This window comes from Cupressus sempervirens, chromosome 8 (genome assembly GCF_028749045.1).
Source record: "Cupressus sempervirens isolate cs-2001-9-10 chromosome 8, ASM2874904v1, whole genome shotgun sequence".
Classification (NCBI taxonomy): Eukaryota; Viridiplantae; Streptophyta; class Pinopsida; order Cupressales; family Cupressaceae; genus Cupressus; species Cupressus sempervirens.
Window position 1 is genome coordinate 339,155,105 of NC_143125.1, and position 288,358 is coordinate 339,443,462.

Here is a 288,358-nt window from a genome sequence, read left to right on the forward strand (position 1 = left end):
TTAGAATGTAATTAGTACCATGATCCTTTGGTTTGCACTTGCTTGCTGATGACATATCTTCTCTTTCCAATATGTAATCACCTCAATGTGAGTGATATGCAATATCTCCTCTCCACACTTCTCGATCACCTTAGTCCTTCAACCTCTTATTCACCTTCAACTTCGCAGTCTTCTTGCTAAAAACTTCAACAAAATGAAATTTTTTCTTAAACCCTTCTTTTATAACCATCTCATGAAGCTTCTAGATCTTGATTAATAATTAGGGTTCATCCTTTTTGCTGCTTGAACTTTCCATTTTTCTTATTGGTTGATCACATTACATAGGGATTAATGAAGCATAATCACAAGCATAATTACTCCCATGGTTCTCTCCTTGAACATAGAAACATGATTCTAGCTTGGAAAAAATGGTTTATATGGATTTAATATCATTATAAACTCAAATAAAAAATTGTATTACTCGGCACATATACCTCTTGATGCTTGACTATGCTTTTTCTTTGTGTTGTTCCTTGGCTTAAACTTCGTTCAGCTTGAACTATTTCAACTTTGAAATGCTCGACTTAAATAATACTTGGTTGATATGATGTGTTTCCCTCAAGTTTCTTGGAAAAAACTAAATGCTCAACGATACTTATGCACTTGGCAACCATGTGTGCCTCGACACACACTAAACTTGTAAACTTCTCCACTGTATGGCTTGACCTATATTGTGAGTCAGTCGTAATGTTGACTGACCAACTCTGCCTAGTAAATAACTAAGTGTTTTATACTAATAGACAATATTGAGATTTCATTTAGGGTCAACAATTGTTCCATGGAGGTTGGGATTGGTTGAACTAATTATTATTCCAGTTGGAACTTTGTGGGCCAGAATTATGGGAATATTGGTTTTTCCATTGATCGTTATTATTATTACTATAATTTTGCACATGATATTGAGTCATACCTTGTCTTTGGGCCCATGGCTTGCATGAGCAAAAAAGAGCACATCCCCATTCTCATCCATAGCTTTAGATTCAGTAAGCATTGGATGGTTATCCACATTAGCAATTGTCTTGTAATAATCAGTCAACATAGCTTCAGCTTCGTCATGCTTCATTTTAGCTAGTATGGTATCCAATTGAGTATGCTTAAAATCATACAAGAAATTGGAAAGATCCACTTTTCACACTCATAACCATTAAATTTACCAGAAATAGACCAAACCCTTCTTCCTTTCTTCACAGTGTCTCTTGAGTAGTTGAGGCATATTGTTTTAATGTCTGTCCATTTTATTTGAGTAATATCACCTCCTACCATGAGATAGAGAGCTTCAATACTTGCATCATTGACACCTTTTAAGAAAATATATTTTTTGGACCCTTCATTCAACTGATGCTAAGTGTTCTTCTATAGATTGAACATGAACCTTGAGACATAATCTTCCAAGCTCTTGTCCTCCAAATTGTGGCATTTTAGAAAATGTATCCCCTTTTATATCATAACCTCTAAAACCTCTACAATTTTCCTTGTACTTGGTAAGGAATAGATTTTTTCATTGCTTTCCAATTAACAACAACACTAGCACCCAATCTCATAAACCATCTTAAAGTTGCCTCTTTCATAGTAAATGGAAACAACTTCAACCTATGGGCATCAACTATGTAGTCATAACTCCTATAAAGGATATCAAACTCAAACAAAATTGTTTCAAGATCTCCGGTGATAAGACCATACAATTTTGGATGTGTAGAGGAAGGAAAGTTCTTCAGATTGTTATTGACATACTGGTCAGGTATAGGAAAGGGAAAAGTAGGTTGAGCCATCCTTAGTGTTGGTGGTGGTACTGCTTATCCTAGCTGGTAGATCACAAGGGCTAGATGATTATCCTAATATTCTAGTTCAACAAAAAGGTCATTCAAGTGTAATGATCCTTCAAAAGATGGTGGTGAAGGTAATTCTTCTTGGGCATCAACAAATGGATTTTAAATGGTTGGTCTTTTTTAAAAGGTTGGTTTTCTTCTTGGTTTTCAACTTAGGGGTCTTCTAGCTTAGGGTATACAATTTTTCCTATTTCAATGGGATCATTCTAAGGAATGAATCTCCCAAGGTAGTCTCTTATTCTATGCATGCAAAATAGATGAAGACAAAACTTTTTATTTATAGGAAATTGGGAAAATGACCTTTAGGAAAGGTTTAGATTGACACCATCCCCAACAATAGTACCAAAAATGCTTGGCCAATTAATTAGTTTGGAAACTAGAGCTTTACACTCATTACCTATGGATTGGCCATCCTTAAGCAGTAACCAAATGACCTATTTAACTCATTTAATGTATCAACCAGGGACTTATACTTGAAATGGTATCTGCAAAATATATGCTCTAAACTAACCCAATTACTATTACTTAAGCTATAAAACTGAGATGCTAAATCTAAGTACAAAATAGAACAATTAATCTATTACATGAAAATTGAAATACAAACAATATACTACTTTGTTTGCCTACATTGCAGGAACAACCAACAGTTATGTTACCGTGTGGTTGTATGACCAACATAATACGAACTATTCTAAGAGAAATGGGAAGCTAATTCTACTAAATTCACTCTCCAAGTGGGCCCCTTTGGATGAACGAATAAACAAATGCTCAAGATAAAGTGTTGAAAATCAACAATGTCAATTTATTGATATTGGAACCATCATAAGTACAAACTGAAAACTAACAAACTATGTACTAAATACCATTGTGTATTATAATTGACTTCTAACTAACTATAGAAGTCCAATCAACAACTTATTTATAACATATATAGGAAAAAAAACTTCCTAAATCTAAAATCCTTCAACAACAAGGATTTAGCAGAAACTTAAATGGAGTAGATCAATATAGGACACATTTATCCTACTGAATAAGTCTTCCACAAATGTAGCATGCCATGACTCTAGATTTGTGTATGAGTATTTTATAGCTGCCTTGACCTGATCTTCTTCTTAACCACTTGGATGTGGTTACTACATGAATTTTTCATTGTACGCTTGATAGTGATTCTTTAATTCTATTTGACTTGTTCTTGTAAAAGGTTAGTACACATGCCTAATTTTGAAACATATATCCATTCCAATAATCCATAGATAATATTAAATGTACAAGAAAACTAATCCTTTCTCATGATACATAGTTGAAAGAATGTATCCTATAAAAGCTTTAGGAAGAAATCAACATATTTATCAATATACACACACATGATTTCATTTATTAATCAAAAGTTCTAACTATAGCATTATAATTATGAAACCATGATATGTCTTAAGAAACCATAATAGTGCATAGTAGTTTATAGGTTTATATTGAAAATTTGATTAAGAGTCTTTTTAACTTAAGGATAAAAATCCTCCAAACAACCATAAAACCCATAAAAACTATATATTAATATCAGACCCCATCAAAGGCATTTTCACGCTCTCGCTAAAACCTTATTGAAAACTACCTCACAATTGGCAATCTTTCTACACACTCAATCCAAACCATAGTCCTTTTGTAAATTGCCTCACAGTGATTGACTTGTCTACATAGTCGACAACTCTTGCTTTGATACCACTTGATGAAGGGTGCTTCCCTTAATACAATAAACACACAACATTAATAGAGAAATAGTAGAATTTTGTATGAAGAGAAGATAGCTTCTTATTATCTCTACAAGAATGAAAGTATAGATTTTCATAAATACAATATGCAAAGCCACATGAGTGCTTTCTTCAGAAGATTCTTCGAGACAGAGACACAAACTCCCACCAAGAACTACTCTAGACAACACTATGAGCCTTCCTTATACATATGATTTTCCACCGCCCAGGAAGGTTCCAAACATTTATCCCTACTAACCCCCAAATAATTATTATTTTCATATTATTACATAAGGTCAACTCAAAATAATTACAAATTATACTTTTAGGTAACCCAATCATGGAGGCCATAACTTTTGCAAATCAACTTTGATTGGAAACTATAAGTATTTTTTTGAAATGACAGCTCCTAATCTACAATGTTCTGATGGCATAACTACCCTCAATCAAGGTTCAACCTTGTTTTAGAGCCATCTAGGCCTTCGAACTGAGCTCAAAGATTTTGTACCCAAAAACTTTAATAATGTCTGCAATACATATGGTATGACAATGAAGCTCCAATAGTAGGCTAAAATAACTAGGATGAACCTCCACCTATGAAATCAAAACATTTTGAGCATGTATGACTCACTTACTAAAACTAGTAAGTTTCTACAAATAGTAACTTTGCATTAAAATAGTCCTTATTGAAAAGACAAAACAAAAATACTTTTTGGGTGATGCAAGATTTGCCTTACATCCAATATGCTCTTGCATCACAAACATGAGGTCACACATAGTGAGCCCAATGACTCATCATCTTCTCCTTAGTTTCATTAACCATCACTCAACCTATTGTGACCACTATGCTCTCCTTCCTATCTAAAATTGTTGGAAACACCGCACTTGAAATCTCTCCTACTTCTTGTTCCTCGACTTTGTTCGATGTCATTTTCTGCTTCCTCCTTCTTTCTTTAGTCATTCACCTCTGGTCATCCTCCCACTAGGCCGTAAACTGCAAAAACTCCATCCATGTAGACCTTGCCTCCCCCTCACTCTTCCATATTCGTGTCATAAAGCTAAAAACTATAAATGAATGAATCCAATTTATTTTTATAAATTTATATGGTGGTTTGTCCACTTTTGCCCCAAAATAAAATAAAAAACTATAAATGAATGAACTCCTTCCTTTGAACCTTCAATGGGTCTCCATATGCCCTCTATCATACGAAAGCCAACACCCACTTCTACCATATCCATCTAACACTGATGCCCTAAATGCCACTCCAATTCTACACACAATTTAATTATCCTCATTACCTCCTCTTTTTCTTGGGCAAGGAGAAATGCCTAAGCACATAATAATGAAGAAATATCTATAGTCATTCTTGGAGGAAAAATCTTCACCAATGAACTCCTTCCCAAGCAACTGATAGAGAATTTTGATAACATCCTCTTCATCTATTCAAAACACCTTGACAAAATTCCTTGGTGTGATTTCACTTCAGAACCCCAGAGTTAGTTTTTTCTTGGACATTAATAGGTAAAAAGTTGCTTCCATTTTTACCCTTTTTTTAACCACTCTTTGTTGAATGACAATAATGTTAGCCTTATGGGCTTACTAAATACTCTTCCTTATTCTAGAAAGTTCTATTCTTTCTTGCATCATAAGAAATGATGCCATCTCATCATTAAAATTGCAACCCAATATCCTCAACCTCCATCATGTGCCCACATGCATGATGGGGAGCTTCTTCTTCTTAGAGCCTTTTTGCTCTATCAAGGATATTTCCTAGCCTTCTTAGGGTATCTTCTCTAACCCTAACCTAGAGGATTCTCTCCTAATCTCCTTCCACCAAGAAACTCTCCTATCAATTCAAAATTCCACTCTTCTAACTCCAAAACCCCAACTATGCACCTTTTGGCTTATCAAGCCAAAACCAAACCAAATGCTACCTAGTAGGGAAAAATCAAGTTTAGTCCTTCCCCTTAAGGTTCTTAACACATTACAAGTTATTTTGCACCATCTTGTTAGGTTTCACACACCCACAAGCCATTCTTGCTCAATTTGTCCTTGTAGCCTTATGAGCCCCTATTAGCCCTCCTAGGAACAAGGAATCTTCAATAACTTGTAAAACTTATTAAAAATTCCTATAGATGTCTACTATAAATTATCTCATATTGACTTGGACTTAAGGATTTTCTAGGTCTCAGGTCCTCAAGATATTTGTACCATATTATTCCAGAAAACCCTACGTTTAAGAGTTTCTAGGGAAATGAAAGAAAATTCACTTCTAAGACAAGTAAAAATTCACTCCGTACTCCCTCCTCTAGTTCAAGGACACTACCTCCCTTCCATCATTACCCAACCATGATTGGCACACACCAATCCAATTTTCCCTTCATTTCGCTCCTGCAAGCATATTTGTGCCTTGCCAAACTTCTACTAGCTTGCCTAAGGCTTGCTTGCAAAAACAAAAAACAGTCTTCCCCAACCTCCAAAATTTATATTTACATAATATAAATAGTCTATTACTTGATTCCCAAAGGCCATAGGTTTTCAATTGTAGGTACTCAAGTTCTACCTATTTTTGTATAACCTTACCAAATCTGACCAGCAGGAACAATGAAACTAAATAATTTTGTAAACCTGATAAAATGTATGTTAATGATAAAAAAAAGATCGTAAAAAGTTATAAAATGGCCACAAGAATCTAATCCATCAAAAATACTAAGAAAATCAATCAATTTCTTTAATCAATCCTTCAAAAACCACATTTTATGTCAACAACTACTCCTCCTTTCATCAATTGTCCGTACAATGACATAACCAACCCCTTCTTAGGAGTTTTCTTCTATTTAAATAGCCTTCCCTAATCACCCTAACCATTAGGTATAACTCTAGGTTCATATTATTCCTTTTTCACCAATAGTGCAAAAAGTTGTCATTGCAACTTTGCAAAAAATGCAAAGTTGTCAATGAGCATTTTTGCCAATTTTTGCCAATTTGGCATTTGAGCCCTCCAAACTTGTCCAGTTTGGTCTCAACCCTTATCAAATGATCCTAGATCATATAAGGACCCTTAAACACTTCTTTCTCCCTCAAAGGAATTTTTCCATATTTTACCCTTTTGGTGCAATTTTTGCACTTCTAGGCTTATCAGGACCCAATTACCAAAATCATGACTCAAACCTAGATCCTACTTATCCACACCTTCTAAACACAATATGAGGCTTAATCCTTAGTCCTTATTCATCAAATGGTTGGCTAGACTATTTACCAGCCAAAATTTCTTTAGGGATTTTCCCTTCCCCAAGGTGCTCCTGCACCATATTCCCCTTACAAGAAGAAGACTAAGGTACCTGTGGTGAGAGGAATCCCTTACTGATGTTGTGCTTCTTGAAGTCACTCTTAGAAATCCAAGTTTCCTCAGCTTCAGGGTATCTTTCCATTTGACCAGATGTTCCTTGTAAACTTTGTTCCTTGTGCTCCTCTTCACCCTAGAATCCAATATCTTCTCCACTTGTGGTTGCTTCCTTTCAGGTACTTGCAAGTCTGATGTGTCTTTATTTAGCTCTATTTGATACTACATTTCATCAATATTTGGACCCTTGTAAGGTATCAAGTCTTTGACATTGAAAATGGGAGAGATGGACATGTCTTTTGGTAAGTCAACTTTGTAGGCATTGAAACCATACCTCTCTAGCACCTTGCATGGCCCAATCCTCTTCATTTGCAACTTGCTTGGGATGCCTTTATGTAGCCTAGATTTTTTCAAATATGCCATGGCCAAATCTCCTACTTGGAACTGTAGTTCTCTCCTCCCTTCATCCTTCTTTTCCTTCGACCTCTGATCTACCTCCATCAAGGTCTTCTTAACCTGATCATGTATCTCCTTCATGGACTGCAAAAAATCATCTGCATGTCCACTGATGGTGTCATGTGCTGGTAGTTCTCTCAACTCCATTATGCCCCTTGGATGTGACCTATACACTATTTAGAAAGGACTTAATCAAGTTTTCCTATTCTTGCTATCATTGTAGGCATACTCTGCTTGAGGCGTGACTTGTTCCCAACTTTGCCCATATTCTTTAGTAAGACACCTTAATAGGTTACCTAGGACCCTATTAATGATCTCTATCTTCCCATATGTTTGGGGATGGTAAGAAGAACCATTAGCCAAATTTTTACCCAATCTCTTTCATAGGGTCTTCCAAAAATGTCCCATAAACTTGACATCTCTATCAACCACAATACTCATTGGTAGCCCATGAATTATGACCACCTCTTTGAAGAATATATTAGTTATATTTCTACCATCATGTGTTGTCTTGCATGGCATGAAATGGCTCATCTTGTTGAACCTGTCAACTACCACAAACACACTGTCTAACCCTATCTTTGTCCTAGGTAAGACCACTATGTAATCTATGCTTATGCACTCCCAAGGCCTATTAGGAATGGGTAGTGGCTAGTAAAGTCTTGCATTGGATTATGTTCCCTTTTCCTTCTAACATATTCCATATTGCTCTACATATCTCCTCACATCTCTTTGCACCTTGGGCCAATAGTAAAAACTTTCTACTAGGTCTAGGGTCTTGTTAAGGTCAAAATGCCCACCCATACTTAGATTGTATTTTTCCTTAATGAGATTCTCCCTCATGGATCCCCTTGGGATACATGATTGTTGACCCTTAAATAACAAACCATTTTGTAATGTATATTCAAAAAAATGACTATGAAAATGGTTTTCAATATTAGTACATACCTTGCATGCCTCTAAGAAATCAGTGTCTTCACCATACAAATCCTTGAATCCTTCAAGCCAAACACTCTAGAAATTGACCTCTTGAACAGTTAGCAATTTTATTCTCAAAGCATCTACCACCTTGTTATTTGTGCCCTTCTTGTGTTTGATGGTAAAAGTGTAGGACTACAAGAATTCCATCCATTTTATGTGTCTTAGAGTAAGCTTCTCCTATGAGTTTATTAAACTTAATGCTTGGTTGCCAGTAAAGACAACAAACTCCTTAGGCAGTAAATAATGCCTCCATTTCTTAAGGGCTTGGACTAAGGCATATAGCTCTAAGTCATATGTTAAATACCTTGTTTTTGGCTTCATTAAGTCTCTCACTGAAAAATGCCATAGATCTCCCCACTTGGCTTAATATTTCCCCAACTGCTATGTTACTAGCATCACATTTTACCACGAATGGTTTTTTCAAAACTTGGCAAGACCTATACTGGTTGAGTTGCCACCTACTTCTTTAGCCTTTCAAAACTCTCTTCTATAGCCTTAGTCCATGTGAACTTTATTTTCATGCCTCCCTTGGTGGTATCGTTCATAGATGCACAAATTTCACTAAACTTCCTATAAAATTGTGTTAGGCCATGGAAACTTCTAGCCTCAGTAGCAAATCTAGGAGTAGACCAACTCAAGATTGCCTCTACCTTACTCTTATCCATTTTCAGACTTCCTTGGGAAACTACAAAGCCCAAGTACACTAGCTCTTCTTTCATGAATTTACTCTTCTCAAGGTTCATTATCAACTTCTCCTCTTGGAGTTTCCTCAACACCATTTCTAAGTGTTTCACGTGCTCCTCTTTTGTCTTACTAAAGATGAGGATGTCATCTAGGTACACAACTACAAACACTCCTATATAGTCCTTTAAGACTTCATTCATAACTCTCATGAAGGTGCTTGGTGCATTGGTAAGACCAAATGGCATTACCAATCACTCATAAAGACTTCAGTTTTTTTAAATGCAAAATTCCACTCATCACCCTCCTTCATCCTTATTTGATAATAGCCACTTTTAAGATCAATTTTAGAAAAGTATCTAGCTCCACCAACACAGTCCATTAGATCCTCTATCCTAGGAATAAGGGAATCTATATCTAATTGTAATTCTATTGATTGCCCTAGAGTTTGTACACATTCTCCACTTACCTCCCTTTTTAGGGGCTACGACAACTGTAGCTGCACATGGACTGATGCTCTTCCTAATCAGCCCTTGATCAAGCAATTCTTGGACTTGCCTCGCTATCTCCTTATTCTACTCTGGTGTTATCTTGTATGCAGCCTTATTTGGTAAAGATGCACCTAGTATAAAGTTAATTTGATGACTTATGGCTCTCTTTGGGGGTAATTTTGGTGGTTCTCCATCACATATAATGTCCTTGAACTAATCTAGTAGTTTTTGTACTTTTACAGGTATAGGTGCTTGTGTTGATGGCTTCTCCTCCTTTAGCTTCACCATGATAGCATATCCTACTCCTTCACCTTCCTTTAGGTCTTTGAGGAACTCTTTCCCATTCATCAACATTGTATTAGCAATATCCTTCTCCACTTTTTCTTCCTCTAACAATGATTGTATTCTATAGGTGACTCCATCTTTCTTGAAGGAATATTTATTTTCCTTACCATGTTGCACTGCTTCCCTATCATACTGCCAAGGCCTTCCTAGTAGCAAATAGAAAGCATCCACTGGAAGTACATCACATAAGATCTTGTCTTGGTACTTTCCAATGGTGATGTCCACCCATACTTGTTCATTTACCAAGATGTTCTACCCTTTATTTAACCATGTCACCTTGTAAGGACACACATGGGGGATCTTTGTTAATTCAAGTTTTTGTAGAACCTCCTCTGATATTACATTATCAATAGACCCTAAATCTATGACAACCTTACACATATTTCCACATATTTTACATGTAGTCCTAAAAAGTGCCCTCCTTTTCTTAGCTTCCTCCTTCACTGGTTCTTTAACTAGAACTCTCCTTAACATTAGATTCTCACCCTTCTCTAGTTCAAGGTCCACTTCACTTGACTTTTGACTTTCACCTCTTGCACATAAGCAATTTTCTTCTCCCCATGTGATGATGATGCCTTCTCTAGAAACCTATAGGCAAGATGCCCTAGCTTCCCACATTGGTAACATTTCATGCTACTGAAATGTGATCCCTAGCTGCTATTCCCATATCTCCCTCTACCACCATTATTGGAACCTCTTCCTCTATTGTAACCTCCCCTTTGAATGGTCTCATGCGTTTGCTCAATCCATTTGGACTCTCCATAACTCTTCCAATCATTGGTCCTTCCACTAGAACCTCCCCTTGAGTTACCTCTGAAATATTTACCCCGTCCTTTGCCTTTAGAGTTTGTATCATTCTTCTTCCTCAACTTTTCTTCCACCTTTAAAGCAATTTGCAAACAACCATGCTAGGTAGTGAAACTAAACAAACTTAGTTCATCTTGTATGGACCACTTAAGGCCATTTAAGTATCTTGCTATCCTGATGCTCTCTGCCTCTTGTACCCTTGACCTTATAGCTAACTTTTGGAACTCCTTGGTGTAAGAAGCCACATCAAGATCCTTTTTCTTAAGATTCTACCTTTGCTTGTGAAGTTGGATCTCATAGTCCTCTGAAAAACAAGTCTCCTTTATCGTTGCTACCATAGCCTTCTAGTTGGCTATTGGTTTCTTTCCTTCACTCTCTCTTTCCTCTTGCACAAACTTCCACCAAGTTAGTGCTTGTCCTTTCAATCTAGACTTTTTCACACTTACCTTTTGAGCCTCTATTATTCATTTACATTCAAAATGATTCTCAATGCTTTCAATCCATTATAGGACCACTTTTGCATCCATCTTCCCATAGAACATTAGAATATTCTCAAGACGCTTTCATACTAATTCTTTGAGGGCTTTGATGAATGGTTCTTGCTCACCAAGTGGTGGATCGGGTTTAGGAACTTCATCCTCCAAGTCTACCTTCTTCTTGCCTTTACTGATGTTGGTGTCTTAATCTTCCTTAGCTAGAGCTACTTCTACAACTTCCTTCAATTTTTCTTTCATCTCTTCTAGAGCCTCATCTAGAAGCCTAGTTTTCTCATCCATGATTCTCTTTTGCTCATCTACCTCTTTAGCCAATTCTACATTGGTCACTATCTTTGTAGACCCACTTGATTCGGTGGGGTAAAACGTGTCACAACAAGCCTCAATCTTATGGTTCTAATACCACTTTGATGGGGAACTTCTTCTTCTTAGAGCCTTTTTGCTCTATCAATGCTATTTCCTAGCCTCCTTAGGGTATCTTCTCTAACCCTAACCTAGAGGATTCTCTCCTAATCCCCTTCCACCAAGAAACTCTTCTATCAATTCAAAATTCCACTCTTCTAACTCCAGAACCCTAGCTATGCACCTTAAACCCCAGCAAATGCTACCTAGTAGGGAAAAATCAATTTTATGCCTTCATCTTGAGGTTCTTGACACATTTCAAGTCATTCTGCACCATCTTGTTAGGTTTCACACACCCACAAGCCATTCTTGCTCGGTTGGTCCTTGTAGCCTTATGAGCCCCTATTAGCCCTCCTAGAAACAAGGATTCTTCAATAAATTGTAAAACCTCTTAACAAGGCATATAGATATCTACTAGACATTGTCTCATATTGACTTGGGCTGAAGGATTTTCTAGGTCTTAGGTCCTCAAAATGTTTGTACTGTACTATTTTAGAAAACCCTACTTTTAAGGGTTTCTAGGGCAATGACAACAACTTCACTTCTAAGACAAGTAAAAATTCACTCTAGAAATCCTCTTCTATTTCAAGGATGCTAGACACTACCATGATTGGTACACACCAATCCAGTTCTCCCTTCATTTGTCTCCTACAAGCATATCTGTGCCTTGCCAAGCTTCTACTAGCTTGCATAGGGCTTGCTTGCAAAAATAGCAAACAATCTTCCCTAACCTCCAAAATTGATATTTATATAATATACACAGGTTGTTACTTGATCCCCAAAGACTCAAGTTCTAACCATTTTTGTGTGACTTTGCCAAATTCGACCAGTCGAAACAATGAAACTAAATAATTTTGTAAACCTGATAAAATGTATGCTAATGATCAAAACAAGATTGTAGAGAGTTATCGCATGACCACAAGCATCTAATCCATAAAAAATAATAAGAAAATCAATCAAGTTCTTCAATCAATCCTTCAAAAACCATGTTTTATGTGAGCAACTACTCCTTTCATCAACTATCCATACAATGACATAACTAACCCCTTCTTATGAGTTATCTTATGTTTAAATAGCCTTCCATGACTACCCTTACCCTTAGGTCAAATTCTAACTTCACATTATCCCTTTTTCACCAATAGTGCAAAAAGTTGTCATTGCAACTTTGCAGAAAATGCAAAGTTGTCAATGAGCAACTTTGACAATTTTTGCCAATTTGGCATTTGAGCCCTCCAAACTTGTCCACTTTGGTTTAAACCCTTATAAAATGATCCTAGAACATATAAGGACCCTTATCAAACACGTCTTTCTCCCTCTAAGACATTTTTCCATATTTTACCCTTTTGGAGCAATTTTTGTACTTCTAGGCTTATCAAGACCCAATTACCAAAATCATGACTCAAACGTAGATCCTACTTATCCACACCTTCTAAAAACATCATAGGACTTAATCCTTAGTCCTTATTCATCAAATGGTTGGATAGACCATTTACAAGCCAAAATTTCTTTAGGGATTTTCCTTTCCCCAAGGTGCTCCTGCACGAATACACTATTACCTACATCCTCTTAACCATCACTTTGCCTCATCATTAAAAAGTCACTTTCAGTAAGGATGTTGACAAAGATTAAGATGTTTAAATTTAGTTAGCAATTCAATTTGATCTTACAAATTCATTCCTAAATTAACCATCTTATCTGCTAACACATTTTCATCCCTTCTAGTATGACTAACTTGGAGATCTTCAAATCCTTTCAAGATTTCACTTAATAATGCCATTAATCACAATCTGAGAATCTCCAAAAAGATAAATTTTCTTGCCACCGCATTTCTTAACCAATTGAAGAGAACAAATCATTGCCAAACATTATACCATGTTATTCAACCCATCTGCTAGAGCCTTCACACCTAGAACCAAAATATCATTTTTTGCACCTAAGATGACACACCTCGCACCACTACTACCCATATTACCTTTTGATGCACCATCAAAGTGAAATATTAACCATACATCCTCCACCTTTAGCTCTTTCTCCACACTTTCTCGAACATTGTCGAAGGTTTAGCCCTTAGAAGCCCTTTAACATGCAATGGCAAGGTATTGCTATATTAATATTTAATATACCATACTTAGCGAAAGTAAAATTAATATTAAACAATAATAAAATAATATTTAATTACTTTTAAATATTGAATGCCAATGTATAATAAATAACATTGTTAATTAACAACATGATATTTTTATATTAATATTTAATATTTGATATTTTTATAAATGTTTTAATTGTGTGGACCTCCCCCCTGGCCAAATTTTGCCAGAGGCTCTCAAGTATTAGAGTGGTTAGTCATGTTGTTTATTGTATTATTTTTATTATGCTTTTGCTATGATGAACATTTTTTATGGTGTTTTGGAAACCTTAGATGCTAGGGTTAGGGTATGGGGCCATCCTACAAGTATGAGACCTAGGAATGCTTCCTAAACCTTTATGTTGGATATTTTGATGGCTTCTTTATGTGATCATACATCCTATTTTAATGTTGAGTAGGGTTAGTTAGGTAACCTAGGTGATTGGCTCATTGTAGGTGCTAGGACCAAGAAGTGGTTGCTAGAGGATCCTATGTAATAGAGACCAGGGTTTTGAGTAGGCTAGCTTTACATGTGAATTTGTGATAAGGTGGAAACATTAATAAATGAATGGGTTATGGGTGTTTGGGATTCACACATTAATCAAGATAAGAGGTATTTGGGCTACACAAGTCTTGTTGGAGTACTTGGACTACATGACATATTGTAAAAGCTTTGAGATGTTGTAAGTGTCATTCATTTAGGAGATTGATCCCAACATTAAGGAAATTGTGATGACTCACCTAGTTTAATTCTAAGCCCTCGCTCTTGTTTGGTTGTCTTTGAAAGTCCATGGGAATGTTTTCCCTTATATGTTGAATGTTCAGTTGGGTGAACCCTATACTTTAGATTGCCGTAGTACATATGTGGATCGTAGTCCCATCTCCTAGCTTGGGAGAGTGGAACATTTATGATTTACGTGGTTGGGTGGTAAATCATTTTGAGGTATTGTTCATGTTTTAATTCATGCTTGGATGAATGCAAATCTTTCTCATTGATTCTATTTGATTAAAAAACATTACAATTTTTTGAGGCCAAAGGGCATTTTGATGTATATTTAATCAAAAGTGATGTAATTTGAGAGGGAGTATAAGGTAAGAGAAAAAGAGAAATTATATTATGAACATGTATATAATGTATATTTCATTCCTCTCTTGTATTAAGAAGTTTGATGGAAAAGGTTGGTTATTCATCTTATGTTAAAAGGTTTCTTTCTTAAAAGTGAAGTTAGAATTACTCTTGAGAATGAAAAGTTTTTTCTTATAGTTTTCATTAATGCAAAACAAGTTAACTTATCTTAAAAAACAAAGGAAGTTATCATTCGAGTATATGAAATATTTTTTTATGTAATTTTATTTTGAAAAAGATAACTAGAATGTAAATATTTTTCCTTTCTAATATGGCAAGTGGTTAATTAGACAGTTCACGTCAATCTAAGTAGTTATATTAATGAATTTAGTTCAAAAATCAATGTTAGGGAACCTGTTAGGACTTTTGAAAATCAAATATGTGATAGCTATGTAAAATAGATGTGTTAAAAAAATCTTCCACTAAACTTTGTAACCTTAGTCTTGTCCTTTCGGGTTCCCTGACGGGGCACAAGTAGTCATATCTTTGACCAAGCCAACCTAAATCAATTCTTTTGGGTATCTAATGAGCAACCTGTAAAGGAGCAAGGTTGCTTCGATCGTGACTAGTTACCTGACATTTGGCCTAAAATGTGTGACATTTTTATGAAATGTTTTATTTTGGAAGGCCATTATAATTGTTTTTATTTTTACCACCTCTCGTTCCTTAATCATGTGAGGAACACATATTTTATCTCAATCCCATTCTTTTTACTGCATTCTATGGAAATTAATATCACTAAGATTGATGAAGCTAAAGCTAAGGGGAAGAATTATGGAATTCTTCACTAGGGTTTGATGTATCACCTCTACAAGTTCCATTTGACCCTCTTCCATCTACTCAATATCTCTATTCAAATGGTCTTGCAACAACCCCTACCTTCACCCTTGGGTTCCACCCATGACCAAGGCCTCCTCCTTCCTTTAGGGTCGGGTAGAAAGTACCATGTTAAGAATCCATTCAATAACATAAAGTCTAATGAGGTTTTCGCTATGTTAGAGCCCCTTGAGAAAACCAAGAAGAAAAAAGCTGAGAACCCCACCCTTAAACTCCAAACCTTGAAAAAACCTAAAAATATATATTTAATGTTGACTCTAAGGTAAAATTTGCTGAAACCCCTTACCATTCTAATAGGATTCTTAGGAAAGAGGGAAACATGCCATTAAAGAACTTACCATCGAGGATTCAAAGGTGTCTGAAGGTAGTGAGAAAGACTTAGAGAAATGTTCCTCCTACTAGGTCTCTTAAAGCCCCAAATGTGACATGTCCTCTACTCCCTCAGTTAATCCTCAGTCTCCTCCCCCCTCCCCTAAAGTGGACACATATAATGTTACCATTGAGGAAGTGCAGACTAAGGTGGCACTCTCTCGCAATCAAGAAATTGATGGTATTGTGGGTAAGTTTAAAATCCAAATTACAAGTCTAGAAAGTATGGTTCAACAACTGACTTGGATGAGTTCATGCACATGAACAAGCAACTGAATGATGTTAGTATATTCTTTTCGAAGGTGATGCATGCATTTGCTTCTACCATTTGCCTTTTGTAGGAGAAAGAGCTCGACATAAAGTTGGTTGATGCCGAGAACAACATGGACCTTTTCAAATTCTTTAATGAGGAATGAGCCAACATCCTATTACCCAAAAGGCTTGCGAGGGATAACTAGTACTATTTATGTGTCTCTTTTTTGATGGTTTTACTAATTCTGGGAGCTATTTTAATAGTTTTTCTAATAGTTTAGATATTAAGTTTAACTACTTATGGTTTTTCCCAACATGTCATATTCATATTAAGTTTAAGACTTGTTATGATAGTTTTAACTTAGTTTATATATATAGTTATATGACTTTTCTTATAAAATACAGATTTAATGAAAAAATATTTTTGATAAAGATAGAATCTAGATAATGATGTGTTTCTTCTTTATTCTACTAGATTAATATGCTGTTAATTATTTTATAGTGTACTACGAATTTGTAGCTATTGTTTTTAAAAAACATATAGAACAACTTTAGAAACAAGAGAGACATTGCGTCAAAGTTCTTGTCAATAGTTAGGAAAGGAGGAAATTAGAGAGTGAAATATATGAAGAGAGAGTTAAAAGATATATTCCTCGTAATAGTTAGAAAAGAAGGAAAATGAAGATTTATATATATGAAGATAGATTGAAAAGAGAGATAATGATAATAGAGATTTATAGATAGAAATGGAGGATATGAAGAGATTTAAAAGAGAGAGAATATTATGTTATTATAAGGACAATGAATAGAGACAGTTGGAAGAGAATTTAAAAAAAAAAAAGGATTATGTTATTTTAATAAATATTTAAATAACAATTATAAAATTGAGTTAAATCAATGAAGTATTTATTTCTACCTTTTCCAATATAGATTCAAATATTAAATTTTAAAATATAATTTGTTGACTACTTGATCCAAACCAACAAAAGAGTTAGTAAGTTTGAACAATAATATTGGTTTTACAAATTTTAAAATGCGAAAAATAATTAAAACAAGATTGAAAACAATAGCTAGTTAAACATAGTGTGAAAAAAGTTAGCATGAAAGTAAGGGACAATGTAAAATTGATAAATATATTTAAAATAGAAAATATAAAACAATAAAAACTAAAATATTTCTTTTTGGTACCAAAATTTATAATTATTTTTAGTAAAAAAATATCTAATAATTATATTCTTAAAATTATACTTTCGTTATTTATTAATTTAATTATAATTTAGAATAAAAAATTTAATATTAAAATTAGAATAAAATAATTTTAAATTATTATGAAGAAAAAAATAGATTTTTAAATGATATGATATATTTGCAATCTTTGCTAAGAAAAATGATTTAGTTATTATCGATTATACATGCATTTATGTCTTAGGTAGTGAGATGGAAGATAAAATAATTACTTTTTGGGAACTTTTGAAAAAGATAAAGTTATGATTAATGCATCTCATTATTGTTGTTGGAAAAATATGTGTATTTTTATTAAGGAAAATTGATTTTTCTCCCTAACAAAAATAGTATGGATCTATAGAATAAACATAAAATGTCATTTTACTATAGATGCTGTTTCCATTCAAGAGACTGCTGCAATTGGTAAGGAAGTAGCTAAATTGATCTTGGAGCTGCAATAGTGGCACTGGGGTGGGTTCTCTGGTTTGGTGCTTGTCTGGTATCAGTCGCTGGTTGGGGACTCTGGTCTTGGTTTCTGGTTTTTTATAGTTTAGACTCTTTGTGGTTCCAGGTCCCTGTAAAACCTGGGTTAGTTTGTTTTTGGACTTTTCTAGTGGTTTTCAGGTTCCTGTAAAACCTGATTTTGATATTGTTCTTCAGTGTGTTGCAGGTTTTATCTTGGTTGGGCTGTCTTGCTTTATCTTTCTGTTTTTTGTTAAAGGGTTTCGGGGTCCCTTCAAAACTTGCTTTTACCGTAATCGAAAACATAAAATGTCATTTATAAAATAAGGGAGAAAAGAAAAATAAATATACATATATATTGTGAGTTCCATATAAACTTTTAAATTCATTGATTTTTTTATTTTAATGGAGGTCATCCACAAAGATGTTTTAGGTACCTGATACGGGCCCATGCGTCCCTGAAACCTCTTTGGATAAGAGCCAAAGACTGAAGAGCATCCACGTTGCCAAATTCGCTCGGAGCATGATCCCAGTCTCATCCCTTTTTGATGTCTTCGGACTTTGCACTCAACAAGACTTGATCCCTAGTGAGCTCTTTGTAAGCCATTCAACTTTACCAGTAGACCAAGGGCCCATTGACTAAATTCATTGATTTCATTGGTTATTCTAATTGAAAAATTGCAACAGTATCCGGCCTTTGGCAGCAACTAACAAACTTAGTGGCGGCAGGGGTTCAAGTCTAATATAAAAAGGGCGAGATAAAAGAAAAACAGAGAATTTACGCAGTATATTTTGAAGCCTTCCGGTGTGTTTTAAAAATAGACGAATGATTCATTACATCGCCTACTCAAGTGGAGGTCGGCGGCTAGACGAATGCTGGATATGGGTAGCATTAAATTCTCAGTGCGCTTCGATCTCAATAAGACCACAGGCTTCAATCCTCACTCCTGTCAATGGCGCCCTCACTTCTCTGCTAGAAATGGCAGCTGTAGTGTTGTTTCAAACTACAAAAAACGTTCACCTGCTCATTCGCTTTCTGAGGAAGCCAAATGCAAATCTTCTACTCCGCAAACTTGCTTAAAGAAGGTAACATACATTCCCCAGGTTCACGCACTCATGAAATACAATGCCATTTTTCTGTACAACAACATGCGGGATTAGCGAAGAGATAAAGAGATGATGTTCTGTAGCTAATAACGCTCTGAGTTCTTCTTTAGACTAAAAGTACCAAATAACATTTTTCTTTGTTGTAATTCTTTCAAGACTTTCTGACTTTTGGTGTTTTCGAAGGTTTTGGTGCCGATAGGAACTGGCACAGAGGAAATGGAAGCTGTGATAATCATAGATATCCTGAGAAGAGCTGGTGCTCAAGTTACAGTGGCGTCGGTGGAACAAGATTTGCAGATTAAGGCTTCTTTGAAAGTTAACATTATTGCAGATACTTTGATATCCTCTTGTGGACAAGAGACGTTTGACCTTGTTGTTTTGCCTGTACGGTTCCTTTTTCTCTATCCAAAAATTTCATCATAAATAATTTAGTGTCGTTTCCCACGGTTTCCTTTCGCTACAGACTGACTTAATAACTGTAAATAATGTCAAGGATATTTTGTTTATAAAATTCGCAAATAAATAGATTGGGTGCCAATCATGATAAAATCACCAGTTCTATTATCATTAATGAAATCTTTATGCTTAAATCGCAGGAAAATCATTTGACCTTAAACAAATCAGGCGTAATCAAAACAATGGTAAAACATAAAATGCTCTAACAGCGATTGAAGTTTCTCTATCGAACCAGTTAAATCGAACACTTCGATAACCTTAAAAATTGCTTCTGCTTTTATCGCGAAACCAACTCAAGATGGTATGAGATGCTAGAAAGTTTGTCATCCCTACCCGTCACTTAATGAAATCCTAAATTGATTTCCATACAGCAAGAAGATATGCAAGTTGATTGCCGTCCATGCGTCCTTATATATATAATGATGTGAAACAACGTTTAAACTTTTGATATGTTCAATAATTTTATGCTGTCTCAAACGAGTCCAACTCTTGCCCCACTTTTTTGGTTTTCCCACATTAAACACAAGAAAGAGCACCGCCTTTCGTATATAAACTCCAGGATATCAGAAACCACGTCGTTTTTACTCATCAACTGATGAAATTCCGAAATTATTCCTATTTTAAGAAGATAATCATCAATTTGATTGCGCTCTGTAGAACAAAGAATAAACTTGCTGCTGCGGAAACAAAGCCTATAGATTTTATTTCCTCGACAATTTCAAGAACTATGCAATCTTCCCATCTCTCTTTTCTCAAGGATCTTATAGTTATATGCAATGTCGACTTCATAACGAGTTGAGTTGGTGGATCGTTAGCATATAATAGTTGGGTTCTATAGGGTAATGAGTTAGGGTTAAGGAACTGCGGAGGCTGTCCAGGAATTTGGCAATATTTAATGTTTAGTTGAACTCCCACCATTATTATGAGCACAATGCCCTTTTTAAGAGAGATTTTGGGTTAGTATTTTAATGTTTATTGTTTTTAGTAAGTTAGTTTTGAGTACCTATTACAAGCTAGGGTTGTCGTTGCATTGAAAGATTAAACCATGTCACAAATCCCTCAAGGGATGCTGGCCCACTGCCAGCAGTCCTCTTTCTCGCGTCACTCACCACATCCTGTGTGGATTCGAACTTGTGACCAAGCTCTGATACCACTTGTTACAAGCAAGAATTTTCGTTGCACCAAAAGATCGACCTTATAATGCCCGATTCAACCACTAGACTTATAGAAGACATAGGAAGCTGTTAAACCATGTCACAAATGCAATGAGGGACACTGACCCACTGGCAAAAGTATCAATTGAGCCAGCTGACAAGGTTACTATTTTTATTACATTTGGCAGATTTAATTTTGACGGTTGTCTTTTAGCAGTCCGGTGGTTTCAAATAAAAGAACGATATGCTTTTTTTTGCTTGATAATAGATATATTTTAGTAATTAGGTAAAAGGACCACATAAAGAGTTACATAACTTCTTTGTTTAGCCGCACCTTGTCTCCCCAAAAAACAAACTACTAAAAAACCCTACCCATCCATTAGAAGCCATCTTTGCTTTTACATTAATACTCAGTTTGCATAGTATCTTTCCTACATTACTATGGATATGAATCCTTAATGTCAACAACTACGTTTACATATGTATCACCCTACAAACATACCACACCTTAATTGCATATGATTATAGCCTACAGACATAGCACCAACTAGCTACCCAACTCCCCTTCATACCCCGTCTTTGTTCCTTGCTCGATCAAGAATGGCTTCAAAATCACCAGCAATTGCATTCATCTTTAAAAAACAGTGCAAAATGAGCTCTGCCAAAACTAAAATAATGATGGCCCCTACTAGTCAGATCACCTCCAGGCTGGAAGAATAACCAACGAACTCTCCTACCTTTGTTAGTGCTTCTCCTTTGTGGAGCTGCTTGTATAAATATTGGTCCAGCCAACTCTGTTACAAATGCATGCCTCCTCAGTGCCATTTTAAGGTTCTCCCATTCAATTAGAATTTCCATTCCACATGCATCCTTGTTGACTCTTTTGGGCCACCTCACAAATGGGACAATTCCCAACTTCTTCTCCTTGTCAAAGTCCTCAAATCCTTCCTGTAGTATAAACCCACAACTAAAATAGCCCATTCCAGGAAGGGTTCCAACCCACCTAACAAAGCCTCCTCAAACAAAGAATGCAAAACCCACTTAATTGTTCAAGTTTCAACATCCTCTTGCAACTTTAACCCCCAAGCTTAAATGAAAGAAGCAATGCCAACATTTGGTCTCCATCTGTGCTTGGCCAATGTAAAAGCAAAGATGTCTTCAACACAACTTCAGTAATATCGTTGTAAGGGCATTCCAACAAAAGTTTAAGACGGTGATCCTTCATAGGGCGATAAAAGCCCTTTTGCTGCTTCTTGGTTTTAAAGGTGAACATTGACTTCATCCTTCTCTGCACTCACTAACTCATGACTTTACAGAAGGAAAACTTATCAAACTACAACCCCTTTGTGATTAAATGCCTTTTAAGCCTGCTCTACCCGTGCCGACCATTCCATCAAATCATTCCTAATCCACCAACCTATCATTAATAGACCTGCTATCAGCGCTGACCAGATCTACTCATTTAAAATGATGGCAACATGAAGTATGTAGTCGTTGTGTGTCCTTGCACTGGATATTCACTCTCCCTAAATCTTCATAATGATTACACCATCCTAAGCATGTTAAGAGTCTCGCCATATCACTTCTGTCACATCATATCAACCACTTTCCATTTGAAAACAAAATCTGCATGTTTTTAAAATCGGAGACAACCTCCATAACTATTAATGTTTTGACTAGAAATAAAGATAAACAACAATAAACAAAATAAAGAACACAAAGACATAGAAAGACACAATGATTTATCTTGGGAAAGCCCTCCAACTTGAGGGGAAAAACCCAACCACACCAAAGAAAATATCTCTTTTATTAAATAATAGAGGTTTGAGTACAATGCTTCTTATTGAATATAGAACTCATTGCACAAAGCAATGACATGTATCTAGAATTATGAGACTCTTCATATCATAATCGAAAGTCTCTTAATTTTCCCAAATGCATGTCTCTTCATACTCTCAAACATGTCTTTTCATATTTCCAAAAACGAGTATTTGTAAGAGCACCATGCAGATAATCAGGATATCTCCTGCAGCTACAATCATCAACACTCCCTCTTAGCAAAGGAGATATCATTTGCAGATTTCATTTCATTATAACAAACACAATGGCTACACCCATGTTTGTCAACAACAAAGTTTTATCACAGATTTTGTCAACATGATATAGTCATCTCAACATGACATTCAGCATGGCTACTACCAGAAGGTGAAGAACCAAAAAACTAAGTCATGGATGTTGAGTTTTTTAACCAAAATACAAGAATGCAATATATAGAAAACTAGAAAAGCATACAAACAAATGACACCATTATTGTCTTGGGAAAAACCCTCCTCGCTGAGGGAAACAACCCAACCCACAAAAAGATAGATCCTTTATTGAGTTTTTCCAAAATAATTACAAAAAATCTCTCCTCCTAATGTGTCTTCAACTTTCAATGATCAATATCATAGTAACTAACAAAGCATTGCTACGAAGAATTCATGATACACAAATATATAACTTCCAGAACATGACTTTGCTGCAAATACATGGAACATAGAAAGAACACAATGAATCTGCTCATACAATGAGCAAAGAATAGACATGATACTGTTAAAAAGTGAAGTCCACCAAGATAAATGAGAGGCGGGGGGTGAGTAGGGGGGTGAATCAGTTAAAAGTTAAAACAACTCTCAATATCTTTATTAATTTTGAAGCATGTAAACAATAATGCAACAAACCTAGAAAGATAACCATGCACAATAACACCAGTTATGTTAACTAGGGAAACCCTTGATCAGAGGGAATACCCCGATGGGAGTGATGCCCACAAGATGATTTACTGATATAAAAGTTCCTTGTGAAAGGATAGACTTTGTTAGAAGCCAATGAAATACAATCAGTACATGAGTCCCTGTTAGGAGACTTTGAATCCTTGTTAGAAGATTCCAATTTTGTTAGAAGTTGTGCCAACCCTGTTAGGAGTTGAAAGGAGGACAATTGTACCCATTGTCCAAATAACCTCAAATTGTCTTCACTAAACAATCTTCAGGATAATCTTATCCAAGTTTTGAACTGACTAAACAACAACTCCTTTGCCAATACCGTTCCTTTGAAGTTCACAATACATCCTCAACATCAGTCTTTGCTTTGATCAAATACAAACTTGCATCCAAGTTTATGATCTCACTGATGATTACAACCAAGGAAATAATCTTTCCTTTATACCAAGTCCTAAAACAAGTATTGAGTTGACCTTGAGGCTTTCTCAATTTATGATGAATAAATAGGACATCATTAAGATATTATAATACACGTTACGTTACAACTAAACTCTTTCTACAATGATTTTATCAATAGTTGGCTCACAGGAACAAACATGCTGAACAATCTTCATAAGTCGGCTCAAATTGCATATCTGATTTTGCCATCTGGAACATGGCATCTTGAATATGTCTTTGACCATCCTCTAAATGCGCTTAAGCAAATTTCATCTCAGCCAAAAGATATAGCTGACTTACTAGTACCCGCTTTCAAGAAACTCTCTCTGAAAGCTACCTCGAGAAAACATCGCAAAACTCTGTCATAACTACATATATCTTTCTGCACACGATTGTAGTGTCTGTAAGCATCTCTAAACATATGTCTATAGCCCAACTCGTTGACTGTTCACCGCACCAAATGCATCTACCTCTGCAACTTTGGAAATCTTCATAGAATAAGGTAGATGTTGACATCAGTGACAAACACTGTCATGAATGCAACACATAAGCATTGAATCATGTTTCCAATAATGCTAAAATACTCCCCCACAGGCATACCATCAACATTCATGCTAACAAATACAATGTTTTATCTAACTTCAAAATCATTTACTCTTCACATACACCTCCGTATACTTAGCATAATCAACATGAAGACTCAAACTGAGAATAAAGAAAACACGACATCAAAATTTGTAGTTTTCAATAATACATCCCACAAAATTCACAGTGCAAAGATATAAAAGAGAACACTTGATGAAGGCTTTCTGTAGAGATAATGTTCTCACACCAACTTTTGTTGAGAGAGACAATATGCACACCTGAAACAAAATCACTATGTTACCAAATTCTTCCCTGACAAGTCCGAAGTCTGGTCCCATTCTTGCAAAAGTCTGCTTAAATTCTGTTAGATGAACCTGACACAAATTTTTCTGTTTCTATGGCAAATTTCCAAATCTGCAGCAGGACTCAGGCTGAATTTTGCCAAAAAATTGAATTTTTTTATTTTGTTAAAAAATTTTTGGTCTATCTTAGTCAATCCAACTGCCCAACCTTGAAATAGACCACCAAAAAGGCCAATAGGAGAAAACATATGCCATTTAGACACAAACATTAATATATATGGTGGTATATTTTTCTATGTTGCTTTACTATTAGCATAATGGTGTACGAACTTATTTTCTATTGCATAAATACATACATACATATGGTTTCGTATGGACGAACCCAAAATGAATTCGAACCCACCCCAAAAACTCTTGAACTAATTTCAAACCCAAATCTCGAACCCACATTTGAACCCGAATTCGAACCGGCAACTTAGCAAAATTACAGAATAATACACTTGTCTAGCTCAACAATAGTCCTATTTATGATCTCCCAATATAGCATTTCGGCTCAACTCAAAATATAACTCCATGACAAAACTGAAGAGTATCTCCCAGTAGATCATCTAAGCTCAGCGCAAAATATAACTCCATGACAAAAGTGAAGAGTCACCCATAGAAGAGAAATTGTCAGTAGTTATAGAATGACATCTTTGATTGATGAATTGACGATATCAAGGAATGAACCGACAACTCCAATGCATAAACCTTTAGCACTTACATTTTCATTAATCAACGATATTCTCTGCTAGCAAATCATTACACCCACATGGTGCTAGGTAAGCCCACACAATGCACAGACATATATATTACATGAGATACTATTCAAATGCGATATAGCCCTTAAAATAGTGAACATAAGAGTAGGAGACCAACGAAGATATGAGTAATGTCTATCATAACTACTAAAACTTCAACAATGGAGTCTCACACATGATTTCCACCATGGCTACTCTCAAAGGGTGGAACAAGGGCTTTCACCTCAAACTTCTCTCATAGAAAATAGTGCATTAACAAGGGATTGCACCTCGAACTTCTTTGTCACAAAGAACTCATTAACAAGGGATTGCACCTCTAAAACGAGGGATTACACCTTGAACATCTCCCTCACAAAGAATAACTCATTAATGAGGGATTGCACCTTGAACTTCTCCCTCACAGAGAAGAACTCATTAAAGAACATAAAAGATCATCTGAATCTTGAGACTCTCTCTTGATAGGGACAACATACTCACAATTATGATTATCACAGTAAATTAATTGACTTCAATGGTTGACCAAACAATGAGCTTTTGCAGTCCTATTGCTACATAAGCTTGTTGATCCTTTGCAAAGGACTTGACACTCTCAATCTACCACACAAGTATTACGATAATAGATAATCGTCTATTACTAGTTAATGGTAATCTATTTGTAAAATATTGTAAATATTAGAATGTTTCTAATATTTTGTTAGCTTTAGTTAGCTGGAGCTTTTTTCATCTAGAATAGAATGTTTCTATTCTTTACGATTGTTTCCTAAGGAAACATTGTTCCATTATTTTGTATATAACGACCTCTCAGTCTCTATTAATAACAAGTAAGTATTTACCAATTACTTCGTAATATGGTATTAGAGCATAGCTGAAGTTTTTTTGAAAGTTATAATTTCTGTTATAATTTCTTGATGAAATTATAATGCCCTTATTTTTCAAATTATATTTTCCATTTTTGCTTGCTTCATTATCCCTATTTTTTGACTAGGGTTTTGATACAAAATCTGAAAATCACGAACAGGTAAATTGCGACTTCGTGCACATGTTTGTTTGGCTTTCTCTCTGCAAATCAAGACTGGAAATCGCGTATTTCCTCTTGCGCTGCCTGCATTTGCAAATCATGACATTTCCATCTGCAAATCATGCCATTTTCTGTGATCTATTCCAGCTTGGACGTCTCTGGTGTTTGCTAAGCACTAACATGACTACTAATCACAATGTCTTTGTTCTCAGCTCGCGTTAGAAATCATTGGAAAGCTCAATTTGCAGCAAGGTCTTTTGGCATCTTTTTTTGCTGCTAAAACTCTAAAAATCCACTATGTTTCAGCAAAACAAGGTTTTCTGTAAAAATTGGGCATTTCTTACCACAACACCATTTTTTTGCTCATTTGATCTCCATGGCTGCCGACCTATGTTTTTGCTCGAAACCCTAGTTTTTTGACCTTGGAATTTTTTTTGGTTGTAGATTCTTGGTGGGTTTTTTCAAGAGATCAACTGGGTTGTTGTCAGAGTTTTCTGGGTGTCTCGATTTTCGAGCCAACGGATCCAGAAACCGACAACTATTTCTTCTGGGTCTTTCGAGCTCTCTTCTAGGTCACTCCAATTTTTTGAGTCTTCCGTTTTTTTGCCTTAAAGAACGTGCCTTCTTTGATTTTCACGTTTTTTCATTGAAAAAAACATGCCATGGCATCTCTGACAAACATTCTGCTTGAGCATAACTCCAAATTCAATGGTAAAAATTATGGCACTTAGAAGCAGCGAATCATAGCAAATTTTGAATATTGGAATACTGGTCAAATTATTTTGGGTGTTAAAGCGTCTGACCGCTCCCCCATCGCCTCCCCACCCTCGGCACTTTCTTCTGGTACTAATTAGGATACATGGGATCTTAATGATCGAGAGGCAGTGATGCTTCTCAAATTATCTGTGGCTGACGATCAACACTTTCAGATTCCATCCGGCAAGGTAGCTGCCGAGATATGGGCACATCCCAAAGGTCTTCATGGGACTTCTGACAATAGGAGAGCTTTCATCTTGAAGAACACTTTGTTTTCTATTACCATGGATGAGCGAACCTCACTTTAGGCCCTGGATAGGATTCATGAAATTTGCGATCAGTTGCTTGCCATCAGTTGCAAGATGGAGGAAGAGAATATTGTGGTTATCACTCTTCAGAGTTTACCAAAGTCCTATGAGCATTTTATTGAGACTCAACATCACATCTTCTGGTGTTGATCTGAAGGTCACTAATCTCTGCACACTTCTACTTCAGCAAGATCAGTTGAAAGAACAATTCGGTAGCAATTCTGGCTCCACCTCCACAGAACAAGCCTTTGCTACTAAATCCTTTCAGAAGGATAAAGGCAAGTTTCAGCAGAAGTCTTCTGCTCTAGCATTAGATGGCTCCCGAAAGAAGAACATTCAATGCAATTATTGCCACAAGTTTGGGCACATAAAGGTTGAATGTCGAAAATGCTTAGTTGCACATTCTAAGCAATCAGGTTCGCAGCACAAAGCGAACAGTGCAAAGCACGCTGAGCAGACAGAATCTGCCTTTCATACCTTCATAGCTAAAAGACTTATAGATCATGTGAAGTCGTCTGCCTGGTACATTGATTCAGGTGCCTCTCGTCATTTCACTCACGACAGAGACTGGTTTATTGACTACCAACCTTATTCAAATTATGTCATTTTTGGTGGTGGAGAAGAGTACACTGTTGTCGACAAAGGCAACATTCAAATTTAGTCTATTGGGAGGAATCTCATTTTCCTCAATGTGTACTATGTTATAGGGATGTAACTAAATCTACTCTCAGTCAATCAGTTACTGTGACATTCTCCACACTTGGTAGTCACCTCTAGGTCACATTAGTGCACCATCACTGACTCAGTCTACTATTGCAGTGGGTCTTGAAGATCATGGTTTTTTTCAACTTACTGATTTTGGTGATTCTCGGGATTTTTTTATGGCTTCTTGGTGATCTTCTATTAGCACACTTTTGCATCAACCATATGGGTACTTAAATGTGCATTATCTCTCATAGCTTGCTCGGGATGAGCTTGTTCTTGGATTGCCAGAGATTTAGACTCAACAACTTGGAGTTTGTGATGCATGCCAGGCTAGGAAACAACATTGCACACCTTTCCTAAGTGGTGATTCATGGTGAGCTTCTTAGGTACTTGAGCTTGTTCATGCCGATAGCTGTGGCCCTATGGCCACTCCTTCTGTTATTGGGTCCAGGTATTTTCTGTTGTTTGTTGATGATTTCAGTAGAAAAATGTGGGTGTATTTCCTTAAATAGAAATCAAATGCATTTCCTGTATTTCAGAAGTTTAAACTTTTAGTTGAAAAAGAGTCTGGAAAATCTATTGTTACTCTTAGATCAGAGAATGAGGGGGAATTTTGTTCTAATGTTTTCTCTAGCTTCTTGGATACTCTTGGCATTAAACGCTAGTTAACCACACCCTACACACCACAACAGAATAGTGTAGTTGAATGACAGAACAAAACAATCACCGAGATGGCTCGATCCATGGTCGAACACATACATGCTTTGAAGAAGTTTTGAGCAGAAACAGTCAACATTGCAGTTTATTTTTTGAACCGGTCACCCACAATGGCAGTCAAAGGTAAAACTCCAAAAGAGGCCTGGTCAGGTCGCAAGCCTAGAATCAGTCACCTAAAGGTTTTGGCGCCGTTGCTTTTGTTTGGATCCTTGATGCGTCACACACCAAGTTGGATGCCAAGAGTCAAAAAGTCATATTTGTTGGATACAATAGTCTTCATAAAGACTACCGCTTGATCGATATTGAGACATCTCGTCTCATCTACATTCGTGATGTAGTCTTTGATGAGCAATGAGGACCTTTCATGCCTGTTTCTCCTGTTCCTGATCTAGCAGACTAGCCTATGAGGGCTCATGATTTGGGAGTTAGGCTTCCATTAGGTCCACTTGATGGGAGGCCTCTTGTAGCTCTTGTAGCTCCAGTTATGCCAGTGATACCTGTATAGACACCTCCAACTTCTCCTACAAGATCACCTCGATTTGTAGATGTTTCACCTAAGTTTGATCCAGATTCTTTCGATGAGGAACCTGATCACCAAGCATCTCCTAATACTAATGTTGGTCATTCTCCTCTCTGGGCTAAGTGCTGGGCTAAGACACTTGTTGATCTTCATGATGATGAGCTCATTGATTGGAGAACTGCTCGAAAAAAGAACAAACCTACAGGAGTCTAATAACTTCGCTCTCATGGCCAACATTTAGTGTGTTTGAACCGCAAACATACTCCGAGGCTAAAGGAATTCCAGAGTGAGAATAGGCCATGACATCTGAACACTAGAGCTTGCTGAAGAATAACACCTGGGTTCTTTCTGATCTTCCACCAAGGAAGAAACCCATTGGCTGCAAATGGGTTTACAAAATCAAATACAAATCTGATGGTACTTTGGATAAGTACAAAGTTTGTTTAGTTGTGAAGGGTTTTTCTCAGCGTCAAGGCATTGAACACGAGGAGACCTTTGCTCCTACTGCAAAGATGAGCACCATCAGATTAGTTCTAGCCATGGTAGCACAGTTTGGCTGGAAGGTCCATTAGATGGACGTCAAGAGTGCTTTCTTGAATGGTGATCCCATGAAGAGGTCTACATGATGCAATCTCCTGGTTTCAAGGTTGCTGGTAAAGACCATTAGGTTCTCAGATTGGTAAAAACTCTCTATGGCTTGAAGTAGGCCCCTCGGGCATGGTACATAACAATTGATAAGTACCTCAGTGATCAAGGTTTCAACAGGAGTTCTTCAGACTCAAATTTGTACATCAAGACTATTGACAGTTACATCATTCTTTTAATTATTTATGTGGATGATTTGATCATCACTGGTAGTTTGACATCTTTAATTCATGGAATCAAACAGAATTTATGCCAATCTTTTGATATGACTGACCTTGGGTTCATACATTATTGCCTAGGTGTTGAGGTTTGGCAATAGTCTTCTAGTATACTCATCTCTTAGTCCAAATATGCTAGGGCTCTGTTAGACAAATTTCGTATGCAAGATTGCAAGCCTGCATCTACACCCATGGAGAAAGTTCTCAAGTTATCTGCAAAGTCTGATTCTCCTTTTGTTGATGATACTACATACATACAACTAGTAGGCAACCTCATCTACCTCTTTACTGCTAGGCCTGATATCAGCTTCGCAGTTAGCTACATCTTACGCTTTATGACAGCTCCTAAGGCTGATCATTGGATGGCCGCAAAGTGTGTGCTTCGTTATGTGAAGGGCACTTCAGATTGTGGACTTTTGTACTCTTAAAGTTATAATCCTAGACTCAGTGGGTTCATAGATTCAAATTGGGTAGGCTTTGTAGACGATAAAAAGTCAACTTCTGGATATGTGTTCAGTTTGGGATCCGGTGTTGTCACATGGACTAGTAAGAAGTAGTAGGTAGTTTCTCTCTCTCTACAGAGGCCGAATACAGAGGGATTGTTAAGGTAGGTTGTGAGGCTGTTTGGCTTCATCGGATGCTTGGGGATATGGAGATGTCACCAGCAAAACCGACTACTCTGTTTATTGATAATGAAGGTGTTATCAAGTTAGCCCGAAATCCAGTCTTCCATGAACAAACCAAACTTGTGGATGTTCATTGTCACTACATTCGACAAGCAGTTGAAGACAGGACAATAGATTTGCAGTATGTTCTTACCATAGATCATACTACAAACATTCTCACCAATCTTCTTTGTCCTGATAAGTTCGTCAAATTCAGAGGACAACTTGGTGTTGTAGATAGATTAACCATTAAGGGAGGGTATTACGATAATAGATAATCGTCTATTATTAGTTAATGGTAATCTATTTGTAAACTATTGTAAATATTAGAATGTTTCTAATATTTCGTTAGCTTTAGTTAGTTGTAGCTTTTTTCAGCTAGAATAGAATGTTTCTATTCTTTAGGATCGTTTCCTAAGGAAACATCGTTCCATTCTTTTGTATATAATGACCTCTTGATCTCTATTAATAACAAGCAAGTATTTACCAATTACTTTGTAATAACAAGCTCCCTCTAAATCTTGATTCTTCTTCTTAGAAGAAATTGATCACCAAACAATTTGCAATGTTTTGTGTTATCAACCCTATGAAAACAAACTGTGTCTTCATCCTTCAAATTCTGGAATCTTGCACCCTTCATGTTCATGAGTTTCAATGAGACAAATAATGTCTTGTCCCTTAGCTATGTGCCCTAGCCTCGATCCTCTTCTTTATGGATATGCCCTCTAATTCCAACTCACCATGTTTAGATACTCTCGTGGGGCCCCAAATCCCTATTTTTGTAGTGCTGTTCTATCGATAATTTGTGCTTTACCATTTTTCAGCCATGCCCACTTATCTGTAGGTCTTGCCGATTTTACTTTTTCCCATTCTTTCCTCCTCTCCTCTTGTTGCATAATTGCTAAATCTTGATCTAAGAAGATCTGAGTATATCTAAGTGACCCCCTGATCTTTAAAACCAATTCTTGTCCTCTATGCTGCCTAAAATAACTCTCATATTTCTATCTTTCCCTACTCCCATACTTTTGCAAATCCTTTTTCTTGTTGTATATTCCCTGTCCATTTCAGCTTGTCCTTGAGGAAATCCTCTGCTAAAATATCTGTTTTTTCACAATCCCCATAATCCTTCAATCCTTTAATAATGATGTTTACTACCTTTTCTTGCTTGTACTTTTCCTCTCTTACTTGCTTCTTGATTTAGTTTTCAATGATTTCCTTATGTTCAATGATGACTTGTTTACCAATTGTGCTCAAGATTTGACCTCTTTTATTTGTTCCTTCAATTCGTTTTCTCTCAATACTATATCTGCCAGAGATGCTTGAACCTCCTCTATTTGTACTGTAGTTGTTGTTTTTGTTTTTTCAAGATTGCTCCTCTCCATTGTTTTCTCATAGTCAATGTCTTTTTTGAGGTTGAATAATTCTTGTTGACCTCTCTCAATGTCGTTCTGCAGGCTTAATACTTACTTTTTCAGCCATTTGTTTTCCCTCTCAAGTTCCCAAATAGCCACTGTAACCTCCTGCAACTCGTCGCTCTCTTGGTGCCCCTTTGTCTCTATAATTTCAAGTCTCATTTTCATGTCCATAAGGTCACTTACGTACAACTCTGATGACCAGAGTAAAGGGGAGGAAGAGGGGCAGTAAGATTCTTTTGGGGACCCCCCTCCCCTACCCCTTTGTCTGCTGCCTTATTTTGATAGGAATCTCTGTCATATCATCTTTGATTCCTCCTTGAACTACCCAGTCATCTGCTGCTTGGTTCTTTAAAGCAGCTAATGAAAGGTTTTTAGCTGCCCTAGGAAGGATCATGATAATCTTTTTTTCTACAATTGTTTCTTCTTCCGAACCTGTCTCAGCTTTTAAATATCCAAATATCGCTTTTCGTTCACAAAAATAAACTTATTGTTTATGTTGTGTGTTTCTCCTTGATGAACTTCATGATAGTATGGATTGCCATTTTGAGCTAAACCATGATTGTGTCCTTGCTGTTTGAAGATCACTTGGGGTCCATTGTATCAATTGTAGGTTACTCAGTTGAAGATTTTGGACCAGACTCTGACCACCATTAGACCCTTGGGCCCCTGTCATAGAGCTGCCTAATCCCAAATTGAGAGTTTTCTGTATGGATCTAGAGGAGCTAGAGAGTTGTCGTGCTCAAAATCCAAAACAGGCCGCACCTCAAAAACCTCAGTTTGCCTTTGAGAACCCCAGTTTAACAGTTTGCATCTTTGAAACAGTTTGTTAAACCCCGACTTTGCAATTTGAGTTTGAGATTTGTGACTAGTGCCAGAATGCAGTTTAAAATTTTTTTTTTTATAAAGATTTTAAACTAAGTGAAGACTCCAAGAAAATAAATGAAAACTACAGAGAAGTGGAGAGGAAGAAGATGGTGGGGCAGACCTGTTCCCAGTAATTGTTGGTCCCACAAGATTAAAAAAGAAATCCTTGTCTCTACCCTTGACACTGCTATTATCTATCTCTCTCCGTTGAAACCTTGTCTCTCTTGAATACTGTTACATAACTAATCTGAAACCAAAAGGTATGATTTAATATGGAAGCTTGTGATTTATTTGGAGATTGATAAAGGATCATATGAAAACAAATCAGATACCACGTAAGCAACATAGGAGACAATGATTAATAATGGGAAACGATTCATTAACTTTGAGGTGCAGTTTGTTAGTAATCATTCACAAAGTCAAAAGGTGTTGGTTTTAATTAGCAAGTCAGCAACAAGTGCCAACTTGTGTGAACAGAGTGGTAGTGTTTTTTTAAGACAGAGTTAATCTGTTAATAAAATGTGTGACTGAGATATTATTGTCAGAAGAAGCCAGCGACTATTTTTAGAAAAGCCATGATGTATGTGATTAGAGAGATTTTGGAACTTAAAAATAAGTCTAAAACAGATAATATAATTTATTTGTTAGTAATGAAGGTTTGTCTTTTACATTGAAAGATAATCTTTTGATGAAAGGTTATGTGAAGATACAAAAAAAGAAAATTTGGTTCATTGTTTTCTGTATGTGTCAATGAAGTGAGTGATAAAAAAAATTGTAATAAGGGTATAGATGTTGTGAATAATGAGAAATACTTGATTTGGGCAGATTAAGAAAGGGCAAAGGCAAAACTATGAAGAATGTCTACACTCATATTGAAGATTATAGACAACACTCCCATATATATAGAATTTGTGCAGATATAAAAGATACATAAAATAGATTGAAGAAGAGAAGTTGTTGAAAGAAAAGTATGCATCATCAGTTGAGTTAGCAACATTGTTAAGGTGGAAAACCAGATTTATGTGAAGTGTGTTGGTGCTCACGAATTCAAAATTGGGGGTTGGTGCTTCTTGTGGGTTGGTGCTGACAAATTGTGGGAGTCGGTGCTCATAAACTTAGGGGCTGGTACCTCTAGTAAGTTGGTGCCTACAAACTTTGTAAAAGAAGAATAATATAAAAACAATTATCTGCCATGGTTTTCTCCCTCGTTGGGTTTCCACGGAAACATTTTGTTATGTTGTTCTCACGTGCATAATTGTCAATTTTAGTAATTGATGTTATTATGATGGATAAAGTTTAATTGGTAAATTTTTTTGTTACACTGATTCACCCCCCCTTGCCCCCCTCCTCTATGTATAATCATGTGCTCTTGACAGGCAATATTCTCCATGCTGTTGAGAGATACTATTTGGAGAGTACTGGGCGATTTCACTCAGGGATCACATTAAGGCATATTGGAGATTATATATTAGTCTTTTCAGATCTCTCATTGAATGTCAAATTTGAAGAGAACAAATTCAGAGAAGATTGTGGAGGGTATATTTTCTATTTTGTGTAATGGCCCTGGTCCTTTGCTATTTCAATCACCTAATCAATCTTTAGAAATTCTTGATCTCTGCATGATTTCTTCAATTATAAGTATAACACTATCCTTTCCTTGGTTTGTGAGTGTGATGTAAGGATTCCTTTCTTTGATGTAAGAATGTCCTCCATAAAGCCTTGACCCTCTGTTTAACTTTAAATTCCTTTGATCTCAGGGAATGTCCTCCAAAAAGCAAGTAATGTGAATACAATGTCATCTGAATATCCTCCTTCCTGTGAACTTGGATTGAATGCGTATACTGTCTTTTCCTTACTCTGAACTTTCTTCTGATCTTTGATGGTGATGTTTAAAGTCTTTCCTATAGTAAGTGTGAGTGATACCAGAGGTACCAGTGGATGCCCTTATGTACTTCGCTGCTAATTATGTGTTGCTAGATATCTTCTCGAGACACTTCTCCAATTATTTCCATCGATTCCTTCTAGTACCTAATTGCAGCTATTTATATCTGTATTTAAACTTCTCCAGAGCTGGTGCTATCCTATCCTTATGTCCTTATATATATATCCTTGCTATTTACTGTTGTCTCTCTCGACTCAGATTTTATGCTCTTATTTCCTCTGTTGGCTATATGTGGTTAGTAGGGATCTCCCTTTCTGCTATATGTTTTCTTTTATTCTTATCGTCTACCCTTTAATCTGCTCCTGCGATCTTCTTTATAACTTTGTATTGTACGTTCTTAGATGCTCGGCAGATTTATATTTGATGTGCTCAAATCTGAACTGAGTGCGTGTGTAAAACCAGTCCTGTCACTTTTTTTCAGTCTTTTCTCTAGATGGCCATAACTACCATAACATATTCTACTTGTGGTCCCTGACGGTGACTGTCTTGTCTTCTAAAAACTTCATTGCTGACTACTTAGATGCTTGAGTGCATTGCTATTGATTATCTTCCTTATATGATGCAAGATGCAAATGATCTGCCCTCCGACCATTAACCCAAATCTCCATATGTTTTAGAATCATCCTATGCATCTGCAGTGTTCTTCCTCTTTATGGTTGACTGGACTTTCCTTTGATTCTCTGTATATTCTCCCCTACATGATTATCGTGCTCTTACTTGCACCTAAAAATAGGTATCGATACATATAGCTTGCAATTGCTGCCTTTGTGTTTGTATTGCATTCCTCTTTTTTGTTGACTGGAATCTTCTTCTGATTTCATATATGGAAGATAAGTTATTCTTCTCCCCTATTCCTCCATTATTCTCCATATATATATCTTTGAATATATGGGATGAATGGTTATATTTGAAGGATACAAGTGATCAAATACGGTTATATCTTTATTATTATTATATAATCTATCTTAATATAATGTATTATTGATATGACATTTTCAATGGTTTATGCTATAATATATATAATAGCTATATTATTATATAAATCATAGTCATATTAAAAATATTGATTTGTGATAGATTATAATATAGATGGTTGATTCAAAAATATTATACTATATGTTATTAATTTCTTTATTATATTTATTAATATAATATTAAATTACGTTATTATTTATTATAATTCATTCTATTCTTAATTTATTTATCATTAAATCTTATAAATATGGGGACATGACATTTTGTTGGTTGTCCTCTATTGCTGGCCATTCAATCTTTGATGTGTCTAGGGTTTTGGGGGTTACATTTGCTGTATGTATTTTGGACCAGCACTTCTTTACATACCTTCATTGTAGCCGTTGGAGCAGATTGTGAGGGTTGGCACTCATTTGGGAGTGGTATTTTGGTGTTTTTTGTGAGCAGTTCAAGTAAGACCATTGCTTCATTTTGTGGATATGTAGTGAATTTATATAAGCTGGGTTGCTTTAATTTTTGAGAAAAAAATGCATTTCTAGAGCAGAAATTAAATTTGGAATTTTCAGCTGTGTTATTAACTTATTTATGAATATTAGTTATGTTTCTAAACTGAAGAAGTGTTGCATTATCATCTCTTTATCTGCACTATTATTACCATTGATTATATTGCAAAGAACAATTAAAATCACATTCAAAAAATGAAAAAAAAGCAAAGCACAAACAGGGGTGGTTGTTACACAAGTAATCTAGATTGATTTCCAAAATAGAATTTAAATTTTGGTACTTTGTTCACTCTATAGAGTAACAAGATACTAAAAATATTGAAAATGAATAATTACTCTGATCACTCCAATTTGCTCTTATCATAATCAACTTTCAAGTTATACTTGAGACCGATGGTCAACACTATATCTCTTGAATCTTCATATAAATGTATGCACTCCATAATACTAGAGATAATAATGATCTTAGCCGAACCCATTTAATTTTATGGGGCAGCTCCACCTTCTAATAGTTTGGTTCAAGGACCAAATAAGATCCCATTTGGCATTTGTAATAAATATAAATTACAGCAAAAAAAATGATCCCTTATGGCAGCACTAGGCTTGCAAGTTAATCCTTACCCCCACATTTTAAGGTCATAATATTTAGAAGCATTACAACTCGAGACACATGTTTCAATGTCCATTATAATGTGACAAATAGTAACCAAGCACAATGCAACATAAATGTAAGGTCTTTAAACTTAATAAATAGTCATTGCAATCCAGTACCCAATAATGGTATGGTAATTTCCGATTTCCAGTATTTTAGAAGAATATAGATATAAAGAGAATTAGGCCCCATTTAAGACAATAATATATACCAAGCCAAACTCATCTGAAGATTTCTCGAATATCCAACAAACATGAGTGATCCTTTTTCGTTTTGTTGCGACTGTCTCAATGGCCCATAGTAGAAGCATCTTACTTATAACTATCATTAATCTAAGTTCCTCCTACAACAACCATATCATTCTTGCGCTTTAAAAGTTAAACATGAATTTTATCCCACCATTCATTTACTAAGGTCAATACTTGTCAAGAGCTGTAGCATCCCTTGCTATTTCTGACCTCAAACTGCTGATTAGTGGTTCAAGGAATATCATCAAACACTTCACATACAATCTTTATGCTTGCTGTATTTGTGTTTCAGTTATCATTTGGGATTGAAATGCTTGCAAATGATGTTTTTGAATGCCTTTAATGTTGCATGATGGGTTGACAGTATAATAGAAACAATATACTAACTTCTTTTTGACCTTTCTCGTACTTATGATTGACTGAAATCAACTTGTACAGTGAGTTGACATATTGTCAAACACTTTCCATGCATCTTAGGAAAACCAATATTCATCTACAGAAAGGGGACATTATTGCTAACACCTGGCATGCAATTCAGACTGAAATCTTCGTCAACAACAATCGATAATTTGCCAAACTGTTAAAATGCAACCTTTAATGTATTGGTTATCTCTTTAAAGCCTTTACAATGTGTAATGAGCACCCTGGAAATGCCCAAGAACTGAACCAACTGCTGGTAAAGATTTTAATGTTTTTGCATAGATTTTGAAACCACATAACATGAACAAGAAGGAATTTATGCAAACTGAAGATTGAACTACTGCTGAAATAATATTAGTTTTCAAACTAATAAAATTACATACATAGCAAACTCACTAATTACTCCAGTATTATAACATGATATTCCAGTAATGACTTCCCATCTTGCTACTATAGTAATATGAATAGTGCTGCGCTACAGTGCTGCTACAGTAAAAACTGCCTTCAATCCGTCCAAGAGCCTCATAAAATCATCCCCCCACAATGGCATAAGTATCGGACAAGGAGTGAGAATGATATGAGCGAACACCCAATCTGCTTGTAGCTAGAAATGCACCCACGCTGCCTGTTAATGAAGCTGATAGCAATGAATTCCAAAGGCCAAACCCCAAGGGAATGACGTCTAAAATGTCACGAGAGGATAGACGTTCTCTAATGCCAAAAACAGATCTGTAACTCACACATCCATTTTCTTCTCATATCCAACTTGCCTAACAATAGCCACAAGCTCTCCTTTTATTCCTACTTCATTGGGTCAACCACTTTTCACAAGCAATGTGGGATAAATAAAATAAAATAAAATAAGGGAAACGGCTAATGGTCACACAATTGGACAATTGCTAAAGTGGGGACATTACAATTTGCCCCCCTTGAAATTGCTTGTCCTCAAGCAATCTGAGTCCTGTTTGCTGTAACACCTGCTCACTCTCCCAAGTAGCTTCTTCCTTTTGCAGGTCTCTCCTTTTGACTAAATATTCTTTAATCACCCTGTTCCGCAGAGTCCTCTTCCTGGTATCTAGAATAGCCTTAGGAATCAATACGAGCTTCCCCTCCTCATCTAACGGTGGCAAATCTGCAGAAGACACAACTCTCTGACTGATGGCTTTCTTAAGCCTCGACACATGAAACACATTATGCACCTGACTGCCCTTTGGAAGCTCAATCTCGTAGGCAACCTCGCCATTTGTAGGGCCCATAAAACCTAGGCTTCAACTTCTCTACTCCCCTCTTCTTAAATGATGACTGTCTATATAGTTGTAGCCTCAAGTAAACCATATCCCCAACCTCAAAGCTGCGCTCTATCCGGTGTTGGTTAGCATACAATTTTTGCTGAATTTGGGCTTGCTGTATATTCTCCTTGAGCACCCTCAAAATATCCTGACTATCCTGCAAGAAATTTTTTTGCTTTGGGCACTCTACTATCCCCCAAAACTAGATCCGTGAAACTAGGTGCTTCATAACTGTACAGTGCCATGAATGGAGTTATCTTGATGGACATATGATAAGTGGTGTTATAACAATACTCTCCCATATGTAGCCATTTGACCCAAGCTCTCTGTTGTGCAGTCACATAGTTCCTCAGATATCCTTCCACCCATTCGTTCATAATCTTTGTCTACCCATCTGTTTGCGGAGGATAACTAGTGCTAGATGTAAGATCTGTTTCACACAATCCAAACAATTCGTGTCAAAAAACACTCATAAATTTACTATCCCAATCATTGACAATGAAACTAGGTAGCCCATGTAACCTGAATATCCCTCTGAAGAAAAGATCGGCCACCTATGTTGCTGTGTAGGTGGATGGAAAAGCAAAGAAGTGAGCAAACTTCGTCAGCCGATCAACTATCATATAGATGCAATCTTTCCCTTGTACTCGTGGTAACTCGGTGATGAAGTCCATAGAAATACTTTCCCATTTCCTATCCAGAATGGGTAAAGGCTGTAACAACCCTGCAGGATATGTGTGCTCTCCCTTATTCTGCTAACAAACTGCAGACTCCCTGACATGCTTCTGAACATCATCCTTGAGCCCTTTCCATGTGAACTGCTCACAGATCTGTCTGTAGGTCTTAAAGACCCCTGGATGTCCAATTCTAGGTGCATCGTGAAATACCTTCAGTATGTCATATCCCCTTCTCAATTTTAGTTCTGGGCGACAGGATTAATCTATCTCCACATTCGGATAGATTAATAACAATTTATAATAGGATGCCTTCCAGTCACAATGGGGATTTAATTTAATTTATTCCAGAACTTTATTAAAATAAGCAGCGCTAAGTCATTTTAATGTTTTAAAGTTATTTACTTTATAAATAGCTTTAAGTGACTACAAGACGAAAATGACATTTAATCCCACATTCCTTGCTCTTTGTATTGTTCCTCACTCCGAGGCTGTATATACGGGTTTGCATTGGGATTAACAACACAAGAAAATTTATGAGCATAAATATTCTAAGTTTTGGTTGCTTTGATGTGACTAGTCTGAGGCTTCGAGGACGAAAACCCTCAAGTGTAAACATTAAGGAGCTGGACGTTACCCCATGCCTCTTTTGAAAATTGTAGTGGTATGATTTGGGCAGAAATCGACAAATAGTAGATTTCTAGTTTAGTCAACAAGTAAGTCCATTGTTAGTTTGCATTTGGAGTTTGAGTGGAATACATCTGTAGTTCTTCAGGCGGATGTTATTGGAACAGGTCCATTGTTAGTGGTCTATGGGAAGACGACAGCTAGTTTTAAATCCCAGACTACGTAACAAGGAGTCTAGCATTGCTTAAAAAAAAAAGAGAAACGTTTTGGTTATCATGTGTGAAAGGAGCCGACTGGGTAGATTGGGTTAATGGTTGACATTGCTACAAGGGCCTACTGAATTTCCAGCAAGGCGTCGTCATTGCTTGAGCAAGGTAATCCAGGACGGTGTGCCATATTCCTGAATGGAGGTTTGACAACGTTAACGTGTGTTGCTAGGCATTGTCATTACGCTATTTCTAGCACGACACTCTGTACAACAATCAGGGATATTCCTTAGTCGACATAAGCACCTTGTGTGCTATGGTAAGTGGAATTCGAACAAGGATTTCTTTACACGATAGGTAGCAGGTTGTTCATTGATGCACACAGACAGAGTCTGAGTCGAATACAGAGGAAGGTGAGTTGGGTGTATGTTTCCATGAACTAGTTCGAACTGCTGTCAGTATTCAATGGACAACTCCAGTTTGGCGGGTCTGTAATAAATCTTCCCTTTGGTTCTATTTTGGTTGAATACTAGCTCTGAAATTATTGTCATTACTGGAATAATCCATCAGTGCCATTAACCTCTTTACTTGCTGAGTTTGGATTTATGTTATAATCTCCTTAAGACATCAACTAGTTTCCATACTGGTATTGCATTTTGGGTGGATATTCTAGACTAGTCTTTGTGCATTTTCATTGACAGTATTTAAATTCCAAATTACTATGCTGGTAGGAGCAGTTAGTGACTACTAGACAACTGTTTGACGTAATGCCCCTTTACATTATTCCATAGTTTGTCCAAATTTTTATATACAGTGAACAGTATAGCAAATTCTTAAGTTACTACAGAAGACTGTGAACTGTTTGATATAATTACCTCCTCAAATACATAACAACATTTGTCAAATTTTAAGGCCAGAACGTTACAGTGTTCATTAGTACTGCTGTAGGAAATTGCTCAGAATATTATAGTGGTATCAGAGCCACAAGACCTGCCATCTTGTGGGAATAATTTTTTTTTTTTTTGCAGAACTCTTTCATTCTAAAAATGAGCCAAGAATGAGTAGAAGGCCGCACAAATTCAGTCACCTACAGCCGGAACAAGCAGATTCCTCAGTACACGTTGACATTGAAGATAGTTTCTTGGTTGATGAGGAAATAATCTTGGAAACAGGTGAGCACGCTGATATTAATCAATAGGTTGAACTAGAAAACAATAATCAAATGGCACATAGCGGGAATGAACAGGACAGGGAAGTATGGGAAACTTTATGGGCTATTAGAGATGGACAAAACAACATTGCAAATGCTATTCAGCAGTTAATAGGTGCTATGCAGCAGTTGCTTCCAGTCCAAAGAAGGGCTCCTAGTCATCATAGCGGTGGTGGAAGTATAGTTGTGTCTCCCCGGGCAGCTAGAGCTCACACACATAACACGGACAGACCATTGATGCCGGTTTTTAATGCTGAAGAAGAGGAAGTTGTACGACTTGCAGCCACAAATTTGTTACTGGATAATGTTATGGCAACATTTGATGAGTGGAATTTGTTTTCAGATGAAATTAAACAAAATTTGTCATTTGTGCAGTATTTAAATCAGAAAAGAGAGGCTGATAGGCAGCAGCAAGACCGGAGACTGAGAGCACCTAACAGGGACTTAAAACATATAATGGACAAGCTTACTCTTCCCACCTTTGATGGTAGTGATCAGACTTACGCTAGAGCTTGGATTCACAAGCTAGATGCTTATTTGACACTTAAGCCTATGGCTAGAGCGGAGGCTATTAGATTTGCGACTATGCATCTAGAGGGAGCCGCATACGATTGGTGGCATCATGGGTTAGTTATGTAGAATCATGGCCTCATAACTTCATATGAGATTTTCAGCTCTAAGCTGATCACCCAATTTGACAGGAAGGATGTTGAAGTCTTTTACAGGGACTTGGCTCAGTTACATTAGAGTGGATCATTAGATAAGTACATTGATGAGTTTCAACGTATATTAGTTATGGTGCTAGACATGACAGAGCAGCGAAAGGTGATGCTATTCAAAGAAGGTTTACAGGATAGATTTAGGGGTTTGGTTAAGGTGCTTAAACCAAACACTCTAGATGATGCAATCAAGATAGCTCATGACTTGGATTCACCCTCATCTATATTACAGCCTCCGAAGAAACCATACAGGGGATCTACATCAAATCAAGGGAATAAAAAACAGCAGCAAGCCACTCCTCCCAAGTTGGATTTTGAAACATGGAATGAGCTTAGAAGGAAGAAATTATGCTTTATCTGCAGGGAGCCGTGGACCCCAGATCACAGGTGCCTTGAGAAAGGCAAGATACATTATGTAGAGATTCTATTTGAGGATGAAGGGGAGCAGTAGGAAGGTGAAGAGGGTGAGGACAGCGAAGAGGAAGAAGTTGAAGAGCAAACCCTGGAAGATAAGAAGAAGAAGAACATTACGGAACAACCTCTAGTCATAGCCACTCTTTCCAGTGATCCGGCATGTCATCCTTTTAGAGTGAAAGGCGTTGTTAAGGGGCAGTGCATAGTATGCCTTTTGGATACAGGAGCTTCACATAACTTCATCAGCACACGGATGGTACCTAGGAGGGGTTTACCGATAGTTGACATTCCTGAGTTTGAGGTGAAGGTAGTAGGTGGTGAAGTTTTGGGGTGTATAGGGAAGGTAGTTGGTCTTCAGATACAGTTTGATGATTATCTTTTGGAGACTAATTTCTATGTTGTTAACTTGGATGGGTTGGATGCCATTTTGGGTAGATAGTGGTTAAGGACTCTCCGTAGATACACCTTTGACCATGAGACTATGCAGTTGGAGTTCTTATAGGGTGATCGATTGGTAGTCCTCAGAGCCATACCTGATAGTGGACCCAGATTGATTTCAGCTCATAGGATGGAGGCCATATTGAGACATGATGATATAGAGTGGGCCACACAGTGTTTCATCTCCAACAAGGAGACACAGGATCCAAGGCAGCGATATCATTGTGACATTCAAACAGTTATAGATAAGCACAGGAGAGTGTTTGAGGATATACCTCCTGGGATTCCACTTGATAGAGGGTTTGAGCATATTATTGAGCTTGACGAGGGAGCCAAACCCGTTATTACTACCCCTTATCATCATCCCAGGCATTACAAAGAGGAAATAGACCTAGCTCTAGCCCCTTTGCCTCTTCAGTAGTGTTGGTTAAGAAGAAGTATGGCACCCTTCGGATGTGTATAGACTACCGCGCACTAAACAAGAGGACCATCAAGAACAGGTATCCAATTCCCTGCATTGATGAGTTGTTGGATGAGCTTCACGGGGCAGTTTATTTCTCAAAGATAGACCTTCGATCAGGATACCACCAGATTCGAGTCCGTGAAGAGGAGGTGCACAAAATAGCTTTTAGATGCCATTACGGACACTATGAGTTCTTAGTGATGCCATTTGGACTCACTAATGCACCTAACACTTTCCAGTCATGCATGAACCATATTTTCAAGAAACAGCTCAGGAAAAGTGTTTTGGTCTTTTTTGATGACATTTTAATTTTCAGTAGGACTTGGGAAGAATATTTACAACATTTGGATGAGGTCCTTAAACTCATGGAGGAGCAGTCCCTATTTGCAAAAGAGTCCAAATGCGAGTTTGGGCTAACATAGATTCTTTACTTGGCGCATGTGATTAGTGCCAGGGGGTTAAGGTGCATTAGGAGAAGATACAGGCAATTCTGGATTGGCCACCACCTAGGGATGTGTCGGAGTTACGAGGTTTCCTTGGTCTCTGTTCCTATTACAGGCGGTTTGCTAAGGGGTTTTCATAGGTAGCAGCCCCCCTTATCGATTTGACACAGAAAGGGGCATTTTCTTGGACAAAGGATGTTGAGGCAGCTTCTAATAGGTTGAAACAGGTGATGAGTTTGTGTTCAGTGTTAGCACTTCCTGATTTTTCTAGGCCTTTTGTGTTAGAGTGCGATGCTTTGGGTAGCCAGATAGGGGCAGTATTGATGCAAGACTGCCATTCCATTGCTTTCGAGAGCAGGAAACTTAAGGGCAGCGAGTTGTTATATTCCACCTATGATAAGGAGATGCTAGCTATCATGCACACCTTTACCAAATTTAGGCAGTATTTGGTGGGAAGTAAATTTACACTTAAAACAGATCATAACAGTTTGCGTTACTTCCTAGAGTAAAAGGAGTTGAACGAAAGGCAGCAGAAATGGGTCAGTAAGATACATGCTTACGATTTTGACATCGAATATGTTAAAGGGAGGAATAATATAGTTGCTGATGCTCTTTCTCAACGACCCCCAGTGCTTGCATGTTACTCTATTTCAGAGATTTCAGCAGATTGGAGATCCCAATTGTTAGTGGAGTATTCTAAAAATACTCATGCTTGTCAGATTTTGAATGGTATACTTCAGGACGAGTGGAACAAGGTAATGAATGATGTTATTTATTACAAAAACAAAATTTACCTAGTACTTGAATCTAAACTGAAGGAGGACATTATCCGCACCATACACAATGCACCAGTAGTCGGGCATCTAGGGTTTTCTAAAACCTATAGGCAGATCAGAGAGAGATTCTCGTGGAAGGGGCTTAAGGATGATGTACTACAACATGTCAAAGAGTGCCAGACTTGTCAGCAGAACAAGTCGGAACAGGGTTTTCCTGTAGGATTACTTCATCCTCTCCTTATTCCAGCCCAGAGATGGGAGAGCATTTCCATGGATTTTATCACTGGGTTGCCGAGGGTCCAAGGCAGGGATTGCATCTTTGCAGTGGTGGATAGGTTGACCAAGTACGTGCATTTCTTCGCGATAGCTACAGACTGGTAAGCTTCCTAGGTAGCTGAATTGTTTTTTCGAGAGGTTTTTCGGCTCCATGGATTACCCAAAACTATTGTGAGTGACAGAGATAGTAGGTTTCTCAGTACCTTTTGGCAGGAGATTTTTAGATTGATTGGTACAGAATTGACTCCTAGCACGAGTTATTATCCTCAGATTGATGGCCAGACCAAGATAGCGAACAAGTGGGTGGAAGGTTACTTGAGGAACTACATTTCAGGACAATAGAGGGTGTGGGTCAAGTGGCTGTATTTAGGAGAGTATTGCTATAACACCACCTACCATATGTCCATTCGGATTACACCCTTCCGTGCTCTTTATGGTTATGAGGCCCTCTCTTTTATTGATTTGGCATTACCGGATAGTCGGGTTCCCCTGGCCAAAGATTGGATAATGGACCAATAGGATATCCTTAGAGCTCTCAGAGATAATATTCTGCAGGCATAGAATCAGCAGAAGCTATACACTGATCGACATTGCATTGAACGGAGTTTTGAGGTGGGCGATAGAGTTTTCCTTCGTCTCCAGCCATATAGACAGAGTTCCTTGAAGAAATGTGGGTCCGAGAAACTCAAGCCTAGATTTTATGGACCTTATTGTATCACTAGGAGGATAGAGGAGGTCGCGTATGAGCTGGAGTTACCTGGTGACAGCCGGATCCACAACGTCTTTCATGTATCGTGCCTCAAAAAGGCAGTGGGCCAGTAGATTGTGACTTCAAAGAGTTTGCCTCCACTTGATGAAGTGGGTAAACTTATTTTGGTACCAGAGGAGGTGATTGAGACCAAGGAGAGGAAGCTGCGTAATAGAACCGTCAGGGAATATCTGATCCAATGGAAAGACTTGCCTTATGAGGATGCCACTTGGGAAGGCGAGTCCATATTGCAGCACCCAACATTGAGATTGCTTGAGGGCAAGCAATCCCGGGAAGGGAGGGCTGTCATATCCCCTTCTCAATTTTAGTTTTGGGTGACAGGATTAATCTATCTCCACATCCGGATAGATTAATAACAATTTATAATAGGATGCCTTCCAGTCACAATGGGGATTTAATTTAATTTATTCCAGAACTTTATTAAAATAAGCAGAGCTAAGTCATTTTAATGTTTTAAAGTTATTTACTTTATAAATAGGTTTAAGTGACTACAGGACAAAAATGACATTTAATCCCACATTCCTTGCTCTTTGTATTGTCCCTCACTCCGAGGCTATATATATGGGTTTGCATTGGGATTTACATCACAAGAAAATTTATGAGCATAAATATTCTAAGTTCTGGTTGCTTTGATGTGACTAGTCTGAGGCTTCGAGGATGAAAACCCTCAAGTTTGAACATTAAGGAGCTGGATGTTACCCCATGCCTCCTTTGAAAATTGCAGTGGTATGATTTGGGCAGAAATCGGCAAATAGTAGATTTCTAGTTTAGTCAGCAAGTAAGTCCATTGTTAGTTTGCATTTGGAGTTTGAGTAGAATACATCTCTAGTTCTTCAGGGAGACGTTATTGGAACAGGTCCATTGTTAGTGGTCTGTGGGAAGACGACAGCTAGTTTTAAATCCCAGACTACGTAACAAGGAGTCTACCATTGCTTAAAAAAAAGAGAGAAACGTTTTGGTTATCAAGTGTGAAAGAAGGAGCTGAATGGGCAGACTGGGTTAATGGTCGACATTGCTACAAGGGCAGTCAAACATAGAAGTTCCTCCTATTGACTTTCCAGCAAGGCGTCATCATTGCTTGAGCAAGGTAATCTAGGACGGTGTGCCATATTCCCGAATGGAGGTTTGACAGCGTTAACGTGTGTTGTTGGGCATTGTCATTATGCTATTTTTGGCATGACATTCCGCACGACAGTCAAGGATATTCCTTAGTCGACATGAGCACCTTGTGTGCTATGGCAAGTGGAATTCGAACAAGGATTTCTTTACTCGACAGGTAGCGGGTTATTCATTGATGCACACAGACAGAGTCTAAGTCGAATACAGAGGAAGGTGAGCCGGGTGTATGTATCCATGAACCAGTTCGAACTGCTGTCAGTATTCAGTGGACAACTCCAGTTTGGCGGGTCTGTACCTTGGTTCTATTTTGGTTGAATACTAGCTCTGAAATTATTGTCATTACTGGAATAATCCATCAGTACCATTAACCTCTTTACTTGCTGAGTTTATATTTATGTTATAATCTCCTTAAGACACCGACTGGTTTCCATATTGGTCTTGCATTTTGGGTAGATATTCTAGACCAATCTTTGTGCATTTTCATTGACAATATTTAAATTCCAAATTAGTATGCTGGTAGGAGCAGTTAGTGACTACTAGACAACTGTTTGATGTAATGTCCCTTTACATTATTCCATAGTTTGTCCGGATTTTTATATACAGTGAACAGTATAGAAAATTCTTAAGTTACTACAGAAGATTGTGAACTGTTTGATATAATTACCTCCTCAAACACATAACAACATTTGTCAAATCTTAAGGGTAGAATGTTATAGTGTTTGTCAGTACTGTTGTAGGAAATTGCTCAGAATATTACACAGTATTGACTCCCTAAACTTGATGAAGGAATCAAATATATCCTACCCTGGAACTTGATCAATCCGTCCGCCACCACATAAAGATCATCTTGTATGGTGCTTGCAATCACTTTAGAAGCCCTAGTGTCCCTCGCATACTTTGCGGTAATCCTATTTCTCCAATCTCTAATAATCTCAGCTAGAGCACAAATATGAGGTCTCCGGGATAAAGCATCTGCCACCACATTCTTCTTACCTTTGACAAACTCATTGTCAAAGTCATAGGCCTGCAACTTCGTAATACACTTCTGTTGTCTCATTCAAATCACGCTGGCTCATGAAGTATTTGATGTTGTTGTGATTAGTCTTGATAACAAACTTCCCCCCAACTAGGTAGGACCGAAATTTGGCCAATATGCATAATAGCCAACATTTCTCGATCATAGATGGAATAGCTCCTCTCCACTCCACGAAGCTTCCTACTCTCAAAAGCAATGGGATACTTCTCCTGCATCAAGACTGCCCCAATCCCATCACCTGACGCATCACAATGAAGCTCAAATGGCTTCGTGAAGTCCAGTAGAGCTAATATTGGACATGATGACATCACCTTCTTGAAATGATTGAAGCACTTCTGAGCTGCCCCTGTCCATACAGAGGCCCCTTTCCTGGTAAGATTTGTGAAGGGTGCAACGGTCTGTGAAAATCCCTTAACAAATCTCCTATAAAATCCGCAGAGACCAAAGAACCCCTTAAGCTGTGTGAGGTTCGTAGGAGTAGGCGAGTCAACAATAGCATTAATCTTTTCGGGACCTACCCGAACTCCATCTGCGTTGATGATATGCCCAAGGTATAGTAACTCAGTCAACCCAAACTTGCACTTAGATTCCTTGGCATATAGTGATTCTTTCTCCAATATGGACAACACCATCACAAGATGTTGTAAACGTTCCTCCCAAGTCTTACTGAAGACCAAAATGTCATCAAAGAAAATCAAGACAAATCTCCTAAGCTGCCCCCTAAATACCTGATTCATGCAACTCTGGAATGTAGTAGGGGCATTGGTTAGCTCAAATGGCATAACCAAAAACTCGAAGTGGCCATAATGACACCGAAAGGTTGTCTTCTCAATGTCCTTCACCCTCATCCTGATTTGATGATACCCTGACCATAAATCAATCATCGTATAGAAGCATGGACCATCCAACTCATCAATCAACTCATTTATTCGCGGGATGGGATATTTGTTCCTAATGGTCTTCTTATTTAATGCCTTGTAATCGATGCACATCCGCATCGTCCCATCCTTCTTCTTTACCAATACTATTGCTGAAGTAAAGGGGCTCTTACTAGGCTTGATATGCCCCATCTCCAACAATTCCTTAATTGCCTTCTCTATCTCATCCTTGTGTTTCTTAGGATGATGATAGGGAGTAATCATAACTGGTTTGGCTCCCTCCTCGAGCTCAATAACATGCTCTATCCCTTTGTTAAGAGGAACCCCATGCGGAATCTCGCCAAATACCTTAGTGTGCCTGTCAAATATCTCCTGGATATTTGGTGGATGACTCTTCACCTGTGGCTTTCGTGAAGCTGGCATAGTGAAACATTTTGCTGCCCACTCTATGTCATTATGCCGAAAAAGTCTCTACATTCTCCTCAAGGAGACTACTCTACAACTCCCATTTGAAAGTCCTCTAAGTACAACAGTTCTGCCCTCATGCTGAAAGCTCATCTCCAATTGTGCTAGGTTGAGTGTGAACTCGACTAGCGAGGCCGTCCATGTCATGCTGAGGATGACATCATAGTCTCCCATATCTACTACATAGAACTCATCCTCTAACTCATAGCCATCTCCAAACCTGATGTGAAACCTAGATATCTTCCGAGTGCATAATAATTTGTCACCATTAGCTACCTTGACTCTAAACCTGGCGTGCTCCTCGGTCTGTAAACCTCTCTTGGCTACCAATTGTGCATCTATGAAATTATGTGTAGCCCTAGTGTCAATGAGTGAGATCACTTTCTGCCCTTGGATATTATCCCTGACCTTAAATTGATTGCCTTTTGAGCCCCCGTTAATCATGCCAGTGACTTCTCATCCTTAGGAATGTTGCTCTCCTTTGTAGTGCTATCCTCGTTTGAATCGGAGTGCTGATCCTCCCTCTTTGACTGTGACTCCTTTGCTGAGAAATACTCCATTTGATTTTCCTTAGCCTTGAGAGGACACTTATGAGATAAGTCCCACGGTTCTCTGTGATGAAAACATAGCTTCTTCCTTTTCAACTCATTTAGGGTGTCATTATCCAACTTATTGTCCCTTTTTGGCTGGGCATCCTTGTGAAAAGTTTTTTTTTCCTTCTCCTTGTCCTTCTTCATATGTGAATCCCTATGCTGAAATCTGCTCCTAAAAGAAGAAGGTGCTAAGTCACGAGCTTTCTTAGTAGCCTCCTGTAATGTAGCTGGGTCATGCCCCTTGACCCAACCCCTCAAGGGATCTGAGAGTCCATCCATAAACAACACTACTAATCTCCTCTCTAAAATATCTGTGACCAACATAGCTAAGCTTTGAAATTCATTGATATATGTCTCAACTGATCCCCACTGCTTGAGTTGTGCCAACTCCTTAAATTGTAACTCGGGATCCCTGGTATCAAATCTCTCAATGAGCTTCTCAGTGAACTCCTCGTAAGATGTGATCTGATTATGCCCCAAGGTTACCATGCCATGGTGCCACCAGTCATGCGTTGGACCATCCAAATGAATAGCCACATACTTTATAGCCTCCTCCTCAGGCATAGGATTCAACTGCAAGTATGTGTCTACCTTCTGCACCCAAGCTCGTGCAGTCATCTTCCCTGAAGCATCATAATATGGTAAAGAAAGTTTTCCAACTTTTTTTACTCAACCCAAAGTTTTGATTCCTCCCTCCTGCTCTAGGCATGTGTCTCATCCTTAAGTCCATATAATCTTTAAGGGAAATGTCTGCCTGAAACTCTGGTCCGCTAGCCTCCCAGTCCCTCCTGAACTGATCCTGTAACTCTGTAATCTACTGTTTGTTTACTGGTTGAACCGAATCTCTGGGTGGGTAGGTAGGTAGAAGAGGTCTCGAGTTCGCTGTTCGAGTTGGGTGTGCAACGTGTTTAAAGTTATCAGCCTCATTCTCATTGTTGCCATGTCCATTATTACCATTAATGTTATTCTTAGGACCGTTGTTGCCTTGGCCTCCATTATTATCATTGCCCCTATTGTTATTGTTTCCATTGTTGGCATCACTTGGATTAATATTGACGCCCATCTGTCTAGCCATAAGCTGCAACATCATATCCATTCGCCTATTCTGCTCCTGTTCCATTCGTTGCCCCTCCCCTAATGTACCTAGTAACTGTCTGAACATTACCTCCTGATCTAGACCGGTATTCTTGCCTCTCCCTAGTCCTGTATTCCTGTCATCTTGGTCACCCATACTGCTGTCTTGTTCAAAGAATATCTCCTTTGTGTCTGTATGAGTGGATTGTATGTCCCTCTGCATGGATGAATTAGACTGTTCGCTTTGCAAGTCTGAAATCCTACTTTGTCTTGCTCTGGTATTGCGAAAATTATAAGCCCCTGTCACATGCTCAAACGTAAATGCGTAGCCCTTTTAATTTTTGATTTTAGTGTTTTGACATTTTGTCAAACACTTTTCCCTCTATCCGGCTGTTCCAAATTCCCTATAAGACCTCCATAGGATGATAGGACTTATAGCTCTGATACCACTGTAATGAGCAGCTTGGAAATGCCCAAGAACTGAACCAATTTCTAATAAAGATTTTAATGTTTTTGCATAGATTTTGAAACCACATAACGTGAACAAGAAGGAATTTATGCAAATTGAAGATTGAACTACTGCTGAAATAATATTAGTTTTCAAACTAATAAAATTAAATACATAGCAAACTCAGTGATTACTCCAATATTATAACATAATATTCCAGTAATGACTTCCCATCTTACTGCCATAGTAATATGAATAGTGCTGTGCTACAGTGCTGCTATAGTAAAAATTACCTTCAATCCGTCTAAGACCCTCATAAAATCATCCCCCCACAACGGCATAAGTATCGAACAAGGAGTGAGAATGATACGAGCGACCACCCAATCTGCTTGTAGCTGGAAATGTGCTCACGCTGCCTGTTAATGAAGCTGATAACAACGAATTCCAAAGGCCAAACCCCAAGGGAATGACGTCTAATTTGTCACAAGAGAGGATAGGCGTTCTCTAATGCCAAAAATAGATTTGTAACTCACACATCCATTTTCTTTTCATATCCCACTTGCCTAACAATAGCCACAAGCTCTCCTTTTGTTCCTACTTCATAGGGTCGAGCACTTTTCACAAGCAATGTGGGATAAATAAAATAAAATAAAATAAGGGAAAACGCTAACGGTCACACAACTGGACAACTGCTAAAGTGGGGACATTACACAATGCCAAAGCATACCTGGAATTCAAAAGATAACAAGATTATCAAAATTTTGGGAATGAAACAACAGAGAAGATGATTAATAAACCATTCGATCTGCTATACTTATTAATGTCTCCACTTGAATAATGTAGCAAAAGAAGACTCCCACGTGCTAATGTAGAAGCAAGCACAAACCATCATTAAATGAATTCAATAAATATTTATCTTCAAACTTCAGATCTGCAAAGAATAAACTTCAAAAGCCCTTGCGAGACAACTAATATTTCTTTCAATAAAGCTCAAATATGACTTCCCTGTGGAGCCACCAGCATAGTCAAATAGAGGCTATGTTCTCCAAGATCGAATTTACAACGAAGCCCTAGGTTTCTTCTTCAAAGACAAACCTTCTCCAAAAAAGAATAATGTTGAATAATTCAAGAATGAATGAAATGGAATCCAAATCCCTTTTATAATGTTCAATTTGCATTTTCTTCATCTCCTTTGATTCACTTTAATTTCATTTATATTTCCCCCCTTTGGGTGCACAATGCTAAAATATAAAGTGTAATGTCCCCATTTTTTAGTTGCATCAAAGTTGATGGATTTAACCTATCATTGGGTCCTTCTAGGTTGATACCGATGTTTAGAGGACCTTGTTGTGGAGTTATTTGGCTCTCTAGTGGTCAGTTGTGAGTTTTGGCTCCATGTTGAGGGATTTAATATTTATAGTAAGTTAATAGATAATTCCAATGGGCGTAGATGATTTAGAGGAGTTATATGAAGCTTTTTGATGTTACTTCTGACTTTTGGTCTAGGCTCAAAAGATTCTTGGAGGGAGTGTCTATTTTTAATAAGTCACCCAATTAGGACCATTCATCATCTTTCATTGTCGGGATCACTCCTATGCTATCAGATTTTTGATTCTGGTGCTGTTAGGCCATTTTCGCAAGTTGGGAGCACTATTGGTTATAATTTAATTATATTTACTAAGGTTGCTATTTTAATTGGAATTGTTTAATAGACACCATAGTGTTAAAGCTCTTGGAATCAGGATGAAAAGTTTTAAGTTAGGGGCACATGTAACAAGAACCTTGTGTGTCAAGATGCCACTATATCAGTTAAAGGCTTAATTTTGGAGCAATGAGGGAGTTGAATTAGTAAGGTGACTTTATTATTTGTCAACTTCAAAATATAACATAAAGTTGCTCTATGAGAAATGAAACCTTTTAAGTGAAAGGTGTAAGTAATAAGCTACATGGCATTTTGTGTGGAGAATAAGCTTTGGCTCTAAAATATTATACGAGTACATTCCTTGCAAAAAATAGATTCATTCCATTGTGCTTATGTTTTATTCAATTGAGAGTTTGAAGGGTTTTGGCATTAGAGATTTTGGAATTGAGAATTCTTCCTACTACTATGCATTTTGAGTTGGCCTTCATTGCCAACGAATTGTGTTTCTGATCAAGTATATGTTGCGAACAATTTTGATAATCGCAAGTGATTCTTGGAGGGGTTTGTTTGAAGAAAATAACTACTCATGTGGTTCTTTTCAGTGGCTACCTGGTCTGTTTGTTTGTCTTCTGTTACAGACCATTTATCTGAGATTTGGTGATCCAATATTGAGGTGGTGTCATCCAATTAAGGCAGTGTGGCAGCCCAGCACACTTGCGATCTATTTCCTAGAGGTGGTGTCTGAATTTCAGAGAGCTGCAATTTGGTTTAAAGGCAACGTTTGGTACATTTGTATCAACAATTGGTCATTGTTATCTCCACAAGATCCCACATGGTCTCACATCACTGCCAGGTTTTTCAAACTAATAAATTAGTTATATATTTCTTATATTGTAATTTCCTGAGCAAATAAAGTTGATGCTTTAGTATTGAGTTGTAAATATTCGTTTTACATTTCAAGTTACTATTTCTCTATATTTGAGAAAACAAAAAATAAATAGAAAACTTCAAAACCAACAAGAATTCTACAGCTTGTTTTAGAGTGAGTCAGCAAGGCTTATTACACAAAGTATACTTTACGAGACACATATATCTCCTATTCAAATAAAGTCCAATTAATTTATCAATGAGATGCACTTAATAATCAAATATTAATAGTAATTTTAATTCCATCATTAATCATTTTTTTCTAATTTGGATTGAACCTAGGAGTTAGCCATTGTATCCACTGTGCATCCAATTGCCTTACAAAATATAGCGAGGGTCCCTCTTTAACATCCACCGACTTATTGTAAATAGTAAGTCCCTCAAAATGGAACCAAATACCTCTGAATAGCCTAGCCTCATAATATACCCACAACCTAGAGAGGTAAACATCATCAATTGCCATCTGAAGAACTCCCAAACTCCCAAACTAAACCCTTTAATCCACCATACCAACTTATGAGGGTCAAATGATAGGTTAATCCTTCAAACTCTTATGCTCATAAAAAAGGGAACATTGCAGTTCATTCTCCCTAAAGATTGCTTGTCCCAAAGAAATCATGACTGTAAAGAAATTCCACTACACCGAAGGCCCAAAGGACAATGTCCCACAGTGAAACACCACTATTGCCACACCAACATAACCACAATTGTTCAAAGATGAACAACAACCCGTCTGTCCAATCTCTGTGCACAAAAACTCTGCATTTGAAAGAAATCATGTACATGAGGATCGAAAGTGAAACTACTAGTAATCCACAACATATATGCATTGCGATACTCCCTAGTAGACCAAGATTGGAACCTTGGTTCACGCGAAAGATCCCAGAACACACCAAAAAGTGTTCGGCAAAATATACCTGGATCCCAAATCCTAAATAGAAGCCTACCAGAAGAATAACCCTAGACTTATGTTGCGCTACTCTGATCACAACATTGCCATATTATGAAAGGTGAAGCAATCCAATGGGACCCACTTAACTTGCAGTACTAACTTGCAGTACTAACTTGTCACTACTTGGGTCCCAAAACACATTGAGGTCACATCTATCTGTACTGTGGAGATAAGAACATCTGAAGGTGTTTGTAACACGAACATTATCTCCATCCTCTTGTAGGCTCCCATGGATGTGCTGACTTACAGGTAATTCAACTTGTAATCATTGATCCCATCTATTGTAGATGACAAATATCCATCCCTCTAAGGATAGTATAACCTTGAAACCAATTCACAGTGATGCATCATCGAATTCTTGTGTGTGGATTAGGAAAGTAGTGACGAGGACTCCTCCCTATGCAGTGCCGATAAAATGCTTCCAACCCCATTAAGCGCTGACCGTCATAGCTCTGAATATATCCTCTGTCATTTGACTCCACCAACACCACCTACAGTGGATGTAACAATAGGAGAACTTGATGCAACATAGGAACAACACCAATTGTTACATTAGGAAACTGAATTGTGTTTGCAGTTGGTGAACATTGTGCCAAGCTAACTTGAGCGATCGAGATCAACCTCAAAAAGTGGATTGTCATATGACAATGCTGTATCCATCTCAAACAAAGGATTGTTTACAAAGTGAACCTCAATGGATAGCTCAACTGGTAAGGTAGAAGCTGCTGATATGACAAAATCTTCACACACTTCCTCCAAGGTAGCTGCATGCCCATCCAAAATCCATTCCTTGGAGCTATTACCAACCACTGAGTTTTCTGATTTATTTTCCCAGGTCTGATTTATTAAATCAGATTTGCTGTGATTTGAATCCACATCACCAACTTCATTTTTGACACCCAAATCTTGAGTGTCAATGTTAGGGAACTCCACACATCCATCATCCTTACAAGGCATAGCTGCTATCTCATGAGTAAGCTCGACATTATTACTGCTGTCATAAAACAGAAAATTAGTAACTACATAACACTGACCTGTAGTGTCCTCAAGGAGCTCAACCAAAACTTTATCCTTTGTTAACAGCCGTCTTTCTGGATCTCTTAAATGCAGTATTGTTTCTGCTCAATGAAAGGAGCTACTCATTTTTCCAGAAACGAAGTTTCTAATCCTCTATCAATCTTTTTGTGCATATTCTAAATGCTTTTAGTGGTTGTGGCAAGGCCTTTGATTAAGCAAAATATACTCTTCGTCCTAGCTATGGTCCTTTTAGGGTTTGAGGTTCCCTTGGATTGGTTTGGTGTAAGTATGCAAGCTCAAAGTATACTTCAGTTGTTGGGGATGGATATTGAAGTGGGCGAGACACCTTGCTGGATATTGTCATTCTAAATGCTAGCTATTATTAATAGTGAAATACAATGTTTGAAAACAACTATGAATATTTATGCTAGGGTGTCTCGTTGTGCCATATGATAAAGATCCAAAGCATAAAGCACTGGGATGAGTTGTGCTAAAGGTGCATTATGAGGTTTGGGAATAGAAAATATGAATCGGGGACGTGTAATACCTAACTGATGTGCGAAAGGCTGGAGTTCATAGCTACCGATTGATTTGAGTTTTGTTCCACTACAACATGCATAATCAAATATTCAATGTTTCAAGATGAAACAATGAACATTTAATACTCTCTTGATATAAGGTCATCTCTCATGCTAAGCTTGCAAAGTAAGATCATGAATTGACTTCAAGGTTCCTTCTATTGTGGATACTCGCTCAGTGAAATAATTTTTACTGGTTATCGCAAAGGTACTTATGCTATCCATTCCATGGATATCTACTCTTGCACTTCTAAAGATTTACCTTTAGAATGTGCAACGAACATATAGTTCAACTTTTTCATTTCAACTCCAACTTAAACTTCTAACCCCTATTTTTACTTCTACTTCTACTTTGAATGCAAGCAATCATGGATGGACTTGGACTCTACTAGATGTAAACTTACCAACGACTCCACCCACCCAAGCTTCTAAGGAACACTCTAATGGTTGTCACATCAATATCTCTTCTTCAATCCCATCAAATGGATGTAAACTAAAGATTGAATATTAAATGAAGTACAGTACTTCTAGTCATTGACTTACCATACAAGGCACTACCACCATTAGCAATAGGCTAGTGGCCTAGATTTGTTCGAGTCAAGCAAGTAAACATCCACAAAAATTTCCATTCAACTTGACCACTTCTAACAACATGAAATGAGATCCTAAACTAAGTGAGGAAATATGGATTACCATGCAATAATGCAAACTTGATCAAAACAATTCACCATGCAAGACACAACAATGAAAAGTAGAGCAAATTTGGCATTATATTAGCAACATTTCTCCAACCTCTCCCTCCTGTACAAATGAGAGGAGCAATTCTTATATAGGGAGCTCAAATACAATGAATGATCAAGATTGATTTGAAATCAAGAGCCAAGATCAATCCACTTGTTACAAACATTAAATGCACGCCCAATTACAATGAAGCACCTTCTTGTGGGTCAATGAAAAAATTACACTGCCTCCATGACGGCCCTCCATGACCAATGAGAAAATTTAAATCCATAACTACTGGATAAGGATGAATGACACATGGATCAATGAGAAAGAGCCCATTGCAGACAATGCCACCTCATCACTTTGGGAAATGTCTTCCTTATCTTGCAAGGCAAACAACCACTTGTAAATAATTATAAAATATTAAATGATAATTGCAGTAAGACTTAGAAAATCATCACAAACTTTCTATTTTATTTTTCAATAAAAAATAGTTTAATGGGGTAGTACAAATTTGATTGGAAAATATTTAATTTATTACCTCTGGTCCACGAGGTCATGTCCATTGGGTTTTTTGCCTCATACCTATACTAGGTACAAAATGGGGATGCAAGTACCATTTTTTGACATCCCTTTTGCCATGCCGAAACTTGATTTTTGGGTACTGTCCTCGAAGTGTGGTTTCAAAATCAACAGGAAAAGGGGGCACAAAAATCTGTACTAGGGACTCCTTTCCCGTCCCTCGACCGTCCCCGATACACATTCTTGTTGCCTTTTTCTTAGAACGGTGACAGTTTTAAAAAAGGCAAAAATAGTTGTTTTTAAATTTTCTCTCCCCCCCATATGTACTTTGGGGAATGATAAAAAAATCAAACCCTATTTCAGCTTTAAAAAACAAAAGACTCGAGTCTTTTCTTCATTTGGAGTTATTTGCTATTTGTGAAAAGGAAGAGAAAAACAACAGCAGCAAGGGAGGAGTGCATTTTGGAGGTGCAAGATAAGGTTTTGCCTTCATTTCTTCTTCATTCCAAGTATGTATTTTGTTTTCTTTTTGCTTGATTCAAACTTTATTGTCATTTGTTGCCGTTTTTCATTTTTTTCATCACATAGAGAGGGCATGTTGACTGAAACATTCAAATGTTTTTTTTTCCCCATAACTTGTAGCAGTATAATACATTACAAAATCCAAAAACATGAGCAACAATGAGGGTGAGGGAAGCAATGATAGCATGGATGTTGCCATGCAAGAAACTAGAGGGTCACATTTACAAAGACCAAGAAAAAGACCTAGGGCAGCCATGGATGATTTTCTAGCTGATATAGATGTCCCTATGGAAGATGCAATGCACAATCCATTTGAGTGCCCTTCCAAAGCTCTCGAAGAATATGCCAAAGGCACATACAACCCTAAGAAACCTCTACTACAATTCGTCACAAAAGTAGACAACAATAAGAAGAAAAATTCGGGGGGTAGGAGGGAATGGAAATGCCATATATTTAAGAAACATTATTTTGGGAGCTACACAAGAGTGTACTGTCATCTTTTATGGATAGGTGAGCAAGGGGTGAAAGGTTTCAAAAAAATTACAATTGAAGAAAAACTTGAGGCCAATAGGTTGCATGTGGAGGGAGATAGATTGAAAATAGGGGGTCAAATAGGTACCACACCAACACCCATATTCACTCCCACATTGACTCCCACTAGCACTACTGGTAAAGGGGGAAGGGAAATGCAAGAGAGATGCAAATGTGGCTGAATTATTTAACATGCAAGGAAAAGAGTCCATTGGCAGATTTTTTTTTGCTCATGGTATACCATTCCATGTTTTTTGTTCCTCATTCTATAAATAGATGTGCAAAGATATATATGCTGTTGGTCCCTCATTTATACCACCAGGAGAGACTAAATTATGCACCACTATCCTTGATAAAGAATACTCAAAAGTAAACATTTTGATGGAGGATATGAGACGAATATGGATGAGTAAAGTATGCTCTATCATCATGGATGGGTGGACCAATATCAGACATTGGTCACTCATCAATCTTATTGTCACTAGTACAACAAGGGCCTATTTTCTTAGAGCCATTGATTGTTTAGGAAAAAGGAAGGATGCATCCTTCCAATTGCAAATTTTGAAGGATGCTAGAGAAGAGGTAGGCTCTTCAAATGTTGTGCAAGTAGTCACTGATTCAACCTGGGTGTGTAAATCAGCAGAATTGATAGTAGAGAGCACCTATAGACACATTTTTTGGACCCCATTTGTGTACATGCATTGAATAACACCTTGAAGGGCTTTGGAAAAATTGATTGGATAAAGGCTACAATGTCCGAGGCTAGAGATGTGCAAATCTTTATTTGCAATCATCCTACATGTCTTGCATTATTTAGGACATTTTCCAAGAAAGAATTTCTCAAACCCATGGACACTAGATATGCTTGCTACTTCATTTTGTTGGAGAGGATGTTTAAGGTTCAAGAGGCCTTACAATCAATGGTGGTCAATGCAGAGTGAAATAAATGGTATGAATCAAACACCCTGTATGGAAGAATTGTGAAACGAAGAATCCTGGATGATAACTGGTGGACCACAATGAGGTAAGAAACAAAAATTATTCTCATCATAATGGTTATTGCTGATTTAGTAAAAATGTATCTGATTTAAGCATTTGCTGATTTTTAAAAAATTACGATGTTTCTCACTTGTAATTTGCTTTCGTTTGCAGATACATTTGCTCTTTTATTGACTTATTGTGCAAATCATTAGATATGCTAATACTGACTCTCCTAGTCTTGGAGAGATTTATGAGACCTTTGATAGCATGCTTGGGTAGGTCAAGCAAGCTATAAAAAGCAAGGAACCTACTTTGGAGTTCTATGGGGAGCATATTAAGTCAATTGTGATGAAAAGGTGGATCACTATGAACACCCCACTTCATATGGCAGCCTATGTAGTCAATCCTAAATAGTATGCACCAAGGCCTGGGAGAGTGCCTCTATCTGTTGAGGAGGTAAGTATTATTTGTTGTCAGTAAAATCCATATTGTAGCCGACAGGTAGAATTGGTATTTGAAAGGTTGCGTGACGGTTGAGTTACCTCTTCAGGAAGTATATGTATATCGTCCAAATGACTTGAAGGAGCATCATTGTAATTGGAGTTGCATATGTGCTTATACGAATAAAGTATTTATTTTGTGTTACATTCTAATATCTTAATGCGATAAACATCTGTTTACCCTGTATGGTAAACATTTGGTGCCGTTGCCAGTCGAACTTGGTATACAAGAGGTGTTATGAAGATTAATGCCGAATCTGCTCAATAAAGATAGGAATAAAATAAAAGACAAGGATGATATACACACAATACGAGAAGCATTAACTTTAACACAACAGGCGGAGCAAAGACAGGAGTTTCAGCTTGCTGACGGGCATTGCAGTGGTGAAGGAGCACTAAGGGAGGGAGTGCATTCACCTAGTAGACCGAGGAGTGCCGAGAACTTGTTTGAGGAAACGCGACAGAGATTAAATTTGGTAGAAGACACAAGGGAGGATTTCTTAAACTTGTATATGCCAAGGGTAGAGAATCCGAACGGAAGAGAAGGAACCCGCACGATTCGAGGTACTGAAGGAGCAAGAGGGTGGGATAAACTCTTCGTTCTCAATCTATGTTACCCGGAAACGCGTTTCCTGCCCTAAGCCTTGAGTTTCGGAAACCGTCCCCGTTTCGGGGACTTGGGGATGACCAGAAACGTTTCCAAGCCGTCCCCACCCAAGCAAAAAAATCGGAAACTCGTCCCCGAAAATTTGAAAACGGTCAACGCGTTCCCAGATGGTGTTGACCGTCCCTAGGACTTCGTAGCTGTTTCCTATCCGTCCTGGGGACTGCTTGAAGTTTCCAATTTTAAAATAAAATTCAACTTAAAAAAAACATTACTAGTGATATGCAATTTTTTATTGTTTTCCCTTGGGGTGTAATAGAGAAAATATTAGATCACACTCTACCTAGCTGTTGTTCATGATTAGTTAAATATTTAGAAACATAACAGTAATCCGAGTTTAGAAACAAACAATAATCTTAGTATTTGCCCAGAAAATTTCACTATTAAATTGTTAATATACAATACTTTTATTGTTTTCTCAGGGGTACAATAGAGAAAACATTTCACACTCTACTTTACGTAGCTGTTATTCATGATTAGCTGAATATTTTATGCTAAAGTTTAATCTTTTGAAGCTGTTATAGTGTAATATCTTCAAATAGGGATGCTAGGAAAAGATAACAAATATTATAAACTAGGGCACAAACATTCTGAATATTTATTTGCATTCAAATACGTCAATTACAGCTCAGATATTATGTCAGAATTAGATCTGAGTTTATCAACTAAAGACAGTTTTTTAGATTATATTCTGAGTTTAGAAACATACAATAATCTTAATATCTGCCTTGGAAATTTCAATCTTGAAATACAACCTTCTTTACTATTTTTGAGATAAAATAGAGATGGATATGCAGATTTTGATACTCAACTTGCCTAGAAGTCTGCTGTCCAAAAAACATAAATATAGGGTTTACACATATCAAACATGCAAAGTCGTCCTTGAAATGATGGCCAAGTTATAATGGCCCAAAATGAAGGTTTCAAATCCTAGTGCAATTAATTACAAAGGTGTTGAAACGCAGCACCAAATTAAGTTGCTCAGGTCAGCTATAAAATTGGCTAGCTAAAAATGTCTTTCAACAATATATATATAGCTAGCCATCCCCTGCCGTCCCCTATTTCAACAAAAAAAAAAAACTGTCCTGAAAACCCGTTTCCTCGTCCCCCCGTCCCCCTGTCCCGAAAACTCGGAGTAACATAGTTCTCAATACACTTGACGAACGGGTACAAGTCAAGAATCAAACTTCGCTTGAAGAGGATCTCTTCACACTGAGTAACGCGGTTGTCCAAAGTAAGGCCGTTGTCCGAAGTAGCGCGGTTGTGTAGAACAACGTGGGTACTCAGAACAATGCAGGTACTCAGCAGAACAACGTGAGTGTGCAACAAGTACCGCAGATTTAGAAGAAATTAACAATGGCAAGACCGAAGGAAAAACTACAAGAGTTTAATGGCGATGGGACAACTAATCAGTCAGACACTGTAAAACATGTGAAACAATTTGGACAACAAATAGTGTAACGGACCAGGATGACTGGGCTCGACAGTTTCTGGTGACCCTATGGGGTGTAGCGATTGATTGGTTTTCGGATGCCATTCTGTAGAAGTTAACTTCATGGCCAGACATCAGGAAAGAATTCATAGCAGAGTTCCTACTATTGAGGGATGACAACAAGATAGTATAGCGGAAATCTATAGTACTAAGCAGGGAAAAAATGAAACAATCCAAGCATACGCAAGGAGACTAAAACAGCTGGTAGGAAAAATGGAAAGCCAACCAACGAACGGATTGAAGAAAAGGTGGTTTGTTGAAGGGCTACGACCAACATTGACAAAGAAGATGAAAATTGTACCTCTAGCATCATACGTGGATAAATATAACCAGGCAATGGACTTGGAGAGTGAACAAAAAACAGGTAAAAAAAAGAAAACTAAATCATCGGACTCAGAAGATTCATCCTTCGAAAGTAGCAGCGACGAGGAGTCAAGTAAGAAGGTTTGCGCACTACAAAAGGATATGTTACATATGATGAAGGAGTTCAAAAACACGAAAAAGAATCCTGGCCAAGTGAGAGAAGGAGAACTGTGGTGTATAGATTGTAAGGAGGGCCACATAAAGGGCTGCTGTTCGAATTTTTTTTTTTTTTGCGATATCTGTCGAATTGTGGGACATTCCACCAAAGAATGCTTGTTCAATATGAAAATGAAGGGACACCAACAAATATTACTAACATAGGAAGTGTCCACCTCAGGAGCAGGAACGAATACGAACAATGACGCAACCTCAAGAGGGCACCATAAAAATAACCAACGCGGATGAAGCGGTAACAATAATAATAATAGTAATGGGGGTTGAAGCTGGATACAGTACGGTTCGAGTGGACGGCTGATGATACAATGTCAGGCATGCAACCTCTGGGGACACTTCGCCAAAGACTATACCACGAAGGGGACACAATCGTAGATGGAGGACCAAGAGTGAATGTACTACCGAAAGATATATGTAAGAAGTTTGGGTAGCCTATGTTATGACCACCTACATTTCAACTGCTCATTGCCGATCAACACGGGATCAAGCCTTTATAGACTCTGATGGCGCAACTTGTAACCATTGGGACATGACTATCTTTACTGGATTTTGTGGTTATACCATTAAAAAGAAAAGAGTACAATGCCATCCTTGGACGAGGCTAGCTAGTACAAGCAAAAGTAAAACATGAATGGAAAAGGAATACTCTATCCATGGAAGCTGGAGATTGGAGATTTGTAATGGACCTACATACATAGATGGTAGGAGAGGAAGCAACATCATCAGATTCTGAAGGCGAAGGAGATGATGAAGGGAAAAAATGAATGGAACCCAATGATGAAGGTATCTTCAGACTGGAAGGAGGGTCCAATGATGATGACTTGGATTTGGTGAATGACCTACTCCATTGGCAAATGAAGGACTATGAGATGTTTCCTAGCTGTAACATGTTAGGGGTTGAGCATGAAAATAAAGGAGAGGAAAATGAATTTCTGAAGGAATATAGCAAATTGAAGGAAGGAGAAGTGCAGATAGATGAAACACCTGTGCATACATTTAGTGAAGACAAGCCTATTAAATACGAAGAACCCACAGTAAAGATGATGAACTTAGGGGACGAGGCTAACCTGCAAAATATATTTGTGGGAGATGAATGGAATCCAGTTGCGAAAGTGGCAACGTTTAAAATATTTATGGAATATAAGGATGTTTTTGCGTGGACATATAAGGACTTGAAAGGTGTACCGCTAGAATTATGCGTCCACCGTATACCATTGATAGAAGGAGCAATACCTGTATGGAAGCAGTCGTACCAGATGGACAAAAACTATGCCACACAAGTCACTATGAGATCAACCAAATGCTTAAAGCAGGCATTATTTTTAGGGTACAGACGAGTGAGTGGGTATCACTGATTGTGATATCTTTGAAGGACACCACTCAGATAAATATATGTGTGGCTTTCGATGCTTGAATGTAGTAATGATTAAGGATCCGGACCCGATACCATTTACCGACTGTATGTTGGAAGAAGTCACGGGGCATAAAATCTATTCATTTATGGATGGATTTTTCGGATACAACCAAATATCCATCACGGAAGAAGATAGGCTCAAAACAACCTTCATAGTAGATGGAGTATATGCCTACAATAGAATGCTGTTCGGATTGTCCAATGCCCCGGCAACATTTCAAAGAATTATCTCGCACAAGATGTCAGTCGGAAACTTCAAGGCATTTTTGGACGATTGGTGAATTTTTAGTGCGAAGAAGTATCTGACCACACTTAGAGAATGCATGGAAAGATGTAGGCGAGCAAGACTGACACTAAACCCGAAGAAGTGTAGATTCATGGTACTGCACGGGAAGCTATTGGGACACATCGTATGCAAAGTAGGATTAAAGACGAATCCTGACAAGGTCCAGGTAATCTTAGAAATGCCACTTTTGACGAATGTGACGGAGGTAAAATCATTCTTGGGACACATGGGATACTACCGAAAATTTATTAAGAGCTTTGCGAAAATATCCTACCCACTTGACAAACTAACCTGCAAGGGAGAACACTACAAATGGGATACAGAGCAGAATGAAGCCTTTGAAGGACTGAAAACACACTTAGCCACAACACCTATCTTGGCTTATCTAAACTGGGATAAGGAGTTCCATGTACTTGTCGACGCATTGAGAAGTGATCACGGATTGGATCATCCGGTGTACTTTGTGAGTAGACTACTATCTAAAGTATAAAAGAAACAGCACAACAGAGCGAGAGGCTCTTGGAATGGTATATGCTGTACAAAAGTTTAGACATTACCTACTGGTGACTCCATTCGTATTCAGCTCGTGAACAAACCGATCATCCAGGGATGGATAAGCAGATGGCTATAACTGTTACAAGAGTTTACATTTAAAATTGTGGTACAGCCTGGGAAAAGCCATGTAAGCGTGGATCATTTATCAAGGATCAAATCAGGAGAACCATCGGAGGGAGTCAACGGCAATTTTCCTGACGTACAACTATTCTAGATTGCCCTACTACCATCTTGGTATGTGAGTATTGGGGAATATCTTTCGACGGGGCAATTTCCTAGGGAAACACTGCCAAGTGAAAGGAGGAAATTGGTGCTGAGAAGTCGAGCATTTCAATTGATCAATGGGTTGCTGTATAAGATGGGACCCGACTAGATTTTAAGACAGTGTGTTTTAGAAGAAGAAATACCAAATGTGTTGAAGGAAGCACACGAAGGACCTGCAAAAGGACATATGGGGCTGGATACAATTGTGCGAAAGATACTTCTAGCAGGGTTATGGTGGCCAACCATGCACAATGACGCAAGGGAGTGGGTCGTTGCGTGCGATACATGTCAAAGGGCTGGGAAACCATTGAAGAGGGATTTCATGCCTCTAAACCCTTCACATGCACAGGACCTATTTGAACGCTGGGGGTTAGACTTTGTGGGACTCCTCAAGGTAAGTAAGACCTGGAGATGCAGGTACATTGTGGTAGCAACGGAGTACCTTACCAAGTGGGTAGAGGTGCAGGCCCTGCTAGACAACTCTGCAATAAGCATAACAAGATTCATCTACGAGCAGATCATCACAAAATACAAAATCCCGCTATAGTTGACAAGTGACCGTGGGGTTCATTTTGTCAATCACTTCATTTGGCTACTGACCACAAAGTTCAAAATATACCATTCTCTATTGAGCTCGTACTATCCTAGAGCAAACAAACAAGCGAAAGCCATGAACAAAATCTTGGTTGCAGTAATCTACAAGTCCTGTGCAGTTGAAGGCGAGGATTGGGAGGAAAAGATGCCATTGGCATTATGGGCCTATTTGACCTTGTACAAAGTCACCACATGACACACTCCGTTCCAGTTGATGTATGGATAGGAAGCCGTGGTACCAACAAAATTCATGGTACCAAGTTTGAGAATAGCAATTGAAAACAAGCTAGGAAATATGGAAAGTCTCAAAGAAAGATTGCACAACCTGAATAAACTTGACAAACGACGATTACAAGCGTAGTGGGCTATCAAAGTTTCACAGTGCAGATGTAAGGCATGGCACGACAAGTACTTAAAACTCAACAAGTTTCAACCAGGCCAACTAGTATTAAAGTACAATAGGTGCAACGAGATCAAACCAAACAAATTCAAGGTGAAATGGGTAGGGCCATATAAAATTCGTTAAGTGGGCGACAACGAAGAGATAAAGCTATGGATGTTGGATGGAAAGGAGGTGACCGATGCAGTAAATGGGTTAAAATTAAAAATTTATCACGAAAGAAATAAGGTGCCTTCACAGACGAACAACTTAGAGACAGTATAAAAATAATAATAAGTAATGTATAAATGTAAGATAAATAAATAATTATAATAAACATGAGCAAAATGAGAACACTATATGGCTAGAGATTAAGAGGAGGAGATAAATAGCATAACCGTACGGAGATAAAGGAGAAAGAGCACTTGGAGAGATCGTACGAACAGATTAAGTCTACAAAAAACACCGTACAGACTTGGAGGGTGAGTGAACTCCGTACGGACAAGGGAAAATAGAATGGGATATTGTACAGGAGGAAGGACATTGAAAGATTATATAGATACCGTATGGCTTAGGGAGCATCCAAGAGAAGAAAATATGTGCCTTATGGTTTAAGGAGAAAGAGCACCAGAGGAGATCGTTCAGTTGTACGGTAATAATGGAAACGCAAAATTGAAGTAGTCAAAGTGACCATTGCACTACAAAACAGGTGACCATCACTGTACGATTTTGTGTACGGACTTGGGAGAGAAGAAAAGCCAGAAGTACAAACACTGTACGGTCAGCTAGCATATAAATTCGGTTACTATCGTACACCGTACAACTTTAGGTAGGAACACAAATTAGACTAAGTTTTAGCCACCGTATGGTAAGGATAGGTAGAGTGATTACTGAGTGGCCAAGGTGACTATATAGATTTGAAGGGATTACTGAGAACAACAAACACATATTGTACGGTTTACAAATTTGCAACTATCCCATACGAATTCAGCAGAGAGCAGATTGCAGTACGGTTATTGAAGGCTTGATTTAAGGTAGAATACATACAAGCCGTACGACTAAACTGTGTTGTGAGGTTTTCACATCAGCGCCCCAAAACTTTGGGGACCCGCTTTTTTGATCGCCTTGGCAAATTTTTTGAAGTTGTCCAAAAATTTTTGATCTGACTTTGAAATTTTTTGACATCTTGGACACCTTCGGGCCTAGAGGGAGAAAGGTTAGATTTATTTTCACCCGGTTTCATCTTGATTTTCCAGAATGACCAATTTCATCCTTAGGCCTAACAAATTTCAAAGAACAACACTTGGCAGGATAAAATTGTAAATTTTGTACTTATGCGATTTTTTTGAAAATTTGGATATAATTGTATAAATTTGAATAATTTTCAAAAAATGAAATTTTGTTAGATTAAAGTTTTTTTTGGAAAATCTTGAATTTTTTTTCGGTGATTGTGTGATGATGAAATCAAATTGCAAAATCGATTTTGGATTCTAGAGATGATTTATTTTTGTCAAAAAACTAAAATTGCTTAGCAAAATCGATTTGAATTGAATTGCAAAAATTAACATTAAATGGATTAAATTTCTTTGAAAATTTTTAAGCCTTTAATGAAATTAAATTTAATATTGAAAAAATGGTTTTGGCTAGCCAAAATCCAATTTTAATGACATTAATTACTAAATCATCATTAAATGGAAACATTTAGCATCTCCAAGGCATTATTCACTTTCTTTTTGCAATTTTGGTCTAATTGGCAATTTAAAAAAAGTAAATTTCATCTTGGCAAAGTTAATTTTTGGCTAAGCATTTAATTGGGGGCCAGTTTGTGTTCTAATTAATGTTTCTTTTTGCTCCCAGGGTCCTAGTCGGCCAGCTAGGAAGGATGAGCAAGTGGGGTATAAGAGGAAGCTCTTTCCCATTTTCTCCTCATTCCTCACTCCTCTTTGGTGCTTAGGTGATTTTTGACTAAGAGCAAATTTTCTCTTCCTTGAGCGATTTTACAAAGGCAAATTGGCATTTTCTTTGGGCAAATTTTTTCAGCTAGGGCATCAAGATTTGCAAGGGATTTGAAATTCTTAAGTCTGATCCTAAATTCCAAAAGAGGACTCGGCCATTGGCAAAGGTAACTTCAAATCATTTAGTGTTGAGAGGGGTCCTTAAGCGGATTTCTCTCTTTCGTTCTTGTTTAGTTTTGTTTCCCTTGGTTGTTCTTGCATTCATCATCCACCACTTCATCATCCCATCCTAGGAAGAAGATTGGAGATCGGTAGGGGTAGAATCCATGATAGGACATTTGAAGAGGCAGAAATAAGCTAGACCACCCTAGGCTGAAGTTGGGAGATATAAGTGTAGTCCATCCTAAGGTAAAGGCGAGGCAAAAATAAGTGTTAGTCCCACCTTAGGTTGAAGATTGGAGATTGATAAGTGTAGTGATAGGACTTGGTGAGGCAGAAATAAGTGTAGAATCCATCGATAGAAAGAAAGTTGGAGATCGATAAGGGTAGTTCATATCACTTAGAACAAAGGGGCAGAAATAAGTGTTTAGGATGGTTGATGTTAGTGCAAGCAAGAACCCTAAGGGAACAAATACTAAGAAAGACAAAGAGGATATGATGCCCAAAACAACTTTCTTCTAAAAAATGAGGCGAATAATCGATACCAATGTCGGTACAATAAATATGATATAGGTAAAGGATAGACTAAAGGAAAGACAATCCCCCATGGCAAAGAAGATATACAGAAGTGGAATTTTACACGTAGCAACTTTTCCTCCTACCTTGCCTTGTCCAAAATTGGTTATGGAGTGCGCATCCAGGTTTGATCTGATTAGTAAATCTATCATTTTTGATGAAGGGAAGAGGGTGTTGGCCAACATTGGCAGACAGACGATCGTAGAAACATTTAACATTCCCTAGTACAAGAGCATGGCAATGGTGATGATGGATCGGGCAGCCAAATCATTTCAAGATAACCAGGAAGCTTATTTCACACACCTAAATCAGGATTGGCTACACGAGGGAAAGAAAGGGTTAACCAGCTCATCGAGGCTCATAGTGGTGGACTTCAAATCAGAATATGGAGACCTCATCGTGCTTCTCAATAGGATCATGGGCCTAGCTCAAGGTATGTAATTTAAAAATTGGATGTACTTCTTTATTGATGAAATTGAAAAAGGAAAAAGAAGATTTGATTGGGCTAGGATCATAAGCGAGAACCTCGAATTGCAACTTAGAATTGTACAAAACCAAAAACAATTTTACATGGGATCCTATCTATTTTACCTAATTGCTAGATTGTATAAAAGTTCGGGACTTAGGGCCTTAGGAGAAGTTGGCAATGGGCTAGGGCAATATTTGGTGCATGAATGCTATCCGTAGCTTCATTTGCACAACAAGGATTACAAAATATTTTGTGACGTCTTTGCCATGAAGACACTAAGGGTATTACAAGGGACACTTGCTAAGAGACTTTCATCGGAAGTAGAAGCAAAGATAAAGAAATATGGGAGTTGGTTCATCCAATTTCTGCAATTCACCTACATTAGAGTTGCAGAAAGCACAATTTGTCCCAAGAGGCTTCCAAGATACCCACCCGGCAAGGTAGTTTTGATGGAATTGGCTAGACAACTTGAGCATTATGATAGAATAATGAGACTAGAAGGTAAGACGGGGATTACCTTCTCATTCGGAATTGGCAATGATAGTTGCCCCAATCAGGTCGCCTTTGCAGCTGTGGAGAAGGAATTGGAATGGTATCATCTAGAATGGTATAGAGCAAGGTGAGGATTCGATCCTAATGGTCTTATCAAGGTATTTCATGGAAATGAATTTAAACATGTTCCCACTATTGAAGACTTTTGGGCCAATGCCAAGGATGACTTTCATGTGAGAAAGCTAGCTTTCTCAAGGTTGTCAGTGAACATGATGAGAGATATCAAATGGAGAGGCTTTGATATTCTCGGTCAACTGGAAGATGATGGTAATGTGTTGAGAGAAGATTATGGTATAGTAGAAGGAATAGAATTGAATCCAATAGATTGAGATGATCATCAGGATCCTTCCTTGGAGGGAGTCACAAGAGCAATTGATTTGCATATCGAGTCATGGTATAATGAAAGATTAAGGAAGCTACAAAGTCAAAGGGTTCCCCTTACTTATGAGAAGATGAAGCCAAAAGAAGGTCCAGCGGAATCAATCAGACAGAAGGGTGAAGGAAGTAGCCGGCAACAAGAAGCAGTTAGAAACAAGAAGAGAAGGGTGGAGGTTGAGAAAAGCAAAGAACATCCGGAACCTCTAGCAAAGAGACAACATGCAACACCGTCAAGGGAAAGCATAATTGAGGCTAGAAGCCAAGAGGTTAATTCAAGTGATAAAGGGGCTGTGGTAGAGGTGAGCTCTGATTCTGAATCAAGTGGTTACAGTGAGAGCACTGAGTACTCTCCTCTCTCAGAAAACCAATAAGGAGATGATTTGGCAGTAACTAGTGGAGAAGAAGATGGACCGATTGATATTGAGGAAATGAGTCAAGCGCCTGAGGCCGTTGGTGATGCTTTGTTTATCGAACCAAATCTTGATTTGGGGAGATGCACTACACCACTATGGTTAAGGTAAATGCTTATGCCAAGGGGCAAGGTTGTAATTGCTCGAACAATGGAAGACATCCAAGGATTAATAGAAAAGGGTGATAGCGAGAACCAAAAACAAATGGCGAAGACGGTGGCAAAGGTAATCAGGTGTAATAATGATGGTCACCGAAAGGTTCAGATTGCTATACCAACAGTCAACAAGGCATTGGATGAGATTGCGGCCCAAGAATATGAGATAGTGGAGCATAATTTGGGAAGAAACACAGATGACGTGGAATTTGAGGAGATCTAGGAAGGTATAGCTTCAATCAGAGAAAGGTTGAGGAAGGCAAATGAAAGGATCATAAAGTTGGAGGCCGAGAACAAATATTGGAGCGATTGCTAGCCTATCCAACAATTGCACTAGGCAGCCCTTCCTCAAATAGCGGGAGCAACCTAGAAGAGATATCAGCTCAGTTACATGAAGTCAAGGATTGAATCCATGATATAATCCAAGACGGGTGAAATTTCTTGCCTTCCTTTATCTTGACATTCTGGTCATTAGTGACTGTTAGGAACAAATTCAGAGTATTTGAAGAGGAGTGGAAGGATTTCCTTCCGGTTAAGGATTTAGCTATTCCTAGGTTACAGGCATTCATTGGGCTACCAGAGGCATATTTGGAAAGGACCAAGTTGGTTAATGAAGGAGGATTGAGTACGGTTGAGTCTTGGTGTGTTGCCTTGACTACCAGATTGAGAACACTCTGAGGAGATATAGAAGGTAGTTGCACAACACAGCCCAAGTGTCGACATTTTCATTTCAACCATGATGAGCGACGTTGGGGTGGCACTTGATTTTGAAGACATCAGAGAAGAGGACATCGATGAGACAAGACTTGGATCAAGATTGGATGAGTTAGGAAAGGTTGCTATCAAGAAGAAACATTTGGGCACTCTTTCCTCCCTCAATGCCTTTATTGGTTTTGCAAAAGAATATGAGAAGGACCATGAGAAGACACTACAAGCAGCAAGTAGCATGATGAAATTGGTTGAGCTCAAGATAAAGCATACACCTTGCCCTCCCATGGAGGAAGTCAACAAAAGGCTAACTAGGTTCATTGCCTTAGCTAAAAGAACGAAAGAAAAAGAGAGATTTATATTAGAAGATCATTTGATGTAAGCCCAACTGGCAATTTCTCTTTCTTCTAGGGTAGGACAAGTGTCTAATTCTGATTGGCCATCATTTTGGTGCCTTCTCATTGGTTGCTACTTTTTCACTTTTTTCATTGGTCCATTGATGAGGTGGCATCTTCTCATTGGCCGATGGGGTGGCAACCCTAATTAGGGTTTCTAGGATTCAATTTGGATCGTTGGTTTTGCCTCTTTATCTCTACCGTCGGTTGTACATTTTGGCCTCTATATAAGGCCATTTGCTCTCATTTGTAAGGGTCAGAGAAAATTGTTGCAAAGATAATGCCAAAATTCGCTATTTCTTTCTCATTGTTGTGACTTGCATGGTGATTAAGAGCCTTTGGTATTATTGCATGGTTTCTACTTCCAAATAGTTAGAGTAAAATTTATTTTCAAGTTGTTAAAGTTGGTTGCATTTCAAGTTGTTAAGTAAGAGTAAAGTAGATGAATAGTTGCATGGTAGCATTAGTAGATGTTTGATAGGGATCAATACTAGACCACTAGCATCCTAGCGGTTTGTTGGGAAGCCTTGTGTGGTAAACTAGTTCATTTTCCTTTGAATCATTGCATCTATGGAGGTGGAGCCGCCGATAAACTTTCATTAGATTCGATCCGCATCCATTTGCTAATCCTTCCGTCCATAGGAGTAGGAGTAGAATAGCAAGTAGTTGAGTAGTTGAATTTTGAAGAAGAGAGTTAGAAAGGCACAAGTCATAAGAACCACTCGCCCTCCAGCATCATCACCTTCTCCATTAACATCATCTGGCATTCACACTGAATCACCATCACCAGCATTCTACCAAAATCCAAATCATCCTCAAACAAACAGCGTAAGGCCACCTATGTGATTACCAGTAAATCACATTGATAAAACTAAGTTAGTATCCACAGGTATAAGGAACATTGGAGTTATTCTCATGTCCCATGAGTATTAACTTTTCAAGAGAGGAATTGTGTGTTTGATACTCCGTATCAAATATTCAATTGCTAATATGTTATGTAGTGGTACAAAATTGACATCAACAAACCGATGTAGTGCAAAGGACACCGTATGACCACGGAGCAAGGGATCATTGATTAAAAAATACCATCACCGTACAGACAAGAGGAAGCTATATTATCCGCACACGATACAGACTTGGAAAAAGAATTAAAGCACCATACAGACCAAGGTGCTGGAAGGTAAACAATGCAGGCAGAACTGCACAAATTATTAAGTCATTGTGAGATTATCCAAGGAACTGTATGGAGTCAAGCAATTGACCTAACCGTTTTTGTTCTCTTCACACAAAAAGACAAAGATAGTGATAGTTATGTAGTTAGCTAGAAAGAGGGCTTGGAAAAAGAAGTTGGAGGAAGATTCAGCAACCAGCACAACCATGAACAAAAATGTGAAGACCTTGTTGTCAGAAGTGCGTGTTGCGGGAGGCACAAGTACAGGAGCAAGTAAAAAGAAAGGCAAGCAAACAGCACAACTAGTTGCAACTGATCATCTCATAGCACAAAAGATCTCGTTTGAGGGCTTGAATGGAGCGGAATGCAGGAAATAGTGGCAGGAGACACTTGATAACCATTTTGTGAAAAACAACATTCGAAAGGCATAGGTGGAATGGGCAATACAAATGTCAGTGTTTTGCATTCGAGATTAGGAAGGCTTCCTGTACACGATGGTAGAGACTTACGATAGGTTCTCTTGAACTAGTTTGTTCACCTACCTTGGACGCGACCTTGTGATTCATTCAGAGTACCAGATTTCACATAGGTATTTGGAATACCTGGTCACGCACAGGATGGAAAGAAAATTGACAACAAGCCAAAAAAATTAAGTCGGGATGTGAAGGTGCAACTGATATAGTTGGTATGTAGGAATTTGTTGCAAACAGAGAAAGAAGCCCTCATGAACACTTTGAAGGGGAGAGGACTGAAGAAGTCCAATATTTAGGAAGGGCATTGGTGTTGTCTCATGGACTTAGTAAAGAGTCACTTCATAGGATCAAGCCGTGCATCCAACTTTTCATTTTTGTAGGTTGTGATGATGAATGGGATCCTACAGGGGAGATTGTACGATTGGGGTACACTATTGGTAGAAAGGATGTACAAATTCATGACATTGCAGCATAAGACGTTCTACATGCCGCACTACGTAGTTGGGTTATTCTTGGAGGCAACAACGCGGATGATTCCCCACGACAGGTTGGAGGCCAAGCTTGGGCCCCCTATTATGCAGTGGAGACATCTGGACACACTTGGTAGCAAGATCACGGTCGGGCAGAAGTGACTGAGATAGGATGCAGGAGATACTGATAGTGGTCGATAGGAGACTTCTTCCGATGAGAGTGAGACCGACAAAGAGGAAGAAGAAGATGATGAGGAGGTGGAAGTGATCATAGCAACAAAACTACTATTTGCACGACCTACACTTTCAGCAACAATGCATCTGGTTCCGGTGGGTACACACGACACACTTATCCCAGGGTTTGGCTACTTGTTACTGTAGCGGTTCAGCCAGCTACAGAGGCCTCGACCATTCCAGAGGTCGTAGCTGTAGTGGGGACATAGTAACATTCGTCACTGACAACAGCCGTACAGGAGGCAGCGATGGAGTTACTAGAAGGGGTTGTTGGAGATGCTTTGCCGGCCATACCAGAGGGAGGGACTGAGATACTTATACTCGATGATGAGGTAGAAACTTAGGAGGGAGTGATGGAGATACCAATACAGGCAGAAACAGGTAAGGGTTTGAGGACACCTGGTGCTCAGTTGGATGTAGTGGGCTCGGACGCGGTGGTTACAGTAGATGCAGCGTTGTTAGCAACGTCAGTAGCTGAGGAGCTGAGCTGAGCAAGTAAATCTCAGAAGTTGAGCATGTACTTGAGTACGAGGTTTAACCGCACACCAACACCACGAGTGTCAGGCATTCTCACACCTGTGCAAGAAGTAGCCTTGGAAGGAGATCCTGTAGGCACAGACACAGGTGGAGGAGAGTCACCCAACGCAGATCGATGAGATACCACACTTTTCCATGGATAGCATTGTTGAGCGGATGGTAGAAGCAATGAAGACAACTATGGGTACCCAACAACTTATAGTGGGGCCAGAGACATCGATAGGAGAGGATGTGGAGACATTTCTCGCTGATGTAGTGACTTGGGCTCGCTGAGTGTTCTTTGCATAGACACATGCTTTGGATTCAATGGTGAAGGAACTGGAGCACGTCATATCCTTCATGAGAGTAGGGTGCTCAGCTGCCTTTTCAGTTTGTTTTGAGGAGCATGGGTAGCCTAGAACAGAGATTTCAAAGATGCGCTAGGATTGGGCAACTACTAGAGAGTCGGTTATGGAGAACCGCATAGAGACTTTGACTCGTGAGGTAGTCCAGATTTACCGTGATGCTTATTATGCTCTTTGGAGGAGCCAGGAAGACCAGGTAGCGGCAGAGAGGGCTTGAGAGGAGTCAGCTACTAGGTTAGCAGTAGTTAAGGTGGATCTAACTACAGAGAGGGCGGCTCGAGAGCTAGAAAGAGCAACTTGGGAGTCCGAAAGGATAGCATTTATGGTTTAGCTGGATAAGGCTAGGCGAGAGAAGAGTCAGCTACAATAGGAGGCAGCAGAGAAGGAGGTAGAGCTTGGAGAGATTGCTAAGATGATGCAAACAGCCTTGGAAATTCAGATGGAGGCTGAAGCAGATTTGGAGACTTGGACCAAGCAAGTGCATGAGCTACGAGCAGAACTTAGCGAGCTTAGAGCACGGATGTCTACCACACTAGGGACACGTCCTTCTTCTTAGTTGTGAACTTTGATGTAATTAGTGGATTAGTTGTTTGAGTCATATTTTTTTGAGTTGTTTGAGTCTATTTCGTTGTCCGAAGACAGCTTTACTTTTTGGGGGGGATGATGTTGTTGGTAAAATCCATATTGTAGCCGACGGGTATAATTGGTATCTGAAAGGTTGCCTGACGGTTGAGTCACCCCTTCGGGAAGTATATGTACATCGTCCGAATGACTTGAAGGAGCATCATTGTAATTGGAGTTGCATATGTGCTTATATGAATAAAGTATCTGCTCTGTGTTATATTCTAATAGCTTAATGTGATAAACATTCGTTTACCCTGTACGATTAACGAAGATGTACCTAAGCTGAAAGCTCTTGCCACTCATCTTTTTTCACAGGCTGCGAGTTCCTCTGTTGTAGAGAGGAATTGGTCAACATATAGCTTCATCCAATCAGTCAAGAGGAACAACCTTACCTCTAGACGATCGAAGAAGCTTGTGGTTGTTCACAGTGTATTGCTACTAAGGAGCGATAGAGTCTTGAGTATCGGTAGGCACCAACACTATGTTGGGATGTTAATCATGAGGATGCATTACAGATTGATGAGGATGACACACCTCCAGGGCTGCTTGGTGTTTCATTGGATGAGGATCCACTGCCTACCCTTGGTAGTGATTCAGAGGAAGAGGATGGCGCTGATCTTGATTTAGATTCAACCATATATTTGGGCTTTCTGCTTTGTAGATACTCAGATACATTATTGATTTTGTTTATTCTGGAGTTGAACTTCTCATTTAGACTTCTAGTATTTACTTTATCATTATGCCATTTTGATTTCATGCATGATATATTGATACTTGGAGCCTTTGGGCATTTTTGTTATATCTATGCGATACTCAAATATATCATATATCATATTATCATTTGAATCTTGATAGTTTTCAATTTCCATGTATTAATCTTCTAAAATGTTTATGACTCTATGGTGAATGGTTTATCAATGTTAAGATATGCATATTTAAATTCTGTCTCTAATACTCTTTATATAAAAAAATCCCCTATGTTTTTAATTGCCGTCCCTTGAGTTCCCGTCCCATAATTTTTGGCATCGACTTGTACCCATACTAGAAACACATCCCCGTCCCAGAAACTCTGTGGAGCATAGTTTATTACCATTTGTTAAAATCGATGCCATTTGGATAATTTCAATGCAACAATGGATGAATTAATTAATTCATTTATAGAAAATCCATATTTTTGCAAATTGATGTAAATTAAAATCTTATCTCAATTTAAAACCCATCTTAATTTAATTTTATTTTTCATTTTCGTCATTTTCTCTCTCAATATTTTAGTTTTTAAATTTTAAATTTTATTTTTATTTTACAAAATGTCTTACCTCAATTTAAAATTATTTTTTATCCCGATTAATGCAATTATAAATATTTAATCTTACATTTGAATTTTTATGCCACATGCTCATACATCATTTACCAAGGTTGTTTTGCCTCGAGTTTTGGGCCCAATGTCATTTGAAAAAATCCACATGCATTTGCAAGAAACTTCTAGGCTCAACATTTTTCATTTCAAGGTTCAAAGATCATTGCTTTGAGATTGGGTTGCAACTCCAAGGCTTGAGATGGGATGATGCTTCCTACACTTGCCTTGAGATGAGACACAAATTTCATAGGTAGCAAAAGGAGGCTCAGCTCAATATGAGACACAAAATTAGACGCAAGGAAAAAGTCTCGTCTCTAAGATGAGACAGAATTAACATAGGTAGAAAATCAAGCCTTAGCTCAAGAAGAAGAAATTTTTTTTACATGAGTAGCAAAAAATGTCTTAGCTCAGGAAGGGACAACATTTACATGGGTAGTGAAATATGTCTCAGCCCAAGATGCCTTTTATACTTAGCGGAATTTGGCTCTTCTTTTAGCATCCCATCTCCTAGACTGCCAAATCCTCATTTCAATCTAAACATAAAACCATCCCTTTACACTTAAGCCCAGTGCCAAATCTCTATAAGTGAACTACTACAACAGTTTAAGCAGAAAACAAAAGAGGGGGTCCTCATTTGCAATGGGACGATGGTGTGAGAACCTCACAACACTACCTTCCTGTTTTGCTGTGGGATTCCACATTTCTCTAGCTGCTATAGGATAATGTATAGGCTCATTAACAATCGTGATGGGCTGGTCTTTTCTACCAGGAAAGTTAGCCCTTGAAGCCATCCTGTAAATATAGAAGTTATACATTGTCATATTCTTCCAACCACCCTTTTTCCTATATACACCTTCAAAGGTTTGGTAGCAATTTGCAAATACTTGTGTTTTTAGTATGTGATGGTGTCCTTAATAGACAAACAATAGCCCAAGGTTCTTCTGGCTTCCCATTGCAATTACAGTGACAATACCCAATGTAAGATGAACTGGTAAACAAGACCTTAGAAAATGATTATAAACTCTACATATGTTTCTGTGAGATCTTTTTGCCAACCGCCACCTTTGAAAATTCATCAAATTGAATGTTGTTTTGTGTTGATGAGTGATGCCGTTGGAAGATCACATGGATTTAATTCTTAGTAGTGTCACACAAAGTACTTAATTCCTCATATTTTCAAATTCAACATCATAGATTAGCATTTGCTGAGAGCTCTTGTTGACCTGAACCTAGATTTTGTTGCTGATTCCCATAATGAAAATTCACATTTGATATGAAAAACTCTCTAGAATCTGTGTCTGATAGGTGAAATCATGACAATACAATCTATAAGGCAACGGATCTGCCTATGAACAACTTCATATGCGTACGACATCCCTTTAGTGGCTAGGGGGCTCGCCCCTATTGGGGTGTCACTCAAATGGGGAATGTTTTATTGCCAGTTGGCTGTGTTTGAGGCATTCCTTTGTTGAATTCAGGTGGAAACCCTGAGGACGTGCCCTTGTGAATACTACTGAAAAATGAAGGAGAAAAGTTGAAAAAACAAAAAAAAACTCAAAAAAGGCATAAAACAATGCAAAAATAATGATTAATAGTGAAATTTGAACAAATGTAATCATGTAAGTTTGTTGTTCCATGGTCTCAAACATGATGCGTCAACGAACTGAAATTCTAGACATTAATTAGACTTGCTAAAACAAGAATGTTTGGTTGCACGTATCCTTTCAAAGATTGGAGCTCAATAAAGTTCTAAAATTATTTGTAAAACATTGAAGTACTCTATTATTCAATGTACTCAACTTAGGGTTTATGTTTCAAGGAGTTCAATGCAATCCGCCTGGTTAAGAGAAAATCTGAAAATGTTATTTGTTTGTTTTTTGGATTTGATTGTGCGCGATATTTTTATCATTGACGTTTTGGGTCTGTCATGCCCCCTCTATAGTTCTGTTGTGAACCTCATGAAACCATCTTGATATGTTCCTCGAAACTTCTCAAATATGATTCATAAATATGAATCTTCTTTAGAATGTCCTTTTAATCCATTGTTGCAACTCCTTGACTTGAATATCTTTCATTTATTATACAAGACTCATATATACTCCAGGGACTAATTTACTTCTCTATGGATATTACATCAGATACCCATTCACCCTTTTTATTCACATATATTTATATATTTGAAAATTTAAAAATAATGATATTTTATATTCATATACAGATATATGCATGTCATAACATTATATTTTTTTATAAATATCACTCATTACTCCACAACTTCATTTTATGTCTTTATCCCTTAACAAAGAGAGCTTTTCCTAATAGATGCATTCTTCTAAAGGAAGCATCCGTCCATTAAAGGTATTATCCTTTTTATCAACCTCTTATTTGCCACTCACTCCACATTATTGATATTTCCATATGTAAGAACATTAATCGTCATTCCATTGAACACAAATTAATCACAACTTTTACATGGTCCAAGTTGCTCGTAGACAACATGATAATTTGCGCATCATTGCTTTATTTTGCTAATATATTATTGTAGTCTTCTATTTAACATAGTCGCTTCCTATGGAGGATTCTTCTCCATGTTTTGGCAAAGCTCTTCCTCTCATAAGTCTATCTTTGCAAAATGGCGAATACACTGATACCACTCTATTCTTTAACTATTTCACTTTGTTATTGATGACTTAACCAATGAATTGACTCGTTGAGTTGAAATATGCAAAGTTACTTATTTTATTGTATGCTTACATAATTTTTTTGGGTTTTCATAAACTAGATGCAACACTTTTCAAATCTTCTCGTCCCCTTCATTGAATATATTTGCAACTCTCCAAATAGTATGCTGGACAATCATTAATATGGACTGTTGTATGGTTTCGTCTAGGTTTCTTTATCTGAATCTTTCTGCTGACTGTAATCGACTGTTTTCTGAATGTGTATAAATTTAAGTCTTTTCCTCTGATTCTCATTATTCTCCTTCAGATATTAACACCTTGTTTTAGCTTCTCCACGAAAAACCAGATCAGATTACTCTCCATGCCACAATAAAAGAACATGGGTGTTGACTATAATCATCTCATAACAGGTTTGAATCAATATAAATCCAAGTTATCATATTCGCTTCAAATTCCTGAAACTTGACATTGATTCGTCCAAATTTGCATGCAGTTTGAAATTGTTTCAAATTTTCCGCTTTACTGGAAAATTCCTTGCGGATTCAAATATTTGAACCCTGGTAGACTTTAAAGGAATTTTAACTAAAATTTGGACACCGAAAATCAAAGCCAGGCGGATTGCGTTTGATTTTAGAGCGAATTTGGAAAATGCCATAAAAATGTTGACTTGTCAATGGTTTAATAAATTGTTTTTTGGCTCGGTTTCAACCGAAAAGGCTTTATTTTTATATTTATATCAATTTAGGCCGTTTTTATGTTATACCATTTACGGTGGTCTTGTACAACTACAACTTCGTTTTGGCTTGTACGACTACAAAACGAAATCGTTTCACAGCGTCTGGATTGTTTGGCTTGGAGCAATTGCTTACAACCTTGTTTTGGATTGGAGCAATTGTCTCTCTTTGCTTGCGGGGAGGCTCTGATTGTGTCTCATTTTGGGGGAGGCTGTTCAAACACCAACAACAACATTCAAACACCATTCAAGAGGAGGTTGTTCGACCACCAACATTCAAACACCATTCCCCTTTGCTAGTGTTCGAACGCCAATATATTTGAGGTATTTTTGTTAGGAATTTAATTTTTTTTTAATGTATTTCTGTTTGTTTTTTAATTTATTATAATATTATCACAATTATTATTATATGAGATGCCAATATGAATATTACTATTAGTATTTAATATTTCAAAATCTACACAAATAGAAATGAAGCATATATATTAAAATTTAATTTGTGATTGTAGATGCATTTTGATCTGTTGTAGCATGTGTATGACTGAAAGTTGTTTGTTTTGCATTTTTACAAAATAAAATGATTTGTTTTGTTGTATTTTCTAGAATCTTTTCTCATTGTTGTAACTTGTTTTGTTTGTTTGCAGATTCTATCATGGCTGCAAGTGCTTCTGTTGCCAATAACCCCCATTTCAAAATCGACAAATGTTCCCCACTTTGGAAACATGTGCAAATGATTGAACCCATGCAAGGGGGAGGAGGTTATGTGTGGATTTGTAGCCATTGCAAGGAGGAATTTAGTAGGTTTTATAATAGAGTAAAAGCACATTTGTTCTTTATTCCTCAGATAGGCATCAAATTTTGCACTGGGAAGCCAAGATTAAACCAAGTGCTACCTAAAACCTTCCTTCCAAATAACATCATAAACAAATACATTCAAGAACAGAAGCAAGCAGAGGAAGCTGCTAGGAGGGAAAATCCTTAACATCTTTTGGAAAGTGGTAGGCCTTTAAAGAAAGAAAAAACATCATCTATGCCTTCAACTACCACTCCTAGTGAGCCACCTGTAGAGGGCTATCCATTCTTGCGTCCTCCTCAACAACAGATTGTAAGTAAGAGAGCAGTGGGGCCCTTGGAATCATCACTCCACAATGAAGCTAGAGACATTGCTGATCAAGCCATAGCCAGATGCATTTATGCAAATGGATTGTCAGCTAATGTTGTTCACTCAGCGTATTAGCAGTACATGGTGAGGGCAGTTAATGAGGCTCCAAACGGGTTCAAGAGCCCTGGTTATTAGAAGATGTACACCACTTTATTGGATGATGAGGTGGCCCGCGTAGAGAATGCCATGCTGCTTGTCAAGGACTCATGGGTCAAAACAGGTGTAATGTCCCTATTATAAAATAAATAATTTAATCTTTATAACGGACCGATTGATTTATTTTATCTCAAACCCGTTTTATTTTGTTTTCGTAGTTTGTGTCGCCGTCGGCTAACTTTGTACACCCTCAGAAAGCTTTTCCCAATGGGTATTTAAGCATGACTCGTAGTAGTTTGTAGGCATGCTTTTGGATTATATCTCTCTGTATTGCGGATTCCTGTTGGAGTTTGGCATTGTTCGCCATTTCAGAAGTGAAAGACCTTCCCTATTTGGCTTGCACGGTTTCAGTGGGATTCAACCCTCACCCTATTCCGTCGGTGTTCAACTGGTTTGTATCTGGCAAATTGGAGTGCCCTCATTATTTGCAATTTTATCAATCTGGTGAATGTAATTCAATACTTGTTCGGGTATTATTTAATGTTCGAAATCTTTAGTATTGTGCCATTAACGTTTTGTGTTTTGTATGCATCATTGTGTTTCCATACTGTACAACTCATTCCTCACTGTACACTGTACGACTTTCATCTCGAAATGCCTCCTAAGCTCTTTGTTCGGTATCTTGTTCTCTTATAATTGCTGATCAAGCCATAGCCAGATGCATTTATGCAAATGGATTGTCAGCTAATGTTGTTCACTCAGCGTATTAGCAGTACATGGTGAGGGCAGTTAATGAGGCTCCAAACGGGTTCAAGGGCCCTGGTTATTAGAAGATGTACACCACTTTATTGGATGATGAGGTGGCCCGCGTAGAGAATGCCATGCTGCTTGTCAAGGACTCATGGGTCAAAACAGGTGTAATGTCCCTATTATAAAATAAATAATTTAATCTTTATAACGGACCGATTGATTTATTTTATCTCAAACCCGTTTTATTTTGTTTTCGTAGTTTGTGTTGCCGTCGGCTAACTTTGTACACCCTCAGAAAGCTTTTCCCAATGGGTATTTAAGCATGACTCGTAGTAGTTTGTAGGCATGCTTTTGGATTATATCTCTCTGTATTGCGGATTCCTGTTGGAGTTTGGCATTGTTCGCCATTTCAGAAGTGAAAGACCTTCCCTATTTGGCTTGCACGGTTTCAGTGGGATTCAACCCTCACCCTATTCCGTCGGTGTTCAACTGGTTTGTATCTGGCAAATTGGAGTGCCCTCATTATTTGCAATTTTATCAATCTGGTGAATGTAATTCAATACTTGTTCGGGTATTATTTAATGTTCGAAATCTTTAGTATTGTGCCATTAACGTTTTGTGTTTTGTATGCATCATTGTGTTTCCATACTGTACAACTCATTCCTCACTATACACTGTACGACTTTCATCTCGAAATGCCTCCTAAGCTCTTTGTTCGGTATCTTGTTCTCTTATAATTGCATCGTATGACATTCACAACTATATGCCTGTACGACCTTTCTGTCCACTACACGGATGTCCTTTAGCACCGTACGGCCAGCTTATATAACCCGTATGGCCACCTACCTTTATAGCCCCGTACTACCATCTCACATAACCGTACGGCTTCATAAACCTTACAACCAAGTTTTCACACCGTATGGCTTCATAAGGTAACCATACGACCAAGCTTTCACACTGTATGACTATATTGAGGTACGACATTACTTCATTCACCGTATAGCCTGTATCATCACTGGCTGAGCGTATAGACTCTTACAAGGCAGAATATTAAACCGTACAGCTTCTTGTTCTATTTTTCCACTGTACATCCTTTGCAAATTAGTACTATCACCGTACGGCTATTCCAGTAGGCAAAATCCTCACCGTACGGACTTCATTTCAAGGGCAAGGTTGCAATCTTCAGTTTGCAAATTGAATCATTGCATAGTAGGAACATTACAGTGGTATCAGAGCTCTTCGATCTTGCCAACCTGTGGACAGTGAATGAGAGTTTATAGCCAGAAGAGAAGGAGGACACATTCCGTTGATTGAATGGCTAACAAATGGGAACCGACTTGCGCCGAACTTGTGGCACTTCTTAGGGAACTTGCTCGGAATTAGGCACAGATCACAGATACGTAGCGACTCATGGAGGAAACCCTCAAGAAGCTGGTGGAGAAAAAAAATCTGGAGAACAAAATGGACATAGCGCGGACTCAGTATCGGGTAAGCCACACCCTCAACTAGCACGCTCTCGACCTTCCATGCCAACCTTCCCACCACGAACAGAAGCACATCATGGAGAGAGACTACCAACTTTTGAAGAGATAAGAGAGGACTGGAGGAATGCAAACCTTGAAGAGGACATTTCCTACAAAGATTACGCAGATTTGAGGATGAGATACTCAGGAGGCGGAAACAGAGGAGGATACTTTAATGATGATCTTAGGAGAAAATTGAGTAAAGTGAATCTGTCTCCTTTTGACGGATCGGGCTCCATTTCAGCACAGGCGTGGGTGATGAAAGTTATTACCTACTTCCAGCTAAATCCGACGCGAGAAGAAGCTATCAAATTTGCCGCGCTGCACTTGGAGGGAGTTGCGCATGAATGGTGGCACCATGACACCATCACATTAGGGCATGATCAAATAAAGACCTATGCAGAATTTACGGAGAGATTAATAGAACGATTTGATCTGAAAGAGCTCAATTTCAAAGAGCTGGCGCAACTAAGGCAAACTGGATCGGTAGATCAGTTCATTGCGAGATTCCAGAGACTTTCTGTGTTGGTCACGGACATCTTTGAAAGAAGGTAGGTCGTGCTCTTTATGGATGGACTGGCAAAACTGCTGAAGGGTTGGGTGAAAGGATTCAATCCGTCTACCCTGTCGGAAGCAATTAGTAAGGCACGAAGTATGGCATCGTCGTTGGCATCAACCTCATCCTCTCGAAGTCACACATCCAAAACTGCTGACGTTTTCGAGGGACAAACCTTCGCCCAAGAAGTCATCTTGGATGAAGCTACTTGATAGGAACTGCAAAGGAAGAAATTGTGTTTCAATTGCAAGGGCCCTTGTGAGCCTGGCCACCGATGCCTTGGGAAGGGAAAGATCCATTACATCGAGGTGGTGTCCGATGATGAGGATGAACACAAACTAGAAGAAATGTCGGTTGAAGATGACATTGACACCAACATGGTCAGTTTAAACCGTACGGAGAGGATTGTCGCCTTGGTACAACACGGGGATCCATTGCACTAGTTGGCAGTCCGAGGTGCACAGTTTTCCGTGTGTGGGGTACCCTTCAAGGACAAAGGGTTACGGTGATGTTGGATAGCAGAGCTACCTTGAATTTCATAAACTCATCCTTGGTAAAGTGAAGAAGTCTCCCTATGGAAGCTCACACAGGCTTTCAGGACAAGGTAACCAGAGGGACTTTCTTTCCTTGCACGCTCCTTGTTCCTCAGCTGAGCATCACAATGGCGAATCACATGGTGATGGAGGACTTTTTCATAGTGGACCTCGCTGACATGGAAGTCATTCTTGGCATACAATGGATGGAGACGCTTGATGAGTACACTAAGAGTTTCAATCGAATGGACTTCACTTTTGTGGTTTACGGAAAGAAGGTGGTCCTTCTAGGGATGGCAAATGAACGTCCGAAGGAAGTTTTTGCGCATCGGATGGAGGCAATCTTGGGGCATGATGATGTTGCATCCGCTTTGTTTTATCTTGGCGGAACCTATTAAGGGGCACCAAACACCTCCATAGGATGATGAGCAACACAATGTTTTGAATAGGCATGAAAAAGTTTTCATGGATATTCCTCCTGGCATACCACCTCATCGGGGATTTGAACACACGATCGAGTTGGAATCAGGGGCGAAACCACTCATAACCACACCATACCACCATCCCAAGAAATTCAAGGATGAGATCGAACGAACGATTTGCTTGAGAAAGGATGGATCCATCCCAGTTCTAGCCCGTTCGCGTCATTCATGGTGCTGGTCAAAAAGGAGGACGGAACGATGCGCATGTGTGTAGACTATCGCGCACTAAACAAAAGAAAATAGAGAACAGGTATCCCATCCCACAGATAGATGAGCTATTGGATGAACTACATGTCCTGGTCTATTTTTCAAAAATAGATCTCTGTTTCAGATACCATCAGATCCGAATGAGGGAAGAAGATGTGGAGAAAACGGCTTTCCGTTGCCACTACGGACACTATGAGTTCCTGGGCATGCCGTTCGGTTTGACCAACGCACCTGCTACATTCCAGTCATGCATGAACCGCATCTTCAACAAACAGTTGCTTAAGTATCTATTGGTATTCTTTGATGATCTTATTGATAGTAGGACATGGGAGGAGCACTTGAAGCATCTGAACGAAGTTCTGAGTATCATGGAGGAATAGTCCCTGTTCGCCAAATAGTCCAAATGTGAGTTTGGTATGATAGAGATATTGTACTTGGGGCATGTCGTCAGTCAATACGGGGTTCAAGTGCATTAGGAGAAGATTCAGGCTATCTTCGACTAGCCTCCCCCAAAATCACTCACGGATTTGCGAGGGTTCTTCGGATTATGTAGTTACTATAGGAGATTTGTCAAAAGTTTTTCTCAACTCAGCGCACCTTTAACAGATCTGATGAAGAAAGGGGCTTTCCAGTGGAACGAAGAAGCACAACTCACATTTGATAAGCTAAAAGAGGCTATGAGCACTTGCTCGGTTCTTGCACTGCCTGACTTCACCCGATCGTTCATTTTGGAATGCGACGCGTCTGCTGAGGGCATTGGAGTGGTTTTGATGTAGGACAGACACCCCATCGCCTATGAGAGCAGGAAGCTTACACCAGCAGAACACTTGTATTCTATTTATGATAAAGAAATGTTGGCCATCGTACATGCACTAACCAAGTTTCGTCAATATCTGGTTGTGCCAATTTTGTTGTCCGTACGGATCACAACAGCCTGAGATATTTCCTGGAGCAGCAGGACTTGAACGAATGGCAACAAAAATGGGTAAGCAAAATTCAGTCTTTTGATTTTGACATTGAATATGTATTTGGGAAGAACAATGTTGTTGTAGATGCCTTGTCCCGAAAACCCACCATCTGCTCGCTAGAACAGATCTCAGCTGATAATAGATATAATATTGTTGCACTTGCTTGAGGACAAGCAAATTTTGGGACGGGAGGACTGTAATGTCCCTATTATAAAATTAATAATTTAATCTTTGTAATGGGCCGTTTGATTTATTTTATCTCGGACCCATTTTATTTTGTTTTCGTAGTTTGTGTCGCCGTCGGCTAACTTTGTACACCTTTAGAAAGCTTTTCCCGACGGGTATTTAAGCATGGCTCATAGTAGTTTGTAGGCATGCTTTTGGATTATATCTCTCTGTATTGCGGATTCCTGTTGGAGTTCAGCATTGTTCGCCATTTTGGAAGTGAAAGACCTTCCCTATTTGGCTTGCACGGTTTCGGTGGGATTCAACCCTCACCCTATTCTATCGGTGTTCAATTGGTCTATATCCGACAAATTGGAGTGCCCTCATTATTTGCAATTTTATCACTCTGGTGAATGTTCTTCCATACTTGTTCGAGTATTATTTAATGTTTGAAATCTTCAGTATTGTGCCATTAACGTTTTGTGTTCTGTATGCATCATTGTGTTTCCATACTGTATGACTCATTCCTCACTATACACTGTACGGCTTTCATCTCGAAACAATGCCTCCTAAGCTCTTTGTTCAGTATCTTGTTCTCTTATAATTGCACCGTATGACATTCACAACTGTATGCCCATACGACCTTTCTGTCCACCGCACGGATGTCCTTTAGCACCGTACGGCCAGCTTATATAACCCGTATGGCCACCTACCTTTATAGCCTCGTACTGCCATATCACATAACCGTACGACTTCATAAATCTTACAACCAAGTTTTCACACCGTACGACCAAGCTTTCACATCGTACAACTCTATATTGAGGTACGACATTACTCCATTCACTGTACAGCCTGTATCATCACTGGCTGAGCGTACGAACTCTTACAAGGTAGAATATTAAACCGTACAGCTTCCTGTTCTATTTTTCCACCGTACATCCTCTGCAAATCAGTACCATCACCATACGGCTGTTCCAGTAGGCAAAATCCTCACCGTATGGACTTCATTGCAAGGGCAAGGCAGTCTTCAATTTGCAAATTGAATCATTGCATAGCAGGAACATTACAACAGGTTTGACAATTGTATCGGATGGATGAAAAGATGCAAAGAGCCATCCTTTAGTGAATGTTATTGCAGTGTCTACAAGAGGTGCAAAGTTTCTAAAAGCTGTGTATTGTGAACAAGAGGTAAATGACGGTCCTTTCATTGCAAACATTCTCATCCAAGCTATCGAGAAGCCCTCAGAATGTTGTTCCAGTAATAACTGACAATGCGAAGAATTGTAGGGCTGCCTGTTTATTGGTTGAGGAGCGGTATGAACACATTTTTTGGACACCTTGTGCTGTGCCTCAGTCAACAATTTTTTGCTGCAAAAAATTGGCACTAAGGTTGAGTGGATAAAAAAAGTGTATGATGTGGCACAAGAGATCCAAATGTTTGTCACGAATCACCATATGACGCAAGCCATATTTAGACAATTCTTGAAATTGGAGCTCTTGAAGGTAAGTTGAATTGTTTAAAATTTAAACATGTTTTAGAAATCTAGTCACTTTAGTAAACTTTCTATGTTTTCAAAATTTTAATCTATTATTGTTTTGATTTAAAATAGGTTGTTGAGACCCACTTTGCTTCAAACACTATTGTTTTGAGACGCCTTGTCAAGGTTAAAGACACATTGACTAGAATGGTAATCAGTGCTAATTGGAGCGTATGAAGGTAATCTAATAGTGCCAAGGCAGCTTCCATAAAGGGATTCCTACTAGATGAATCTTGGTGGGATCGTGCTGAATACCTTTTGAAGATCACCGAGCCTATTGAACATGATCCGATACATTGACATGGATAGGCCTTTGTTGGGTGAGGTATATGATGACATTGACTCCATGATTGAAGACATTAGAAATATCATAAATGAGAAAGGGCAAGATCTTGATGAAATGTTCTTCAAGGAGCTACAGGTAATCATGGTAGAGAGATGGAACAAAATGAATACCCCTTTGCATCTACTTGCCTCTGCATTGAGTCCCAGTATCTATAGCTAATCAGTCCTCAAGGTGGAGTACCACTCTAGTTGCCCCATATAGAGATCCTAAAGTTGCTAAAGGGTACAAGGCAGCCCTTCAAAGACTCTTTTTTGAGCACCTACAACATGCAGCAAGGTCTGAATTTATGAGTTTCGCGAGCACCAATGATTGTGGTCTTGATGCTCTTGAAGACAAGAACAATGCTGGTGCTCATAAATGGTGGTACTTCCATGTACAAATATACCAACGCTTGCAGCCCATTGCCATCAAAATTTTATCACAGGTAAATTCTTTAACATTAAGATTCTAATTTCTAGTTTCTTGTTGGTAAATTTGTAAATCTTGATAGGTTGCTAGTTCATCATTGTCTGAGAGGAATTGGAGCACATACTCGTTCATCCACTCAATAAAATGCAACCAACTAAACTCCAAGAAGGCAGATAACTTGGTGGTTGTGCATTCAAACTTGAGGCTCTTATCTCACAAAGAGAATACCTACAAAAAGGGGAGGCAAAACAATGGGATGCGGAACCAGAGGCTGCAGAGTTGGAACTCCACTTTGATGCACTTGTGATTGAAGATGGTGTTCTTGAGATACATGGTAATGGTGGAGCTGATCATGAGGCTACGACTGAGACTACAGCTGAGACTGCTGATGCTAGTGGCACTATTTGTGCTTCTAATCAGCAAGTGCCTATTGATAATGAATTCTTTGATGATTTTTGATGATACATTGATATTTGATCACATATGAGTCTAGGACTGATTACTGATTACTTATTATTAGTGTTGGTGTAAATAAGTATTTACTTATTACACTTACTTAAGTTTTACTTAGGTTAATGCATTATTTAATTATTTTGCATTATTTTATTATTATTTTAGGTGAGACACTTAGGAGTTTGTGAACTCTCATTGAGTTACGCAACTCTAATTAGGCACATGGTGTCTACAACACAGGAGTATGCATCATTTACTTAGTTGTCATGGTGACAACATAGCTTTCCGCACTCCTCATTTAGCACATGTTGTCTACTCCACTGATTTCCGCCCTACACCATTGTAGTCTTATCCTCACATCATCGCACTTATTCTCGTGCTTAATGGAGGATAATCCATATCTGGTGGACATGTGCCTGGTTGTATGACATGTCATGGTGCTAACTTCTAGGCATTCTAGAAGCTCTCCTGAGGCCTTTATATTCAGGCACTCCTAGTGTACTCAGAATATGTTGGTTTTATCCATTATTGAATGAATATCATCATTCTGATCATACTCTGCCTATTTTGGTCTACTGTGTGCTATTGTTGAGTTCTTTTGTTCTTGGGTGAATTCTGGCCTAAGCCAAATTCTTACATGGTATCAGAGCTGAGGAGGATTCTCATCACGTAGCCGTTCGAGACCAGACATGCTTCAGCACATCAATTCCGGAGGATCCGCAGAAATTGGGAGCGTCTAGAGCCATATCTGACCTCTCCATTGCGTCTAGAGCGCTGAATCGGTGAAGATTGACTATAAACTCGCCTATATTGGGTGAAAGTTGATCATGAGGCAAAATTTTTTTGCAAACCGGCACCCGAAGGCACCGATTTGCAAATTGGGTATGATTTAATTTGATCTGATTATTTTATTTTATTTTCAGATCCGTCTCTGTATTTTCCGAATTTGGTTTTTTTCGGAATTTTTTATACACATTAGCAGAGAAAATTTTTAGCGAGCCGGGCTATCAACCCCCGGTCGCTATTTTGTGGTCGGATATATATTCGTAGAGTTATTAATCAACAAGGCCGTACTCTGTAAACCCGACCCCAACTACCTTTTTGGCGGCACAACTCACCTCACCGGCGGCCAGCAAACAACGTTCACACTCGGCGACGGCATTCCAAATCCCGGCACGGCTGCTCACCAAACTCCGTTTGCGGCAAAGCAAAAAGACTTTCGGTGGTCTGAGGAACAGTCCACGTCGCCCAATCCGCAAGCCACGTGGCGATCTGCTACTCGCCCACGCAGATAGTGACTGCATCGGTACAGTCCGCGCCACATTGGATCCAATCGGCAGCTGCGTCAGCATCCACGCCGGACGGTCGTACACACGTGGCCTATACACGTCTGCAAATTCCGTACGATACGTACAGTACGGATGTCCCAGTCAGTTGCCACGTCAGCCAGTGGGTCCAAATTTCTGCTGACGTCATCATTTTTATGACCTGAAAATTGACGCCCATTTGGACGTCAACACAGGCCGTTTTTTATCTGCTGCGACGGTTGTATGACCGTCAACTTTAACCCCATCCTTTGCTGGTGCAACCCCTCACCAAATTGATTTTGGTTTTGGCAGTCCGACTTCAAGAGGCCATAACTCGCACATCCGGACTCCAAATCAGGTGCAATTTTTTTTGACATTGGGTAAAATTTTTTAAATTTTTTAGTGGTGCAGCTATTTTTTGGTTTTGGTATATGGATTTTTCAAAATTTGCGTTTTTTGGCGACTGTACTTGGATAATCTTGCATTTTGCAACTTCAAATGCTCTGTTCGGGCACATCTGGAGTCGAAAACAGGTTCCGTTTTTTTTGGAAGTGCGTATTTTTTCGTCTACTTTTCAGATCTGGCATCAGATTGTAGTGTTGTGTGGACAAAATTGTTACTTTCAAAATAGGGCCTTTCTTTGCTTTGTAATGCTTCAGTTTTGTAGCACATTGTAAAGTTTCAGATTTATACTCTATTGAGAAGTTGTAACAAGCAAAATCAGAAGTCCACAAAGGCCAAAATTGGCAAGTGGTCCATTGTAATCGCACTACTGATAAAGTTGCCCAAAGCATCTATTTTGGGGGGGTTTCTTGATTTAGTGAAAAGGGGGGGTATTCTTGGTGTTGTGTTCTCTCTTTTCTGCAAATTTCTTTCATTTTTCTGCATTATGGGCAACTTTAAGTTTCCTAAGTTAACTCCTCATAACTATGCTATGTGGTCTATCAAAATGTTGTATCACTTAATGCATAACGGAGTTTCACAATATGTAGATGGTACTCTTCCTAAACCAGCAGGTGATAATGTATCAACAAGTGAAATTTCTGAATGGGTAGCCATGGATAGGAAAGCCCTAGGTGATATATGTTTGGGGGTAGATGATAAGATCATGTATCAAATCATAAAATGTACTACATCCAAGGAAGCTTGGGATACCCTCGAAAACCTTTATGGTAAAGTGTCTGAAGAAGATGTGTTCAAAATAGAAGATGAGCTAGTTTCCTTAGATCCTAAGTCGTATGACTCAATACAGGACTTCATCATCAAGGTATATGAATTAAGGACAAAGCTTACTGATTGTGGGAATTCTATCAAAGATGACAGACTAATCTATCTTATTCACAACAAGCTGCCATCCGAATATTCCACATTTGTATCTTCTTTTAACACCTCAAAGACTACCTTAGGGTCTGCCTACAAGAAAGTAACTTTTGATGAATATGCTAAACTGTTGGATGATGAAGAAAAGAAGTTGAAAACAATGGGGATTCTCAAATCACCTCAGACCAAAGCATTGGTGGCCAATGAGGGTTCTCAACATTCAGCTGGACAATCTTCAAACAAAGGAAAGGGTAAGAAGAAATGGAAGAGCAAATCTGAGGATGCAGAAAAGACAACACCTCAATCTAATCAACAAGGCAAGTCCTCGAATTCCAACAAGAAAGGGGACAACAATAATAAGGAGAAGAAGAAGTGTGCTTATTGCAAGAAAACGGGCCATGAAGAGCATGACTGCTATCTTAAAAAGATTGATGAATTGACCAACATCATGAAGAAACATAATGTTCCATTGCCTAATGCTTATAAGGAGAAGGGATCTTCTTCAGATTCAAAGAACAAAGGGCAAGCACTCATGGAAAATGCAAACTCTTCGAAGGAATGGATATTTGACTCAGGTGCCTCATATCATATGGGTTCTTCAAAGGGGGATTTTTCTTCATTGAATAGCTCAAGGGTACCACACATCTTCATGGGGAATGATAGCAAAATGGAAGTTGAAGGAAAAGGAAACGTGGAAATGGAAAATGGAGAGTTTCAAGAGGTTCTCTATGTTCCAAACCTCAGTTCGAATCTCCTTTCAATCTACCAAATTACACACCTCAGAGATGGACATAGAGTTGAGTTCCTTACTGACTCAGTTCAAGTGCACAGTCTTAAAGATAATTCCTTGGTTGCAGTGGGGAAAGTGAATGATCACAAGAGGTTGTACTCTTTCTCGCATTTTGTATCCAAGACTCCTTCCAAGGCCTTGTTATCACAATCTCATTCAAACATGCAATTATGGCATGAGCGGTATGGTCATCTTGACTATCGCTATCTTTAGCAGCTTTGCTCATACCAAATGGTCAAAGATCTACCTCAAATAAACTTTTCTAAGGGTAAGTGTTCATCCGATTCAGTGGATATGCATCCAGAGGGGAAGTTACAAAGAGGGAAGTCTTCTAGAGCAACAAGTGTTCTTCAAATGGTTCACATGGTATTAGCAGGTCCTTTTGCATTCAGCCAGGGTCGCTACATACTTACCTTAGTTGATGACTTTTCAAGGTTCACTTGGGTCTACTTTCTGCATAGTAAGGGTGAAGTTTTGGACGCATTTCTAGACTTCAAGGCTCATGTAGAACGACAATCCAGACAGGCCATCAAAGTACTCCGCATGGACAATGGTAACATGGATGTGAACAGAAGACTTAAGGATTTTTGCAGACATGAGGGCATTGATCTTCAGATTCCTTCAGCATTCAATTCACATAAGACAGATGTTGCAGCTTTGAGGATCCGAACTCTTAAGTCTATGGCAAGTTGCATGATTCATGCCAAGTCTCTAGATCCATCATTAGAAGTCGAAGCAATCTCAAGTGCCACTCACATTCTTAATCGTTCTCCTCATCCCGCTTTAGATGGCAAAACTCCTTTTGAGGCATGGTGTGGTAGAAAACCTATTGTGACACACTTCAGAGTCTTCGGTTGTCCTGCTTGGGCAAACAGATCTTCCAGGGGTCGCAAGGCACAGACATCTCGGCCTTGTACTTTCATTGGTTATGAAGACAGTGTGAAGGCATATAGACTTCTTGATCCTGAGACACATCAAATTTTTGTGGAGAAGGATGTACATTTTGAGGAAAGTTCTCCGAGCTTGTTCTCTACTCCTCTTCGCACATCATACAGTGTGGAAACTGATAGTGACACCAGCGATAGTGCTTCAACAGCTTCAGACACGTGGAGTTCTGTCGACAGATACAGTGAGAGGTCACTTCATTAGTTCAGTCCGCATGCATACATCGCCACAGTGATAGGTCCAGAACAACAGGGTACATTCAGTCTTCCAGATACAGGTTCAGTGACAGATTTGGGGGACAGTATTCATGATCTGCCTCTTCTTCTTGCTGCAGAATTACCTTCTTCAGTTGTCACGAGAGTTTCAGACTCTCTTGTTCATTCTCTACATGATCGATCCTTACAGGTTGAAGTGAATGTGGATACTTATGATCAGCAGTTGCAGCAGGGTTCTTCATCAGTTGCAGGGACAGACAGTTCTTTGGGACAGGTTCTTCAGCCAGATGAGCAGGTTTCAGAGACATCACTTATCCATGGGATTCTTTCCACACACAGTGGAAGCATCTCATTTGTACCCTTGGCATTGTTTCTTCCTAAGGGGAGGAACACCATTCTGCAGTCTTGGATCAGCTTCTTTACTGGAGCATTCACTGTTCGGCATTCTTCTTTGGGGGGGGGGAGCCCATTCTGTCTCTCTTCCTTCTCTCATTCTCTTATGTATATATTGGATGTATGTCATAATGGGGGGGTCTTGATTACTCCATCCATCCATGCATCCTATCTATCTCTCTATTTGGGGGAGGGTTTTTCCCATGAGGTTTTCCCTCTTTCCCCGCTTTATGGGAGATTGCATATCATTATGTACATGGGTACCTAACATGGCCTCGTAGCCGGGACCCATCTTGCATTTCATCCTAGATTGCGTAAGCTTAAGGGCATTCCCCTAACTTGCACTTAAGGGGGGGTGTTGGTGTAAATAAGTATTTACTTATTACACTTACTTAAGTTTTACTTAGGTTAATGCATTATTTAATTATTTTGCATTATTTTATTATTATTTTAGGTGAGACACTTAGGAGTTTGTGAACTCTCATGGAGTTACGCAACTCTAATTAGGCACATGGTGTCTACAACACAGGAGTATGCATCATTTACTTAGTTGTCATGGTGACAACACAGTTTTCCGCACTCCTCATTTAGCACATGTTGTCTACTCCACTGATTTCCGCGCTACACCATTGTAGTCTTATCCTCACATCATCGCACTTATTCTCGTGCTTAATGGAGGATAATCCATATCTGGTGGACATGTGCCTGGTTGTATGACATGTCATGGTGCTAACTTCTAGGCATTCTAGAAGCTCTCCTGAGGCCTTTATATTCAGGCACTCCTAGTGTACTCAGAATATGTTGGTTTTATCCATTATTGAATGAATATCATCATTCTGATCATACTCTGCCTATTTTGGTCTACTGTGTGCTATTGTTGAGTTCTTTTGTTCTTGGGTGAATTCTGGCCTAAGCCAAATTCTTACAATTAGTAATGTTGACATTGCTGTTTTAAAGTCTGTGAACCAAAACATTCATATGGTTGTGTATTTTGACATTTTGTCATGCCATTCGAACAAAATTGTTAATATATGTGGTGGTGTATTTTGCTAAGTTGCTCTATATTAGCATGGTGGTGTATGAACTTATTTGTTACATATATATAAAAAAAATTAAATTTTTTTCCCTTCTATGGATGAACCCAAAATGATCATGAACCCGACCCAATTTTTTTTTATAGCGATTTCTGAACCCGAATGTTGAGCCCACAACTGAACCAAAATCCAAACCGACAACTTAGATATAAATTCACTACATATAATTAGTTGTCTTACTTGCCCTCTCACAACTTTAAATTGATGATTTTAATTAACTTAATACTTATTGTTATACAGTTTTCTGTCTTGTAAGTCAATGCTATTCCATTCATGATAATGTAGATGTCATCCACTTCTAAAAACATATAGGCATTTTATTTTATCGTTGCTGGTCTGGGAGTGTATCATGGGTGATGATTCCAGATCCTTAAAATATATAATAATCTCCTAATGTCCTTAAAAGTGCTGACAAGCCTTAGACACCTTCCTGTTTTTGTTTCTTCCTATCGCTGGTTAAGTGCCCTCCTGTATTGATCTCTGATGGACTGAAATTACCATCTTTGCATATATTCAATCCTCCATAGCATGGTTTTCCATTTTCTATTCTCTCCCTCCTCCCTTGGATTCTCTGTATAATTTTTTATATATATTTGAGTGGCTGGGATGAGTCACGATCCTTCCTGAGCAGTGACTTTAGTTACTCTTAATATGTATTTGATATATTAAATCTTCTTCAATCTTGCAATTGATTATGATATCATTTGTAGGATATAGCTTATTTATATTTTCAATAATCATTCAATATATTTTAGTTAATCATTTATTTATTGATAATACTAGATTACAACATATATTATATATTGTTTTATATTAATAATATAGCTAATTTAATCATAGTTTATATTAGAATTTATTATTGTTTATTTTCCCATAAGTTATTATTATTATATTTTATTCTAGGAAGGGGGCATTACAGGATCACAGTCCTTGATCCATCCTTAGGATGCAAGAGAAGAAAGGTTCTCTTGCATTGCTCTTGTGTCCCGCTGATGGATCACAGTGTGATCTGAAATGTTGATGATAAAAATCGCGCACACAATCGAATCCTGAAAACAAACAAATGATACTGATGAATTGTGGAAATCTAATAGCTTTGAAATTAAAGTGTCTTTTGTTTGTAATGCTTAAAAGACCATCTTTTTGAAATGAGTTCTATTGCTCAAGTTTGAAGACTTCTCTAAATGTCAGTATATTATTCCTGTTTGTTGTTATTGTTCTATTTTTTTTACTGTTTCTGGATAGAAACCGACTTTTAATGCCCATCTTTAAATTAGGAATTGTGTTTGTTAAGAGTATTTTTGGCCATTTCTGGAATAACTGTAGTTAGGTTCTTGTTGTAGAGGCAGTTGACTAGGCCTGTTTTTTGTTTTAGTCAGGATGTTTGTAAATGTTTCTGAAGTGATGATTGGTACTTAATACATACAATGTTTTATTGCATTTATGTGGATTTGCATTTTCATATTTGCCTAGATTAGCCATAATGTATCTGAGGTTTCAATTATTTTGTTGTGTCTGTACTGTATGCTATATTGGTATTGGGTACAATCAAAGTTTTATGCAACTTAGCCCCCAGCTATGAACAATTAAATAATTTATCAAAGAAGCAGTAAAGTTCAAACAGCTGATGTTATTATAATGTAGAGAGAACAGGAAACGTGACAGCAAAGGGATAGGGTAAGTGGTTAACATTGTACGAAATTGTGAATTAAGTATATTTGGTCACATTTATGTGAATATTGCATTTACAACAATACCAATTTCTAAGTAATCACTCTGCATGCTTTACATTAATGTGATGCATTTGTTCAATTTTATTGTCTATCTGGTCCAGGTTCTAATGATTAGCAAGACTTGGCAGTAGAATAATTGAAGCTTATTGTTTTTATTGGTGCAGGGAGGGATGCCAGGTTCTGCAAGGTTGAGGGACTCAGAAGTTTTGAAAACCATCACAAAAAAACAAGCAGAAGCTGGGCGTCTATATGGTGCAATTTCTGCAGCGCCAGTTATTGCCCTTAATGCATGGGGTCTGTTAACAGCAGTAGAGGTTAGTAGAGCAATTTTTTACTATAAAGGTTGATGCAGACTTTTTTTTTGACAGTTCTGCTTCCAAATTGTGGATTGTCCGAATAAACTCCAATCAAAGTATAGCATATTGACTTGCAACCTGGTTTTCCTATGGGAAGGTGGCTGTCCATCCTGCATTTTCCTGGAAACTTTCTTCCTTCTGGACTGTTACTTCAAATGTTCACAGAGATGGGCTATTGACTACCAGTCGTGGTCCTGGTACAGCCATGGAATTTGCCCTTTCACTTGTTGAACGTCTTTTTGGAAAAGAAAAATCTGAGAAGATTGAAAAGACTTTGGTAAGAAATCTTTGTTTCTTTGTTCCTTTAATATGCTTTACTATTATTTGTTTCTTCTATATTTCATTCCTGGATTTGGCTTGGAAATGCTTTAAGCATTATTTTTTCATATTTTTTGCATGGTATATGACAGTTGAATTTGATCTATTTTTTGGTCATTCATAGACATTAGTATATTTTCTTTTTAACCACATGGGCAAATGCATTTTCCTAATTATCTCGTCTCTGGTTATCCATGAATATCAATATAATTTGTTTCACTTGTCTTCCATATGCATACCTTGCATCAATTCTCTACTGCCCCTCATACAGTTCCAGGAGTTCAAGAATACACGTGCACACCATAATAAAGAACCAATAGAGAAAATAATGGCTATTGTTTTCCTTTGCATGGCAGTAGTACAGAAATTTAGTTTGCCAGAGAGTGGTATACCATATGCATTCGGTACTCATATATAAATAATTACTATTCTTGTTTCTGAACAAATAGAACTGATTCAGAAGTTATAGTGCTCAAAGGAGTGAATTGGTTTTTTGCCATGGTCATGTTCGCCAATCTTTCAACTTTTCTGCCATGAGTCGAGTTAGATATAATTGTACCGTGAAACTATGTTTACATACATGAGCAGTACGTGTGTCTCTCTTAATTTGCCCTTTCTGTTTACCTTTGAAAGAACTGTAGTATTGAAAGTCAGTTTTTATCATTTTCAGTATTCTGCAATTTGTGGTATGAGGAAGTTACTGCGAGTTTGAGATTCAGAGCTCTGGTAGTAAAACTTTACATGGTATCAGAGCTCTGGTAGTAAAACCTAGGCTTTGCAAATTAAAATTAGACTTGATATATATCTAGCATCATTCTTCTATCTTCAATGGCATACACAATCAGACCCGAGGACAAGTTTGATGGGAAAGAACACTTTGATGCTTGGAAATTCAGAATCATGATGATTCTTGAAGAAAATGATGTAAAAACAATTTGTTGATTCAGCATCCAAACAACTTGCTGTTGAACCTCATAAAACTATCTGGAGCAAAGGAAATAGAAAACCCATACAGATCATATTAGATGGAGTGAAAAATGAAATAGTACCCATGCTAACAAAGCATCAAACAACATTTGATATGATGAATGCATTATTAAATGCATATGAGGTTAACAATGCAACTAGAGTTCTCGCACTAAAAAGGTAATTAAATCATATACAAATTAAGAAAGAAGAATCAATGAATTCTTACTTCCTAAGGGTTGCTAGTCTAAGAGATGAAATTGCAAGTATAGGAACCATAATTAATGACACGAAACTAACACTGATGGCTATAGATGGATTACCAGATTCATGGGAAACATTCGCACAAGGAGTAAGTGACATAGATAATCTTTCTGACTTCAATAGACTTAAGGGAGATTGTCTTCAGGAAGAATCTAAAAAACTTAAGAAAGGAGGAAAATTGAAAAGGGAAGATGAAGAACTTCATGTTCTTAATACAAATTCCTATAAAGGCAAGAAGAAGCACTTAAAGAAGAAAAAGGGTAATCAAAAGAATGACAAACCTAAGAAAGATTTATCCAAAATAAAATGCTTCAGATGCGAAAAAGTTTGGACACTACAGATCTAATTGCCCTGAGAATTCTAAACAACAAGTGAACTGTACAAACATTACTAGGGAAGAAGATAACTATGATCCTGAGAATCGTGTATTGTATTCGACACTATCAAATGAAATCTCAAGTAAAGCGTGGGTGATTGATAGTGGATCATCTCGACATATTATAGGATACACAAAAGCGCTAGACTCTATATTAAAAAAGGCTAATTGCAAAGTCACCATTGGTGATAATTCAACACATTTCGTCAAAGGAATTGGAAATTGCACCTTGAAACTAAAGTTGGGTAATTCTTTTCTTCTCAAAGGAGTACTCTATGTACTAGGAATAAAAAGGAATCCATCTCGGTTACAACACTTGAAGATGATGGACGCAATGTTGCATTCACAGACGGTAAAGTAATAACTTGGGCTAAGAACTCCTCATTTAAGAAAGCAAAATTGGTTGGTCAAAGAAAAGGGTACTTGTATGAATTGAATTCATAACCTAGTTGACCTATTCAAACCTTAATTCATGAAGCTATTGATATAATGAAATATGGCACAGAAGGTTAGGACATCTAAATTTCAAAACCTTATCAACTATGGAGAAGATGGTTACTAGTTCACCTAAACTAAATAAAGATCACTCAAGCATATGCAAAGGATGCGCTCTGGGTAAGAACACCAAAAGTCCATTTCATGATAGCACTAGAAAAACTAACAATGTTTTGGAATTAATCCACACAGATTTAAGTGGATCTATGTCTATTCCTTCTCTTGGAGAATTCTAACACTATATACTTTTTATAGTTGACTTTTTAGAAAAAATTGGATTTACTTCTTAAAATGAAAAGAATCAGAAAAAATCCTGAAGGATTTAAAAAATTTAAAACTTTAAGTGAAAACTTTTCAGGACATAAAATTAAAACTCTTAGGATTGATAATGGAGGGGAATATACCTAAAATTTGTTTAAAGAGTTTTGTAAAGAAATAGGAATTAAGAGGGAGTATACCGTTCCTTATAACCCATAACAAAACGGGATAGCAGAAAGGAAGAATAGAACAATTATAGAAGCTGCAAGAGTTATGATATTTGATCAAAATCTAGAATATTATCTTTGGGCAGAAGCCTCTTGTACTGTTGTCTATATTCAAAACATAAGTCCTCACTCCTACCTTAGAGATAAAACCTTTGAAGAAGTTTTTTCTAAGGTTAAACCCAATATAAGTCACCTTAGAATTTTTGGGTGCCCAGTATATATACATGTTCCAAAAGAAAAGAGAACTAAGTTAGAACCCTCTGGGAGGAAAGGTATTTTTGTAGGGTATAGTGAAACATCTAAAGCGTATAGGATTTTCATACCTAGTCAGAAAAATATTGAACTTATTAGGGATGTAATTTTTGAAGAAGATTTAGCATTCAAAAGAGCCCTAAGTTTTGAAGATCCCTCTCCCTTACCTAGTTCTAAAAGAAATACTGAATTGGAGTCTTAGAGGGAGAACATTGAAGATGAAATTCAAAATCTCAATCTTGAAAAAACTCAAAATTCTAAGAAAAGACCACTTTGGGTCATTAAGACAGTAGAGGAAGCACAAGACTTCACTGCACCATCTAGAACAATCAGAGTAAGCAAAAAACCCAAAAGATTTTCTAGTTATACAACAAACATGAATGATTTGTTTAAATTAGAACCAACCAATGTTTCAGATGCTATTAAACATACAACTTGGAAGGGTGCTATGACGGAAGAATACCAATCCAATATGAAGAATGATGTTTGGGAAATTGTTCCTAGACCTGAAGGAAAATCTATTGTTTCTTCCAAGTGGATATTTAAAATAAATCATGTTGCTAACGGTAGTATTGAAAAATATAAAGTCAAATTTGTAGCCAGGGGGTTCTCTTAGAAAGAAGGGCTTGATTATGAAGAAACATTTGCTCTTGTTGCTAGATACACCTGTGTAAGAGTAGTCCTAGCTATTGCAGCATCAAAGGGATGGAAAGTACATCAGATGGATGTAAAAACAACATTTTTGAATAGAAAGATTACTGAAGAGATATATTTGGAGCAACCTAAAGGATTTGAAACTCATGATCCTAAAGTTTTTGTTTGCAGGCTCAAGAAAGCTCTCTATGGGCTTAAACAGGCTCCAAGGGCTTGGTATAAAAGAATTGATAAGTATCTCACTAGTTTAGGATTCTCCAAAATTGAAGCTGTTCCAAATCTATATTATAAAAGGGATAAAGATGATATGATAAATTTGATATTGTATGTTGATGATTTACTAATAACAAGTGATGATCATCTCATAGATCAATGCAAGAAAGATCTAATAAGAGAATTCGAGATAAAAGATTTGGGACTCCTTCATTACTTCCTACGACTGGAAGTAATGCAGAATTCTGACAGCATTATACTTAATCAAGGGAAGTATACATTAGATATTTTGAAGAGATTTGCAATGTGGAACTGTAAGTCTATGTCTTCTCCAATGGAGATTAATTTACATAAACTTAAAGAAACAGCAGCAGAATCACCTTCCATAGATTCTACCCTTTACAGAGAGATGATTGGGTACCTTATGTACTTGGTAAATACAAGACTTGATATTTGCTATGTTGTTAATGCCTTAAGTCAATTTATGTGTGAGCCAAAGGAGATTCACCTAGTTGCAGTCAAACACATTACGAGATACTTACAAGGTGCTCTTAACTTTGGGCTCAAATATGAGAAAGTTGACCTGCATTTATATGGATTCACAGACTCAGATTGGGGTGGAAGTGTTAAGAATAGAAAAAGTACTTCAGGATGGTGTTTCTGTTTAGGATCAACAATGATATCATGGATATGCAGATAATAGTCTTTTGTAGCACAAAGTTCCATAGAAGCCGAATACATTGCAGTAGCGATGGCCTCTCGGGAAGCAGTTTGGCTTAGAAAGTTACTTGTGGGACTATTTGGTCAAGCCATGAATCCTACGATTATTCATTGTGATAATCAGAGTTCCATCAAGCTTTCTGTGAATCCAGTTTTTCATGACAGGTCCAAGCATATTGAAATTCCTTACCATTATGTACGAGATATGGTAGACAAGAATATTGTAAAATTAGAATACATTTGTACTGCAAATCAAACAACAGATATTCTTACCAAGCCTCTCGAGTGAAGATAGATCACTTTAGGAAAAGACTTGGTATGGTTGAATTATAAAATTTTGTATTTTTTAAATTATTAATAAAATAATTTTATTGTCAGGCTATTGACTGTTATGGGCTCCACCATTTGTATTTATTATTTAAGAGGTGACGATCTTTGAGATAATGAATACTTGTATAAAAGACATTATGAGAGATGATGATCTCTTAGATAATGTGTTGATTAGTAGAGAAGTACTGTTAGATCTAGATGAGTTCAAGATCATTTGTGACATAGACATTTCTATGCTCATGAATCACAACTTGGATAAAGGAAGAATTTATTCTTCAGACTTTATTCTGTGTTTTGGCAGATCTTAACTCAGGATCATGTTGTGATATAGGATTACCAGTACTTATGAGTCACAACCTAGATAAATGAAGTATTTAATCATTCTTCGGATTTTATCCTGTGTGTTGCATTCCATGCAATACTGTCATCACTAGTGTAAGTGATAAGTCATATCACAAGATGGTTATATGTTGTAGTATTATGTGTTCCATGATACCACTTACCCAGAAGATTAGATAGATAAAGAGTATCAGTCTATACTTATTCATCGTAATTGATGATGCTAGATATGTTATCTCTCAGTAAGATAATCAAGTTAAGAGGGAGTGTTAATACTATAACTTAGATACTCATACCGGTCTAACTGTGCAGACCGCACAATCATCTTCTCTCATCGAATACCATTTTAATGGCTATTAATACATCACCCTTTCAATAGGCATGATCGGCGATGCTTGGTAATGATTATCAGTTTAGCATTAAATATTAACTAATCTAGTTATGTTTGTTAACATGAAATTCTTCACTAAGCGCCGATCTTGAGAAAGTGTTGTGGGCCGACCTAGATAGGGTCATGTACCTTTAGGGGACATGCCCTTTGGTTATGGTATATAAAGAGTGTATTGTTGTAGTTAAAGGACACACATTAGAATACGAGTCTGCTCCTTTAAGGAACTCTACCTTGTCATGCCTACAATTTCTTACCCAAAGAAAAACATAGATTTTTTTAAAGGAAGGTAGGATTTAGATTACCATTTTCTACAACAAATTTCAGATCTGCACTATAGGGAAATGAAACTTTGATTAACTAATTTATTTCAACTCCAAAGAGCATTGGATTTAGATCAAGTGGGAAACTAAAACAAGAATGCAAGCATTGCCCATATGCTCTACATCAAGTGGGAAACTAAAACATATAAAAATAATAGCATCTTCATGTAACTATGTACGTGGCATCGTGTTCTCGAGCTCGGCTTGCTACCATCAGCAACACAACATCATTACCCATTGCATCATGTTGGAACATGTGCGGGAATGGTATCTATCACAACATGGGAAATCCTCCCTCCACATGTTGGATCTCATAGGGAAATGTACACAAATCTGTTTAAGAAATTTCATTCTGAGCACTGGTATTTTATATAAACTGTGGGAATTGGTAACAATATTGTCCTTTCAGGTGGTACTTAGTAGGGTTACATACAAGCAAGAAACACATATGAGGTATGACTTCCACATACTTATGTACTAAAACAAATTAAAAAAATTCCAAGAACGTTTATTTTTATTTCCCCATGGGCACACATGACAATTATTGGTTTTCTACAACACTTTAACACAAATGGCAACACTAGTTTAATCACATGGATGAGGAAATACAAAATGACATGATTCATAGCTTCACATGGATTACTGACACCTACTAAAGAAAAGTATTACATCTTTTATTGCTTCATGAAACCTTAAGCTTGCATCTACATAACCACATATAATATTAGCATCAACCACAATGCTCATCTAATCCTCCCTAGATGAGGATATCAGACACTATCTATAGCCACGTAAGATATTCCCACAACATTAAAATTTTGTTAATACAAGAACATGTTAGATCGTGATCATTACTACATGCTTATATTTTGACTTCTTAAAGGATCTTTTACCCTTTTCATTACCCAAGCAACGAGTTTACTCCTTAACCCACAATAATCTCACAATGTCCAGTTTTACCTTAAACAACCCCACAAGCACTTCTAATTAATAATACAGTTTTATATCCAAAAGCATAAAAGCGTGATTTTCCTAAAACATACATCATAAGGAACACCCATTAGGTGCTTGCAGCTCACAATTTATGTTTTGAACTATTTCTAAGGTGTATTATAAGCATTTTCATTTAACAAAAAAATAAATTAAAAAAAATGGTAGCCATCGAGAATTCACTTATTAAGTACACAATATGTAGAGTTTTTAGGAGTCCTAACAATGTTTGTCATAAACAAATTTTGAAAGTGTTCATATCCCTTAAAATATTGTGTTGTGTTTTATTCCTCTACTTGTCCTGTTAATCTCATACCTAGAAAAGAACATCAATAGTACTTAGCAATTTTAAACAATATCCATCAAAATTCCAACTATTTATCCTATGGTGATGATTTACTATAGTCGCTATAGTTTGGTCTAATACTTAGTCAACAATTTTTGTTCAATCATATCAAGTTCGTTTGCTTTTTTTTTTCAAAATCATCTAATTAAATCATCTTCCCTTAATATGTTTAACCTCAAGAAGATGTGGATTATTTCAAATTCATATACAAAGTACATTACTCCTTAAAAATATTTAGAGGTCTCTAATCTTTGATGTAGACTAACCATCCCATTACTAGCTACTAGTTTAAGATAATAGTCCTTTATATTTTCCTAAAGTATCTCAAAGTTTTATCTTCCAAATATAACATTACAACTAACTAAGATAATTTTAAAAAAAAAAAACTTTTATTACAGTAAGTTTTAACCAATCACTTGCAAAATTTACCTCTTACTAAGAAACCCTTCGTGATGATATCTAAACATTTATATAATTATGTCAATTAACTCATTATTATAATGGTACTATTGAATTTTCAATTTACATTTTGTAAAGATGGAGAGTTGGTATTGAAACATGCTACACTAGTTCAAAAACTTAAGTTATAGCGGTATAGGAATACTTAACACGAGTTGGTTACAAATTCAAGAAGCATTTAGGGTTTTGAAGATCTTAAATTGATTTCTATTTTTTTTTAATCATAACTTAATATAACTAAACAAATCATTATTCATTAAATCAATTAAGACCTCAAAATCAACTCCTAGCATTAAGCATTCGCTATCATCTATACAAGACCTTTCCTTCCCAATCTTAACATTAACAAAACTAGCCTATTATAAACCACTTTACAAATATTATTTTAAAACACTAACAACATTGCCTACTATTTCTCCGAAGTATTGGGTTTTAGTAATATTATTATTACTAAAAAGGAATGTGGTGGGAGTGAGGTTAAAACACTTGACCTCTTCACTTCCCATACCTTCACCTAATCCTCATAACCACTCATCCCTTTTTGACTTCTAAACTTTACTCATAAGGGGGTCCCATTTCATGTCGGGTCAAAGAGTCAACCCATAGGTAATTTAAATTACTTTTAAAAATTGACAAGATTTTTTTTGACAATAAAAATATTTAAACTATTAATATAAAAATAAATAACTTAAACTGAAGTAATGATATTTATAATTTTAATATGAAATTTTAAATGTAGGGACACTAATGACATACACTATGTTATATGTTCATTAAATATAATATTATCAACTTAATGATAGAAATATACTTAAAATAGAAATTCCCTTCTTAAAGTTAGAAAAAAAATCCTCTTAAATAGAAATAGCCCTTAAAAAATCTAAATGTTGCATTCGAACATAAAACTTGCTAAAAGCAATTATTCCATTAAGCTACTTAAATAATTAAATATAATTAATTTTATAATATGCTTTGATTTTGTTTATTTAGCAAAATAATTTATTAGTTGAATAATCACATTCTTGGTTACTATATTATATGGAAATATAATTTCCACTTAAATTAAATAGTTCTAAGTACATAAAACTACTAAGAAGTATGTCTTTATTAGATTGAAAACATTCTTTTAATTTTATAATTTTTTTAGAAACTTAAAAAAAAAAAAATTCTCTTTTGAAACTAAAATCATAAATTTAATTGGAAACATTTTTTTAATTCTATAATTTTTTTTAGAAACTAAAAAAAAACATTCTCTTTTGAAACTAAATTCATAAATTTAATTTACTTTTACAAACTAAAAATCACTTTTAGAAACTAAAATGATAAATCAATAAAATAACATATTTTATTATAGCAACCCTAAATAAGGTTTTCTACAATGTTAAATAGAAGTTAACCTATTCATTCTCATTTCCTTCTTTCTATTTTTGTTCATTTTTTTGCTCTCACCCAGTTTTCTTTTGTTTTTCTTTGCATGCATGTTACTGGTTGTAGGTTACAAATGGAGTTATAATGAATGATTAATGGTGTGCATATGCTTCATGCATATATACACACCCATCTTGTGTGTATATGCATAAAATATATGCACCCATCTGGAGCTCAAAGGTTCAAATAGAGAGTCGTGCCTTCTGATGCATGCATTCTCTTGAAATTTCCTTGGCATTACTTGTGCCTATATTTATTTATTTATTTATTTTTATATAGGTTTTTTTTTCTTTAGTTAATATAATTTTGTAGTATATATATCTTCATTCATTTCGAATCTGGGGTTTGCAGGGACAAATATAGAGCTCTACTCTTACTGTTTCATTTTATTGTAACTTTAGGCTAATTCGACTAGGCGAGGAAGAAGATTAGTTTTTATTATATAGTTGTATTAGTTATCTATATTTTTCTTTTGTGCTTATAACATTCCTTCTGAATTTTATATTAGTCTATATTAAGGCTGATTTCAATTTCTCATTCTCATAAAAAAACCAGAATGCTAAATATTCATCTACAACAAACTTTTTTTTTTCTTTCTCTTTAATTGAAGTCTTACATACACAACAAGAATTATATAATCTACATTTATATGACAAGTATTTTATATAATAGATATTTAAGTTTGCATGTAAAAGGAATATTTTATTGCCCTTATATAGATTTTATCTTTTACTCCTAACCATACACTCTCCAACTCCCAGTTTGTCTTACACCATGCCCAAGCAACATGAACGCCTTCCCAAGTCTGACAAGGACATGATGCACTGCCCAAACCTTGTCAGGCTTGGGGCAGTGTGTGGATGGCTTTTAGACTCCAAGTGGGTGCCTAGGAAAGTGTGGTTAAGGATGGGAGCTTTACAATGATTTTGCAAGTACAAATTTCCACATTCCAAGTGCACTCAACCAACCCTATCTCCCATCAAACTTGCTATTTCCAATCTCCAAGAGAAACATTGAATGTGCTCTTGGTTGCAAACAAGAGAACAATTATTTTAAATCTCTACATAGAATTGCATGGCTGGCTTAGGGCCAGCTGGATATAAGAGCCGTGTTCTTCTAAGCTACATTATCCTAGTACACTGTAGAATTATGACCTAAATATCAACATTATTCTACAGTCCACAATGATAGGAAACATTGTGGGCTAGCACTTGTGGACTGTGTAAACTGCCGTGTCAAACTACTCCAACGAAGCCGAAATAAAAATCTTTCATGTAACTATCACTCGTCATCAGTGTTTTCAGCGAAAAGGAACTATTATCCTCCTCCATGGCTACAAAAGCCCACGAGTTCTCCAAGCTCTTCATTGTCGACTAAGAAATACTATTTGTGGGGCATTTTCATTCTAGTGTAGAGGAGACAATTATGCCGATGGGACATAGTCTACTTGCATGCACTGCATTGATTGTGGTAGCATTGAGTAAAGTGATGGAATGGATTTGGGGTCGGCTAGGTCTTGGGGAGTGGGTTTAGAATATAAAATTTGTTTCTTTTTAAACAACCACCCCACTTGTATAATGTGACTTTGGTGGATATTTCAATACCCTCTTTTTTTCAAGAGGAAACGTGCTTAGGTGATCCTCCTTTATGTCTGCATGTGTACTTAGGGTGTCAGATGTGACAAGAGTGTTGTCTTTTATTTTATTGTTCTGTAATTAGGAAGTGAATTATTTCACTCCTCATACATTTTCTAGAGAGTGGAAATCACTCTCCTAAGCTTGCCTATACATCTAATCTTAGGTTGTGGTTTCTATACAATTTATCTTTTCTTTCAAATTTTAAAACATGATTATGTTATAGTGCCCAGATTTATAGTCTATTAAGTCCATTTAATTTTGAGTTTAATACATGTATGCTTTTGAAAGTAGGAACAAGTATGTACTAACAGCTCACTCATCTAGTTAAAATCAGAATTTGGAGTTCTTATTTCATTGGATTTTAATAACATTTGGCTTTTGCATCTATTCTTAGTATAATGAAGTTTTATGAGATTGAATCAAACACTAAACATGAATAACCTATTAAAATCCGAGTTAACTAAAACTCTATATTTTTTTTCTATTATTCTGAGAGCCCTAAACTTTTGTTTCTAAAGATCAAGCAAAACCATGATGGGCATAGGTCCTAGTGTTGGAAACTAGGCTCTGATACCAAATGTCATGCCCACAATTTCTTACCCAAAGAAAAACATAGATTTTTTTAAAGGGAGGCAGGATTTAGATTTCTATTTTCTACAACAAATTTCAGATTTGCACTATAGGGAAATGAAACTTTGATTAACTAATTTATTTCAACTCCAAAGAGCATTGGATTTAGATTTCCATTCTGAAGCCTTCAAATATAAATCTTAATAAAACACAAAATTATTTTTCTTTCTTTCTTGTATTCAAATAGGAAACCTTTCATACATCAAAAATGTAAGATCACAACTTCTCCTTGCATAGAGTCATATACACAATCTTGAATCAAATAACAAGACTAAGCTTTTATAAGTTTCATTTACATTTCTTTGCAAGATACAATAAATAAAACTACAAATACTCAAACAATGCTTGTTTTCCAGACTATCAATTAATGGCATCATGAGGCCTCTTGTGCCCTAGCCATACCCTCGAGCAAGAACTCACTACATCTAAGGATCATAGATGTTATCATATTAGTGAGTTCCTAATAAAAGAACAATATTTTAAACTACACTTGTTACACATTTCAGACTTACATGAATCCAACTCAAAGAGAAATACTACAAAAGAAAAGGTATAGAAAGACTCATCTCTCTCTCAAGTTCCCCCTTGATCTTCTTCTCCTCATACTGGTTCTACCATCCTCTCTCCCCTTCTCTCCTCTCCTATTCTGCATATAACTTCCCCTTTTCATCTCCAACAATGGTGAACGACCCATCCTCCAAAGTCTTCCTCCCTTTTAATGAAGGTACATGGCTCTCTTATCAATGTGTCATAACCCATTGTTACCCACTATTCATTTTCGTCACATTTGAAGTGGAGCCTTTTTGAGGTGTCACAATGTAAGTTTTAACCATGATTTGACCCTCAACTAACCCCCAACCTTAGGTAGTATATGTGGGTTAGGTTATTTTAACCCAGAATGCACTCTAGGATCCATTTTAACCCCTCTAAAGTCCAACTTTAGTTCATATCTGATTTTACAAAAAGTTTGCATTGAGGTCGACTTTGATTGTTGTACAAGAGTTGGCATAGTTTTCTCGAAGGTCTTCATAATCATCTGATTAGGCCTTCATAATCATCCACTGCACAAATTCAAATTTAACATCAGTAACTCAAACATATAAATATAAGACTATAAACATTATTGCATATACTTGAATTAACCACAGATCAACCCATTAGATCAATATCATATTACAACATCATTTCTTCAGAATCATTTGCATATGAAATTCATTTACAAATAAGTATCATTCTTTCTACTTTAACTGCTCTAATTACAAACTTTTCAAGAATAATAATTCATAGCATATGTATCAAAACACCTTACATCTTACACATACATTAATCAAATTCATCAACCATAATTACTTACTTTCACTAATTATAGGATTCAAATCATAGCATCTCTTAGAATAACATAACGAGTATCACTAGTATTCATTGTGTTATCTATATTCTATTCATTTCTGTACTTCTTCATTTTGAATTAAATGATACATAATTTACTTGAAAACAATGATCACATAACCCAAACTTGATTTCCATTTTCACAGTCATCTTATGTAGAATGTATTCACCACAACACAATATCTATTCAATTCAACTGGCCATAATTTCAATTACTAAAACTATCTAATTATCATGATGAGGTAAGATGAATAATATAAGGTATTTATCCATAAGGTAAGTCACATTAGCTAATCAAGATGTTAACATAAATTAGACAATCCATTAGTGTGAATTAGTTCTAATGCTACCAGTCTCATAAACTATCTAAACTAATGTATCATATGTAAAGAGGTCCAACCATTTCTATTTGTAACCATTGTCACTTGTATGAACAAAATCCACAGCTGCTCATAAGTTGAGTCTAACTTTGCACATTAATTAAATAAGAATTCTACTATATGAAGTATCACATACACATTTGTACCTAATATTCAAATGGTTACAAATGATAAATCAATCTTATTTAAACAATACTAATCATAGCGAGTCACATAAGGATTCTTCCTAATCATGTTGTTGCATAAGCCATATAATGTTCTCTAATGACAAAATTAATATTTACTTCTACTGAAATTATATTGTAGACAAATTAACAATCCTTCTAGCCCTTACTTGGATGGGACCTTACATACCTCAAATTGAACACTTGCTGTGATAAACATATTTTCAAAAGGATAATTAATATTATCTTTTTATTTCAAGGTCAGATATATAAGAAGATCAAAACAGCAAGAACATTAAGGTATTATCTTAGATCTGAAACTTAGAATTTGCAGAAACTTTACAACTTTATATGGTGCTTTAATGAAATATTTGAAGTAGGAAATTAAAAGGTTCCTTTGGAAGGCTCAATGGGAAAATTTAAAAAGAGGCTCAAAGAGCTTATTTATTGATGCTTGTTAATTTTTAAATAGTGTTGAGTTTTAAGCTTCTTATTGGAGCAAACCTATGTTCCATGGGGACGCGTCCCCTATGCTTTTTGGCTTGTACCCGTCCTAGGAACGAAATGGGGATGGATTTTTGCCGTCCCCAAAGCTGTCGCCTTTTCGTCAAATTCGGAAATGTCCTCGAAATGGCAAAAAAAATGGGTAGGAAACTTGGGGATGACAAGCAGTACCAAGAGGCTATTGGGATCACAGGAAGAGGTTGACTTACAGAGGAAGTATGAACAAGGGCTGCAGTGGGCTGATGATTGGGCTTGATTGAGAAGAAAGGCATTGGGGGCCTTGGAGCTAACTTGCCTCTTTGTATCAAGATATTTTATGCTCTTATGGAAACCTCATAAGCATTTGGCCCTAGCCATCCCCGAAATTTCTTGCTGTCCCCTTTTTCCAGCTAGTGGGGTAAAGGCAAAACAATAAATTTTACTTTTTGTGCTGGTCCGTAGTTGTCTTAAAGAAATAATAAAAATGTGCAAACCATATTTGTCCATTAAAACACTAAAACACTAATTCTTCTACTCATTTAAAGATATGATGTACTTGCTAAGAGGGAAAAAAACATAGAGCAGCAGCAGTGAGGAAAGATTGCATTTAGTATTTCTATTCACTACTTACTATACTAGTTGCCCTTCTCCTTATTCCATTCTGATTTTATGCATAATACTTAGAGACTTAAGGCATTTTGATTTTATTACGTATGTATGTGATATGTTATAATGGAGGTACTTAATATTTGTCATTTGATAATTTTCCATGTATTGATCTTCTAAAATGTCTATGGTGAATGGTTTATCAATGTTATGATATGCATACTTGAATTTTGTCTCTCTATATAAAAAAATCCCCTATGTTTTTAATCGCCGTCCCCCTATGGTTCTGTCCCCTAAATTTTGGCTTTGAACTGTCCCCGTTGCTGGAAACATGTCCCCATCCCTTAAAATGTCCCCGTCCCGGAAACTCTGTGGAGCATAGGAGCAACCCTCAGGATGGAAGCACTAAGTGAATTGGTTTTGGTGGTGAGAGATCCTTCCTAGCTAATTTGTAGGTGGAATCATATAGGTTCCAAGTATAATCAGAAAAGTTAAAATAATTTGTGAAGTCTTGTCGGCAAGATAAATTATTAATGTTTACAAGGGTTTACTAGAAAGACAGTGACAACTACAACTAATTTGGTCATACGATTTTAATTTGGTGGAGCGACTATAGTTTCTATTTCTTGTCGCCAATTATTAAATGAGCTGTGCATTGGAGTTATTGACTAATCTCAGCAATTGGTGTGATTTAACTGGTCACTAGTTCTATTCAAGCTCCATGCGTGACTGAGGGATCAGGTCAAGTTTTTCTTATCAGCCCTTTGGTGGCATTTTGGGAGTTGCTAGCTACTTGTTCCTAGCGGATGGATGTTGGAGTTTCAGGGATGACTGGCATAATTGTTTGGGCATTTGATGTATGAGGATATATGGCATGAAGGGTTTACTAGAAAGACAGTGACAACTACAACTAATTTGGTCATACGATTTTAATTTGGTGGAGCGACTATAGTTTCTATTTCTTGTCGCCAATTATTAAATGAGCTGTGCATTGGAGTTATTGACTAGTCTCAGCAATTGGTGTGATTTAACTGGTCACTAGTTCTATTCAAGCTCCATGCGTGACTGAGGGATCAGGTCAAGTTTTTCTTATCAGCCCTTTGGTGGCATTTTGGGAGTTGCTAGCTACTTGTTCCTAGCAGATGGATGTTGGAGTTTCAGGGATGACTGGCATAATTGTTTGGGCATTTGATGTATGAGGATATATTGCATGAAGGGTTTGGCAGCCATTATTGACCCTTGGTGTGAAGATGGGAGCTAAGATACCTTAGGTGCAGACCTTTAAGAATCCCAACCGGTTGTAACTCTAACAATGCCAAATTGATAAGTAGGAGATATCTTGATAGCAATACCATAATACCAAATTGCTTTACATTTCAGTTGTTTGACATTTTGTCAAACACTTGGCATGCATCCTGGTATCTTTGATTTTCAGTTTGATAATGATTACTTATGATGATTGTGAAATGAATTAATGTTTATAACTAAATGCAATGCCAGCATAGAGATAATTTTTCAACTCATGCAATTATAAAGTCTGCATTCACAACCCAACTGAAGATGGTATCAATTAACGATAAACAATTAAATGAACAATTCCCAAACTACTGAAAATATGGAGCAATTGCAGTATATCATTTAATCAGGATAATGTTGCAGCCATACTTATAGAATCATGAGCATATATATATGTTAAACCTGGAAATTGAAATTGCATTAATTTGACTTTGTTTACCAATGGCACCTGGTAATGCAGTCTATGTAATTGGGGTGGAGTGAGAAACCGCCCAGCTACTACTCTCAGCCTCACAAGATGCACAGTGATCACAGTTAGCTTTTAAAACATACAAGAAAGGGGCCAAATTTTGCGTCTGCTGCCCGCCAAGACAAATGCAGCTCTCTGATTTTGCTGTGTGGGCTTCTTTTCAGCAGTGTGATCCCCAAAGAACAAACGCAGCCCTGTATATTCCCTTGCTGGCTTCCGCCACCAACAAAAATCAAATGCTGCTCCCTCTAGAATGAATGGCAGCCCTCAAAGCCAGGTCGGACTCTCCAGCCAGGAAACACAGGTGTATTATATGCAAACACCGCCTATAAATTCTTCACAATACTGTCCTTACATATGCAGCTCAAACCCTAAATATGATAGCCCAACAATGCAATGACTTAGGCTTCCAGTTCGGGGTATAACAGACACCCAATATGCAGCCGGCAATGATGCCAAAACAGAACTTTCTCGGTGTCCACAATCAATTTCCAACTCCCAAAAACTCCAACACAACTTGCCCGAATGTTGGTGGAATCAATACTCCAACAGCAGATTTAATTTGCCCTCCAAGAAACAGATAACAGAAAGAAGGTGCCCAATACAAATTGATAAAGGCATACAATCCAAATTTTGTATACCTCAGCACAGAATTGAATTCTCCAGCATAGATCTCTTCTCAGCAACAGTAACAACAGTACAAGGAAGTACCACAAAACTCAGTCCAAACCCACTATACTTCAGCAGTGGAATTGAATTCACTAAACTCCAAAACTCTCACAGGAAGTAATAAAAGCAAATTAGACAATCGGATGCCCTTTTCTTTCACAATGGGCTCATATTTATAATCCCCAAATGACCCTTAGTTTCCCAAACATAACTCCACTTAAGAAGTTTCATCAACACAACATCATTTTATAATAATAAGTATAATAAAGTGCTCTATAATAATGTAAACTTAATAGTTAATTAATAAATATGAACAAGTGCAATAAATAGCCCAATCCAATGCAGACGATGACCAACTGCCAGCGTCACTAACTGCAATGCCAAATATGGCAACTGACCAAATTAGACTCACTAAAAATAGTAAGTCCACGACTGAGACCCTCAAGTCTCACTGTCAGCTCACTAGGGTTGCTATGATGAATTGACTCAATCAACTGCAGAGAAAAGACCAGATGCAGTTTGCTGTTAAGTACATGAGTATCATCACAACTGTCACATGATGTGAGCTTTGGGATTCCTCCCTTTGATAACTATTATTTCTCCTGTATTCTGTTGCAGTTAGATTTTCTAGGAATTCCTTGGATGGTTGCTCTATCCATATAATGTATTGATATGAGTAGGAAATGGAAGAGGAGAATGGGTGGGAGTGTCTACATGTTCAGTCAAGTTGAGAGGGTATAAGCTTTTGTAAACCTTCATATTGCTATTTGGATTGAATGCTGGAAGATGTTTTAATTTCCATCTGTTGCTTTTGAGTATACTCAATTATTGCAAAAAAATCTATATTAGTCTTTGGAGATGCACATTGAGATTATTTATAACACAGAAATTTATATTTTCCCCTTTGCATGGAGCAGAAATACTACAACCCTCTGACACATTTGAATTGAGGGAGCAAACTTTCTTGAATCTTAATCCTAAAGGGTGAACTAGGAAATATCTATTTATCCAATTATAGTGTTTTAAGATGCTTTGACTAAGAACTATGTGCATTATCAAAGTCCATCTTTTTTAAACCTTCACATTGCTATTTGGATTGAATGCTGGAAGATGTTTCAATTTCCATCTGTTGCTTTTGAGTATACTCAATTATTACAAAAAAATCTATTTTAGTCTTTGGAGATGCACATTGAGATTATTTATAACATAGAAATTTATATTTTCCCCTTTGCATGGAGCAGAAATACTACAACCCTCTGACACATTTGAATCAAGGGAGCAAACTTTCTTGAATCTTAATCATACAGGGTGAACTAGGAAGTATCTATTTATGCAATTATAGTGTTTTAAGATGCTTTGACCAAGAACTATGTGCATTATCAAAGTCACCCAAGGTTTGCACCTGGCCTTGTCCATTTAGACAATATGGCTCTGGTCTTTTTTTTCCAGAAGTCATGCCCCTTCTTAGTTGCAGCTAAAGCTTGGACGTGCCTGTTTGGATTAAAGCTGCGATACTATGCTTGGCAATTATTCCAACTTAGCACTGGACCATATCACTAAAAACTATACATTTTATTTGTAGCACCTCTATATAGGTTTCTAGAATATACAGGTGATAGTGAGATCCAAAACTATTTGTTGCACTTATAACATTTGTTCCTAGTTGTTGTGTTCACAATGCTAATCTTTGTAATTGTAATTTACATTTCAATTTTTATTATGTTTACATCACATGTTGAGGTTTAGCAATCAAATTGATGACCTCGAGCATTATATTTGTTTTCCTTGGGAGATTTCCCATTATCAAAAGTGGAAATTCAAGCTTTGAGATGATATTAACTCACAGAATCTGCATTAAGCTTTAATGAAGATCCAAAAATTGATGTGACATGCTTTTGAAGTCGATCCTTTCTACCCTGTTGTATTGGTAGCCACATTAGTATTTATGTTATTGCTTTTTTAAGGTTCAATGCTGACAAAGTGTGTGTCAGTGTAAGGATTTGTTAGTTGCATGTTTTCCCAGTTTGTGGATATCACCTTTTTTCTATGTCATTTATTTTTCTAATTGTTCCTAAAAACTATACATTTTATTTGTAGCACCTCTATATAGGTTTCTAGAATATACAGGTGATAGTGAGATCCAAAACTATTTGTTGCGCTTATAACATTTGTTCCTAGTTGTTGTGTTCACAATGCTAATCTTTGTAATTGTAATTTACATTTCAATTTTTATTATGTTTACATCACATGTTGAGGTTTAGCAATCAAATTGATGACCTCGAGCATTATATTTGTTTTCCTTGGGAGATTTCCCATTATCAAAAGTGGAAATTCAAGCTTTGAGATGATATTAACTCACAGAATCTGCATTAAGCTTTAATGAAGATCCAAAAATTGATGTGACATGCTTTTGAAGTCGATCCTTTCTACCCTGTTGTATTGGTAGCCACATTAGTATTTATGTTATTGCTTTTTTAAGGTTCAATGCTGACAAAGTGTGTGTCAGTGTAAGGATTTGTTAGTTGCATGTTTTCCCAGTTTGTGGATATCACCTTTTTTCTATGTCTTTTATTAAATTATTTCCTTTACAAGTTTATTTTCACTTTTGGTTGGACTTGGAATCATCCATTCATTTATTTTTTAATGATGGAAAATTTATATATCAAGTTTTGTTGCATTTGAATTATAGGTGATGAAAAATAATGATGGGAATGAATCAAAGAGACAAGAGCACAATGCTGTAGACTGGAGAGTTAAAACCATTCCTCGTGTAAGTCTTATTTTTCTATGTTTATGACTGCTTTCATGTTCATAGTTTGAATTCCAAATCTTTTAAGTGTCTTTGTGAGCTTTTCTAAAGTCTTCTTCACATTGATCTTCACAATATAATTGGTTTGGCTCCAATGTATGCAATGAGTTCCTGAATTTTTGATCTTAATTGTGTTGGTGCTAAGACTTTCTTTTTGAACCTTTTGTTTTCTTAAGCTTTTTCAGTGTGAATGTCACTTTACATAAGCCTGCTAAAGAACTTGTTATTTTAACAATTCATTATGATAAATATGTATTGTTGTACGTTGTACCACTACAATACTTTTTGAAGGCTATACAAATATAGTGAAACCCATTCATATATTTAACTTGTCATGTATTTTTTTTTTAATGAATATATTATTATTAGATATTTAATGTACCATATATATTCCCCTTTGAGATTCTCAACCTGTAATAAAAAATAGGGATGCTAAGTATGTCCTCTTGTGAGCAAGGTGATGTCATAATTTTTGGTCCGAATAGGATTTAGATTGCTGTCTTAATTTGTGTTCTTAATGGAATCTAACATCTAACATTTAACTTCAAGGTTTAGTGTTGCAACAATGTAGGTTGCATTTGATTCATAGTATTCTGGTACCATACCATTTGATCATCATCAGTTGACTTCTCATGATTTGTCCATTTCGAAATGGGCCATTACTTGGGATTCTTCCTTTTAAAACAAGTTAAACTGTTAGAGACCTCTTGTTCAATTATTATCCTAGAGTCATCTAAAATGTACAGAGATGAAAAGACCTTGACCCTTACATTTACTTAGTTTAACAGGTTTTTTGTTGATGAATCCTATTTGACTCACTTAGTAGTTATCTTCATTTTGAGCAGTTGTTCTACTTTGTTTTTCTCTTGTCATATTTCTCCATAGTTGGTTTTATCAATGATCAAATATATGCATAAAATAAAGCATAGTACAAGCTGTACAACTATGTGTTTGTAGTGCAGTGAGTCAACAACAGGTATATGAACAGAGGTTTAAATACTCCAACAAATCCAATCCAAGCAGTATAGAAAAATAGTTGCAAATAAACAAAATATAAAAGATGATATCCTTAATGGAAAATTTTCTACTACAAAACAATGAACTGCATAAGTGTTGATGTGAGTTTTGTTCCACTACAACATGCAAAATCAAATACTCAATGTTTAGGAATGAAACACCAAATATTAAATGCTCTCTTGATATAAGGTCATCTCTCATGCTAAGTTTGCAACGTAAGATCATAAAATGACTTCAAGCTTACTTCAATTGTGGACACTTGCTCAGAGAAATAATGTGATTTGCTGGGATTGCAAAGGTACTCATGCTATATATTCAATGGATATCAATTGCTTGCACTCCTAAAGATTTAGCTTTACAACATGCAATGAAAGTGTAATTTGATTTTCCAACTTCACTTCAACTTAAACTTAATTGCTACTATTACTTCTAACTATGAATGCAAGGAATCATGGATGACTCTACTAGATATAGCTTTATTAGCTATTCCACCCACCTAGTGCAAGCTTCCAATAGTTTTCACATTGACATCTCTTCAATCCCATCAAATGGATGCAAACCAAAGATTGAATATGAATTGAAGTTAAGTGCTTTCAATCATCGACTTACCACACAAGGCACACTTACAATTAACAAGAGGCTAGTGGCTCGGAATTGTCGAGTCAATCAAGTAAACATCTACAATCTCTTTCATACAACTAACTACTTCAACATAAAATAAAATCCTAATTTTAAGTGAGAGATGCAAAGAACCATGCAATACTTCAAAATGATCATATATATCCACCCCGGAGACCAACAACCAGTGTAACACGGGGACGCGTCCCCCCCCAAAATCTGGGCCGTCTCGGAGACGGTGACGTCCTCGGGACGGGGGGACGGTGTCTCGGCATTTCGGGCGGCGCCACTCAAAGCGCCACCGCCGTCGGAGATGGCGAGACGTCTCCGAGACGGGTGCGGGGGGACGGCAAGGAGTCTCCTTCGTTGTGGGGGGACGCCTGGACGTCTCCGGCGGCAAGCAAAAAAGACATAAAAAAAAAAAGTTGAACGCATTTTTAAAATGTTTTAATGTTTTTTATTTATTGTATTGGATTGTGGGGCCCATCCATTCCTCCTTCTTTGTTTAAAACCCTTCTATTCTTCATTTTGATTCACATTTGCATTTCTCATTGTTTGCAACAGCAAGAAGAAGAAGAGTGAAGAGCTGAGATAAGGGTTTGTGCAAGAGTGAAGAGAGTGTTTGCAAGTGAAAAAGGAGAGCTTAGGAGCAAGAAGAAGAAGAGGAGGGTGGTTCTAGGTTCCGGTTCACCAAATCTTGTTGAAGTTTTTAAAGCAAAAGGTAGGGTTTCTAACTTTCTAACGAATTTGTATGATTTTGAAATGCATGTTTATGAATGTTTTTGTTTGTTTAGACGACCTCTGTTGTCATTGAACTCTTTGAAATATTTATTTCCGATTGTTTAAACTGATGACTTCCACTCTGTTCGAACTATATTACAAGACCAGAAAACGGAAAAAAAAAAAAAAAAAAAAAAAAAAAATTGACTTCCAATGGTTCCGTAGGATTTGGGCTTTTCTGAGCCGATTTCAGTATGTAAGAATTAACAAAAAAGCCCAAATCCTACGGAACCATTGGAAGTCAATTTTCATTTTAAATTTTTTTTTTTTTTTTTGTTTTGTTTTTTTTTTTAAAAATTTTTTTTTTTAATAAATTTTTTCCAATATAGTTCTAAGAGAGTGGAAGTCGTCGGTTATGATTATCATTTATAAATTATAAATTTCAATAATTTAGCTTTATTAATTTTTGTTTTTTCATTTTGTGAAATGCAGTGTCACAATGAATACTCATAGTGATGATGAGATGGAATTTCATTCAAATAGTGGCAGTGAATCAGAATATGAGCTTGAGCCTGAGGTTGGGGTTGAGGATGATGATAACACTGTTGAGAGGGGTGACCATGAGAGTGACATTGCGATTCCGGTTGGACCAAATCAGCAAGGGGCCCAAACTAGTTCCACTTCCATGGGTACTGGTTTTATACTATCTGGTACTCCATCTACTGATTGCCCCTCCCCAGCTTTGGCACAGTGGGCTAGGGGTAAGTTTGATCCAAAATCTCCTTTAAAACAATTTGCCACTAGAATAACAAGCGGACAAGGAACAGGTGGCACAAGAAAGTGGAGATGCAATATTTGTGGTGAAGATTGGTATGGTAGCATCACTAGAGTGAATGCACATTTCCTCTTTTGGACAGGTAAAGGTGTCCAACCATGTAAGTTTTTGGGTGAATCCACAAACTTGAAGATTAGAATTGAATTCAACAAGCTTTGGGGAGTTCCAGAGGACTTAGGCCTTCCAGTGCCTACTACTTTGGCTGGTAGGCAATAGATTCAGACTATACAGGAGGTGCATGAGCAACAAATACAGGGGCAACAACACCGACGCATGTCTTCTTCTAGACCACAGCATAGAGCTTCATCTACTTCATTGCCAGGGGCAGCCGCCGTACCTTCCTCTACTTATAGCTCTATAGGTGTAGTAGCAGCTGAGACGAGCAAGGGGAAACGCAGGGCACAGTCTAGTGACAACAACCCTATAGCAGAATTGTTTGCAGCCTAGACGAGAGAGAAGTTAGATGCATACATTGGGATAATGTTATTTGCCAATGGCATTCCACTTCACATTGCTCGGTCTCCTTATTTTAAGGAGGCATTTCAGAAAGTAGCGAAGGCGGGATTACCATCATATGTGCCACCAGGTGAGCACAAATTGAGGACTAAAATCTTGGATGATGAGTATGCCAAGATTGGTGAGTCCATGGAGACCATGAGGGCTGTTTGGGAGGAATCGGGGTGTAGCGTTGTCATGGATGGGTGGACGGACATTAGACACCGTCCACTCATCAATGTCATAGTCACATGTACAGAGGGCCCATTCTTTCTTAGGGCGGTTGATTGTTCGGGGCATCGAAAAGATGCTGATTTTCAGTTTCAGATTCTTCGGGAAGCCATTGAGGAGATTGGGCCACAAAATGTGGTCCAAGTAGTGACAAATGCAGCTCATGTGTGCAGAGCTGCAGGGAGGCTTATTGAGGCCACATATCGGCATATTTGGTGGACTCCTTGTTGTGTGCATGCTATGAACAATGCTCTAAAGGACATGGGGAAGATTAGTTGGATAAAGGGAGTGGTGAGTGATGCTAAAGATGTGCAGATGTATATCTGCAACCACCACACCTCACATGCACTATTTAGGAGCTTCGCCAACAAGGAGTTCTTGAAGCCAGTTGAGACATGATATGCATCCTATTTCATTCTCTTGGAGAGAATGCTTGATTTGCAGGAGCCACTGCAACTAATGGTTATGACAAATGAATGGAATAGGTGGGATGGTTCCAGGTCAGAGCAGGGGATAAGGGTGAAGGATATAGTTAAGAGTGATGTATTTTGGAGCGATGCAAAATACATTGTTTCTATTATTAGGCCAGTCTTTGAGGTGATCAGGTATGGAGATGGGGATGCACCCACACTTGGAGAGGTGTAGGAGTGCATTGATTCTATGCTTGGGCAGATGAGGGTAGTTGTGCGAGAGAAGGACCCCACATTAGCCTTCTACAATGATCACATTCGGCCTATTATTCAGCGTAGATGGGACAAACTTAACACACCCTTACACATGGCTGCATATGCATTGAATCCGAGGTGGTACATGACTAGGCCTGGTAGAGTTACACCACTTCACGATGATGAGGTGATTTATATTATTATTATTATATAACACTTTAAGACTTAGATTCTTATCATTTTATGAATTAAAATCATTCACATTACTAGTATCTTGATTCTTCTATTTGCTAATAATTTGTACTTTTTAAATTTTTTCAGGTGAAGGAAGGGTTCTTCAAGTGCATAGACAGGATGTATGACCCTGAGACAGCAGCTAAGGTTCGCATTGAGTGGACCAAATTTGCTACTCTTAGGGGTTACAAACAAGTGGCAAAGGCGGATATCAAGACCATGGCACAAGAGGATCCCATTTTGTGGTGGTCAGCTTATGGACCGAAATCTACAACCACCACACTAGCTATTTGTTTGCTGTCCCAGGTACTTAGTTCCTCAACTTTTAACTTTTCATTGTTTATTGTTCAATGATCATTGTTCAACATCTAATTCCCGAGTCTTACATTAGCCAATTATTTTTCATCTCAGGTTTCTAGTTCCTCAGCTTCTGAGAGGAATTGGTCTACATATAGCTTCATCCACTCTCTTAAGAGGAATAGACTTACCTCTCAAAGAGCAGAGAAGCTAGTGGCTGTACACAGTGTGTTGCGTATCAATGACCGCACCACAAGTGTGTACAAGGAAAGCCCAGCATCACGATGGGATGTAGAGCCTGAGGAGCCATCGCAGATTGATGAGGAGGATGCTTTAGATCCAACCACAGGGCTAGTTGGTGTTCCCTTTTCAGCTCTTGATCTTGGAGAGACTGATAGTTCCAGTGGTGATGAGTTTCAACCTCCAGGGGATGATCATTGATTTGGCATTTTGATTTGGACTCTTGGAGACTTGTAGTTTTTGTTTGCATTATATACTTATTTTGATATCATGGTTCATGGTACATGATACTTAATTGTAATCATCTTTATGTCATGAGTCATGACTCATATGATCATTGATTACTATTAGATAGTAGAATCTAGATACTCATACTATTGATCTGAAGACTGATATATAGACTAATATTTATTATTTCGAATATTTTTTGATGTTCAATGTTCAATGTTCATTGTTTGTTTGTTATAACTTATTTGATCATGAATCATGACGTTCTAGTTGAAAACTTCAGTGCAATGTTCAATGTTTTTTACATCTATGTATCTTATATTGTATAATTGTAGTACATCTTTTCATAACTAGCATTTTAAGTATCATATGTATAGTACATACACCCCTGCTCCCTTCGCCACCCCCCCGTCCCCCGCTGCCGTCCCCCCGCCGTCCCCTCGCCGTCCCCAAATCAAGGTCCCTCTGTCCCCCCGTCTCGGAAACTTGTCCCCTCGTCCCCCCGTCCCCCCGTCTCCTAGGGCGGTGTAACTATGCCAACAATAGGTATAAGAACAGATGTTTAAAAACTCAACCAATCCAAATGAAACAAATGTACAAGCAGTGCAGAGAAATATTTGCAAATAGACAAAATATAAAATATGATGTCCTCAAATGGAAAATTTTCTACTACAAACAATGGACTGCATAAGTGTTGATGTGGTTTTCTGTCCACTACAACATGCAAAATCAAGTAAATGTTTTGGAATGAAACACCAAATACTCAATCCTCTCTTGATATAAGGTCATCTCTCATTCCAAGCTTGCAACGTATGATCATGAAATGGCTTCAAGGTTCCTTCAATTGTGAATTCTCGCTTAGTGAAATAATGTGATTTTCTGAGATCACAAAGATACATGCTATTCATTGAATGGATATCAACTGCTTGGAGTTTAATTTTCCAACTTCCACTTCAACTTAACTTCTACCATGATGAGCCCTGCTGGCTCACTCTCAATCTATGCTGAAGACTTGATTTTGTTTTGTTTTGAGAGTTTCTTCAATTTTATGTATTTTGATATATATGCTTTTTGGTGTTTTCAGAATTGGGAATGAAACAATGTGTAGAAACTGAAAGCAATTCCAAATTCGTACACCAACTTTTATTCTTATTAATGAAACTTGCAAGTATTTAGCAATGCCAAAGCAATATGCAATCAACTTATTAAATAGAGAACCTGACAATTGTAGATATCCAACATTGGGTTCCTTGTTGGTGCTGAAACTGATTTTAACAACAAATGGAAACTCTACATATTCGCACGCTGCCTTCTGAAGATTAATCACAACCATATGACAAGAAACACTGCTCCAAATTAGAGATTGCAGCCAGCAAACTTTCCAATGCTGCTTCTGTACTAAGATCGCAGCCCTTCAATGTTCATTTAAATGGCGTCTAATACTCAGCATTATGGCAGGAATATAAACACCTGGTGTAGCCATCCTTTGTCACAATGATTTGCAGCACAATCAGAGCAATTCTTGACTCAATTAACCTCTCCAAAACCAAAGTGATTTGCATTTAGCTGATCAGATAACAAACACAATTCATTGGCATAAAATCTAACTCAAAGTGCTGAAAGACATTGAAGAAAATTCACTGTTTCCTCCAATTCAACGCCAGACCCTTGGAATTCATACTTCATCAAATAAACAATGCATAATGGGATAGTTTGATCCTTGCAAGACAATTGTATTTGTAAGTTTTTTATTGCAAAAGCTTCACCTTTGCATTGAATGCCACTAGTCTTCTTGAATACACTTTTCACTTAAATACCCTTCGCTTTATAGCCAGGCACATATTTGAATAATATAAATTATTAACTCCTTTTGGCTCAAAAAATGATCTTTTCATCAATATCATGATATTTAGACACACAAGGTCATTGTTTTCTGTGTCCAAGATTTAAACTTTTCAACTCGGTTCCAATGAGCTATGACACTAAGGTGACCAATATATAATAATAGCAAAAATAGAAACCTTTGCGTATTTAATTAAATAATAATCATAATTCAACCGGCTTGCAAAAATAACTGAAGAAGCATTAGAATCAAAATCTTACAATACATGGTATAATCGTGATGAAGAAAGACAATGAGTGAACTTGATGGGGCAACTTTCTAAAAATAGACACTTCTTCCAAGATACTTGGAGCCCAAACCAGAAGCCAAAAATAAAACTTGAGAGCATCATTCAACTCCTCTAACTCATTTGATCTTATCAGAACCATCCTTTGACTGACTACTAATATAAGTCCTACAAGGACCCAACAATAGGCTAAATCCATCTGCTATCATGGTTATGCTAAAAAGGGGATATTACAGTCCTCCCTTTCCATAATTGCTCGTCCTCAAGCAATGACATGAATCAAATAAACACAACGATCCATGTGGATCCCTTGGATGAATATGTATAATGTCCCTGGCATCACATACAAACTCTTGTGATGATAACACTATCCAAAAAGCTATCCTGAACATACCTTCACCATACCAACAATGCTGACTCACCCAATTTGCAATGCCAATCCTATCTCCACCTGGTTCGCAGTAGAGATGAAAATCACATCCATCCATAACAAGGAAAAATGGATATCCGATATCATATGCTAGATCAAAATTCCTTGCACACCCTACCCATCTGCCATGAGTATGAAGTCTATCTGTAAAATAGGATAGTACTCCTAAAAGCATCTGTACCATAACCCAAATATCCATCCTTTGCGAAATTGTCATGGACATGCTGACTCTTCAAGTACTCTTTGGTTAACTTGCAACAACTAAGCCCATCAACTGCAAATGGTGCAAACCCATCTCGTAAAAGATGGTATGAACTTGTAGCCAACCCATACTTGCGCGAAACCAATTCCTCTACTTGTGGGTGAAAAGAGAAATGATGAAAACTCCTCATTGTGTAGTTGCAATAAATTTTTTTGATCTTCGTTATAGGCTCATTATCATTAAACTAAGAACCAAGAGATGTCTCTAATCTCTGTCTTCGAACAACTAGTTAGGCAGGGTCTTAGGTAACCCTCTCGGCAAACCCAATCATAAAATCCTTGTCGGGAAGCTTTGTAGTCAAAGTCTCTACAATCTTTCCCACCAAGTGCTGAATACCACAAGAACCTTGGATGAGAGTACCCTCAGAAGCTCTAAATGGTTCCTCCTGCAATTCCAAACTCTTAAGTAGATACTCCAATGACTTTGTGAAGTAGAAATTATATGAAGAAGCATAAATCTGCTCCCTTAGAGCCTACTATTGACCCCTTTGAAATTGTGGCACTACTGTCTATCGCTACCAACTATACGAGATAAAGTAGTAGCTTTGCTTCCGATAGAAGGAAACAAATCCCCACGAGAGCTTGTCTCCAAATTAGATGATGCCTTGTCCAAGTCCTATTCCGCATCATCTGTTAGTGTGCTAACTACTAGGGGACCTGGTACAAGAGGAAGCTCTTTGCAGTCCTCCACTGATGCACTCATCTCTTATATAGTTACTGCACTCATATCAAGGATGGATGTAATTGCATCCTCATCACATCCCTCATCCCTATTTGTGGAAGTGAACTCCTATCAACCACCGCTTTATGTAGCTAAATTGGATCTGTGGTTGGCATAGACTATACATAGTCCAACTCCACGACCGCCTCTCTCAATTGTAGCTGCGAGTCCTGGAGAGCCAACAGGATACTCTCCAAAACCCCAAAAGTCACCTTAATCTCATGGGTGGGCTCGACCACTTGTTCCTCTTTCCCTAAAAATGCCTCATAAAAAGTGCAACCCCACTCAAGAAGGTAATCCCTATCAACTACCAACTGTAAATAATAATGCTTCAAGATCTTGACAACCTCTCAAAGTGAATGAATCTTTGCTAGGGAAAGAAAACCACCACCGTGCTCATTTGACCTAGGAGCACCCCAATCAAATACAACTAACATCTGTGGGATAACATTATAATGCTCAATAGCGAAAAAATATCACCATCGCTCACCTTCATCTATTTGGTCACACGTTGTCTCTGCATACCCTAGCTCCTACTAAGCTCTTTGACTCACTAACTGCACCATGATAGGAAATTGTATCCTCACTTCTTTCCACATGATCACTAACATCATGTGTGCTAATAGCCTCACACATGCCCATCGATGAGGTGCTGCTACCAGGTACCTCTGCAAACAACTCATCTGAAGTGGAAGTCGCCTGGCTGCTATGTCCAACTCCTCGCAAATCTCCACTTCCTCCTCAACAGTAAGTCCTTGTAAAACATGATCCTAGGACCTATCATCATTCCATGGCAACTTTGAGTCATCACTCAATCTCCGACATGATAATCTAAATTCGTTGCAGCATGAAACATCCTCATACAAATCATTAGAGGTGCCCATTACACTAGTATCCACATTGTGTAATTGAGACTCCTCTTCCATCTCCCGTTGCTGCATACATGACTCAATGTCAACATGTAGATTAACGACACTATGGCATGAATCTACATTGTGTAACTCTTGTTATCACCAAGTGACTCCATGCCCTCGCCTTCCACATATGAGAAGACTATTGTCCCTTGGACTAACCGAACACTATGATTGCTAGCAGTGGTATCAACTGCATCTTCTGCACTCACACTACTTGCAACATCATCAACATCCTTACATAAGGGACTGCTGTCCTTAAAATTAGACTCTATATTACCTATATCCCCGCTATTACCAATTGATGTAAGACTGCCATCAAAGGTAGCTAGCATGTCCTCAGCATTTTACGAATCACTAACTTAGGAATCCTCAAACTGCTAGAACTCAATGCTGCTGTCCTCTAATGAAATGAACACATCCATATGTTCCTTTGTAGAATCTCCAACATCAGAAGTCTAGATAGGACTAGTGGCTACCCCACTAAGCACATGATCATCTTCACCATGATCACTAGTTGCTGAAAACTCATTGTGAAGACCTTCGGATGTTTGACCTATAAAAATCCCTAATTTCTCTTCCGACATTCTTCATGAAGATGACTTATTAAAAAGGAAACCATATACCTAGTAGTCCTGTCAATTGTCTTAAAACCTGAGAGTTTTCTCCATTATGAAATGTAGCTAATTTTTCTCAATTTTCCAAATTTGACATGTAGTCAAATGTTGCAATTTTGCTCAATTTTTCCATTTTGACACTCTAAGGAGGCCTCCTACATCTTGGATTGTTGCTAAACGCACACTGCTACCTAGCCCTACCAACTAATAGAGGGGTTCCCCATTTGCAATGGGGCGATGGTGTGAAAACCTCACAACAATAAGTTTCTCCAACCCCATAAAAACTCATTTCTTGGTCTAGTTTCCCCCTTCTCAACAAGAGAATGGTAGCCACCTAAAAATAGATAAATGACAATTTTCTTCCTAGCTGATTATATGGAATGTAGGTTATGAATCCTGATGGAAAAGGTCCTTATTTGTCGATATATGGGAGTGAACCTAGGATATTGCTTCCTTGGATATGGTTAAAAAATATTTGGAAACCTTCTAGCTCCATTGATATCCTCATAATGTGTAAATGATATCTCATGGTTGTCTTTAGATGTAAGCGGAAGCATGACAAAACGTTTCCAGTATGATATTGGCTTTTGAAAAAATCAAGAATCCCTATAAAACACCAAGTTACTATTGATGTTTTGGTGGCTTTAGTAGGATAAACCTGCAAGATCAAAGAGAAATTAATATAGTGATAATGATTCATATATATATATATATATATAAAACTTGAATTAAGTTTTCCATTGTATTAATTATATTAATGAATAGACATGTCCCATGAAGGGACATGTCTCTTCTCGGTTTATTCCTCATACAAATACAAGAGGACGCTACCATTTGGAGAACACATACCAAGAATATGATAGTGCTATTACATCTGCAAGCAATCCTTAAAAAATCAACATGGTATCAGAGCCTAATTACATATGGAAATTATAAGAAAGAGCCTATTTCTTTCTATAAAACTTAATAGAGCTTGAAGGTAGATCCCAGACAAAGTTTGATGAGATTGATTCAAACAATGTGAAGAATGTCAAAGTCTGCCTCTTGTTAATATTTTGGATTATTCTTCTGGGCATAGATATATTAGAATGAGTTTCAATCAATAATAATATATTCTTGAGGAAGTTTTAAGGGTGTCGTATTGATTTATTTAAGACAACCAATACACTGAGAAAACCAAGAAAAACTAAACAAGAAGATCAAAATATTCAGAAATTCTGTGAAATACAATAACAACAAAGGAGAGTCATTCTACAATATCAGTGGCGTGCCTATCTCTATTTGAAATTCATTCATTGAAATGTGTGCCAAGCAGTTGTAAAGCAGCCATGAAATCATGTCTAAAATTGACTGGAGCTTGTTGGCAGGATTTTTTTTGATGTGGCGGATGAGTATTCTCTTGGCAGTGTATGTGTGTAGATATTCTAGAGAAGACCATAAGAATCACTGTCAAGATTAACATTATTGGGACAAATTCTGAGCTATTCAATCTTCCTGTCACATAGTGTTTTCATCTTGAAGAAGGTGGGAAAAGGATCGATCTATAATAGTAAAGCCAATACAACGATGGAAATTGTTTTTGGAAGAGGTGCTTGTGTTTGAAATTGCTAAAGATAAAAATACATCATTCGCAATGGAACCTGATGGAACCCAAAATTTTGTTCTTCCATTTATGAGATTATGGGTCCTTTTGTATATCCTGGTGAAGCAATGATGTGTAAAGAAATCGAATTATGGATGTTTAACATTGGAGTTTCAAATCAGCCTTTTGAATGAACATTGTATATGGAAAATACAGCAGGGACACTTATCTCTCTGTTCTCAGAAAGGAGAATTAGATACAAGGGAAGAATATGTTTATAGCATGGATGAGAGATGATAGATTAGATTCAACAAGCAGAATCATTTGTAAAAACTTTCATATCACTGTTTGCTTTCATATCACTGTTTATGTAACAGAGTGTGTATTATCAGCAAAGGTGTTAATGGAAAATGACAGTATGCATAAGAGCCTATATTTGGAGACTATTACTATCTGTTGCGGTTTCATTCCTTATATTTTTTCTTCATGTATCTCTGTTACATTTGTGCAATCCTTGGCTTACATTGAAGGAAATGAGAAGGCTGTTTTTCCACTGCGACCATTTATTAGAATAAGAGGTTCATAGAATTATTTGTTCTAGACCTTTTACCTGGAATTGACATTAAAGACTCTTTTTTATTCTTTTGCCATTTTCGGCTTCCATGTCAAGAGGGAAGGCTATATACATCATTGCCAGCGTGTAGCATCTCTTTCTGCCTCTGTGCTTGCAGTTCAGCATTCTGAATTTTGATATCAAACAGTGATTCTCTCATATGATCATTTGAATGGAGTCAATTGGTGTGTCAGTAATGCATGATGAATATTCGGGGAGTTATCCACACTTATCATCCGCCATTGTTGATGCTCGTCGCAAGTCTCAAAAAATATACCTGGGGCCATTTTTCGTCATAGAGGCCATGGGCAGTATTGGTGAAGATCATCGATTCATATACTTAAACGATTTATTTTTAATTATATCCCGTGTCCATTGCAGGTTTGAAGAATGTGCGAGAGAGAGGAATAAAAACAAAATGGTTGGAAAAAGCTAGTTGGTGCTGTGTGCACACCAAAGGATGTTTGAATACGCATTTCAGCGCTGATGGATACACACCCGAGTGGATGGATGCAAAGTTGTTCGAATGGAAGAGGGAGATGATTGAAAGTCATTAAAAAAGTAATCACACATTATATATCAGGCAGCAATGAAGACAAGACGACATACGTATGAAGATATCCTTTGTGATCATCTTATATTTATTTGTTTATAATTCATTATTACGATAGGTGGATCAAATTGTTTGCTCGTATTTAAATCCGATAAATACAAATATTGCAAATATTATTATTTTCTTTATTTGTATTTATTTTGTCCATTAAATGGTTAAAACGTTATAGAATGATTTAAATAAGTGAAAAAGCGAAACAATTTGAGGCATTGTAATAACTGAATCATTTACAAATATTATATAACCAACACGATAAAGTTGTATGCGAGAAATATGTATTTGACTCTATTACCCTATTAAAATTTGGCACTGATCATTAATTTGCTCATAATTTTCAGTCCATATGCTGGCAACACTTTAACCTCTTTCCTTTAAAGAGTTTTATCTTATTTGTCGTGGTGATTCGTTTTAAAATTTTCCTTTCAGCAACGCACAATTCTAATAAAGTAATCAAAGTTCGAAGAATAATAATTATTAATCATAATCCAGAAGGTTCCCTTGAATACTTGCCACTTGAGGAATTTATTTTTGTGTTATAATCTGCTATAAATCATCTTGGATCCAAGTTTTGCTATCCAAGATTCGGGTGAACAAGCCTTGGTTTAGCGGAGCCAAAAGCGTAGAGGATTTGAATCAATTCGATTGATCCTATCAAGTTGGCCAAAATCAATTAGATACCCAACATTGAGCAGGCAAGGCTCGTAGGTTTCTAATCAACAATTTTGATAACCAACAAAGTGGCGACTCTACTAGGGAAGGTCGCAAGTAAGCTTTGCATACTCCATCAGACTAGTCTAGAGTTTCATTTAAGCACAACTTTGTGGTGAGTTCTCAGATATTGTTTCTTTTAAACATTCACCAAAATCGTGAACATGTTATTAAACTTACTTTTAATATTTTCATTTGCTGTTTTATAATTTTCAGATTCTAATTTTTAAATTTTTTATCAGCATTTGAGCAAAAAGTCATAAGGTTCTTCTTGAGATTTCTGATTGTGTTCAAAGGTCTTAATTTTTGCTTAATCTAAAGTTGTCTCCATTTCATGTAAATATTTGAAAGCAACTAAGACAAAAGTTCTCTTGTTATTTTCAGCAAAATCATTCTCAAGTTATTGGCATTAACTTTGCTGGATAAAGAACCTAGATATTTATTTCTTTCTTCTTACGAGGCGACTCTATTTTGTTTCATTAATATATTTTATTGAGTAGCATTTGTTTACTTTTGAAGTGTATGTGGGGAAGAAGATCAGTAAATCCCCGCCCTAAAAGACTTGAACAATTAACTTTTGAGAAAAAGTCAAGAAATATGAAAAGTTAAAATCAAAAGGCAAAAATGTTTTACACAGGACATAGAAACTTTCAAGAAAGGACTAACAAACATTCTGAGATGGGTGAATCAAGTCACAACAACCCTGAAAGGGATGAGGAAAACTGTAATTCATTTTTTCACATTCCTAGGGTAGATGAAGAGCCAAAATGCGAGATAATTCGTATTGAGGATGACGAAGAACAAGAACAAATAATGCAATGGGATATGATAATAAAAAAGATGGCTGAAAGAACAAATGGTAATAGTGCAATATTGGCTAAAACACTAAAAATGCAACCGGATGATATTCTTGAAAAAATTAGGATATCAAAAGATCTTATTGCTTCCCCATTTAGAAAAACATGTAATGAAGATAAATCAGATAAATGGAGAGAAGAAAGGCCCAATCAAATACAAAATGAAGTGAATACACCACCAAAGTACAATCCGCCTCATAGAAAGAATCTGGAGACATACTTTGCTACTAGTCATGTTAATCCATTATATGAGAACAAAAGAGATAAAAATCAAAATAATAATTTTAACAAATATTTCCACAATAATCAATAGGCATGGAACAATGGGCTACATACTAGAGGAATTTCGCAAAATGGTGGGAACATTAGACAGCCCTATGGGTTGAATCAAAATAATAACAATCAAAACATCCAGGCTCATACGGTGCAAAATTAGGGCATTAGAAATCAAGTAATAAAGCAGCCTATGACAATCGAAAGATATAGACAACTTGGTTTCAATGGGATTAGAGGATATCCAAATCCAATATCAAATGATTAAAGGAATGCAATCTCAAAGTTTTCAGGAAATGAAATAGAATCTACCGAGCGACATGTGATTAATTTGAAAAATGTAATTGAAGATTTTGAGGAAGACCACAAAGATGTATTCATGAAACTTTTTGTTTAATCATTAACCAAGGACGCTGCAGAATGGTATAGAAGTTTGCCAGATGGATCCATTTCTGGATGGTGCGATTTTGCTGATCCGTTTATTGAGCAATTTGGTGATCACAATGATACATCCTTTGCATCACATGAATTAACAAGCATTAAAAAGAATACAAATGAGTCAGTATCAGAATTCAACAAAAGATTTAACGAAGTTCTCAACCGGATTCGTAGGGAAACTAGACCGGTGGATTCATTTTTGATTGATTTCTACTTAAGTGCATTTGATAGTAAAACCCATTATGAGATAAGATCTCAAAGACCTTCTTCGCTGCCACAAGCTTTCTAAGTTGCCATGACAATTGAAAATGACAGGAACGTAGCAGGCAGGATTAACAGAAGGGATGACCCGAAATTATACAATCCTAAAAACCCTAAGAGGGATGAACTAAAGGAAATAAAGCTTAAACAAAATAGAAATGAAAGAAATGATAGGGTAAGACTTCAAGACATGCCGTACAACACAAATTGGAAGGACGGGAAACTAGAAAGACCAAACTATGACAGGAAACTAGAAAGACCAAACTATGCCAAGGACACCCCTGATCCTTTAAAGAAAATCAACATTGTTGATGATGGCTCATGGTGTGATGTATGTAGACTGCCTCATGATCCTAAACATTGCATTGTTGCGCAAACTGTTTTTGAGGAAGAAACCCAGGAAAATGAAGAGAAACCTGTATTCAACACCATATCATCAGAGCTATTGTGGGGTAAGGATGAAGATTACTCTATAGATGAAAACCGAAATTCTCATTGTTATTACAGGGGCTCTAATCAACAACGTTGTGTTCAACAAGTGTTTTCAGATGAGGAGGATACACCTACTTTACGCAGATTAACAATAGAAGAAAAAAGAGCTTATACTATTGCAGTAGTAGAACATGCTAAACACACTTACCAAAGAAGAAATAAGGACAATAATGCTGATCAAGGTAGTCCTGTTGGTATATTTGCAAAAAATCAGCAACGGGTAGAAGCACCTAAAAGACCTGGTAATCAAGCTCAAGACAAGCAAAAAGAAGGTAATCAACCCTATAGGCTGACCAAGCAACCAGTCATGCATACTAATGGTAAGCAAATATTTGACTGTCAGTTTTATGAATCATGCTTTATCTTAGTTGAAAATTACTGTGCCTCTAATGGAAATGATGAAATTTTCTGATTACAGGGATGAGACTTTGAAGATATTATCTAGTGTACAAGATATTAGTAATAAGGATGATGTAAGAAATAATGAAGAGCCACCTATTGTATATCTAGGAACAACATTGAATAAAAAATCAAATCAAGTAGACACATTTTATTTAACATTCTTGATAAATAATAATATGGTAAATAATTGTATGATTGATTCTGGCGCAATAGTTAATATCATGTTTGTTGATGTAATGAAAGAGATAGGTCGCAAAGTTGATACTCTTTTGGGTAAATGCTATGCTATGGATAATAGATTTGTGCCTGTAGTTGGAATTATTAAAAATGTTGAATTTCATTTTCCATCATTTCCACATATATCATATAGAATTGACATTACAGTAGTCAAGATATCAACGAGTTATGGCATGTTGTTATCTAGACAGTGGTTGAATTTGGTTGGCGGTCATGTCCAGCTGGATTTGTCTTATGCTACCATACCTGTAGGGGGCAAAGAAATTAGAATTGAGAGGGAACCCCAGTCATATTACCTGGTTGAGGATTATATTCCAGATTTTGAAATAAACTTTTGTCATTCTGACATGGATAACTTTCATGTAAGTATAACTAAACCCGTTCCTAAAATTGTTAATTCAATTTCAATACATGCAAAGGAAGATTGTAATAACGTTTGGCAAATGTTCTTTGATGGTGCCTGTAGTAAAGAAGGAAACGGGGCCGGTGTTATATTTATTTCGCCATCAGGTAAAATTTTAAATTTTCTTTCTTATTAAATTTTGAATGTACTAATAACATTGTTGAATATGAGGTTTTAATTATTGGTCTTGATATTGTTAAGGCTTATGGGATTAAATTACTCACTGTCTTAGGGGACTCAAATCTAATTGTTTTCCAAATTAGACATTAGTTTTCAACTAGGAAGCCAAGGTTAAAGCAATATCAAAATTATGTATGAGATTTGTCCGAATTCTTTGATGTCTTTTCTATCAAATGGGTTGATACGTCAGTTAACTACCTGGCTGATATAATGGCTAACCTTGCTATTAGGCAAATCTATATCCCATTTGATGAGGTGGTTCAAGTAGAAATGAAAAATAGACCTTCGATACCAAATAATGTGCAAAACTGACAAGTTTTTGAGGATGATAGAGATATTATTAGATTTTTAACTTGTTAGGAGGATTATGAAAATCAGTTCATTGATTGGAATGGATGTGTGGAAGAAAAAGATGGCAAGGGAACATTATTTGGAAAAGAAATAGTGCAATTAAAAACGAATAAAATACTTAAGGGTTTAGTGGCCTTAGAGCGAATCTTTGATGAAAGGGAAAGTGCAAAAAATAGCAAATCCACTAAAATCCAAAATGATATTAAGGAAATAAATTTAAGAAGTGAAAATTCTCCCAAAAAGGTTTATATAGGAAAGAAATTGTCATCCAAAATAAGGGCTGACCTTATTTCCCTGTTAAGAAAATATATACATGTTTTTGCTTGGAGTTATGACGAACTCAAAGCTTATAGGGAAGATTTGTTTCAGCATGAGATACCTTTAAAACTTGATGCGAAACCCTTTAGACAGAGACAACGCCCAATAAATCCAACCTTAGCCCCAAAAATGAAAGATGAGCTCATTAAGTTAAGAGATGCTGGAATCATTAAACCTATTAGGCACTCTACATGGGTTTCAAATCTGGTCCCAGTGAGAAAGAAGAATGGTGATATACGATTATGTGTTGATTTCAGAAATTTGAACATATCTTCTCTTAAGGATAATTATGCATTACCTAATATAGAAATTTTGTTGCAAAAGGTAACTGGTAATGAATTATTATCAATGATGGACGGATTTTGGGGTTATAATCAAGTTAAAGTTAAAAGAGTCTGAACAATATAAGACTACTTTCACAACCCCTTGGGGTGCGTATGTCTATGCTAGGATGCCTTTTGGGCTAACGAATGCGGGAGCTACCTTTGAAAGGGCAATGGATGTTGCTTTCAATGGATTAATTGATTTAATTATGGTGGTTTACTAGGACGACCTCACTGCTTATTCTAAGAAAGCAGAAGATCATTCTAAGCATTTAGAGAAGATTTTCATAAGAGCCCTTGAATATGGAATTTCTTTAAACCCTTAAAAGTGTCAATTTGGGGTCACTGAAGGAAAACTGTTAGGTCATATTGTCTCTAAGGAAGGGGTAAGAATTGATCCAAAAAGGGTAGCAGCCATTGACAATATTCAAATACCTAAAACGACCAAGGGAATCCAATCGTTCTTTGGGCAAATCAACTTCGTGAGAAGATTTGTTTTTAATTTTGCCGAGATCATTTAACCTATCGCTAAGATGCTAAAAGAGGGAGCTAAGATTGCTTGGGATAATGAGGTTGTAGGAGCATTCGCTAAAATAAAGAAAGCTATAAAAGAGGCTTCAATTTTGAAATCTCTTGATTTTAAGAAGCCTTTCCAATTATTTCCGTTTGCTTCTTATTATACCATAGCCGCTGTTATGTTACAAAAGAACAATGAGGGGCATGAGCAGCAAATTGCATTCTTCAGCAAAAATTTACAAGCTATTGAACTTAATTATGATATAAATGAAAAGCAGGCATATGGTCTTGTTAAAGCGGTTAAATCTTTTTGACCCTATTTAGTCGGAGCTGAAGTCATTGCTTATGCGCTGAATGCTGCCATTAAGGATATATTTAGACAGTTTGAAACTACTGGGAGACGATGTCGTTGGATAAATCAAATCCAAGAATTTAATATAGATATTCAAATCACAAAATTAGTTAGAGGACAGGGATTGGCTAAGCTTATGACGGAATCAAATTTGGAGGCTGTACAAGTAAACCAGATTGACGATGATCATACTAAAGTTAGTATTGAGAGATGCCCTTGGTACACAGATATAGTTTATTATATACAACATACAAAATGTAGAGATGATTTGAATGATAATAAAAAAAGAACTATTAAATTATAGGCTGCGAAATATGTTCTAATTCAGGGAGATTTATATTGGAAAAATCAGGATGGAATTTTATTGTTTTGTTTAGATGTTGCCTAGTCAACAGTTATTCTCAAAGAAATGCATGAAGGAGTTTGCAGTGGTCATTTTTCAGCTAGGACTACAGCACATAAGATATTACGAGTAGGTTATTGCTGGCCTCAACTTTTTAAAGACTGTCATGCCTATGTTCGAAAGTGCGAGCTTGTCAGAAATTCTCCGGTAAGTTGAAATATGATGGCGCCCTTCCCTTAAGAACATTACAAGCAGAAGAGCCCTTCCAAATGTGGTGAATTGATTTTATAAGAGAAATTAGTGATAAGTCAAGTGGTGGACATAGTTGGATTCTAGTGGCCACCGATTACTTTACCAAGTGGGTAGAGGCTATACCTACTCGACAATCTACAAGTAAGGTAGTAATTAAGTTTCTTACCGAAAATATCTTGACTAGATTCGGAGTCCCTCAAAAGATTATAGCAAATAACGGTATGTGTTTTAGATCTAATGAGTTTGCTGAATTTTGTAGGAAATATGGCATTGCAGTATCATATTCATCTCCTTATCATTCCCAGGGCAATGGACAGGTGGAGTCTAGCAAGAAAAATATCTTGAAGATTATTAGAAGAATGTTAGACAATAACAAATGCGCTTGGGATTCAAAGCTGAATTTAGCATTATGGGCGGATAAAATCACGATAAAAAAGTCAACCAGGTTTTCTCCTTTCAATCTAGTATACGGCAAAGAAGCAAAACTTCCTATGAATAATTTGTTGCCTGTTAACAAATTTGTTACTGAGGAACAATTAGAAGATATCAATTTCATGGAGAATAGGTTAAATGCACTAATTGAGCTAGATGAGGTAAGAAGGTTAGTGCAAAAACAAAACATAAATAAACAAGTTAAATTTCTTCATGACAAGAAATCTTCAAACCGATCTTTTAAAGTAGGTGATTGGGTCCTGAAATGGAATGCTAAAGATCAAGACAAAGGAAAGCATGGTAAGTTTGAGGCTTTATGGTTAGGACCGTTTATAATCTTTGAAAAGGTTGGGGATTTGCAGGATACAAGGGGTCGCATGCAAGATTTCCCAGTCTATGGACAATACCTTAAGCTGTTCTTTCAATGAGTATGAATAGGGGAGTTCTATTTCTTTTCTTTGTTTTATTGTATTGTATTATTTAAGTTTTCATATGTATTATTTCATGAACTGATTACTCCTTATGTTTTGGCAGGTTTGCTCCTCTAGAGATCGCTGAGATGCTCGCTATGCTCGCAAGGGGCATATGTCCTCGGCAAGAGCCACTGATGGAACCCAAAATTTTGTGCTTCCATTTATGAGATTATGGGTCCTTTTGTATATCTTGGTGAAGCAATGATGTGTAAAGAAATCAAATTATGGATGTTTAACATTGGAGTTTCAAATCAGCCCTTTGAATGAACATTGTATATGGAAAATACAGCAGGGACGCTTATCTCTCTGTTCTCAGAAAGGAGAATCAGATACAAGGGCAGAATATGTTTATAGCATTGATGAGAGATGATAGATTAGATAAACAGAATCATTTGTAGAAACTTTCATATCATTGTTTGCTTTCATATCACTGTTTATGTAACAGAGTGTGTATTGTCAGCAAAGGCTGTAATGGAAAATGACAGTGTGCATAAGAGCCTATATTTGGAGACTATTACTATCTGTTGCGGTTTCATTCGTTATATTTTTTCTTCATGTATCTCTGTTACATTTGTGCAATCCTTGGCTTACATTGAAGGAAATGAGAAGGCTGTTTTTCCACTGCGACCATTTATTAGAATAAGAGGTTCATAGAATTATTTGTGTCAGTCGACTGGATGGTCTCGGTGGTGTTTTTGTAGCCGACGAAATGACTGTCGTCGGTGTTTTGTATTTTGTAGCCGACGGGTAAATAGTTTGTAGCGGACATAATGTTTGTGGCCGACGAACTCCTTCGGGAAGGTTCGGCGGATAGTATTTATATCCCGTCTGGGATCATTGTAAAGCTTCTTCTACTATTTTCATTTTATCAAGCATCATGTATGTCTAGCATATGCAAATATAATTTTGCTATTCTGTTCCGTTGTTTGTATCCGTTGATTTCTTTACCAGTACGGTAAACATTTGGTGCCGTTGCCTTATGAATCTGAAAGGTGGGAGGAATGAAGATTAATGCCAAATCAGCTTAACAAGGATTGAAATAAGGTGAAGGGAAAAGATAGAATCCGTACTGCACAAGAACATTTAATTCTGGCACAGCAGGCAGACCGCCGAAGGAGATTTCAGAAGATTGTCGATGGAAACAGGAGTGCGAAGGCATTGTTGGAGGAGACTCGACAACAGGTGGAATTGGTGGAAGAAGCACGGGAGGAGTTTTTGAATTTCTATTCGCCAAGGGAAGAGAATCTAGATGGAAGAGTATAGACTCGCATGGCTCGGAGTGCCGATGGAGCAAGAGCCTGGAGTGAACTCTTCGTCCGGGATATACTTCCGCAGGGGACAACTTCAGAACACCCTTCTTTACCAAGGTTCGCAGTTGTTGAGTCTGACGGTGTGGGAGTGCAGTCCGCCGGTGTGGGAGTGCAATCCACCAGTGTGGGAGAGCAATCCGCCGGTGTGGGAGACCAGTTCGCCGATGTGGGAGTGCAGACCGCCGGTGTGGGAGACCAATTCGTCGGTGTGGGAGTACAGACTGTCGGTGTGGGAGTGCATACCGCCAGTGTGGGAGTGAAGAGCGGTAGTGTTGCAGGACCGAGCAACGCCTGTTTACAGAAACCAATTGTGATGGCGGGACCAAAAGAAAAACTAGCGAAGTTCAATGGCGATGGTACGACCGATCCCATTCGACATTGCAAAACATGTGAAACGATTTGGAAGGCAAATGGGATAACTGATTAAGATGACTGGATGAGGCAATTTTCGGCCACCCTACGGGGCGTAGCAATTGATTGGTTTACTGATAAGATCCACAATAGCTAAACAGTTGGGATAACATTAAAAAGGAGTTTCTGGCAGAATTTAAACTGTTGCGGGATGATAATGAAATTGTAGCAGAGATCTTCAATACCAAGCAGGGGAAGAACGAAACCGTCTGCGTTTACACAAGAAAATTAAAAGACTTGATAAACAAAATGGAAAGTAAGCCGGTGGACGAACTTCAGAAAAGATGGTTCGTGGAAGGCCTACGCTTGAAGTTGCGGAGGAAAATGAAAATTGTGCCATTGTCATCATACACGGAAGCTTATAATAGAGCACTGGACCTCGAAAGTGAGCAGAAAACAAAGAAGAAGAAGAACACTAGCTCCTCTGATTCTGATGACGATGAGCCTGCCAGAGAAAATAGCAGCGACAATGAAGGCAATAGCAAGAAGGTCCGCGCTTTACAGAAGGACATGATCCGCATGATGGAGGAGTTTAAAAACATGCAGAAGGAGCCAAAAGGTAGTGAGTTGTGGTGCACAGAGTGTAAGACCGATGGTCATACTAAAGGATCGTGTCCAAAGAACCAATTTTGTGACATTTGTCAGATCATGGGCCATTCGACAAAAGAGTGCCCCCTTAACATGAAGACAAGAGGATCTCCGCAGATGCTTCTTACATAGGAGGCTTCCCCGTCGGGTAGTAGCGGAAATACGAATAGTGCAGGTGCCACATTTGGAGGGTACAGGAATAATAACAGAGGGTAAAATAACAACAATGCGAACAATAACAATAATAATCAGAGCCGAAGTCGAACCCAGTATGATGCAAACGGACGGTCGATCGTTCAATGCCGAGCATGTAATTTGTGGGGTCATTTTGCACAGGATTGTACAGCGGCAAACACACCGAAATTATTATGCAGATGGTGCGGACCCGGCGACCATGAAGATGCCAAGTGTCCAAAGTCTGGAGTAAACTTGATCACTGTTGGCACAGATGAAGAGGAGGTTCTGGCAATTACGTGGAGGCAAGCAAAACTGCCGGCGGAGGAAAAAAGAAAATTGGGGGAAGCGCAAGTGGAAATTGGAAAGGCATCGTCGCCAAGGACATCTCAGTTGAAGGACATCACCGGCACCTTGGCAAGGAACTTCGCAAAACAAAACATTGTACGACAGATCTTACAAACAGAGATACTGGTCAAGATAAGTGACCTCACAATGCCCCAGTTACGGATGACCATTCTGAATCATACACCGTTTTTGAAAGCAATGGAGGACATAGGAAGGGATAGTAGGGAAGTGATGACAACAGACCCAATGCTGCTAGCACTCACATCCGGACGGCATCCGGTGGTCGTTGAGATGGGGATTTTGGGAAACGTTTTGACAGACACAATTTTCGACAGAGGGTCCGGCGTGAATGTGTTGCCGAAGGATACATGGAAGAAGTTGGAAAAGCTGACGCTGTGGCCACCTACATTCCAGTTGCTCACGGCGGACCAGCACGGGATCAAACCGTTAGGAATCTTGAGGGCGCAACTGGCAACCATTGGTGCGCAACCATTTTTATTGAATTTTGTGGTCATCCATTGAAAAGAAAAGGATATGATGCTATTCTTGGACGGACTTGGTTGGTGCAAGCAAAAGTAAAACATGATTGGAAACGAAATACCCTATCAATGGAGCACGGAGACAAAAGACTCATAATTGACTTGCACACACAAATGGTAGGTGAGGAGGCAGCATCATTAGACTCAGAAGGTGAAGGCGACAGTGACGACGAAAGAAATGATGATGAAAGAAAGAGGAGAATGGAACTGAACGACGAAAGAGTATTGACACTAGGAGGATCAAATCATGACGACCTAGACTCGGTGAATGGCCTTTACCACTGGCAGATAGAAGACTACGAATTGTTTTCGAGTTGTAATATGTTAAGGGTCGACGAAGGTGAGAAAAAAGAGGAAAATGAGTGTCTGAAGGAATACAGAGCAGCGGAAGAAGGAAAGGCGATTACGCCTGAAGTTGAGGGGAAGAACATACAGTCCAAACCTAGAAAAAAGAAAGATACCACCATTCGGTACACGGTGAACGGACCGCACAGGAAGAAAAGAAGGCATCGCATCATAAAATTACTTGAAGGGTATCGACAACAAGGAAATAAGCTAGATGTGCAACGACCGCAGGCACAGTGGGCGACGGAGGTGACACAGAACAGGCATAAGGCGTGGCATGACAAATTCAATAGGTTTCAGCCGGGGCAGTTGGTAATCAAGTGCGACAATCGAAATGAAAGCAAACAGGAAAAGTTTATGGCAAGATGGGTTGGACCATATCAGATCCGGGAGGTGCTTCGCGGGCATCTGCCCGCGGGAGGTGCTCCACAGGCACCTGTCCGCGGGGTTGGTTTTAAAGGCCGCGGAGTTCCTTTCCTATCCGCGGGGTTCTCTCCAGGTTATTCGCAGAAGACAACCCATGGTGTTGTGCCCGTAGGCTTCTTTTTCAATAATTTTTGCCATTGTAAAACAGCCTCCCACGTGTGTAAAGCAGTCTCCCGTGGTGTTATCCCTCCACGGAGTGCCACTCGATGAATAATCGGAAAACAATCTCCAGGCATGACAGTATTTACCGAGAAAGAAAACAAGAGAGAAGCGACAAGGTTTATTGTTTTTTGTGGCAATGGATAGAGGTTTGCAGTGTGGGGTTGAGATTAAAAAAAAAACGATGACAGATTCAAATTGTTCAGAATGAGTTACAAATGATGCCAAAGGAAAGGGGACGCATCAGTGGTTGCCAGAAAGAGTTTAGAATCGGCAGAAAATGACAGAAATGGTGTGCTCCGTGCATTTCTGTGTGGGTTGTGAAGTGCAAATTTGGTCTTGGTGGCGAGGGGCGAGGGCGCTACCCCAGCAGGGGCACTGCCCCTCGACCCCGCTGGGGGCGTTGCCCCCTGGACCCCCAGTCGTTGCTGATATCAGTCGTGGGAGTCTGATCAGTTGAGAAGAGTTGAAGTTGCTGCAGGCATGGACTTTCTGTTTACTAGAGGCACTGGGAGTAGGTGTTGGCCGGGAGGCTGTCTTGGTGGATGCATAGAGAGCTCGGGAGGAGCTAATCATCTAGTTGGAGGCAGTGCAACGACACTTGGCTCAGGGTACCGAGGAACTGAAAATAGAGAAAGCAACACAGGTGGCTATCAAGGTCAGCTTCATTGAGGAGGCAGTGTTGTGTTAGCAGAGGCTACAAGCACGGGACGAAGGTGACAGTGATGTGTCAGAAGCAGATTTATCTTGTTGTAATTAGTCCGTTAATGTATTTTGTTTGTTAATTTGTCTCAGATATTTTGTTAGTCGTCAGGAGACGACTTTTCTTTTTGGGGGAGATGGTGTCAGCCGACTGGATGGTCCCGACGGTGTTTCTGTAGCCGACGGAATGACTGTCGTCGGTGTTTTGTATTTTGTAGCCGATGGGTAAATAGTTTGTAGTGGACATAATGTTTGTGGCCGATGGGCTCCTTCGGGACGGTTCGGCAAATAGTATTTATATCCCGTCTAGGATCATTGTAAAGCATCTTCTACTATTTTCATCTTATCAAGCATAATGTATGTCTAGCATATGCGAATATAATTCTGCTATTCTGTTCCATTGTCTGTATGCATTGATTTCTTTACTAGTACGGTAAACAATTTGTTCTAGACCTTTTACCTGGAATTGACATTAAAGACTCTTTTTTATTCTTTTGCCATTTTCGGCTTCCATGTCAAGAGGGAAGGCTATATACATCATTGCCAGCGTGTAGCATCTCTTTCTGCCTCTGTGCTTGCAGTTCAGCATTCTGAATTTTGATATCGAACAGTGATTCTCTCATATGATCATTTGAATGGAGTAAATTGGTGTGTCAGTAATGCATGATGAATATTCAAGGAGTTATCCACAATTATCATCCTCCATTGTTGATGCTCATCTCAAGTCTTAGAAAATATACCTGGGGCCGTTTTTCGTCCATAGAGGCCATGGGCAGTATTGGTGAAGATCATCGATTCATATACTTAAAACGATTTATTTTTAATTATATCCCGTGTCCATTGCAGGTTTGAAGAATGTGCGGGAGAGAGGAATAAAAACAAAATGGTTGGAAAAAGCTAGTTGGTTTTGTGTGCACATCAAAGGATGTTCAAATACGCATTTCAGTGCTGATGGATACACACCCAAGTGGATGGATGCAAAGGCATTCGAATGGAAGAGGGAGATGATTGAAAGTCATTAAAAAAGTGATCACACATTATATATCAGGCAACAATGAAGACAAGACGACATACATATGAAGAAATCCTTCCATATCCACTGGAGGGTTGTGTTTCAATCTTCTACAAACCATTCCAGGCCCTATTCATTGCTTTACAAAAGAAAAAAATTGAAGTGAATAAGGTGTGTGTAGGTATGAGAAGGATCTTCAGTAGAATGCTTGATATTTGTCATGAGCATAGGATATGCAACAACAACAAATTTGGCAACTCCTTGCATGCCCGACATTTTTGAAATGATTTGTTGTGACGAAAAGATATCCGAAACACCATTTAAGAGGAGTATGTGTGATGGAAGTTGCAAGCATAAACCATCAGTTATACTCCATTAATTTTTTTAAATTTAATTTGATTAGTTCTTGTCATGAAAAGGTGTGATGTTCAGAAAGGCAACCGACACCCTTCAGCCTTTATAAATATGTGTGAAGGCAAATCAAACAGATCCATCAACCATTCATATTGCTTTTGAAAACAAGAACTTTGCATATTTGGAGGCATACATGTAATTAAATCTCTTCAAAGGGAGATTCTGAAGTTTGAACCAAGCAAGTGGAGATTGAATTTTTTTGAGCATAAACCTTGATATTGTCTGAGATCAAGTTGTGTTGAATAGAGCATCAGCAATCTGAAGTCTTCAATACAAATTTTCCAACAATAAAATCAGTAAGGGTTTTATTTGTTCTAGAGTTAAAATTTATATGATTTGTCCTTTATGATCATCTTATTATTTATTTGTTTATAATTCATTATTACGATAAGTGGATCAAATTGTTTGCTCCTATTTAAATCCGATAAATACAAATATTGTAAATATTATTGTTTTCTTTATTTGTATCTATTTTGTCCATTAAATGGTTAAAACATTATAGACTGATTTAAATAAGTGAAATAGCGAAACAATTTGAGGCATTGTAATAACTGCATCATTTACAAATATTATATAACCAGTATCATAAAGTTGTGTGTGAGAAATATGTATTTGACTCTATTGCCCAATTTAACTATTGTAAGAAAATTATTATTTATGACAGGCATGCTGGCCATTATGTAGTTGCACCCACGTATCAAGAAACACAACCTTTACATAGGTTGCCAGGGAAAATATATAAGCACTCATTAATTCAAGAAAAGACAGAAAAATAAGAAGTCAAAGAAAAATCTGCACCTGACCGGTTATATATTTAACTCTCTCCCATATATGTAAATCACGTTGCCCCCTTATTATTAGCCTTCAGCATATAACTATAATATTTAAGGATAGGAAACATTCTATAATGAAGGAATAAGTATTAAGAAGTTTAAATTATTTGTTATGTGGGAGAGGGAAAGGATATAATATGGGAAAACTAAAAGAAAAGGATTACATCCATAGAATGATAATAAGCATTAGACAGGTGGATAGAGGAAGCTAGAAATAATGTCATAAATATTAGTAGAGAGGATTTCATGAAAGATTAGTAATTAGGAAGGATATTTAAGGCATAGACATAATGCTCAAAAAGCTAAGTCAGAATATTAGTTTGAAATATTTGGCAAGAGAATTACCTTATACAAAAAGTGCTAAGAGGGAGCCATGTGAGTTAGCATAAAACAAGTGGAATTATTAAAGTGAGTGCATGAGATTTAAAAAAATTAATAAATTAAATTGAAAAGAGTAAAGTGAATATTAAATTAATTAATGTGCATTATTCTAATATTTGTTCACACAGGAGTTTGCACTCTAATTATGCACGTGTTGTCAACAACACAGGAGTTAGCTCACAAATTAAGCACATGGTGTCTACAATCTTATGACTCATCTAGAAGGTTGGAAAAGACTCATGCTTAGTTGTCAACACCTTCTGGTTGTTTCTAGGGACATTCTAGGTGCTTCCTAAGAGTTCTTTATGTTATGTTATTTTCATTCTAACCATAATATATAATTGTTTCATTCTTTCACGGAGAATTATCTTATAATAACCGTGTAGTAAATTTTAAAATATATGTATATATATAATTGATAATAAATTTTGAAAAATGAGTTTGGAATAAGTCGACTTAATATATATTAAGAGGAATTTCTTACATATGACTAAGGACAGAATTTAGAATTTGTAGATCAGACAAAGGTAAGTATTATTATTATAAACGTGTTAACTAAGATTATTTATATATAGCAGTGATATGAAAATAATCTAGATTAGAATATTGAATGTGTATTTTATTCAAAGTATGGAATATTGTTGTTATTAATATTGATAATTTTGGTTATCCTAAGTTTATTAAATATACATGTTTATATGAGAAATACAATAGTTGAAGATAAATGATTTTATTTATAGAAATAAAATGAACATATTTGTATTAATCTTTATATGAAGAATAATGAAAATTGGATAATATTGTGTTAATCTATGGGGTTAGCACCATGGAGATTAATGAGACTCAAAGCATGGAGCATGTGAGATATTAAGATCTCCATTGTCTGCCATGACTGAGAATCAATGTTCCAGAATATTTTGATGATGTCAACATATGCATATGTGATTAGCCTTGGATAGAGGATGCCCATCCAAGAAGAATCTTAAGTGGTGCGCTCTTGGGAAGATGAAGAGGTAGCTATGAGCTAGGAAGCCTGATCTGGGGACATCCTTAAGATTGGGGTTAAATTAGAGGGTAGAATAATATAGTTAGTTTTGTTATTGTTGTGATTCTAACATTATTTTGTGAGTATTACTTGTCCCAAACAAACCGTAATAGTCGGGACATTACACTTAAAAACCAATCGTCAAATAAATAAAACGTCCATTTACTAGCAAAGGGGATATATATCATTATCGGTTCCCTTAGAAAATAGTGGTCAAAGCAATATAATTGCATATAAGATTATTCCTCCATACTGTTAAGAGTTGCCTCAACTATGAACAGCTATGGAAGGACATTTAGGAAAATAGGTCACTCAATATAATTCATTGAGTGAACAGGTAATAAGGGATATAAGGAAGCCACGATTACAGAGATGAAATGTTTTGGTCTTGGAGTCACTGCTGAACTAGCAATGATTAAGGAACTTTGAGTCTAGGTGATGCGATTATGATTTGAAGTGTTGGGAGCAGCATTGAAAATGGGGAAGAATTACTCAAGGAAGACGATCAGTGTCAAAGGCATTAACCAGTGATAACATGTATGCTTGGCCAATCATATGATTAGTATGTAGTGGACAGTTCTTATAAGCATGATAGTGAAGCATAAAGCAATAAGACATATCAAGCATGGTAGCTCCTTGATCCACGTAATTAAAATAATGATAAACAAATAGTTAAAAGGCAGATTGGGATGAATATAATGGGAGAGAGATGAGTATTTTTTGACTATTATATCTTGAGAACTACTTTGTTTATTTTTTCTAGTTAATCTCTTATTTATGAATGTACTATTAGTGTCATTTGCCTTGTAATGTTCTTATTTGTTTCTTCAGACCATGGGGATGTTTTTGCAGGAAGAGAAGATTGGTACATTAGGCATGCTACCAAAGAAGTTTTGATCTAGGATTCATTAGTCATTGGATGATCATGCTAGATAAAATGAGACTCTGAGTATCCTTCTATATAAAGAGGGAGATTGAGATTCAAAGGGAGCGTGACATTTCATTAGAGGCAACGTAACATTTCATTAGAGGCAACCTTGAAAGAGAGGGAGGAGATAGAGGATATGATTCAGTTGATCTTTGGTGATCTCAGTCATATTGATTCAGAGGGAGTAAATTATGTTGAGATGGATTCTCTAGCGATCAATAAATTGTAGTAGTCAAGAGGACTAAGATTCATGAATAAACCTATGTGATTTTAATGGGCCTTACCCCTATGCACATCATAAGGACGTGACGACTTCTAAATGATGTCACTTGTATTTGCAAAAGTTATTGAAAGGTGACAATCTTACAATAACTTAATTTGTATTTGCAAAAGTTATTGATGTCACTTGTATTTGCAGAAGTTATCGAAAGGTGACAATCTTACAATAACTTAATTTTCTATTATGATGGATATCCTATGATGTCTATGCAGATCATGATAGAAGACAATTCAATTCAGATCTCTCAAGGTCCAGGCACATGTTTCCCAACATAAAATTTGGATTGACAGTTTAATGAGATGCCATACAAATCACTGATGTCTAACTGGTTTGTTCATAATTGAAATCAGATTAAAGACACTTCGGCCCTTCTAACTCTTTCACAAACAGAATTTAGATTACATCCACTGCATAAACATATCATTCTTATAGATTATTCATAGGTTATGTAATGAACAATCTCCTAGATCAAACTAAATGCAAATTCAATACAAACTTTCTTTCTTTTTGATATGCAGATAGATATATGGATTTCTTACTAGCAATAACATGCAGTCCATGTATGCATTTTTATGGTGTATGGTTAAATAAAATAGAGGTGCAAGCTCTGATCTGAAAGAGACTTGTTGATGTGCATTCACAGACATTATCCTCCTATATTTATAATATGCAATCCATGAATGCAAACTGTCATATTAATGCTGAATGCAAAACAATCAACAATTCTCTCTAAGAAAATATTGTTAAACGACGATCATAAAACTCAAGGTCTTTTATGCAGAACAAATGTAAATGAAATTCTAGATATTTGCCACTCGATGAATAATCGGAAAACAATCTCCGGGCATGACAGTATTTACCGAGAAAGAAAACAAGAGAGAAGCGACAAGGTTTATTGTTTTTTGTGGCAATGGATAGAGGTATGACTTGGGGACTCCCCCCCCTCCCCAAACCTTAAGTAGCTATCCTTGAGACACCCCCACACCTGGTTTTTGGAGTACACGAGTACCCTCACCTCCACCATTCAACAACCATGCCACCACCTGGACGAGTACTTGAATATCTATTTAAATTTTGATGTTTGCATGTTACTATTGGATATGTACTATGTTACTATGTTGAATGTTGAATGGTTCTGGTTCATGTTGCAATTTTGCTATGTTCAAGTAATTCAGTTTGGCATGTTATACTGAAACTTCATTTCATAACTAGCATTTCAACTTCTATATATGTATAGTATATAGCATACAACACTCCCTTGCCCCCCGTACCTTAGCGTCTCAAAAACTTGTCTTGACATACCCAAATGTCGGTGTTACACTGACGAAAAGCTTCAACAAACAAGGAGCGCTCTTTGTTGCAGTGGCAAGATGAGGTTACTCTTGCCACACTAGCAAGAGCATTTCTCTAAAACATGTGAAAAGGCCATGTATCATATATAATTATGGTTGGAAATAATTTTACATATAAATGTTTATATGTATATATGTACACACATGTAATGTCCCCTTTTATGGGCATTAGAAATTTTAAAACCAAATTCATGAAATATTAGAAGTGACTTATTTGGAGTTAAATGCGAAGTACTAAAAGTCATTTTTATATTTGAAAAGAGGGTAAAAGGGTGACAAAAAGAGAAAGAAGACAAAAAAGAGAGGAATGGGAAGCTGAAGGGTCACGGGGCTGCTCCTTAAAAGAACAAAAATGAGCTCATTTTAGGATGCTTGGATATTGGATTGGATTTTCAGATTTCTTCTCTTGAAAAACTGGAAGCTTAGCTTCAACTAGTATGAGGATGGAAGCCATCGAGGCGAAAGATAGTGGACAAGAACCCATTCTTCGTGGGAGACATCATTTCAGGTGTCTCACTTATGCTTACATTTTCTCTCCTATTCTCCAATCTGACTATTATTTTCTGTGTTTACGATTGGAGCTGAATGTTGTTTTACTAAAAGTTTTGATTGTGATATCTGTTGGGAAAACATATCGTTGCTGGTATTTTTACATGTATTGCTGAAAGTAGAATGGAGTATAAATTTTGAGACTGTTATTTACTGATATTTTGTTGGTTAAATTATAGAGTTTTTGCATGAATTATGTGTTCATTTTCCTGAGAGTTTTGTGTGAGAAATTGGGTTAAATATCCAGGCGGGATATTATAGTGGTTCAGAGATGGTTTTCTTGCCAGCCTATGAAGCTTATTTAGAGACAAATTTATCAGAAGGGTTTTGTCAGAGAGAAAATTTATAGAATCTATGAGATTGGTAAAGTTTTCATCAGAAGATAAATTTGTAAGGAGCCAATTTAATTGAAGAATGTTTTTTAAAGATTTAACATTGAAGTATCTAGTTTGTAATGTCCCTTTTTTAGCATTCATAGCATGATGTTGTCATTAGCCTATTTCCCCACGGTCCCGTAGGCTAACCAGGACATTAAAAGGGCTTAGAGGCCTAGCTTCTGGAGATTCATCTCTTGTTTTAGGACAACCCACCACTCGAGAGAGTTTCCATGTTTCAACAGAATGGCTAGATTTTGCATGTTGCTATAGGCGCAATCCTGATTGTAACCAGGACATTAAAAGGGCTTAGAGGCCTAGCTTCTGGAGATTCATCTCTTGTTTTAGGACAACCCACCACTCGAGAGAGTTTCCATGTTTCAACAGAATGGCTAGATTTTGCATGTTGCTATAGGCGCAATCCTGATTGACAACAAAACTATTTCCATATTTTGAGTCATCGATACTTCCACAACCCACCAAATATTACTATTCTTTGTTGCGGAAATATAATCTTCAACCTTTGATTTTTTCTGAAAATATTTTGGGTCCCACTATACTCCTCGACTATGAAAAATGTGTTCACACTAAACAACGTTTTCACTTAAATTATTACCCACAATATTAAACTTAACTTCAATTTGGAGAACCTCTTAGGCTAAAATATATTATTTTTTCTTTATGCTATTTGGTCCCACGCTATTGTTAATCTCATCAAGTTGTCAATACTTCCACACAAGCCACCTAATATTATTAATCTTATTCACGGAAATATAATCCTCAACCTTTATTTTTTCCCAAAATATTTTTGGGTCCCACTATATTGTTTGACTATCAAAAATGTGTTCACACTAAACAATGTTTTCACTTAAATTATTACCCACAATATTAAACTTCACTTCAATTTGGAGAACATCTTAGGCTAAAATATATTACTTTTGCCTTATGCTATTTGGTCCCACACAATTGTTAATCTCAACAAGGTTCTCAACAAAATGTGACGACCCCGTAACGGAACTCCATGATAGAGTCTAACAAGATGTCTTATGCATATAATAATGTGCTTTCAAAATAATATAGTGTCACATATAAAGCACAGATTTAGCTAGATCTTAATAATGTGCTTTCAAAATAATATAGTGTCACATATAAAGCACAAATTTAGCTAGATCTTCAGATTTACAAATAACTTAATCAATCTTGTAGTAAGACCGCTCAGAATAAAATTTTTCTTCAATTTTTCAGTCAACCTCAAATATTTGAATTAATCTCGGAACCGCAGCAAAATTTCCTATGGCCAGCCTTTTCCAAACTAATAAATTTATCTGCAATAGCTTATTCGCAAATTTATCATCTAAGTTGGATAATCAAATTACACTTTCTGTTGCTCACAAAATCCTCACAGAAACAACTTTGATAAAATTCTTTTCAAATTGATCTCTGATAAAACTTTTCTACAAATGTGTCTTAGATAAAAATTCATAGGTTGGCAAGAAAACCAGCTCTGGTACCATCATAATATCCCACCCGGCTATTCTCCCAAATAATTTGCCCAATAATTTTCAGAAATAACAATAGATAATTTCATACACAATTTTCAGCAAATACTAGAATAATGCCCAATAAAATATACTTAGAAAAGCTATTGTGTTTTAATGTTCAACAATACAATAACTTTACAAATATTCCAATCTTAGATACAAAAACTTACAGCCATATTGGATAATAAGAAAGAACTTGGAATGCAAGGTGAACTTTGTCACGAACCCACTGTGAAGATGAACTGGGTTTCCATCCAATCCACCAAGGAGCTTGAAGGTTTTCGTCCTTGGGTTTCACCAAGAGAAAGCCAGAAGTTTTCCAAGATTCTCCAAAGAGAAGTCAAGAAATCAATCAAACATTCAAGCATGCTGAAATGAGTTCCTCTTCCTTTTTTTAAGCACAACCTGGTGACTCTTCATGTTCCCTTGCCTATCTCTTCATTTTTTCTCTTTTTCTTCTAATTTGTCATTTTTTTCATTTAAAAGAATAATATAACCGTATAATAATAAAGTGACTTAATTAAGATGTATTTTAATTTAAATGCCACTATATTAGAACTATGTAATATTTAGGCATTAAGATAAATAACTAGTTGTCCTCTAAAAATCACGTGTGATAGCTCGTTGGAAAGAGATTGGTGAGGCGCTCCAAGTCTAACACTGAAAACCAAAAATAAAGATCCTTGCTGACTTACTATAAATAGTAAGTATCTGGAAACCTTGCTATCTCGATTCTAATCTGCTTGAAACTAAAGACGCCTATTCAAAAATTCACATTGATCCCTTCAAAGTCCTAGTTATCCCACAGGACCATGGTGAAAAGGGCTAACAACGCATCATGAAATAATGGCCTAGAAAAAAAGGGACATTTCAAAAAATTCTAGTTATACATGTTTCAATCATATTATACCAAGTGTATTATTTTTCCATTGGCTTTAAAAGCTTCATAATTTTCTTATTGGCCCAGAGAGTGGTGCCTTTATGTAATTGGATATTAGGGTTGCGACCCTAATTAGGGTTTTTATGGATTAATCTTAGTCCTAGGTTGTGACTTGATCTCGGCTCTTCATTGTAATAAAGCAACTATAACATGTTAATGCCTTATCATTTGTAATCTATGTTCCCCCGAGTTTCCGGGACGGGGACGGCAGGGGACAGCGGGACGGGTTTTCGGGACGGCAATTTTTTTTGCAATTTTGGGGACGGCGGGGGACGGCAAAAGTGACATTTTTTTTAGTTTTTTAAATTTTTTGTGTGTTAAAAAATTGGGGATGGATACAAGTCCCCAATGAAGTTTCCGAGAGGGGGATGTCCCCGTCCCCGAAACACTGGTTTTTTGGGGGGGGGGATGCATCCCCGGGGAACATAGTTTGTAATAGTTAGAAGAATTAGAAGGTTAGGCATTTAAGGGTAGCTAGTGGTAGAAGTAGAGTAGGAGAGGAGACTTGATGAAATTGTTGTCATATCAAAGTGATTGATGATTCATTGTTGGTCTTCATGGTGGATTACATAATGTTTCTTTTGTTGTATGGTTTTTGTCCCATAGGCTATTTTTAACCTCGGGGACGTTAAAATTTTATCTATCTATCTTTCATTTCATGTTGTTAGTAGCAGTGTTTAGTTTAATGAAAGTGATTTTGGATGTTTTTTTGGTGAACTCACTTAGAATGTAATAACCCCAACCGGTTATAACTTTCTTTTATAATTCAGTTGTTTGACATTTTGTCAAACACTTTGCGAGCAAGCTCAAATACCACTAAAATAAACCTTGTTGGCTCTCAAACAATCTGTGTTGAAGAATTGATTTCTTTTTTTTGTTTTTGAGATTTTACAATTTTTGATACAACAATATAGCAACAAAATAGAAGATATTGCAATAATAATTTCTACTCAAATATTTGGATATTATATAGGGAATATATAGTTGAAAAATTCTAGATTTCAATATCAACTTAGATACTAAGTATTTCTACAAAATACCAGCAACCCAGTTGATAAAATATCTCCTATTATCTAAACTAACAATACCCAAAAAAATTAGAAGTTACATTCCATGAACTTACAGGTAAGACATGCCTTGATACCCTCTAAGATGAAGAACAACATCAAATTAATTCTTCAACCAACCAATGCAATTGCAGATTTGGAAAATGGTGCTCCCAAAGTGCAGATAGATAACACCCAACAGATATAAATTGGCGCTCAACCAACTCGAAATTAAACAACACAGAATTTGATATAACAATTGTAGTGAATCCCTTCACAAATTTCAGAACAACCTCCTTCAGCAAGAAAAATTAAACTTCTCCTTAGCGACAGTTAATACAGTAGGAGAAATGACAAATCATATACCTTAGCACAATTTGCCAAGCAATCTCAGAATTGAATCTACAATACTTTAGCTATAGATCCCAAACCCTTATACTTCAACAAGGGCATACAATTTCAGAACTTCAGAAGTGTCACAAAGACAACAAGAGAAAAATAAATACTCAATCAGTTGCTTTACTCATCAAATGAGCTCTTTTTTATAATCTCCAAATGGCACAAAGTTTCCCAAATGAACTTCACTTAAGAAGCTTCGCAAACACAATGTTAGAATATAATAAAGTGCCATTATAATCTAATTTATTAATTGCTTTTGGCTTTGAAAATGACCTTTCTCACCATAACTTAATATTCTGACACATAAGGCCACTGTTTCTTGTTCCCACGATTTAAAATTTTTGTCCTGTTTCCAATGAGCTATGATACTGAGGTGTACTGAGGTGACCAACAAACAACACCAACAAAAATAACAACCTCAACGTATTTAGATGAATAATAATAATAATAATTCACCCATCTTGCGAAAACAGTTGAAGAAGCATTAGAATCGAAATTTGGCAACACCAAAGTGATCTTAATGATGAAATATGATGAATGAACCTGATAGGGTGACTTACTATAAATAGATGCTCCCTCCAAGATTCTTGGAGCTCAATCTGGAAGGACGAAATAAAAACTGAGAGCATCACCCAACTCCTTTAACTCAATTGAGCTCATCAGAATTGACAAATTGACTTACTATAAATAGTAAGTACCTCAAACGGAGCCAAAACACACCATAGGCTATTGGACAACCTATAACCATACAATTGAGACCCTCAAATCCTATTTTCATCTCATGAGGGTCGTGATGGTGAATTGACGTGGCGAACTGCAGGAACTTGCTAAAAACAGGGAAATTGCAATCCTCCCTCCCTAAGATTGCTTGTCCCCAAGAAATCCTGGAGCAAAATGAACATCACAGTCATCCTGGATCCCATAGGTAGAATTGCGCACTATCTTTGTTGTGTACAAGCAACTCCTATAGCTCTAATACCCAAATAATAGACATTAACATCAGAATCATCTGAAAATTGACCCTAGGCGTTGATGAAGGAAACAACTCATCGGAACTCAACCTAAATGAAATACCAACTCTATCTACACCTGAGTCCCCATCAAATTGACATTCACACCCAACTGCAGTTTGGAGATGGTAACAACCATAGGTACCTGAAACACTATCACCAACTCCAACTTTTGTCAAACTGTCTTGAGTGTGTAGATACTGCAAGGGGTCAAACTTGCAATTGTTAATCCCATCTGCAAAAGATGGTGCCAACCCATCCCATAATAAATGGTATGAAACTGGAGCCAACCCACACTGACGTGAAACCAAATCCTTTACTTGTGGGTCAAAAGAAAAGTGATGAGCGCTCCTCACAATATAATGTTGAAAAAAATTCCCAATCTCTTTCAAGGGCTCATTGGTATCAAATTGGGAATCAGGAGATGGCTCCAATCTCTGACTCTGAACTACCGGTCCAGCAGGATCTTGGGCAATCCTCTCAGCAAACCCAACCTCGAAATCCCTGTGGGGAAGCATAGTAGACAAAGTCTCTACAATCTTTCTCACCAATCTCTAAATAGCACAAGAACCTCGGATAAGAGTACCCTCAGACACTTTGTATGAATCCTCTTACACATCCGAACTCTCCAAAAGATACTCCATGAAAGACTCTGTGTAGTAGAAATTATATGCAGAAGCATCAACTTGCTCCCCTGCAACCCACAACTGATCCCTCTAAAAATGTGGCACTTCCAATTGTCTAATGCTATCAGCTGTATGAGATGAAGAAATAGATTTGCTTCCGGTAGAAGGAAGCAAATCAATGTGAGAGCTCGACTCCACCGATACTCTTACTTCATCCGTACCTACTGTACCCATATTTGAAATTGATGTGTTTGCCACATTATCACGTCCATCGTCCCCAACTGTAGAAACAAACTCACCACCAACCATAATATGTAACTGAATAGGGTCTGGGGTTGGTGTCGACTGTACCTTCTCTAACTCTACAGTAACCTCATCCAACTGTGACTGTGACCCCTAAAGAGCCAACTGAGTATACTGAAGAGAGTCTACAGTCAACTCAAGCTCCTGGGTGAGCTCAGTCACCTCCTCTTTCCCTAACAACATCTCATTGCAGGTGCTGCCCCACTCGAGAAGGTAATCTCTATCAGCAACTAACTAAGAGTAATTATGCTTCAAGACCCTGATAGCCTCTTGAAGTGCATGAACCTCTGCTAGGGAAAAACTACTATCACCGTTCTCATCTGACACAGAAGCACCCCAACCTTGTAGCTAGCATCTAACAGATAGCATCATAATGCTCAAGAGTCGAAGAAATGTCACTATTACTCACCTTCAACTGACAAGTCACATGATGCCTCTATAACCCTCGACTCCTATGCAAGCTCCGTGTCTCACTAACTGCACTGTAATAGGAAACCGAATCAGAACTACCCACCACAAGATCACTCATTGCATGTGTACTATCAACCTCGCACAAATCTGCATCGGAGATACAACTGCTATGCACCTCAATCAACTCCTCATCTGAAGAAATGGAAGCCCTCGCAATATCAATATCCTTGCATCTCTTAGCTTCCACCTCAAAAGATAGATCTTGTAAACACTGATCCTAGGACCCATCCAAAACCTCCTCAGAGTCATCAGTTGATACCTAGCAAGGGATATCATACCTAATGCAACTCATAGCATCCTTAGATGTGTCTATACTATTTGCATCTGCATCTCCTAAGAAAGCCTCAACTGTTGATACTTGACTCAACACACATGACTCAACATCAACCTATGAATCAATAATGCTAGAGCATGAACCCACATCTATTGACTCTGTTGTATCACCCAAATCACCAACATCGCAACTGGGTGACTTCATACATGCATCGGTCCCACTTGAGGAAGCAACTGCCTCCTGCACTGGAGCAACACTATGACAACTCACATGCAAATCTCCAATAATAATCCCCTCCTTGAGAGAGTGTGAAGTGTCAGTAGTAACAACGACATCAACTGTCTCTACACTAACTGTATCAACAACTCTAGGAGCCTCAACTTGCTAAAGCTTAGTGTCGCTGCCCTTTGGTGCCAGACACAACCACATGTCCCTGTGAAATAATTCCATTATCAATAGTGTGGATAAGACTAGCAGGTGTCATACTAAATATAGGTACATCTGCATCATGGACACCTGTTGGGGAAAACTCAAGCCTCCTTCTCGTCGACCTTCTAAAGGTGGAAACAACGTACCTCGCGGTTCTCTCAACTGTCTCTGGATTCGACAAGCTCTTTGCCAACCTCTGTTGATGAAGCTTAAGTTTCTCCATACTCTCTCTCAAGGCATTTAATTTCTTGCTATTTTTCACACTACTTTGCTAGCTCCTGGAACTAAAAAGCCTCTGGTATTGGTCCATAGCTGGAAAAAGCTAGAGTGCTGGTCACTCTGCAAACAACAATAGATCTGAAATAAAACATATTTTCCTACCCCACAGGATGGCAAGAAACCGCTCTGATACCACTGTAATAACCCCAACCGGTTATAACTTTCTTTTATAATCAGTTGTTTGACATTTCGTCAAACACTTTGCAAACAAGCTTTAATACCATTGAAATAAACCTTGTTGGCTCTCAAACAATCTCTGCTAAATAATTGATTTCTTTTTTTTGTTCTTGAGATTTTACAATTTTTGATACAATAATATAGCAAAAAAATAGAAGATATTGCAATAACAATAATAATTTCAACTCAAATATTTGGATATTACATAGGGAATATACAACTAAAAAATTCTAGATTTCAATATCAACTTAGATACTGAGTATTTTCACAAAATACCAACAACCCAGTTGATAAAATATCCCCTATTATCTAAATTAACAATATCCAGAAAAATTAGAAGTTACATTCCATGAACTTACAGGTAAGACATGCCTTGATACCCTTTGAAATGAAGACCAATAGCAGCAAATTAATTCTTCAACCAACCAATGCAACTCCAGATTTGGAAAATCGTGCTCCCAAAGTGTAGATTGAAAATAACAGCCAACAACAGATATAAATTGGCACTGAACCAACTTCACATTAACCAACACACAATTTGATATAAGAATTCTAGTGAGTCCCTTCACGAATTTCAGAACAACCTCTAGTAGCAAGAAAAAATTAAACTTCTCCTTAGCGATAGTTAATACAGTAGGAGAAATGACAAATCGCATACCTCGGCACAATTTGCCAAGCAATCTTAGAATTGACTCTACAATACTTCGGCTGTAGATCCCAAACCCTTATACTTCAGCAAGGGTACAAAATTACAGAACTTCAGAAGTGTCACAAATAAATACTCAATTGAATGCTTTGCTCATCAAATGAGCTTCACTTAAGAAGCTTCCCACACACAACATTAAAATATAATAAAGTGTCATTATAATCTAATTTATTAATTGCTTTTAGCTCTGAAAATGACCTTTTCCACCATAACTAAATATTCTGACATGTAAGGTTATTGTTTCTTGATCCCACGATTTAAAAATTTTCATCCCGATTCCAACGATCTATGATACTGAGGTGACCAACAAACAACACCAACAAAAATAGCAACCTCAACATATTTAGATGAATAATCATAATAATTCACCCATCTTGCGAAAACAACTAAAGAAGCATCAGAATCGAAATCTGACAACACCTAAGTGATCCTGATGATGAAAGATGATTAATGAACCTAACAGGGTGACTTATTATAAATAGACACTCTCTCTCTCCAAGATTCTTGGAACTCAAACTGGAAGCTCAAAATAAAAACTGAGAGCATTGCCTGACTCTTCTAACTCAACTGAGCTCATTAGAACCAACAGATTGACTTACTATAAATAGTAAGTCCCTCAAACAGAGCCAAAACACACCATAGACTGCTAGAAAACCTATAACCACACAACTGAGACCCTCAAATCCTACCGTTAGCTCACAAGGGTCACGATGGTGAACTGACCTGGCCAACTGCAGGAACTTGCTAAAAATGGGGACATTACATAGAACGAACCACTAGCAACTTGCTGATTGTAAGTTGGCCTTGCGTGGTCAAATCATATTTATATGAACATTGATATGCACATTATTGCTTGTGCATTGATATGCATCAATGGATGGTGTTAATGAAATTGTGGTAGTTTGAACATCTTACATTTACCATGGGAGATTGCACTAGCATGGTTGATGTTGATGAGTAAACAAAATCTAGTAGTCACAAAAACATCCATATGTACTTGCATTCTAGGAGTAGAAGAGCTTTCTCGAAACCGTTTCCTTGAAATTGTTGGTTTAAATAAGTTGAAATCAAGTTGATATCCATTGAATGAATAACATAAGTCCCTTCATAATAACCAACATATCCCATTGAGTGAAAGTCCACATTAGGAAAGAACCTTGAGTTTGCCTTATTTGATCACACAATTTGAACACATTGTTTAGCATAGGAGCATCTATTTTCAAGAGAGTATTGAGTATTTGGTGTTTCATTCCAAAATTTTGAGTGTTTGATTTTGTATGTTGTAGTGGAACGAAATTCATATTAACTAAACCCAAGGCCAATATAGAATGCAAAATATTTGAACATTGAACATTAAGTATCGAATTACCAATTACTATTAAAAATTAAAAATCAAAAAATTCAAATTATTAGCAAATAGAAGATTCTGATTTATATTATATAAAAGATATCATATAGATGATTACAATGAGTAGCATGATATCAAAACAAGTACATAATCATGTCAAAATGTAGTGAGGGGAGCTCTGTAATCATCCCCCAAGGCAAACAACTTGTCACTAGAGCTGCTGGACCCCTCATGGTCAAGATCTACCAAAGGAACAAATTGAAATCCAATTATGAGGAAAAACTAAAGTTTGGACGGGCTTATGTATACCTGGAGTGGCCAAAATGGGACCCACTTCCTTTTAGAGTTTGAATAGAACCCTAATATAATTGTTAAAACTTAAAAAAAAATTTGAACTTTTCTCATGTTGACACTGTTTGGCAAGGGGAGGTGTCCTGACATCCCTAGGATGGTCAAGGGATGCTTGGGCATCCCTCAAAGTCGTAAGGATGGTTGGACATCTCTGCATCTTGATAAACACAATGGTGGCATCAAGGTAGTAATGGGGGGCCTTGAGAATGCCAAATACTCATCCTGCTGGGTATGCGAGCTTTTTTTTTTTTGGGGGGGGGGGGGGGGGGGGCGGTCATTTCCACATGTTTTATTGTATATAATTAATCTAGAATACATAATGATAAATATATAGACACATACACTTATACGCATAGACTTGTTTGTATATATACATATATTTGTATGTATATTTATATATTTGTTGTAGGATGACACAAAGCAATAGCGAGACATCCCATATGGGAACTAAATGCAAAACATACAAAAACATAGGATCAATTAATTAATCATTACTAAGGTTCATTAACATCAATGAGGAGTCTCTACGCCTAGAACACTAGCTAGGGATTAAAATACTACACCCCTAATTTAAGTAACTGACAATAGATAGTTCTAGCTCGGATGACATTCTTGACTTTCATCTTATGTTTGTGTGCCCCTAGGCTTATGATACTCGTTCCCTACTTGCAGGATGGTTTCTCCTACAACTACCAACATGGAAGGATTAGATATTCACATCATTGCAATGGTCACACATTTCAAAAATCAATATAAAATATATATGCTCCATGGAGTTTCTGGGATAGGGACTTTTTAGGGGATGGGACATCAGGGGACGACAATTAAAAACATAGAGTTTTATTATATAGAGAGAAATCAAATATGCATATCATAATTTATAAACCATTCACCATAGAGTCATAGACATTTAAGAAGCTCAATACATAGAAATTGAAAACTATCAAGATTCAAATGACATTATGCTAAATGATATATCCTTATATTGCATACATATAGCAAAAGCGCCCAAAGGCTCCAATTTTCAATGTAACATGCATGAAATCAAAATGACATAAAGTACACACTAGAAGTCTAAATGAGATGTCCAACTCCATAATAATCAAAAGCAATAATGTATTTGAGTATTTGCAAAGCAGAGAACCAAATATATGGCTGTTCTCTAGGAATCTAAGTCAATATCTAAATCAAAATCAGAGTCAACCTCTCCCTTTGAATCACTGGCAGGGGTAGGCAGAGGGTCCTCATCCAATGGAACACCAAGCAGCCCTGGAGGTGTGTCATCCTCATCAATTTGCAATGCATCTTTGGGATTAACATCCCAACATATTGTTGGAGTCTGTTGATACTCAAGACTCTATCGCTCCTCGAGTCGTAATACACTGTGAACAACTACAAGCTTTTTCGATCGTCTAGAGGTAAGGTTGTTCCTCTTGACTGATTGGATGAAGCTATATGTAGACCAATTCCTCCTTGTAGTAGAGGAACTCGCAACTTGTGAAAGAAGACAAATGGCAAGAGCTTTCAGCTTAGGTGCATCTTTACCATGCCATGTCCACCATCCAATCGGGTCCTTTTGAGCTAATGTAGCTCCATCTTTCCTTGCCTTTGGTCTACCAAAAGTTGGACCATGAAGATCAGCAAATTAAAGTCATTGTCCCGAAATTTTTTCAACATCCTCTCCATTACACATTTTTTTAAAGGCCTTGAAGAAGCCCTCCTAATCCTACATTGAACAAACAAAAAATTAGAAGTTAGAATTTAGAAACTTTACAAGTAAAATTAAAATTTAAAAACATATTAAAAAATCAGAAATTTAAATCTTAAACTGTTAAAAACTTAAAACTTAAATCAGACTCACCTCCTCATCAGCAAATGGAGGCACTCTCCTAGGCCGTGGTGCATGCCATTTAGGATTGACTGCATATGCTGCCATATGAGGTGGGGTGTTCATAATGTTCCACCTCTTCATCGCAATGGGCTCAAGATGCTCCTCATAGAACTCTAAAGTCGGTTTCGGTTCCTTATTTTTAATAGCTTGCTTGACCTGCCCAAGCATGCTATCAAAGGTCTCATAAATCTCTCCAAGGCTTGGAGAGTCAATATCAACATATCTAATGACCTACACAATAGAGTCAATGAAGGAGCAAATGTATTTGCAAATGAAAGCAAATTACAAGTGAGAAACATCATAATTTCCTAAAAATCAGCAAATTCTAAAATCAGAAATATTTTTATTAAATCAGCAATAATAATTATTTAAGTTTCTTATCTCATTGTGGTCCACCAATTATCATCCAAGATTCTTTGTTTTCACACTTCTTTCATTCGGGGTGCTTGATTCATGCCATCTATTCCACTCTGCATTGACCATCATGGATTGTAAGGCTTCTTGGACTTCAAGCATCCTCTCCAACAAAACGAAGTAGCTAGCATATCTAGTTCCACAGGCCTTGAGGAATTCTTTTTTGGAAAATGTCCTAAATAATGCAAGAGATGTGTGATGATTGCAAATAAACATTTGCACATCTCTAGCCTTGCACATCGTAGTCTTTGTCCAATCAATTTTCCCAATGTCCTTCAAGGTGTTATTCAATGCATGTACACAACACTGGGTCCAAAAAATGTGTCTATAGGTGCTCTCTATCATCAATCCTCCTAGCTTACACACTCGGGCCGAATCAGTGACTACTTGCACAACATTTGAAGGCCCCACCTCTTTTATAGCATTCTTCAAAATCTGAAATTGGAAGGATGCATCCTTCCTTTTTCCTGAACAATCAATGGCTCTAAGAAAATAGGCCCCTACTCTACTAGTGACAATCAAATTGATGAGTGGTTGATGTTTGATGGTCCAACTATCTATGATGATAGAGCATCCATCACTCATCCATGTTTGTCTCGTATCCTCCATCAAAATGCTTACTTTTGAGTACTCTTTATCAAGGATAGTGGTGCATAATTTAGTCTCTCCTTGTGGTATAAATGAGAGACCAACAACATATATATCTTTGCACATTTTTCTATACAATTGAGGAACGAGAAACATGGAATGGTATACCAGGAGCAAAAAGAAATCTTCCAATGGACTCTTCAGCTTTCTCTTTTGCTTGTATATTAAATAATTCACCACATTGCTTGGACTTTCCCTTCTGTTTACTAGTAGTGCTAGTGGGAGTGGGTGTGGGTGTGGGGGTGGGTGTGGTACCTATTGGACTCCTTGCTTTCAATGCCTCGCCCTCCACATACAACTTATATACATCCTATTGGCCTCAAGTTTGTCTTTGTCTGTAATTATTTTTGCAACCTTTCACCCCTTGCCCACCTATCCATAAAAGGTGACAATACACTCTTGTGTAGCTCCCAAAATAATGTTTTTTACATGGCACTCCCATTCCCTACTACCCCCCAAATTTATTTTCTTATTTTTGTCTACTGTTATGGAAAATTGTAGGAGACGTTTGTTGAGAACTTTGGAAGGGCACTCAAATGGATTAGATATTGTTGCATCTTCCATAGGGTCATCTATATCAGCTGAAGAATCATCCATGGCTGAACTAGGACTTTTTCTTTGTCTTTGTAAAATTGTAAATGTGATATTTGAGTTTCTTGCATGGCAACATCCATGCTATCACTACTTCCCTCACCCTCATCGCTGCTCATGTTTTTGGATTTTGTAATGTATTATATTGCTGCAAGTTATGGAAAAAATGAATATTTCAATGTTTCATTTAACATGCCCTCTCTATGTGATAAAAAATAATTGAAAAATGACAACAAATAACAATAAAGTTTGAATTGAACAAAAAATAAAATAAAACACATACTGAAATGAAGAAGAAATGAAGGCAAAACCTCCTCTTGCACTTCAAAATGCACTCTTCTCTTGCTGCTGTTGTTTTTCTTTTCCTCTTCACAACTTGGAAAAAACTCCAAATGAACAAAAAACTTAACAGCCTTTTATTTTGTAAAGCCAAAATAGGGTTTGAATATTTTACTATACCCCAACATCCATATGGGCCCGTGCAGAGGTGAGAGATATTAAAAAAACAATTTTCTTGGCTTTTTCTTTTGTTGTCGCCATTCTAGAAAATCGGGGACGGGGTTCCTTACCAAGTATGGTCGAGGGATGGATTTGTCGTCCCCGGTATTGAATTCTATACCTGCATTTCCTGCCCACTTCCAAATGGTGTCTCGCGGACGGTCCATAATTTTTGCAAACTGAAACAGCCCAGGGAATGGGGAAAATCGATACCTACATCCACATTTTGTACCTGGTATGGGTACGAGGCAAAAATACTAGGGGACGCATCCCTGTGGAACATAGTAAAATATGCATCAATTTCAGAGAATTCATATTGCAATTCATTTCCAAATATTCTGCATAAGAAATATATAAATACTCCTAGTATTATTTCCATTAATAGAACCAGATATACATATGTATTTTCATCAGCAAATCTTCTTAACTGAAATACCTGAAAATTATTAAACCATTATTATTGCACTTCACTTGAGATAATTATTACAACTATAAAATAAAATGGCTAGAAGAAAAGGATGTAACAACCTTGACCAACTTGTGGCCTCTTCTCACTTTTATTGTGATCTAAGGGTATGAATCACTCAAATCTAACCTGAATGCTTTCGACAATGGCGCTGAATGCTTACTTCTATATCTGATAGGATAAGTACATAAATTAATAGTGAAGATGACAGTGCATATCTCATATAGGAGTAAAGTATATCTTTATTCGCACATGAAGTTATTACAAAACAAGACAAGAGATGATTAGCCGGGAACTTGAGTTGATCTAACTAGATCATACTGCTTTCCTTGATGATGCAATATATATTTGAAGGACCCAACATTTTCCAAAAGGAAGACCCAACATTTTCCAAGAGGAACATGACCATCAGCCAATTGACACTTATAACTACCTGATGGCAGCAAAAACTTTATACAAACAATTAATACATAGTTGAATAGTCAACATGATCAGACAATAGACAAGTATATGACTACACACTTAAAAATTTCATGCGCCTTTTATTCTTGTCCATTGTGTTCATGTAATGTCTTTTATTTGCAAATTTAAGATAATGTTTTGCAAACTTGGTATTTGTTTGTGTCTAGAACGTGAATGAGAATAATAGCAATCTTGACTAGAGTAGACATGTTATGTTCATAAGTTTCTTTTTCTTTTTCTTTTTAGTAGTCAAACAGCAATTGAAATCGGTTTAAATTGGTCCAATATCATCACTTCACTATTCAATTCAGAGGAGTACACGTGCTGTTCAGAAAAAACATATTGGTCTTGGAAAAAATGGAACCCTGGACGCAAGCACGGGCATTTCAGTTTTAGTTCTGATTTTGGGAATGAAAAGGAAAAAAATGCCAATTTGGAAATTTAGCTCTCCTATTACATTTGGATGGTCTCTTTGGCCTTTTCCATGACATTATCATTGGTTTTGTTCTCCATTGTTCAGGCACACCACCATAACTAAAGGCTCCAACACCTGCAAAAAATTAAAACTGCATTGAAAATAAAAATTAAGAAGTCTTACCATCACGTGGTGATTAGAATTTAGAAAAAGCATACTTGAAGGGTACAATTTAAAATTCAAATAGAACTTTGAAATGACCTTCATGATCTCATTGACAACCTTCATGAAGGAATTCTACAATTTATTTTTGTAACACTTTCTCCATTTGCTGTCTTACAAACAAGAAGAATCAACCTATTGTTGATTCACAAACATTAGTCTCACATTGTGTGGATGATGGCACAGGCTGAGGAAGTCACTCACAGATTGTGTGGATGATGGCACTGTTTCTACCTAGGTTGCATGGGTACATGTACCCACACCCCTGGTATGCGTACCCAACTACCGGGTACTTAGTGGAGAGTATCATCACTAAGGACCTTGATTAAGATTTCTGATTTTTTGTTTGCGTATGTTTATCAAGCTTTATTCAATACATAAACAGTTTGAAACTTTGATACAATAATGATTAAATCATTTGCAATATGTCATTGTTATATGATTTATGATCTTCTTGTTCATGTTTAAAGTCTGCCTTCTCTGTTATGCATCTAAACATTTATCATATATTATTTAACAAACATATAGCAAATCTGAAATTGAAAACAATACGTTACATTTTTATATTTTATCACTGTTTGTTTTAAAAACCATTTTCTGATTTTCATGACTCATAATTTCAGATCTTCTATAAATATTAAATTATTAAAAAAAAAAAGTTTGACATACCCAAGAACCCCCCTCACTTGTTCGATTCAGAAGTTTATCATTTGCAATATGTCATTGTTATATGATTTATGATCTTCTTGTTCATGTTTGAAGTCTGCCTTCTCTGTTATGCATCTAAACATTTATCATATATTATTTAACAAACATATAACAAATCTGAAATTGAAAACAATACGTTACATTTGTATATTTTATCACTGTTTGTTTTAAAAACTATTTTCATGACTCAGAATTTCAGATCTTCTATAAATATTAAATTATAAAAAAAAAAAAGTTTGACATACCCAAGAACCCCCGTCCCCTATTTTGGAAAATAGTCATACCCATACCTGTACCGGTACCCTAAGTACCCAAGTACCCCTGTCCCCGTGCAACCTTGGTTTCTAGTTTTTTTCTGACAATTGTCTTTCTTGGCAAACTCTTTCTTTTCTAGAAGAGATTGTCTTATCTGGATTTATTTAATTGTCAATACCTCGTTTACATGCAGACTATATCATAGGGCTTACTGAACTTAGTCCACAAAGTTTGAAACCCGATGAACTTTAAGAAAACCTTAGAAAATATTTTCCGTTTGTCATGAAATTTGTATGCTAAGTAGCTAGGATTTATATTAAAAAATGTATAGAAATAAAGAGGTGGCTGCTCGATGTTGAAGGATCTAGATTCCAGACTGTCATGTTCATCATTGAGCCTATACTGAGTGAAGCAAAAACAAGTGATAACGGCATGTAGAAGACTATTGCATGGGCACATGGGAGCTTGATGTTGAGGTGAGCATCAAGAACCTGCAAGACTGCAAGAAATGGCTGTAGTAGATGTTGCAATAGGGAGCTATGTGAGGTCACAGAGGTGGGCATCTTACACCCTTGTTCTTTATTTATTTATTTGCGTACTGTCTTTAGTTTATTTTTACCATATGACTTGTCTTTATTTATTTATTTATAATAAATATTCACATGTAGTAGTACATGGAGGGTAAAAATGTTACCTTTCTTTGTTTTTTCTAACATTGAAATATAACAACTAAAAATATTTATTTGAAAATTTTAACAATCAATATATTTAATATATTTGCAATGCTTAAATTTATTTACATTTTTAATATTTTTGATTTGTTATAATATAAAATTATAAATAATGTATTTGTAATAAATTTAATTAAATATATTTAAAGTATTCAGGTTAGATCTATATTAGTGAAAATTAATCACTATTTTGGTTTTCACAAATTTTGTCCTTATTGAATTTATGTGCATTTAATCTTTGTCAAACACATAGACGACCATGAACCTTGTGACCCAGCGTCTTGGCATTGATCACAAGCCTTTTTGTTTTCTGATTTCTACCTTGCCTGTTGCTCAAGCCACCTTTGCTGGCTTGAGTCAATCACCACCCTATGGGACCAGTCATTCCTCTCTGTCACATACTAGTTTTGGCAACTACTTGTACTCATGACCTGCACATGTGCACTTACACAGGATCACACCACTTTACTTAACATAGCTGCCATCTAAGATGAATGTTATCATCAGATAATTACCTTTATTTCTGAAAGATAAATGCTCAAGCAAGATTGCATTCATATCTGAATTTCAATTTAAACTATCAGAATTACGGATTTTAGAGAAGCATCATAATCAAGGTATATACATGAATCTAAGTCCAAATCTATCCTCACGGTAAGCAATGTTCACAATCCAATGTAAATATATAACAAGCAGCCAATCCCAAACAGGGGCAAAGCAGCATTCTCCACAAATTTTCTAAATCAAGGTTGCCAAGTGAGGCATCATAGGAAGGGGCAAGACTGCTACAGAACCTTTATGTTTCCCATAGTTCAATTTTTGCACTTTTGGGGGCTAGGTTTGTGAGATTCTTGACTGTCAGAATGTGTCTTGTGAAGAATGAATTCAAATTTGTGATTCAGAATCTCAATGTTTGTTTGCAGTTGCATTATAAATATAAGAAAATATTTGACTGTTCATGCTCCATTTGTATCTGCTTTAATAATTCTTGTAATCCTGGTGGTTTTCATTGATTCCTTTCTTGGAGACTTGCATGTGTCTGACTGCAGGTAATTATTTATATTTTATTTTCTCGTTGAATCATGGGGCATTTGCAGCTACTGCTGGTTGTGTTTGCACTATAGCATCAGAAATTACTAAGTTTTTTTAGAAAAATGTTGTTCACCTGCACATATGCTTCAATTGATGATCCTTCGTCACAAAAAATTGAGACAAATACTTATAAAAGTGGCAGCTAGAAAGCACGGGCATATGAAAATGAAAAAATGAAACATTAATATCTTACTGTTTTAAATTTATTTTTTTAATGTAGTTTACCTGCTGGTTTTTATGACTTCGAATTGAGGCTTCCAGACAGTCTGCACCATAAAATGTGCTCTTTTGGTAGACAGAAAATTTTGTTTGTGCTGGTTGGATCCATCATTTTTAGGACATTACAAAAAAAGAGATTGCAATAGAAACCTTTTCAAATCATATTGTACAAACAAAACATGAGATCCACTTACCTTTAAGGGATCACATCGGAATTTCATATCTTATCTTGCACTTACAATTGGACATTTGTAGCACAAATGGACTGGTTGGAAATTTAGTCTTGATTTGGAAGTCAGGTATTGTGACAGAGTTAGGTATGCAATTTATTTGGATAGTGATCATCATAATATATGGGATTCTGACGTGTAGAATCTATTTTAATATGGTTTGGCTTCATTGTATTTGACATTTTCAACCTGCAACGATTGACTATACCGTGTGCAATATTATTGTGATACGAATTATTGTTGGCACAAGCAGCACTTTTATTGCAACTTTATTTTGTGGCAGGTATTTCTCTTTTTCAATAGACATTTTGATAATAGTTGAAGGTCTTTAGGAAGCTGTAATTCTTTTAAGAATCAGTAATTTACTGGTAGCTTTGAATTTAATTTTTTTTCTTTGAATAGAATGTTCCCTGTTTGATGAAATGATATCATAATTCTGCCCATAAAATGTGACTTTTCTATAAGATTCTAATAACAAAGTAGAACATGATTTTCCTTATTTGATTGATTGGTCTGTGTTTAGCATTTCAGTTAATTGCAGTACATACATTTTTAATATTTTATTGATAGGTGCTCGTGCCAGTTGCTAATGGATCTGAGGAGATGGAAGCTGTCATAGTAATTGATATTTTGAGAAGAGCCAGAGCAAATGTTGTTGTTGCTTCAACAGAGAAGACAAGAGAGATTGTGGGCTCCAGAAATGTAAAATTTGTTGCGGACAAGCTTATTGAAGATGCTGCAGCATCAGAATATGACCTGATAATTCTTCCTGTAAGATTTTAAACTCAATGTGTTCACATTTCATAATTTATTAGACGTATTGAACATTCATGTGTGTGCGCAAAGCATAGAGTGGGAAGGTGGTAGGTGTATTATGCAATGAGAATGTACATGATGTCCCCTTTTCAGAATTGAATTCAATAATAAAAATAAACTAGAAATAAATAATTACAATAATTTTAATAAACTAGAAGCAACAACATCATATATATATATATATATATATAGCCTACCATTCACATGGTTGTAACAGCAGCATAACCTTATTTTAGGAGGTGATATTAAGAAAGACTTGGTCAAAGTTGAATGGACTATTTAGCCATGTAAGGCCCAGCCTTTTAGCAAGCTGTTGTCCCAGAGAGAAGGTGGCACAACATGTCCTAAAAACATCCGCAAGAACCAACATGCAGTTTGGGGTCAGTATCTATGTCGATAGATGATGGCAGTTGTTAATGTTAAGTTTACAAGAACCAGAATAGCATATAACTTGATATAACTGAAATGTGAAACACAAGTGACAGATAACACAAGTCATTATCCTGGGAAAACCCTCGGTGACATCAAAAGATGATTCCTTTATCAGTTTATCAAATCAAATACAAAGAGAAACTCTGATCTACAACATATAATGATCACTAAATGATCAGAACCAAATAAATCACCAGAATATTGCCTACAGAAGACTTGACGTCAGTTCTATAAAATCACTTAAACTGATTATATATATATACTGCCCATTCATCGAGCACCACAGAAATCACTGATATATATATATGAACTTGAACGACTCAGAAAACTATATCTCAAAATTCTGAGAACTTCCAGAAAACTTGTCACAGGAACTCTAAAATCTGAGAACTATATTGAACATAACAGTCTCCTTTCTAAAGAAGTAGTAAAAAAAGCTGAAGAATATGCAAGGATCAAAAAATCTCTGCGATAGCTGATACGGAAGATTCTTCTCTATCACTACACACTCCAATAAAATCCAGTAACTATATTTCATGTCCCATAAAGAATGAATGGATAGAATGCAAAGAGTCTCTGACTTTTTGGCAGTCCTCTGCAATGCATGGGTGCTATATAAACGGAATAATAATAATAATGGTTGTCGAGAGCAAAAGAAGACTCTACAAAACACTTGGGAAAACTCCCATTCACCAAGATACTTGACGGTTTCCAAATTCATTCCTGCGCACAATAACATGAATCGACCATCATAATAAAGAGTCACCGCCACAACAAATAAACTGACAATAATGAGTGTCATTGAACTTCAAATAGTAACCAACATCTTTAATAGAAGACTTGAATACAAAAAATAGTAATACATACAATGCCACATGTACACACAATGCCAAAAGTGCGATGCAAATAGAATGTGACAGAAATATCTGCCGTAAGAACATAGGTGGTGACTTGTATATGAACGAAACAATATAAAGTAGATAAATATGAAAATAGCTAGAACAAAAACGATCTTCTAATCAGTGAAATGGCATTGTAATGTCCCCAATTTAGCAAGTTTCTGGAATATGGTTTTGTCAGCTCATCATTGTGACCCTCGTGAGCTGATGTTTGGATTTGGGGGTCTTTGTTGCGAGATTACTATTTCGGGACTTACAATTTTTAGTAAGTCACTTTTGGCCAGTTACTATTTTTAGTAGACCAGTTCAGGCCTAGGGTGGTCGCTTGGCATTTTTGCTCTCAATCTCTAGATGGATTATTTGGTGAAGTCATATTTATTTCAAGTATAATGGGATTTAATGAGTATTTAATGCACACTTAATTATTATTGTGCTTTATATTATAAAGAAATCAGACTATATATTATAAAGTTATTTCTAAGTGAAAGGTGCGTACGTGAAGCTAATTGGCTCAAAAATGCATTATAAATATGACTTCTTGGGAGAATATGAATCATCTTGATTAATATACATTTCTCTCTACTTAATATTTTGGCTGAGGGTTTGTGAAATACTGAGAATTGCTTTGAGAAGTTGTGCAAATTGTTACTAAGGTATAACTATTTGCAAATCTCTTCCTGTGCTTACTGTATCTTGGAGATTGGCTTTGAATTATTGGTTTCTCTATGAAGAAAATCTAAGGAGAATGACTAATGAACTAGTGTCTGCATATTGATGAATCAAACTACCCTGGGAGTTTGTCAATTTTGCTATTGGTGATTTGAATTGTCTTGGGAGTTGGTCGATTGTTTCTACAGAGTGTGTGGGTGATCGAATTACATTTGACCATCACCATTGGACTAGTGGCAATATAATATTACCTGTCATTTTAGTTTCTAGCAATCCACCAGGCTTATATTGGTTGTGGCTGATTTGGGACTTAGCCGTATTTCATTTGTGCATAGCAATATTGTTCCTAAGCCCTGTCTTTATCTCTGGCCTATGATTTCCTTGGTGTTGGGTCGCGTTCATGATTGAGCAATCACATTGCAGTTGGGTGATCCTTCCATGCTAGTTGTGCTGCCATATTGAATTGGGACAAGTTGCAGATTACTCCAATTCTGCAACACATATTTTTGGAGTCTTGCGATTTCTCATGAACCATATCAGAGGCATCTAAAACTTCAATTAGGTTCTTTAATTGTTGGACGATTGAATTGATTTGTGGAGCTATTGTTAATTGAATTGTTTTCTCTTCAGCAAATAAATTTTGGAAATTATTTGGAAGTGTGTTATTTTCTCAAATTTGTCTTGTCTTTATATTTCTGCAAAAAATCAAAAAAATAATTTAATCCAAAAATCAAAAAAATTTGAAAAGCACAAAATATACAAAAACATTATTTATTAGCATCAGTAATATAGTCAGAGGATATGTAGGATCTTTACAGTGGTATCAAAGCGGTTTCTTGCTAGCCTGCAGAAATTGGGCTTATTCAACAGTGCATCATTTATTAGATTTATTTCCAGTTTTGATTTTTGAGTTTGGTTTCAGCATCATGGAGGATAACAGGAGATTTGTGTAGGGTATGCATTATACCCATAGAGGAGGTACTTCTCCTAGAGAAGGAGAGCCTGAGATTCAGTTTGGTGTTTTGGTAGTCTGGGTGGTTTTGGACTTCGAGGTACTGATTTTGAGGTCGATAGAGAGGCCATGTAGACATTTAGGAATATTGCGGCCGAACAACAACAGATGACAGGTGTACTGCAACAACTATCTGACACCTTGCAACAATTAGCTCTCCCACAAGGCTAGAGTAGAGAGAGCTCGTGATGTTTCAATTGGTTCCAATAGATCATGAGTGGATGAGGGGTCTAGAGTTGATCACAGACACAGGGTTGAGGATCGTGTCAGGATTAATGATAGGTTGGATAGGACAGGTTATATTGGGGCTCATGATAGGCCACATAGACCTACTTTCTTGAGACTTGAGTTGGATGCAGTTAGTACTACTAAGGCTGCACCCTTTGTTGATGATGTTGTAGCTCATTTTGCTGAGTGGGATGCTCTACCCCAGGCACTGAAGGATAATTTGAGCTTTGACAGGTACCTGATAGAGAAGTGTGAGTATTCCAAGGGTATGCCAGCTCTTGATAGATAGCAGCCTAGGCAAATTGAGCTTCAACAGGTGGCTTGTAAATTGACATTGGCACATTTTGATGGGAGCAATAGAGTGACTACTAGACCTTGGGTTCACAAGCTTGACACCTACCTAGCTTTACATCCTATGACTGAGGAGGACACCATTAGATTTGTTGTTCTACACCTTGATGGAGTTGCGCATGACTGGTGGTACCACGGCTTAGTATCTCTCCATCATGATTAGATCACATCATATCAGGAGTTCATTAATAGATTGATAGAGCGTTTTGACAAGGACCTTGAGGATTATGTTAGAGAGTTGGCCCAGTTGTGACAGACAGTTAGTTTGGAGGCATTTATCAGTGAGTTCCAGCGATTGTTGGTGATGGTCTATGGCATATCAGAGAGGAGGGTTATGCTCTTCATTGAGGATCTCGTTGAGCCACTTAGGAGTTGGGTTAAGTCATTAGACCCACCCTCATTGTAGGATGCCATGAAGAAGGCCTGAAACTTAGAGGCTTCTACACCTAGATGCAAATTTGCTTCGAAGCCTACTACTTCATCTTATTATAGGACAACTTGTTGATGTCAGTTTTTGTACCACTACATAACATATAGCAATTGAATATCTGATACGGAGTATCAAATGCACAATTCCTCTCTTGAAAAGTTAATACTCATGGGACATGAGAATAACTCCAATGTTCCTTACACCTGTGGATACTAACTCAATATATCGATGTGATTTGCTGGTAATCACGTAGGTGGCCTTACGTTGTTTGCTTGAGGATGACTTGGACTTTGGGGGAATGATGGTGATGGTGATTCGGTGTGAATGCTAGATGATGTTGATGGAGAGGGTGATAGTGATGGAGGGTGAATGTTCTTATGACTTACGTCTTTCTAGCTTTCCTCTCCAAAATTCTAACTCCTAACTACTTGCTATTCTACTCCTACTCCTATGAATGGAAAGATTAGCAAATGTAGGGGGATTAAATCTAATGAAAGTTTACTGGCGGCTCCACCTCCATAGATGCAATGATTCAAAGGAAAATGAACTAGTTTACCACACAAGGCTTCCCAACAAGCCACTATGATGCTAGTGGCCTAGTATTGATCCTTATCAAACATCTACCAATGCTATCGTGCAACTATCCATCTATTTTACCCTTAATCTTACTTAACAACTTCTTGAAATCAAATTTACTTGAACAACTTCAAAGGGAATTCTAATGCTAACAATTGGAAGTAGAAACCATGCAACAATACCAAAAGCTCTTAATCACCATGCAAGTCACAACAATGAGAAAGAAATAGCGATTTTTGGCATTATCTTATGCAACAATTTCCTGCGACCATTACAAATGAGAGCAAAGGGCCTTATATAGAGGCCAAAATGTACAACCGACGGTAGAGATAAAGAGGCAAAATCGACAATCCAGATTGAATCCTAGAAACCCTAATTAGGGTTGCCACCCCATCGGCCAATGAGAAGACACCACCTCATCAATGGACCAATGAAAAAAATGAAAAAGTAGCAACCAATGAGAAGGCACCAAAATGGTGGCCAATCAAAATTAGACACTTATCCTACCCTAGAAGAAAGAGAAATTGCCACTTGGGCTTTACATCAAATGATCTTCTAATATAAATCTCCCTTTTTCTTTCGTTCTTTTAGCTAAGGCAATGAACCTAGCTAGCCTTTCATTGACTTCCTCCATGGGAGGGCAAGGTGTATGCTTTATCTTGAGCTTAGCTGATTTCATCATGCAGGGCAAGGTGTATGCTTTATCTTGAGCTCAGCTGATTTCATCATGCTGCCTGTAGTGTCTTCTCATGGTCCTTCTCATACTCTTTTGCAAAATCGATAAAGGCATTGAGGGAGGAAACGGTGCCCAAATGTTTCTTCTTGATAGCAACCTTTCCTGACTCATCTAATCTTGGTCCAAGTCTTTTCTCATCGATGTCCTCTTCTCTAATGTCTTCAAAATCAAGTGCCACCCCAATGTCGCTCATCATGGTTGAAATGGAAGTGTCGATGCTTGGGCTGTGATGCGCAACTGCCTTTTGTATCTCCTCAAGTGTTCTCAATCTGGTAGGCAAGGCCATTGATGTAAAAATCGCCTGAGGAGATTAATCGCCTAGGCCTGAAAAAGTTTAATCGGGAAAAATCGAGAAAAATTGGCAAAAAATCGGGAACTCAAAAACCACTAAATTTTAATTTAAAAAATGCGATTTTTTTACAGAATTCAATGTTTTTTTGTATCTAATGACTTAATTTAATAATTACTAACAATACATAAGAAACAATCATGTTTAGATATATATCAATGCAAAAAGAGTTATTAATCAGTAAATTACTAAAAAGTAAGTAGTTACAAGTTGTAAATTACTAACAACTAACAAGTTCACAACACATGAGAAGTTGTATTCTCATAAATAAAGTGTCGAATGTTAAGAGTTCAAATAAGCACATCAACATGACTACAAATAAGTACAAATGTCAAATACAGGACTACATCTTCCTCTTCCCAGTCGCTTTACTAGCGAGTGCGGGAGAGGGTAAAGCTCTAGAACTAGAACCCCACAGGGTTTGTGCCTATGCCTGTGTCTGTGTTTGTGTTTGTGCCAATGCAGGAGATGGTGTAGCTATAGAACTAGATGACGGTAGCTCCACATTCGTTGCGCGCAAGATGTCAAGGTCCTCTACAGTAAGCTCAATTTCATCATCCTCATCATCGCCCTCCTCGATGTCATATCCAGTTCCACCCCCTTCCTCCTCCGTAGCCTCCTTCGCGGCCTCCCTCTCCAAATTGGAGATGTCCTCCTGTGTAAATAAGGGAGCCTGCTCCTATGCCGTCCAATCATAATAAGGATCTATCTCATCCAAATCGATTGGCCCAGGAGGATCTTGTTGTGCCCTTTTCATGCGCAATTTAAGATTATATTGCACATAGACCATGTCATTCATCCTCTTTTGGGACAACCTGTTTCTCTTTTTTGTGTGGATGGCCTCAAACAAACTCCAGTTGCGCTCACAATGTGATGCGCTGCAAGGTTGTGATAGGATTTTGAGAGCAAATTTTGCAAGATTTGGAGTGCTTGCACCCCAAGTGGTCCACCAAGCCACTGCATCACAAAAATTGTACAAGTTAGAAAATACTAATAGACAACAAAAAGTGAAACATAAATGATAATTTAGCATTTGAGATTTAGAAGTTTGCAAATGTATTACCTGGGGTTTGTGTAAGTCTTGCTCTCTTGCAAAGAGGAGTGGAGAACACCTTGCCCCCTACTGAAGTGAAGATCTCTTGCTCAGCGTTAATTTTATCTCTTGTTTCCTCGCTGGTTACCATCTTTTGGACGCACTCACTTAGGCCTCTAATGACCTCTCCATCAGGATCTGCATATGTACCATCAACCCTAAAACCAAAAACCAAAACAAATAAGGCTTGCAATTTTAGTACACACCCAACACCCTACGAAAGCAAAATGAACTCAAGTCTTCGTTAACTTAAATTTGAATAAGAATGAGCTTACGGTATACCTAAAACGTGGGTTGAGGAAATATCCTACTGCATGAATGGGTTGGTGGAGCTGATTATTCCACCTTCTATCAATGATCTGCCAAATGGGTTCATATTTGATGCTTTCCCCCTTGTAGTAATTTTTGACAGATTCTTTGGCCTTGTCCATGGCCTCGTATAGTTCACCCATTGGCGTTTGGTCTCCATCAACCAAATGCAGAACTCTGACTAAAGGCTCAGACACCTGCAATATAAATTTGAAATTAGTTGACAAGTTACAAAATTATTATTTACTTGAGTTACAAACTTAGTATGTTATAAAGTTGTAAAGTGTAAACTAAAACTTAAAGTTTTGTAGTTACCTTTAGTATTTCATAGGCCTTATCTGCAAAATATTTATCAAACACAATCCGCACAAAATTCTCTCCTTCACTCTTCTTTGAAAATGTGGAATCAAGCCATTTTTTGGAAACAAACATTTGCTTCAAAGAAACCAAATTATCAAGAATGCTTTGCAATGTCAAAAAAATCGTTGCAAACCTTGTGACAGCATGCTTGAGAATTTCTTTGCCATAAGTGTGCTCTCTCATCAGGCTAAGGACCCACGGGTGATTGTATATGTATTTTGTCACCCGCCTTACATCCTCCACAATTGGAGTGACCCACTCAAGTTTGCCCATGTCCTCCAAAAGAAGGTCAAGGACATGTGTTGCACACAGGGTCCAAGAGAGAGTGGGGTGCCCCTGCTGTAGGAGTTTTCCTGCCAATTGTAGAAGAAAATACTAATTTGTTTCCAACTTTTCAAAAATATCAAACTATTAAAAATTCTTCTTGTGAAATTCACAATGCACATGCAACATAAAATTATGATTTACCTGCTGATACATATGCAGCAGCATTGTCTGTGATGATTTGCACCACATTTTCAATGCCAATCTCTAAGACCATGTTCTCCAACATCAATGCCAATGTTTGAGCATTTTTTACCTTGCTGGAGGCATCGATTGATTTCAGGAACACCGCATTATCATTACAGCAGGCCAAAAAATTAATTATGGTCCTGCTCTTCCCATCCGTCCACTCGTCAGAAAGAATGGTGCAACCAAATTTTGTCCATTCTTCTTTTTGTTCCTCAACAAATGCTTTGGCCCTCTCAACAACAGTTCCAATAAGCCTACAAAAACAAAATTTAGTTATGTCTTGGATTCTTAATAATTTTAAATTGATTTAGACTTTAGTAATTAACATTCTAATTTCTAGATAAATTAATTAAAATTTAGAACTAAGTAAAAAGTTAAAAATTAAAAGGAAATCGAGTGTAATAAAATTATTCGCTTACCTGCCACCCAACACAAAATGAGAAGGGGACTTGTACCCCTTTCCTACAATTGTCAACCCTGTGGCCAAAGCCTCCCAATAGGGAGTGTCAACAACACTAATAGGAAGGTTGTTGAAAACCCAAAAATCTACTAGTGCATTGTCCACTTGGTCATGGACCTCCTTATTCCATCTAGTGGCCTCTAATGAAGGTTGTGCACTAGGTGTGTGCCTTGGCACAAAATAGTTTCCTATCCCAGAAGCACCTGCTCATCCTGATGGTGCGGAAGTGCTAGGAGGTGTAGGAGTGGGACTGGGAGCGGAACTCGTGAAAGAAAAACCACCCTATTTGCGGACATGCGGCCCACGATAAGAGCTGACCATGCTCTCAATGGTTGCCTCCTCCTCCTGAACATCAATGAAATTGCCCTGGGTCTCTGCTATGGCTGCCCTGACATGCAATTTATTCCGCTCTCTTTGCAATTTTTTTTGCTCTCCAGCTGCGAGTAAGGCATTTGCAAACCTTTTTATTTCTTCTGTTGTACTCTCACAAGGATTCGTATGATGTTTTGAGATCCCTGCGATGTGATATTTGAACCGGTAAATGCCCCCGGATATTACTTTTTCACATCGAATGCAAATCACTTTGGTTGGTTCATCGGGTGCTTCATAGGCATATTTCCATGCCTGATCTCTTGCATTCTTTGGCCTAGTGCCAATGTAGCCTGAAGGGCATGGAGTCAATGGCCATTTGTTTGCCATTTAAAACTGCTGCGGGCTGCCTTATGCATACAAATTTAAAAAAAAAAACCTATAAATAAATTATAACAAGATCAAAGTTAACAGTTAAACAAAGAATTCAAGCAACATTCCAATAACAACGCCAATAAATTGAAATCCAAATAACATTCAAATAAACTAGCTGCTAGGGTTTCAAATTTTTCAAAAAAGTGCAAATTTCTAACATAAATTCGATCTAGAATGGAAAAAAATGCAAATGAATGCATTTAATCTTGCTTACATTCATCAAATGCATTCCTAACTAATTAGGAATGTATTATTATCCATTTACATGCAAGAAAATAGAATACAATCTCTTGCAAAAATAAAAAACAAAGATTCAAATCACTTACCTAGTAACGAAGAAATCGAATCAAAAGGCCTCCAAATGCACTCGATTCCGCCTCTTGCTTGCCAAGAACTCCTCCTCTATCCTCTCCTCTCCAAAACACCTTAAGCAATTTAAAAACTGAATGAAAAAAATATGTTTTTTTGTCACTTTATGTGACTGCCAGGCGCGGGCGAATTTTTTGCAAGAAATAGCGATTTTTAGGCAATTAATCGCTTATTAATCTGCGATTTTTTTGAAAAAATTTGCAAAAAAAAAAATCGCGATTTTTGGGGCGACTAAATCGCCGGCCCCAAAAAATCACGATTTTTTCTAGTATCGCCGATTAATCGGCAATACTCACATCTATGGTCAAGGCAACAAACCAAGACTCAACCGTTCTCAATCCTCTTTCATCAACCAACTTGGCCCTTTCCAAATATGCCTCCGGTAGCCCAATGAACGCTTGTAGCCTTGGAATAGCTAAATCCTTGACTCGAAGAAAATCCTTCCACTCTTCAAATATTCTGAATTTGTCTCTAACATTCACTAGTGACTGGAATGTCGAGATAAAGGAAGGCAAGAAATTTCGCCCATTTTGGATTGTATCATGGATCCAATCCCTGACTTCATGTAGCTGAGCCGATATCTCTTCTAGGTTGCTCCCGCTGTCTTGAGGAAGGGCTGCTTGGTGCAACTATTGGATAGGCTGGCAATCTCTCCAATATTTGTTCTCGGCCTCCAACTTTATGATCCTTTCATTTTCCTACCTCAACCTTTCTCTGATTGAAGCTATACCCTCTTGGATCTCCTCACACTCCATGTCATCTGTATTCCTTCCCAAGTTATGCTCCACTATCTTGTATTCCTGGGCCACAACCTCATCCAATGCCTTGTTGACTGTTGGTATAGCAATTTGAACCTTTCGGTGACCATCATTGTCGCTCTTGATTACCTTTGCCACCGTTTTTACAATCTGTTTCTGGTTCTCGCTATCACCCTTCTCTATTAATCCTTGGATGTCTTCCACTGTTCGGACAGTTACTACTTCGCCTCTTGGCATAAGCATTTTCCTTAACCATAGTGGTGCGGTGCATCTCCCCAAATCTAGATTTGGTTCGACTAACAAAGCATCACCAACGACCTCGGGTGCCTGACTCATTTCCTCAATATCAATCGGCCCATCTTCTTCTTCATTAGAAACTGCCATGTCACCTTCATGTTGGTTTTCTGAGAGAGGAGAGTACTCGGTGCTATTACTGTAACCACTGGACTCTAATTTGGAGCTCACTTCTACTCTAGTCCTTTGTTCACTTGTGTTATCTTCTTGGCCTCTAGCCTCAATTATACTTTCCCTTGACGGTACTACATGTTGTCTCTTTGGTGGAGGTTTCGGATGTTCTTTGCTTTTCTCAACCTCCAAAGCTCTCTTCTTGCTTCTAATTGTTCCTTGTTGCCGGCCACTTCACCCTTCCGTCCGACTGATTCCACTAGACCTTCTTTTGGCTTCATCTTCTCATAAGGGGAATCCTTTGACTTTGTAGCTTCCTTAATCTTTCATTGTGCCATGACTTGGTATGCAAATCAATTGCTCTTGTAACTACCTCCAAGGAATGATCTTAATGATCATCCCAATCTATTGGATTCAACTCTTTTCCTTCTACTGTATCATAATCTTCTCTCAACACATTTCCATCATCTTCTAGTTGATCGGGAATATCAAGGCCTCTCCATTTGATCTCTCTCATCATGTTCATCGACAATCTTGAGAAGGCTAGCTTTCTCACGTGAAAGTCATCCTTGGCATTGGCCCAAAAGTCTTCTATAGTGGGAACATTTTTAAATGCATTTTCGTGAGATACCTTGATAGATCATTAGGATCGAATCCTTGCCTTGCTCTGTACCATTCTAGATGATACCATTTCAATTCCTTCTTCGCAGCTGCAAAGGCGACACGATTGGGGCAACTATCATTACCAATTCTGAATGAAAAGGTAATCCTTTTCTTACCTTTGAGTCTCATTATTTTGTCATAATGCTCAAATTGCCTAGCCAATTCCATCAAAACTACCTTGTCGGGTGGGTATCTTGGAAGCCTCTTGGGACAAACTATGCTTCCTACTACTCTAATGTAAGTGAATTGCGGAAATTGGATGAACCAACTCTTGTACTTAATATCTTTGCTTTTGCTTTCGATGAGAGTCTCCTAGCAGGTGTTCCTTGTGATACCCTTACTGTCTTCATGGCAAAGGCATCACAAAACATTTTGTAATCTTTGTTGTTGTGCAAATAAAGCTATGGATAGCATTCATGCACCAAATATTGCCCCGACCCACTGTCGATTTTTCAAGGCCTCAATTCCCAAACTTTTATACAATCTAGCAATTAAGTAAAACAAATAGGATCCCATCTAGAATTGCTTTTGGTTTTGTACGGTTCTAAGTTGCAACTCTAGATTCTCGCTTATCATGCTAGCCCAATCAAATCTTCTTTTTCCTTTTTCAATTTCATCAATAAAGAAGTACATCCAATTTTCAAATTGCATACCTTGAGCTAGGCCCATGATCCAGCTGAGGAGCACAATGAGATCGCCATATTCTGATTTGAAATCTGCCACTGTGAGCCTCGATAATTTGGTTACCCCTTTCTTTCCCTCATGTAGCCAATCCTATTTTAGATGCATGAAATAAGCTTCCTGGCTATCCTAAAATGATTTGGCTGCCTGATCCATCATCACCACTGTCATGCTCTTGTACTGGGGAATGTTAAATGCTTTTTCAATCGCCTATCCGCCAATGTTGGCCAACACCCTCTTCCCTTCATAAAAAATGATGGATTTACTAATCAGATCAAACTTGGATGCGCACTCAATAACCAATTTTCGACAAGGCAAGGTAGGAGGAAAAGTTGCTGCATGTACAATTCCACTTCTGTATATCTTCTTTGCCATGGGGGATTGTCCTTCCTTTAGTATGTCTTTTACTTGTATCATATTTACTGTACCGACATTGGTATCGGTTATTCGCCTCATTTTCGAGAAGTTGTTTTGGGCATCATATCCTCTTTGTCTTTCTTAGTGTTTTTTTTTTAGGGTTCTTGCATGCACTAACATCTACCATCCTAAACACTTATTTCTGCCCCTTCGTTCTAAGTGATATGGACTACCTTTATCGATCTCCAACCTTCTTTCTATCGATGGATTCTACATTTATTTTTTACTCGCCAACTCCTATCACTACACTTATCAATCTCCAATCTTCAACTTAGGGTGGGACTAACACTTATTTCTGCCTTGCCTTTACCTTAGGATGGACTACACTTATATCTCCCAACTTCAACCTAGGGGTGGTCTAGCTTATTTCTGCCTCTTCAAATGTCTTATCATGGATTCTACACTTATCAATCTCCAATCTTCAACCTAGGATGGGATGATGAAGTGGTGGATGATGAATGCAAGAAGAACCAAGGGAAACAAAACTAGACGAGCAAAAGAGTGAAATCCGCTTAAGGACCCCCTTCAACTCTAAATGAATTGAATTTACCTTTACCAATCGCAGGGTCTTCTTTTGGAATTTAGGATCAGACCTAGGAATTTCAAGTCCTTTGCAAATTTTGATGCCCTAGCTGGAGAAAATAGAATTCGATCCACTTGAAATTGCCCATGCATGTGCCAAAAAATCAGACTTTATCACTTGTTTTCTTCACCAACAAAATTGTTCAATCTCTAGGAGGAAATCACAGCCCCCTCGAAAATCAGAATTTTGTCTTCCAAAAATTTCTGCTCCACTAAAATCGCCTTAGGGCAAGAAATTCTGATTTGCCACAAGAAGTTTCCTAGGGCAGAAATGCAGCCTTAATGGAAAAAAATAAGATATCCAACAATGGAAATCCACTTTTGCAAGAATGCCAAAATTTGGAAAAAATTGTCTTCCTTAAGAAGAATCGCTGCCCCCAAGCATGGAAGAAGACTATGGAATGAATGAGGAGGTAAGGGGAAGGAGATCCTTCTTATACCCAATTCACTTGCCTTCTTTAGCTGGCCGACTTGCACCTAGGAGAGAAAAAAAACATTAATTAATGCACAATTTTGGCCCAGATTAAATGATAAGCTAAAAATTAATTTTGCCACAATGAACTTTGCATTTTTAAATTGTCAGTTAGACCAAAATTGCAAAAATAAAATAAATAAAGCCTTGGAGATGCTAAACATTTTCATTTAATGACGATTTAGTAATTAATATATCATCAAAAATCGGATTTGGCAAGCCAAAATTGATTTTTTCAATTTTAAATTACTAATTTCTTTAAATATTTTAAAATCTTCAAGGCAGATTTAATCCATTTAATGCCAATTTTTGCAATTTAATCTAAATCGATTTTGCTATGCAATTTTAATTTTTTACAAAAATAAATCATTTCTCTACAGTCTAAAATTGATTTTCCTATTTGATTTCATCATCACAAAATTAATTTTTTCACTGATTTTTTTTTTCAAGATTTTCCAAAAAAACCCAAATCTAACAAAAATTTTATTTTTTGAAAATTACTCAAGTTTATACAATTATATCCAAATTTTAAAAAAAACCGTCTAAGTACAAAATTTACAATTTTATCTTGCGAAGTGTTGTTTTTTGAAATTTGTTCGGCCTAAGGATAAAATTAGTCGTTCTTGAAAATCAAGCTTAAAACTGGGTGAAAAATCAAACCTAAACCTCCTCCCTCCTGGCCTAGAGGTGTCCAAGATGTAGAATTTTCTAAAATCAGAAATTTTTTGGACAACTTCAAAAAATTATTTATTGCCAAGGTGATCGAAAAAAGGGGGTCCCCAAAGTTTTGGGGCGATGATGTGAAAACTTCACAACACAACTCCTAGGAGAGAGGAGAAATATGAGGCTAAGTGTCCTATTATAGCTCCTCTAGATCGAGAGACGATTAATGATTTGAGGAGGAAGTGTTTCTATTGTAGGGATCCCTATGATGTTGACCATAACTGCCCTATGAAGCCTAAGGGCAAAATTAGGACGATGGAGTGGTTTTATGATGATGAGGACAGTGTTGGTTTTTAGGAGCAGCCTGAGGATTTTGAGCGGGATCAACATACGATTGTTGATGATGAGGATGAGGTGGATGATTCCAACCTCAAGGTAGATTACTTGTCCAACATGAAGAAAGAGGGAGCTTTTAGGATGCACAAGCTCATAGCCAGACAAAATGTGATTGCATTATTTGACACCAAAGCTACTCATATTTTATAGATGCTCGTTTGGTTACTAGGAGGGGTATGCAGACAGAGGATTTTGAGGGCCTATGAGTACAGGTGGGTGATGGTTTCACTTTGAGGTGTAATAAGATTATTTTAGATCTTCCAATGAGGCTTAACACATATGCTTTCATCGCAGATTTTTATGTGGTAGACATGGGTGGGACAGATATAGTTCTTGGCATGGCATGGCTACACACTCTTAAGGATATCTACTTGAGCACAGAGAGGATGGAGATGAGTCATCAAGGATGGGCAACCACAAATCCTCAAGGCTATTAATAATGAAGAGCTTAAGCAGATTTCACTTCGGCGCATGCAACATCTGGTATGTCATAAGGATGTCATACATTGGGTAGTTGAGTGTAGGATTATGCCTACCTTGATGAGTATTAAGGAGTTAGATTATCACCCAGACATCCAACAGTTGAGAACTAAAAACTATAAAGTGTTTAGTGATCTACTTCTTGATAGACCTCCGGATAGAGGGATTGAGCATATCATAGAGATGGAGGAGGACACTAAGCCCATTACGATCACACCTTATCGACATCTGAAGCAGCTCAAAGATGAGATTGAGAAGACCATACAAGAGCTGCTTGTCATGGGGCATATTAGGCCTAGTAAGTCCCCATTCGCATCTTCAGTTGTTCTGGTTAAAAAGGATGGTACCCTTCGGATGTGTATAGATTATTGGGTGTTGAATAAGAAGACTATTAAGAACTGGTATTCAGTTCCTCAGATTGATGAGCTCATTGATGAGTTGCATGGGGCAAAATATTTTTCGAAGATTGACTTGAGATTCGAGTTAGAGAGTAGAATATAGAGAAGATTGCATTCAAATGTTACTGTGGGCATTTTGAGTTTATGATCATGCCCTTTGGCTTGGCGAATGCACTTGCTACATTCTAGTCTACTATAAACAGGGTGTTTTACAATCAGCTCCAAAGATTTGTGTTGGTATTCTTTGACAACATCTTGATTTATAGAAAAACTTGGGATGATCATGTTTCTCATTTGATATAGTTTTGGGTATATTGTATCGGGCTTCCTTGTATGCCAAGGAGATCAAGTGTGCTCTTGGTATGACGAAGTTACTTTACTTGGGGCATATTATCGATGTTGATGGAGTTCGAATGGATCGAGATAAGTTCCATGCTATTGGGGAGTGGTCCACATCCAAGAACTTGACATGGTTGAGGGGTTCATGGCCCTTTGTTTTTTTACCATAGGTTTGTGGCAGGATTCTCTCGACATGCAACTCCCTTTATAGATCTGATCTGTAAGGGTGCTTTTTAGTGGACTGCTTAGGCACGGGACTGTTTTCAGAGGTTTAAGACCATTACAACTTCATACCCACTGTTGGCTTTACCAAATTTTTCTAGGCCCTTTGATTAACATTGTGATGCTTCTGGAGAGGGTATTGGTGCAATTTTAGCCCAGGATCGACATCCCATAACTTTTGAGAGTAGGAAGTTGCAAGAACTGGAGAGATCTTTCAATGTTTATGATAAGGAGATGCTGACCATCATGCATGCTTTGGCCAAGTTCAGGCAGTATTTAGTGAGCAACAAGTTCTGCATTAAGACTAATCATAATAGCTTGAGGCATTTCCCTGGACAGAGGGACTTGAATGAGAAGCAATAGAAGTGGGTCAGTAAGTTACAGTCATATGATTTTGACATCTCCTATATAAAGGGGACCCAAAATGTTGTTGTAGATGCTCTTTCGAGGAGGCTGATCTATGTGTAGTCACTGAGATTTCAAATGAGTGGAGACATTTGATTATAGCTGAGTATGCCAGGGATTATTGGGCTTCGGGTATTTTGGATGGTAGTTATTCACTTGCGGATGAGTTGGTCATCTACAAGGGGAGGATATATTTGATTCCAGGGTCAGGTGTGCATGAGATTATCCTAAGAGCAATTCATGATTCTCCTATGGATGGTCATCTAGGGTTCTTCAAAACATATAGACAAGTTCGGGAGAGATTCACTTGGAAGTGGTTGAAGATTGATGTTTAATGCTATGTTCGAGAGTGTTTTGTTTCCTATTACTACTACCTATTTAGCTGTGCAGATAGTTGAGTTGTTTTTCAGGGAGATATTCAGGTTGCACGATCTACCCAAGACCATAGTGAGTGACCATGATAGCAGGTTTATGAGTCATTTTTGGTAGGAGATTTTAAGATTATGTGGGATTGAGTTGACTCCTAGTACTAGTTATCACCCTTAGACGGATGGCTAGACTGAGATTGTGAACAAATGGGTTGAGGGATATCTGCGGAACTATGTTTCTTCCCAGTAGAAGGCTTGGGTGAAGTCGATATATTTATGAGAGTATTATTACAACTCCACTCACAACATGACCATTCAGATGTCACCCTTCAGGGCTTTATACAAATATGATCCACCCAATTTTATTGATTTGTTATGCAATGATAGCAAAGTGCCGAGTGCAGGGGATTTCTTACAAGATAGCCAATATATAGTGAGGTCTTTGAGGGACAACATATAGAGGGCACATAATCAGTAGAAGCCATATGCTGATCAGTGAAGGACAACTTGTACTTTTTAGGTGGGTGACATGGTTTACTTGATGTTACAGCTGTATCGACAATTTTCTATCAAGAAGAGTGGATCAGAGATATTTAAGCCACGTTATTATGGTCCTTTTCATATTGTGCGATGTGTTGGTGAGGTGGCATATGAGTTAGATTTGCCTGAGGATTGCAGGGTTCATAAATTGTTTCATGTTTTATGCCTCAAGAAGGCTTTGGGTAGACATGTGGTGCCATCTCCTGTATTGCCTCTGTTAGATGATGAAGGGAGATTCGAGCTAATTTCGGAGGTGATTCTTGATACTAGAGAGAGCCAGGTGCGGAGGACCATTAGAGAGTTCTTGATTAAGTGGAAGGACTTACCAAATGAGGATGCTACTTGGGAGCCTGAGAATATTCTATAGCACCCTAGATTGCGATTGCTTAGGGACAAGCAATCTCGAGGAGGGAAGACTATAATGTCTATGATTTAGCAAATTTATGGAGCATGGTTTTGTCAGCTCATCAATGCGACCCTCATGAGCTGATGTTTGGATTTGGGGGTCTTTGTTGCGAGATTACTATTTTGGAACTTACTATTTTTCATCACTTTTGGCCAATTATTATTTTTAGTAGAGCAGTTCAGGCTCGGGGTGGTCGCTTGACATTCTAGCTCAGTCTCTAGATGGATTATTCGGTGAAGTCATATTTATTTCAAGTATAATGGGATTTAATGAGTATTTAATGTACACTTAATTATTATTGTGCTATATATTATAAATTAATTAGGGTTTATATTATAAAGCTATTTCTAAGTGAAAGTTATGGGGGTGAAGCTAATTGGCTCAAAAATGCATTATAAATATGAATTCTTGGGAGAATATGAATCATCTTGATTAATATACATTTCTCTCTACTTGATATTTTGGTTGAGTGTTTGTGAAATACTCAGAATTGCTTTGTGAAATTGTGCAAATTGTTGCCGAGGTATAACAGTTTGCAAATCTCTTTCTGTGCTTACTGTATCTTGGAGATTGGCTTTGAATTATTGGTTTCTATAAGAAGAAAATCTAAGGAGAATGATTTATGAATTGGTGTCTGCATATTGATGAATCAAACTACCCTGGGAGTCTGCCGATTTTGCTATTGGTGATTTGAATTGTCTTGGGAGTTGGCCGATTGTTCTACAGGCTGTGTGGGTGATCGATTTACATCTAACCATCACCACTGGGCTAGCAGCAATATATTATTACCTGTGATTTTAGTTTCTAGCAATCTGCCAGGCTTATATTCGCTGCAGCTGATTTGGGACTTAGCCGTATTTCATTTGTGGACAACAATATTGTTCCTAAGCCCTGACTTGATCTCTGGCCTATGCTTTCCTTGGTGCTTGGTCATGTTCATGATTGGGCAATCACATTGCAGTCAGGTGATCCTTCTATGCTAGCTGGGCGGCCATAGTGAATTAGGACAAGTTGCTGTTAACTTCAATTCTACAACTCATATTTTTGGAGTCCTGTGTTTTCTCATGAACCATATCGGAGGCATCTAAAACTGCAATCAGGTTCTTTAATTGTTGGACAATTGAATTAATTTGTGAAGCTATTATTAATTGGATTGTTTTCTCTTTAGCAATAATATTGGAAAAATTCTGAAAGTGCGTTATTTCTCAAATTTGTCTCTTATCTATTTATATTTCTGCAAAAAAAGAAGAAGAATATAATCCAAAAAACGAAAAAAATGAAAAGCACAAAAAATACAAAAACATTATTCATTGGCGTCAGCAATACAGTCAGAGGATATGTAAAATCTTTACATGCATGAATCTCCTTCTGTGTCAAGTCACCATAAATCCCTTCTCTAGTTGCCGATGCAAAACAGAGGCATTATCTCAATTTCAACAGAAGCCAAAATAAAGACACTACATGTAATAAATCATATAGCAATCTCAGAGGTAAAGATCTCTATTGCAGCTATAATCTTCAACAATTAACAATTACCAATCAATGCTGGGACAAACTATAAGAATCATCGCTAGGCAATGCTCTAAGGAATACTTCTGGGGAAAATTAATAATGCAGAACTTGAATGCAAAATTGAAATAGTTAAGAAATTGTGAAGAAGCCTCATGGGCTATAAAAGACTCTATAAAATCATCAATTGAGATGCCTTTATCAAAGAGCAATTTCAAGCTGTCACTGAGCGCAATGGTCGATATTTAGTTATATCAATAGCTAGACAACCATTTAAGGACTGTGACTGATAACTTAAGGAACACCGATTATAATAGTACTTGTACATTAAGGTATCAAGCCCATCATCAATCGATTTTGGAGAAGTAATGAAACTCATGTAGCATTAACAACATCGATTAATGACAGACAACCACCAAAGGCAATCATCACCATTTTAGTTTGTATTTGGAAGTAGTCCTAGAAATGATTCCAAGTTGAGAAAGTAGGACAATGGAGAAAAAACTAGTGCTGAACTTGAAGACTTTGTAGAACACTTGACGAATTTGCATGAATAGGTGAGAGCACATATTAATAAGATGAATATTTAGTATAATGCTAATGCAGACTAGAGGAGATATAAGGAATTTCAAATTGCTGATGAACTCATGGTTCATTTGTGAAAAGAGAGGTTTTCAGTAGGAACATATAATATGTTAAAGATGAAAAGATTTGGATCATGATTTTTTTTGAAGAAGTATGATTCTAGGAATGCTTATGAGGTAGAGTTGCCAAGTGGACTTAACATTTCACTTGTGTTTAATATTTCAGACTTGACAAAGTATCATGAATGCAGTAGCGGGAGCACAATGGAATATTCAAACACCTAAATCGGATAAAGAGGAGATAATCTTTTTAGATAGTCGTGTTAGCAAAAGCACAAGAAACAAGAAATATGGAGAGTACTTGGTCAAATGGAAAGGAAGGCCTATTGAGGATTCATTGTGGCTATCAAAGGAAGAGGTTGATTGTGTTGGTTTTCCTTTGAGCACTCGAGATGTTACAAGGTCACTTCTCAAATTACCCCGGGTGTTTGATGTAGGAGCATCCAGGGCATAAGAACAATCTTGCATCACCCAAAAATATTGTATAGTTTTTCCATAAGGGCTATTTTGGGTAAGGTTACTATTTTTGGTAAGTTTACTTGTTTTAGTAAGTTTTTATGTGCATACCGAAACCTAAAAATTGGTCCCAAGGAGTAGAATGGGAAAACATAATGACTGGAAAAAGAATCATGACAATACCCATTACATTTTTGGCATATTCTGATGTAGGGAAAAATAATATAGAGGTGGTCGGTCTGAAAAGGGGTCTACAATTTCCAAATCCTTCTTTGCGGTTAAACTTCCCGATATAAAGAAGATAATTGGGGGTTACTAAGGGCACTTCTGATTGTGCATATGGTGGCTCTAGCTTGTAGATTATTATAGTGAAAATGCTCATGTGGCTGTAGCTATTATTATTTTGAATTTTGTAATGTCATTTCATTGAAGATAATAGTAAGCAAGTGCTTTTGTTCTTGCAAATTTTCTGTTTATTTCCTTGTGTTGTGTGTGTTTGGGTTAGTAAGTAGAGTTACCTTCATCACGTTCCTGAATAGGCACAAGCCAAAAACAAAAGAATGTCTATAATGACCACTTCTTGGGGAATGGTAATGACGGGACATGCATACAAGGTCATAGAAAGACAATCCTAATCAGCCCTAAGGCTTGGACCTTATTGCCATCTAGTTGCATGACTCCTCTATCTAGGGGCTCATACTTCAATGGTAAGAATTTTCTATTTTTCTTAGGCATAACTATCATGCTAGCACCAAAGTCTATCATAGAATTATGCAATAGCTTATCTCCTATGAGGCTCAAGAAGAATGGGGTGGATTTTGGTTTACTTATTTCTACTGTTGTTGCTTCTTCCTTAATATTATTAAAGGTCGCTGTTGATTGATCTTTAGTTTCCCTTGCTAGATCTTGATCTTTCCTCACTCTAGAATTGTTTCCAGTGGTGTTTGCATTCTGCAACCCTCTAAAGCTTCCTATAACTAAGACTTCTACTCTAGTATGGTCAGGATGTCCCATACTGACACATTCGTTTAAGCCCTCTTTAACTGCTCAACCACGTTAAGTGATCTGAAAGTTTAATTTTTGGGTTCCTTTGGCTTGTAGGGTTCTTGTGATTCTTTTGGTGGTGTCGACCTTTCCTAGGATAACTTTGGGCTACTCCACTTGCATGATTAACTCTCTGGTGATTCTTCTCTTGGAGCTGGTATTATAATCCAATTGTACGAGGTTTGTTTTAGACGTTGAGGCATCATTTGTAAGCATTGCATCTTCTCCCTCCATCCATGAGAAAGGTGCATGGTCCAGGGAAGTCTCTACTTCCTGTTCAAGGGACATCCCTTTAACCTTGGGAATGAGTATGGCATTCTCCATGCTCGAAGTTTGGTAAGCATATATGCCTGCATCTGGAGTAAAATCCTAGTTCCTCTACTCTTCTTTCCTCTTCTAAAGATTACCCCTTGGACAATTGCAAGGTGCATGTGCATCATTGCATAATGCATGGGAAATGCCACACTGTGTATCCACTAGGTTGTTTTGGCTGGCAACTAGCTCGTTAGAATGGTTAGGTGGTTAGCTTGCAGCAGGGTTGGAACAAATAACGGTTGATTTAAAGGTTGAGATTGAGGTTGATGACCGGATCTTGCTCTCGCCTAGTGCTGGCTGTGTTGGAATGGATGTTGCCCACCTTTTCAATTCTAGTAAGGGGGATTCAGAGGTGCAGCTTGCTGTCTCTTTAGGTTAATTGTCTTGTTTGAGAAGCTCCACAAGAAGCTTTTCATATTAGTAACCTCCATGGCTAATGAAGAAGAAGATGGACTTGTCTATGTATGAAGACACAAAAACATAGGAGTTGGAGCAAATGATGTGCTTCGAGCTGCACCTTCTGGCAACTGTGTTGGCAATTCTGGTAATATAGATAGGTGGACAGAGAGGAATCTTTCTGGCATCTATTGGGCTGTTCTCAACTCTGATTGCCAAGTCATATGCATCTGACATTGTCTGTCCTACTAGTGATTGGATCATGAAAGCTATATCTAAGATGAAAGCTTTTATATAGTTGATGAATGTCATATCATTTGGGGCCAGGCAGAGTCTGGGACTTTATGTGTAGCCAGGCAATGGGGGCTTCCCAGCATTGTTGGGATGGTTGACGGATGCATACGATTCTTTTGGCTGTCTTGCAGATATCTGAGCATTCTTCTGATGTCCCCAAAAGAAGGGGATGCCTTTCGGACATAACTTGCTTCTATAAGGGCTTTTCAGGGATGGTTAGCAATGGGTAGGAGGAGCAGGGGATGAGTTCCTGTGGAACACTACTTTTGTTGGAGAAGATACTGAGTGTCTAATGTGGGTGTTATCTTGAATATTCTCAGGGTTATGGTCACTAGTATGCTATGATTGAAGTTGGTAGGAAACTGAGGGATAGAATATAGCATTCTTGTTGTCACTTTGCACAATTGCTGAAAGGCAGATCTAAATGAAAACTTGGAACTTTTTTTTCGATGAGAATTCCATGATTGCTGTTGGACGTTCCTAGTAGTTAATTTAGTGGATATTGGTAATCTCAGCATTGATTAAATGTGGTTAGAGCTATAATATCCAAGTCTGGAATGTTTTCCAGATGAGAATTCAGTGAATATTGCTTACTTTTCGAGTAGCTAATTTGGTGGATATTGATTTTAGTGGTCTTGGCTATGATTATATGTAGGTAAGCTATAATATCTGACTGATTAGTTATTTCAATTCCAAGAATAAATGTAACTTTTGTCTGCTATAATGTTTCGTGTAATCTCACAGGGTGGTATGCCTGGGGCAAAAAGGTTGCAAAAGTCAGTGTCTTTGAGAAAGCTGCTTAGAGATCAGGCATTGTCAAATAGGATCTATGGAGCTATTTGTGCATCTCCTGTGGTGGTATTAGAAACCCATGGGTTGCTAAAGGTATCCATGAATCTCTTGATTTTTTGAAGTAACGAAGTAATGGTATTGGAGTTTATCTTTGAGCTGTGTCTTTAATTTCTTATATTTTTTTGTCTTTTCATATTAGGGGAAGAAAGCAACAGCTTATCCATCTTTCTCAGGGAAACTCTTGGATCAGGGTGCTGTCGATTCACAAGTTGTAATAGATGGGAAATTAATTACAAGCAGAGGGCCTGGAACAGCAATAGAATTTTCCTTGGCTATGGTAGATAAGCTGTTTGGCCAAGAACGAGCAAAAGATGTTTCCAATGGCATTGTCTATGATTATTCCTAGGATTTCATATTCCTAAGCATTTCATAATAACCTTAGTTTCCATATTCAATTCAGCTTTTCATATAAGTCACTTTTGTACATTAATAATTTTTGTACATTATGTTTGGTGGCACGTATCTAGTAGAATCCTTCATTTCTGCATGCCATTCATCTCACAACTTTCTTAAAATCAATCAAAATGATGCCTTGTTGTGAATTTTCAGTCAGTTATGTAATTTCAGCCCATGTTGCTTTGAACCTCTGGAAAAACAGTAATGAATGGATAAAGATTCATGTTAACTAAAAGAAAAATCTCCATTTGTTTAGGAAATTTTCGGAAAAGGTTATATTAGAAAACTGTAGTAGGCAATATGTAATAACTCTCCCCTAATTTATAACGAATTTCAGAGTTTCTTAATTGACATTTTCACAAACAGTTTGCAAGCAACTGAACTAAATGCTTGGGTACCAATTTTCTTGAACAAATATCAGTCAAGTAGATAGTATAAATAAACTGTTAGTCTAACAATCTTAAGAATTCCAGTTCACCTATTATGCAATGATAGAAGGCTGTCTCATAACATAATCATGCAGCAGTAAAGATCATCAACCTCAGAAATAGATGATTCATTCACAAATCTCATTTCCTCAATATTAAAACGTGCACACAACAGTATTACAATCACCGAGTGGAAAGATTGGATTCTAATAATTATATTAAGTGCAAGAAGGGTGATGTAGCACCTGGAGTGACAATGCTCATGGGTTTCAGAACTCCCTGGCATACTTGCTGTGCCATGGATAGCTGTCAGCAGCCAGAATCAACACTACTGTTACCTTCCTCCATCTGAGATTATATCTTGCTTCACCTACAGGTGACACTCCAAGTGAAGTCTCCGCAATGCTGGAAACCTACAAACAATCTGAACAACCCCCATGACCACCACTTATTTGCTAACCCTGCCGGCCTGCAACTTCTGTGTGGTGCTGCTAACTGATTGCAGACTGTGGATATGTCAGCGATATATGGTCTGCCATACACACCTGATCTCCTAAGAGAAACACAGCTGCCAGCCCTGCTATATAATGTCCTGTTGTGAGCACCCGATCCGTCAACTATGTGCAGATCGTAATCTTGAACACTTGTATACTTTCTGCCACTGAACTCCTATTCTTCAAAGATCTTCACTGTATCAATTTGGGATCATAATTTTAGAAGTGCAAAAGTGAGATGCTAGGTTTGTGTCTAGTCTCACTTGCTTCTTAAATAACCTCAAAGTGTGGGGAGATACAAACATTTTAGTAATGTGGGATAAAAGACTATGTCATTTTTTAGTCACTTTAAGTCATTTTGTCCTAAAGTGACTTTAAATAATAAAGTGCTTTATATTTCAATCCAATAAAATAAAGTGACTAAAACTTTAGGATTTCCCATTTAAATCTCCTTAACTGAAACCCAAACTCCTGTGACTAGTTGGCATCCTAAATTATATATTGTTAGTCTATTGGGATGGCAAGATAGACCAACTAGGCGCCATTAAGGCTAGCGCGAAGAAGGGGACATTACAATCCTCCCTTCCCAAGATTGCTTGCCCTCAAGCAATCTCAATGCCGAATGCTATAAGATTGACTCGCTTTCGCAAGTAACATCCTCATAAGGTAAATCCTTCCAGCGAATCAGATATTCCTTGATGGCTCTGTTACACAGCTCTGTCTCTCTGACCTCTATCACCTCTGCTGGAAGTAATGCAAGCTTCCCTTCCTCATCAAGCAGAGATAATTCCATGGAGGGTATTGTATGCTGGCTAGTCGCCTTCTTGAGACATGAAACGTAGAACACGTTATGAATTATGCTATCCTCAGGTAAATGTAGCTCATAAGCAACCTCACCAACCCTCATAGTAATGTGATATGAACCGAAAAATCTAGGCTAAAGGGCTGAAATTTTTGAGACCCACTATTCTTCAAGGAACTTTTCTTGTATGGTTGGAGATGGAGATAAACCACATCACCCAGCTCAAAACTTCGCTCAGTTCAACAACGATTAGTGTACATCTTTTTCTGATTATGAGCTTGTAGAATGTTCTCCCGAAGAGATCTAAGGATATCTTGCTGACCTTGTATCCAATCCCCTGCTAGAGGTGCCCTGCTGTCTTGCAAAACTAGGTCTACGAATGACAAGGGTTCGCTATCATAGAGAGCACGAAATGGAGACATCCAAATGGACGTGGTAGGAAGAGTTGTAACAATACTCTTCTAAATACAATCACTTAACCCAGGCTCTCTGCTATCTTGCTATATAGCTTTGGAGATAGCCTTCCACCCATTTGTTAACTATCTTAGTTTGTTCATCCGTCTGGGGGTGGTAACTTGTGCTGGGTGTCGACTTCATACCTGTCAATTTGAACAGTTCCTGCTAAAAAGTGCTAAGGAACTGACTATCCCTGTCGCTCACAATGGTGCGAGGAAGACTGTGTAAATGAAAAACCTCTTGAAAGAATAACTCAGCTACTTGAGAAGCTGACCAATTTGCTACTATAGCGAAGAAGTGAGCAAACTTCATTAATCTATTCACCACCACAAAAATAGAATCCCTACCCTGCACCCTAGGCAACCTCGTAATAAAATCTATGGAAACACTCTCCCATTTTTGTGTCAAAATGGGGATAGGTTGTAATAACCTAGTTAGAAACTCATGCTCTGACTTGTTCTATTGACAAGTCTAACATTCTTTGATATGTCAGAGCACATCATCCTTGAGACCCTTCCATGAGAATCTTTCCCTAACTTTTCTATAGGTTTTGAAGAATCTTGGGTGTCCTATTGATGGTGCATCATATAGAGTTTTCATAATCTTACTTTTGAGTTTAGATCCTGGTACAAGGTAAATATGGTCCTTATAGAAAATCACATCATCTATTACCTTATACCTGATGTTCTAAAGTTGTACATCCATAATCTGGCATGCTTGAGTATTCTTAGAATACTCAACCAACAACTGAGACTTCCAATCTACTGAAATCTCAGATATAACACAACATTCTGCTATTGAGGGTCCCTTAGAAAGTGCATCAACAACTACATTGTTCTTACTTTGATGTACTCAATGTCAAAATCATATGCCTGAATCTTGTTGACCCACTTTTGTTGTCTCTCATTAAGATCCTTTTGTTCTAGAAAGTAGTGCCAACTATTGTGATCTGTCCTAACCATGAATTTGCCCCCCACTAGGTATTGTTTGAACTTGGCTAGAACATGCCTAATAGCGAACATCTCCTTATCATAAGTGGATCTCTCGCCATCCTTGAGCTTCCTGCTCTCATAAGCAATCAGATGCCTATCTTGCATGAACACCGCACCAATACCACTCCTTGAAGCATCACACTCAAGAACAAATAGTTGAGAGAAATCTAGTAGTGCTAACACTAGGCATGTGCTCATCACCTATTTGAGCCTATCAAAAGTCTCCTCTACCTCAGCTATCCATTTGAAAGCCCCTTTCCGTGTGAGGTCAGTGAGGGGAGCCGCTATCTAAGAGAAACCTCTAGTGAACCTTCTATAGTAAGAGCAAAGACCCATGAAGCCTCTCAAGTTTGATACATTCCTCGGTGGTGGCCAATCTATGATTGCTTGAATCTTTTCTTGACGTACCTTCACCCCATTTGCACCAATCATATGACCAAGGTAGAGGATCTCGATCAATCCAAACTAACATTTGGACTCTTGCAAACGAGTGGTCCTCCACGATACTGAGTACCTCATCTAGATGTTGTAAGTGCTCTTCCCATGTTCTGTTGAAAATCAATATGTTGTCAAAAATACTAATACAGTCTTCCGTAGTTGCTTCCTAAAGATGTGGTTCATGCAGGATTGAAATATAGCTGGTGCATTAGTGAGTCCAAATGACAGCACCAAGAACTCGTAGTGACCATAGTGACATCTGAAGGTTGTCTTATGCACATCCTCCTCGCGAACTTGTATTTGATGGTATCTAGATCTGAGATCTATCTTTGAGAAGTAAACTGCCCCATGTAACTCATCCAGTAGCTCATCGATGCGAGTGATTGATTCTTGATAGTCCTCTTGTTGAGAGCACAGTAATCAATACACGTGTAGAGTGTCATCCTTCTTCACAAACACAACTAAAGAAGCAAAGAGATTGGAGCTAGGTTTGATGTGTCCCATATTGAGAAGTTCCTTAATTGTCTTTTATATCTCCTCCTTTACTTGAGATGACGATAAGGTGTCATGATGACGGGCTTGGCACCCTCCTCCAACTCAATGATATGCTTGAACCCTCTATCTAGGGGAATACCTCGAGTTGTGTCCTAAAAAACCCTTTGGTGCTTATCAAGCATTGGCTGAATGTCAATATGAAGCTGCTGTCCTGAGTCTAAGGTAGCCTTAGAAGAGATGGAACACAGTGTTGCCCACTCCATGTCATCATGCTTCATAATGGCCTCCATCTTGTGGGCTGAAATCAACCTAGGTTCCCTCTTTGGCATAGCCTTGAGGATCACTTGTCGTCCATCCTATAAGAACTCAAATTGCATCTTCTCGTGATCAACTGTATATTTGCCTATGGTCTATAACCACTGTCTCCCCAACATGGCATCAAGTCCATCTAAATCCACCACATAAAAATCTGCCTCAAGAAGGAAATCATCAAAATGAATTGGAAGTCCTGACACCTTCCTTGCACAGCTCAATCTCTTACCTCCTACCACCCTAACCTCAAACTCAAGTATGTCGTCAATTTGTAACTTCCTCTTAATAACCCATCATGAGCTTATGAAGTTATGCGAGGCACTTATATCCAAGAGACATATAATACGCTATCCTTTAACAATTCCTTTCAAACGAATGGGGTGTCTTGTGGGATCACTAGAAAGTGATGCTATGATAGGAGGATACCCTTGGGTATCTTCCTTCTTTCTCCCTCTAGGTGGTTAGTCCTCATTCTCCTCCTCATCACTGCCATCAAGATCATTGCCCTCTTGCTGCTCATCCTCCTCTAAAAGCATCTCTACATAGTGTATCTTTCCTTTGCCAAGGCATCTATGATCCGGTGTCCATGGCTCTATGCAAATGAAGCATAGCTTCTTCCTCCTGAGTTCATTCTGTGTCTCAAAGTCCATCCTGGGAGGTGTAGCCTTATGTTGGTTTTTGTTCTTCTGGAATGAAGTGGATCCCTTATATGTTTTCTTAAGGGGCTATAATATCAAAGAGGGTGACTCTAGATCATGCACAATCTTAATAGCATCATCCAGAGTGTTTGATTTAAGTACCTTAACCAAACCTCTATATCTATCATGTAAACCCTCAGTGAACAACGTTACCTTGCACTATTCTGACATATTTGGACCCATCATCGAGATCTGCTGAAACTCGTCAATGAAATCATCTAGAGATCCACCCTATCGTAATTGTGCCAGGTCTTTGTAGTAGACCTCAATATCTTTCCTGTCAAAGTGAGTAATCAACTTAGAGCTGAAAGTCTCATAGAACGTAATGAGACCATGATCCTAGGTAACCAACCCATGATGCCACCAATCATATGCCACCCCCTCTAAGTGCATCGTAGCAAACCTAATGGCTTTTGTCTCTAACATAGGTTTAAGTGTTAGGTAAGTATATAGCTTGTGAATCCAAGCTCTCCTAGATGTCTTACTATTGCCATCAAAAGTAGGAAGAGATAATCTGTTCATAACATGCTTTAAGTCTCTGTTTGGTGGTCTAGGTCTCCTATTTTGATGTTATTTATTTGACTCCCTTTTCTGATTTAGATATTGAACAAAGACACATTTTGTTTAATTGGATCAAGAAACAAATCGTTTTCATCATACATTTTCATAACATTCTCTGGTAGTAAGTTTGGTGTCGCTAGTGGTGCTACCTCTTCCTTCACATTTAAAATTGGCATTAAAGGCTTGTTAGTGTTTCGTGTGGGAGCCCTAATAGCTCGGGGTGATCCAATTACACTACTAACTCCACTGTGATGGCTCAAAGCTCTCTTGATAATAGGGGCTAATTGTTGTATATTAGTTGCAAGTTGTTGAAGTGCATCAACTAGGTTATTCTGCCCATCTCTAATAGCTCACAATGTTTTCCTTTTCAATCTGGTTTAGCTTCATTATGTGCCATTTGAATGTTATTTTCTTGTTCTACCTATTCAATTTGATCAACATGTTTAGTCTGTTCAGCTTGTTTACCTATTCCAAAAATCAATTCCTCATCCACTAAATAACTATCCTCAATATCAATTTGTTTGGAAAATCCTACTTGTTCCGGTTGGAGGTGACTAAAATTATAAGGTTTTTTCCTCATACCCCACTGTCATTTTATAACCTATTTACCTCACAAGATGAAAAGACCTATAGCTCTAATACCACTGTAATAACTCTCCCCTAATTTATAACGAATTTGAGAGTTTCTTCATTAACATTTTCATGAACAGTTTGCAAACAACTGAACTAAATGCTTGGGTACCAATTTTCTTGAACAAATATCAATCAAGTGGATAGTATAAATAAACTTTTAGTCTAACAATCTTAACAATTCTAGTTCACCTATTATGCATTGATAAAAGGTTGTCTTATAACATAATCATGCAACAATAAAGATAATCAACCTCAAAAATGAATGATTCATTCACAAAATCTTAAAATGTACACACAACAATATTACAATCATCAAGTGGAAAGATTGGATTCTAATAATTATATTAAGTGCAAGAAGGGTGATGTAGCACCTGAAGTGACAATGCTCATGGGTTTCAGAACTCCCTGGCATACTTGTGCCGTAGATAGCTGTCGGTAGCCAAAATCAATGCTACTATTACCTTCCTCCACCTAAGATTATATCTTGCTTCACCTACAGGTGACACTTCGAGTGAAGTCTCTGCAATGCTGGAAACCTACAAACAATCTGAACAACTGTCGTGACCATCACTTATTTGCTAACCCTGTCAACCTGTAACTCCTGTGTGATGCTGCTAACTGATTGCAGACTGAGGATATGTCAGCGATATATGGTCTGTCGTACACACTTGACCTCAGAAGAGAAACACGACTACAACCTTGCTATATAACATCATGCTAAGAGTGACCCGATCCTTCAACTATGTGCAGATGGTAATCTTTAGAATGCACGTTAACTCTCCTTTCTTGGCAATGGTAAAGTTTACTTATCTCGCCTCCCATCCAACATAAAATGTGAACTATATACTTTCTACCACTAAACTCCCATTCTTCAAAGATCTTCACTATGTCAATTTGGGGTCATAATTTCAGAAGTGCAAAAGTGAGATGCTAGGTTTGTGTCTAGTCTCACTATTTTTCCCTAAGGTGTTCTGTCCTTGGGAATTATCTAGTCACATTAAGCAACCTTTAGGATTTGAAAGGCAACATATATTCATGGTGTTAATCCCAAGGCAAAAAGCTTTCTTAAATAACCTCGAAGTGTGGGGAGATACAAACATCTTAACAATGTGGGATAAAAGACTATTTCGTCTTTTAGTCACTTAAGTCATTTTGTCCTAAAGTGACTTTAAACAATAAAGTACTTTATATTTCAATCTAATAGTGACTAAAACTGTAGGATTTCCCATTTAAATCTCTTCAATTGAAACCCAAACTCCTATGACTGGTTGACATCCTAAATCATATGTCATTAGCCTATCTGGATGGAAAGATAGACCAACTAGGTGCCATTAAGGCTAGCGCGAAGAAGGGGACATTACATAGTAAGCTCAATGATTGTCGACTTCATATTATAGACCCAAAATAGCGACATCAATTGAATGGAAATTAAGTGCACATGAGCCAAAATGTAGAGATACCATAGTGTATAGCACCCTATGAAAATATAGATTAAAAAAAAAAAAAAAAATTATCGATAAATGATTGAATCTCCCTCTTTGATTATCTGTAATAGAAAAAAGAAGGAAGATTACATATAGAGTTTTGGGCCTCTATTCAAACAGACATTGGTAGGGAAGAATGGAGAAGAAACCCTCTAGTCTTGCTCGAGACAAATATCTTATACAAAAATACAATTTGAAAGGGGCATACCCTAGTTTACATTTATTCAATAAACCCTTTATTTTATCTTGTGTTTATCTTGGTCTAAATACAGGTGGGATGTGTCTTTCATCACCTTTATTCCTTGTATCACCATGCTTTATGTTTTTTGTCAAGTCTTATCACTTACTTTCAATCATTAGTATCATTAGTGCGTCCTAAATCTTAAATTTGAAAGACAATTCATTTGAAATGAATTTTAGATCATAATCAAGGCTATCATTCTAGTAATTTATTGTTGGGTTATGAGTTCATTTGAGTTCGGTTGTAACAATATCTAAACGGGTCTAATATGAGGTCTCACTTGGGGGTCAAAACTTGAACTTACTTATTGGTAGTTCTTAGCTTTTTTGGATTATGTACTTTTAATTAAATAAGTTTTGAGGCTCTATTTTCTTCTGTTTATTGATGTTATCACAAGTTGGCTTCTTCATAATTTATTTTAAAATTTGAAAAAGGAGTTGAGTATATTTTAGGAATCCTTTTGACCTTTTAAGAGGTATAACAGATTCTTAAGGTTTAAATTTTATTGTTTATTTTAAGAAAGAAAACTACTACAATTTATCCATGTTAAGGAATGAACTAAAAGTTTTTTGTGTTTTTTTAAAATTATTATTTAAAAAATAAAAAATAAAAAATTTTAAAGGTAAATTTTATTTTAAAAGAGGGTTTAATAATTACTAGATGTTAAAAGTTGAAGGATTTTAATTAAAGGAGGTTCTTTCCTTTTTTATTTTCCATTGTGTTAATTATTAAAGAGATTTTGATGTAATTTGCTTTTCCATTCTTAAGACCTTGAGAACCTTTCATTATTTTGTTAATTTTAACTTTCTTTATTTCTTTCGACATTTTAATGAGATAATTAATTATTCTCACACTTTATTAATTTGATTTTCAGATAGAGGTTTAAAAAGCCCGCTTATTCTCTCATGATTTGATAGCTTGATTAATTATTGTAAGTGTTCTTTGTTTGATCTTTATTTTTGTATTGCGTTTGTTTAATAATTTTTTATTAAAATTCAACACTTTAATTTTTTTTTGACTTTAGTTTCCTTCTGAACATTCTAATTTATATCTTAAATAAGACTAAGCTGAGAGTTATTTCTCAATCACTATTGAGGAATAAATGATAAAGTCACTTTCCTGCTAGCTAAGTATAAATCTTGAAAACTTGAGAGTTTTGAATTAATAGTTATTTCCTAGAATTTATTTAAGTTTTATTAGTTGAAAGTTAAGCTATCAAACAATACACATATTCATTAAGGAAGGCAAAGAAGAGAATAAAGGACCGAAACATTCATTAATCCAAGGAAAATTATAGTAGAAAGAACAAAGATTTGTTTATCTATATCTTTATCCCATCGATACGCTCAAATCTATGACAATGTCGTAAGGGTCATTTGGGGTTGTATGCTCCAAACTGATGTTATCTATATTCTCCCAACTACCCACTAGATCATTAGTAGAGAATTCTTCAATCCAGTTGTTTCTGTTTGCAGATCTTATGTGATGAAAATTCATAAGAAAGTTAACATTCCTTTGGATGGTGGATTTCCACCTCCTGAATTGTTTTACGTCAGCAGTCACCACTAGGGGAAAGAGAGGGATACCTTGTTGATTGTTGAGATTGGCTAAATAATTCTTGGGCTTAGGTACCAGGTGATCCTTCGAGATGTTTGCTATCACTAACATCAGATTGCCTAAAAATTCAGCCTTGAATAGTCTCCTACAAAAATCTATATTGTGTTTATCATACTCCACTAAATGGATAAGGGCTAAAAAAATAGAGGAAATGTCAGATAACACTCTGTATCTACCAGAATTATGAATGAATTCTTTGCCCAAAATACAGTATACTACCCTCACTACAAGGAAGTGTGAGGAGAGTAACATCTCCTTGATCATCTCTCCAGTTATTGGAGTGTCAAAACCAACTTGAGTTATTGTGCTTCTCAACCTTATTATCATGTCCATTTTGGTAGGGAGGTGGCATGATGAATGAATTGGAGAAGAGGGGTGATTTATAGGTTACAAAGCCAGGGGAGAAGAGAGGAAATGTAAGGCCAAACATTCTGAAAGAGGAAGAGAGAAAGCGAAAGGTCTGAGGAGGAAGATAGAAACCAAGAGACAATGAAGCTAAGGACAAACCTTAATAAGAGGATATCTTAAGGATGACAGAATTTTGCTCACTCCGTCTGGAGATGACACATGAGGGGGGGGTGTGGGCAAAAGGGACTCTGAACTTGAGGGCTTACCCATTAGAGAGTAAACAAGGCCCTTAAATTCACTAAATGAGACTCCAATTTTATAAATTAAGAGAAAGATGAGTTTATTAGAAGGATTTTCTGGGGATGATAAAAACAATTGATGAATAGGTTTTAAAAGAATCTCCAATAGGGAGAACTATTAGTGAAAGAGAAAGTGGGATTACAGGCAGCTCAACAAAATGTCGAAAAGAGGAGAGGTGTCAGCGTAGAGATTAAGAGTATTTGAGTAGGCACTGAAAGGAATTATGGTGTTAGAAGTTATGATGAAGTTGATTTTAGATTTTTGTGTTGGGGTTGATCTCAATTTGGATTTAGTTTCTAGGATTTGATTAAACCAAGAGTAGTAAGGTGCTAGGAGGTGGTTTCTATTTTGCATACTATTGGGGAGATGTGGGTAAATTTGTCTAATTTGATGAGATTTATGTTTAAGTTTATAAATTTGGAATGATAAAATTAGTTTTAATATAAAAAAATAAGGGGTTTGCCTTTCTCACTAATTATAGGATTGGGTTGAGGGGTTTACCTTACCTAGATCTGCTATTACTTAGTTGAATTCAAAATTCTGATTTGAGTGTGATTAATTTTTTTTCTTAACTATTTATTTATCTTTCTTAATGTTTTTATTTTGGGTTATTTTCTTAATTTTTATATTTTGTTTTACGTTTACTTTGTTGTGTTGGTTCTTAAATTTCCTTAATTGATTGATTATTTTTCTTCTAAATAGGTTTTCTTAGATTGTTGTTCTTTTTTTGTGATTTCGCATAAGCAAGATTATCCATTTGAACCATGTTTAGATAATTCATTTGCTAAAGCATTTCCTTCCTTATAGATGTGTTGAAGCCATATTTCTTTGAAGCTATCTAAAGGAATAACTTGTTCTAGTGTTGAGTTAAGCTTCTAATTGGGTGTGGACCTTTTCTTAGCCGCATTTAATATGATTTAAGAGTCTCCTTCTATTATGACGTTTTCCCCTCCTAATTCTTTGCATAAAATTAATCCTTCTTTTAATGCTTCCAGTTCTAACATATTATTAGATTCTATTCTTATGAATTTGGAAATTTTTCCTATGCATTTCCCATTAGCTGCGTGTGTATTACACCCTATACCTATTGGTCTTGGATTTCATTTTGCTTCTCCATCGAAATTCATCTTCCACCAGTTATTTTGGGGGCGGGGTGGGGGGGTGGGGGTTGTTGCCACTTACACATAGCTCTAGCAACTTTGTTAGCCGCGAGGTAATTTAAAAGGGGGTTGATGAGATTACACCAATTCTTTTCATCTTAGCATCCCAAGAGGAGAATGATCCTTCTTCTTTAGGACTTCTACGAAGAACTTGATTAACTTTTTCGGTAATACTGGCTTCAACATTATTTAATAGGGTTTTAGTGTCGATTTTTGAATCTTGAAAAATGCATTTGTTCCTTTCTTTCCAAATTTCTCAAATTAGAATGGAGAGGCTGATTTTCCATAAGCTTTTATATACATCCTTACGGTTTTCACATGGCCAGCTATTGAGATGGTCCTCAATATTGAGATTACTTGCTATTTTCCAATTAAGTTTCTCCATGAGCCAGTTCCAACATGTCCTAGCATAATCACATTCAAAGAACAAATGATCGTGATTTTCAATGCTATTTTTACATTAAAAAAAACATTTACTTGGTTCTTCAAATCCCATTTTTGTAAACCTATCAGCCATTAGAATCCTTTTTTTCAAAATTGATCATAGGAAATGCCCAACTTTTGGAAGACATACTGGATCGCAACAGAGACTAGGTGGAAGATTAATTTCTTCCCACTTTTGAGAATTTATTAATACTTCATATCCTTTCTTGACGTCATATGATCCATCCTTTGATGCTCCCCAAATTAGTTTGTCCTCCCTTCCCTTACTTATACACTTTCTAGAATTGATGAAATGATTATAAGCCTTCTTCTCTTCTAAAGATAGATCTATTTTAGAAACAAATTTCCACTCAACTTTATTCAAGTTGTTGTTGGGGTTAACAACTAGATAGTCTATCACCCTGGTGCCCTAGGTGTCAATTAAAGTAGATTTGATCTTTTCTGGTAGGGAGAGAGAGTTTGGGGCTGGAAGTCCATCCGAAGAGTCTTCCCAAAATAGAGTGTTCCTTCCATTTCCTACGTCCCAAGTAAGATTATGAAAAAATAATGGTTTACAGTTAATTATAAAGTTCCATGTTGGATCTTTTCAAGGGGTCTAAAGTGCAAAATAGAAATAGAGGATCCGACAGGGTGAGGTATTTTTTATATAAAATATTTTCCTGTTTGCTATCTCTTTCCTTAAACATCCTCTAGACTAATTTGGCTCCTAAAGCCTCATTTTGCCAACTCAAGTTTTTGATACCCAGACCCCCAAACTTCTTAGGCCTATAGATCAAGTCCCATTTAATTAAGGCAAGTTTCTTCTTTTCTTCTAAACCATTCCAAAAGAAATCTCTTATTATTTTATCTAGGAATTTTTTTATCCCTTTAGGAAAGGGAAGACAAAACAATTGATAAGTTGGTACTGCTGGCAAGACCGATTTAATCTTAGTTGTTTTTCCAACTTTTATGAGCCATTTCCCTTTCCAATTGCTCATCTTTTCCTTCATCTTTTGTTCTATCGATTGCTAGTTTTATTTTCCTTTGGATCCTTTATCTATATGTATTCCCAAAATATTTACAGGGAAAGGTGCCTAGCCTATATCCCATGAGTTTGCAGATTCTAGTTTCCATTTTTTTTGAAGTGTTTAAGAAATAGATTTATGATTTATCTGCATTAAAAAATTGTCCAAATGCTCTTGAGTAGGTATCAATAATGATCTTAAAGTTCCTACCATTTTCTAGGGAACTTTGCCCAGGGAGAACGCTATCATTTGTGAATTGTTGGTGGGTTATGTTGGGAATACCATCCATGACCTTAACTCCTTTAATACAAGAGTTCTCCTTTGCTTTACTAATAGATCTTCCTAGGGCTTCATCCATGATAATGAAGAGAAAGGAGAGATTGGGTCCCCTTGTCTAATTCCTCTAGATATACCAAAATATCCTTCTGACGACCCATTTACTAGAATCAATTTTTTTGGAGTGGATATATAATTAAAGATCAAATTAATCCATTGTTTAGAGAATCCAAAGGCTTCCATAAATTTACATAGAAATCTCCAATCAACCTAATCATATGCTTTATGGATGTCTAATTTCTTGAGCATACATGCTTCTTTGTTAAATTGTGTTGAGTGGATGGTTTCTTGAATAATAATTATTCCATCCAGGATTGATCTCTTAGGTACAAATCCTAATTGTTCTTCTGAAATGATTTTGGCTAACATAGACTTTAATCTATTAGCCGAAGCTTTTTTTAAGATCTTGTAGATAGTATTACATAAGGCTATAGGACAAAAATCTCTTGGGCCTTCATAATTGGCATTTTTGGGGATAAGAGTAAGGAATGTATTGTTGATTTATGATAGAATAGAATTGGAATTCCTGGTTGCTTTGATGGCTTTCCAAAGATCCTCTCCAATGATGTCCCAATATTTTTGATAAAAAAAAAAGCTTGGAACCCATCCAGACCTAGGAATTTGTTAGGGTTAAGCTCAAATAATGTGGTTTTGATTTCTTCATTGGTAAAAGCTTTGTTAAGATGTTTGTTTTCCTTTTCTATTAATACTTTAGGGAGCGGTTCTAACATTTTCTTTTGGGCTACAAGATTTGATGTTTGAAAATTGTTGAAAATGCCCGAGTAAAAGATAATAAATGTTTCAAAAATCTTTGAAGTTTCGTCAATTTCCAATCCTATTTCATTTTTTATTCTACTAATTATGTTCATATTTCTTCTATTCATAATACTTTTGTGAAAGAATTTTGTATTCCTATCTCTTTCCTCTAGCCATAGCTCTCTAGACCTTTTCTTCCAAAAGATTTCTTCTTTTAAGAGAATGTCTTCTTGTTTAGCTAATAAGGTTTTTTCAGTTTTATAACTATCATTATCCGTTACTTCTTTTATAATTTTTTCTTTTAAATTTTTTTAGATCGTCTTCTATTTCAACCTTTTCATCAAATATATTTTTAAAATGAGTTTTATTCCATTTTAGAAATTTTCTTTTAGATATTTAATTTTTGACATAAATTTGAACATTTTGGAACCTTCAAATTCTTTCTCTTCCCACCATAGTTGAATATTTTAGATAAAAGTAATATTCTGAAACCACATCTTTTCACATTTGAAGGAATTTCTGATCAATCTGTTTTGAGTTTTAAATTCTAATCTAATTGGGAAGTAATCTGAACCTGCATTGGGTAAGATGATTGCGTTTATTTCATAATCCATATTTATAATATCACCCTTTAGCATGAATCTATCTAGTCTTTCAACTATTTGGGTGAAGTTGACTCTTCTATTATTCCAAGCATAAATTCCATTGGTTGAAGGAAAATCTTGAAGGTTTTCACTATTAAACCAGTCCCTAAAGTCTTTCATAGGTTGACTAGTGATTTGACTTCCTCCAAATTTCTTAGAGAGTTCTAAAATTGCATTAAAATCTCCCCCTAGCCAGATATTGGTCGAATTGTGTCTTGACATAAAATAGCTTAATTCCTACCATAACTCTCTTTTATCGCTAGTTGGGCTTGGACCATAAATGTTTATACTAATGAAACTCAGATCAGTTTTCAAACTCTTAACCTTTCCACTCACCCTAATATTATTAAAATATATTCTTCTTGGGTTCTAGATAATCCCTAGTCCTCTCAAGGCCCCTTTGGTGTCTACATATTCTAACTTCCAAAACCCTAGTTTGTTACTTAAAGTTTCCCCTTTCTTTTTATTTAATTTGGTTTCTTGTATTAATACAATTTTTGATTCAAATAGATTCAAATTGTGCTTTAATAAGCGCTTCTTGCTAGGGGCATTTAAGGCCCTAGCATTCCATGATGCAAGCTTGATTGGACCTTGGGAAGGAAAAGAAAGATATATCAATGAGGATCTTAAAACAACTGTGGAAAACCACTCGGCACAATAGAGGGACACACCAAAGTTCCCAACAAGAGGGTAAACAACCCAAGAAGCAACAAACCATCAAGTTTTACATTTTGGTCCAATCTTTTGAGAACGTAAAGACATATCAAATGAAGGAATGAAGGATTTGCCTTTTTTTCCTTTGACTGATGTCCAACCATCCTCTACCTTCCCAGCAGCCTTCTGCCAATCCCTACTGACCCCTAAAAACCCCTCATCAACAATGTTCTGGATAGAGTCGGCAGTAGTATGACCCAAAGTCGTCAAAGGGACAACAGTCGAATCAATAGAAATAATAGTAGGTGACGAGTCAAAAACAACATTCTGATTCAAATCCATCGTAGGGACAACATTCGAATCATCAGAAACAACAACAAAATCCTCAGTCAAAGAGAGATCAATATGCAAAGAGCTAACCGAACCATCCACCTCTGTAGATACTTTATTAACCGTATAGTGATCATCTGAAACCCCCAACCACTAAGAAGGTGATTTCTTCGATCTAGCCTTTTCAGAGGAGCAACATGTAGCAAGATGGCTGGTCTTATGGCGTTTCCTGCATTTGAAAGGAATACCCTCATAATTCTTTCAATAGCTACAGTTTCTCATAATTCTTTCAAAGATTTTCTACCCTTCTTTTTAGGTTCTTTCCCAGTTCTAGGGTAGGGAATCCCATCAAAATACGTGCTATCCCTAGGGAGTTAATGTTTTCTTTTGCATTGCTTAAGCTAATCTCTATACTTGGGTCATCCAAGTATTCTTGTTCCTCTATAATTTTGTTTTCAAATTCTTTATTGAGTTCAATTTTTCTTTCTTTTTCCTTTATGGTTTTATTGGAATTGCTCTTCTTTTCCATTTTACCTAAGCTTTTTTCTTTTTGGTATTTTCTCTTTATCCTATCTTCAAAATGTGAACTTTGCACTCTAATTTGGTAAGTCTATCCAAGTTCATATTTATCCATCTTTATCTAACTAATTCCAATGTTTGAACTAATGATGGTTGACTCACACCTCTTAATACTAGTTGTTTGTTGATGATCAACATGGTTACTCTTTGAATGCTCTATTCTGTCACTTTCAAGTGATGAATTAATTGCATCTTCATTCTCAATTATAATAATCTCTTCTCAGATCATCAAAAGTATAATTGTTTCCCCCCAACCTTCTCACTTTTTCTATTAGCATATTGATCCTCTCTATCGGGATTTCATGAATGGTTTCCTCATTGAATACTTCAATCAATTCTTTAGTAAATGCTTCCAAGTATTTTACTCTTTGATCATCTAATTTTTCTAAATCTAGATCTATTTCATCTACATTTTTAGGATAGTTAAGAAAGTGAAAAATGATTTGTGAGTTAGCTAATTCTTCACCCAAATTCAATTGTGTTTCCTATATGGAGGACTGAGTTTTCTTGTCTAAAGAGTCCATCAAAGCTAGAGTTTGCCAAAATTTTGATAAGACCTTAGAGGTTTCCTAATCCTTGTAAGAATTCTCTTGATTACACTCATCTTCTCTTTCTTTGTTGAGAGAAGAACATGATGAGGCAATAGTTTTGTGAGGAGTCGAAAACAAAAGATCATTCTCCATTTCTTCTAACTTTGACCTATTCATGAATTCTTGATCTAACATATTTTTACTATTTTCAACATCATTTGTGTCTTCTTTCATAAGAGCTTCTGGATTTCTCAAATCTAATGAAGAACATAAGCCATTTTCTCTAATCACCAAGGGCGAAACCTTTATATCTCCTATGTCTTGTTTCCCTATGTATAGACTAGAGGGAGAGTCTACTAAAACTAATTCCTATTCTAAATGAGTTATGATTTTTATTTGTCTCTATCTTGAGATTCATGTGTAGTTTTTGCTTTTTTCTTTGAGTGATAATAATTTGAGTATTCAAACAAATTTAGATTAGATTTTCTGATTGTATTAGATTTGTCCATCTTTGAAGGAGATGGTGATTTAATCTTAGTGTAAGGATTTTTTAAGATTATTGAAAAAAGTTTTGATCTGATCAGAGGTTCAGATAAGTATGCTTTCTGCTTACTATTACTTAAAAGAGCATTTGACTCTTTTATTTCTAGACTTGAAAAATCTATTTTTTGGATGGAAGTATCTTCCCTTATTTCTCCTTCTTCAAAGTCTAAATCCTTAACTAAATGTCCTTTAAGATTCAACTCCTCCTTATATTCATAATGATGTACATTAGAGGCAGGCATGGTTAAATCAGGACATATATTCTCCGTTCTTGAGTCCCTATGAGTATAATAATAGGAAAAACCTGACTTACAATCATCTTTACTATTATCTTTTAATACTATTTTCTGAATCTTACCTTTATGAATAGTGTAACTTATCTTATTTATTGATCTATTAGTTATGATCTTGATTACATTCGAATGATAGCATTTTTTTTTTAAATTAAGATTTTGATAGAATTTGTTGATAATTTTTTTGGTTCCCATCCATACAACCCTCCTAATTCTTCTCCAATTTTGTTCAAGATATTTATATCACATAATTTTGAAGGAAGTGAGTGAAGGGATATCCATACCAGCAATTTCAAAGATTTGATAGTGGACTTATCTAGGTTTGGAATCCATTCAACAAAGTTAATTTTGTGTCCTTTGAAAAAAAAGGCTCTTTGTTCAATATTGATTGTTTCTTTTCTGATTTTTCTACTTGAATATAAACTAAGGAATTTGTTATAGTTATGATACTCGCCTTCTCCCTGTCAAAAGATTCAAACCAGTTTCCTAGTTTATAATGCTTAGGTCCATCCCAAATTGCATAAATACCTCTCTTCATACAATTATTCCAACATTCTTCACTTGCATCATTACTGATAACAACTATGTTAAGAGGATCTACTTTTTCCATAATACGATTTTTTTTGTAATTTATCGGTGAGAAAATTTTGAAGTTTCCAAATTGAAACCGAGGTTGGTCAAGATGATTCTTTGGCTTAGTCTATTCTATTTTATAGGATACTTTGGGAAATTTATTTGAATTGTTAAGGGCAAGAGGGGATAATGAAGATTTTTGTAATTTCTGAGATTGTCTCAAGAAGCTATCTCTACAATATGGAGGTATATATTTAAGAGGTTTTGAGATAGTATTTATTGGGTCTATAGAATCCTATAGATTCTTTTCACCTTTTTCACTAAGTGTGTTCATTTGATTATTAATTTTAACTTCCTTACTCTGTTTTCAATGATGGATTGAAGTTGCTTACATACTTAGTTGAATTAAAAATACTAATTTGTTCATCTGATTTCTTAACCATGTAAAATATTATTTTTCAATGTAGGTTTTCTATAGTTCTTAAATCTAGAGTTTTTCATGGAGGCTAAGGATGGGTGGTTGATCTTACAATCTTCCTTAAGGGGTTGAGGATTATTTGATGAAATTTCATAGTTTTTTTTTGTAAGAGAGGGATTTCATTATTAATATTTATTGAAGACGGTAAGACGGTGGGTTGCTTCATAAATGGATGATTAATCTCCATTTAAGAATCAGTTGAATGACAATTTTGATGATAAACTAGGTCTGAGTTGGTTTGATTTACATATTTAGTTAAATTTAAAAAACTATATTGTTGATATAGGTTTTCTGTAGTTTGGATTTTAGAAGAAAAATTTGACATATTAAGATCTAAATTTAATCCACAAGGGTTTCCATATTTAAACTGAGAATTTAAAAAGGGGAAGGGTAAAATAGGTCTCCCTTTGCTCGTGATGCAAAAAACTCCAGATTACCTTGGCCAGTCGTGGCGCCATGATCTTCCTGCTCCTTCTTAGGGTTGTAAAAGGTAACCCCCGATTCTGGAACAATATTGCATATAGAATCTTCCAGAACTTGATATCGATTTTTTACAGGATTGCAGTCTTTGGTGGGAGCTAAGAAACTTATCTAATTTTTATCCTCCTCCGAATTTCTCGGTGATCCAGATAGCCTTTTTCCCTTTATCAGGATACGCAGTTTTAAATTCCATTTTATGTTGCTTATTGTCTGGGGTTGAGAATGGGATCTCCATTTTTCCGTACTTAGTTAATGCAAAATAACCAGATTCTCTAAAGTTTCCAGAGATGGGACTAGATGATCTCTTGAAGGTCGTCTTCCTTTTTAAGATATTGTCGCAGAAGGGTTTCCTAAAATTTTAGAACTGTTTTAAGTTACAATCTCCTTCACCGTAGGATCTAAAAGTGTTTTATTTTTGAAAAATGTTGCCGAGCCCTCACTGAGATTCTCCTTCCATCTTCGATTATGGGCGATGAGATTTTGTTCTTTAATTTTGAGATTCCTATTTATGCGGTGAGTCGAAACCAGATCTGTAAAGGCTAACCTCTGAAAGCCAGATCCGAGTGATGATCTAAAAAAGGAGGTTGAAAACTTTTTTGACAGATTGTAGTTGATCTTCTTGTCATTTACTGTTGACGAAAGAAAAGGAGAAATATTTGATCAAAGAGCAGGATGCCAATTTCCATTACCGTGGGAAGTACTCGAATGATATGATATGATATGATAGATTTTAATGACGTCCACGAGATTAAAGTAGTCTATGGGACCCATGCAATCGCCCTCCCGAGTCAGGAGCCAAACTAGTCAGTTGCAAAGTTTTGGTTAACTTGTCTCTTCTTCTCTGAATTTTGATAATCAACTCCGCTGTTCTCTTCACTTGATCTTCCTCAAATAAATAGTTGAAGTCCTTGTTCTGCAAAATTTTTGTATAATCAAATCTGATGTCGTCGTAAGCCAAGCATTCCATGACAAAGTGTTGCTCTGTCTCCACTGTTCCCATATTGCAAAATAAACATGTTCTGTCTGCCCAATCTTCCTTTGGAACTTGCCATCTACCAGTTTCACATCGCAACTGATGTGAACTAGTTCTAATTTGTGCCATCAACATTTTTGCTTTCCAGTTAATAGGTGCCCTTATATAGGCCTTTTCATCATGACTAGAAGTGGGATTGAATTCTTTAATGTAATAAGATTTTTTCCTCCCTATGTGTCTTGTCCACAGAATATTGCGAAATTTTTCATTGACAAACTTTTTTATTTCTTTAATGTTATCCGGGCAAGCTTGGATGTTGATATCCCATTTTTGCATCCATTTGTCATTTTGTTTCATCCATGTGCTTTTCCGCCTCACAAGTTTTTCCTCTATTACCAACTTGGGCCAACGATGTGTTTCTAGACCTTGGATTTTCTTTAAATAGCTTAGCATTCGGGTCAATGTGACGGCTTCTAATGGAAAGGAACCCACCTCCGCCAAAAGGATTTCATACGGAACTGTGGTCTTGACTTTAAGATTGCATGTGATAAAGTGTTTTTGAATTCTTTCTACTTGCCGCCATTTCTGTTTGGACATACTACCGCCCCACACTTCACATCCGTATAGAATAACCGGAGTGACCAGCAAACCAAACAGAGTTTTCATGGTCGTCCAATCCCATAATTCTGCGTTCCTGCACTTGTTTTGTAAAGAGTATAACGCCTTCCAGCCCCCTTGGATTCTTTTCGACCTACAAGTATCCCAGTTGAGTTTGTTATGAAAATCGATGCCCAAGTATTTGTACTCTTCCACAATCTCAAGGGGGCTATTTTCAAACAGAAACTTGTCTTGTATGCCCCTATTCTTCTTTAGTGAGAAGATCATAATTTTGGTTTTGCTAGTGTTAACTTGCATTCCTACATCATGGCAAAAAAATTCTAGTGCTTTCAAGTGCTATTTCAAACCTTTAGCTGTTCTAGCAAGAATTATGAGATCATCTGCATATAAGAGCAATTTTATCACGAAGTGGGCCAGCTGCACCCCCTCACCATTGGTCTTGTTTATCCACTCTTCTAACTTGTCAATATAAAGCCCGAATAGTGTGGGAGAAAGCGGACACCCTTGGTTAACCCCGATGTTGCTATCAAAATCTTCTGATAACCCTTCTGTCGTTCTGATTTTAGCTTTGACCTGCTCATATAATCTGTAAACCGCTGACGTAAGTTCTTTAGGGACATCCAGCTCTACCATTCTATCCCATAGTTTATTACGTGGCACTGTGTCGAAAGCTTTTTTAAAGTCCACGAAACAACAAAAAGCCTCGTTCCCCGGGGTGTCCCAAACTTTCTCTATCAAATGCCTGAGAGTGATGTCGTGATCTATAGTAGAGTGTTTTGGTGTAAAGCCTGCTTGCCCTTTTGCACGTTTGCCTTCTATTTCAGCCCAGTTGCTGATTTTTTGTTCTACCAAACTACCAAATAACTTGCCAAATAGTGGATTGATCATGATGGTTCGGTAATTAGAAGGATTGTTTATATCTCCACTTTTGTGGAGTGGGATCACCACACTTGTAGTCCATTTTACAGGGAAACCCTCTCTATTGACACTGTTGAAAATCTTAGTGATGTGTGGTGTGAGGATTTCAGCACCCCATTTTAAGTATTCCGCTTGTAGCCCATCTATATCTTGCGCTTTACCAACAACTAACCTTCTGATGCCTTGAATAATATCATTTTCACTGAATAACTCCCCTGTAGTCTCTGTTTCCATGATACTATGCTCTCTTAGATCACATTCGTAGAGAGTCTTGGCATATTCTAGCCATTTGGTTCCTGTTATGTTATTCACTATCTGAGTTTTTCTCTGCTGAAGCTCTTTCCAAAATTTCCTGGGGTTGTTTTTACCAAGATTAATCAACTCTATTCTTCTCTTGTTCACATACTCTTCTTTCTTCTTTTTAATCAGTTGATTATACTCTTTTCTACTTTCTTTGTTCATGTTCTTTTTCCAATTCCTTTTTGCCATTTTGCACTTCTCATCAAACCAAGGATTGGCCGGAAAAGTGTTCTTGGCTTCTTTTGTGGCCCTAGACCTTTTACACTCCTCCAATGCTTTAATGATAGTAAGAACAAGATTATCCTTGTCCATGAAATGTTGTTTTTCAGACTCTAGATGGTTTCCCGGAACCCTAGACAGCCGCAAAAGAGAGTCTTGAAAAGTATCATGATTTTCTTGTGTCATTAAAACTTTGCCAGTCGGAATCATCTTCCTCTTCTGTAAAAGTTTTGGGACAATATGTTGATCTTTGAAGTGAGTAGTCACCCTTATCAAGATGGGGTTATGATCAGATTTTAACTCCATGGGGCAATCTTCTATGTCAAAGTTAATTATCTTTGCGACATAGTCTTGCGAGCATATAACATAATCAACAACACTTTGTCCATTGTGTCTTTTGCATGTGATGCCTCCTGATTTAGGCCACTTTTCCATACCATTGCATATAACCATGTTGTATAGGCAGCATAAGCCTAGTAATTCAGCACCAAAATGATTAATCTTTCCCATGCTATCCTGTGAAGATCTTTCCCATTTTTGTGTCCCTTCTTCTTCGAACCAAACTGGATCTCTGCTTTCATTGAAACTCTCCTTAAGATTGAGAGTTTGGTTGTTTGCTGTTCTAGCATTGAAATCCCCTATTAACATTATTTCCCCTAAAGAGCTAAAGGCTGTTATGTCTTTTTTTAGCGCAACAAACGGATCTTCTCGATCCAACCTATGTTTTTTATATATTTTTGAGCCTTTTGGAGCGAAGTAACATATAGCCACCCTTGTAGAAATCTGATTCTCTGTTATTTTTATCTAAATATACTGCTTGTTTACATCTTCTTTCTCTAAGTTTACAAATCTGCTCCAAGTTTCTTTTATTAGAACGATGATGCCTCCATGCCCCTTACCATTATCTATCTTTTCATTCCACAGTGATACCTTCTTATATCCTTCAAAATCTGGAACTCTACATCCATCATGCTCATGAGTCTCGGTAAGCATAATGATATCATTATCTTTAGCTATCGGCCCTAACCCAGGTCCTCTTCTCCAAGGATAACCTCTACAGTTCCAGCTAACTATAGTTAAATGTTCCTGGGTGGGCCCGAGTTCCTATTTATTGCATGTGATTTTGTCGCTGATTTGGGCTTTGCCATCTTGTAACCACGCCCACTTGCCTTTTCCTCTTGCTATTTTCACTTTTTCCCATTCCTTCCTCCTTTCTTCTTGCTGAGTTACGGTGAGATCATCATCAAGATATATGCGTGTGCCTCTAAGAAACTTCCTCTTGCTGAAAATGTTATTTTTATCTCCTATATTCTTCATTGTCACTCTAACATGTCTATCTTTGCCTCCTCTAATCCATTTTCCGATTCTTTGAGCTTGTATGGTTGTTCCATGCCAATCTAATTGGTCTTTAAAGAAGTCTTTAACTAAATCCGTTGTTTTCTCCTGTTCTCCATAGTCTCGTAGCCCTTTGACAACGATATTTGTTGATTTCTCATTTCTTTCTTTTTCCTCTCTAATCTGTCTTCGAACTTGTTTTTCTATGTTGTCAATAGGAGTGTTTGCTGGCCCCTTTACTATGTTGGCCCATGATCTAACTTCTTCAATCTGTTCTCTAAGTTGATTCTCTTTTATTTCCATATTGGCCATGGCATCTTGTATATTTTTCATTTGCGAGTTTTTGTCTGCTTCTGTAGCCTCTCCTTCTCCCATAGTACTTGCTGCTGTCCTCTTTTCCCCTACTTCTTTCTTCAACAATATTAATTCATACTCTCCTTTTTCCATATTAAATTGCAATTTTTGAATTTGTTCTCTAAGTGACTTGACCTCCGCTGCCAACTTCCAGTTATCTTCAGTAACTCTTTTCATTGTGATACTTTCTATTTGGTTCCTCTCCTCAAGTGCCCACACCCTTTCCTTCATAGCTACTAAATCATTCACAAAAATGTCTGGATACCACGTCATAGGTGTCCTTGTGGGGCTGTAATTATTCGGTAGCCCATCCTCCACCATGTCTATCACCTGAGAATTATCTGGCTTCCCTTTACCGTTAATATCTCTGATATTATCAAACTGCTTAATTGTTTTAGAGATTTCAGTCGGCCTCAGACTTTGTTCTCCCTCCCTTGTGCTGTCTGGGGTTTGTGGAATCGGTTTCGGAAGTAAAGCTGCTAACTTCCCTCTTTTTGCATTTTTAAACTTTCGTATCTTTCTCCGCCTAATTATTCTTTTATATTGTTTGGCATTCACATAGATGCAGTTGCCTCCTATGAGTGGTCTGCTGGCTTGTGATAAGCTCAAAGTGTTTGTGGGTAAATTACCATTTGTCCCTCCAAGATTGAATGAACTCGTGTGTCCGGCTGAGGGTTCTGGAATAATGAGGAAGCTCCCTTGATTCCACTTGATGATGCTGCTGTGCATTAAACTATCTCCGTATGTCAGGACCAAGCCACTATTGCCAAAGATGTCGTGTTTCGTAGCTTCTTTCAAACTAGTTTGCTGTTCTGCTGTTACGAGTGCCCTGTCTATCTGATTCTCTGCCACCCTGTTACTATCAGATCCTGTGTTATGTAAGGTGGACCCATCGAGTTCTGACTGTTCCTCTCTTATCTTAGGTTGATCAGTCAATGATACTTTTACAAGTATCCTATCTGCAGATGTATCTGTGATTTCCCCGTTTGTTCCGTCCATGAGGACCATATCATTCCCACCGGTGCCTTGTTTATATGTTTTTAATAGTGTTTTACTGTTGTAAACTTACCAATGCCAGGAGAAGAAACAAAGGGAGCCTGAGCAGGTGCAAAATCATATGCAAGATAAAAGGAAAAGGCGTACCTGGGATCTACCTGTCCGCCTATTGGAGGCACATATTGTTGTCTTCAAATGGAACCGAGCTGGAGCCCACTGAAAGAGAGGGACACCATATCAAGTAAAATCATCATCTGGAAGCCCGCCAATATCAAAGTCTTTAGTACTGGATGGTCCCACCGGTTGCTAAGACTACCGACCAAACCCTTAAATCTGCCCCTGCACTGATCCCGTGTCTTGTGGACCCCTCAATCAGAATGCTGGACCCCTCAAATTTGTATGTAGACCTTGTTACGTGGCAATTCCAATCCCCACAAAAATTGATTCAGAGCCATATTTCTACTAAATTTTTTTCCACCCACTCTTTTTTTCCGGAAATATAGATAATGTTATAAGCTACACAATATTGATAATTATTCGAACTTATTTGAAATTAGAGTAAGACTTGCAAAATGAAACATACCGACTGATACAATTGTTAATATTGATATTTATAATTTTGCCTATTGTCATTGTGGAAAACCTAAATTTACAACTCTTTCTAGGTGTATTGAATCTATTGACTGTCCTAGTTGGAGTACTACCCACCCTTGATACTTGACAGAATTAATGTTTCATGGTAAGTGCATGTTGTTGCAGTTCTAATAATTAAGCCCCCTAGTGTCAGGCATAATGTTTGGATGTTGAGTAGTAATTGGTTGGAGTAGAGGTGGAAAAAAAAGCTTTGGGAGTTCCATGATGAATAATAAATGAAGCTCCAATTGTTATGACATACCCAAAACAAAACCATGATCTTAGATTGTGTAAATATTATTATGTAGATGCTTAACCTTTTGGTAGAATCCTTAAAGTTTTCATTTTCATTCTTGAGTATTCAATCTGACATTTTCACTAACTATGAAACTCTTTATAAAGGCATGCAATGCATCATGACACTCTATATATTTCTAATGCTATAGTGGGAGAATTTGTAAAAAAAAATTGTGAATACATTTGATATGTTGTATTAATTGTTTTTCCTTGTTCACTTCATGTCATGTTCATAAAGGCAAGCTAGGTAGCATATATTAGATCTTGAGGGATGCGTTAGGTTGAATATAAGATTGGCGTCCTAATTGCGTTTGTGTCCATTATTGTACCACAAATATATTTCCTCATGTTTGGGATGTTTGGGGATGGAATGCTATACACTGCTCATGTATTTAATGCCCCATAAGCTTGCTGGAAATGTCTTTTGAATGCCTTGGTCAAAACCAAGCACAATGGATGTTTGAAGTTCAAATTTTATTTACTTATAGTTGGCATATTTTTCCCATAGTTCATATTGTATTTGAATTATTGCTTCTAAAATTATTTGTGTTTTCATCAATGTTTGAGAAGAAAAACTCATTAATTGAGGGAGAATTGAAAATAAAGACTTTAAAAGTAGGTTAGCTAGGGAAGTGAATAAAGGAATATAGAACAAGTAACAAATGTGAGGAGAAGATGGGTCAAGGGAGAGAAAGAAATTACTTGTAAATTGTTGAAAACTAATGTAGGAATAAATTTAGATGGATAAATTTGAGTACGTGAATACAAGGTAAACATGAAAGAGTACAAAATGATAAATGAATGCATAGAAAACTATATATAATTATAAATAATCATTTATATGGCAATGCAAATAGGTATAACACAATCAAATTTATGTAAAAAGTATCTAAGTATCCCTACATGAAGCCTTAGAGCTATAATTAAACACAATCAATATGTATGTGTAGTATTAAAGGTGGATAACGTTAACATCTAGATATCCCCAATTTATATGGTATAATAGAATATGAAACCACCTGAAGACACCACCACCTGATAAGAGGGATGTTTATGCAAGATTTTCACTCTTAAGGTTTCTATTCCTTTGTTGCTTAGTATCAAAAAGGTGATGATTAAGACTAATATGCAAATAACTAATCAAGATTAAAAGATGCTCCAATCAACTAAAAAGTAGGTTAAAAAATAAATTAGAGTAGGAGTTTTGACTACACTTGAAATCAAAATAGGAGCAATAAAGATTAAAATATGAATTTTTGATTATTGAAATCCCGAAAACTCTTGTAACTGATATGCTAAGATCTCGAGCTTGTTATCCATTTGCAAACCAATTTCAAATGATTATGCAAGGAACACAACATTTGGAATGTTTTGTACCCATATACAAAATGTTTGAAACCTTTTGCACTTAAGGTTTTTTTTGGGATAAATTGTAGAGATTGTTTTAGAGCTAAGATAACATAAAAAATTTGATAGTTGACTTTGGGGCCTTTTACATAAGCAAAATTTAAATTGTGTGTGGGTGGCTATATAGGGGTTCAACTTGGCCAACCCTTTGTTTTGGTGATTCCCACTGCATGGATAACTAGTAAAACAAATATAATGTGTGTAGTACTCATGAATCTAGAGTATGTCTAAATTACTGTAAGCAAAAGTGAATAATTGCAATGTTAAGGTCTACCATTGTGTGATAGAGTAAACCTTGTAAGATAATGCAATCAATGTGTGACTGAAATCATCTAACAAATATAAATCTAAAGCGCAAAGATGTAGATCTAATGATAGCATGAAACGACATTAGTTGGTGATCTCTTAATCATAATGATAATCTTTTTGTAGCTCCATCTTTGATGTTGAAAATGTTTTGAATGGTGAAATGCTTGATGTAACCTTGATTTGCAAGGCCCCACTTCATGGGATGTCTATAAATTGGGGATCTAACCTTGCAATTGCTTTCATCTAGCCAAATGAAGTGTGAAGCTTTCTTTTATACCAAATTGAGAGAGTTGACTGTAAATCCTAATCCTTTGCTAAATATTTGAGATAGGGAGCCACTTAAACTTTTGGCTGAAATTTTGGGGTATCGAACATTTGAAATGTTTTGTACAAAAAAAAAACATTTGAAACATTTTATTCCACACATTTTAGGCCCAATTCAAGAAGATGGATCCTAAGAAATTAGGGGATGTGATATTAAAATCAACAACTAGCTTCAAGGTCGAGACAAAATATTTAGGCTACAAATGATAGCGCAGGGTCTAAGACATGAAACAAATTATTGGACCAAAGGAAAAATAGAGGAGCACACTTAGAAATTAGGGTCACCTTGATATTCAACAAAATTGAAGGGTTTAAGGATCCATATTTGAGTTTAGGTGTTCATTAAGTGCAATTATGATGTTCTATTATGAAAACTATAATGAAACACAATAAGGTATGTGCTAAATAATTGTAAAATTGTATACTAGTTAGATGCTCACAATTTACAATGGTACATGTAGCTCTCACTTTAGTGGCATATGACACTATATGCACATGCAAGCTGTTGATCCCCTAATTTGTGGCTTACATCAGTTATTGCGGGGCAATTCTTGAAGTATTATGCTTGGTGAGATGAGTAGTGCCTCAACATAATCTTCAAAGTTTTGTAGAAGCAGACTCTTCTTTAGTCAACTTCGGGGAAATGGGAGGAAGGAAATCGCCTTTCAGTCCCTGCAACCTAAGCTAAGGGGAGGGGAAGTGCTAAATCAAAGTTTTTGTTGGACATGATAGGAATTTTCAAGTGTTATCTACAAAGATACTACCTTCTCTATGTTGAAAACAATCGGTTGCCACTTGAGCCAACCACCCACCTACCCGTTAGAGGCATTAAACTCAGTAGGTGAGTTCAAATCTAAAAACAAGAGGGAAAGTTTTTGAGACAAGATAAAAGGGAAGAATGCTCATTCATTCGAAACATAGGAAGACAGAGGTCAATGGAAGAGAGCAGAATGAAGGTTCAAGAAATCAAGAAGAAGATCAGAGGTTGTAGCAACACAGGTCTTGATCTCTTTTGTTCTCTGTATGTTCATTTTGTTTATTCTGTTGAAGCAATGATTTCTCCAGGCTTTATTGTATGTAGCCTTGTTATGCTTTATGTTTATATTACAAATACAAGTTGTAGGTTAAAGTATTTTGACTCTGGTTGAAGCCCTATGCTCCCATATTTGTAATAGTTGAATTAGTTTATGAATAGAAAGCAAACAAGCAAGCATATTAGTCAATCCAATCATTTGGCTTATTATTGTCTCCTTTCTATCCATTTGGCATTGTGTTTAGTATTTGAGAAGAATAAAGTTGAAAGTTCTAGTTCCTATCTCTGTGTTTTAATGGTTGAAGAAACTAGACTGTAGGTCACTCACCAAGTAACTCAACATCCTAGTAAACCAAGTTCTCTGCTCTAAGTCTATTCTAGTGTTGACCAAGTTCTTCCTGTGTTTACACCAAACCATTTGGAATTAGTTTTCACTGAGCTCACTCGGTCACTGTATTATCTGAGCTCACTCGATCCCCTGCCTGACCGTGTTGACTAAGCTCACTCAGTTCTTTTGACAACTAAGCTCACTTGGTGTAGAGTTGTCTAAGCCCAATGTTTTCGAGTTCTTTCCTTTAGAGAATGAGTCACTTGGGTCCCATTGATGCTAAGAAACTTGGTATTGCCTGTCACTCGACTACTTAAGGTGTCAAGAAACTCGACACTCACTGTGTATTTTGATTGCCAAGCAATATTTGTTGTTAATTTTTCACATGGTATCAGAGCTTTGAGGTCCCACATCCTCGTTAGTTTGAGCATTTTTTTTATGGGTATTTGACATGGTAGGAGATGCATGAAAGACATGGAAATAGCCACCGTCCTTTAATGGACAAAATTATGATACTTGGACAAAGAAAATGAGAACCATTATGGTTGCAAATGATTTGTGGGAGTTTTTGATGAATGGGTTCAATGATATAACCGACCCAACATAGTATGCTACCCTCACAAACCCTCAGAAGACTCAGCTAAAGGAGTCAAGAAGAAGGGATGCAAAAGCCCTAAGCCTAATTGAGGCAACAATCATAGAGACTATTTTTCCTAAGATAGCAGTAGCTATCTATTCAAAAGAAGCATGAGATATTCTTGAGACAAACTTCAAATGAACTAATAAAGTTTGAGTAGTGAAGCTACAAATGATTAGATGGGAGTTTGAGAACCTTCAAATGAAGGATAATGAACCTATTGTAGATTTCAGCTCAAGAATCTCTACTTTGATAAACCAACTCAAATAAAATGGAGAAGAGTATGAAGAGCAAAGGATAGTGGAGAAGATATTGAGGAGTTCACCTCAAAAGTATGACAATCTTGTGATGACCATTAGAGAAGAAAAGGACCTCAACACATTGACAATGAATGAGTTGATGGGAACTCTTCAAACCCATGAGCATCATATTAATAGGTCAGCTACAACTTCCCAAGAGAAAGCTTTCAAAGCTCAAGAAAATTCAAGAGGCAGGGGGAGAGGAAGAAATGACTCTGGTAGAGGCTCAAGAAGTAGAGGTCGTGGAACAAATGGTCAGAGGAATGTTGGAGGAGAAAGCTTTGGACGAACAAGCAATCAAGAGGGAGAAAGAAACTCTCAAAACAACTCTAGAAGAGGTAAGAATAACTACAAATCCAACAAGAGAAATGTAGAATGTTATTACTATCATAAATTTGGGTGTTATGCAAGTGAATGCTGGAAGAAGCAAGGTGATTAGTTAAGACAGAATGCAAATGTGGCTGATGTGAATATGGGAAATGCAAACAATCCTACAACCTTCATCATGTGTAACATTGGTGAAGAAGACAACCTTGAGGTATGGTACTTGGACAATGGTTGTAGCAACCACATGAGTAGTAATGAAATTTTATTTTCTTTCATTGATAGAAATTTCAAGTCTAAAATTAAAATAGGAAACAACAAATTCCCATTGTGGGCAAAGGATCTATCATGGTCCATGCCAAGCAAGGTGAGAAGAAGGAGATACAAAATATTTATTTTTCTTCAGTATGAAGCACAATTTGATGAGTGTTGGAGAACTCAGTCAAAATGGTTACAAGGAGTTGATGGAACATGACAAGTGTGTCATTCATGAAAAGGATGGGAGTAAGAAGATACTTGCAGCAGTCCAAATGACAAAAACCCAAATGTTCCCATTAAAGATAGAGACATGTTTCTCTTCTCAAGTCATTGTTGCACCTCCCAAGCATGCATGTACATCAGTACATCAACAATCAGCTCTTAGGAGCATGATTGAAGACCCCTCCAAGCTATGGCATCTTAGGTATGGACATCTTGGCTTTGCTAGATTAAATTTATTGTCCAAGAAAAAAATGGTTGATGGTTTGCCAAACACTATTGATTCATGTGACAAGTGTGAGGCTTGTATTTTGGTAATTCTAAAAGGGCAAGGGGACTTTTAGAATTGGTGCATTCTAATTTAGTTGGCCCTATGCAAACCACTTCTATTGGGGGGAGTACTTATTTTATGACATTCATAGATGATTTTAGTCATAGGACATGAGTGTATTTCTTGAAAAGAAAATCTAAAGCATTTGATTAATTTTTTGAATTTAAAGCCCTGGCTGAAAAAGAATGTGGACATTATGTAAAAGTCCTTAGGTTAGATAGAGGAGAGGAGAGTACCTCCAATTTGTTTATAATTTTTTGTAGGAAGAATGATATTAAGGAGCTTACAACCAGTTATACTCCGTGGCAAAATGGAGTGGCTGAGATGAAGAATAAGACCATTTTTGAGATGGCAAGGAGCATGATGAAAGCAAAGGGACCCCCAACTTAATATTGGGGAGAAGTTGTAGCAACATCAATATACTTGATAAACAAGTATCCTACAAAAGCAGTCCATGACAAGATTCCTCTAAAAGCATGGTCAAGACATAGATGGACAGTTGAGAACTTGAGAGTGTTTGGATGTGTAGCATATGCACATGTGCCAAAGGAACATAGGAAAAAGTTGGATGACAAAGGTGTGAAGTACATCTTCATAGGTTACAAATTGGAATCAAAGGCCTATAGGTTGTATGATCCAATCACCAAGAAGATCACCATTTCAAGAGATGTGGAGTTTCTTGAAAATTAGTTATGGGATGGCTCAGTGGATGAACCTTCAAGCACTTAAAGTAAAGTGCTGACTATTGATGAAGAAAATGAAATTGGTGATCAAAAAGATGATGGAGCAACAAACATAGATAGTTGCAGACAAAGGCAAAAAGGCAAGCAAACTCAAACATGCAGAGTTTCAACTGCTAGTACTTCAAGACAACTTCGAGTTGTTATGCATAATAGTAGCAACAACAATATTGAAAATTCAGATCCCACTCTTGCCTCCCTATTGCAAAGAAAGATTAAGAGTCTATGAGAGATATACCAAGAAGAAAGGTATGATGAAGATTATGATGAGTGTCAATTTTGAATTATTTTCTCATAGTGATCCAATCTATTTTGAAGAAGCTATGAAAGAGGAGAAGTGATGTAATGCCATGGATGAGGAAATAGATGCTATAGAAAGAAATTAAATATGGGAGTTAACTATTTTGCCTCCCAAGAAACAAGTAATTGGAGTTAAATGGGTTTATAAGGCCAAGTGCAATGCTCAAGGAAAAATAGATAGGCATAAGGCACACTTAGTGGTCAAGGGGTACAAGCAACAGTATAGCAAAGATTATGATGATACATATGCCCCGGTTGCAAGAATGGAAACTGTGTGCACTGTCATAGCAATTGCAGCTCAACACAAATGGAAGGTATATCAAATGGATGTGAAGTCTACCTTCTTGAATGATGTATTGAAAGAAGAAGTATATGTGGAGCAACCACTTGGTTATGAAGTTGCATGTGAGGAACACAAGGTATATAGATTGAAGAGAGCTCTATATGGGCTCAAGAAGGTCCACTAGCATGATATAGCAGGATTCACTCATACTTGATGAGCAATGGCTTTAGCAAAAGTGATGGTGAGACCACTCTCTACATCAAGATGAAAAATAGTAAGGTTTTGATTGTTGTCTTGTATGTAGACGACTTAATCTTCACTAGAAACGATAATATCCTAATTGGTGAATTCAAAGAGGCCATGAAGAATGAATTTGAAATAACAGACCTAGGTCTTTTGAAGTACGTTCTAGGCATAGAAGTAAAACAAATACATGATGACATCTTCATCTCTCAAGAAAAATATGCAAATCAAAACTTAGAGAGATTAAAAATGCAGAACATTAAGGCAGTCCCAACACCAACAATAGTAGGTCTAAAGATGAGCAAGGAAGATTACAACGACAATGTGAATCCAACATTATACAAAAGTATGGTTGGAAGTTTGATGTATTTGATAGCAACTCGGTCTGACATGATGCATGTAGTAAATTTTATTTCCAGATTTATGGAACTACCAAATGATTCCCATTAGCAAGTGGGAAAGAGGATCCTAAGTTATGTGAATCATACCAAGGGATTTGGCACTTTGTACACTGTTGGTAATGATTTTAAGTTTGTTGGGTACACTGATAGTGATTGGGTTGGAAACCTACATGATAGGTTGAGAACTTCTAGATATATTTTTCATATGGGCTCGGGTGCAATTTCATGGGCATCAAAGAAGCAACCTATTGTTTCTCAATCTACAACAAAGGCTGAATACATAGCAAAAAATGCAACAACATGTCAAGCTATTTGGCTAAGGAGAATATTGGTAGATTTGAATAAAAAAAGAGAGGATGGGACTACAATCTTTTTTGACAATATTTTCTCAATTGCACTATCAAAGAATCTAGTCTTCCATGGGAGAAGCAAGCACATTGAGATTAGATATCACTTCATTAGAGAGCTAGTGGAGAATGGAGAAATCAAGATGAGATTTTGTAAGTCTTAGCAACAACTAAGATATATATTCACTAAGCCATTGGACATAACAACTTATGCATGCCTAAGAAGCAATCTTGGCATAGCTTATTTGGATCAGGATTGATCCTTACTTGTTGGCTCGGGACAAAGGGGGAGTGTTGAAAACTTTTAGTTTCCCCTTGAGCCAACCACCCACCTACCTGTCAGAGGTATTAAACTTGGTAGGTGAGTTCAAATCTGAAAATGAGAGGGGAAGTTTTTGAGACACGACAAAAGGGGAAAATGCTCATTCACTTGAAATGTAGGAAGGATAGAGGTTAGTGGAAGAGAGCAGAGATTTCAGAGAGCAGGAGGAAGGTTCATGAAATCAGGAAGAAGATCAGAGGTTGCAGCAACACAACTCTTAATCTCTTTTGTTCTTTATATGTTCATTTTGTTTGTCCTATTAAAGCAGTGATTTCTCCAAGATTTATTGTATGCAACCTTGTAGCGCTGTAAATTTATATTACAAATATAAGTTGTAGGTTAAAGTATTTTGATTATGGTTGAAGCCCTATGCTCTCTGATTTGTAATAGTTGAATCAATTTATGAATAGAAAGCAAGAAAGTAGACATATTAGTCGATCTAGTCGTTTGGTTTATTGTTGTTTCCTTTCTATCCATTTCACATTGTGTTTAGTATTTGATAAGAACAAAGTTGCAAGTTCTAGTTCTTATCTCTGTGTTTTAATGGTGGAAGAAACCATACTGTAGGTCAGTCACCAAGTAACTTGACATCTTGGTAAACCAAGTTCTATACTCTAACTCAGTTCTAATGTTGACCGAGCTCACTCGGTCATTGTATTATCCAAGCTCACTCGGTCCCCTGCCTGATCGAATTGACTGAGCTCTCTTAGTTCTTTTGACAATTGAGCTCACTCAGTATATAGTTGTCTAAGTCCATTATTTTCAAGCTCTTTCCTTTGGAGACCATGTCACTTGGGTCCTTTTGCTACTGATCAACTCAGCATTTCCTGTCACTCAGTTACTTAAGGTGTCAAGCAACTCAACACTCATTGTGTCTTTTGATTGCCGAGAAAAATTTGTTGTGAAGTTTTCACACTCTAGCCAAATTTTGGTGTCGTAACTCACTCACAAAATGATGCACCACATTCTCTTCATTGTTGGTAGGAGAATGAGAAGCCAAAGTCACTAGACATAGGGCTCACACATTCATATCCTGTTGTATGAGGTATATGTAAGAGTCCAAATTAAGACACATTAATCGTAAAGAAAGTGCAATTCTCCACAAGAAAAAAAGACAAAATAGAATACCATGGTTCAATAGACAAAAAAAATTCTCATAAGGGTCAAAACAGGAGGATTTAGCCCCTAAAACATATACTTTGGGAAAGCAAATTATGAAAAATACAATTCATCGTCTATCTTAAGCTGAGAAAACATCAAATAATTGCATCTACACAAACAAATTGGTTCACACTTATGAAAGTTCAACACATGACATAGTGATTAGTAAAATAAAAAAAAGGCATTGAATACAAAGTCCCATATTTACTAAGAGAAAACATGCTAAGGAAAGAGAGAATTCGCCACAAAAACATTTTACTATATACACCTCTCGGCTATGAGCCATGGGGTCTTTTAAAAAAAAATGTGGAACTTTTGCAAATAATATGGTAGATTTCATCGCCTATTGAAACAGAGTCCAATATTTTCCCACCTCTTAAAATTTAAGAATCATTTTGGCTTTTAAAGAACAAACCATGATCGAGATGATCTAGAATGATCATAATCGTTATAATCGATCAACATGCAACAAAATTTATTATACCAAGGGATAGATGGTGAGCATTGGAAAGGGAGGGAATAGTGATTTTCAAAATTTTAATTCTGAGAAGGGTGAGATTCCTCTGGACTTTTGAAATCAGATCCCTGGTTTGGAGCACATGTCACAAAAGGAGGTCGGTTAGGGATCTTCTGGTATGGGAGATCAGTCAAAGAAAGATGATGGGGACCTAGATGCTCCCCCCAAGGTGGTGGTCAAGATTCCATCGGTTCCCAATGTGGGTCTACTAGGCCTTGCTAAATGGTCGTCTCTTTTTGGGGTCAAGCCCACAGGCAAGTCCTCTTTCCCGCCTGTTAAGATTCTACCCAAGGTGGAGAAAGGTTCTTGTGCCATTGCCATTTTGTACAAGCTCGTGGATCATAGTATTAAATCCATGGCTTCCACCTTGGTTGGAAAATTCTTAAGGCCAAGGCCAAATATCAATGTTGTGATACCTTTTATAAAGAAAAATGAGCCCTCAAAGTTAAAGTTTCAGTCATGGCCATGGCTAAGGGATTTCTATCCTTTGATTTCTCATGTTTGGAAGACCTTTCTAACATTCTATGTGAGGAGCCATGGGCTGTTGGTCATTCCACTCTAGTTGTCCAGAAGTGGTCGTCAAAGATGAATCTGAATGACTCATTCTTTGTGCAAGCCCTTGTTTGGGTAAGACTTCCCGAGCTTCCCCTTGAATTCTAGAATGAAGATTTTTTGTGGGACTAGCTAGCTCCTTTGGGGAGCTTCTCTCCATAGATCCAATCACTACCTCTAAAAGACATCTCACTTATGCATGCATTTTCATAGGGGTAAGGGAAGGCACTGACATGCCAAAAATTGTGTGTTTCATTCCAAACAGGGAGTGCATGTTAAAAAACTAATTTATGAGATTGTGCCATTTACATGTTTCCTTTGTTTCCAATAAAGGCACAAGGAAAATCAAAGTCCCAGGGTAGAAAAGAAAAGAAAGAAAGTCCACTAGTACTATAGTCAAAGGGAAGGAAATGATTTGGATCCAAAAAACTTCTAAGCTTTTCGAGAACTAGTATGGCACTATGGATAAGAATAATGCCTTTCAACAGGAAGGAGACTAAGGTATTGAAGGCGGTAAAGGACCAAATGACTCTGATAATGAAAAGAAGAATGACCTCGGCCAGGAAGGAGTCCAGAGAAAGGAAAGTGATATAGGACCAAAAGTGCCTGAAATTGAGGGCCATGTTGCGGAAGCTATAGTTGAGGTTGGAAATAACTTGCTGATCGAAAAAGAGCAAGACATTGGTAGGTCGGAGACCCCCTAGATGAAGATTTTTCCAAAAATTGCTTTGGTAACCCCAAATAGCAGAGTTGGTGGTCTACCGAGGGTGGATGCTCTCAAATAAGAGAAGGAACCATTGACGATGGGATCAGTCAGTTTGGAAATGAACTGGATCTACCCATTGTTCCCCTGGTGAATCCGTCTACCTCTAATGATAAGGGGATGAAGATTTTAAATCTTATCAATGATTCTTCCCCAGAATAGATATCAAAATGGGAGGAATGGATTAACAGTTTCTCTCAAGACAATAAAGGCAACTGGAGTATGGTTAAAAAGAAGAAGAATCAAAATTGTGACCATGCTCCACTATCTCCAGTGATGACCAGAAGGTGAGTCGAGGCTAATGTTGGGGTAAATTTTAAGTCTCTAGGTAGGAGAAGCCTGAATCAAACATTGCAGGACGAGACTAGAAAGAATTTGGTAGATGGGAGCCATAGAACCATCAAGGAATACTTTGGAAAAAAGAGATGAAGATCATATCTTTGAATATAAGGGGCCTAAATGGTGCCCACAGTAGGAGATAGTTCAAAATATACTCAAAGACCAAAGACCTGATTTTTTACTGATCCAAGAAACTAAAATGAGAAAAGATGTGGTAGGCAAGCTATCTTTCAACAGAAATATGAGTAAGGAGGCTACAGATTTGGAGGGAGCCGAAAGGGGGGTGTTGATGATCTACAAAAAAAAGGCTTTTTAGATCTCTACCGTTCATAATGAAGGTAATGCTCTCCTTTGTAAAGTTTCCCAAGTACATAGTGGTGACTCTTGGTTTATTTTAAATCTGTATACTCCCAACACTAAAAGGGAGAGAAGGATCTTTTGGGCTAAGATTCTTGATGTTATACATAACTGTAATATAAACAAAGGGTTATTATGGGGGATTTCAACTCCCCCCTTACTGATGATGAAAAAGTTGGTGGGCTGGCCCTGGATCAGGAAAGTAAATTAGACCTCTCAAATTTTATTAACAATCTGGCTTTCATGGATGTTGATCTCTCGGGGGGTAGTTTTACTTGGTCTAACAGGAGAGTTGATGGGAACTACATCCAAGTCCGTCTCTACAGAGCCCTTATTTCCCCTACTTGGATGCAAACCCACTCTTGTAGACTTTCCCTTCTCCCTAGAGTTGGATCGGATGACTCTCCCATCTCACTCTCTTTTAGTCCTTTGATGGTCAAATAGAATTTCCCATTTCATTTTGAGAAGATGTGGACTTCCCATCCAGATCTGGAAGCCAAGATTTCTTCTTGGTGGAACATAGAGGTGGAAGGAGCTGCAATGTTCAGGATAGCCCAAAAACTAAAGAATGTGAAAAGAAACATTAAAGTTTGGAACAAGTCAGACTTTGGGCATATATTCTAGGAGAAGAATGGGAAGTTAGATCAACTTCATACTGTTCAGGAAGAGATTTAGCTAGAGGGATATAACGATCTGAATAAGATTGATGAAAGGTCTATCTGATCTCCATAACATCATAAGCAGGGAAGAACACTTTTGGAAGAAAAGATCAAGAGTTAATTGGCTCAAAGAGGGGGACCAGAAGTTTTTCCATTTATCCACCTTAAAACATAGGGCACATAACAGGATTTCAAGCATCAAAAGGGGAAAACCTTGTTTGCTAAGGATAATGAGATTGTAGATGAAGCTGTGAAGTCCTTCTCTTCACTTCTTTCTAAGGATCCTTCTCTATCCTTGACAGATCAAGAGGACATTTTAAATGATATTCTTTCTCTATTGCAGGATCACCACAACTCTATGCTGAAGGCTATTCCATCCCCGTAAGAAATTTATCAAGCTCATATTTCTCTTCTGGGTGATAAAGCTCCTAGCCCAGATGGATTTCCAACTTTCTTTTTTTAGTTATATTGGGAGGTGGTAGGAACCTTTTGAAAGAACTCAATGCTACTTTTTTGGTGCTTATTCTGAAAATCTCGGGGGCTAACTTGATGGATAATTTCAGACCTATCAGTCTATGCGACTCATTTTATAAAATCATCTTGAAAGTTTTGACCACCAAACTTCTCAGTGTCCTTCATCCAATTATCTCCCCACAAAAAACTAGATTTTTCTTAGGGAGATAGATTTTAGACTCTATTATTATGATCCATGAGGTGATTCATTCCTTGGAAGCTGGGAAGAGAGAAGGATTTCTACTTAAGCTGAATCTATCTAAAGCTTGTGATAGGGTGGACTGGAATTTCTTGAAGGCTCTCCTCCAAGCTTTTGGATTTGATGCCCAAGTTTGTAGACTCATCATTCAGCTTGTCTCAACCCCCTCTCTATCTATTTTGGTCAATGGTTCTCCCTCAAATTTATTTTTTCCCTTGAGAGGGTTGAGAGAGGGTGACCCCTTATACGTTAATTTTGAGAAAAAGACAGGATTAGAGCCTACATGGTCTCAAGCCTTCATCAGGGAAAACTTCTTTTACCCATCAACAATTTGTGGATGATACTATCTTGGGTGGAGATGCCTCGGTCCATGAGGCCAAAGTATTTAAAGGTTTGCTAAATACCTACACGAGGGGTTTTTGCCAGTCTATAAATTGGGATAAAAGTTCGGTCTACTTTATCAACACACCTTTGGAGAGATAGAGGAAAATTGCTCGCATCTTGGGATGTGGTGTTGGGTCTCTTCGAGCAAGCTATCTTGGTATGCCATTGGGGTCCAAACCTTCAGAATCCTTCTAGAATGGTATCATTGATAGATTCAACAAGAAACTGGCTGGTTGGAAAGGTGCCACCCTTAGTCAATCAGGCAAATGTACTTTGGTGAAATCTACTCTTCAAAATCTCCCTACTTATGCCCTCAACCTCTTCAAGATCTCGATTAAGCATGCTGACAGAATGGAGAAAATTTAGAGAGATTTCTTATGGACAGGTGTTGAAGATAATAAGATATATCATCTTGCTTCTTGGGACCATGTCTGTCTTCCTAAATGCTATGGTGGTCTTGGCATTAAAAAATCAGACATCTCAACAATGCCCTGTTAGCCAAGCAGATATGGCACATTTTTCAGAGCTCAGGAGAATGGAGGGACATCATGGTGGAGAAATATCTGAGAAGGCAGTCTCTCAATTTTTTTCTTAGTGAGGCTGAGATACCTCAAGGATCTTACATATGGAATGGGATTCTAAAGGAAATTTCTTTTACCAAATCTAAGGCAAAATGGAAAGTAGGCAATGGGGAAAATATCTTTTTTCTAGTAGGATAATTGGCTAAGCTAAGGACCTCTTATTGATAACCCTAATTATAGGAGATGGGAAAATTTGTGTATAAGAAGATTTGGTCTAAAAGTAAGTGACTATAGAGTTGGTCAAGGATGGCAAGACCTGTTCCAGCTAGTTTCCTAGGACCTCAAACCTTTAATGTTTATGCTGAATGTTATGATCCTTAACAACAAGAGGGATGAAGTCATTTGGGGAGACAACTCAAATGGGCAATACTCTATTGCTTCAGGTTACTTCTTGCAATGGGATAGAATGGAGAAATCCATCTGGGCTAAGGCCTAGATTCTTGGTCTTACCCCAAAAATTAACATATTCTTTTGGCTTCTTCTCCAAGATAAAATTCTTAACCTAGATAACTTGGCAAAGAGTGCTTAGATTATCCCTAACAGGTGTAGCCTTTGTAAGCAAGATTGGGAGATGGTTAACCAATTTTTTATCCATTGTCCCTACTCCTCTAAGGTTTGAAATCTTTTAACCAAGGACTATGGGGTTAGTTGGTGTATCCCGACAAACATCCAAGAGTTCTTTGGACAATGGAATAGTGTACACATAAAAATGAAGACTCAAATGTTATGCTCCTGGTCTCTTTCGCACTTCTGTTGGGGAATATGGAAAGAGCAAAATAATCTTATCTTTAGAGACATGGAATCCCCTACTTTTTTTATTGTAGAGAAAATTGAAGTTTCAATGAAGGAGAATTTTGCTATCAAAAAGGGAGGAGTCATAGAAAAAGGAGGAAACAACATAGAAAAGAAAAAGGATAGGGATAGGAAATGATAGGAGGCTAGGTGGCTTTTTACCCCTGAAGACTGGCATAAAGCCAACTTTGATGGGGTAGGCAAAGGGAATCTTGGTCTTGCTAGCTGTGGCAGAATTATCAAAAATAGTCATGGGGGTGGTGTTGCATTTTTTCTTACCCTCTTGGGTCTCTGTCAAACCATTTTGCTAAGACTAGTACAACTTGTCACATTATCAAATTGGACCTACCTTTTGGGATTGAGAACCTTTGGTTGGAGGGGGATTCTTTAAATATTATTAATTGCTTAAATGGTCAATCTTTGCCCTCTTGGACCATTGCGAATCTGGTGGAGGAGACTAAATATGACCTAGGAAAATTTAATAAGGTCCACATCAGCCATGTGTATAGGGTGGTCAACTTAGCCACAGATTGGTTTGCAAATGAAGTGGTAGTCAAAAACTCGGTGATGATGTGGCATAACAGAGATAGTTTTTTGGGGACTATGAAAGATTTAATCTTGTTGGATCATATCTAGGGAAGTATGAAAGAAATCCAATTTTAATTATGGAAAGATTTGTAAGATCACACGTTGGACAAGGTGTAAATGAAAATCATACGAAGGTATTAACTATCCATCATATCAAGTACATGTGGCACATTTTATGGGTTGGACGACCCTCAGTGCAATAGACACATCTAAGGACACGTGGTGGGAAGCCAAAGCTTTTGAGAAGGCAATCCCTATGAAGCAATTATAAATTTCAAGGGATTGTCACATGTCATCTGATATCTAGGCTTTGACATGATATAGATCACTCCCACACAATTGACTACTATAGGTGATTACTTTGAATGCTCAAAGTGATGTAGGATTCTACACAAGCTAAATTACAACACAATAAATAAAAAAGATAATCCAAAACTATCAAAAACCATAAACCATTTAACGGTGCAATCCCATGGAGGAGGCTTCCTAAAAACATTCAGTGGGTGCTATTGAGATTTTTTAGGATAATTTTAAAGTGTGAGGTCCCATGAATCTTGAAGTGGAGTTTATGCTTAAAAGTTTAACCTCCACAATTTATGGATGCTAGTGGTCTCATGAATTGCATTGTTAATTTACATGACTAAATCATTTTAAAATGATATTGATAAAAATTTAAAAGACATATTTGATTAACAAGTAGCACAAACTTCCTAAGCTGGTGGGGCAAATATCTAGCCCCCCACCTTTTCCATCCGCTCAAATTTGCACCCTAAAAAGTAGGGCCAACTATTTTTTAGGAGAAGATTATATTTAATCATGTAAATTTTTTTGTTTCACTTCATGGGACCTTCTACTCCATAAAAATAGATCCTGAAGCCCCCCTTATGAGACCACACCCTAAGGCATACTAAGAGAATGATGAAATCCATGGGTGGCTATATACCCCTAGAAGGTGTGTAACATGATATCATGTTTATGATAGGAAATGCAAGCATTTTTTTTTTTTGACAAATACTATCAATATGTTTCAAGACAAACACAAAATGTTCAATAGAGAATTTTAATTGATAGGAAATTGAATCATGATCTCAATGAAACAAATAGTGTAACTCTAGATCAATATATGAGTTATCAAGTGAAGCATACACCAACCACAAATAGAGTTTGATGATCTAACTTATTAGAAAAGCTATGAGATTGTTGAAGGAAGTGAGAGATCATGGATCCAATAGGCTAGTTCCTCTCATCCCAAAGAGAGAGGAATTCATAGTGTATCAAGTTGCATTATGCTAATCAGTTCTACCTTGATAAGTTTATGCATAAGATTACTTAAAAAAAAATTAATGCCTAGGAGTGGCTTAAAACATTTTGCACATATGTCATCTTATAGGATTAGTCTTACAAAAAACAATGTCTTCATGTGGATCCATAAAAACAATGATTAATCCTAAGGAAAATATTGTCACCCTAGGGATTAAAAAGAACATGAATAAACATGAGGAAAACATTGTCTCCTTATAAATTGAATTGCGTGATCAATCCAAAAGAAAGAACAACCAATCCTACGTAAATCATTATCTCCTTAAGGACCAATAAGGTCTCGTAATGTACAAGGAGGCTACACATATGCTAGCTCCTAATGACGATGACATAGGACTATGGTGACATCATTAAAAAAGAAAACAAGGATACCTACTTCCAATGACAAGGAGATATCCTTAAAACAAAATATATTCTATAACCCTAGAAAGGAGTGAAACACCTTACTAAGAAAGAAAGCAGTTATCATGATATGATATCCATATTTGAGAAGAGACCCTTGAAAGAAAGAGATCTTAGCTATAACACATATACCTTCAATAAGAGTTCTTGAACAAAGGCACCTTCAAGACAAAGAGGGGAAGAGCACAAGAATACAACCTTTTAGCCCCCTATTGCTAGGTACAAAGAAATTCTTGATGAAGGATAACACACTCTAGGCCTCCAAAAAGGGTATTTTTTTAGGGTAGACATGTACTTTGGAAGAAAGGAAGAGGTTGTAACTTGGGATGTAACTCTCTTGAAAAAGAGATCCTTATGTAAAAAATCCCCATATAAGAAGGAATATCATGTGACAAACAAAGACCACATAACCAAGAGAAAGTGGATCTTTAGAAAGAAAGTAGAGAATAAGAATTGAAACTAGGATCTCCTAGGATGAAGGCAAGGGAAAAGATAACCCATTATATGCCCCAAGTATTAGATCCTTTATAATAGGCATGTGCTTTCAATCAAGCATAAGGTTGTAAACTTAGGATGTAAATCTCTTTAAAAAGAGAAGACTCTTAAATAAAACAACAAATCCATGCAAGATAGAACACCATATTATAAAAGAAACAAGCCACCAAAAAGATATTTGATCATTTGGAAGGGAAGAGTAAATTAGGAAGAATGATCAATTATACACACATTTCCTATTTGTAGGCAAGGGAATACTTTGAAAAAGAGAACACATTAACCAGCCCGAAGTGAAAGGTAATTTATACTAGACATGCAGTTTTAAGAAAAGAAAATGTTGTGAATTCGGGATGGACATCTCTTAAAAAAGAGAAGATCCTTATGTAAACAAAAAAATTCATACAAGAAAGGTCATCATTTTATAAAATAAATAGGTCAACAAGGGGAGGAAGTGGGTCCATGGGATATAACAATGAAATAATACCCTTGCCCCCAAATGGGGTGATAAAGAATAAGAAAAATTGGTGTGTTGGTCATAAATTACGTGTGCACCACCATAAATGACAATGAGCCCCATAAAGGACATGCTAGAAATATTGAGGAGAAATAAAATATGAACTTAGATGTTATTTATAATGATCATGCCAAAGTTGCAATTCATTGTTATGTTTCATTTAAAGCATACCACAATCAACGATTCTTGAATTTTATAGTTCAAATCATAATATTCATTAGTCTTATGGACAAAAACTTTATGATACATTTAAATTAAATAATTGTTTTTCTTGAGCCTCATATTTTTCCATTTATTTCTTTAAGGGAGAGTGATTAAATCAGCATTAAAAAGATCAAACAAAATATTTTCTTTATGTGATGAGAAATTAGGAGAATAATTTATAAATTGATTGGACAAACGAGAAGGTTGGAAGCCTAAAATTTATTTGGAATAATGTGATGTATATTTTTCATGGGTTGTAATGCTTTGTTGCATATATTCTATACCATGTCCATCATGAAGGTTTGGTATATCAAAAGGATAAGGGCATGTCTTAGTTGGATTTGCATTAAAAATAAAGAGGCCCAATCAATATCTGTACATGTGTCAGAATAAGATGTTTGAATCTTGAATTCATTTTTTTTTTTACTACAAAAGGGCGGTGTGAAATGTAAAGTTCCCTAGTTATCATCTTTAAAATTTGATGGGGTGTTTATTTATATTGAAGAAAGAATTGAAGGAGGTGGAGATTTCATATGAATAGAGATGACTTGAATAGGATCCTTACATGCTAAGGTTGCATTTCTAGAAGTACGGACATCAAAGATATTATCCTCTTGATTATTGTTCTTATGTGTGTATGATACTACATGATAATAAGGTTGAGTACCACCTTTTATAATAATCACTAGTTTACCTTGAGAGGTATCTTGAATTCTATTTACTTGATTAGATTCTTTATACTCAAAATATAAATTTTGGAGAGAGAGGGCATCAAGGACATCATCATCTACTACTAAGATATTTTCATGAAAAACTTTAGGAGAAAGGAAAACCATAACTCATTAGTGCTTCATATCTATAGGGAAGATGGTTGAAATGGATAGGAAGGGAACTATCATTAAGACAATTTTCAATAAAATCATCCTCTTCCACCACAAAATAATTTTCTTGCACAAAAGTACTCTTATGGAGGAGGTGTATATCAAGAGAATAATCAACATCACTATCTAATGGTTCATTCCTAAGAGGGAAATCATTAAGGGATATGTTAAAAGTATCTTTTGGCACAATTTTTTTTCAGGAGGGAAAATAACCTTGGGAGAGGAATCATTGATTGATTCATAAATGTAATTGTTGTAAACCCTCAATACTTCAATCACATTAGTCAACTTCTGGCTAAAAGATAGTTTAAGAGGTGTAGAGTCCATCAAATTGAAGTCTTCACTATTAAGTGAATTATAACATACAAAAAATTTGTGTACAAGGAAATCAACATTTTGTAATAAAATAGGATAATACAATGAAATAAAACATAAAATGAACTAATCTAAACACACATAAAAATGCACAAAAAGGATTTTAATTATTTTTAATATGCAAATGCATATCACAAAGATGAACTACTTCTATGAAACCAATATGCAATTTTGATGTCTTTTTTTATCAATGAATATAAACATCAAAACTAAATGAATACAAATATAAAAATGAAATGCATATAAATCAGATCTAAATAAAAAATCAGAAGTGGAATTGTGTTAACTAATGAAATGTAAAAAAATAGTGTTTTATTCTTTTTATAATTGAAAAACATACACATGCAAAATTTAACCAACAACAACAAAAGGTATAATGCATGAAAGAGACATGTCCACCAAAATATATAATATAAAAATGGGATCAATTGAAGATATAGTTTTTCCCAATTCATATGATACATTAGAAAATAAAATCAATTGAAGAAAAAATAGATCAGCATCACCTAATAAGAGGGATGGTAAAGCAAGATTTGTGATCTTGGACTTTCTATTCCTTTGCTGCTTAGAATTGGAAAAAGCACAAATAAGACTAATATGAAAATGACTAGTTAGGATAAGAATGATAAAATCAAATGAAAGATAGACATAGAAAGATATCAGGCTAGATATGATTGCACCTACAATCAAGATGTGAACAATGAAAACTCAAATCTAAATTTTGAATTGTTAGAATCCCAAAAAATAGTTGTTAGGATTGAGATGCATAAAAGTTCCAATAACTAATTTTAATGTCTTTTGCACCTTCAAATCTGAGAATTGTGTATGGATGGATATACAGGGGTTTGCCTTGGTTAATCCTCCACTTTGGTGATTCTCATCTCCATGAATAACATGTATAACACAGATAATGTGTGTAGTTCTCATGAATCTAGAGTATCTCTAAATTGCTACAAGCTATACTATATAAATGCAATGTTAAGATATATCCTAGTGTGATAGACTAAATCCTATATGATAATGCAATAAATGTGTGAATCAAAAAATGTAACAAATATAGATCTTAAGAACACACATATATATATTTAAAGATAACAAGAAATCATACCTACTCCTTAAAGGAAGAGTACAAGCCAATCATCAGTCAATGATCTCCTCGTCATCATCATAATCATTTTGTAGCTTCATTTTGATGTTGAAAATATTTTGAATGGTTGAATGCTTGATGTAAGATTGATGTATCCTTAATTGGAAAGTCCTCACTTCATGGGATGTCTTTGAATTGGAGCTCCATTGCTACAATTTCTTCCATCTTGCAAAAATGAAGTGTGAGATATTTTTTAATATTGAATAGGGAGATAGTATTGAGATGAAAAATTATAAAGCCCAATCATTTTCTAAACTATAGGGACAAGGATAATTTAATTTGGGCTAAAAAAATAGGGTACAAAACATTTGAAATGTTCTAGTCCATTCATTTTAGGCCCAACTATGGACTCTGGGATTTGCAAAATCACGGAGTGTAGGATTATAAATTGAGAACCAATTTCAAGGTTGGGATAGATCACCAAGATTGCAAATGGTAACACAATTTCTAGGAGATGAAATAAATTATTGGATTATAGTAAAAATAAAGGAGCACACTTAGAAATAAGGGCTTACCTCAATTTCAAACAATACTAAAGGGATAAAGGACCTATATTATAATTTAGGTGTTCATTAAATACAATTATGAAGTCATATTATGCAAGATATAATGAAAACATACAAAGGTATGTGCTAAAATTTTGATAAATTTTACACCGCTTATATGCTTACAAGTTGCAATAATACAATGTGTATGGGTTAATCATTATTACAAATAATAAAAAATACAAAATACAAAAAGAAAATTCAAAAACATGAAACTAGCCATGAAAATATTCAAGTTAACCTTATATATAACTAGAATACATAAATGCAAGTATATATGACACATAATGAAATATAAACAAGGATTGAAGAAAAAAAATGAATTAAGAAAATAGTAGTAAACAAACCTATACTGTAACTTTCCCAAATTTTAAAGTGACAATTAATTAAATTAATTTTTATTTATTCATAAAAAATAGAAATAAAATATTCAAATAATAATATTGGTTTATTGAATAAAATAATAATAATATAATAAGATTATCTTATATTGTCACTTTATTAAATATATTTCTCTAGTTATGTCAATGATGCCTAATGTTTCCTAAGATCTTAATAAAGGGGCTCTTGGTGATGTATTAGAGATTCTTACAAAATAGTTTGGAATTTCACTTTCAGGTGCTAAAGGCTAGCAAACTAGAAGAGTTCCACAATTTTTATGTTGAGACTAACCACCTTAGTCTACTAAAGATTATCAAAGTTTGTGAAGTCACTGTTAAGAACAAATTCACAACTAATTTACATTGTCACATTCAATATTTTTGTGGGTAAGTCACATAGAACATGAATAAAATACATATAATAGAAGAGTACATAGAAGGAAATACATATAATAGTAGGATGGTGCAAATATGACAATAATGTAACATGAATCACATAGGTTCTATGAAAATATGACAACAATGGAACACCAATCACATATATTGTCTGATGAATTGATTTGAGCTCGAATAATGAACTCATCAAACACAAGAAAATAATGAAGCTAGACTAGCCGAAGCTCCAAAAAAAATGAAAAGTTAATAATACTATCCATTAAAAGATGTATGAAGCCAAACAAGTATACTAGAGATAAAAACCAAGAAAAGAGAAAATAGTGCACCAAGTACTAGAGATATACCATAATAGAATAGAGAATACACTCGTAGGGACCAACTATTTAATTTATTTAATCTTGACCACAATTAATGCTAGAACAATGAAGAAATATGGGATCTTCGTCTTAAAAGAGGTCCTCATTGATTTTGAACATGTGCATTGCAATGTAGTAATCATCTAAAATGTATGATTTTAAAATAGTCCATTTCAACTTAAGCTTTTGTCACAAACCTCTCTATTTAAATCAAATATGATACCTAGAGAGCCTAAAATTGATTCAATATTCATGTTTCACAAAACTTGAGATACTTATAGCTATTACTAGGATAACACAAGTTTTCTCTCAACAATACACAACCAATTGAGAAAAGTTATAGTACCCCCTCTAATAATGAAATTTAAGATTAAATCATAATGGTTATCCCTATCCAAGAAATTAGTAAACCAATAGAATGAATAACTAATTATTAAATCAATAAATAAAATCAATCAATAAATATTACACATCATGTACATAAACAAGTATTGATATCAAATGATGAAATAATCAAATATAATTAATAAATGAATAAATAATAGCATAAAGATATTATAAGACGATTCCTAAATTAATTAATTATTATATTAAATAAGTAAACTAATCCCTAAAACACCCATTTATAAATTCATCAAGAATAATAAATAAATATAATTTAATAAAACTTCACTCACAAAAATTGGTCGGCACCCCATGACAAGCCAAGGGATGTGACCAATTTTAGGGGTAGAGATGTTATAAATACAACATTGACCCAATAGAAAATGGATATAAAATAGAAAGACAAAAATTAAATAATAAGTTACTAAAGGATACCTTTGATGGGAAAAAAATGGAAGGGAATATATTTGATCCACCTATTACGTGGAAGAAATTACAACTAAACCCCCTATGAAAACTAGGGTCCTACATGGCATTAAAGGAGGGATTTGGAAAAAAAAAAAAACATCATTGTTACCTTATGCGGTCACTGAAAACAATAAATGATTAAGGAAAAAAGCCAACATGCATACATAGCCAATCAAAGGGAAGAGGAAAACAAGACATTTTTCACGCAAAAGATGGGAGAGACCCTAAATATTACAATCAAATCAAATGTTACATATTTTCCAAGGATGCACTCCACTCTATATAAATGGTCAATGTTAGTATAGAGATTTGGATCATCCTTATATAAATGTCTAAGATGAGATTAATGAAACGTCATAGTGCTAGTGTGAGAGGTTAGTATAATCTTTGTATAAATAGTTATCATACAAGTGTGATAGATTAGTATAACTCTTGTGTAAATGACTAGATGATATTAAATTGTTTGTTAGAAATCTAATAGAAAAGATCATTATTGAAAAAGGGAAACTATTGCAAAGAGGGAGATTGTTGATATAAAGAATGTTTTCAATCATTGTTTCATCACTGATGTCAAACCTGCTATTTGCTAGAACAATAATTGCTTATAAGATCCAAGTAGTATCACTTAGTTGATTGATGAAGAGGATTTAATCAATGAGATGTAACAAAAGCACCTAAGGGAAAGGTTGAGTTATGGTTTTGTAATGAAGTACAAGGATCAGTTAAGACAATGATAAAATAATGTATTGATAATATACTTTAAGATACAAAGGTTTCCCACACTTAGAAACTCTAGAAGAATAAGTTGTAACAAGACCGTTTGCAAAGCTTGACTAAGTTCATTAGTGGGTGTTGAGCAAGCTAGTTCATGTTGAGTGAAATAGAAGGAGCCAAGAAAATGTAAAATCTAGTGTGTGTTGAGTGAAATAGAAGAGCCGAGCAAGTTTAGGTGCCAAACAAGTAATAAATGTAGAGCATCAGCAAAACATAGTCAGTGCCGAGTAACACAGTATGTGGCGAGCATCAAAAATTCAATAGTGCCGAGCTGCTACATCATTTGAAAAGTCAAAGATTTACCAGATTTGAGCCGACAAGTTTATTACCTTAAATTTTGTGAACCAGATGGAAGATAAGGATGATGAGCTAGTGGCATAGAATTTTAGGTAAACCATTTTTGGGCAAATTTAGAAGGATCCTTCATGATGTTTCTAGAAGAAATAAGATAAGGGGTAGATTCATTGAATCCTACCTAATCCATTCAAACTAAAATTAAGAGTGAGAAAAGTATTCTAGACTTCTATTTAAGGAGTCACAGGTCAAGAAGCAAGAGTTGCTAAGTTGCCATGTTGCAAAGTGGTTGAAGGGTGTCAAGGAGAAAGCATTGAGATGGAAGAACATAGTATAGAGATTGCTTCGATAAGTGGCCATATAGGAGATTTCACTGGTATATCGAGCATAGAGACTCAAGAAGATGAATCTTGAAAGGAGAAAAAGCTGTCAAAGCTACAAAGATTGAAATCTAGAAAAATTTGAGAGCTAAACTGAGATCTAAAATCTACAAGCTAAGTTGTGAGTTGTATCAGGTTAAAAGTCCTTGTTGTTACTCTCTAACAATTGTATCAGTTAGGTAAAATCCTATGGAATTAGGTTTTTTTAACAACCATTTGTAAATCCTTTAACAGGGTGGCATTCCAAGTGAATGTTCTAAAGTCCTCTAACCAGGCCCACTTCTAATAGGGTGGTTGAAATCCTTTAACCAGGTCACATTTAATAGTGTGTTGTAGCCTTTAACATGGTAGGCCTTTCATAGGGCATCACTTCAGAAGAATGAGAATTGAGTAGCATGTTACTGGTGGTTTTTCCCAAATTGGGTTTCCACTGTGTTATGTGTTAATCTTTCATGTCTTATTCTTGCATATTGATTTTACAGTAACTTCCTAAGATAAATATTTAGCTTGGATGCATAATTAGTTTAATTGGGCTCACTATATTTAGTGAAAAAGTTTTATCCAGACATTTGGACCTTGAATAACTAATTCACCCCCCTTCTTAGTTATTCTAAATAATTTCTAACATTGTTGGTATGAGAGATTTATATAATCCCCACCTAATCAACATGCCAAATATTTTCATCATCTCTATAATGTCAGTATGTGAGATTGATATAATCTCTATCTGACTGACATGTCTGATATTGATGTGCCAAAATATTATGATGATGTCAAGATATGCATATGTGAGTTGCCTTGGATAGAGGATGTACGTCTAAGAATAATCTTAAGGGGTTCACTCTTGTAATAACCCCAATAGGTTATAACTTCTTCAAACACCAAAAATCTTTATACTTCAATTGTTTGACATTTCGTCAAACACTTTGCAAGCAAGCTCTGATACCACTGTAATAACCCTAATAGGTTATAACTTCTTCAAACACCAAAAATCTTTATACTTCAGTTGTTTGACATTTCATCAAACACTTTGCAAGCAAGCTCTGATACCACTGTAATGACCCTCCACAAATCTGCCCTCAAAAATGCTAATGAAAGCTCAAGGAATTTTGTCAAACACTTTGCATACAAGGGGTCATATGACTGATATAACTTTTCAGGTTGCTGCAATAACTCTTGTTTCGATTTGCATCAAGGAGAATGCTTACAAAGCCTCCATATTTGTCTAAACAATGACCTAACATGAATGTGTAACTAATTTTGGCAATATTCAATACAAATATGTGACTTAAACTACTTACAATATGCAGCTACAACAACTAGTGATTATGACAAATACTTTGGATGCAACCTAAGATGGCATTATGCACTTAAAACCAAGTGGCATTAATATAAACACTTAGTATGCAAAATTATGACATTGTTTATGCCAAAAAGAGAACTTACAACCAATTGAGATTTTGTCAAACAATTGGCATGCAAACTAATAAGTTGATCATCAAACTCTAGGTTTGCAATATAGATAGTCTAAAAATTACAATGCTCTTTCAATTGCAAAATCATTGCCTTCCTTTGATACCAATAATGCCAAAAATCTTTATACTTCAGTTGTTTGACATTTCGTCAAACACTTTGCAAGCAAGCTCTGATACCACTGTAATAACCCCAATAGGTTATAACTTCTTCAAACACCAAAAATCTTTATACTTCAGTTTTTTGACATTTCGTCAAACACTTTGCAAGCAAGCTCTGATACCACTGTAATAACCCCAATAGGTTATAACTTCTTCAAACACCAAAAATCTTTATACTTCAGTTGTTTGAAATTTTGTCAAACACTTTGCAAACAAGCTCTGATACCACTATAATAACCCACCTCTAATCTGCCCTCAAAAATGCTAATGAAAGCTCAAGGAATTTCATCAAATAATTCACATGCAAGGGATGTATGACTGATATAGTATTTCAGCTAGCTTTAAATGACTTTTTCTTCAATTTTCATCAATGAGAATCTTGTGCTAGAAGACTACAATGGACTACACAATGACCTAACATGAGTGTGCTACTAATTTTTACAATATTCAATGCATATATATGATCTAAGCATGAGAAATGAACACCTATAGCCAACTGGCATTTTTACAAACAGTTGGTATGCAAACTAACTAGCTGATAAATAATGATATTAAATTGCTTAAATGACACCAACAACTATTATCTTCTTAATTGCAATGAAAATTACAATGCTCATGAAATATGGCCAAGACTTTGGCATTTACATGGATTACAAAATGATAATGCTGGTATAATGCACACTTACAGCCGAAAGCTTATAACACCCTAAAAAACAATACTAACAAAAGAACTTGGTTGTAGATGGCTGTAATAATTTCCTTCTATGCTGCCCCTTCTGCTTTGTTTTTTTCGAACTACTTTTTCAGCTTTCTTTTTTTGGTTCTACTTTTTTGGACTGCTTTTTTGTACCCGCTTTTTCAGCCTGCTTTTTTGGTTCGCTTTTTTTGGGCTGCTTTTTCGATTCCACTTTTTCGGGCTTCTTTTTCGTATCTACTTTTTTCAGACTGCTACCCTGTTGAATCTCAAGACCATATCTTTCAATGGCGTCAAAATTTTCAGCTTGAAAGGATTTCGTCCTTCAAACTATTAAGACATGATCTCCAAATTTTTTTCCAATTTCTTTGATTTTCCCAAGCATGCCTAAAAGAAGCTTTTCCATTTCTTTTATAGTGTTCTCACAAGGGCTCAATCCTTCGTTTTCTCAATGTGGGATAAAACATCACTCCCTTTTATGTAACTTATGTCTCCAATGTGTTATAAAATAAAGGGGACTCTTTTAATTTAAATATTTCCCACAAACTATAGTCTATGCATTAATAAAGTTAAATATTTAAATTTAACTTTATAAAATAGCTTTATCAATGCATAACAAATTTTATCAATGATAAACAAGTCTTCTTGCCGATTTTAAACAATTACCATCGACATACTGCTGCCACTGGATGTCCGACCATATCCAAGATGACTTACTATAAATAGTAAGTATGCCCAAAGTTGCCTCAAAACTTCTCAGAAAGACCTGCAACTGAAACTATCTAGGCCAAATGGCCTCTAAGTCCCTTTAATGTCCTGGTTAGCCTACAAGACCATGGGGAAATAGGCTAACGACAACATCATGCTATGAATGCTAAAAAGGGGACATTACAACTCTAGAGAAGATGCCATAATAGCTAAGGGTTAGGAAGCTTGATCTTGAGACATCTTTAAGGTTGGGGTTAAGATAGAGGGCATAATAGAATGGTTGGATTTATTATTATTATTCTAACAATTAATTGCAAGTTTACTTAATTCCTTCTTATTCTTGATAGTGGGGGCATTAAAGTGGTATTAGAGCTATGATCTTTCCATGTTGTAGGGGAAATACAATTATAAACACTTTACTCAATAAAAGATCAAACTATTTAATACAACCTAGAAACATGATTACACAAATGATGAATATATGTTCATAAATATAATTTTTTTTTTGATTTAGGAAATGCAGAGTAAATCCTCTTGAGCTAGGTAGACTCCAAGAAAGGTAGGAACATGATACACAATGCCTTGAGGAAATATGCTAAGATGGGTATGAACATGTAGTCCTAATGCCTTGAGGGAGTTTACTCATAGATGAGTGTCTAACACCCTGCAACAGTGGAAATCTCATCCTTTTAGGAGGGCAAGTAAGGAGAAAAAGGGACTGAGCTCAATAAACTAACTATTAAAATCAATTTCATTTTTAATACATACTAATAATCCTTGATGAGAACATTAAATGAATCATCAAACTACAACAAAAGATGTAGTTAAATAATTAGTATATTAATAGAATGACTAACTAATTATTAAATAAATAAATAAAATCAATCAATACATATTAGACATCAAGTACATAAACAAGTATTAATATTAGATAATAAAATATAATTAATAAATGAATAAATCTCAACATACAAATAGTATAAGGTAATTCATAAATTGAAATAAATAAACTACTTCCTAAAACACCTATTTATAAATTCATCAAGAATATTAAATAAACATAAATTAATAAAACTTAACTCACAAAAATTGGTCTGTACCTTGGGACAAGCCAAGGGACACGTGACCAATTCAGTTAGATAGGCATTATAAATACCACATTGACCCAATGGAAAATTGATATAAAATAAAAAGAAAAAATTGAATAATAAATTACTGAAGGATACCCCTAATGAGCTGAAAATGAAAGGTAATATATTTGATTATGTGGAGGAAATTACGACCAAATCCCCCTATGAAAAGCAGGGTTCTGCATGGCCTTAAAGGAGGGAATTAAAAAAGAGAGAAAGAAAATACATCTTTACCTTATAAGCGGTCATCAAATATAGTAAAGGATAAAGGATAAAGGACAACATGGATATGAATTGATCAAAGGGAAAAGGTAAATAAGATTATTTTCATGCAGAAGATGGGAGAGACAAATGGGCATTACAATCAAACCAGATATTACAGATTTTCCAAGGACTGCACTCCATGGCCACTCTATATAAATGATCAATGTCTGTATAGAGATTTGGATCATACTTAAATAAATTCCTAAGATGAGATTAATGAAACCTCATAGTATAGTTGGATTTATTATTATTATTATTATAAAAATTTACTGTAGGATTACTCAATTCCTTGTTAACCCCAGTAGTGGGGATATTATAAAGGTGATTATTTGTAGAACAAGGTATGAAAATAATTAAAAATAATTAGTAAATCATGTGTGATAGACTTTCGAACAACATGTTTTCAAATATAGGAAATGACCCTCCAAATTTCATTATCCTATGACTTGAAGATTATATAGAATTGATCATCATGGGATTCTTCCAAAACCTCATATTTGACACCAAAGGAATTTCCCATTTAAATAATTGGGGATAAAACAAATGAGCATCACTAGATTGAAATTATTTAGGCATTGTTATAGCCAACTTGAACCAATACTTCTTAAGACTATATAGAGGGAGATAAAGATGTATCTAAGTATAGAACCCGAATGAGTTTCAGATGTCAAATTTAATTTTAATATTATTTTCTTGAGAGTTTATATTTTGAGTTTGGAACATAACATTATTTTATGTTGTTGAATTCAATGTTGACCTAATGTGGAATTTGGAAATGATGAAATGATTTGAATATTATTCTAAAGGGCCAATATAAATGGAAGTCACTTTATTCTTATTAAATGTTGAAGAATATTAAGATGAATATTAGTAATAATAATAATTGATGAATAGTCCCTTTATATTAGAATAAAATATTACATATTCACAAAAAAATTTGAGCGATACACTATCACCCCGTGAAAACCACAGGGCACTTAGGCCAAAAAAATAACTACATCAACTATTCATTAAAAAAAAGTATGAAATCCCTCAAGCTATAAGAGCAGTGCTAGTCGAGGGAGGAGGATCTTGTTTATCATCAAAACCCTATACATTAGCAGTGTTAGGAGATGAGTGTGGAAGAGACTACCCATCATTACCATTTTTCTCTTTTTTTTCTTTTTCTTTTCTCTGAGAGGGGGAAATTGCAAGTGCCAAGTGAGGAAACCACTTGTTACTAGTGGTAGAGGGCCACCCAGAAGCAGAGGTGGGAGTAGGAGCAACAGCAATAGGGGACCAACCAGATGCATTTTGAGGAGGAGAGTCAGAGCAAGAATGCCTTCCATCTCCATCTCCACCCAAATAATGGTGAGGGGCTTGGGATGTCAAGGTAGGCAAGCACTGATAAGAGGAGTTGCAGCTGTGAAAACAAGGTCCCCATAGTGGAGGAGTGTGGTGAGTAGAGGAAATGGTTGGTGACACCCACACCACTATACAAGGGGCATTTTGCCAATGATCTAAGACCTGCTGCATGTGGGCCACCTTGAGGGAAAATTTATTATCTTTTACACATCACATTATTATATATACATGTGTTAGAATACACAAAAACATGAGTATCGATATCAACTTGACTAAAATTGATGGTATTTCTATCTATTTGGATTGTGAATAGGATCTCCATCCAAAAAACATGTATGATTTGCGCATAGTTGAAGGGAATCTTGATTGGGTCCCCTAAAAAAGCCATATGCCAAGAGAAGGGTTCATGCCTAAAGGGAAAAAGAAATCATGAATCCAGCTCCAAAATTGTTGAGCTCTTTGGAAAAACTAGAAGATATGCATTAAAGTATCTTACTATCCGCAAAAAGGGCATCGAGGGTTAGGAATCCCAAAATGCCAAAGTTTGGAGTCCATAGGAAAACCTTGGTACATAATACACCAAGAAAAGTGGGCAATTTTAGGTTTAGTGGTAGCAGATCACATGGGAAGGAATCTAAAATGCTAGGTTTTTTATAGAAGAATTCAAATGCCATTGCAAATTGAGAGTGGAAACCATAGGAAAATGGGGGACCAACCAATTATAGTCCAACTTGGGCTTGTAACTAGAAAGAGGAGTACATGAATACCATTTCCAATCCTTCCACCAAGGCTTAACAAAGGCATTTCCAAGCTTATGCAAAAGATACAGAGGTAAGGTAGAGACTAGTAGGTAAAAAGTAAGTTGTTTGGGATGAGACAAAAAAAATGGGACTTGCATATCATCCCACAAATGACAATTCATAGTAGCTCTATAAAAAATATCCCGTGGAATCTTGATGCCACACTTATGAAAACACATTCCACTACCCCTAGAATCTTTGCAAGAGAGAACCCTTGCAAATAGAAAAGAGGAGACCAACAAATATTCTACTGGTCCATTGAGAGCCCATCAAAAAATCTATCCTCGACCTAACAAATTCACAATTTGATATCCTCTCATACCCACCAAATACTCTTGGCCACAAAAGTGTCCTTGATCTAAATAGGCTCTCTCATAACTAGAAGGGTGTGAAAATAAATCTCCTTCCAAGCCAACCTATGAACATAAAAACTAGAAGAGATATAATGATGAAGAAGAATTTTCTAGGATTTGTTACCAGAAAGAGCACGAATCACCCATTTGGTACACAAAGCCAAACCTTTCTTCTAGGTAGATAAGAGGTTGAGGCCTCTAGAGTCCTTGGGTAAATAATAGATATCTCACACCACTCTATGAAACCCATGTTTTTCGCTAGAGGCCTAGAGAAATTCTCTAAGAACACACTCAAGCTCTAGGTAGGAGGCTTTGGAAGTAGCCCAACATGAATAATAATAAACATGAGTAGAAAAAATAACTTTAGAATAAATTTGGAACTTACTTGCAAGAAACATTGGTTTGGTAATCTAATATTTGAGTTTCTTCTCTATTAGAGCAAGCATAGTATTCCAAAGATCCATAGGACTTTCTTGAAAGGAAAAGGGAATGCAAAGAAATTGAAAGATTTTTAGATGATGAATCTACTTCCATCCAAACTAGGAAAGTCCATAAGAAAGACAAAAATTATCGAGACACTAGATGGAAATTTTCATGTTATCCTTATGTTCTGCAAGATTTTGGAAGGAATCATCCATAATGTTCCCATTCACAAGATGAGTAGGTGACTTAGGTAGGGAAATACCTCTAACAGTGTTAGTTTGTGGTGACTGATCAAGAAAGTACTGTACACACTTTGTAAATTCATACTTCAAAAATACCTCTAACATACATGTTGTAACCCTAAAGTGGCATAAAAATACTTGTGTAAAAGGGCTTAGGGTTAGGGATTATCTCATTGTGGTGATGCAAAATTGGTTCTTGAAATGGTATTGAGTTGTAAGGGATTATGAATTGTAATAAGGTTGTAATCACTAGATTGTAATAATATCAGACTTGTTGTTTGGTGGACGTAGCCCAGGGATTGGGTGAACTACATTAAATCTTGGTGTCTTGTGTTCTTTTTTGTGTGATCTATTATTATTTTTATTATTGGTTATATTTGCATGTAATTGTTATTTCTATTTGTGGTTTAATCCTAACAAGTGGTATCAGAGTGAGGTTGTTCTTTTAGTTATCCTCTAAAGGAAAGTCTCATGGTTGAGTGGGAGTCTCACAATCGAGTGGGAGTGATGGCAGAAAAGGGTAAGCCGAGGGTTGACAGGTTTAATGGGTAGAACTTTCAATTATGGAAGATGCAAATGGAAGACTATCTTTATCAGAAAGATTTATGGAAGCCGTTGGAAGGCAAAACCAAGAATCAGGGACCTATGTCAAATGACGACTGGGATCTTTTGGACAGAAAGAAACTTGGAAGCATTCAATTATGCTTGGCACCATCTATGGCATTTAATATTACAAAAGTGAAGACAACATAAGAGTTGATGAAAATCCTAGCGACACTATATGAAAAGCCCTCTACTTCAAACAAGGTATTTCTCATGAAGAATTTATTTAATATGAAAATGGTAGGTGGATCTATTGTAGATCATTTAAATGAGTTTAATACTATTACTAGTCAATTATATTCTATGAGTATCAATTTTGATGAAGAAATTAGGTCTCTCTTGATTTTGTGTTCTTTGCCTAAAAGCTGGAATGGCTTGGTAATGGTTGTGAGTAATTCTGTTCCTAGATCTAGTACCCTAAAATATGATGATGTGATCGGTGTTATTTTGAGTGAGGAAACTTGTAGGAAATCCTTAGGTGGATCTACATCAGGAAGTGCTTTGAACGCACAAAGTCGAGGTAGAACGACCGAGAGAGAAAATAATTTCAAAAATTGTGGGATATCAGGAGGAAGTCAAAGGGGAGGAGGTCTCAATCGAGAGGACCGAATGACTGCTAGTACTGTGGGAAACTAGAGCATAGAAAGAAAGATTGTTGGAATTGAAAGAAAAATGAAGGAGATAAACCAGATGGAGACAAGGAGGCAAATGTGGTAAATAACAAATCTAAAGAGGATGCTTTGCTTCTATCTTTAGAAAGTGTTGATGATTCATGGGTTTTAGATTTTGGTGCTTCATTTTATGCTACACCTCAGAGAGGTTATTTTATTGATTATGTCCAAGGGGATTTTGGACTTGTTTATTTGGGGGATAATAAACCCTGTCAGATTGTTGGAAAGGGAAAAGTTAAGATTAAGTTGCAGAATGGAAATCATTGGCTACTACATGAGGTAAGACATGTTCTAAGACTAAGTAGGAATTTAATTTTAGTAGGGCAACTCGGTGATGAGAGTTTTGTAGTTACTTTTAATGATAAAAATTGGAAGGTTACAAAAGGTTCCCTTGTAGTAGAAAAAGGTGTGAAAGTAGGCACCTTATATCTTTGTATAGGTCATATTGTTTCTTCTACTTTAATTGTTTTGGAAAAAAATAAATGTTCAGAAATAATTGTCGTAGTTGAGTAGGGAGAACAAATAGCTAATGTAAATTCTAATACAACACTGTGGCACAACAAACTTGGGCACATGAGTGAGAAAGGTATGAAACTACTTCATTCAAAGAATGTTTTAGCAGGTTTAAAATGTGTTAATATGGATTTCTATGAAAGTTGTGTGTATGGAATACAAAAGAGAGTGAGTTTTGTGAAGATTGGGAAAGAAAAAAGAGAGGAGAAATTAGAGCTTGTGCATACCAATGTGTGGGGACCAGCTTAGGTATCTTCCCTTGGAGGTTCTCATTATTATGTTACATTTATTGATGATGCAACTAGAAAGATATGGATTTATTTCCTTAGACAAAAATCTGATGTATTTCAAACTTTTAAGAAATGGAAATGCTTGGTTGAAAATGAGATTGGTAAGAAATTAAAATGTCTCGAATCTGATAATGGTGGTGAGTATTGTAGTCATGAATTTGAAGATTATTGCTCCACTAATGGTATTCGTAGATAGAAAACTATTCCAAGGACTCCACAGGAAAATGGAGTGGTTGAACGCATAAACAAGACTATAATGGAACATGCAAGGAGTATGAGGTTGCATGTTGGGTTGCCTTTATACATGTGGGTGGAGGTTTCCAATAATGTTGTATATTTGATTAATAGAGGTCCCTCTACTCCTTTAGGTTGTGGTATTCTAGAGGAAGCATGGAGTAGTAAGAAGGTGAGTCATTCTTTTCTCAAGACCTTCGGTTGTGAAGCATTTGCTCACATAGATTTTGAAAAAAGAACCAAGCTAGAAGCTATGTCAAAAAAATGTGTATTTGTTGGATATGGAATTAATGAATTTGGTTATAGGCTTTGAGATTTTGAAAATCATAAAATTGTAAGTAGGGATGTCATATTCAATGAGAAAGTGTTGTACAAAGATTTGTTGCAACAACATGAGAAGAAATAAGATGATTATGCAGTGCTAGATGATACTCCACAAGATGATGTTCCAACCATTCCTTATGATGTACAACAACTACAACAACAAATACCACACACACCAGTCAATGTTAGATGGTCAACAAGGTAAACTAGACCTCCAAAAAGATTTTCTCCCTCTTTGTATTCTATTTTATTAATAGATGCTGGTGAACCTGAATGTTATGATGAAGCTATGCAGGTGGATACTAAGATTTAGTGGGAGTATGAAATGAAAGATGAAATGGACTCTTTGCTAAAGAATAAGAGATGATATTTTTACAAGTTGTCTGCAAGTAAAAAGGCTTTACAGAATAAGTGGATTTAGAAGTTGAAAGAAAAGGAAGGAGGTAAGAAAATATTTAAATCTTGATTAGTGGTAAAGGATTTGCACAGAAAAAAGGAATTGATTTTGATGATATATTTTCTCCTATTGTTAAGATGAATTCTATCCATACTATTTTAAGTATTATGGCTACTGAAGATTTGCATTTAGAGCAACTTGATGTTAAAACAACCTTCCTTGATGATGATTTGGATGAAGAGATATATATGGCTCAGCCACATGGATTTGAGGTCAAAGGTAAGGAGAACTTAGTGTACAAATTGAAGAAAAGTTTATATGGCTTGAAGCAAGCACCTCAGCAATGGTATCTAGAATTTGACAGTTTTATGCATGAGCATGTATACAATAGGTGTCATTTAGATCATTGTGTTTATTTTAAGAGGTTGGATGATGATAGCTACATTATTTTATGTTTATATGTCGATGATATGTTTGTAGCTGGGTCTAACATGGATCACATTAAGGGGTTGAAATGCCAATTAGCACATGCATTTGCTATGAAGGATTTGGGGGCAGAAAAACAAATCCTTGGAATGAAGATTTGCAGAGATAGGAATAACAAGAAATTGACGCTATCTTAGGCTGATTATGTTGAGAAGGTGTTGCAACATTTCTCTATGGAGAATGCAAAAGTTGTTAGCACACCTTTACTTGGTCATTTGAAGTTGACTAAGGAGATGTGTCCCAAGACACAAGAAGAGGAGGATAAGATGTCCAAGGTACCCTATGCTTCAACTGTAGGTAGCTTGATGCATGTTATGGTATGTATTAGGCCAGATATTGCACATGTAGTGGGAGTTGTTAGTAGCTATATGAGTCATCCAGGAATTGAGTATTGGAATGCAGTCAAATGGATTCTTAGGTATTTGAGAGGAACATCCAATAAGTATTTACACTTTGGGGGCTCTACTATTGATTTATAGGGCTATGTTGACTCAAATTTGCCAGGGGATATTGATACCAAGTAGAGTACTATAGGTTATCTCTTTACTATTGGTGGGGTAGCCGTGAGCTGGGTTTCTATGTTATAGAAGGTTAATGCTTTATCCACTATAGAGGCAGAGTATGTTGTTGCTACAAAGGTAGCAAAGGAGATAATATGACTTCAATTCTTCTTGGAAGAATTGGGCCACTCTCAGAGGGATAATTATTTGTTTACAGATAGCTAGAGTGCCATTCATCTTGCCAAGAATTCAGCTGTACATTCTTCAGTTGCGATACAATTTCATTCAATTAGTTTTGGAAGATGGATAGTTAAAGTTGGATAAGATATATACAGATGACAATCTAGCAAATATGTTTACAAAGGTTGTGACAAGGGAGAAGTTGAATTCCTCTTCAGCTTTGGTTGGTCTTCTAGACTGAACATGAATAAAAGAACAACACAATCTAGGGTGGTTTGATCTAGTGGAAGTCCCATGTGGTAGCAATATTGCTATAGGATTAGTATCCAAGTGGGAGATTGTTGTCTAGTGTGGAGTTTGATCAGTCCCCAAGTGGGAGATTGTTAGTTTGTGGTGACTAATCAGGAAAGTACTATACATACTTCATAAATTCTTTGGGTCGTGGCCGATATATGACTGAAATGTTGTAACCCTAAAGTGGCATACAAATACTTGTATAAAAGGGCTTAGGGTTAGGGATTGTTTCATTTTGGTGATGCAAAATTAGTTCTTGCAGTGGTATTGAGTTGTATGGGATTACGGATTGTAATAAGGTTGTAATCACTAGATCGTAATAATATTGGACTTGCTATTTGGTGGATGTAGCCCAATGATTGGGTGAACCACATTAAATCTTGGTTTCTTGCATTCTTTTATGTGTGATCTATTATTTTCTATTATTGGTTATATTTTCATGTAATTATTATTTCTATTTGTGGTTTAATCCTAACAAATAGAACCAAGTGAGATGGAATTAGCAAGTAAGTACCTAAACCCTTTGGTAGGACTGACCTAGAGCGAAGGAGCCAAGGGAAAACCTTGGTGAATAGATTTGAATAGCCCAAAAGAGTGAGATTGTCTACCACAAACACTTATGCATACATAAGGATCACCAAACAAAATTTGAATACACTAAATAAAATTAGGGTTAAATCCAAGAGCTTTGAGCATAGAATGAATGAAAGGCCATTCATTACAACCATAGGATTTAGTAAAGTCAATCTTGAAAAAAGAGTTTTCTACTTGGAATTTCCTACCTATTTCATACACTCACAAATAACAATAAGGTTTTTGAGGATATACCAAGACTTGATAAAACTGGTTTTTTTAGGGTAGATCAAAGAAGGAAGGATATGATGAATCTTGAGGGCTAAGGTCTTAGCAATGATCATGTAAGAGACATTGAGAAAGGTAATACATCTCTAATTATAGATATCTTCAAGGCCTCCTACCTTCAGGATGAATTCAAAATTACCTCTATTGATAAGAGATCCTAGGGATTGGTCTTGATAAGCCTCCAAACAGACTTTATGTAGGTTAGGACCAACAAGGTCCCACAAATCCTTATAGAACTCACACATAAAACCATCACCACCTGGGGCTTTTTCATCATCCATAGAGTAGACAACCTCCCAAAGATCCTATAGAGTGATATTTCAGTCAGAAAACACTCTATGCATAGAAGAAAGATGAGAAGGGACAATAACTAAGCCATCTTGCAAGGCTTGGTCTTTGGTTGGAAAATTTTCCTATGCAGTGAACACTTGCTCATAATGATAGATGGAGGCTTAAAGGATATCAAGAATCTTGGTAAGGACAATCTAACCTCCTTTTTTTTTCTTAATACCTTCATTAGTGTGATGAACTCGAAGGGCCTAGAAGAAGTCCTTAGAGGCTTGGTCACCAACCTTAATCTAGTGTAAGTGAGCTTTAATTTGGTCACCCCTAGCTATGTGATTATCATCAATCTTCTTTTGTTGATAGGATTGAGCAAGTTGAAGTTGGAGATCAATGTCAAAAGGATTCATGACCAAGTCCTTAGTAGCAAAGGTAAGATCCTTTATAGAAGTTTCATAGGTTCGTGCTAGTAAATTGCAATTTGTCTACCATAAATGCATAAAAACCTTGTAGTACAATAAATAATGCCATCCCACCATTGAATCCATCCAAACTAGGAATGGGGTTGGGACTCAAGGTTCTAGACACGTTGGATATGAGTCAATGTAGAGGGATGATGTAATAATGACATGTTGACGTAGAATTGAGTCTTGGAAGGACATGATAGAACAACTTGTCATAAAATAGAAAAAGTGATAGGCTAGTGGTCTAACAATGCTACATCAATTAATAGGCTGACAACTACATACTTTTCTTTGGAAAAGGAGAAAAGAGATTGAGCTGAGATCATGAAATGATCAAGCCTCTTAAAGACTCTATCAGACCTAGCTCAAAAATTACACCAAGTGTGTCACACTATATCCGAACAATGTTGGTTCATATTTGGATTAAAGAGACCCAATTTATTATGCACAGAGTACCAGGATTCCTATTCACCAACTATCCATAGAAAAGGAAATAACCCATCTTTATCAAAAGCCATCTCCACCATATTGAAGTCTCTATAGATGACCCAAGTGGCTAGTGGTAGGTTATCAACAAGACAATGCCAAAGATGTGATCTCTCAACAACATCATTGAGGGCATAAACATTAACAATCCCAATGGAATGATTATTAACTAACAAAAAAAGTCAAACCACTCTTTGCATGGGTTCAGAACTATGATTAACCACTACAGACTTCTGTCATGATGAGAGAAGAATAGCCAAACCACCTTGGCCAACTTTGTATTGGGAAGAATGGGTAGAACTCATAGGCCAAATCACACAGTAAGTTGCATTGAGTAGAAAACCTATAATTTTGACTTCTTGGAGGCAAAGAGCATCTAAATTGCCAATTTTCTAACAAATATCACAAGCATAATATCTTCTAAGGAGGTCAGTAAGACCCCAAAAATTCCATGAGAGGAAGTTCATCAAGAAAGTTTTTGCATGTCATCCTTGTCCCCTAAGGAGGAGAAACTATTATACAAAAAGGGAACCACTGGGGAAAATTTGATGGAAATATCTTTACCCTCAACAAGTCAATGCTTATTGGAGCCATTATCTAAAGTCTCCTTATGGCTAAAAAGGCTATAAGAGAACTACAAAGAAGTGGATGAGCTAATGTTAGAAGTTATGCAAGGTGTACATGTTAGAAATTTAACAATGTAATTGAGAGGGGAGGGGTGAATTAGTTATAACAAAAACAATTCCATATCCCTAGATGTCAATTCAAACTTTCCACTAATCATGCAATATTTTCCAACTCGGTTAACACTAAAATATTATTGTCACTCGGTTAACAAAGAAAACTTATGATTATTTATAACCTTTAGTAACTTAGTTACAAAAACATAAAACATAAAGCAAATAACATGTACATAGATGACACCGAGATTTAATGTGGAAACTCAATTTGGGAAAACCACTTTGTAACTAGTCACAATATTTTTTAGTCTTCTAAAGTGAGCCCTGTTAGGAGCCAATCCTTTTAAATGTTACAATACATATTGTAAAGTATGACATTGTTAGAGGATTTGGATCACCCTGTTAAGAGTGACCTAGTTAGAGGTCTCCAAACACTTCAATCTTGAAATGTCACCTTGATAGAGGATTTGCAAAATAACTATTATGTCAACTCTGTTAAGAGATTTCTTTACTACTACAATGGTAAGAAGGTGACAACAATTTGACCTCATTTATGAAGCATCTAACTTTGTATATTTGAATCTGTATTCTAGCTTGATCTTTGGGTCCTTATTGATAAGATGTTCTTTGTAACTTATCTTCCATAGTTTCCTACTCTACCTTTGCCTTCACTCACATATCCATCTTAATTCATATTTCACTTGTACATTTTATCCTCATAACTTGACCTTTCTTATATATCATAAGATAGGACAAGTTGGCTTGAATACCCTTCCAAATAATAAATAATCATCCAAATAGTTGACCTCAATCAACTAATTATTAGACAAATGCATTTTGTTGTCACTTGATCAATACTAGGTTTAAACACTTGATTATCACTAGAAGTCCTTTGATGCCTAACCACTTGGTTAATACTGCAAGCATGATACTCTTCTTTAAGCAATTTCTTAGTTAATATTGAGAATTCTTCTTTATTCGACTACTCAGTCAATACAAAGATATATAAGGTTAATGTTGCAAACTCTTCGTTGCTCAATTAATACTGACATTTGTGTAACATCAATGATAATATACAATTAGAGAATTGTTTCTAACAAACTCCCTCTTTGGAATTGATGGCAAAAAAAAATGTCAACATAGACTAACAAAAGTATGAGAAATTAGATAATATCCTTAGTTTCATTTTGATTCTCATCCATACCAACTTCCTTTGAGATTTTGCTTGGATTTCCATTGTAAACACTTTGCTGGAAACTATTGTCATTTTCTCCCTCTTTGTTGTACAATTGAATAATTTTTTCCAACAAACCCCCTCTTTGGATTTACTGGAAACACATGTCAATATAGACTGATAAAAGTATGAGCAATTATATAATATCCTTAGTTTCATTCTGATTCTTATCTATACCAACTTCCTCTAAAATTCTGCTTGGATTTTGATTGTCAACACTCTGCTAGAAACTATTGTCATTTTCTCCCTCTTTGTTGTACAATCCATCATATGAATTTCTTCCTTCTTAGATAAAAATCATCCCTCTCTCTCTCTCTCTCTCTCTCTCTCTCTCTCTCTCTCTCTCTCTCTCTCTCTCTCTCTCTCTTTGACACTAAACTCTCCCTCACTCTTCCTCGTCTCACTCTTCCTTGTTGACATTGAACTCTCTCTCTTTGACATCAAATTTGAAAGGATAAAAACTTTGAAGTTATTATGTACCTTTGTACTAATTCATATGCAATATGCTCTACATTTCACACCTGAAGTGTGACAACTTGCATCAACATGATAGATCTTCAATGAAACATGGTTGATGCCTCACTATCTTTTTCTTTAGTGAGCATAAAATAGGGTAATACTCTCTAGTTTGCCTCTTAGATACATAAATGCCTCCTTAGGTAAATCCTTAGTAAATATATTTGCTATCTACTCCTTGGTGTTCACATATTCCAATCTTGCCTCTTTGTCTTGAACCAATTCCCTTAAGAAATGATACTTGATTGCAATGTATTTTGTCTTTGTGTGGATCACATGATTTTTGGATATATTGATTGCACTTGTGATATCACAATAGATAACCACTAGTTCCTTGATTTCCTTTTTCATTCCTAATAGTAATTGCTTGATCCATATCATGTTAGAACAATTGATTGCTACAACAACATACTCTGCCTCTTTTGTGGATTGAGAAACACAATTTGGTTTCTTTCTTTTCCAAGATACTAACCTCTTTCCAAGAAAGAATGCTCCTCCACCAATGCTTTTTCTATCATCAATGCTTTATGCCTAATCTGCATCAGTAAAGGTTCTCAACTCAAAATTTCCTCCTTTCTTATACCATAAACCATATTCTTTAGTTCCTTTTAGATACCTTAGAATTCTTTTTACTACTATCATGTGACTTTCTTTAGGATTAATAGAAAAACTTGCAACTATTCCAACTGCTAATGCAATATCAGGTCTAGTATGCACCATACACTAAATCTTCCCAATCATTGATCTATAAGTAGTCTGGTTTACCTCCCTTGAATCATCATTCTTTGAGAGTTTATGGCCAATAGACATAGGTGTTCCAACTAGCTTGGAATCTTCCATTCCAAATGCTTTAAATGTTTCCCTGATGTGTTTTAATTGAGTGATGAATATGCCATCCTTCATTTGATGAACTTGTAGACCAACAAAGAATGTAATCTCTCCAAACATGGGCATTTCAAATTGTTTGCTCATTTTTTTCAGAAAATGACTTGCATAACATCCCATGTCCTCTAAATATGATACCATCTACATATATTTCTACAAGAAATATCTTGTCATGTGGTCCTTCCTTATTATACAAATTACTATTATCATTTTCCTTTTCAAAACCAATTCTTACCAGATATCCATGTAACCTTTCATACCATGCTCTAGGAGCTTGCTTCAGTCCATATAAAGCTTTGTGAATTTTACATACCATGTCTCTTTTTATTTGATCAATGAAACCTTCAATTTTTTCAATTTAGACTTCTTCTTCCAAGACTCCATTCAAGAAAGTTGATTTAGCACCATCTGATAAAATTTTAATCCCTTTTGTGCTACATTTGCTAGAAGTATTCTAACTCCTTGAAGTCTTGAAATAGGGGAAATGTTTCCCCATGATCAATACCTTCTTCTACTAATCTCTCCTTGTTTCTTGTTATTTCTCTTTTCTCATTGAACTTATTTCTGAATATCCATTTTGTACCAATCACATTCTTATCCTTAAGCCTAGATACAAGAGACCAGGTTTTATTCTTTTCTATTTGCTCAGTTTCTTCATTCATTGTTTCTATCCAAACTTCATTTTCTAATGCACCTTTGACATTTCTAGGCTCAAATTCACTAAGAAAGCATGTACTTTTTAATTTGTTCCTTATCAGTATGTCTTCTGTCTCACCTCCAATTATTTGTTTAGGTGCATGATGTCTTCTGATATATTTAACAAGCCTTCGATCTTTCTTTCTTGACACTAAAATTCGTTCACTTGGTTCTTCTTTTTCCTTTTTCTTAGGCTCTTCTAGATGATCTATTTGTATCTTGAGTTCCTTTAACTATGACTCAGGTTGTACTTCCTATGATTTAGGTTGTACAACCTGTGACTACAACTCAGGTTGAACTGTCCATGACTCAAGTTGTACTACTTGTGAATTGCTAGGTTTGGTTTGTTTCTAATTGGTTTCAACTATTTGAGGTAAAGTCTCATATTCTTCCTCATAGTTAAAAAATTTTCTATAGTCTTTAGGCTCCTTACTACTCTGTTCTTCACTTCTTTCTGCAAACTCATCAATCTTCACATGTGCACTTTCTATGACTTTGTGAGTAGAAATATTCAAACATTTTTATGTCTTACTTTTATTGGAGTAACCTAAGAATATACCTTCATCACTTTTTTCATCTAGATTTCCTTTCCTTACATCTTTCAAGATATAACATTTCCTTCCAAATACTCTGAGATAACAAACATTAGACTTGAGTCCATACCATAATTTATAAGTGTTTTGTTTGTACATTACTTCAGTTAAACTTAGTTAGGTGTATAAATTATTGATTTTATTGCTTCTCTCTAATATTTTGGTGTGACATTCTTCTTAGTCATTAGTGTTCTTGCACACTCCATGATGGATTTGTTCCTTCTTTCTACTATACCAATTTTCTCTAGAGTTCTAGGTGTTGATACCTATCTTTTGATTCCTCTTTCATTGTAGAATTCATTTGAAATGAATTCTCCTCCTCTATATGCTCTTCGAAATTTCATATTCTTTCATATATCTTTCTCAACTCTAGCCAAATACCATTTGAGCTTTTGAAAAGCATCAGATTCATCTTTCAAAAAAATTGCATTTATCATCCTAGAATAATCGTCAACAAATAGATGAAGTTTATGTCTCCAAAATTTATTTTTATACCTATTAGTCCACAAATATTTGTATGAACTACTTCCAAAATTTCTTCATAATTATAGGGTTTACTTCTAAAACTCCTTTTATTCATCTTACCAATTTGACATTGTTTTCACATACCCATATCAGGTTTCTTCATATAAGGTATGCCTCTAACTATTTTGTTCTTTCTTATGGTAATAAGGTTATCAAATCTAACATGACACATCATTTTATGCCATAGCCAACTTTCTTATACCTGAGCCAACAAACATGTATTTTTAGTGAGATCTAAAATAAATTTCCTTTTGTCTGATTTCCAGTTCCAACTAGGTTTCCTTTTCCATCCAATAGTTTTTCTTTTCCATTCATCAATTCTACCTTGTATCCTATATTGTTCAATTGTTCTACACTGTGTAGATTATGTCTTAATCCTTCAACCCAATAGGCATTTTCACATTTGATACCTTTAGTTAATGCTGTCATTTCTTTTCCTTTTACATAACATGGTTCATTGTTTCCAAATCTAACACTTCCACCATCATAGTGTTCTAAATGCTTAAACTTAGTTTAGTCACCAATCATGTGATGGGAACAACCACTATCTATGATTCACGTATCATTTTTTATAACATGAGAGATAAGTGCCATGTTTTCATTATCCCCATTGTCAAACTCATCTTTAACAATAATATAGACTACTTCTTCTTCATTATCATCACTATCATAATCTTTAGCAATGTAACAAGATTTCTTACCTTTCTCTCTGTAGTCCTTGTAGCTTTTGAAGTCTTTCTTGCCTTTGAACATATTGTACCTTTTCTCATCTTTGTCTTCTTTTTTTGGAAATCTTGCAGCAATATGACCAACCACTTCACATGAGAAACCAATCAATGGGATTTTTCCTTTGAATTTTCCTTTCCCTTTTGATACTCCTTTAGCAAGTAGGACTTCATTGACTTCAAAGTCTTCATCTGATTCATCTTCTTCATCACTATCAATCTATTTTTCTTTTGAGTTTCCTCCTTTTCTACCAAGGGTTAGTCTGGTTTTGAATGCAGATTCAAGGTTGCTAGAAGTAGGAGCATAGTTATCAAAGTTATTGAACTCAAAAGCAGTCAATCTTCCCACAAGTGCATCCAAGGTTTGATCATTTTTTGGATTGCATCATCTCTTGAATTGTTGAAACTCTAATTGCATAAATAGGAAGAAGATCTCTTAGTACCTTGATGATCACTATCTCATCAGTTATATCTCCTCTTGTAGTTCTGATTGCACTCACACTTTCTTTGATTCCTTCATTGTATTGGACAATGCTCTCACCTTCTTTCATTTTCATTTGATCAAACTTGCCTCTCAAGCTTTCCACCTTGGCTCTTTGCACATTTTTATCACCTCCATAGACTCTCTATAGCTTTTCACACATATCGAATGCATTAGGAAAATCTTTAACTGCATCAAGTTCATAATAATTCAAAGAGGAAGATATATCAATCATCATTATATTATGATCCTTTGCCTCATTTATCTACTCTACAATCATAGGTTTAGGTGGTGGCACATTTTTTTTCCAAGTAGAATAGGCCAATATAACTAATTCTTGATAGATGCAACTTCATCAATTCTTTCCATGCTGAAAAGTTGTCTTTGTTAAGCTTAGGAATCTCCCTTTTGTAAGAAAGTTTGATATTTAGTTTAGGTCCTTGAAACTTGATGCAATGCAAGGTAGGAGAATCCCCAAAGGGGATGCCCTAGCCTCCAAAAAATAACCACATAGTGGAAACACAATAAGAATACAAGATCTGATACCAAATTACAATAGTTTATTCATAAAATAATTGTTACATGCAACATGTCGAGCTATAAGGCCTTCCTGGTTATGGCCAAATACAAGCAATTATAATAATAGTTCTGCAAGATCCCTCAATATCCAACCCAAAAAATAGCTAGTCCATATCCACACTCTAGTAGAAACCTCTAAGGAAGATCTAACTGGTACTCACAAACCCACCAAGCAATCTCCTTGTTTCCCAAGCTACAACCACTAGCTCTTCTCAAAATTCGCTCCTCTACCACCTCCTCTTCTCAAAGATGGATGAATAATGACTAAAAGGCTTCACCAAAACCCCTAATTATACCAATCTAAGCCACAAGTTGGCCTAGAATGCCAAAAACTAACATTAAATACTTGAAGAGCCACAAGTTGGTCTCCAATAGAAATTAAATGTCCAAAAATTGATATCCGAGAAAAAATGCTATATCTCCTAGCCCCGATTAAATTAGAACTCATGCTTTGAATTAAAGGTAGAAATTTAGGTCCTCTATAACCCCTTAAATTCACACTGGATGATTCATTAATAATATCTACACATCCATCCCAAAGTCACGCATAGAAACCTATCACGCAAACTACCAAAAATTGATACTCTAGTAGAATTTCCATATTTCCTAACTTATAATGAATTAGAACTTGCACATTTGATAAAAGGAATTAATCTAGGCCTTCTTAAATCTTTCAAATGCACATCCTCTCATTCATTATGTAAAATTAGTTACATGGCCTGCAATAGGTACCCAGAAACTAGAAAATGCAACTCCAGCAACAAGGTAAAAATGGTTCACACTTCAACTCAATCCATCCAATCTCTATGCAATCATGAGGAAAGGTTCCCCAATGTGTTTTTGACACATCCCTAACCATTAAAGACATAAATCCAAAAAATCCAATCTCGATGCTCCTCAATACTTAACCAAAATCCCTCCAAACATGCAGGATTGCAAGCAAGCCTAGGATGCTCTTGCATCAAAACCTTTCCTGAAAGAATCAAAAGCTCTAATACCAATTGTTGGAAATGTAAGAGTGTAATTGAGAGGGAAGGGGTGAATCAATTACAACAAAAATAATTCCCTATCCCTATATGTCAATTCAAACTTTCCACTGATCATGCAATATTGTCCAACTCAGTTAACACTAGAATATTATTGTCACTTGGTCAATAAGGAAATCTTATGATTATTAATCTGTTATAACCTTTAGTAAATTAGTTGCAAAAAAATAAAGCATAAAGAAAATAACATGTACATAAATGACACCAAGATTTAATGTGGAAACCCAATTTGGGAAAACCGCTTGGCAACTAGTCACAATATTTTTCACTCTTCTGAAGTGAGTCCTGTTAGGAGCCAACCTTGTTAAAGGTTACAATACATACTATTAAGTATGACCCTATTAGAGGATTTATATCACCTGGTTAAGAGTGGCTTGGTTAGAGGTCTTCAAATACTTCAATCTTGAAATGTCACCTTGTTAGAGAATTTATAAAATGACTATTAAGTCAAGTCTGTTAAGAGATTTATTTACTACCACAGTGGAAAGAAGGTAACAACAATTTGACCTAATTTATGAAGCAATTAACCTTTAAAATTTAGATCTCTTCTTTGGCTTGATCTTTATATCCTTACTAATCAAATGTTCTTTGTAGCTTATCTTCCACGCATTCCTACTCCACATGTGCCTTTGCTCACATATCCATCTTAATCCATTTTTCACTTGTACATTGAATCCTCACAACTTGACCTTTATTATATATCATAAGCTAGGATAAGTCATCTTGAACACCCTTCCAAATAATCAATAATCATCCAAATGGTTGGCCTCAATCAATTAATTATTAAACAAATGTATTATGCTATAATTGGGTCAATACTACGATTTAACACTTGGTTATCATTTAAAGTCCTTTAATGCCCGCCACTCAGTTAATATTGCAAACAAGATACTCTTCTTTAACCAATTGCTCAATTAATACAGAGAGCTCTTGTTTACCTGATTGCTCGGTCAATAGTGAGATATACAAGGTTAATAATGCAAACTCTTCATTGCTCGATTAATACTGACATTTGTGTAACATCAATGACAACATACAATTGAAGAATAATTTCTAATAGTATGTAACCAATGTGGTCTCAAATCTGGTTGTGATGTGTCATTCCCCAAAAATAATGTAGCACCAAGAGGCATATTCCCTTGTTGGACAAGATTTGAAAGGACCACTAGCTAGAAAGTAGCAAGTTGCTTAGAAGACATGGTGGTGGTCTGCATCGGATTCATGTTCAAGTTAGGAGCTAAGGGTTATTTTCCTTTGTGGATGAAATTCACCCATTCTTCCTTCTTGTTTGCCTCTACATGCCAAGGACCTTAATCCTTCACATCCTTTGAATGGTTTTGTCTAAGGGGTAACCAATGGATAATTCTTGATCTTGTGGTCAATTTATTGACAACAACATCAATTTCTAGGAAGATTATGATGCAATAATTTTTGGGTGAAAGTATTGCCACTGAATTGAGTCTCAATAGACTCTTTTAGGTTAGGGGAAAGGTCAATGTCAATACAAGCACTTCTTTGGGGATGAGCTTCAAAAAAGATGTCTAGTTCAACAAAAACCACCTTGCCCAAAGATTGAGCAATTTTCTACACAAACACCCAAAAAGGAAAGGGAAGACTAGAAAACTCCACCCACACATGGACATTAAGTTTCTTTTCATTTGAGATCGTGAAGTTTCTAGACCAACACTAGAAAACTAATAAGGAAGAGCATACACACCATGCTTCATTGCCAAGAACATCAACATGAGAAGGATTGAAAAAATAGAAAAGAAAAAAACCTTTGGTAATGTTTTTCATAGCCTTAAGGTGAATGCCATGAGTTGACCAACTTTTGGAAATCTATTCTTCCAACATTCCTTCACGGGGATTGTGTCCACAAAATGCTTAATTAAAGTAAATTTCTTAAGCCAATCAGAAGCTTTGCCGAAGTTCTCTACATGAAGCATAACATTAGGGGACATACCTCATGAAAGATCTTTGAGAAAAACTTTCATGGATGCTTCTTCATAGTGTAATCACCTATAAATGATCATCCAAACTATTAGCCCCCTTCTTAGCATTTTGGCTAAATTATTTATTCACTTTCCTAGACCAAATTGCTAAAAATCAATTTATTTGATTTCAACCTATAGTTTGACTATATTATCCTAAGTTCATATTTTATTAAAAGAACATTTCCCCTTTTAATTAAATATTAGACCCCATTCTTCTAAACCACTCAATGTGCACACATAAAGTCCTTTTTCTATTTATAAATTAAAAGAAAAGGCTTTTGTCTCACATGAAAAGTCAACTCCTTTTCATTGGTTGACTTTATTTTACACATGGATCATGCCAAAAGTAAACCCCACCCTTGATTTTCCAATTCCCTGATCTTGATCTCAACTATCCATCTACCTTTAAAAGAGAGAGCTATCTCCTTCTCAAAGGATCCACTTCTTGAGTATTGCTATGTTGCAGGTTTCTCAATAGATCTTCTTAGAGCTTGTGGAGAACTTCTACTTCTTGTCTAAATTATCTCATCATCACTTTCATACTAGCTTGGATTCATTTGCAAGTAGTGTAGTTCCCTTTGCAATAGCTTAAATCACCTAGTTTGATTAGAATGGCTTTTGTAGCACTTGCATTTTCTTAATCTAGTTTCATTGTACATATCATTTTAGCATAGATCATACTTGCATTGCATACTTTAGGACTCCCTTTGGACACTTACATTCTTATTCTTGTCTAAGGAACCTCCCATTGAATGGTTTAATAGCAAGGGATGTGTCTCTAAGGATCAATTGAGAGCTTATCATATGCACAAACAGACATCTTTTCATTCCATGGATAGGGATATCTAAGCCAAAATTCGAGCATTCCAATTCATGGGATATATTGGATAGAAGGGTTTAGAGTAGTGCACTTTCTGAGTGTACACATAGGAGGTGCCACAAGCATCCGAAATAGAAACTCCAACACTAGTATCAATAAATGGGCTAAATTTGGTTGAAGCTATGATATAAACCTTAAAGTTTCACAATAAATATGGTGTGATAGGGGATAGATGCAAGAAAAAAATTACAATGTAAGGAAGCCAAAAACCCTAGCAAAGAACAAGCAGCCGAGACCAACAAAGTACTCAATTTTCAAAAATATATTCTCAAAATTTTCCAAGGATAATAAAAACAAATTCATAATAGTAGTTCTTTCCAATATGAGAGAAACAAGTGAAAAACTAGAAGATCATTGCCTGAAATAATAATAATTTTGTGATTGCATAATCTCTTAGAACTAATGTTGAATATTGAGCTTGATACCTACCTCCTCGTTTAGAACTTTCACCAAACATTGTCTCTTCTTTGAGCCCATTATTTGATCATAAATTTTTACCCAACAGACTATTAAGAACTATGTCTCTGATACCACATAAATATCATGAGAATATTTTGCCCAAATTTTCTCTAAAATGCTATGTCAAATAGTTGCTTTGCAGACATAAGGTACTAGTTTCAGTTTTTTATTTGAGATTTGTGGAGATGCAAGGAGGAACACAAATTAAAATGACTCTAATTGTTAGAGAGAAACAATTAAAGAGATATAGCAAGGTCTACCCTATAAATCTTAGGTTGCACATAATATCATTTTATTAAATGACATTAACTAATACAATCTTGCAAATAAAAGACATTGCTCTTGACCATTTATATGCATATAAAAATGCTTAATTAAGTATATCCCCATTCTTCCAGTGTTGAATTGTCTTATTTATGATTATCCCATTTGTAATTTTAATAATACTATTCAACATTGTATACGAAATAAAAGATTGGCAATATTACCTTAAAACTTAATAATATTAAGGATACTTTGGAGACTAATCAAATGACCTTAAAAGAAAGAAATTTGGATTGTTGTCCCTTATCATTTTAGAGCATAGGAGAAAAAATTGAGGATAAGAAAGATAAAAGAAGTGATTAAGGAGTTTGATAACATACAAGAGTCTTATAATATGGACCATCATTCCAAAATATTAGATGAAGAAAGGGATCCCCTTAATTATCAAACACTAAGTGTTGACCCACTTATGTGGCTTGTGTGATCCCCTTAGTTCTTTCTATTTTCATTCGTATTGTTGGTAACATTTTCTCACCAAAGTTCAAAGCTTAAAAAATTATTTCCCGCCACAAACAAATAGAAAAAAATAGGATTCCAATAAAACCTTTTTTTATTATGAGTGACAAATGTAAATAGAGAGTAATAAGTGACTAAAATTTTGATAATAAAAATGTAAACATTTAATTTATTAAAAAAATTAAACATATAAATAGAAAGATAATTAAATTGAAAAAGGGAAACACAAAATATAATATAATTTTTAAAATTATTATTATTTCGTTTCATGTAGCTATTGAGAGTGTCTTTTTAAGATGTTGTTTTATTTTTGAATTAAATATTATTGTATTTTAAAGTAAAAAATGAACAAAAGTTATTTATACAAAATTTGTAAATATCAAGATTAGGTCAAAACTATAAAGATTCAACTAGCAATCATATTGATAGAGTATAAACGATATAATAGTGAAATAAAGAGATAATAATATGATAGAATATATTATGCAAATTCAATGAAATAATTCAAAATTTGAAAAAAAGATATTAGGTAAAAGGGATGTAAGTAAAACAAATATATTAGAAATGTTGATAATTAAGAATGAGAAATTAATCAAATCATATTAATAATTTTAAAATAATATGAAAATTGTAAAATACAAAATAAATCTAATAATACATTAAAAATAAATAGATAAGCATTGATAATTGAAACAATAAAGAAGAAATAAATTGTTAATTGAATTAGAGAAAATAAAATAGTAAATAAAAAAATTGTTAGTGTAAATAATTATTATTTACGTTTTACTTAAGTTTACTTAGGAGAAATGCATTATTTTATTATTTCTTAGATTAGACACCTAAGAGTTTGTGTACTCATTTGAGTTGCCATGTTGACAACACTAGAGTAAGGAACTCTAGTTTAGCACATGGTGTCTACAACATTGGAGTTTGCATAATCAATTGAGTTGCCATGTAGACAACACAGTTGTTCGCACTATCATTTTACCACATGGTGTCTACAACATAATTGTACGTGCTACACCTTTGTAGGCTTATCCTCTCATCATTGCACTAACTCCTGTACTTAATGGAGGATAATACACACTTGGTGGACATGTGCCTGGTTATAAGACTTATCATGTTTCTAACTCCTAAGCATTTTAGATGCATCTTAAAGGCCTTTGTATATAGGCACCTCTAGTGTACTATACAAATGAATTCAATATCATATTGTTATTTTGATCATACTCTATTGGTCTTTTGTGCTAGTTATTGTTCTTCTTGGTCTTAGGTGAATTTTTCCCTAAGACAAATTCTTACAAAAATGGTAAAAATAAATTAGAATGAAGATTAGATAATTATCATGACAATGAATTAAATAAAAAAAATTACTTGAAACAATGAAATAAAAAAAGTATAAAAATTATCAATAATTTAAATAAAAGAAAAAGTAAAAAGGAAAGAATGACATATTCATTTATATTAATGAAATATAGAACGAAAAATATTTTTAAATCTTGATGATGGATCACTATTCTCAAATGTTGACGTAAAAACTAAAATGCAATAAAATGTACAAGCATATTCTAGAAATATAGAAACCATAGAAATTTAATGTTGTATTTAAATTATTTAAGATTTATTTGTGTTATAATAGTCATAGTTTTACTAGTTTAATAATTTATATAATATATGTTTCTTAGCCTAAATACTTAGCAATGCTATCTATAAATCATATACATTTATATTATTTCATTTATCATTTTAAAATCTTCAATTTATTATTTAATAATCATCTATTTACAATCATCTAGTTATATTAAAGTGCTCTCTATTTATGATTATTTACTTATATTTATATTTATATTGGAATCATTTTGAACTATCATCTTCAAGTTAACATTTAGGTATTTTGATTGTGCTAATTTATTATATATATATATATATATATATATATATAATGACTATGTTTGATATCTAGATTTTTTTAAAATAATTTAGATCGATTTTATTTCAATAATTAAAAAATGAAGTTTTATTTACCTTATAAAAATTTTAATGTTTAACAATTAATTTCCTTATGACTGATTTGTTGGAAATGTAGAGAAGGCTAGGTGACTGAGAGCGGGGGTGGGGGGGTGGTTGAATCAGGAACCAATAAAACTTTAACTTCAATTCACCATTTAATCCTTCATAAACTAATCTGATCTAATTACATGCATGAAAGATTGAAAGTAGTAAAACATTCATAACTTGACATAATATTTGGTAACCCAAAAACCTTCCAAATTGAAAGTAAAACTAGGGTGGGGATGATACCCACAAGCTTTAGTACTGCAGTATAAAGTTGGCCTATTAAGGCTTACAATTGATCACTTCTAATGATCTGCCCTGTTAGGAGCAATAAGGACTATTAGGTCCACCTTGTAAAATGATTTATACAGTATAATGAAGTATGTACTCTGTTAGGAGATTCTATATAAGACTGTTAAGTCCACCTTGTAAGAGGATTTGGCTGATGCACCTATTAGGATGAACTAGTAGTTGATCTTTGCTATGCAACTTGGTGTGAGGCCTCGCCCCAACCCATCGTAACATAGTGATACATTACTACTATTTTTTTGTTATCCGTGACTCGAGATGTCGAGACATTATCTGATGCTTAGAACATATTTTATTATTTCATGTTGTGTGATGTTATTTCTAGATATATTTGATGATTGTCATTTAATGATCATGTATATGTATGTTGACGAAATCAGTAAAATTGAGATTTGATTCAAGATATTTCAATGGTTAAGAATTATGTAGGATGAAGAAACTCTTATTTGATGCATGTTTTAATTTATGAAAATTTTTGATACATATACGTTTATATATATGTGATTTTCAGGACTACTGATGTGTGCAATGAGTGTGCAGATATTTAGCCGAGAAACCCTACGGAGGAACAAAACTGATCTCCATGTGCTAAAATTTGGAAACCCTATTGTTCGTAATTATGTTCTTTCAGTGTTGCTTGACACTCGTAAAATGTTATGTGCTTCGATATGCTGGTTAGGGTTAATTGTTTAACCTTTGGTTTCAAGTTAGTGTCAATTTTTTTCTATTAGATTCTTATTGAGGGTTAGTCATCCCTAATTCGATTTAGGGCTAGATTGCAAGTTAGAGTTGTTAGATAGACCTATTTTATCTCTTGATTTTTATTTGACTCTAACCTCTTCCCTAAGGCTTAAAAAAATGTTTTTATTCTAACCTAAGGGTATGGGTATGGGTTAGGGGTCTTTTCCAACCCCTAAGACCCTAGCTTTGACTTTTGAGGGCACTCAAAAAGTCCCTTTTTGCCTTTGTGCGAAAATTGCAAATGGTTGTCATGAGTTGTCTTACCCCACCTCCTTTTTGAGTTTAACCAAGGTGTAGGTTGAGTTAGGAGTTTCTAGTGTGGCTAGTGGGTGGAAATAGTTATTGCTCCTTTTGGGTGGTTGAGTTGGAGGATTATTTAGAGGCCTTCCTTGGTCTAGTGGGGGTCACCCAATCTCTATTTTTAGAGAAGATTTCTTGAAGCTTGAAGGAAGGAGGGATACTCTACTCAAATTTGTTCATTGCCATCACCTCTTTGAGAAGGTAGGAAACTCCCATCTTCATTATTCAATTTTTGTGTTTTGTTTCATGTTTTTGTTACCTTGTTGTTGTTTTACTGTTGTATGGTTGTGGGTATGTTGGGAAGATTTGCAAACTTTGTTTCTTTTGGTTGTTTTGCTTTCTTGTTTATGTTTGCAATTTTGAGTTTCCTTGCATGGGTGTTTTGGTATTACTCACCCTAGGAGAGGGCAGAAGTGACCAATTTTGGGAGAGGTCTGCTTAGTTGGACTCCAACCTATGTAGAGTCTCTTCTCAAGATGAGAAGAGGGATAAAGGGTAGGGTGTTATGGCCCCCTACCCGTCAGCACAAACCTGGTATGAGTATGGAAAGTTTAAATGGAAGAACGAAAGTTCTTGGTTATTGGCCCCGATTGGGCATCTAAATTGGTGTTGTGCCTGACTTCTCCAATTGGAAGAATCCACCTCTCCCTAGCCTTGATTCACTGTGAATCTTATTGTGTAAACCATGTATGACTATGCATGCTTGATGTTCTTTTGGCTTTGCTTGGTTGTCACCCGATCAGTTATTGGTTTCCTCCATGGTTCTTGAAATGAGTTTTAGAAGACATTACAAACTCCTTGATTTGGATCATGAAGAAAATTTGATGAAATTATTGAAAATTGGGATTGAGATCCTATTGTAAATTGTATTTTTTTTAAACCTTATTATATATGGCAACGAAGCCGGATTTTCTTCCTGATTCTTTCCCGGCTGAGCCTTGAATCAGGTTGATAATAAGATAAGTGATTGAGTAAATTTACTTCTCTTAAAATTTTTGTATTCTATGTTGTCATATGAATGTGTATCAAAGATAGGATGCAATAATGATGTTCAAATTATGTATGATTAAATTTGTGATGTATGGTGATGCCTCTATTCATATGGATGGTAGTGAGAGATATTACTAATCCATGTAAATGTATGATGTCTTTATCAAGTGTGAAATGATTTAGTTCATGGTTGATCATGTTGAAAATAAATTTGCAAGAGCATGTAGGAAGAATTATGTCCAGATATCCAAGCTACAATTGAAAACATGATAGAGAAATAACTTTGAGTATTTGGATACTCCTTTCAAAAGGAATGGAGCATTATCATTTTGATCTCTCTTATTGTCTCAAATGCCTTAAGACTAGTTTAGTCATTATGTTGATCCATCAGCTTATTAGATAGTTAAATGAATACGTAGATGGTTATTTCATGTAATATGGTATTATTGAAATGCTTGGCCATTTGAGGTTCATGGAAATAACGAATTAGAAATTCATAGGAGTATGCATACACCTATTGTGGTAATATAATTGCAAAAGAAAAATATACATTGAGTTTCAAGAGAGAGTAGAGAAATTATCAAATAACCCACCTACAGGATTCTGGAATTTGTATGGCAAACACATATTTAGTTGATTCTATTACAGGCTAATAAAATAATAGATTCCTCAATGAAATAATAATTTAAAAAAAATAATAATAACAATGCTTATAAATAAATATATATATATTTATATCTAAGCTACTAAAGTCTTTTCTCACCATATAATCTTTATGCATTAAGTCCTCCACCCGCTTGAAGCCAGCTCGTAGGAGGGTCATGATGACCCTTTTGTATTGGTGAGGACGTCAATCTCAGGTGATGTCACCCTGTACTTGTGCAGGGGTCAACTTTCTTTTTGGAAAGCGCAGAGATTTTAAACAACCATAGAATTTATGCTGAAGATATCCTTAGGGTCGATTGGTGGAAGTACCTATGTTCTAGGCGTTGTTGGAGTAGTGTCATCCTATGTGATGACATCACCTGCCATGCTTCCCTTTTATGGGCGCCGGTTTTGGGTTGCGTGAAGGTGTGTTTAAAGATTAGACTATGTGTTTCATCCACCTTCCTCACCAATCACTTTCTTAGGGAGCTTTTGGTTGGTGGACTTGCTGTCCCATGTACTTGGGTCAGGTCCACTTGGGTCTGCATGTTGCAGACCCTCGGGTTGCATGGGTATGCTTGAGATTCGCCCAAGCCCTTCTTGGGTGAGAGGTGTGTAGGGTGGAGAGTAGGGTTTAGGGAAAAATAAAAGGGTAGTATAGAAAGTTAGCAATAAGTGTTAGGGGTTAGTAGGTTAGGGTTAACTTGTTAGGTGTAGGTTAGTAGGTTTTTATTTATTTATTTATTTTAGTTTGAGTTTTATTCAATGTTGTAAACTTTGTTAGAATGTTAAGGGGTTAGGATAGTTCTAATTAAATTAGGTTAGATTTGTGTTAGTTTATGAGATGTTAATCTAATTTGCTAAAGTTCTAAGTTAGTCATAAATTGATAAAAGGATTAGATAGTTTTTTTAATTATGTTAAGATAGTTGTATTGCTTAAAGTTGTAATTTTTAGATGTATATATTTCAGTTTAGCTTTTAATTTAGTTTAGTTAGTTGTTATATAATTAAATATAGATTAAATTGGATTTAGTTAATATTATCTAGTAGTTCTAGTTAGTAAGTAGTTATTTCCGATGAGTAAGGTTTCACTACCTAATTATAATTAAGCATGTTAGTTTAATCGAGACTTGGTTAGCAATTGTTAAATTTTTTTTTTTAATTAAAACATTTTAAATTAAGTAAAATGGATATTTATTTTGGAAAGTTTCCAATTTCGTAATGTAATTAGTAAACTTAATTTCGATTAGAAAGTTTTAAATAGTGGAAGATAGTGTCATTTTAAGTAATTGTTTCTTATTATTAAAAGTTAATGTAATAACATAAGTTTATTGATATAAATCTGATAACTAAAGTTTCAAATCTTAAATTTTAATAACCATCCCTTTGTTTATAATCTTCAGACATAATGTAGAGAACCTGTACTAAAACTTCTACCTCAATCATATCAAACTTAGAGCATGTTTAATTATTAGTTTATTATTAATTCAAAAAAAATTTTGTGTGTGTTTTTGCCGTCTTAGTTGGGCATGACATTTTGGTATCAGAGCCAGGTTGTTTCAACACTAGGAACCTTAAACCATTATGCTTCCTAAACTTAACTCAAACTTTTATTTGTGTAGATGCCACATGTTACTCGCAACCGGCGAGGCAGAGGTCATAAGACTGGGGGTGGTAGAGCGGGACAGGAGGGTGGACCACCACCACCTCCACCACCACGTCCACCACCACCGAACCCAAACTAGGACATAATTGATGCACTCCAGACTTTGATCGGTGTAGTTCAACAGAGAGTGGTACCTATAGTTCAGCCAGTCCAGCAGATTCCAGTAGTGGAAGCAGAGGGACCCAGAGGAGGTGGGCCCAGAGTTAGAGAGAGGACTAGGAGTCCCCCACCGAGGCAAATAGAGGGTCAGGGTGATCATGAGGAAGAGTCCATACACCAGAGGGAACCCCCTTTTGACAGACCTCCTAGGCATGTTGGGGATGACATCAGGGAATTGATTCGACTCGGGCCACCATTGTTTACCGGTACCACTGAGGGTTCAGTAGCAGAGGCATGGTTGCAGAGCTTACAGCGGTGCTTTGGGTTACGCCCTTATGGGAGTAATCTAAAAGCACGACTTGCAGTTCATCAGTTGAGAGGGGATGCCTCCAACTGGTGGCATCAGGAGGAGATCATTGGAGGAGTGAGGATGGACACCCTCACATGGGAATCTTTCCTAGAAAGATTCCGAGAGAGATACTTGTCAGAACATTTCTAGCAGAAGCAGATAGAGGAGTTCCATTCTCTTTATCAAAAAGGCCTTACAGTGGCTCAGTACGAGAGTAAGTTTCTCGAGCTCCTTCCCTATGTGGAATACATGAAGGACGAGAAACTACGGGTGCATCGCTTTATCATGGGTCTGAATTTCTCTCTTCAGGGCCCAGTTAGGATGGCTTTCCCTACCACTTTCAGACAGGCAGTGGAGATAGCACTAGTTGCTGAGGATACTCGAGGGAGGCAGGAGTCACGGGATCGGCCTCAGAACTGAAACTCCTTCCAGTAGAAACCCCCTTGGAAAGGGAATCGAAACTATATAGCAGGGTCCTCTAGGGGCCAACAGTCTCAGCAGCCAAAACCCCAGTAGCAGCAGCAGAAACCTTCTCATGGTTATCAGGGCTCTAAGCCCAAGCAGTGGCAGTCACAGGGCCCTAGGCGGGAGCAGAAAGTACAGGTTCCATAGTCTCAGTCAGTGAAGACTCAGCAGTCTTCTAGGGGAGGGTTCAGCGGCTCTAGCAGATCAGGAGGCCCACAGCAACCTGGGTCACAGGGCGCACGATCTTATTCTCACGGACCATGCTACACTTGTGGTGGCATGGGTCACATAGCTAGGGAGTGTCCGCAGGGACAGGCATCCAGTGGTCAGAGCAGGGTTTTTTCAGAGCCGACAGTTGGTGACATGGGTAGATCCCATAGAGTTTTTGCAGCGGTTGACAACTGCCAGGCTGAGCATCATGCCACAGTTATCGAGGCTATAGGTATTATACAGGGCCATATGGTTGCAGTTTTATTTGATTCCGGAGCTACTGACTCTTTTATACCTCCATTTGTGGTAGAGCGTTGCGGGCTAGTGGCATTTAGACAGGATGTTAGTTGGGAGGTAGAGTTAGCCTCAGGAGCTAGAGTGTCAGTTAGTTCCATGGTGCGGAGTTGTCAGATGCAGATTGGAGACATGTCCACTAGGACTGACCTACGCATTACCCCTCTAGGTTCTTATGATGTTGTCCTTGGCATGGATTGGCTTTGTGCCCACAGCGCCAAGGTGGATTGTCGACAGAAGAGGGTGGAATGTGTGGATAATGATGGTATCTCTAGGGAGATCCTCAGAGTGAAGAGGCCAGTGTCCCTTCGTATGATTTCCACCATGCAGCTTAGACGGTGCATGCGAAAGGGTTGTCAGTTATTTGCTATCACTATCAGTGACCAAGAGAAAGAATCAGAAAGGGAGCCATCCCTTGATGATTTTTCAATCCTTCAGGAGTTTGCAGATGTGTTTCCCTCAGAGCTTCCTGGTATGCCTCCACCGCGGGCAGTGGATTTCCACATAGACCTAGTACCAGGAGCTGAGCCAGTTTCGAGAACACCCTATAGGATGACTACTCATGAGCTTAGTGAGCTAAAGGCTCAGTTGGAAGAACTCTTGGAGAAGGGGCATATACGACCTAGCGTGTCACCTTGGGGTGCACTGATGATTTTCATCAAGAAGAAGGATGGATCACTAAGGTTGTGTATCGATTATCAGCAATTGAACAAGGTGACCATCAAGAACCGATATCCCCTTCCCAGAATTGATGATCTCTTTGACCAGTTGCAGGGTGCTCGAGTATTTTCAAAGATTGACCTAAAGTCGGGTTACCATCAATTGAGAATTGTGGATAGTGATATCCCCAAGATAGCTTTTCGTACTAGGTATGGCCTCTACGAGTTCACCGTGGTACCCTTCGGCCTTACGAATGCTCCAGCTGTATTCATGAGCCTCATGAATGGAGTATTTTGTACCTTTTTGGATAAGTTTGTGGTTTTGTTTCTTGATGACATTCTGATTTATTCTCATGATGAGAGAGAGCATGAAGAGCACCTGAGACAGGTATTGCAAAGGCTGAGAGAGAATCAATTGTTTGGTAGCTTGTCGAAGTGTGCATTCTTCAGACCTGAGATATACTATTTGGGTCATGTCATATCGGGTGATGGTGTCTCAGTAGACCCATCAAAGATCAGGGCTATCATGGATTGGCCAGCACCCACCAGTGTTACCGAAGTGAGGAGCTTTATGGGGCTAGCAGGTTACTACCGATGCTTCATTTCAGGATTCTCTAGGTTGGCACACCCCATCACTTCTCTTCAGAGGAAGGGGAAGAAGTACGAGTGGACGGAGAAGTGTGGTAGAGCTTTTGAAGAGCTCAAGGGAGCCCTCACGAGTGCACCAATTCTTGCAGTACCAGATCCTGTTGCAGATTTTGTGGTGTGCACCGATGCATCTTTAGATGGTTTAGGAGCAGTCCTTGTGCAGGAAGGACGGCCTATTTCCTTTGAGTCTAGGAAGTTGAAGACTCATGAACTCAATTATCCTACTCATGACCTAGAACTAGCGGCAGTGGTTCATGCCTTGGTGAGATGGCGACATTTCCTTTTGGGTCATAGGTTCGAGCTTCATTCTGATCACCAGAGCTTGCAGTACATATTTTCTCAGCTGAACCTTAATGCTAGGCAAAGAAGGTGGATGGAGTTCCTCTGTGAGTATGATTTTGATGTTCATTACATCAAGGGAAAAGAGAATGTGGTTGCAGATGCCCTAAGCAGAAGGCGCCATGAATTTTCATCTGTGACTACTTGCATTGACTTGAGAGAGCGGATTTTGCAGCACTTATCAGCTGATGAGCTTTATGTAGAAGTAAGTCAGTTGGTACATTCTCAGAGACCCTTGGAAGGGAAGTTTGCAGAGTTTTCCTTGGATTTCGATGGACTTTTGCAGCATAGGGGACTTATGTATGTACCTTCCATTGGGGGTTTGCGCGAGCTCATTGTACTTGAGGCTCACAGAGCACCTTATGCAGCACACCCCGGTGTTAAGAAGTTACATGAAGATTTGAGGCAGTTGTATCATTGGCCAGGCATGAGAGTGCATATTGCTAGCATAATTGCAAGATGCCTCGAGTGCCAGAGGGTGAAGGCGGAGCACTGTCATCCTGGCGGGCTTCTCCAGCCGCATGAGATTCCAGTGTGGAAATGGGACACTATATCTATGGATTTTATTGTTGGTCTTCCTATGTCATCTCGTCGCCATGATGCCATTTTGGTGATAGTTGACACATTGACCAAGGTTGCCCATTTCTCACCCGTGCGTACTACATTTACAGCACGAGACATAGCTCAGGTGTTCTTGCGGGACATTGTTAGACTTCATGGTGTTCCTCGTAAGATCATATCTGACAGAGACTCTTTGTTCACGTCTTCATTTTGGAGAGAGTTGCAGTCAACGTTGGGCACCAAGCTCAATTTTAGTACAGCGTACCATCCTCAGACCGATGGCCAGACCGAGCGAGTGAATCAGGTTTTGGAGGACATGCTACGTATGTACGTGATGGACCATCAGGTCAAATGGGAGGAATACCTTCATCTTGTCGAGTTTGCCTATAACAATGGGCATCATTTTTCCATAGGTATGCTGCCGTATGAGGCTTTGTATGGGAGACCGTGCAGGACACCCTTGAGTTGGGATAGGATCGAGGATCGAGTATCCATTGGTCCCCAGTTAGTAAAGGAGATGGAGCAGCAGGTGACCCTGATTAGACAGCGCCTGAAAGAGGCACAGGATAGGCAGAAAAAGTATGCAGATGCGAAGAGGACAGATCGAGAGTATCAGGTTGGTGATCGAGTGTTCTTGAGGGTACGACCACACAAGAGTCTGATTCGTTTCGAAAAGGGCTCTAAGTTGGCACCCCGGTTTGTTGGGTTGTTTGAGATCCTTGAGAGGATAGGACCTATTACATACCATTTAGCTTTGCCACCTAGCCTGTCACGCATCCACGATGTGTTTCATATTTCAGTACTTAGAGGATACATTTATGACGAGTCTCATATTATTGATTGGGATGCTTTACAGGTGGAGTCAGACGGGCAGCTAGCACTGGAGCCTATCCGCATTATTGCCCGACGGACCCTAGCACTTCGAGGCCGAGAGCTGGACCGGGTTAGGGTCCAATGGGATTGTTACGATGAGGTCACAGCTTCATGGGAGGATGCAGTGCAGATGAAATCTCAGTACCCGTACCTTTTTGATGAACTCCAGGAGGAAGTTCATGCCTAGTGGGGGAGGATGTGAGGCCTCGCCCCGACCCATCGTAGCATAGTGATACATTACTACTATTTTTTTGTTATCCGTGACTTGAGATGTCGAGACATTATCTGATGCTTAGAACATATTTTATTATTTCATGTTGTGTGATGTTATTTCTAGATATATTTGATGATTGTCATTTAATGATCATGTATATGTATGTTGACGAAATCAGTAAAATTGAGATTTGATTCAAGATATTTCAATGGTTAAGAATTATGTAGGATGAAGAAACTCTTATTTGATGCATGTTTTAATTTATGAAAATTTTTGATACATATACGTTTATATACATGTGATTTTCAGGACTGCTGATGTGTGCAATGAGTGTGCAGATATTTAGCTGAGAAACCCTACGGAGGAACAAAACTGATCTCCATGTGCTAAAATTTGGAAACCCTATTGTTTGTAATTATGTTCTTTCAGTGTCGCTTGACACTCGTAAAATGTTATGTGCTTCGATATGCTGGTTAGGGTTAATTGTTTAACCTTTGGTTTCAAGTTAGTGTCAATTTTTTTCTATTAGATTCTTATTGAGGGTTAGTCATCCCTAATTCGATTTAGGGCTAGATTGCAAGTTAGAGTTGTTAGATAGACCTATTTTATCTCTTGATTTTTATTTGACTCTAACCTCTTCCCTAAGGCTTTAAAACATGTTTTTATTCTAACCTAAGGGTATGGGTATGGGTTAGGGGTCTTTTCCAACCCCTAAGACCCTAGCTTTGACTTTTGAGGGCACTCAAAAAGTCCCTTTTTGCCTTTGTGCGAAAATTGCAAATGGTTGTCATGAGTTGTCTTACCCCACCTCCTTTTTGAGTTTAACCAAGGTGTAGGTTGAGTTAGGAGTTTCTAGTGTGGCTAGTGGGTGGAAATAGTTATTGCTCCTTTTGGGTGGTTGAGTTGGAGGATTATTTAGAGGCCTTCCTTGGTCTAGTGGGGGTCACCCAATCTCTATTTTTAGAGAAGATTTCTTGAAGCTTGAAGGAAGGAGGGATACTCTACTCAAATTTGTTCATTGCCATCACCTCTTTGAGAAGGTAGGAAACTCCCATCTTCATTATTCAGTTTTTGTGTTTTGTTTCATGTTCTTGTTACCTTGTTGTTGTTTTACTGTTGTATGGTTGTGGGTATGTTGGGAAGATTTGCAAACTTTGTTTCTTTTGGTTGTTTTCCTTTCTTGTTTATGTTTGCAATTTTGAGTTTCTTTGCATGGGTGTTTTGGTATTACTCACCCTAGGAGAGGGCAAAAGTGACCAATTTTGGGAGAGGTCTGCTTAGTTGGACTCCAACCTGTGTAGAGTCTCTTCTCAAGATAAGAAGAGGGATAAAGGGTAGGGTGTTATGGGCCCCTACCCGTCAGCACAAACCTGGTATGAGTATGGCAAGTTTAAATGGAAGAACGGAAGTTCTTGGTTATTGGAACCAATTGGGCATCTGAATTGGTGTTGTGCCTGACTTCTCCAGTTGGAAGAATCCACCTCTCCCTAGCCTTGATTCACTGTGAATCTTATTGTGTAAACCATGTATGACTATGCATGCTTGATGTTCTTTTGGCTCTGCTTGGTTGTCACCCGATCAGTTATTGGTTTCCTCCACGGTTCTTGAAATGAGTTTTAGAAGACATTACAAACTCCTTGATTTGGATCATGAAGAAAATTTGATGAAATTATTGAAAATTGGGATTGAGATCCTATTGTAAATTTTATTTTTTTTAAACCTTATTATATATGGCAACGAAGCCGGGTTTTCTTCCTGATTCTTTCCCGGTTGAGCCTTGAATTAGGTTGATAATAAGATAAGTGATTGAGTAAATTTACTTCTCTTAAAATTTTTGTATTCTATGTTGTCATATGAATGTGCATCAAAGATAGGATGCAACAATGATGTTCAAATTATGTATGATTAAATTTGTGATGTATGGTGATGCCTCTATTCATATGGACGGTAGTGAGAGATATTACTAATCCATGTAAATGTATGATGTCTTTATCAAGTGTGAAATGATTTAGTTCATGGTTGATCATGTTGAAAATAAATTTGCAAGAGCATGTAGGAAGAATTATGTCCAGATATCCAAGCTACAATTGAAAACATGATAGAGAAATAACTTTGAGTATTTGGATACTCCTTTCAAAAGGAATGGAGCATTATCATTTTGATCTCTCTTATTGTCGCAAATGCCTTAAGACTAGTTTAGTCATTATGTTGATCCATCAGCTTATTAGATAGTTAAATGAATATGTAGATGGTTATTTCATGTAATATGGTATTATTGAAATGCTTGGCCATTTGAGGTTCATGGAAATAACGAATTAGAAATTCATAGGAGTATGCATACACCTATTGTGGTAATATAATTGCAAAAGAAAAATATACATTGAGTTTCAAGAGAGAGTAGAGAAATTATCAAATAACCCACCTACAGGATTCTGGAATTTGTATGGCAAACACATATTTAGTTGATTCTATTATAGGCTAATAAAATAATAGATTCCTCAATGAAATAATAATTTAAAAAAAAATAATAATATCAATGCTTATAAATATATATATATATTTATATCTAAGCTACTAAAGTCTTTTCTCACCATATAATCTTTATGCATTAAGTCCTCCACCCGCTTGAAGCCAGCTCGTAGGAGGGTCATGATGACCCTTTTGTATTGGTGAGGACGTCAATCTCAGGTGACGTCACCCTATACTTGTGCAGGGGTCGACTTCCTTTTTGGAAAGCGCGGAGATTTTAAACAACCATAGCATTTATGCTGAAGATATCCTTAGGGTCGATTGGTGGAAGTACCTATGTTCTAGGCGTTGTTGGAGTAGTGTCATCTTATGTGATGACATCACCTGCCATGCTTCCCTTTTATGGGTGCCGGTTTTGGGTTGCGTGAAGGTGTGTTTAAAGATTAGACTATGTGTTTCATCCACCTTCCTCACCAATCACTTTCTTAGGGAGCTTTTTGTTGGTGGACTTGCTGTCCCATGTACTTGGGTCAGGTCCACTTGGGTCTGCGTGTTGCAGACCCTCGGGTTGCGTGGGTACGCTTGGGATTCACCCAAGCCCTTCTTGGGTGAGAGGTGTGTAGGGTGGAGAGTAGGGTTTAGGGAAAAATAAAAGGGTAGTATAGAAAGTTAGCAATAAGTGTTAGGGGTTAGTAGGTTAGGGTTAACTTGTTAGGTGTAGGTTAGTAGGTTTTTATTTATTTATTTATTTTAGTTTGAGTTTTATTCAATGTTGTAAAATTTGTTAGAATGTTAAGGGGTTAAGATAGTTCTAATTAGATTAGGTTAGATTTGTGTTAGTTTATGAGATGTTAATCTAATTTGCTAAAGTTCTAAGTTAGTCATAAATTGATAGAAGGATTAGATAGTTTTTTTAATTATGTTAAGATAGTTGTATTGCTTAAAGTTGTAATTTTTAGATGTATATATTTCAGTTTAGCTTTTAATTTAGTTTAGTTAGTTGTTATATAATTAAATATAAATTAAATTGGATTTAGTTAATATTATCTAGTAGTTCTAGTTAGTAAGTAGTTATTTCCGATGAGTAAGGTTTCACTACCTAATTATAAGTAATCATGTTAGTTTAATCGAGACTTGGTTAGCAATTGTTAAGATTTTTTTTTTAATTAAAACATTTTAAATTAATTAAAATGGATATTTATTTTGGAAAGTTTCCAATTTCGTAATGTAATTAGTAAACTTAATTTCGGTTAGAAAGTTTTAAATAGTGGAAGATAGTGTCATTTTAAGTAATTTTTTCTTATTATTAAAAGTTAATGTAATAACATAAGTTTATTGATATAAATCTGATAACTTTTCAAATCTTAAATTTTAATAACCATCCCTTTGTTTATAATCTTCAGACATAATGTAGAGAACCTGTACTAAAACTTCTACCTCAATCATATCAAACTTAGAGCATGTTTAATTATTAGTTTATTATTAATTCAAAAAAAAATTTGTGTGTGTTTTTGCCCTCTTAGTTGGGCATGACACTTGGTTTGCTGAATTAGATTCCTTTGATGTAAAATGATCACCTTAATGTGATGGATGAGACTCTGCTTTTTATTATAATTCTTGTAGCCTTTAGTTAATCTTCAAACTCACATGTGCTTCATACTCATTGTTAGTTCCATACTCATTCATATATGACAAGATATCTCTCATTAATACCAATCTAAATAATTACCTTCTAAAATTGGCTACAATACCATATTCAACAATCTTCAGCTAGTCGGCTTAGTTTCAACACTTGGGTTCAAAATTCCACTCAGGTGATATACAAATACATGACAACACAATGAACATGAAAATATTTGGCACTCAATTGACACTGCAATAACACAGTTACTATTGCAGCTTGGTTAACACTACTTTCTCTCTTCTCAGATAACATGGCTACCTCAGTTAACCCTATCTTTCAACTATACTCGGTTAACACTCCATGATTGGCTCGGTTGACACTGTCTACAAGGTTTACTATGTTGTGCTTAGGTAAAATGTAACTAACCAAATGATTAAGTGTTTTGGCACTAACTAAAAACTAGTATGGCAATAAGGTCAACAATCTCCCCCTTCTTTCCTCATGTTTTGTAGGCTCAATAGGGAATTAGGTGACTATGTGAGTGAATCAGGTGCGGGCATGTGTGTGCAGTTAGAATTAAAATACTACAGATCCAACATTAGTGACAAAACTCTTATCATACCAAAAATTTTGAATCCTCAATATTGAGTCAAAAATCCCCCTATTAATATGTCTAGGTCTATAGCTCAGTTTTGATTACTGTGCTGATACTTGGCTAACACTGACTCTATTTTTCATTTTTAAAAATTGTTTTTATAGCTTTTCTATATACATGGACTATTTCTTCCTTGTACAAAAGACTCCTTAAATGTTATAAATAACTATA

The 288,358-nt window shown here is 36.7% G+C and overlaps 1 protein-coding gene across 1 annotated transcript; it reads left to right on the top strand.

Moving 5' to 3' along the window:
• Positions 1-18,824: 18,824 nt before the first annotated feature.
• Positions 18,825-195,292, top strand: LOC149542730 (protein DJ-1 homolog A-like). Its single transcript, XM_089797610.1, has 8 exons — positions 18,825-19,092; positions 19,297-19,497; positions 98,705-98,854; positions 98,994-99,173; positions 118,655-118,735; positions 171,325-171,525; positions 194,698-194,838; positions 194,945-195,292. The coding sequence occupies exons 1-8, from the start codon at positions 18,880-18,882 to the stop codon at positions 195,149-195,151; spliced, it is 1,374 nt and encodes a 457-aa protein (XP_089653736.1). The 5' UTR covers positions 18,825-18,879; the 3' UTR covers positions 195,152-195,292.
• The last annotated feature ends 93,066 nt before the right edge of the window (positions 195,293-288,358 follow it).

Bases quoted from the DNA above. Each gene is read 5' to 3' on its own strand.
- LOC149542730 (XM_089797610.1), top strand. From the start codon at position 18,880: ATGCTGGATATGGGTAGCATTAAATTCTCAGTGCGCTTCGATCTCAAT. The intron at 98,855-98,993 runs GTTAGTAGAGCA...TCCTATGGGAAG, and splicing joins GTCTGTTAACAGCAGTAGAG to GTGGCTGTCCATCCTGCATT. The intron at 118,736-171,324 runs GTAAGTCTTATT...TTTTATTGATAG, and splicing joins GAGTTAAAACCATTCCTCGT to GTGCTCGTGCCAGTTGCTAA.